Here is a 288,358-nt window from a genome sequence, read left to right as displayed (position 1 = left end):
TTCCACATGCTACCTAAAACCTGATTGTCCTATATCATGCATTTACTAGGACTGTTCTTCTCTGTGCCTTCAAACTCACTCTCAGATGTATAAAAAGAGCCTTTCCCTTGCTGGGAACTAGAGCTACCTTTATTCATTTATTTACTTATAAAAATATTTATATACCACTATTCATTAAGAAAAAACCAGAGCAGTTTACAAGTGTAAAACATAAAACCATATAATAAAAAACATAACATTTAAGATCTAATAACCACTTATTTATTTGTAAAAATATGCATGTACCACTATTCATAAAGAAATATCCGGGCAGTTTACAACAGTAAAATATCAAACCATACACTGTGTGTGTGTGTATTGTGTGTGTGTGTGTACACACCCCTAGATCAGGACTTTCTTGCGCATGCCTAATTTTGGATTGTAAATTTTGATATAAAGCAGTATTTTTTTATTTGTCTTTTTCCAGCAAAGTTTTTTTTCAAACTTGAACCACTGTACCACCATGGACATTTGCTGCCTTGTTGTAAAAACCAGCAAGGAGGAACCTAATGAGCTAGTAATAATAAGTTGGTGGTGGGCCATTTCCATGGATTTTCCTGGTTTCTGAATAAAACACTGCCTTCCAAATGAGCTATTCCTTCCTTTTCGTACAAGAATGGCAGGCCTTCCCAAGAGATATGATTCTAGAATGTGCAGCTGGAAACATTGCTGAATGTAAGGTCACCTATTGAAAAATATCAAGTGGGATACCATCGCTCCACTACCTAAAGAGAAAGCTGGTACTGTCCTAGTTCATGTTGCTAAGCCATGACTCAATTGCTTTTGCTGATTTGATTGAAGATGCTGCTGCTTTCCTCCTAGGGACTGGTCTTGTTACTTTAGCCATAACTGCAGCTAACTATCTTTAGTAATCTTCAGCTGGCACTGTCCAAGTTCTTGCTGCCAATTCATAACGCAAATGCTCTTGCTGGTTGGAGATGCTCCTACTTTCTTCACGGTGACTAATTTTTGTCACTTTCCCTGTTCCTCTGGATGCAGAGTATTTGGCTTCTGGCCATGTCTCTTTCCTCAACCTCTGTATTCATCTCAAACTGTGAACAAACCATGTATCAGGGTTACTGACCCTTTTAGGCTCAAGGACACATTTGGATTCTTGAGGTACAGGCACCACCCCTTGGGGTCACATCCTGCCCCCTCTCCTGGATCAGCCCCCATAGTGTGAGAGAAGGAACACACTTCCTTTTCCAAGGGATCTGTGTAAAGGTCAGATCCAGTAGAATTAACATGACCCTTGGAAAGCACATAGAGCTGAATGAAGTGGAAAAGATTGTCACTCTTCTAACTTCCTGCTTCAGCTCCAGTCACCTTTTCCTCTCATGAAAAGTGCAAACAGTCACCACCTCATGACCAAGGAGGCAGTGACGGGGAGATGCTGAGAGGCTTTGAGAGTGCCAGTGGAAGACCTCAAGGGTGGCATGATGTCCAGGGGATCAACAATGGCGGCCTACTGATCAGGAATGCAACAGCTTTAGATGACTTATTACAGGGGGGAGCCTGCAGCCAGCATTCTGACCCCTCTGGGTCTATGCATGTATTCTCTCTCAGTTATCATCTGAAATGAGTTACACTGTACAAGGGATGAAGCCATGGACCCACATGAAGTCACAACACCTTGCCATTTGTTTTCCTGGTGTCTGTCTGTCTGTTGATGCAGCGAGGCAGGTAAAGCCATTTTCCCCGGAGCAATTTTTCAGATAGGTATTTGTATTATTAATTGTGTTGCAAAATAAGCACATCAAAATGACCTTGGGAAGCCAAGGAGACAAATTAAAAGAGGATTTGAAAACATTTCTCACTCCTTGTTACAGATATTCTATTTGCCTTCATTAATGGCAAACTTGTGGAGAAGATTTATTTTGTGTTATTTTGCTACCTAATCTTTTTCTTCCCTTTCTTTCCTCCCACCTATCCCTTTTATACATGATGTTCAGTCCAAACAAATGATCCCTGGGCACAGAAGCTTAGCAAAAGATGTTTGTCAGGTGAGTTGTCCCTCGCTCTCCCAGCTCCCATTCCATCAAATGATTGCAGCCACAAACCGCTGACAGAAAGAAGAAATTATCCAAATCAACAGAGGCCTCGCAGAGAAAGACTAAACATAAGAATAAAGCTTACAGATGCTTGGAAAATAATCATTAGCAATCAGAGGCTAATAAAGTAGCACTTTAAACAGCAGCTGTTGCCAGGGGAATAGATGACAAATATTAAATTCCCTTCAGCCCACACCTAAGTCACTTAAGCAATTAAGCATATTTCCACTTTTGGAGTTTTCATAGGTACTTATTAGTATTGTGGAAGAGTGCGCTAAGCAACCCACAGGATCTATCAGAGGCCTTTTTGTGTCAATTACTTAGTATTACTGTAAACTGCAGAGCTTCCAGCGATTATTGGAGCATTTCTTCCCCGTCCTTTCTTAGAACTGGAAGTGCATTGATTTATCCTACTTCGTAAAGGGCACGGGTGCATTTCTACCCAAACGACTTATGCAAAAATTGGCTACTCCCCCTGCTCTATGTGTAGGCAGCAAAGCTTCTCAAAATGTCACAGAGGTCAAAATGGGGTGAGTGACTATCTAAAGAGGAAGGAAGTAAATGAAAATGGTACATGCAGCTGTTGTGTTTCCTTTCCTCGTTCCTCCTCCAGCCTCCTTGATCACCCATGCCATGAAAGAAAATTAGGCATAGCACAGAGGGACACAAGAAGGAAAAGAAAGAGGGAGGGTGACTCTGTCAATTTCGGTTTCACATTTCTCATTTTTCCCAGTATAAAGATCTGTTCTCGACATTTCCACATCCATTGGGGATTTGGGTGCAAATTTATACTAATACACACATTAGTATGCAATTTTCTGCCTGATATACACATTGCCACAAAGCCATTTGTCTTAATATAATGCTTTTTTGTTTATTTTGACCAACTTGTGCATTTCTATGCATACTTAGCCTTAGCATATGCACTTGTGTACCCATTATTTGGGTCAGAGATCTGGATTGCAAAATTTGGGGAAATGCAAATTTCTAAAGTTTGCTGTGTTTCAGCCTATGTATTGTTTCAGAAAGTGCAAAATTGACAGGCTCACTTTTAAATGGGGATTGAATGGAATTTATTCACCATTGCTATATAGGAATAAGAGCAGCAGTGGTTTCATTCTACTTCAGTCCCTCACAGCATTTGAAGGTACAGACAACACCGAAAGGGCTAAGAACTATGTTAAGTTTATATCAAAAAGAATTTTCCAAATCACCTTGCTGTGCTTTGTTGCATTCTGAGCAAATTTACTGTTCTTCAGAGGCAATAGCATTTTGTTATTCTGTTCTCAGGCAAATCATAGTGGAGCACCCACTCAGTCCTGGACCAAGCTATGGTTTCTCGAACAAGGAAGATTCCATATGGCCCCATGCTATATTTTGTCCTTCTTCTTGCCTTTGTTTCTTAAGCCACAGGTTTCTAATCCAGGCATCATGGGAAACAGGGATTTAAAAAAACCGAAAACAGCCAGATGCCAAAGGAAGGAAAAGAAAGTGTGAGAAGGGGTTAGATGGACATAAGACCTATCCCATGGTTTATTGAACTAGCATTGTTTTGTCTGAACTGGGCCTGTGAGATACAGTGGTACCTCAGGTTAAGTACTTAATTCGTTCCAGAGGTCCATACTTAACCTGAAATTGTTCTTAACCTGAAGCACCACTTTAGCTAATGGGGCCTCCTGCTGTTGCCACGCCGCCGGAGCCCGATTTCTGTTCTCATCCTGAAGCAAAGTTCTTAACCTGAAACACTATTTCTGGGTTAGCGGACTCTGTAACCTGAAGCGTATGTAACCTGAAGCGTATGTAACCTGAGGTACCACTGTACCTTACGAATCCCACATACTGTAACTCTATGTAGAAAGGGACCGATAACAAAACAAAAACAAAAAACTGTTTTGAATGTTAAGACTCAGCATTGAAATTTGTCAGGCAGTAATGAAGAAGATGCCTCTCAACATGTCCAGAACATTATCTATAGCTTGGTATCAATAGGATCAGGTTCCTTGTTGGAGAATAGCTCAAACCACTCTAGATCTCAATTGAAAATTAACCATTGCCTCCACCTGAGCAATGTAAATGCTGCCTAGAGTCCAAGTTGATATCAGATCCTTCAGCCTACACTGCTGTCACATTTAAAAAAATCACCAGCCTTTGTTCACCCATCTAGAACCAGCCTATAGAGAAATAATAGATGAAATCCTCAGAAAGTCATACTTCGTCCTACTCTCCAACCCCCTGCCATTTCTTACATATAATACTTTTGTTGCTTGCTTTGTTTGTTTGTATGTTACTATTGTACTAAAATCATTGCTGGCTGGAGTTTTAAGAATTTCCTTTAATTATCCTAAATCCTTTTTTTGAAAAAATACTGACACTTTTTGTTCCTGACAGATGTTGACAGATCTGTACACAATACAAGATTAATACTAGTTATTATGCATGGTTGGGATTTTAGACTTTCCAAAATGAGCACTTTCTGACACTGTGAGCGTGGATGGGGGGAAGAAAGGTAAAAGCAAACAATAAAGGTTCTAAAAACAGTCTCCTTTCATGTCTCTCTTTCAACAAGAATATTTAGCACAATATGAGCACCGCCTGCTGTTTGGGGACTATCCAGCTTTATACATATGGAAATTAAAAAGCTAAACAAAGCAGGCTTAATATACCACAAATCAATTCAGGTAATAGAACCAAACTGGTCAACAGTGTATGAAAAGAAAGTACATCCCCATCAAATTGCCTGCGCTGGTTTTCCTCTGTGAATTGCCCTTTTGTGGATTTGTGCACTGACCAGGAAAGGGATACAACTGCAAATGATCTTTTCATGTCCTTTTAAAATGATAAAAATAAGATAGTCTCCAGGTGGTCTTTTTTCATAAATCTCTTTTAAGCTTCGGGGCTACCCTGTGTGGCATTCTGACAGGCCGACAATAAAGAAGTGCTTATGATGGTCTGGAGGGGGGTTGTTCTAAAGCTTCCCCCTACTGTTAAGCAGTAAATCGGGGACTGACAGGATTCCTCACCTGCCACCTCCTGCCAGGGTGACATTAAATCTACACTATATACTCTAATCTCCTTCTAACCACTAGAATCAGGAATATGGGGGAAAGTTAGATTGAGATATCTGGATTCCAAGGTGTTTCGGTAATGGTAAAATCTGCCTGTCCTATGGCAATGTTCCAATATAAATGTGCTGGGGAAGTAAATAAAAGTTAAAACTCTTCTGAAGGATTTTATGTCTCTGCAGTCTTATCGCTCTCATTTATTTATATTATAATAATATATAATAAGAGAACAAGTCTCCTGAATGGGTCACTTGACCCAAGTTTACCTGAGGAAGCAGATGGACTTTACTTCTAATAGAATAAAAATGAAGGTATTTTTTTTTATTTTAAAAAACCCCCACAGCAATTATGCATGGCTGGTGATCCGAAACAAGATAACGCCAAACGCTTCATGTGTTTCAAGCAGGTTATATATATATATGATTTTCCATGTATATATCCTCTAACAATATTTCTCTAACAATATTCCATATTTTTCCCCCCCTCCTCCCCTGGACTTCCCTCATATTCCCATTTTGTTTTATTTCCATATCACTCACCCTGCGTGTTGTTTCCCAAAAATTTCCCAATACATATAATCTTACTTTTTGTTATATACAATTGTGTTTGTTTATTCAAACCCTGCCAGTGAGTCCAATTCTTTATGTTGTTTCTTCATATATGTGTTTCAAGCAAGTTTAATGGGTATCTGTGATTTTTACATGGACTTTTATGGATTTCGTGCACTGCCGTGAAATGGAAGTGCTTCATGGGGAAAGCGTAATAGTGAGAGGCACTGTCAAGCTGAGAGTGAGTCACCATTAACATTCTACCATTCTTTAGTTTATGTGGAAGCAAGGTGTGCCATTGCAGTCAATGTGGCATCCTCCAGATGTTGATGGATTACAACTCCTACCATTTTGTGACCCAGAAACTACAACAAATCCAGAATGTGGCAGCTAGATTAGTGACTCGGAGTGGCCACTGAGACCATATAACACCAGTACTGAAAGACTTACATTGGCTCCCAGTACGTTTCCAAGCACAATTCAGTGCTGACCTTTAAAGCCCTAAATGGCCTTGGTCCAGTATACCTGAAGGAACATCTTCACCCCCATTGTTCTGCCTGGACATTGAGGTCCAGCACCGAGGGCCTTCTGGCAGTTCCCTAACTGCGAGAAGTGAAGTTAGAGGGAACCAGTCAGAGGGCCTTCTCGGTAGTGGCGCCCGCCCTGTGGAAAGCCCTCCCACCAGTTGTCAAGGAAATAACCAGGCATATGAAACTTAGTAGGGTTGGTGCCTGCGTGGTTTCTCATAGGAGGCATTTCCATATAGTTGGGCCCACTACAATGAACACACAGCATCTTATTGACATGAGTTACGCTTCTGGTCTATTGATGGGGGACTACAAATAGTGCTTGCCCAGATGATCTCAGAGAGTGGCTTGGGATATACCAGGCCATTTCCTCCTTTGCCCCTTTAAAGTTTTAATCAGTAATGGATGATGTGATGTTATTTCCTATGAGTCCTCACCCCTGTAGTCTGTGGCAGTTAATACTGTTGCCGTGGGGCTTGCCTAGTGACATCACATCTCATGTTTCCTTACTAAATGCTACAGGGAGAAAAGGGGGAAACAAATAACATTTTCTGCAGTGAACCACATCACATCTGATTTTACTCAGACGAGTATGCTTCAGTTTATTACTTGACCAAATAAAATGGGAGATGCATTTCTGGTCTTTTCAGCAGGTGGGTAAACAACTGACTTCTGCAACTGACTTCTGCAAGAAACATGCAAAAGCACATCATGTGGTGAGGAGAAAGAAGGAAAAGGCAAATTAATAATGGTAGATGACTGTTTCCATTTTTATTTGTTTTTGTTTTTGTCAAAGCCAGCGTTCAGAGAGCATGATTCAGATTAGATGACTTTCAGCAAGATATCCCCACTGCTAGAATTAAAGTGAGAAATGGACGCTGACTCTTGGCTTTCCATGGGGTGTCTGGCAGGCTAAGGCACCAACGCTGCTTTAATAAACAGGAAGAACCTTAACGCTTCTCTTGAGTCCTACCAAAGCTGAGGATTTGCAACGATGAAGATGAAAGCACATTAGATCTGTTGTGTTTCTGTGTGATCCTGTCCAAAGCCCTTATAATCCTTTTGTTCCCCACTGAATGAAAAAAGAAAGAAAGAAAGAAAGAAAGAAAGAAAGAAAGAAAGAATCTTTATCCAGAGCCATTTTAACCCAGTCCAAAGAACACCGTAAAGAGTTGCTGAATGGCTGCAGCCTTTAATTTGCTCTCGGGTGCAAATCCAATTTGTCAGTTGCGGCTCAATACCTTTCTCCCTAAAATCATCACATACAGTATTCATAGTAGTAAAATGAATCTAACAGGTATCTTTTCCAGTCTCTTTTTGTGAGGCAGGATCTTGCACATATGTATCTATGAAGTTTCCTGCATGTTCCTGTAATTTGATAATTTCTCCCCATTTCCCACCCCATGTCCCCTTCCTCTGTGTATTCTGTGTTGTCAAACATCTGCATTCCAGCTTCAGCTGCTATTGTAGATTGGTTAGTTAGCTAATGCCAGACTTCTTGGTCTGGCCTTCATAATCCCATTAAGTTCTGGAAATATCTTCTTTTTGAAAGCTGGGGTGCCTTGCACTCATAGTTCAAGGGCATAAATCACTTAGCTAGAATTTCTACAAGTGCTATTGTAATTTAGCATCGAAGTAAAGATAACAGTTTGTGTAGCCTACCACGTAGGGTTTGCTATCCCACCCACCAGTTCCTATGTTGGTGTAAATAAGGGACTGAACTAAAAGATGTGACAGAAATAGTGAGGGTCTGGTTGGGCAAGAAAATATGCTTTTCATTTATTTTGAGTTCCACCTGGGATTTCCTTTACCATTTCATGCGTATAATAAATAGTAGCTGTCAGCTTTGCTGAATTTATTACTTATTCACAAAGGACTTATTTATAACCCTTCTAATTTCATAGTCACTCGTTAGGAATACTAGTCAACCAACTTTCATCCTAAACCCAGTGGATTAAGAAGACCATTTGTTGCTTTGTTTTAACTTGTGTTTGTGTGTGTGTGAATTTAACATACTTGCTGTTTTAAAATGCTCTTAGCTACTACAGGAGTTCTTGACTAAGAAATGAGATAGAAATAAGCAATCAAACAAATACTACGATCTAATCAAACTAACACCAGGTTGTACTTTAAAACTGATCATGCAAACTACTTGGAAGTAAACAATGTTGAAATTTAATGCTAGTTCCTGGGTATGTGTTTGACAGAAGAATCCTGTTCATGTTTATTGTTTATTTTATTAAAAAATGTTTATCCCAATTCCTGCATATTTCTCCAAAGAGACTGAAGATGGCAAACAAACAGTAATAGAAATGGAATAAAACAAAATAATCCCTGAAAAACCCCAGTATGCATTCCAACAGATAAATTGACCTCCTGTTTAGCAAATTCAAGCAACACAAAAGTAGCCCAGAACTGAGCCGGCAGGCAATTTCACAATTAACCAAAAGCCTTTATAAAAAAAAAAAATACGTCAAGGCTTCATCTTCACCAGCTGCCTGAAGCAAAACAGTGATGGAGCTTGACAGACCTTGCTCAGTAAGATATTCCACAAAGTAGTTGTCACAACAGAAAAGACCTCACTCCTGGTTGACACCAGGTTTTCCTCCCCAGTTTAATGGACTTGGAGCAGGGCCCTGGATGACAGCAGTAAGAGCCGTTGTGTTCGGTTGTGCGTACACCTTAGCAAGATTGCAATCTGAGACTGGGATACCCCTAGTCATGAATAATATTACCAAAATCAATGTAATCAGTTGCAGACGGCGTGATGAGGTGCCTCTACTTACTTGACCTCCAGTCAGCTGTGTTGCTGCTGCTTACCAAGAGCTAGAGAGGGGTGGACAAGGAGGTGTAAAGGTTGCAAGGATGTTTGCAAATGCACTGGCTGGAGTATCAGGTTGGTGCATTTACACCACACCAAACTCATTACTGGTGACCTCTCAGTAAACAGCAACAATGCAACCAGCCAGAGATGAGGTGAGCAGTTGCAGCCCACCATACCATCTGCTACGGAATGGAATTGAATGTATTAATGAACCACCATCACTTTGATCCTGACCAAAAAAAATGGGCAAACATTTAATCACAGAGACAATAGGAGGTTAAAGATTTGATCCCTGGCATGCTATAATTTTTATGGAAGCAAATTAGTCAATTGGTGGAGAAAAGATACATTGATTTACCATTCTCTTAGATTGCATTCCTATTCTTGTATTCACTGATTGCAAATTCCTTTCTCAGCTCTGCCAGAGAGATGTAAACTTAATGAACTGAAGTGACAGGTTTTTGCATCCTAGGTTAGGCAACCTGACAGCTAAGTTGTGTTTATGTATATGCCTGCAGATTATATATGTGTGTGTGTGCCAGGAAGGCAAATAAAAATTTTGTGGCGCTGCTGGAGGTGCAATCAATAAAATCACAGATATGCTTCTTAATTCAATGAAATCCATAGGGAATTCTTTTTGATGCATGGTGCAGTTTAAAAGGAGAAAACAAAATAGCTCCCTAAAAATCTTGCATATATCTCAATTACCATCAGCATTGTGTTCTATTTGAATATGTTTTCAACAAATTGGTTAATAAATAAGGCAATTGGAGTGTGACTAAGAAATATCTCTGCAACCTATCTTGCCTTAAAGCAAGAAAAGAGAGGGGGTTTTAACCCTAAAACTACTAAGCTAGGACAGAGAAAATGCTGAACTCACAGAAAACACACACACACACACACACACACATTGTTGTGAGATACTAAAACACCAAAAATGCATTATGGCAGATATGCCATATAAAAGTGTTGGGGGCTATATTTTTCATTTTCTGGAGCAAAGATGTTTGGCTTGCTTTTTTCAGGTGCAATCTAGATGAGGATATACTGTGATCCATAATACTAATAATTGTAATCTAGGCCTGACTCCTCCTTTTAGTAAGTACTGTCATTGGACAGGAGTCAGCTTTGCCTGCTGAACAACAGCCTGAAGTGGGAGAAGGTGGAGCGACTCCACCTGCAGCTGATCAACCTACAAGGATACAGAGGCAAAGGCACTGATGCGAACCAGCTGGCTTCAGCCTTCTTAAACAGAGCTTCCAGCAGCAGTCAGGTGCTGGTAACAACGCTTGTAGTTCCAGATATGACTCTGCTGCTTCCTGTTCATCTTGAGCCCAAGATCTTTGGATTCCCTGACCCCTGGACTGTCTGACCATGTGGATTGCTGTTCATCTGCCCCTAGGACCTGACTTTGGATGCTGATTCTGCCTCCAGGCAAGTACACCTCAGGGACTCTTCTGGTTGGCTGGTCTCTCAGTCCACTGAGCTCTGCATGTGGTTGCTCAGCAATGAGAGTATGACATGTAGACATCTGGATTTCTTCAGCGCCACACAATTCTATTTTCCATACATTCAGTACATGCACATCTGGGCAGTGGTGGCATCACAGCAGCAGGCTTCAACTTCATTGTGCACATGTTCATTTGCATGTCTGCAATGTATCCACGTGCATACACTTATATTACATAGTACTAATTCATACAATTGGGAGCCCTGACTCTTTAGGAATCCTGATCACATGTGTATGTTAAATATGCTACATATATGCCAATCTACACTTGTACCTGGTGGAATGGAATCTGCCAATCTCCAACCCTAACGTGTGTTCACTGTATGTGTGAGACGGTCATTCAAAAGCTTGGTGGTGGTGGTAGCTTGGGTGAAAGTTACTTCTGCATTGCTAAAGTTTTTGTTGATATCCCTTATGAAGTCTGCCAACGTGGTCATAACTTCAAGCTCCTCTTCACTTTTAGAATGCATTTTGCTTGCTTCATCTTATTGTCTTCTTCCCTAGAAGCGGTTCAGCAATTTCCAGCAGTAGAAACATTACTTACTCCCAAGGAAACCTCAGTAGGATTGTACTGTAAGTCCCATTGTGTCAAGTGCAGCATACTCAGTAGCAAAACGTTTAGGACTGGTTTCCCCCCTGGGTTGTGACTCATGCTATATATTTGATCTTGGAATTCCCCAGCTGTCTCCCTCCTCCTTTTACACACTCAAGAAGCTGACACAGAGTGATCCTGTTTTTTTTTTCTTCAATGGAACACGCATAAAAAAATAATCATCATCCGTCCACAATTCTGAAAGGAAGGGGCGCATGGGCGAGAAACGCATGAACAGCAGCTGCAGAACAAAATAACAAAATATGAGAGGGCCTGGATAATATAATTTCTTCAGATGTGTTTCTTGATTGGTATCTGCCCTAAATGTTTCAGCTTTCCTTTATGTCTTGTTTACCAGTTCTTTTCACTTCTTCCTCAATTATACTGCATCCATTTTCTGACTGCTTGAAAGTTTTGCCAGTCCCTCTATCAAAGAGCAAGGGGAGAACTTGATCATTTAACTGCAAAATAGCAGAGAGAATGGGCTGGATCCGGAAAAGATGTACACAAAACAAAGCTGGCAGAAGCTGACTTCCCTGTCACCACGGACCACTGCCGACCGCCATATCTCTTGACGGTTGGGGTCTCTGCTGAATGGAACAGGCAATGGTAATTGGGGGGTCTGAGAGAGAAAGGGAGAGCTCACTTGAAGAGGTTGCTTCCCTCCACCCAACTTTCAGGGATCTCCCCTTCTCTCACAGCCTTTGCACCATACTTCACTCAAGTCCCTCAATCCATTAGCTGCTTTACACCTGCATTTTCCTGGATCCAGCACCATCTAATGAAGTTTTGTGTGTGTGACAAAGAATACTCACCAATAATCCTGGGATGTTGGTGGCTGCGGACAGGCACAGCTGCAGCTGTTTGAACCCTCATTCAATGAGGCCATTGGAGAACGTCATCCTCCTCCAGGAGCTGTGTGGGCCCCCAGGAACAGGCACATTTGAATTGGCCAATCACAAGCAGGCTTGGGGGGGTGAAGCCTGGCTGACAGACCTGGGTGTACTAGGCTTCACTCAGACCAATAGCTGTCAACTTTTCCCTTTTCTTGCAAGGAATCCTATTCGGAATAAGGGAATTTCCCTTAAAAAAAGGGAAAAGTTGACAGCTATGCTCAGACCTACTGGCCACCCATATATAGTGGCCTTTTCTTCCAATTTTTAAGTATTGGAATAATTCAAGGGAGCACATGAAAAACTGTAGCGAGAGAGCTGCTTTGCAAAGAACTACTATATGCTTCCTTTCATGGAGAATAAAATAATTATATTAGGTTATATCTCAAAGAAATAAACAATGGGTGTAACGTTCAAAGTCCATGTCCAGCCAGCTTTCATTGTGAGAGGCTCTGAGTGAAGCCGGAAGTTTGTTTCTGTTGGTTCAATTCTGTGTGTCATTCCTGACAGGATAATGACTTCACAAGCATGGCAAAGGCCAGACTCATTTTCTCTCCCTTGGCGGAGAGCTGTGAAGAGACGTTTGAAACAGAAAGTTGCCAAAGAATTCTAATTTGAGAAATCCCACAACAGGTTCAATCGGTTTCTTTTTGTTTTAGTCTAATCTCCAGATACAAGAACTCGGAGCAGGCTTTGTAATAGGGTTAAGATTATGTGCAATATGGTATGCAAATGTTGCTGCTGCAGAGGGCATGGGATAATACCTAATCTGTGCTAATGATTATGTGACTAGAAAAGTACATTAAGCAAATGTTTTGCATGGAAATAATGTCATGGCTTTGCCAATTTACAGATATTAATGGATTATGCTTTGTACTTAGCTAGAAAATCAGACTAAGTACTTCTACATAAACTTTATTAGTGGCCTTTATTTAACAAAAGCCATGGGTCTAGCCTATTTATGTATCACACTTTTTCATGCAGCTATTTGCTTCTTGATCACAATGGGGGAAATGTGTCAGCTCATGGCCAGGCAGTTATGTGCATCTACCACTGTACAGAAGATCGTTTTTTGTTTCCCCATGAAATGCAAATGCAGTATTTGTAGCGGTATTCTAGTTGAGGCAGGTTTACAGCTATCGTGGTTTAGTTCTGCCCAGACCTAGAGTCTCCACAGCAAACAACACTTTAGACTTCACCATTCCAATTATAGGATTATATGTCTCCAAATAAGCTGTCCAGATTCCCCCCACCCTTCCAACCTACAGGGGACAGTGAGTTGGGTGCTTAAGGGCTGCTAGTGAAGTGCAGAGCTACTGGCATGAAATTACACCTTCATGTGATAGTACATGGGAAGAGGGAAGAAGCCCATACCTGTGCATTCCTGAACTAGGGTTCAGCTGTGGACCTAGAAGTGGAAGAGCCTCTATCAATTGGGGCTCTCTGCCATGATCCAAATTTCAGTGCAGGCCCAGCCAGGTGTTATACCAGTGAGTATAATCAGAACAGAGGAAATGGACAATATCTATAAGGTTTCATAGAAACACAGAGTTAGGAAACATCTATTTCACAGGCTCATATGTGTATTAACTCTAATCCTCTCTCATTTACAACCTTTGCTTCCTTTCATAATCTGAGTACAAAAATATAATCTTAGGAGAATAGCTTTCCTCAACCAGTTAAAAGTTCACTTAGACTAGCTTTCTGTTTCCAACAAGAGTTAGCAGCCAGAAGTCTCTCAAATAGAAGACCAGGCCTGAAGGTGATTGCCATTCCCTGGCGTTTATTCCCAGATAATAATCTGTTCATAGTCACTGAAAAATCAAATCCATTAAAATGTTCATAAAATTTGAGAAGCCCATGCACTATTTTCTGGTGAGGGGGATAGAATGAACAAGGCTTTCTGACATCCATTTATGTCTCTTGAAGTAGAATCAGAAGATGTTCCCTTTGATGTGGTTTTTCTCTCACCTAAACATCATAGTTCTTTCTTCACAGTACAGACTTTCTAGATTCTTGGGTATCTTTGTTGCCAACAACCTGAATTGGATATAGTATCCTTTTCGATCTCCTTTGTCCGATTCTGGTGTATATGAAGTTGCAGTCTTACAGATTGATAGTATAAACTTTACAGTGCATAGCTTGTCAGTGGAAAACTAAATTCTGTTAATTTTAAGAATACCCAGGGGCTGCTTCTGCCACAGTGAAGGGTGGATTAGATGTTAATATTCAAAGGAATTGAAAGGTTTAATTTCCCATTTTTAAGGAACTATTAGTGTTTCCAAGCAACAGGTAAAGTTATCACATCCTTGAAATAGACTATGCAAAGCTTTCTTCTCCTAAGTTACATTATTCTTACTTTATTCTTGTAAGGCCTATTCTCTTTGAAGGGCAGCAGATGGTCATTATCTGAGGCAATGGATTTTCCATATGTGTACAGCAGCACATGGACAACTAGCCACAGTGCCATAGCTACAGGATGGCTAGCTGCAGTTTTTTGCCCTGGGTGAAGCCTCCAGAGCCTCTGTGTGTGTGTGTGCAAATGCCTGAGGCGTGTGTGTGCTAAACTGGTCTTTGACCCAGGGTGAAATAAAGCCTCATTTTGCCGAATCTTCCCTTAATGCACTACATTTCTATTTGCAGGGGGTGTTTTCTTTAAAAGAGCTTTCAAACTTGTGAAGTGGCACTACACAGACACTAACTTGCTCAGAATTAGGCTACAGATGCTGTTCTTTCTCTTTTTTTGTTATTTTTTATGTTTTTGAATCAAGCTGTGGTAATCACTACAATAAATATAAAAATAGCAAATTGGATGCCTTGTGTTGGAGGCGGCACTCCAGAAATAATACATTTGAGGGTGTGGGGTTTTTAAACAATCAAGTGGTGTATAAATTTTATGAAATTTTTAAAATAAATATATAAATACTAATTCCACTGAGAGAGTGTGCAATAAATACAACTGGGGAAAGTAACTCTTTATCAAATAATAGTAGGTTGTTAGCCAGGAAACATGGTTCCCCCAGCAACTTTACTCAAAAGTCTCCATTTTGGCTGGAAGAATGAGATCTAGCATTGGATTGGTCACAAAGAGGTAAAGGGTTCCATGCGTACCACTAACTGTTCTCTACTGAATGAGCTTTTCCCATCCTCTATTTAGCAGGTATAGAGCCTCTGAAATGTGTAAGTACCCTACTCTTTCCTGAGTTCCAATGTAATGAAATCCCATTGCTCCTCTGTGGTATTGGCTAAGAGAGTTCTCAGACTCATAGAAGGCAGGATATCATGCAGAAGGCCCTGGGGAAACCCACGGCTAGAACACTATCATGAATGCATTAGTTTAGAAACCTGCAGCAAAGAGGAATAAGGTCAAGGTTGCCTTGGAAATAATTTTCCCCTAGAACACCACACCACTTGACCTAAATTTCCCCAAGCATTTGTGTTCTGGAAGGGCTTATTCTCTGAACATGGAAAAGCAGTGTACATATATGTTTAAAAGCACTTGTCCTGAGCAACTGTGGTATCGGGAGATGTGTGTAATTCAGAAGAAAAGGCAGTAGTCTGATCAGGGTTAAGCAGTGCTGCACAACTGATGACTCGCCAAGCTGAACACAGACCATTAATCATGGATTCCCCCCCCCCCCCGGACCTTGCTGTATCACCTTTTCCTCTGCCTGACACTGCAGGTACAACAGTGCTGTCAAGCACCTGGCAGTCATATAGTCCTAAAGTTAAGAAACACCTTTCTACCTTGCAATCTGATTATTCTGTTCACCTGAAAGATGAGAGGTGGTTAGCTTCCTTCCACCTTCTGCTGTTGCCTTTTAAGGCTGTCTTGTAACTCTACATCTTTGGCATTTTATCTTAACACATCACCTCCATGCAATCTATCAAAAAAATGTCAGCCACAAAGCTCCATCTGTCTCCTTCTCCCACTTGCATGCATTTCTCCCCTCCTTTTCGCAAAAGATACTCTATTCATTCCTGCCTTCCACAAGAAATTCCTACATAAAGATTAAAAGGTGACTTCGCTGAGCAAATGGTAGGTTCAGTTTCTTCTCTCTTTTTTTTAATGTCTTGGTAGTTCTTTGTTCCATTTCTAAAGTCAGAGAAGAATCCTGGTCAAAGTAAGGTTTCTGTTTTCTAACTTGTCTGAAGTGAGCCTGAGGTTTATCTTCCTTTCTCCCACGCCCCCCCACCATACTCCCAGGCATAAAGTGAGGCAGGACCAAATCATAACTAAGTTTATCTGTACCCATGATTTCCCTGAATCTGTTACTCATGACTGGAATGAAAGAAGCTCACTTATCTCTCATGCTAGGTAGGAAAATGTTTGTTTGGCCTGGGCCAAGGCATAAGAAAGCCTCTCTCTGTCTTGCAAACACAGTCTGGTTCCATGCCCACACTGACATACATAGTCATCCATTGATATACAATGTGTCTGATATTTTCAAACAGTTTTTATTAGGAATATATTGTTATAGGTCTGTGGGTTCTAAATGCCTGGATATAATAAATGTTAGACTTTAATTAGAAATGGTATGTTTAAAAGGGATGTCAGACCATTGTGTCTTAAGATAGATCTGAGTGTGTATTAGGTTGTGTGTGACACCCAACTCAAAACCCCTGGAATGAGTGTGTGCAAAAGCTAATGAAGTCAGGCAGACGACATAAGCTGTGCATTAGACCCAGTCTATATTGTTACCATCCATCAGTCTCGGGAGACAATGGAAGAGTGCGCCTTTGAGTGTGAAGTCAAACTACTGGAAGGTTGCAGCACTTGCTATGGATGTAGAGACAGAAATGGGAGAGCTGGCACAGATGAAGGCATCTGGTTGTGCTGCTGTAGATGCAACTCTCTATCCACATGGTGTAAGTGGGAAGTGAGCCATTAAGCCAGGCTTCCTCCCTCCAGATGTTTTGAGACTGCAATTCCCATCATTCCTGACCACTGGTCCTGCTAGCTAGGGATCATGGGAGTTGGAGGCCAAAAACATCTGGAGGGCCGAGTTTGAGGAAGCCTGCATTAAGGCAACGGAAGATTAACAAATCAACACATCACAGGAGTGGAGGCCACTCCCTGTGTTACAAATGTCTAAGGCTTAGGCGGAGCAGGAATGCTGCTGCTTTTGGAAGAAGGTGGTGCCACTTGCGATGTGATTCTCAGAACCCCCTCCAAATTAGGCACAGGTTGTATATATGTGTCAATATGCCATACTTTGTAAAGACACCACAGACTCCACTGTGCCTCGTTGTCCTAAAGGGAACACAGACCCTGGCAAGCATGCCTGGTACCCCTGGAATCTCACACCACTCAGAGATTGGGATGGCTTGTAACAATATGCTACATGTCAAATAAACATGTGAACAAAACTACACAAAGATACAGCCACAGCTGGATACAGAAGGCTGTTTTTACCACACATTTTACCTACAGTTAGTCCTGATGTGTGTAAGAATTCTTAGTACTTGGCAAGGCAATACAGATAGCTAACTTACCAAGTGGCTGAATCCATTGCATGTTGACTTGGAATCTGGTAAATGGTTGTCTGAATCCACCCAGCAATTTCTATAATTGCGATGGCTGGAAAAGTTGCTGCTGTTGAAATCACTGAAATGTCTGCCAGCTGTATCTGTATACAATCCAGTTCACACTTATGTTTCCACATGATCAATAGAGAGTGGCTGAGATGTCTCTTATGGCTATTAGTCACTGCACACAGCTTGAGAAGAGCTAGATGGAAAAGTTGGTTGCAACCTGAGTTTCTTACGTTCCTTTGTCAGCATTTCATGCTGAAATAAATAGGCTTTGCTGAATGACAAATTAATTGAGAATCAAATTAATGACCCAATCTTTCTCTTTAATTAACGGGAAGGCTTCCAGACCCTCTGGGGAGTTCAAACAAAGCAAAAAATATATAGGTACATCATCTCAGCATATCTCCAAATGTCTTCTGAGCTTATGACAGGTGCATACATGTGAAACCATTACCTTCTCCCTCCCCTGCTTCTCCCCCTAGCTCCGTGATTGCCTGAAGCCTATTTGAAGCGCTCTCCTCATGCCCCAAACGTGGCAGAATATTTTCCTCAGAGTAATGATGCAAATTATGTCAGATTTAAAAACCTCAAAGCTGAAAGGGGCTAACACCCTCCCCCACCACACACAAAATGCTTGGTTTGGCTGTGAGTGGGAGAAAGGCTTGAGATGGGGGTTGCTGCAAAAGGAAGCAGAAAGTCAAATGAAGGTTAGTGATGGTCAATGAGAAGCTCTCATAGCTGATAGGCAGATATTTGGAGCACATGAGGACTTTAACTTATCAGAGCCCAACAGCCAGAGGAAGGCAAGGGTCCGTGCCAGCAATAGATCTAACACTTGACTGGGTGTGTTAGATACAGTACAATGATCACAGAATTGGGTGCAGTCAGCATTTAACACCCTGCAGCTGCGGAAACAGTAAAATGATCCCAACTTGTCATTGTGAGAAAAAGTAACGTTCCAACAGTCGTTCCTCTCAGCCTCCTTAGAAGAAACAAAACAATGGCCATCCAAGACAGTGCCTCTTGCACTTTGAGAGTACAGTAGGGTGGTGTTTGTTTGTTTTTAAAAAAAGGAAAATCTACCCATACTTTTTAAGAATATTCCTCAAAGGCCAGTGCTCTACCAAAGCCTAGGCAATTGCATCACAAGAACAATAGGTTATGGGAAGGCAGAACTTGTGCTAAAAGGCTAAAAATAATTTTGAAAGGCAGAGTTCCATATTTGAGGCTGAGAAAGAAGTCCCCAAGTTCAAGTGCAGTCTTTTCCTCATGTATCCTCATAGGTAAAACACGAACTTTGGCTGTCTTGATTTCCTTTTACTACATATCTTACCGCTGGCTCACTTCTGCTCACTTTCTACAATAAAACATATTATGTTGTTGCTGCTGCTGCTTTTTGCTTTTTTGAAGCACTCTGGGTTCCACAAGCACCATGATTAGATATATCTTTCTTCTCCTAAATCCCACCTCACAAACCCTGTTTGGACTGAGACTGTAGTGCAAGCGGGCTTCCTCCAATCCATTTTCCCAATGTAAATTCTCTCTCTCTCTTTCCCTCTCCCTCTCTCCCTCTCTCTCCCCCCCCCTTCTATTACACAGGGAAGGGGTAATATAACTGTGGTTTTTTTGGTCTCTGCAAATTCCTTGCAGAGTTGTTGCAGAGATAGTCAAGTAAAGGTAAGAGCATAAGAAGGTGAGCACTGCTGGATCAGACCAGTGGTTCATCTTGTCCCCCATCCAGTTTGCCACAGTGGCCATATGGATGCCACTGAAAGATTCAGGACAAAAGAAACTAGTTATTTACAGTACATGGTGCATAATTGAACTATGGGATTCACTCCCTCAAGAAGCAGTGGCAGCCATCAACTCGAATGGCTGTAAAATGCATGGATAAAGTTGGTGGCTATGTTCTAGAGCCACTGTTAGAAGCAGTAAGCCTCTGCATGCCAGTTACTGGGATTCACAACCGAGGAGAGTGCTTTTGAGCTCAGGTCTTGCTTTGGAGCTTCCCCTAGGTATCTGGTTGGCCACTGTGAGAACAGGATGCTGGGCTAAATGAACCATTGTTCTTATACCTCTGGAAGCCCACAAACAGGTCTTGAAGGCAATATCCCTCTCCTGTTGCTGCTCCCCACCAACTGGTGTTTAGGGTGCCTCATAAATAGTAGCAACAGTCTTTCTCCAGGAGCTCATCTAATAGAGGGTTGCACCTAGATCCTGTTTACGACAGCTGATTTCCTGAATTTTACACACTTTTAAACCTACCCTCTCTTTGCACAATGGCACCAATCCAAACTCTCCAACCATAGAATTCCCATGAAACCTGCAGTTTCACTCTTACAATAGCCCTTGTTAGATCTGACCGTTTTAATAACACTGTATTACAGGCAGGGATCTGAGGTTTGCCTATGGCCATCCAGTGAGCTCATAGCTGAGGTGAGACTTTATTTGGAGATTTTTCAATTACAAGAAAGTAATAGGGTGACCAACATTTCATTAAACAACATTTCATGAACCAGTCATTTCAAATATGAAAACCAATTTTCACTTACGTATTCTCTTTTCAGAGTTATCAAATATCAAATTAACAGAAAACATAACATACAATATCTTACAAATTTGTAATGCCATCCCCAACATTTTTTCAATTCAGGTTATTATTTTTTGTGTTTATCAGTGTCAGTATCACAATATAAATGCATGACTGTGCCCAGCATAAAAATATAAATACAGGAATTGAATCTTTTTCACGTTCTCCCTTTTGTGAAGTTTGACCCAGGCTCTTCCTGTTGTACAGCTTGTGCACACACTTATCTGTTATGACTCATCAACTCTCATAGGCACTAAGGGGCACAGTGAGCATGATGGGAGTGATTCATATTCAATTACAAAAGCATAGTACCAGAACTAACATTTAATCATTCATTTCAAATATAAGAATCAATTTTCATTTACAGGACTCCGAATCAAATGGTCAGGAAGGATCCTTAGTCAGGATCTCCCAAAAGTGTGTTTTATTTGTTTATTTGTAGCAGCTGCCAGAGTGAATGTGGCTGGGAGTAAATCTGAACAAAACCTTCACACAAGAAGATGGTGAGAGTTAACACCTAACTTCAATGCTGCCTTTCTAATTATAGTCCATTTCCGAAGGTCCTATTTGCCCATCGGGTGGCATGCTGCTTGCAGATCTCCCATGCCACATTTAGATATACCCTAACACCTGGATGGTTTGGAGTAATTGCAAAGACCCTGTTCCAGTGTCCCTATTTTCCAGGGACAGTCCTGGATTTACAGAAGCAGTCTCAGATTCTGATTTGATTCTGGAATGTTCCACTTTTCCTTAAGACGACCCTATTTTCATATGCTGGATAAGATGGTAGGATGTTCCTAGTTTCATTGGAGAGAAATGTTGGAGGGTATGGAGTTATGTGACCCCCTGAGCCAAGGAGATAAGCAATTATACAGCCTTTAGAAGACATCTGAAGGTGGCCCTGTATAGGGAAGTGTGTGTGTGTGTGTGTGTGTGTGTGTGTGTACATGTTTTATGTTTCTTTATGTTATGTTTCTTTATATGGTGGAAGCCACCTAGAGTGGCTGCTGGGGCAACCCATTAAAATGGACAGGTATAAACAAGAAAATGGTGATGGTGGAAAAGGACGACCCTATTTTCATCAGAAAAATGTTAGAGGGTATGCTATTAATGTGTTACTCTTGTGTAAAATGATGCTATGGTTACCTTGGAGGTGGGCTGCACTTTCACCCCTGCCCCCAGTGTTGGTGAAGACATCAGAATATTCCCAAATTAACATGGCAGGAAAAGGCTAGGCTAGAATCTTATTTCTAACATTATGGTTTTGCAGAGGTATATTTCCCCCTCCCCAACATGGGGTTTATAATGTCAAGCATATGTTAAGTGTGGCATTCACCATCCATTACACAGCAGGACTGCACAACTTGTGACTCGCTTTGACAACCACATCCCACCTACTATGAGATGGGTGGCCTATTAGGGCTTCTGTTTTTGCTGCCTGCCTGGAATTGCATAAAAATGAAGGTTGTCAAGCTCCTCGCAGACCACAAGGTAGGTGGGCTGCATTTGGCTTGGCAGGTCACATACAAGTTATGCAGGCCTACTCAACGGGTTCTATTTGGAGCACATTTCCCCCCTGCCAATCTGCTCAGACTTAATACATTTTGTGCAAGGATCAGCAACACACCCTTTCCTGTACTGTTAGGATTAGCTTATGATAGGAATGCATTCTGTTTGTTTGCTTTTTATTTTAGAAGTCGTATAACAGAACTAAGTATGATGAGCAATCAGCTGAAGAGATTTCTGAGAATTGTATAAAAGCAAAGAAAAGGCTGGCATTAAGTGGTCCAAGTAATTGGGTAGACTGCTGTTTACTTCCATGGGTTTGGAATTATACACCCTGAGTGAGCAAAAGAAATGATGATTGTAGCACTTCTACAAACAGAGGAGAGCAACTCTAATGTTGCTCTTGATCTAGATTTTGTTGCCCAAGAGACAATGATTGCAGTTCATACACATTTTATATTTTAAAAAGAGCCTTTTCTCCCCTCTTAAATTAGTATTAATGATGCCCTACTTCACCATTAATATTTTGTCTCTCTGCAATAGATATTGAAGTGATGTTTTTCTGTAACTTGAAGAAATACGTTGGAAAATAGGACTGCTTTATGACTTATTATCAGGCTTCAACTCCTATTTTATTTCTTCAGTTTCTAAATTCCCATTCACCTGATATTCCAGGGCACTTTACAAACACAATCTTTACATGAAAACAATAAAAATTAATACAGAATACTTAAAATTATAATGAAAATATCCTACAAAATACAATCCATTGAGTGAATCATCAACAACAGTGCCAAACCTTAGTGCATCCATTTTCACCCAAGGCCTGGATGAAATTGTGTGTGTGTGTGTGTGTAGTCAGAGCAGAACTAAAAAAATAAAGTGTTTGGAAAGACTGTAAATTGCAGTAAAAATAAGCTGCACTATAGCCAAATTTGGATCAATCCTTGAATGTAGAAGTATAGAGTTTGTGAGCAAGCATAGCTACTGTATTTTCTAGTTTAAGATCCTTAACCACTGGTTCCCAACAAGCTTGCTAGCATGGCCTTTGCTTATCAAAGACTTCTCACAGTGTATGGAAGGTTTTCACTCTATTGGAGCTGTGGTTTCATATATGATTTGCCTGGACCATGAGGCACCAGCTCTCTTATTCTTTTTTTCCATTCAGAGTGGATTTAACATTCCTTCTAATCAGGAACTTGGGTACTAAGATCTCACTGGCTTGGAACCAAAATGGGACTAAAGACAAATGAGAATCCTTGAGGGACACTGAGGTTTGTAAAGCTAAAAGCACATACACACCATTAAGAAAAGCCTAAAGGTGGCCAAAGCAGCCATAACTCCAAAGGAAATTCCAATGATTAATTAATTAATATACTGCTTATATGTCGAAATGGCTTGTAAGTGGTTTACAACTATACATACATAATTGAAGTGCACAATAACAATTCTGCCAAAGTATTAAAGCTTCCCTAATTAAAATGCACAATAAAAGAAGCCAGTTAAAAAGCATGGCAATTAAAACAGTTAAAAGACAGCTAAATCATTCAGATCAGAAGGTCAGTTCAGGGCAATATTTGCCTTCAAGAGTTGGCAGATTGCCAATACTGATGAGGGTCTTTCAAGTTTCAGCAGAGAAGGTATCCCATGACACTAGTCTGCCTTTTGTTACCTCAAGCCAATCATCATGCCATGGCAAAACTAACCAGGTGCTAATAGTGGAGTGCAATGCCCTTGGAGGGGAAGACAGCTTTTTAGTAACGTTTTTCAAAGTTATTCGGGGCTTTTTATGTGAGTTGCAGAAACAACAGCTAGTGCAGAAATCCCTCAGCACTGGCATGATATATGCCCAATATGGAGAACCACTCATGATTTGGGCTTCAGAGTTCTGCACCTGCTTTAGCCTCCAGATCAGCTGCAAGGGGAGCACGTTCCAATAGTCCAGAGCTAAGGCTACCCACACATGTGTCACAGTGGCCACGTTTTCCCTGTTCAGGAAATGGGCGCTCTTCACCACGGATGCCACTTGAGCCTTCATGGACAAAAACTGTTGAAAGAGCATCCCTAAGCTGTGTACTTGATATTTCAGAGGGAGGGCAACACCATCAAGAACAACACGCCCTAATTTCTTGGACCCAGCAACCACTTTGTCTTAGCAGGATTCAACTTCAGTCTGTTTACCCTTGTCCAGGCACTGATTCAGTTTATACAAGGCCTCTAGTCACCCAGATTTAATAGAAGAATAGAGCTGAATGTCATCAGCATTCTGATAAAATGCATACGTATCATGCACACCCATACACATATATAGTAATATCGTTTGATGTGTTGTTTCTTGGGCCAATTTCACTCCGGTAGGAGTCATTAAGCTGTTCTCAATTCAAATTTATCCAAGGTGTGAACATATTTGCAAAAGCCTTTCCTCCTGCTGGGGGTGGTCCTACACAGAGCTGTCTTAAGTATATTCGGCACCGGGGTGCAAAGATCTGTCTGGCGCCCCCCCCCCCCCGGTTGACCAATGCCAGGTGCACAGGAGGGCGGAGCTGGCTGGCTAGCTCAGCGTCTCGCTGGCTCGGTCACCCCTGAACTTGTGGCACAGAGCTGCCCACAGCAGAAGAGCCTGCTGAAGCGCCCCAACTGACAGAAGGACTCTTCCCCGGACTTAACTCTCAGGTCCTGAACTCTCAGCCTGGTGCTCCTGAGAACCCGGTGCCTGGGTGCCCTGCACCCCTATTGCCTATGGGTAAGATGGCCCTGGTTCTACATGGGTGATGCCAATGTGGGCATGTACAGAATTGGAGTCTCCTACTTCTGTTCCTCTCCCTTATGGGGACTGTTTGCTTGAGCCCTGATCAGAGCCAGCAGCTCAATTAACTCTGCCTCCATAGTTGGATTATTGGTGATTGGTGCTTAACCACTCAGATTAATTACTTTCCAACAGTGACTGTCTGCTATTAATCAAGTTTCCTCAGGAATGCATGTCATTTGATTCATTCTCAGCCTGACACCATTTGAGTAGGAAAAGAGCTCTCTATGTGTAGCACCATTTGAGTTCCACATAATCTTCTGAAACGTCACATACCTTTACTACAATTGATTGACTTGGCCCCTGCTTGATTACCTGCATTTTGAGTCATAAATATCTCCTTAATCCTGCCTCATTTTCAGGGCGAGCCCACCCATGAGGCAGGCTGAAGCAGCTAAACTCTGTGGGACAGGCACCCTGCCCACCCCTGCTGCCACTGACAGGGTTCCTTTTATAAAACATAGTTGAATATTGGAAAGTTAGATATGGGTGGCCTTGTGGAGGACTAGAACAGGTAACTGGAGTGCCCTGCAAGTCTAAGACAATGGCAGTCAATAAGCAGTGCATAATATAAAAATGCAGATGAACAGTTAAATATGCAAAATGATTACAAAACAGATATATATTATAATTATCATTAAAAACACATAAAGGCTTCATGTCCAAGAAATAAAAAGGTATCCATTAACAAGCCCATCTGCATACCTCAAGAAGCTGTGTGTACCATGATGTCAGCAAATGTACAAGTGCCAGGTAGGCAAAGTGCGTCACCTATTTATGCAAGCAGCAATGACAACATTGTCACAGCTGTAGTACTTCATTGCACAAGATGACCAGCAACTCCTGTTGAAACATCCTTCGCATCCTCGTACAAACGGTCAGTGTTCCAACCCCGGTAGGTGTTTACACTATAAGCATTCACGGACTGCTCCGCTGCTAAAGGCTGCTTTCTGTTTTCCATGCCGTCATTTGGCTTGTAACTCTGATGTTAGACCAGGAGAACGGTTTGGTAACAGATCGTTAATTGAGCGTGGATTTAAGAAATGGAAAGAGTGCAACATACATTAAACCAGCCATAGCTGGCGGTGGCAACAACGAGGCACAGACATCCTCCGGCAAATTACTTTGCCTCCATGCTGGGGAGAGGAGATGTGTTCCAAATGTTCTCCCAGTTTCTTAGGCACAAATGTTTAGATGAGAGAGAGAGAGTGAAATTTTATATTTATGAATATCTAAGTGGTTAAATATTTGGTGCACGTAACAATGGCACAGCTGTGGTGCAGTCGACATTCAGCATATCTAAATCACACTGCTCTTAACAAGCAATTTAACATATGCATAAAAGAGGTTAACTTTGGCTGGCTTCTATGGTGGTGGTTCTTGTTGTTTTTAACATGACACTTTCGAAAGCTCTGGGTGATACAATCCTGCAGGTTCCTTTTAATGGGCTTGTGGAGATGATTATAGAAGAGGTTGTTTTTCCACATAGCAACATATTCTGAAGTCTGTGGGTAAACTCATTATCACTATAAGAAAAGTAAAATCATATTGTATTGTGTTGCAAGTTGAGCCCTATTACAAGCATCACACACACCCCAACATATTTTTAAGACAGCTGCCACAACCTACACCACTACAATGCTAAAAGAAATACATTGTAAATGGAGAGGAGTAGCTGAATCTGTCAGCGCATGAAGAAGAAATAATATTATTGGTAAACATAGTATTGCAGGTTGCAGATTGGCATATAAAAATCAGGGTGCTGGCTTGCAGTGAGTCATGTGCAAAACTGCTGTATTGTTCCAAAATTAGAACAAGGAAAACATCTTCTTACTGCCTCTGACTGTTTTTCCACCTCTTCATTTATTATATGTACATTCAAAAAAGATCTAATATTGGACCACTAAGTCTTCAGTAAGTCTTCCTTGGACCTGGGCTGTACTACTTTGCTCTGCATACGGAAGCCAACATTATATGCACAAAGATTTTCTTTACCTAGAAACCTTGGTGTCGTGAGAAAGGTTCTAGCCTAACCTTCTCCCTGATGTGCTCATTTTCTTATGTGCAGAATCTGTTGGATAGTGGAGGGAAACATTTCAACATCTGAAGCAGCACAAGAGCAGGTTTCGCCATCCCAGTGTGATCCCAAGGCCAAAGGCTATGGCAAAGTGGCAACAAGCCTTGTTCGTTAAAGGTAGCTTCTACAATGAAAATGGCGAGTGACATCTAGATTTTAAGAGGATATATTGTTAAGTAGGTCACAAAATAAATTTTCAGTTTTGTGCTGCAATGTGTCCATTGTTGTACTGTTTTCATCAGATTGGTTTATTATGTATTTTAATTACGTGTTTCTAATTATTCTGTATTTTTTTAAAGATATTTATGAAAATTTTCAAAGTTAATACAGTAAAGATATAAAAAATCAAAAAGAAAATGGAAAAAAATATGAAAAAACAGAAAAACCAAGATACATAAAAATTAAAAACACATTAAGTTCACAATAATTTACTTTCATTGACATATTTTCCCGACCTCCTCATACCTCCCCTTTTTGTATTCCAATTCAAATTATTGATTCAGCAAATCCTTAACCATAATTCTTAACCTAATTCCACCTCTCTCTTTTTTCCCTATCCCTCAGAACATTACAGCTGAAAACCTCTTAAATTCCATCCAACATCATTCTAACATTCATTAATTTTACAATATTTCTGTAGATAATCCTTAAATTTCTTCCAATCTTCTTCCGCCGACTCTTCTCCCTGGTCACGGATTCTGCCAGTCATTTCTGCCAATCCCATGTAATCAATCATCTTCAACTGCCATTCTTCCATCCTGTGTCTTCCAGTACTTTGCAATAAGTATTCTTGCTGCTGTTGTAGCATACATAAAAAAAGTTCTATCCTTCTTTGGCACCTGTTGGCCGACTATGCCTAGAAGAAAGGCCTCTGGTTTCTTCAGGAAGGTATATTTAAATACCTTTTTTAGTTCATTATAAATCATTTCCCAGAAAGCCTTAATCCTTGGGCACGTCCACCAAAGGTGAAAGAATGTACCTTCACTTTCCTTACATTTCCAGCATTTATTATCGGGCAAGTGATAAATTTTTGCCAGCTTGACTGGGGACATGTACCACCTGTATATCATTTTCATAATATTCTCTCTTAAGGCATTACATGCCGTAAATTTCATACCTGTGGTCCACAACTGTTCCCAGTCAGCAAACATAATGTTATGTCCTACATCTTATGCCCATTTAATCATGGCTGATTTAACCGTCTCATCCTGAGTATTCCATTTCAGCAGCAAGTTATACATCTTTGACAAAATCTTAGTTTTAGGTTCTAACAGTTCTGTTTCCAATTTTGATTTTTCCACCTGGAAGCCGATTTTCTTATCCAAATTATATGCCTCCATTATCTGATAATAATGAAGCCAGCCTCGCACTTTGTTCTTTAGTTTCTCAAAACTCTGCAATTTCAGTCTATGACCTTCTTGTTCCAAAATTTCCCAATATTTTGGCCATTTGGCCTCCATATTGAGCTTTTTCTATGCTTTCGCTTCCATCGGTGACAACCACCTTGGGGTTTTATTTTCCAATAAGTCCTTATATCTAATCCAAACATTAAACAACACTCTCCTGACCATGTGGTTTTTGAATGCTTTATGTGCTTTAACCTTGTCATACCACAAATATGCATGCCACCCAAATACATTGTTAAAACCTTCTAAATCCAGAATGTCTGTATTCTCAAGAAGCAGCCAGTCTTTCAGCCAGCAAAATGCTGCTGATTCATAATAAAGTTTAGAGTCTGGCAGGGCAAATCCACCCCTTTCCTTTGCATCCGTTATTATCTTAAATTTTATTCTAGGCTTCTTGCCCTGCCAGACAAATCTAGAAATATCTTTCTGCCACTTCTTGAAACAGTCCATCTTGTCCACAATTTGCAATGTTTGAAATAAAAACAACATTCTAGGCAATACATTCATCTTTATAGCTGCAATTCGGCCCAACAAGGAAAGCTTCAAATTTGACCAAATTTCTAAATCTTTTTTCACTTCCGTCCAACATTTTTCATAGTTATCTTTAAATAAGTTCCCATTTTTAGCTGTCATATTAATCCCCAGATATTTCACCTTCTTAACCACAGTCAGACCTGTTTCATTCTGGAACTTCTCTCTTTCAATCAGTGTTAGATTTTTCTCTAACACCTTAGTTTTTGCCTTATTCAGTTTAAATCCTGCCACCTGACGAAACTCTTGAATTAGTTCCAAAACCCTTTTAGTACTAGATTCTGGCTCCTGTAACGTTAAGACTAAGTCATCTGCAAAAGCTCTCAATTTGTACTGTTTGGCTCCGACCTGTATACCTTTAACCAACCGGTCCCTTCTAATCATGTTCAGCAGGACCTCCAGGACCGATATAAAAAGCAATGGGGAAATTGGGCACCCCTGTCGTGTCCCTTTTTCAATCTTGAATTCTTCTGTGACCACGTTATTTACAATTAATTTGGCCTTTTGTTCAGAATATATTGCACCTATACCATTCTCAAAACCTTGACCCACCCCCATACCCTGTAGGTTCTTTTTCATAAAACTCCAAGAGATGTCAAAAGCTTTCTCCGCATCCACAAATATCAAAACTGCTTTAGTGTTTATATTCACTTCTAACTTTTCCAAAATGTCAATTATGTTCCTCAAATTGTCCGATAGATGTCTTCCCGGAAGAAAGCCCGCTTGATCCTTATGGATCTCCTCCATCAATACTTTTTTCAGTCTCTTATCCAAAATGTCAGCAAAAATTTTGTAATCCACATTTAATAAGGATATGGGACGGTAGCTCTTAAGTTGAGTCTTTTCAGTCTCTGTTTTCGGTATTAGTGTAATACTAATTATTCTGTATTTTAACAAAGTTGTACAGTTGGTTTCTGTGTTTTGTAAGCCCATCAGAAGTCATTTGAACATTAAATGGTATAAAAATTCAGAATATATATATTTAAAGTGCCTCTGGATTTTACAATACAATCTTAGTATCCTTGGAAAACTGGAAAATGAAGAAAAGGCAACAAGACAAGCATATGAATGAAATCAGAGCAAGATGCATGAGTTTTCTAGCAAAGAGTATATCACTCAGTAAAAAGGAGTATATCACTCAGTATTTTGTTGTTTTTTACATGGTGAGAGAGAGCAAGGCAGGGAAGTGTTTTAGATTTTAGAGCAGTTCAAAATCCATAACCCTATATCCTTTTAAATAAGTGTCTGGTGAAAGGAACCTCTCTTCTGAAACTGTATTTAATATTTCACTGTGGTTTTCACAAGATCAGTGGCTATTGGCTTTGTCCAAAATCTCCTGGAAGCTGAGGGAATAAGAGGTAGAGTAAACATTAAGAACAGGGGGTTTTTTATTAGCCTGCTACTTTACTTTGATGTGAAAACACAAATCTAGCCTTTTCGTGAATCATGTTGGCTTGAGTTGTGAATCCTGTTGGTTTGAATCTGTATCACCGCCCTTGTGTTGCTTGATCCAAATCAGGCCCTCCTCATCTGCCTTTTCCCCAATAAATGTGGCTGAGCTTCTCATAAACCTGCTATCTCAAAGGAAGGTGCCTTATACAAAATGAGACCATTTTGTTTGTTACATTTATATCTCGCCTTTCTTCCAAGGCACAGTTCTTCTATGCCTTGTTTAATCCACACAGCAACCCTGTGAAGTAGGTTTGGCTAAGAGGCAGTGTCTGGTCCAAGATCACCCAGTGAACATCATGGCTGGGTGGGGATTGGAATTCTGGTCTCCAGGGGACCTCGTCCAACACTCTAACCACTGCAACACACTCGTCCATCTAGCTCAGCATTGTTCATACCTATTGGCAGTGGCTCTCTGGGATTTCAGATAGAATTTCAGCTCTACCTGGAGATTGAAACTGGGGCCTCCTGCATGGAAAACAGATGCTCTACCACAGAGATACATCTCCCTCAGTCCCTTCCTTCTTGACTCATATTTATTCCCCTTTTATCAGGGACGTACACAGGCTGCGATCTCCCCATCACATACAATATAATTTGCAGTCACACATTGGTGTGTGTCAATAAGTGCACATGGCAGAGAACGTGTGGGTGGCCCTGTCCACCCAAGGCACCAGCCATGGCAAATGGTATGTGGGTCCATGAGTGAATATGTGTGTGTGTCAGGGATTGGACTGAAGGGGACAAAATAGGAGTTGTGGGATTCACCCTACCCCCACCCCGTTCTCCTGATGCTGCATTGATTTACAGCAGGGGTTTTGGGGAAGATCACAGCTCAGAGATAGATGAACAGAAAAGTTGGGAAGTGTTAGAAGGAGGAGGGGAGAGACACACAGGCAGAGCAGTCAGCTGACACGTTGTCACTGGAGAGTATTTCTAGCCCCCCTTCTCCCAGAACTCAGCGTTTGTTAAGAGTACAGGAACAAAGGACTTGGAGACAAATGGCCATGAGTGGTCATCAAAAGGGGAAATGCTGTTGCTGGGGGGGGGGAGCCCAGTTGGAGCAACGCCATTGTTATGGCTTGCTGCGTTCTTTTGTTTTTCGCTATTATGAATGAATAAACAAGGACTCCACCTTGTTCTCTCTGCTTCTTGCTGTCACTGGGGGAGGAACAGACTTCCCAAAGCCTTGACAGTGTGTAGGATTGATTGAGTGTGTGTGAGAGAGAATGAGTGAGTAAATCACACAACCATCTTAAAAGAAGGTGTGTCGTGGGATGCTTTTCGTGGCTGAGATAGCCATTCTACAATTACGTAGATATCATTTCATATCTCAAGGTGATAATGAATGCAGAACCATAAGCATAGGAAAGAGCAGCTGCTTTTTCCTCTGGGTCCATAATTCCATAATAGAGCACATGCTTGGACTGCAGAAGATCCCAAGTTCAACCCCTGCTATTTCCAACCCTTAAAAGCATCATGTAGCAGCTGATGTAAAGACTATCTCTGTTAGTCATGGCAGACAATGCTGTCTATAGAGATGACCTGATAATAGGCACATTCCTGTAATTCTTTCTCCTCCCAGGACTGGGAGTTTCTGACGTTTCAAAGCAGTACTTATCAGGCAAGAAGCCCTTGTATTATGTTGCTGGCAACCCTTCCTTTTACGTTCTTGTGATCTGGATTACATTTTTGCATACTGGACCAAGTGGGAGGACCCTCCATTTACCAGGTAATTACACCTGCGATGTTTCCCCGCCAGCATTCCAGTCTATAGTTAGGTGTACATTTGCTGAGAATAGAAAGAAAGCACTTCCTTAAAAAAAAAGAGAACAGGTTAAAATGAAGAGCAGCTGAAGAAGTATGTATTATCCATAGTTCTTTTGTTATTGTCAGACTGCGAAATCTAGGACAGAAGGTTTTATCTCTGTGCCTCAGTTCCACCAACTGTATATTGCGGGTGGTGACATGTTCTCCTTGGAGATATATCAGGGGTGGTGACATGTGCTTCTTTGATACGCACAGCTGAAAAGCCTGAAATTATGATACACTTATTAGAGCCTTAGAGCTCTCACCATTGCAGTAAAAGAGACCTCTGTTGTGTATTGATTGCATGAAAAGTCAGTTTGTTCTTGATGAAACTTCCAAGCTTTGTGAACAAGCAGATTGATTTTTTATTTTTTTATTTTGCCCTTAGATTTCTTTGCAAAAGGATTCCCCTACCCATATACCATTCATTTCAAGTGCAACACATAGAGGTTGTTTTTCACTTCATTAGCGTTAATCTCTTTAGGCTTCAACTTTAAAACTGTGTGGGAGGTGCAGCATAAAAAACACTGGTTTCGGTTAGTTATCATTCTCAAAACCTTCTTGTTTTCTCTCCTGTGGTTTCAGCCTTTCTGTAGCTGCTGTGAATCCAACCCTAGCTGGTAGCAGGAGCAAGTGTGGCATACAAGTCCAGTGTTCATCAGCCTTGTGTCCTTAGATGCTATTGGATTGCAAGTACCATCATTCCTAGACTGCTTAGTCAATAGCCAGGGTTGATGGGAGTTGTACTCCAACAGAATCTGGGGACCCAAGGTCTATAGCCTCATTATAGAGTTTGATTTTACAAAGAGTTTTAGGTTCTCAGAAACTATGCAAGGAAAAGAAAGAAAGACTTGAACTCGGACTTGGGGGCAGAAGTTGAAATCTTAGCTTGATTTATGTTACTAACAAAAGACCAGGAGCAAACTACCAAAGCTATTGTATGTCACAACTGAACCACACATTATGTCCAAACAGGGTTTAATTTGTAAAGCAAAACTGCTGCATCACTCACTAACTTGGCCAAATCTTCTCCCTTTAACTATCTGTTTCCTGTGCCGCTGTCTCCCAGCATCTAATGGTGGAGCTATCCCTGCACAGCACTGTGATGTAGCATTAAAATATAACTATCATAACTAAATCTCTTCACTGCACTGCTTTGCTTAAATTCAACCTTGAATGTATCAACAAGCAGACCTTTAAATATTGCTTGGAATCTTGCCCCAAACCACTGAAATCTGAAATGGCATTCTGGAGGGAAAACATATAGGAAATAGAGAGCCAATGGATGCCTCAAGCCTTGCCGCTTCACTTTCCACAGAGCAGCCAGTCCAAATGCTCTGGGGAGGCTTGAGCCAGAAAACAAAATCTATTTTAAACCTCCATAGCCTGCTTTCAATAAATAATTTTAGTCCACGGTAGAATTTGCGCCATCTGCCATCTGAGAAGCATGAGTTCAAGTGATATTTGATTGTGGATTCATTGGGCAGTGTGCTTCCCTTTTGTGAAAAGACGGCACTTGCAAACCAGCAGCACCAAGCAGGATCAGAGAGCTGTTAACTAGGGGGATTCAATCCTGCATGGTGCTGGTGCGTCCCCTCCAGCCTTTTTTTAAGCCCTATTTTAACTTTGTTTTATTGTGTTGATATCCCACCTTTTTCTCTAATGAGCTCAAGGCGGCATGCAATTCCCTTCCAACTCTGCAATTCTATAAATCTATCTGTTTATAATCTATTTAATCCTCACAACAATCTGTGAGGTCGGTTAGGCTGACAGACAGAGACTGGCCAAAGGTCACCCAGTGAGCTTCATCGCTGAGTGGAGATTTGAACCCTTATATCCCAGGTCCTAGTCAAACACTTTATGTTAGTGTTTAAAACTCCCTTTAAAAGCACTTAAACCTACCCCCAAATTGTTTCTGGGGTGGATTTAGAGTAGCACAGGGAAGATCTGCTGAATCCATGGGCCACAGGGCAGATGGGAGGCATGCACATTCCTAGCTTTGATGCTGCGAGCCAATGAACAGTGACAAAAATAACTATTTGATACCAACAAAGGCTAAAGTGAAGGGGGATACTTACAAGTGCCTGGTGACAAATTCTGTACTGTGTGTTCTGCCAACCTAGTGTAGCTGCAGGCACTGGGCTTTTCATAATTGGGACGCCACACTAATGCATTAATGTCTGGAATTATATGGCAGTTATCACATTTTCAATTACATAGCGCATTTGGCAATTAACATTTTGTTAATCATCCAGTTCCCAATTTCATGTTACTTTTGAAAAGAAGTATCTTACCCTCCACCTATGTACAATTACTGTTTATCATCAAGGAATACATAATTAGAGTTGAAGTTTTGCACTTAGAGCAGCTTCTAGTATTTATTCCTCCAGTAGAATTCAATATACTTACTCCCATTCCTTCCTTGTTGTTTTTCTTTTAGCTCAATTTACAACCTGCAATTTCCTGCTCATGCATTGGGCAACATTGTGGCTATAGTCAACAGGTGGTAAGAATGCAGGATTGCTCCTGTCTACCTAGCTGCTGGCCTGACTTCCATATGATAAACGTAATGTGTATGCATAGCTTAGGCCTGGTTATACTCTTTGCACATACACAGCTTTTCTGGATGGGCATTGCATATGGGCCCACATGAAGATCAGTATTACACGTTACAGGGACTTTCAGGAAAAACGAGAAGCCACCTTGAGTTCCTCAAAAATTAGGAGGGGTGCAAGTTTTAAAAATAAATGGTATGCAGGTCCTATCTTGAGTTATGGTAGTCTGATCAAGATAATTGGCCTTCATTGGTAGCCTTGGGAAAGTTTTTCCATCCTGATATTAGTTCCACGTGTAAAATGGGTCTCTGAGTAACATACATCTCATGATTGTGAAGAACAGAATAATAAAATGTGAGTCATTTCATGTACTAAAAATATAGTGCCACTTTCTGACTGAAAATGTAATTAAGAGAAATAATTCTGGTTTATGTCCTTTTCTAAAGCAGGCAGCAAAAGGCTTAGATGGAACATTCTATAACAATAGAAGCATCTAGGTCTTACTCTGAGCATCAACCAAACGTATTTTTGAAGGAAACGTGGAACATGGCTTATCCATGAGATCTTAGATGATGAGAGGGTTCATACTAGGAGAGGCCTACCCTCAGATATGCTGTGTCTAGGCTATATAAGGCTTCAGAAGTCATAAGCAGTTATGCTGCTAATGTATTCCAACACCTAGCTTGACATCTACTTGTGGTAAATGGTACTGGACTTGCCATCAATGAAGTCTCCATTACTGTAGGAGAATGAAAAAGTCAGATGGAATGAAATCATCTGAGAACTTTTTATTCTGATTCAGAGAGCAGTTGACATGCAGCTGCCTTTCCTGCAGGCAAACTTCAACATTCATTCTTTTCCAGCAGAACTGTCATCTGGTAGTTTCTGCTAATATAGAACCACATCGCACAGTACAGTTACTCATGTCAAACCAGAAGAGTATTTAATCATGAGTTAGGTCATTTAATTAACTCTGGCATACTTATGCCTAAGTTTTCAATGGATATTAAAGAAATATGATTATATGATATGTGTGTCTAAACTCTCCTGGATTGTAATACTATACATTTCAAAAACAGAACAAGATCTGCATGCCCACCTGTCTCTTCATCTGAAATTGCAGTTATTTGAAAGCGTGGCAATGTGTTTGGTGGTCCTGAGCAAATTACCTGGCCACTTCACAGGAGGAAGGGACCAAGAAGGGAGAGCAATAGGATACTGCATGGTGGCAGAAGAAGCTGGAAGACAGCAAGTGTTGCATAATGCGGTCTATGCACATTCAGAATGACTAGCAGCTGACACACAGGCTGATGATATCATTGGGCACTGAGGACCACACACTAGCACACTCAGTACCAATTAAGACCTGGTGTAGATATGTACATTCATCACTTAACCACTGCAGCATTCAGCGGTGACAGCATATGAGAATGAACCATCACACACACAACGGGAGAAACAGAACATTCGTATCCTATGATACAGTTGTCCAAAAGAGTCAGTTGCACATACTGTCTTCCAGTCATCAAGGGTTTAGTTCATACATACATGTCCATCACTTTAATATCCAGTGGTAACTGCAATGTTTGAATGTGTAATTACAGATATAACATCCCAAAGATGAGACTTTCATATCAGTTCAACGAAGAGGGTTTACCTGTTTAGCTAATAGCAATTAACAATGCTTAACCAAGTCTACTCAAAATTCAATGCTGCTGTCTTCCAGGTAATTGGTGTTGGGACTGCAGCCTTAATTAATCAATGATGAATGATTAATCAATGATAAAATCTAATGATGAACATGATTCTATGTACATTTGAACCAGCAATCCCTTTGAAAACAATGGACTGGGATCTAACCAGAGACCTTGTTAAAACCACAACTTATTTTATACAGTGGTACCTCGGGTTACAGACGCTTCAGGTTACAGGCTCCACTAACCCAGAAATAGTACCTCGGGTTAAGAACTTTACTTCAGGATGAGAACAGAAATCTCTTGGCGGCAGTGTGGCAGCAGTGGGAGGCCCCATTTGCTAAAGTGGTACCTCAGGTTAAGAGCAGTTTCAGGTTAAGAACGGACCTCCAGAATGAATTAAGTTCTTAACCCGAAATACCACTGTACATGTATTTATTTCTTAGGTTTCTTACCTGCCTGTGTGAGTTACTAAAAGAAAAACACTGGGGCCTAATTTGATCAGTTGGATGTCTGGCATCTGGTGGGCAGGGCTTTTGTGTTATGCTCCGGAATCAGCCCCTCCCTTCAGATGTTTAGTTAAGTTAAGTTAGAGAGACCAACTGTCATTCTTGCCTCATGTTGTTTTGGTTTCTTTCAGACATTACTGTATGTTATTGTGTTACATTACAGTTTGCTTTATTATTAAAGCTTTGTTTGACATATAAGTGAGCCACTTACTTTGCTGAAAGAAAAGAAACTCTGCTGAAGAATGGTGGAATATTCTAAACTGGGTGAGTAAGGAGATATTCCCAGTCTGACAAGAGGATTGATTTTTTAAAAATCACCCCACCCTCCACAATAGTTACAACAACAACATGTACAACTGAAGAAGAAGAAAAGACCACCACACAAACAGTCAATAAAACCCCCCAAAATGTAAAAACAATCAAAAGCCATTTTATATGTAAAACAATTCTATCTTTTTAAAACCTTGTTTTGGGGGATTTTGCCCAGCACAACCTCTTTAATAAAACAGATTTATTTGACACACGACCCTTCAAGATTGATGCCAAACTTCTATCTACATACCTTTATCCCCAAATCCTCAAATGAAAGTAGACCCCCAAATAGAAGTAGATCTACAGATCAACCCTGCCTGCTTGCCTGCCAGGTGCCTGAAAAATCCCAAAGCAAGTTGCAGTGTATTCAGTCTATTCTGTTAAAATTGCTTGATACAGAAGAATCTGTAAAGAAAAGCTATCTTGTTGAAGCAAGTGAACATGTGTGGAAGTGATTCTGCCTGCTAAGGTATCTTGCCATTTCAAGATTAATTTTGCAGTCCACGCTTGGTTGTCTAGTTAGTGAAGAAAGCTGTAGATATCCTGTACAATCCATCAGGATAGTAGAAATAAACTGTCACTACCAATCTAGGATGTGAATATGTTTATGTATGAGCTGTTCTGCTGAAACCAAAAGGAGCAGAAACCTAGAGAGTGATGGAAAAAACAGGGTATTTGATATGTTATATGTTAAACAGAAGCTAATAGAAAACATGGGAGGGAGACATTTTGAATCACTTTTCAATTACAAAGAGGTTAAGCTTATTATCAAGAAGTTTGGGTCGTATATTTTACTTACGGTGAAAAAATGATATTTGAAACGTGTATGTAGTGCATCTCATTGTTTTAAATTAAGCAACCCATTACAAGCAAAAGTATCACCCAATATGTGACACAACGCTCGTTCTGCTTTTGCAGAGATAGCCATATTGCATATGTAGTTCTTAGATATACCGACATGCATATGATTTCATGTACTAGGGGGGGGGGGAAATCAGTACTGTAACAGGGAAGAGTAAATCATGTTTTAAAAACACCTGAACATCTCCTATAGCATGCTAATCAGAAGTGAGGCTGGAGGGGGTATCTAACACTGTCTACTCAGCATCACTATCATGTCTGATTACTAAATAGGTAAGTCAATAAAGCTACTTGAAATTTCAAGCCAATCCACAGTTTAGGATTCATTTATATTTGACTGTGTTTCTTTCATTTAAGTGAGCATTCTCAGATGGGGTAACTCTCCACCTCACAGGAAGTGATACAACCAGCTATGAATCAGGTACTTTGTGCTATGACTAATGAGAGTGAATTTAGGGCTAGTTCTGAAAGGCTTACCCTCTGAGTGGGAAGTGGGAAGAGTATTTGCAGAAGCAGAGAGCCTGCATTGCTGCAACACATGGGAATGTGGATAGGTGAAGCCAGAAAAATGCAGATGCACAAATGGGAACACTGGATTGGCTCTACAGGTGTGTTTGCACCACACTGACCTTACCACCACCTCATCCTCGCCTCACTTTTCTGGACATGAGAGTTTCAAGAGGCTCAGTAGACCCAAAGTCATGCAGGCAGGATAACCCACCTGTGAAGGCTAGTGAGCTGTAGCGCCAGGATTTCCCTTTGAGTTGGTAGGGTAGCCAAACTTCATGAAATGGTTGGGAAAGCAAGAAGCTAGGGAATCAGGGACATTGTTTCAGAAGAGTAAGAGAAAGCCAGCATGGTGTAGTGGTTAGAGTGCTGCACTAGGACATGGAAGACCAGGGTTCAAATCCCCACTCAGCTATGGAGCTCAATGGGATGACCTTGGCCCAGTTACTGTCTCCCAGCCTAACCTACCTCACAGGGCTGTTGTGAGGGTCAACTAACGAAGGGGAGAAGCAACTTGAACTTCTTGAAGGAAAGGTGGACTATGAAATAAATCTTCTATCCTTCTGTGCTTCAGATCATAAGTGATTATTCAACAGGAGCATTGAAATTTGGCTACTTTTTTGTAGCCTTTCTGAGAACTATATCCATGCCACTTATATGGTGCTGTCATTCAACAGAACTGCATATCCTATATGAACTCAGAAGTAGTTAATGCATTCTGTGTGCTTAGTCCCAAGTAAGTGTACATAGTTGTTTTAATAGAGTAGACTTTGAAGAGGAACGCATTTCCTTTTCTGTTGGAGCTTCAGACCCGTCCATTACCTTCCCCCATCTCTATAGGGCTGCGAAACCAGAAGAGTCACAGCATGCTCCAAGGCTGAACTCCCCTGCCCAAGGCATAAATGGAATACATTAAAAACAGTATGCAACCCCAACAGACTGAGACAGAAAATTATCAGCTGGATGAAGCCTTGTTTCCATAGAATAGAATGAGCACTGGTGCAGTACCGCATCTGAGTTGCGTTCAGAAGGGTCCTGAGGGAGGTGGGGAGTAGATAAGGATTGTGATTCACATGGTGCTTCCAGAAAACTCATTTATTGAGTATTCATTCCAATTTGTTTCGGGAGAGATTCGATGATGTTAGCTGTTTAAAGAGCATTCATTCTGAGTTGTTTGTGGGTTAATTGATGTTGCATCATAGCAAGTGTCATTCCATACTTTCCAGAGTATTTCTCCATTCTTATCGCAAAAAGTTGTGATCTTTTGGGGGGGTGGGGAAGTGGGTTTGTTGCACAAGAACTCCTAATCACCTATAATTCTGGGACCTAAATTTGCCGGCATGTGATTTACCCCTACATGAAAATAGCAATAGTCTAGAAGCACCAGTAGACTAATGCACACTATAGATCCAGAATCATTTCAAAGGAGGTGGTATAAGTTGCAAGGATGCTATCTCCAGAAAGACTGCCAAAGGGTAATTTCTAGAATTTAGTGCTTTGCCTAAAAGCAATATAGAGCTCCACAAAAAAATGGTTGAAATACAGATGGTGACACTTGATAAAGCAACCATGCCAGAGAATTCTCTTGTCAGCTGGGTATTGAAAAAGGGACCAACTCTCGCCACTCCTTCCTGATGATGTTAAGCAACTCTTGAATCAATATGATGCAGCCATTATTTATTGATTTCCTTTTTTTGTCCTTCTTCCTTGTCTGTCAGAATAGTGACAGTCCAAAAACAGATCCTATGCACTAAGACAGAGTAAAGCGAGTGCTGCATTAGCTCATTTATACACACTCTATTGAAGGACAGAGATGATGTCCATCTGTGAATGTTTATTTACATCTTGTGAAGATGGTATCGCTTTCTGGAAGAGAGGGAAAAGAGGGAAGGGCAAATCTGACACTTTTGGTTTCTCTCGGTTTCTCATTTTTCCAATCATAAGTTCGGTTCTCCATATCAGTTTGCAATTAACCAAGAAAGTTCTCAGGAAAATCCATCAGCATTTTAGTAGGGATTCTACCTAATGTATACAATAGTACCTCGGATTAAGTACTTAATTGATTCCGGAGGTCCGTACTTAACATGAAACTGTTCTTAACCTGAAGCACCACTTTTGCTAATGGGGCCTCCTGCTGCTGCTGCACCGCTGGAGCACGATTTCTGTACTCATCCTGAAGCAAAGTTCTTAACCTGAAGCGTATGCAACCTGAAGCGTATGTAACCCGAGGTACCACTGTACATTGTTATATGCTATTTTGCCTAGCACGCTTTTTTTTTTTTTTTACAAAGCAATTTTGCTTAACAAAACAATTTTGGTATGTTATTTTCGATAATATTTGCATTTCTATGTGCACTTTATCCCAGGATATATATCTTTCTGTACACATTGCTTGGCTGGAGATCAACACTGCAAAATTCAGAGAATTGAGTAAGCTGGCCTTTAAATGGAAACTCAAACCATTTTCTCCCCCATCTCTAGGGCTAGGAAGCATCAGGATCCTTGCTAAAGTGGTGGGATGAAATCAAAATATTAATCTATCAACATGAATGAGTTGTTATCTTTATTTCCAGCTGTCTCAAAACCTAAGTACTTCTTTAATCTCTTTCTATTTTACTCATGCAGTAAATCCAAAAGTCTCACTGAGTTCAATGAGACTTTCATCCTGCTGTGAGTGCTTGGAACCTTAAAACACTGGTAAAAACAGAGATCATGGGAGTGGCACTATTGCACTAGACCAGGGATAACCTAGCAGTCGCCTGTAAGGTGAAACAATTTTCTCAGTCATTTGGTGTTTCTCTGTTCCAGAAGGGCAGAATAAGACAGCCTATGAGAATACAGAAGTTGTCCACTTATTCTTTACTACTATGACACAGTAATAGAGTGTCTCCTTTGCATAATAACCCAGAGTAGTTTGTTGATTCTACTATTAACTGAATTGCATTGTGTGCTCTGATGCATAATACTCATATCAGTATAACCCTTCAAAAACAGAGCACCACCTTATTCCAGTCTGTCGTAGCAGATATCACAGTATAGCCAGCTTTAGTTCTCCTGGAATTGCCAACAATGGCTACTGATAATAATAGTAATTCATCTCCATAGGAACACAATGCATTCTGTTTTAATGGAAACAAGTCATAACCAATGGAAATGGTTTGTGACAAATTTATAAGAATTTGCAGAGCTACATAAATAAAAGCAATCATTGTGTTAAGAAAGGACACAGATTCAAAGCAAGATCATAATGAATTTTAGTAACTAATATTAGCATCATTCACAAGGCAGAATGTTTCATTTTTATTAAATAGAAAGAACATTAAATCATAAAACTAATGTTTGAGGTTAAAGGTTTATCTGAAGTTTGGGGAAAGTTCAATCTTTCATTCAAGGACATATCTGTAGTTAAAGGTTTTGTTTATCAATTAATGGTCAATAAATTTTAGGTTAAGGAATGTGTAATCATGATAAGCTGAATGTCACGATAAGGATAGTAAAACTTGATGGATTGATGTTAAAGTTCTGAGAATGTTTATAAATGATAAAACAGCTTAGAGTGGATTGTGAGCCTAATTTATGAGACAGTGAGCTATTATTTTCTCATGATAAGATTCTGAGAAACTTTATAAATATGCTCTAAAGTTTGAACTACCAATTTCCTACGATACGAAGCTCACTTGCCTAAGCCTATGCTTGCAGCATCTTACAAGAGATAGCAAGGCCAAGAAACTTGGAATGCTCTCCTACTTTGAACAATGGATTTCTTAAGATCTAGACTTTGGAACAAGAAATGTTTTAGTACTATTGCTTACCTTAAGCTATATATAGATTCAAGTCAATCAATCAATATTTATTGTATATAGCCAAAGGCCTTTACAATGGATGACAGAGAATAAAAGGAAACTTCCATCAAAAACCTGTAGCAGTTTACAATATAAAAGAAATTTATAACATTAAGACTTAAAATTGGAGTGCATTCACATAGCTGGAATGGAGCTTCTTGGCTGCCAGTGCAAATTTGATGTTTCATATATAGATATTTATCTGCTAGGAATTCAACTGTCACTTCCTGTGCGGATCGACCTGGAAGCCAATTAAGAACTCCCCTCTAAATATGCTGAGGGCATCTGTTGAAATCTTAGCTCTACAAAGTCCCCACATAGTTATGAAAAGGTTAGAGTCTCAAGGTAATGGGGCCTTGAGTGATTGGTCTTAATTTGGGGGTACCAAGTAGAGTAGCAGGCAGCAGTGACAGATACACTGTCTTGGTTGGCATCCTGATCAAAAATCCAATTTCTGAGGTCACATGGGCTAAGGGCTAAGTAGTTCTCCATTTGGAGATTATAAGCCCTAAACTTATCTTGGCACTTTTGTGCCCAGCTCCATGTCCTTAGTTGCTCTAACCAGCAGAGCTTAGTAAGAGTATGATCTTCCAAGGCGTTTAGCCTGTGCCAGTATCTCAGGTAGACTAGATCAATTCTGGCTGCTAGCAAGGGAAGGCCCAACTAGGCTGTGAGGTGGGCTGCTAGTGTCCCACAGGGAAGCCCCCAAATGTGCCTCATAAATTTATTTTGTAGGACTTCCATTTCAGATTTGAAACCAATTTCCCCTATCTCAGCCCCATAGAGCATTTGAGCGATGATTTTAGAGACAAAGATCTTGATAGCTGGGTTGGTTAACTGTCTACCCTTTGAATGGAAGAACCTATATAGCTGCCCAGTAGAATGGCCAAATATTAGCTTAATTGCTTCCAGATGGGATTTCCATGATGACTTCCCATTGATAAGTAATCCTAGATATTTAAATCTGGGTACTTGATAAGGGTGTGACCGTCTAGAGTCTACCTGGACTTGGTAGTCTTCTTGCCAAATAAGAGTGAACTTGGTTTTATCGTAGTTAATTTTTGTATGCTCTTTTTTACACAGCTGTCCAAATTTAACCATCATCCTTCTAAGTCCGCTTTTATTCTGGGATAACAAAGCTAAGTCATTGGTGTAGAGCAAAATTGGCACTTTACGATTCCCAAGGGTGGGGACAAAGAAGGATGGGGATGCCATCTCAGGAATGAGATTATTTATATAGTAATTAAATGGGAAGAATGCCAGTATACAGCCTTGCTTGACATCTCTGTTAATTAGAATTGCTTGTGAGAGGGTGCCTTGAAGGCCCAGTCTCACTTGCATGACGTTCCCTCAAGGTAGTTGTTGGAAGAGCCAGAGAAGTCTTTTATTGATATTTGAATGGGTCAGTTTGTTCCACAGCTGTTCCCTGTCTATTAAATCAAAGGCTGAGGAGAAGTCAATGAAGGCAACATAGAGAGTCTTATGTGGGCTTTTGGTGAATTTACAGATTATGTGGTACAAAACAAAAACTTGGCCTATGGTGCACCTGCCCTTTTTAAATCCTGCTTGTTCTTCATGGATGAAGACTTGTCCCATTCCAGAATTTTATTTAGTAGATACCGTGAGTATAATTTGGAAGCCACATCTAGGAGACTAATGGGTCTACAGTTATGGGGATCTGATCTGTCTCCTTTGGGGGGGGCGTTGCCACGACTATGCTGCTGCACCACCTCAAGGGGATATCTCCAGTCATGTTTATGTGAGTAAATAGTTCGGCCAAAATTGGGGCCCACCAATTTACGTCTGAGGAGAATATCTCAGGAGAGATCATATTTTCACCCAGTGCTTTCCCAGGATGCAGCGACATAATCGGTTCTCCAATCTCTGTAGTGGAAACAGGTGGCCAGCCAGGGTGGTTTGAACAGTTTTCTGACCTGAAAAGGATTAAGTTCATTTCACTGCCATTGATGTCACTAAAGTGGGTCACCCATGTTTCAGGTGTTATGAAGGGTACAAGGCAAAAAGGTTTATCTGATAGGCCTCCTTGAACTAGGCTCTAAAACTCAGTTTTGTTCCCCTTGATGAGAGCAAAGCCGAGACATTTCCAGCTATTTTCACAGTATGCCCTTTCCCCCTCCCTTATCAGAGTTTTGTACTCTCGTCATCTCCGTTGTAAGAGAGTAATGGCCTCGTCTGATTGAACAAACTGGACTTGTTGGGTCAATTTGGTCAGTTCTTTTTTCTGGGACCTACAGTCCCCGTTAAACCAGCTCCAACGCTAGCAGGAATTTTAAGTTGGGAGGTGGCAATCAGGAGTGGTCTGAATTCCTTAATTATCTCCTGATACAGCTCACAAATGTTCCTGGTCCCTTCAAGGCTTGGAAGCGTAGCCTTTGGAGTTTTTCCATGACCATTCTCCGCTTGATGCTACAAGCAATTTGGTGGGACCATTACAGTAAGCCTCCTCCCTCCATGTAAGTGACCCGCCATTTTAGTTTCTGTTAAGGCTTTTGATCAAATGTGCTTCATTTGGAGCTATATTTAGATGCTATATATGTATTATTAGAGGCATTTATTTTTATTAATACAAATAAAAAGTGAACTTCAAGATTATCTAACACTGCAAAATACTGTTTTATGAAATCTAAACTGAACCCTCAACAATTCTATGTCTACACTTTCTTGAAGTGGATTAATCAGTTATAGGCAGGAACTGCAACCTAGGGCTGGTAATATAAATTGCTAACACTGATACTTTGATTCTGGAAAACAATGTCATCACATCCTGAGCTATATGCATGTATCTGAATTAAATGGTTCTATCTGCATATGGTGCTACCTTGCTGTTTTCATTTACTAATCGACAATGTTTCAAACACTAGTCATATCCATCAAAATCTTAACACCTGAAAATATAAATATATTGTAAGTCGAGCACCAATGGACTTCACCTTCATCCTCCTCCTGACTGTAGGTCAAATTTATTTGTCGCTGTAAATTCTTGTGAGAATAACAGCTATGAGGAGCTAATTGTTATTAATGTGCTAATGTGCCTTATCTGAGCTAAGGTTTTACTATAACATATACAGCATTTGCCTAAGCTGCTGGCCAACAATGTCATTCAAAGGTTCATTTTTATATGCTGCAAACAGTGGAATTAATTCCTTCATTATTAAAATATTATGTGCCCGATATTTCTCATGTTATATGACATGACAAATACAAAGAGGGCTTTAGAAGAATGTAACAGAGTAGGCCCTTGGCTTTCTGCCATTCAAAGCTAAAGGACTGTGGAAATCCAAAGAATGCAGTGACAGCAAGAGCTGAGATTTCCTGTGCAACAAAAGCGAAATATATTTTAGAACAGCAGCAGTCTTGGGCTGTTTGATCACTTAATTGCACTGATGCATTTGGAATGATGCCGCCATCACACCCAGAATCTATTGGAAGTAATAGAAGTATCATTTCTATTTACAGAAAAAGACTGGAGAGCTGCACTAGAAGTAAAGCCCAGTGAATTTAATAGGAATAAATCCTTGGTTAGTATATTTAAGATTGCACTCAATGCTGAATTTTAGAATATCCCCTATGTAGGATGGTCTACTGGGACACGGGTGGCACTGTGGGTTAAACCACAGAGCCTAGGACTTGCCAATCAGAAGGTCAGCAGTTTGAATCCCCACGACGGGGTGAGCTCCCATTGCTCAGTCCCTGCTCCTGCCAACCTAGCAGTTCGAAAGCACGTCAAAGTGCAAGTAGATAAATAGGTACTGCTCTGGCGGGAAGGTAAACGGTGTTTCCATGCACTGTTCTGGTTCACCAGAAGCGGCTTAGTCATGCTGGCCACATGACCCGGAAGCTGTACGCTGGCTCCCTCGGCCAATAAAGCGAGATGAGCGCCGCAACCCCAGAGTCAGTCACGACTGGACCTAATGGTCAGGGGTCCCTTTACCTAGGATGGTCTATTGCTATCTTCATCACTGGCAAATGATTATTGAAAGAAAACAAAATCATACATATATTATTTATACATAATCTCTTTACTCCAATCAATAGGTTTACATGTGGCTAATGGGTTCAATTTTTCATCCCAATATAAATGTTTCACTTTCCTGTGTTTTTTCCCTTAACATTATCAAATGTTATATGAGAGGGTCCCACCCATCACAATACAAAATCCAAAGATATTGAGTTGGATCCAGGTTAAATTAACTGCATTTCCTATCCCACATACCTAGGAATAAGTCCATGTGAATTCAGTAGGACTTACTTCCAAGTAGACATGGTTAGTATCATGTTGCCAGTTCCCATTGAAGTTAATGAGACTTAACTTAGAGCCTGGAACCTAAGTTAACGTACTTAGACTAGAGGCAACCCATGCTTTTGTAAAACTTTGACTTTATAGAATGTACAATTTTACAGAGCAATTCAGAATATTTTCCCCAAGCACTGTTTTAACATTGGGCTCCTTTGGGAGGAAAGGCAGGACATAAGTTGAATAACTAAATAAAAATGTGATTATGAAATTATAGTAAATAATGAACATTACAGAGAGATATATTATTTCCTTTTCTTCCCAATACTAAATGTATGGGATTTGGCTGTCTAAGAACTGTAGTGTTGATATTCACAACTTGGGGTGGCTTACAGAATTGCTGCGCATTGTGCACTGTTCTAGCAAATTTGGAATCCTAATGTTCAAACATATCCCCTGGACCTACACAAACAGATGGCGCTCACCAAATCACCTTGGCCGTTCCTCTCTGATGGATTAGTATGCTGAATCTGTCAAAAGCAACGGCCTTCAAGATATTATGTGCACAAGGCGCATAATGCAGTAAAGGAGAGGGGTTTTATGTGGTGTCAGTTTGAAAGACAGGTCCCCATTTGCCATTTTGCACACGTTACATTTGATCCAGGATATTTGCATGCATCTGTTTTATATGCCACTTTGGCTTTTTGCATAAATGCATATACCAGCTTCATTATGAGTTTTCCAGGCAATCATGACACATGCTCATTTCTGTGGCAGTCAGCATGGAAGGACACATCAAACCAAGATATTCATTAATGTTATGCTGTGCCTTTGTGAACTGGACAATCCTGACTGTCTATGACTCTGGAGACAGATATTCCATTTCATATGTATGGAAGGACATGTACACAATGGAGTTTGTTATTACACACACACACACACACACACACACACACACACACACATTGCAGCAGAGTGCAGGAACAAATAGTCTCATAAGACTGTTGGTTGAAAGAATAAAGAAACTTAAGGTTTATTATTCCTGGCAAAACAAAGCCATTCTGAGTACTAACTCACTTGTGGTCATTACAGTGTCATGAGGCTAAACAAAATGGCTTTAACACCAGGATGTACAGAGAAAGACTGACTGGAGGAGGAGAAGAAGGAGGAAGGAAGTAAAGCCTGAGATACAAACAATCTTCAAGAAGAAATTAGCGAGGGAAGAACAGGTTGCCTTTCTGTTGGTTCCCCGCCCCCAAACTGGTTCAGGTAACTTATTGCAAGTGTTGCTGCTTTACTCCCAACAGTTTGAATCAAAGCGTATCTGTGATGTTAGGATGCATAAAGTAACTTATAAGTGTCAGCTTGGACAACCATTATTGTCTACATTATTATCTTGAGAAATACATGAGGTTTGTTATGTGAATTAGAGTGTCTGATGTTGCACTCTTCCTCACATATCAAACTTCACAAGACATTACAAAATGGCACCCCACCACTATTGAAGATGTCTAGTACCTTCTTCCCCCACATGGAGTGGTCACAATACAACCTCCATCAAGGCAGCCGGCACCACCTCCTCATGCAAAAACACATTCACCACACCCTGGACTCACTCAACTATGACCTCCTAGAGGGGACCACCAACCCCAGGCAAGGTACAGAATTTGAATTCCTCATAAAATGCAATTTCCTATGATGGCTGTGAAATGGTCGTGAGAGAGTTAGAGTGGGTGGAGTTGAGAGAAAGAGAGAGAGATTTGCTTCATAAAATTTATATACAGCTTGACTGTAGAAAACCTTAAAGCAGTTTACAGAAGAGGCCAACAAAAGAGATGCTTGTTACCTCCTTGGCAATCACTGTTTCCCATATCCACCACCATTGTTGATCCTCCACCTCCCACTGTGTGTTACACTGCCAGTCACCACCTCTCTTGCTGCTTCACACCCCCCCACACACACACATTTGTGCCTAATTATCCCTTTCCCATACCATCCCCACTGGGGCAATTAGTCCAGCCCACATATTGTACCCATTCAAGGAAGCAGCACACACAGAAGCATTATTTATTGAAAGCCTATATCTGTAGCTGTGCAGGTGTGCATTGAGAAGTAGTAGTAGTAGTAGTAGTAGTAGTAGAAGAAGAAGAAGAAGAAGAAGAAGAAGAAGAAGAAGAAGAAGACACCAATAAGACCATCATTAATAAGAAGTAGCATTTGAAATATGACTATTTGGTTGATGGGATGTAACAGAAGATAAAGCCCACAGATTCCCACAGATTCAGTGTAAGGTTAAACTTCCCATTTAGTTTGAGTTTAGCTCAGATGAAGATATGGGAACAATCCTTGAATCCCATCTGTGAGCTCAATCCCATGTGAGTCTAAATACCATCTGGGTGGCCATGAGGCATAGCATCCTTTGTTGATTTAAATGAGAGCTATGGGTTCTTTACATCCTATCGTAAATAGGGGATTTTCGTTAGCCTTACGGAATCAGCAAAACTGTTGTTCTTCATGGCACCCTTCTCATGGCTTTTGGTCTACATGCTCTCTCACATTTCAGAACTGCTTCACCAGGAACATTCTCTTAGGTCTTTAATTTCAATTTGGTCTGAGACCACAAAACGCACTCTGTGCTATTTCTCACCTCAAACTAGACAGCAACTTGGCTGAAGAAAATACCCAGCCGGTGTTTTTTCACTCACCGTTCAATGCAGGCACCTATTAAAACCATTCACAGTGCAGTTTTATGAAACAAAAGGTGCATTATTGGCTGAGAGCCATCCAACATAAATATTCCTTGGGCAAGATCTCATAAAGTAGAACATCCTGACTAACGTTAAAAGAACCATGTAACAAGATTTGTATGTCAGATTACATAAAAGTGAAAGTTTAAAGCAGATTAATTGAAAATTATTGTAGCATATGAAGAGAATTTTGCTGATATATATAAAAGCAAACCACAGACATGCATGCAGGGAGATGCGTTATTGATTCCACATGTGCCTACAATTTCCTCGAGTGGAAAAAGCCTCTGTAGATTTCATATGTTGACTTTTTCATAGGGGGGAAAAGGTGGTTTTCTGCACAAACACGATTTGTAAACATCTAGTAGCTAGTTTCATTTCTGCAGTCACCACCATTTTTGTCTGTGACACTGTGGGTACAAAATGTCAGCACACATGAGAAATTCTAGTTAGCTTGAGGTACATACTTGAAGCAGAGCTTGCCTTGAGAGAAGCTGACGGGCTGGGAAGCGGGGAGATCTGTATTTTAAGCAAATTGGGAAATCACAAGACAAAGAAGAATGGAATATATCGGGCACTTCATCCATCAGCTGTCATCTGCCAGCAAATAGGAACTTCAAAGAAAAACAGGAGGTACTCTAAAGAAGAAATATTACAGGCCTTCTGTTACTAGTTTTGTGAGCTCACTCTGCGCTGACCCTCCTCTCTGGCCTAGTGGTGATTAGCATGGGGACTGGCAGAGTTGTGTAGTGTATGTACCTGGCTTCCATTATTCATGCAGCAGTGACCTGCAGGAGAGGTACCTGCTCAACTATGATGCTCCCTGGGTGACCTTGCTGGAGATGAGGGTGGCGTGACCTGATAGTAGTGATTATTTTGAATGGCTAACCAGAGGAGATAGGCAGAAGCATCTAGGGAGCCTCTCAGTCAATGTAAATGTATTAATAATGTACAGTGGTACCTCGGGTTAAGAACTTAATTCGTTCTGGAGGTCCGTCCTTAACCTGAAACTGTTCTTAACCTGAAGCACCACTTTAGCTAATGGAGCCTCCCGCTGCCACCGTGCCGCCATCGTGCGATTTCTGTTCTCATCCTGAAGCAAAGTTCTTAACCCGAGGTATTATTTCTGGGTTAGCGGAGTCTGTAACCTGAAGCGTATGTAACCCGAGGTACCACTGTATTTGGGTGAAAAGAGAAAGACTGGGCTATGACTGTGGAGGTTTGGGGTGGGTTCAGAATCTTGGGAGGACTGTGCCCCACTTTGCCCCACAGAGGAGCCTCCATTGGCTGTATTAGGTGGTGGATATATTCTGCTACATGTCATTGTTGCCATAATACAGTGGTACCTCTGGTTACAAACTTAATTCATTCTGGAGGTCCGTTCTTAACCTGAAACCATTACTGACCTGAGGTACCACTTTAGCTAATGGGGCCTCCCGCTGCCGCCACCACACAATTTCTGTGTTTATCCTGAGGTAAAGTTTTTAACCTGAGGTACTAAGCGGGTGGCGCTGTGGGTTAAAGCCTCAACGCCTAGGACTTGCCGATCGAAAGGTCGGCAGTTCAGGTGCAAGTAGATAAATAGGGACCGCTTACCAGCGGGAAGGTAAACGGCGTTCCGTGTGCTGCGCTGGCTCGCCAGATGCAGCTTTGTCACGCTGGCCACGTGACCCGGAAGTGTCTGCGGACAGCGCTGGCTCCCGGCCTATAGAGTGAGATGAGCGCACAACCCTAGAGTCTGGCAAGACTGGCCCGTACAGGCAGGGGTACCTTTACCTTTACCTTTACTAATTCTGGGTTAGTGGAGTTTGTAACCCGAAGTGTTTGTAACCCGAGGTGTTTGTAACCTGAGGTACCACTGTGGTGTATTAGTGGTGGAGTTATACTAGAACTTTCAGACATCATGACAGGCCGGTGGCCCTGAGTTGGCATTGGGCTTGACTTCCCATAATTCCTGACCATTAGCCATGTTGCCTGAGACTGATGGGAGTTCAACAACATCTGTAGGGCCAGGGGTTCTCCATTCTTGAGCTAAATCATAATTTTAAAGGGGGGACCATCAGTTAGATACTTAGAGAAGAAAGCTTTAAACATACCGAGTGGAGTTCAACTTCAAGCTGTTCACTGAACTGTCCCAATGGAACAGTGACACAAGACAGTTCTTAACGTGACAGCTCAGAGCTGTCATGTAAGAGCAGTGAAACCAATTGCCAAATAATTTGTGACAAGCCTAAAGATATAAAAGAAGACCTGCCACTAAGGAACAAATCTTTCTTCTATGCCTAAATCCAATAACTTTCAGCAGAAGCTAGCTACCCAGGTGCTGAACAATACAGGCTTTAAGAAGTCAGCTATTAGTTTTTTTAATGAATAATATTAACGCTGTACATAGCAAGTGCATGGCAGGCGGTTTCTGTGGGAAAAGATGCATCTCGTTTATTATGCAGCAATGAAGGCAAAAGGGGGGGAACACTATAAGGTAGCCTATTTACCATATTCAATATGATTGCCATTGTGGAAGTAATCTGAGGAACCTTTATAAGTAAAAGTAAAGGCGAAAAGGCATATGTTCCTCAATAGATAATGTTGGGGATATTGCTAAATGGATGGAAAGGGAAAGAACGTTCTGGGAATCAGTGAACTATATAATTAGAAGAAAGTAAGAATAATGGTTACAGTCCAGCCAAACTGAAGCACATTTAAGCCCCATTTGAGAAAGCTAAGTACACCCTGTTGCAATCTAGGTTTGACTTTGTTTTAGACCTAGAAACACTGTGTGGCACTGTGTGAGTTACTCAGCCGAATGCGCCGCCACAGGTTTCTTGTAAGGATATAATGGGGAGAGGACTCCCTCTGTCTGTCACAATATACTGTATTATATGGTCTATACTGGGAATGGTGGAATACAGCAACAGTAACAATAATAGCCAAAGCATGTTGCTCTATTGAAATATTTATGGCATCCGAAACATCCCCCCAAAAATCTAAGCAGTGTATTAAAAGATAAAGGCATACAATACCAACAACCAAAACATAACAGGACAAAGCACCGTTCAAACTTCACAGAGAACATCAAGATATAATAAAATGCATGGCCAACAGCTTCATGGTAGAAGTAGTGAGAGCAGGAGGTGATGAAACCCATGAAGAGCTACCTGTATATCAAGACTGTACACCAGGCATGGGGAGTCTCCAGCCTGCATGCTAAAGTAGTCCCAGAAGGGGTGCTACATTAGCCCACGTGGGCATTTTCCCCCAGTCACACCCACTTGCCCCACACCTGAAATCATATGGCATCAGGCCAGGGTCAGGCAAAGATGCAGCTCCAAAGGGAAACCTTCAGGTGTACTCTCAATTGTTCACTGGCTGGCAGTGGTTGCATTCAGCAACATTAAATATGGCACCCAATGCAAGCTGTGCTGGGGTTGGTTCCACTTGGGAGGTACTGATTAGTTGCTTCTGAATGCAGGCGATCCCTGCTGAATCTGGGGGTTGCAGGAGGCACTGAATTTAAATCTGGCACTGACTGCAAGCCCTGCTTTAGGAGGAATCTTTCCTTGCAGCCTGAAATGTTCCTTTGCAGATGCCGATAACAATAACTTAGGTATCTGTAACTTAATAGCCATTACAGTATAGACTACTGTGCTGATAAGCATTTAAAGCTTGTACAAGATGATACAGTTGCTAAACCCTATACTGATTTAATGTATCATTTTCTGAACTTTTTGAGGTAAATGAATTTGATGCAATATCCCCATATCATTCATGAGTGGACAACTGATCTCATTTACCCATTTCAGGAATTTGTCAGTCAATGGTTTATAAAAGAATGACTTGATCCAGCTATGTATGTTTGTTTATAACACTTCTATACCGTCTTTCATTAAAACTTCCAAGGCAGTTTTAGAGCCATAGAAGACAAAATGAAAATCAATACATTGAAACAATAGATACATGAGCATCCACAACAAGCTATAATACCATATTGGTCCGAATATAAGCCGCACCCGCAAAAAAGCCGTACCTTTAAAATTCAAGGGGATGAAAAGAAAAGGACAATACCCAAATATAAGCTGCTCCCTTAAAATTGTGTCTTATGCTGGTGCTGGTGATCCTGGGAGCTACACACTGCCGTGGCGCCCGCCATCTTGCATCACAGGAAGTCCCATAAAAGCCCATATTTGTAAGGTCACGAATTTAAGCCACACTTTTAACTTTTCGCGGTTGGAATTTGGAAACAAAAATGTGGCTTATATTCAGGCCAATACGATAATTACAACAAGCTAGGTATCAATGACCAGCAAACACTTGTGGTGAAAGATAAGCTTTTAGTGACTGACAGAAACACTTCAAGGTTGGCACATGCCTTAGGCAATTCTGCAAGCTGGGTGCCACAATGGAAAAGGCCTTCTCCTGGGTTGCCTACAAGATGGACTTTGACAGACTGGCACACCCAGGAAGGGTAAATCCAGGAAGATTACAGTGAATGGGTATGTATATGCAGGAGAAGCTTAAACCTCAAGTTAAGCTCATGTAACTACTGTACATTTCAAGGGGTATGTAAAATGCACACTTTATTCTACTGAAATCAACAGGGATTTTTGAAGTGTTTTAGTTTGGTGGATCATGCCCTAATTCACTATCCTGAATATCATAACAAGATAACAAACTGATACAATGTTATTCATATAATTGTTAAAGAGATATAGCCCACTCTTTGCTTCTTAATGTCCTGTATGTACAGTAGCATACATGTGAGCTCATTCATGCACACTGAAGGGGTGAGAGCATTATATGTGATACATAACAACCATGTGTGGAGGAATTGTTGGTTATCTGTGGTAGATTCCCTCCCCTCAAAATTTATCTCCCTACAGTACTTGAGCAGGCCCCTGACAATGCATAAAACAGCCCGTTCCTTTCTCTGGTCAGCTGCATATGACAGCATTTACAGTTAGCCACAACAGAAGGTTTAACTTAAGCCTGGTGTATTATTAGAACAATTAATGCAATCAACGTCCAAGCATTTAGGTAAAATGAAATGATCAAATAGCTAATTTGGGTTCATGGGTGGGATCCTTCACCCACCGAAGTCAATAGCAAAAACTGGGGCGATTTCAGTGGAGCAGGATTGCCACAGTAAGCCTCCAAGTTCCTACAAGTGGTCCCAATGACTTCAATAGGATTAATCATATGGCTCTAATGCAGTACATCTTGACATTTGGAAGACATTTGATATGGTTCTACATGACATTTTCACAGTGGTTTAGGAAGCTAATGCAAAATGCAAACAACATTATGCCTAGAAGCTGATGTAAAAATATGAAGAAGGCGGGGGAGGGGGGAGGACTTGAGTATTTCTCACTCGGAATGATTCTATGAGCCCAGTCAACTTTCCACATATATTTCTATCAACAATTTTTGTAACGGGGATGTCCGCAGAATCAAGGAACTAATAATAGCAACAACAGAAACTCATGTTATTTATTTATTTAGCATCTGTAGACCTAGTTTTTCAGCCAAAAAAAAAGCTCCCAGAGCAGCTTACAGATCAATAAAACACAAGACAGTTCCTGAGCTGGCCCAAAACTACCTAGCAATTTCATTCTGAGTAGACAGACCCCAGGGGCATAAGGCATGTACTGGTATATGGTGATGTCTCAGACACTCTGGTTCCAAATTGTTAAGGGCATTATATACCAGTCCTAAAACCTTTCACTTGGCCTGGTTACATATTGGTAGCCAGTGAAAATTTCCTGGCACAAGAATTATATGCTGGCAATATGTTGATCCAGTTAACCAACTGCATTTGCGCCTGCTACAGCTTGTGATCCAAGCCTAAGGCAAGCCTCACATAGAGTGCATTGTAGTAATCAAGCCTTGGGCACAATGGAACTTACTCCCAAGCCAATGTGCCTAGGATTGCAGCCTAAGTTTCTTACCTATTACACTCCCGGAACTATTTTTACAGAATAATCTTACATATATCTGCTCAGAACTATGGGTTGTATCCAGTGCTCCCCCCCCTTAAAAAGTGTTTAGGGGTACTCTCATTTTGACTCAAGAAAATCACCATTTTATATTTCAAATTGGGAAAAATAAATACAGTAAATGAACAAAAGTACAAAGATTCACAAAAGGTTTAGGGGTATGAATACCCCTGGGTGCCCCCAGAAAAAGCACTGGTTGTATCCATTGCTATTGTTCCACATGCAACAGACTTCTGCTGGTGCAATGGAACTTCTTTTTCCTCTCCCCCCATGATAGACCTTCAAAATCTACAAAAGAGAATTGAGAGATCCTCTGGGATAGATTTTGGAGGTGTGCAAGGGAAGGATAGGAAGAGGAAGTCGCATTGCATAAGCAGAACTCAGCTTGCACTTGGCTACAACCATTGCTATTTTTCCAGAAAAAAGAGATGAACACCTCCCTCGTTCTCTTAGAATGGCAATGGCGCCCACCTTAGAGATGCCAGAATTGAGTTCTGGCGAGTTCCAGTTCCAGCCCTGGATTCAGTCATTGAATACAATGGTGCTTGTTCACAAGCGAGTGAATATAGAATTGATACCTTATAAGTATATTTCACATGCACTCTTGCTTAACAATATTGTTTAACAAATAACAAACAAGAACATGTCCTTTGGTTAAAAGACCACCATTAAGGTTATTTTGCTTGAAAAAGAAATCTGTATACGGAATTTTTCCAGTGATTGTAAACCAGTTGGTGCCCAAGTGATTATTCAGTGGATAACTCTAGATGACAATTTTATTTTTCTCACAAACAATTTGTAATGATAAAAAGGTAAAAGTCATCCTATAAATTACTCAGTGCAAATTATTCTCCCTCTCTAACTGCTAATGGCTGGTTGTCAAGTTGGCAGGAATTATTAAATGAGGTGTCTAAGAGAGGGCTACACTGGTGTTCAGATGATTCAATATTTTCAGTAATGGCTGGATGGCTGGAGTGGAGAATATGCTAATGACATGTGTTGATTAAACAAACGATGAAAAGAAATCAAAAAGCACTGTTTTGGAGACGAGGGTAAGAAATATACATGGCTATTAAACCATGTAGTTTTAAGCTAGTTTGTGTGCATACATTTTTTTTCTTTTGGAATTTTAAACACGTATAACGCTGGCAAGGGCAATAGTGAGGGTCAGTAATGGCTATTGATGTTGCAGTGCAGTCAAACTGGAATACATAACTAGGCTGCTGATCCCATGCTAAGATCTTGGATCCCTCCACATGGATTCTGCCTTATGCATTAATACATGGGGGTGGTGCATGAATTGCTGGATGTACCAAGGCTGAGCATTCACATCCCCCATTCACATTATTCTGGGAGTTCTCCCAACCCCCCAGAATAGATTTGGGGGAGGGGGCCACAGGCAGCGGGGAGGGGAGGAAAACTCTAGTGCACCAGTAGGAGCCCTTGCATTCACTTCTATTAGCACACAGGTTTAGCTGAATTCAAGCTAAGGACAAATTAGTTGTGTCTAACCTAACACTCCATTGCAATCAATAGGACTGGAAGCATGTGTTGTATGGGCTTACTCCCAGCAAAGGATGAGTGTTCTGCCTCTGTACAACTTCCTCACACAGCTACTTCTGCTGAATCAGCTTTGCACTTAAGCTGCATTCAGGCATTGACCTAGACAATGGGTCTCAGTGGAGAAGAAGGGCAGAGTCCTATACACATGTGCCACACCAAATAACTCCATGAATGCTAGCCCTGACCTTCCTTGCTAAGCAAGAAAGGCATGCAAGTTTAGAACCCCTGAACAAGCCTATTCTTTAGTTCTCTCGAATAATTTCATAACTGAATCCTTCTATGTATTACAAAGTGGTGGGTAAGCAATTGAAAAATGCCTGTGGTGTTTAGAGCCCCTCTTTCTGTACAGCTCAGATGCATTTTCATTTTGAGAGGGGGAAATAGCCTGAAAGCACCATTCTATTCTAACCTAAGTTCCTGCGGGGCTTACTCCCAAGTAAGTTTGCTCACAGATTGCCCTGTGAATACAACCAGGCCTTCGGTTCACCTACAACCGATAAATATGTTATGGGACTGTAGCCCAGTTTCTAATTTGACCCTTAACTGCTAAGCCCATGCCAATATTTTTGCTTACATTCATTGCCATCATCCATCCTAATTTAACCACATTTGACTTTTTGCTTCAGCCTTAAATAGGATGTTGTCTGTACACAGCCTGTGTTCTCATTTTTGTAAATTACCCTGTAATAATTAGCACATAATCTATATATGTGTGTGTGTTCCCAAAGGGGCTGAAAGCTATATGTGTGGTCGGATCCCAGTTCTCATGTGAAGTTGTACTTACCTGGCCATTGTGGGTTATCCAAATATTAGCACTTTATAACAGTGTTTTAAAACTTAGTTCTTTAATGGAATGTGGGGGTCTATAACTCAAAACAAAAATCCATAACAGATGGTGAGAAGGGACTTGTTCCTAGTCCAGATGAGTGCCTTCTTTTTCTAAAACTAATTGGGAACACATTCCAAAAAAGCAAAAGATATTTTTTTTAAATCCTTATAGGTGTACAGATTGTTTCTCATGTGGAAAGACAAGCTCTGAACAACAAGCACATTTAACCCTTGTTTCACTCACCACTTTGAAATTACCCAATATTATTATTATTATTATTATTATTATTATTATTATTACCCAGCCACTCTGGGCGGCTTCCCACAAAAGATTTAAAATACATTAAAACATCAGTCATTAAAAACTTCCCTAAACAGGGCTGCCTTCAGATGTCTTCTAAACATCAGATAGTTGTTTATTTCTTTGACATCTGATGGGAGGGAGTTCCACAGGGTGGGCGCCACTACCGAGAGGGCCCTCTGCCTGGTTCCCTGTAATCACTTGGAAAACCTAAAAAAAAATTGGTCCATAGCACCTGCTTTTCTAATATACAAAGTCATGCATTTCTAAGCAGAGCTAGCATAGTGGCAGGCGGTACCCAAAGGGGCTAGTGGGGTGAAACGCTAGGCGGAAGGAGCCAATGGCAGGCAGAGCCAATTAGTGCTGGTTTTCTCCCCATCCACTTCCCTTAAAAAGGCACTCAGTGCCCTTCAACAATGCAGTATAGTTACCTAGCACCTAACCACACAGTAGTACCTTAACCTCATTTCAGAGGGGTGCTGTTGTTTGTTTTTGCTATACAGTGGTACCTTGGGTTAAGTACTTAATTAGTTCCGGAGGTCCATACTTAACCTGAAACTGTTCTTAACCTGAAGCACCACTTTAGCTAATGGGGCCTCCTGCTGCTGCTGCACCACCGGAGCACGATTTCTGTTCTCATCCTGAAGCAAAGTTCTTAACCTGAAGCACTATTTCTGGGTTAGCGGAGTCTGTAACCTGAAGCGTATGTAACCTGAGGTACCACTGTATACATTTTCAAATACTTTCTGGAGTTACTTCACTCCAATGTTGCCAGCTGATAAATAAATAATAGAAATAAGACATCAAAAGCATTTACTCATAAATTCATGAACAAAGTACACTACGTTGTTTAGGGAAGCTTTTAATATCTGAAGGACTATTGTATTTTAATATGGGTGGGGTATAAATATAATAAAATAATAATAATAATAATAATAATAATAATAATAATAATAATAATACATGTGCAATATTAAAATAGTATCCTGGGTTATTAGGATCCACCCATGCTTACTCAGAGGTAAGCTCCCTTACATGCAGTTGTGCCCACACCCAGCTCAGTATGCATAGGATTGCAGCCCAGCAGCCCAATCCTATGCACATTTGCTTAGAAGTAAGGACTTGCTATACGGTAAATGTGCATTCTGAAACCATGCCAGTCCAATCTATAAATTTGTTAAAGTAGAATGCAGTCATTTCATTTGAGCCAATTTAGCCCCATTGGTTGTGGATCATTCCGAGGCTCTTTTAATCAGACTGTTCAACTTAGTCTTCTGAATTTTACAACAAGAAAACAAATTTTTTTATATACAGAATTAATTCAAAAATGCTTTATTTTATCAACTCCCCATAGCAAGACAAGCTACTAATCACATTACTGAGTGTAGATAGCAAGACTCTCTCTCTCTCTCTCTCTCTCTCTCTCTCTCTCTCTCTCTCTCTCTGTGTGTGTGTGTGTGTGTGTGAGAGAGAGAGAGAGAGAGAGAGAGAGAGAGAGAGAGAGAATGAAATTTGGGGGGGGGGTCTTTTTGCTTTGATTCTGCCTCTGCTCCTGATCCTTTCCTTGGCTTTGTAACACCCAGTTAAACAAACAATATTTTCCCTTTTATGGTGGAAAACCTGGGCCAATGACACAGCTGAAGCTAAAACTGTTTGAAAGCTTTTGTTGGAGATCTGGCTGGAAGTCACTGCTTAGTGGAAGGCCGAGAGTGCTCCAGCTTTCACCACAAATACTTTACAAGGCAAGGAACTTTAAAGACGGATGACAGCAAAAACTATTAGAAGATTAATGAGGATCCCTGCAGCCTGGTCTTTTATGGATCGCCAGCTTCTCTTTCATCAGCTATATTTACTGGGCAAGTAAATCTAATGCTAAGAAATATTAAAAGATCTCCCACAAGCCTGGTTAAAGGTAAAAGACCCTAAACAAAAGGCTGAACACCATTCTACCAATAACACAAAGGCCTCTAGTTTAAAGGAAGTACAAAAAGGAGCAACAACACGTAAGCAGGAAAAGCTTCCTTGTTTGTCAATAAGTCACATTTTGCCACCCCTTGTCATGTGGCTGTTGAGCTGTCTTTCCTCATTAGCCGAAATCATATAACATAAGGTACCTAATCATGTTATAGCATTGATCCTTTATTATACAGTATGTTAAACCTACACGATCATTAATAAAACGATAATGTTTTTTATGATGTACAGTCTTTAAATGGAGACTTTACAACTCCACAGCATCTAACCACAGTCACACAGGAGGTGAGCTGAATCTGTTTCTTTAAAAAAAGAACTTTACACATATTAGAGGGTAATAAAAGCATGCTATGCACTTATAATAATGGGGCCTAAATAGCAATAAACTTCTCTAGTAATGAAGTACAATACAGGTGCAGCCTAAACGTGGTTAATAGGCTTCTTTTAAACTCTGTTTGAAACCTCCATTGAATTCTCCATCTCTACTTAGAGGAGGGTAAGCTCCCTCTGGGACATTTAAGATTGGAACCAAAAATTAAAACAGTGGAGAATGCTTGGAGAAAAAGTTCTTTGCAGCAGAATAATTTTAACTTTGCCCCTCATTGCTGCTGCCTCCCTCACCTAGTACAGTTACAGAAGCGGAGATGTCTAGCTCTCCTCCTCTCTGTCTGCATTCTCCCAATCCTGACACCTGGAGTGCTGGAAGTTTCAGTTTTCCCAAGGCACCCCTGGCAACATCTGGTGCCCTGGAAAAATTACATTCCCTAACATACCAGGTGTGGCTGTTAGTAAGGAAGGATGGAAACAAGAAAAGCCAGTCAGCTAGACAGACAGACAGATAGGTCTGACCACCCTTCTCCTGCTGGATCCTTCCCATCACCAAAGCCAGAGCAGAAGCTGTAAAACGCTAGCTGGAGAAAAACTCAGGGCTTCAAATACTCACCTTAGCCAAAGATTTATGCAATCCACCAACATCTGTAGTTTCATTCTATGACCAAGTATTTATTAGAAATCTACAGCTGGAAACATAAAGAATATGTCAATGGCTCACAGAATTATAGCGTTGGAAGAGACCCCAAGAATCATCTAGTCCAATCCCCTTCAATGCAGGACTATGTAGCTGTCCTGTAGGGGGATCCAAACCTGCAACCTTGGTGTTATCAGCACCATGCTCTAACCAGCAGAGATATACAGATTGCCTTTATGCTTAATATAGATACTGTATTTTGGTGTCGCTGCACATAAAAAAGTAAGATGGAGACTACTATACTAATATTTAGGATCAAACTGTTAGATTTTATTCTTAATATTTCCCACCCCCCAGGTTTGGAGTTGGCTCATGGTGATAGAATTATTATAGGCACTGGCATTGTCAAATCCAGTTGTTTGTGAATCCTTATGCCATCCATGCTAGAAACATAGTATCTTCTACAGAACATGGCATCCACTTGATGCGCAACAATACAAAATAATTGGCTTGTGCATTTTCGTGCAAGATATACTGAAACAACCAGGAAAATAAAATTATAAATTCAGTACACACACAGAAAGTGTTACTTCTTTATTCCCACCATTACATACAACATCCATAACCCTGGATTATCATGTCATCAGTGCTGAGTTATAGCATGGATATCCTGCAAGTGTTCAAGTATACAAGTCTGGGAGTGAGAGATCAGATACGTTACCATTCCCATCCAGTAGCTTTCCCAAATATATAACTTTTGGCTGAAGAGTAATAATGCCATCAATAATAACAGCTTTTGAAAACATATTCTTTTAAACTTCCTAGCAGCCGAAGTTGGTATATGTGTGTGTGGCTTTTCTTGTTTGGTTGTCATCGGATTCCATACTGCTTCCATATTAAATAGGCAGCTTGTCTTATCATGAAAGGTGTGGCTTTATTTGTTTTTTAAAAAATAATAGCCATACACAAATATAGATAAACCATAAAATATGGAGTTCCTGTTTTTCCTATGGAAAAACAAAACAAAACTCTGTTTATATAGTAGTAGCAGCAGCAGTAGTAGTAGTAGTAGTAGTAGTAGTAGTAGTAGTAGTAGTAATAATAATAATAATAATAATAATAATAATAATAATAATAATATAATAGAAAACCTGTGTATCAGAGAGGTTGAGGGCGCCCCTAGATTTAAAGCCTCTTTTTCTGACATAGCTTTAGGTGGACTTGAAGGTAGTATGCATTCAAACACAGTAGCAATCTAAACTAGTTCACTCCCATTAATTGTGTACTATATTGCTTACCTCAATTTATAAATCAGCTGTAAGTTTTGTCTTTTACTATTTTCAGAACAAAAAGCCCTCTGAATGCAGCTCACCATCAAAAAATATTTTAAACTAAAACACTAGTGTAAAATGCACCCCGACGCCTATCAAAATGCATGCAACAACAACAAATCTTTATTTATCTCAGATACCTGTGCAATCAGAGTAAGACTGCAGTTCTAGACCCACTTAGCTGGGTGAAAGCTCCATTGAACACAATGGGATTTGCTTCTGACGTGTATAGGATTTCCCCGCCAACGTAACAGAATCAACACAGAGCATAGATCATGTGTTATTAAATCCAAATTTGGGCAAAGAGCTACGGTACTCAAAAACATTTGTGCTCTTGCTAGTACTTTTTACTTCATTTCACTCTTTGTGTGTGTAAATCCATACCTCCATCTGACTGATACATATAGGGATACTTACACATTTGTTATCTTCACTCTGTGTAGATGTCTGCCCAATCCACTTCTGCCCCAGCAACCACTATTATATATGACTGACAGTTCCTCTTGATGGGCCATATTCCTTTCACCTGCAATAGTCTGCCCTGCACTGGCTTTTAAAGTAGGGCACATAACCAGGCTGGCCATAACAGGTTCGGTTTTTTGGAAAACTTAAGAATTTTAACAGAATATTCAATTTCACAATGGATCTGGTTTTATTTATTGCAGAACAGCTGCAACCCAAGTAGTCAGCAACATTTACTAAGTATCTGGATAAGCTGTTAACAAGCAGCAGGGTGTGTAAGAGAAGCTAGTGCACTCTATTGCGTATTTGTACACATGTTCACCATTTTGAAAGGTAAACTAGAGATGGTTATTTGCAGAAAAGGGGGGAGAGACTGCTCTCGGTAAATAGGAATAGGTGGAACATATGCAAATCAACTCTAAGTATCTCTAATTCTAAGTGGTGGGAGCCATTCAACTGCCCTTCTGGTCTCCCTAGCCTTTAGAGGACCAGCTGCATCAAAGAGGAGGCATACCAGCTAAAATTCTGGAAGGTACACTCTAGGAAAACTGCATTGTGTGTACTAATCTCAGCTGTAGACTTTCTGCCTAAACTGGAATAGTCTGACTATATGAAATCTTATGAAAGGCCAGCAGGGGTGGCTGCATAGAAGTTTTCTGTTTGCTAAACGTAAAATTGCAAGATACTTGAAATCTCAATTTCTTTCAGATGTTTATTGTGGCTTGGGAAAGACTGGGGTTTTTTTAGCAGGTAGAGGGGCAGGAATCTTCTCGCTATAAAAATCTGTGGTTTTAAAATGCAGTGATTTCCACATGTTCTTCTCCATTTTGATTTTCCTCCCAATGTTTCCATCAACTTCTATTGTAACGGAAAGCTGTGGTGGGAGCAGCTGGCTATAGAAGTTTGTTTATAACTGTTGTAGTCAAGTAAATTAGTATTCTCACCTGTGGTAAGGCCTAGCAACAGAAGACTCCAACTGCTATTAATCACACAATCACTACCAAGGCCAACAAATTAACAGTAACACTCTGTAATGTGCAAAGCACATAAAACCAATTAACACGCAGCAGTACAAGTAAATCATACAGGAGAACAAAAAAAAATCCTCATTTACAACAAGATGGAGAACCTATGGTTGTCTAGAGACCGTTAGACTACCAAGAAAACCCAGACAGTATGGCTAGTGGTTATTTGTTAAAGGAGATATAAGGAAGATGTACCCCTTTCTTGATTTACAAAATTCTCCAGGACAAGGAGGAAGAAAGATTTCCAGAATACTAATGATGGGTTTGGATGACTATCAATACTATACATGTCCACTCAGAAGTCCCATTGCAATCAAATGGGCTTATTCTAAAATATAGGACTGAAGCCTTATGTACTGATATTCCTACTATTTACTGATATTCCTCCTACTATAATACTGCAAAGAATGCTGCTGCATGAAGGGGAAGATTTTTATCAGGAATATGGTAGATGAGAAAAAAACTTGCACCCCTTGACACTCTGCTTTGAATTACCCCCTTCCAAAACAGCTTTTCAAAAGAATAAAAGGACCACCAGGTATATAGTTTTGTATACAATGTGTAATTTATCCCTAACTCCTTGCATTGAGTCAGACACTGCAACATTGTTTCATTGTTTGAAAAGAATAATTAATTCAATTTTTAATATGCATTAATGAGCCACACTGATCTTTTAGGACAGGTTGTTCTCTGAAAACGTTTATGTGAAAGCTTTCTTAAAAGCCTTATTGTTCATTTTAAATCCCTATAACTTCATACTGTAAAAGTAAGTAGCTTGATTCTATCAAGAGTTTGAAGCATTCTTGTTTTCCATTAGCAGCTGTTCCAATTTCCGACACTTAACAATTTGCGACATGTTGCTCCCATCAAACTGAATTTCCCGGAAAAAATAATAATGAAATGCTGGGGTGGCTTAATGTGTCACCCTGTCGCTAATCCATAAAACAGACCTAGACTCAACATGGCTGGAAAGTTAATTGCATAATTAATATAAGTATGCAAAATATGCTTGTCTGGAGAACTAAACATGTTATTCATGGTGAGGAAATGCTGCTTTGCTGATAGAATTAACAGTGCAATCCTATCTATGCATGTTAGCTCAGAAGTTAGTATCGCTGTACTCATTAGGACTTACTGCCTGGTAAGTGTCTATAGGATTGAAGCTTGAAAGCACAATCCTGTCAATATTTAGTCAAAAGAAATTCTAATTGAGTTCAATGAGGCTTATTTGCAGGCAAGTAGACCTAGGATTGTCGGCTCAGTCTGTCTTCATGTAAACAATCCTGCTTACTCATGTTTCTCAAAGAAAATGTCATCAGGCTGAAATGAATATTGGTTAAGTCCCGTATTCATTCCCAGGGAAATGTTTTAGTTATTTATTTCCATTACTCTTCTCCTATTCATCTGCCAAATCATTCTTTGCAGAAGAAAAAGAGAGTTTTTTATACAACTATACAACCAATGACAATTCTGAGCATATTTTGCTTGAAGGTAAGTCCGATTGAATTAATGCAATGTACTTCCAAGTAGATCTGTTAAGGATGGGGTTGCATTTTTTATTTTATTTTTTAAATGAGCTTCCACTTTATTTTTTAGCTTGTTTCCTTTTATTAGTGATGTGGGCTGCTTATTAATCAGTGTTTAACAATGTAATTACAGCTGTTTTTAGTCACACTAGATAACACAGATGAATAAATGATCCGCAAGTAGCAGTGTGTGTAAAAAGGGTAATGAATTCTTTTCAGAAGCCCATTAATTTACTAGTAATAAATAAATAGTATGATGAATTAGGAAAACTTGTATACTTCCTGAATATTGCAACAAAAGTTTCCAAGCATTTAATCATCCTGTTTTCCTTTATTTACTTCTCTTCCTGTGTCATCATGGGCTGAGATGTGCCTTTATGATCTGAATTAAGCAGTCCCTCTAATGCTGTACTGCTCAGGCAGGTTTGCACTGGGATTGCCGTACATGAGCTTTACCGATCACTGGTTATGGCATCACCTTGAGGCAAGCTAATGATGTGCCTTCTGTTGGAGAGACCAGCTTGAACGCAGCTCTTTCAAGCCTGGCAAAATTAGCCCTGTCTTTCTCAACTGCCCTTAACTGCATTGGATTCAGTTTGAAAATGACATACCGTATTTTTTGCACCATAACACTCACTTTTTTCCTCCTAAAAAGTAAGGGGAAATGTCTATGGAGGGAATGCCTACGGGTTGCATGCCTACGGACTTTCCTCCTCTAAAAACTACGTGCGTGTTATGGTCAGGTGCGTGTTATAGAGCGAAAAATACGGTAATTTGTAAACAGGAGGAGGCAGATTAATTAATGTGACCCACCTTCATTTGTTAAGTGGCACTATCCCATGCAGCCCAATTCTTTGATGATGCAACAGTATGATCCACAAGGAAATCTTGCTTTCAAAGTGATTACAGTTATAAAAACAGATCTATAGATTGCTTTTGCTGGAAAAAAAAATCCCCAGAGCAATTTGCACAATATACAAACTAAAATCATTTTTAGAACCACATTTCAAAAGAGCACTCAAAAGAGCACAAAACCTACAATAAACTGCCATATCTTGACCATAATGAAACCACACAGCACCAACTGCATGTAAGAATAGCTGCTGAAAGTTTTTAAGACCCATTTAAAGGGACAGTGACTGTATAACTTTACACAGAATTGAATTCTATAGAAAAACAGTTCTTCAGCACTATTTTACAAACATACAAAGATATCCAGAAAGATCATTTCCTAAATGAAAGTGTCAGGACTACTTCCAAAGTTTGATTAGGTACCAACGAGTCGTAGAGCACTTGCCATCAAAGCATAAGGTCCCAGATTCAATCCCTCATATTCCAGGTAGGGCTGGAGATATTTCCTGCCTGAAACCCTGGAAAACAATTGCCAGTCAGTGTAGACAATATTGAGCTAGATGGACAGACCAAGACAGCTTCCTATGCTCCTAACATAAGCTCTTGCCCAAATTGGCTCCAGCCCACCCTACTTGTGTAGAATTCACCAGCCTTTCCCTTCTCCAGGCCTTATGAGGTGGCCAGTGCTGGGCTACATCCTGCTTCCCACTCACTCTGTGTGTGGGTAGTCATAAACATCGTAAAATATTGTCAAATACCTTTCACATACATCTGTCTGCCGGTTGTCACACATTATCATTCCAATACGAAGTACCACAGTGGTACCTCGGGTTAAGAACTTAATTCGTTCCGGAGGTCCGTTCTTAACCTGAAACTGTTCTTAACCTGAAGCACCACTTTAGCTAATAGGGCCTCCTGCTGCCGCCGCGCCACCATCATGCGATTTCTGTTCTCATCCTGAAGCAAAGTTCTTAACCTGAGGTATTATTTCTGGGTTAGCGGAGTCTGTAACCTGAAGCGTCTGTAACCTGAGGTACCACTGTAGTCTGTATGTGTCGCACAATCATGGCATCTTTAGCACATATTGGAATACCTGTACAAATGTGAAATATCACGTGAAAAGGGTGGGAGATATTAGAAAGCAAGGGAAGGCAGCATTTCAAAGTAACAGACAATGCACAAAAATACTACTATGCTGGAGAAGCAAACGCATGAGTGTGACATCGCATTTCTGTTACTGTCCCCTCCCATCATGATCACAACAAATTGCCACAATGTTCCTACCGCTTCCCTTCACCTTGATGCATGACTTGCTTTATGAACGACCCCCCCTGCCCCCACCCCACCCCTGTGTAGCTTGCTTATATATTCGCAATTTGTAGCAATACTGTAAACTGTAGCCATACTGGGCTTGCTTGGGAAGCAAATCTGACAGCTTTGTAAAGGTGTACTGAATGCTTAAAACCTACGAAAAGTTAGAATCCGAGAAACAAAAATGTGCTTATATCTGATTCTGAATTGCTACCAAAAATTTTTTTTAAGATGCTGCATCTGGTTATGAAAAGGAACCATATCTGATTGTTTTTACAAAAAAAGCGGGGGGGGGGGGGGGAGAAAATTGCCAGTCCCAAAAGGAAGCTTGCTATCTTTCATTAGGCTTGCTAAATGCTCTACAATGACCTCCTTGTTTGCTTAATGTATGACAAGTTTATGTTTTTCTCTGACAAATGTCGGATGGTATGTAGGTGGAAGTGTGAAAGGAATATCATAATTCAAATGTATATGCACACACACACACACAATTAACTGCTTGAGGATATATGGAGGTAATCTTATATGTGTAATTGTAATCTACGTATCTAAGCAAAAGTGATTACACATATTTAGAGGGAGGAACATGAATTGGTTTTGTGGAGGAGGACAGAGCTCACTGTGTGTGGCTTCTGTGGGAGTGATTTGAAGAAAGGGAGTGAAGGAGTTGTGTAATGGGATGATTTGCTTGGGGGAGCTCATTCACAAATCATTACTAAGAAAAGAAGAAGTGAAAAAGGATTTGCTTTAGCATGTAGCAGGAAAGGAATTACATGAGCAGGGATTGTACAATGTAAATGATGAGAAGCAAATGGAGGGGAATGAGTCATCTATAAGGAAACAAAAGCACCCAGCATATGAAAATATTATGCACACCTTTTGTCATTTGGTCCATACATTTTAGTAGACTACGTTGGTGCAAAAAGCAAAAGGTGAAATAATCACCCCAAAGGAATATAGAGATTTTATCAACGTACACATACATTTGAATTAAATAGAATAAGGCAAAACACCACAGTGTATGAGGAAGGAATTTTGAGTTTCTCAACCTTTTTTTGACAAAAGAATTTCTAGCCTGTTTGCCTACATCTGCATTCTGTGGTGGAAGTTTTTAGACCTGCTTTTGCTGCTCCTTCCGTCAGTAACATTTGTTTGATTTTTACATATTGCCATGCAATTGAGAGGTGAGTGACTTAGGGGTTTCTTCCGACATGGTGATTCTATGACTGTTACACTGGAGTCTGCTAAAGTGACTGGACCAACAAGGTGCTGGGAATTACCTTAATGGTCTTTGCAACTGTCTATTTTGTTATGGAATTCAATGGTTGAAAGCTCTCAATAGCCTTAGGGGTGGTTCATGAAATATCTGGAAAGGTGATGACTCTCACTCTCTCTGCCACCCAAACATTTGGCTGAAAATCTCAGAGTGATGTCGGAGGTTCCCATAATATGCATAAGACTTGTAGAATTTGTTTTCCCACAACACAGCCCTTGGTTGAAAGAAATGTACATACGACAATACTGTGATCAGTGTGTGTCAAACCACTATTAGTAGTTTGATATGTCTAGAGACTTTCCTTTGGTGATTTAAGACATTCAAGCAATATAGCCAGGATGGTAATTCTTGTAAATTCCATGTACTTTGGAACTGGAACCATAAAGAAACTGAGGAATTATAATCACTTCTGGGGGACTTCAGGGAACCATTTTTGCTAGTCACAAATGATAGCAGTCAATGGCATTGATTCACTCATCTGTGACAAGCATGTTCGACTAACAGGTTAGGATAAATATCCAAAAACTCACTAGAGTAATTTAGGAAGTAATCAATCTCCTGAAAGCCAGATTTTTCTGAGACTTGCTCAGTCAGAAGAGCGGACCTGAACTTCATGTCTATGTGTGTGTGTTTACTCAGAAGTTAGCCCCTTTGTGTTCATTAGAAAGCTTACCCCAAGTACGTTTTGGGCTTTCAAAATACAGCAATGAAATACGCTAGCACTCAAGGCTCAGTCTAAGCCTTCTTTGTGAAGTTGGAAATGCCTGGTATCAAGATATTCTTCCCAATCCATGGTCAAATCTTATTCTTCAGCACACTTTGAGAAACAGTCCTGATGTAAGTAAGACCCAATTCATCCATCATTATGTGTGATCCTTGTGACCCCACACAATTCTGTCTTTCAAATGTCCAGACAGCCACAGGGAAGTGGCAGCCATGCTGTTCTATTAAAACATGAATTGGGCCGCAGTCTGGAGGGATTGTATTTGGCAGGCTCTCTTGGAAAGGATTCTATCAGGGAAGGTGCCATCAGTGAGAGTGCTCTTGTTCAGTAGTTGTCAATCTAGCTTCTGTAAATGATGCCATTGCCAGATTCTACATGTGACTTGCTTCCACACTAGCATAAGCCTTTCTAGTTTCGGAGTTCGATTCTGAAGCAAACAGATAGATAAACAAGCAATTTGCATGCTCGAACACAATCTTTTATGAATTTCCCCATAGAAATTCAAGCATCAGAATCAGGAAAGATTCCACGAGTGGGAAATGTAACACATGAGTCACTGTTAACAAGGTGGACCTGGATTCAGGCCATTTTGAACTGTGCAGAAACTTGCCTAGGGAGTGCAAATGTTCACTTACTAAAAATACCAGTTTCAGAAAGCAGCCTTCTGATTTTATTGTTGCGGTTAAACTTTTAATTTGATGGTTTTTGAGCCGTAACCTACTGAGTTGTATGGAGCCTCCAGTGGCTTTTTGGCATGGAATTTTATGGGGAAATTGATGGTTATAGTTTATTCCCCATAGGTGTTTGAGTTTACTTGTAAGTAACATTTTCTTTCTTTTTTTCTCTCTGTTCTTCTTCACAGAAGGTAAATAGCACCTACCCAGCAGGATGAGTCAGGATAGATTCTATAATGTACCACTGCAGAACAAACAAAAAGTGTTAAGAAATATTACCAAAAGGTACTGGAAAAGAAAACAGCACGGTCAGTCAAAATAAAAAAAGATTTCAACTTAGGTGTTTATCCCAGTAGGGAATATAGACATACCAAAACCAGAATTAATTAGATGCTATTTTATATGTTTGATTCATTTTATAAGTTTGAAAAGGAAAAGAAAAATAGGAAAAAAATATCTTTAAGATTTCAGGGCTCTTCGGTTTTATAGAAGCTGAATGTAAATTATTAAATGTACCTCATTCTTCCCCCCAAAAGATCGCAGGGCAGCAACCACATCAGCCTTAAAGCAACACAATGAAAAATCACAATGCATCTAAAAATAATTACAAAACACATTGATCTTTTGGCTACACATTGTATGGATCATCACCCCAGTGTTACCGATTTTCACTGGTGTTTACCTTCATATCAAAACATACCGTATTTTATATGATGCTACTCAAAAAAGGTGCACACCAATCCTTTGCATGTTTACTGTGAAGTAGGCCCAACTATCTTTAGCGTAATTAACTCCAACATAATATAAAATATACAGGGTGTTACAGCCTTAGGTACGTTATTGTTACTTGTGCAACATTTTGTTGTACCTATAACAACACCTAGAACACTTATCCCTACCAGAGGAGCAGTGAACAGAGCCGAAGTCTTTTGATGCTGAAGAGCTGCTGAACTGAATCCAATGCAGACTTGGTCAGTAACCTAAATAGCAGATAACTAGGAGCAAGGTATACGTATTAAATAAATCTTTGGAAAAAGTGCTTACCTCTGTCAGGCTCTTAAAATTAAAGCAATTTCCATGATATGTACAGAAATTCTATACAGCACTGGGATCGCTGTGGTATATCGTTGGTGCAGCTCCAGTAACAGCAAGTTTTTATTCTGTCCCCTTCTTTCATTTTATATATTTTGGGTGAGTGACATTGCTAGGGACATCAACCCACTACTAACCATGAGTGAAGTGCACAGCTAATTAAAATCAATGGGGCTGTGGCTTGCTGTGTGGTCGGCAAATTGACGATTGGAATGGAGCTTTATTAGAATAATGCACAGCACCATAGGGAATGAATCTAGTGAAGTTTCATTGCTGTTATAGGAAGTTATACTTGATCAAACAGTGTTTCTCAAACTGTCCTGAACTCAGGCTCCTTCTAAGTTTATCTGATGCACCAAGGAGACCAGTCTCTGCTGCTTAGTAGAAAGTATATCTAGCTCTACCTGCTGTAAGATCCTTTCTAGGGGATATATTGATATATTGTCCAAAACCAGTTAGAAGTTCATATTGTGATACTGGTTTAATAATTTTTGACCTGACAATATATCATGAATCATGATGTGTGTGTATGCTATGCAACAATGACAACATGAGGAAAACTGTGAAGCCAGCCAAGGCCTCTACATAGCTTCATCCTTATTTCATACACGGTGATATATTGGTATATCATGATGTTTAGCTGGCGATACATCACAATGTTGAAAACCAGATACTGTGGTACCTTGGGTTACAGACTCTTCAGGTTACAGATGCTTCAGGTTACAGACTCTACTAACCCAGAAATAGTACCTAAGGTTAAGAACTTTGCTTCAGGATGAGAACAGAAATTGTGCGGTGGCAGAAGCAGAAGGCACCATTAGCTAAAGTGGTACCTCAGGTTAAGAACAGTTTCAGGTTAAGAACGGACCTCCAGAATGAATTAAGTTCTTAACCTGAGGTACCACTGTATTGCCCAGTCTACTGTTTGCCTTTACATCATTCAATTCTTATTTCAGACATCTTGATATCTAAAATAATCTTGATCAATATCAATATATTGATCAATATATTGATCAATATATATTGATCAATATATATTGATCAATATATATTGATCAATATATATTGATATCTTGATCAATATATCACAATGTTTAGCTGGCGATACATCACAACGTTGAAAATCGCATATTGCCCAGCCCTAAGATTCTTTTCCCTCTTTAGGACAAGGTGCTTCTCCCACCAATGTTAGAGTCACTGCTACGATAATACCAAACATACGATGATAAGGACGTAGAATAACAAAATGGTGCCTTAAATTGTGCAAATTACTTGCCCCAGGACTCCTTTCAACCCAAGGGCCCCATTGTCTCGTGAGAATATATCTGGGGCCACATGCTGGTGGTGGGTGGGACCAGAGGTAAAGTGGGTGGAGCAACAAGTGTGACTCTTTACCTTTGTACCATAGGCTACATTCCAATCGTGCAAAAGTCAGATGATTCTAAACACATAAGTCCACTGTACCAGGGCAAGCCAAAAGCATTGTCACAGTTCAAGAACACACGCCAATCAAAACCACTCAAGGAAGGCATAGAACAGGCCAGTAAGTGATGTAGCCTGGAGGAAGGGGAAGGTCCAAAGTCCAGACAGATAAGTCTGGAGAGTTGTATTGGACCTGAGGTTCCGCACCCAATTTACACTTAAATCCTAACCATGCTCACTCAGAAGTAAGAAATATTGATTACAATGGGAATTACTTCCTGATAAGAATGCTTAGTTAGGGCAGGGATTAGGACAGTTCAGTGTTGTTGTTTTCCCTCCACAAATACATATGCACACACAGAGGAGATAAAGAGCAATATAAAGCAGTAATTCTACTCGTGCCTGTGATTCTGCTTGTGCTATCCTATTTCAACATATGTAGTCTCCAATTTAATGGGAGAAAGTATTTATAGTATTCTTAATGTGTCTTAAGTTATCCAGAAGCTATAAGGCAGGTACAACACTTTGAACTTTCTATTTGTATTAATTTAAACATAACTGCAGTAATTGAAAAGTTTGTAAATGGAGATTTTGTTTGAAATCTGTAAACAGTTATATAAGTAAGCACATTTAAGTCCCATTGAATTCAGTGGGAGAGTTAAGCATGTGGACTTAAAAGTGACTGGATTGTATTTTATATTGTTATATCCTATACACACTAAAAGGCATATTTCTAGTATGCCTGTGTATAATAGTAAAAATGCAGCCTATGGTTGTATCCCACTAAATTAGACTGTTACTGATGCCCATTAATTTCAATGGGTCTACTCTGAGTATGGCTAACATTGTCTATATACCAATAATTGTTTACTTCTCCAGCCTCAATGTGAAGGTATATTACAGTTAGAGAAAACTGCAATTCTAGTTTACACAAGTTGACTACATTTGTTTCAAACATATAAACATGTATGCCATTTAGTATCTTTTAAAAGGGCACAGACTGAAGGTTGGGTTTCATAGCAAAATGCAACAATAAATCCTTTTAAATGTAGAAACATATTTCTTCTAAACACCATTACTAGTAATTCATTACTAAGTTTCACATTTCAGTTACATATAATCATCTCTGGTTTCAAACTTTTTTCCAAAGTAGAAAACAACTATTCTTTAACTTTTTGCAATTCTTGACAAAAATAATAATTAATTTTGTTATGTATTGCATTCCTACAAAGGGAACTGCTAAGATCCCCAATACAATCAGATTTTGCAGAGTAAGCATGCTTTTCATCACTGGGGTGAACTTTTAAAAACTGACAACTTTATTTTCCTTTGTAAACAACAAAATTACTTTTATCCGATTAGTTCTTGTTTCTGGTTGTGTGTTAGGGGGTGGGGAGCCAAAGAGCAAGTAGATTTATGTTGTCTGACTGGTTTCTTCATAACTGCTGTGGAAAGGCGTAAAGGGGCAACGTAGTAAAACTGAAAAGGTTGCCAATGTTAATAATTTTACTTTTTAAAGAATCGCAAAGTATACAAAGGTTTTGAATTACATACAATCAAAAGAGGTTGTTTTATATTTGCAATGGCTGCTTCAGAAACAAAACCAAATGTTTTATTGCAGATGTTTTTAGCCAGCAGATCAAACGGATGCGGTGTCGTGTTACATAGTTTTTTCTTATCACTTTTTTTAAAAAGGGGAAAAAACCACACCAGAATATTTCATTTGTATGTTCTTGTTCTTTTACTCTGTATGCCAAAAAGGACACTGCAATCTGCAAAGGCTAAAATTAGAAAAACTGGTGATTCTTTTTTTAAACTATATGCACATAGTACTGTACACATACACTTCCACTAGTTTCAAAGCTGTGAGTTTGACCCAGATCCACATAAAAGTCTTAAATTGAGCCAAATCCACATATCAAACAATATAATCTTTTTTTCCCCCTTTTCTTTTTTTGAGAAGCTGAAATTGAAGGGAGTGGAGAGTTCTTCTTGGGAAAGGTCAGGAAAGTGGGGAGATAGGGAGAGTTAGGGTATGCTACAAGAGTTTGCTTATGTAATTTGTTTTCTAGATAATTCAAAGAACTTTATTTAAAGCTGTTTCAGTTGCTTTAACTTGGGAACAAAATCCGCTCAAATCTCGCTCTATCAGCTTAAAAAAATTGAAGACCAGATTGTGTCTATTATTTGCTGGGAAAAGTCCTTCCATGTTTGCTGCTGCAGCAGCAAACAACACACATTGCATTATAGTGTGCATGCTTTTTAGAAAACATGCTTAACATTGCCACTTTTACTTTGAAGGAAAAGCAGCCCATCAGCAGGTGTTGCTGGCAAGGAGTGAAGATTAAGCAGCAACAGCAACCTGGCCTCCCTCCTCCTGCCCTGCAACAGAAGCTGGAAAGGAGGAAGAGAGATTCCCTGCTGTCAGGAACACCCACTCCTACCCGACAAGGCATCTCCTCCTCTGAAGTCCACTGGGGAAGCATTCAAGGTAGAGAAACTGGAGGCTGCTCTTACCTCTGCTCTCTTTGGAGACCCTGTCAGCACAAACTTGGCCCATGGTGTTGCCTAGAGAGAAAATGTAAGCAGCCACCTCTGCCAGTTCACACACCCTCTCCAAATCCTCCTCTGGGCAGCACAGTGGTGGAGAGTGAACCTTATCTTTCCTTCTGTGCTTCAGTGAGACAGGAGGTCGTGGCTATTTCTGGCAGAAGCAGCTCCTGTCTCCACAACTGCTCATTTTCTGTTTCTCAGTAGCAAGGATTGGACAAATGCTGGCTGCTGCTGCTGCCCGTGATAATTCAGCCGCCCTCTTGCTCTGAACCTGCCCATTCACCCTTTCAAGTTTGGACTGGCTGCTGCTACAGCAGCAGCAGGAAGGATTGGGACCGCCAGAGCCACTCAGAGAGGAACAAGGGAGCACAAGGGCACGTGGCTGTTCACTGGAGGACCAGCCACCATCTCTGCCTGGTCCCTCAACTTTTGTGTGGCCATTAAGGCCACGCAGAGGGAGGCAGCAAGAAAATAAGATGGCCCTTTATAGGAGTAGCCCATTCATCCTCCCATTCGCAGGGAAGGGTGAGCCTTTTGGGACCCAATCACTGCTCCACCAAGAGTGCAGGTGAGCCAGTCAGAGGTTCAGCTGGCTGCTCTTTCCACGCCCAACCCTTCCTGGGGCACCTCCTGGAGGGGAAGGGAGCGGGGCTGGCAGAGGTGACTGGTTGCATTTTGTTTCTAGGCAGCCCCATGGGCCAAGTTGTCCCTGCCACAGTGCCCAGAGGGGATGAGGAAGAACGAGGAGCTCGGGATGTCAGTGCACACCAGCCAAAGCGGCGGAGTTCAGAGGAGGAGGCGCTCCGCTTTCTGCCTGGTCTCCTTTCCAACTCTGCTGCAAGCGCAAAGCAAAGGGAAGGGAAGATGGGGAGGCTGCTCCTTGCAGTTTGATCTCCTCCCTTGTAACAGCTGCTCATCAGCTGCTATTCCTTTTTTTAAAAAAAGTGGCAGCGCCAGCCTCGCACTTTTAAAGTCCGCTTAACTTAAATGTGCAGCTTGACCCTCAGACAGACCCACGCCCGCCTCCCGCCAGCGAGCGCTAAGAATACGAGCACCAGAAGGGGAATCCGGGACTAGCTGCAACCTGACACCTTCCGCCGCTAACTGGCTGAGACGCCTCGCTCCGCCTCCGCCGTCCGAGCGACTCATTGCCCAGCCGTGCCTCCAGAACCCGGAATCCGGCTTTCTCGTAGGCTGGGCTCTCCTGCCAGTCATTCTGAAGGACGGGCTCTTCTCCCCGGCTTTGGCCCGGCCCCCTTTCCTCCTCCTCCTCCTCCCACCCCCCCGCGCCTATTGATATTATTGGAGTGTGGTGCGAGCGGCCGGTCTGCAGTCGGAGACTCGCAGGCAGCAAATACGGAGAGAAAAAGCGAGTAGGGCAAGGGGAAGAAGGCAGCCGGGGAGAGAGAGAGAGCTCTGGGCAAGAGCGCTGCGAAATAAAACACGTTACAGAACAAGCTCTTTAATCCCCACCGAGTGGCAGCAGCGGGAGCAACAGCAACCAGCGCACAGTCTCTCTCTCTCGAATATATATGTAATTAGATATATTTTAAACACCTCATGCACCATGGTTTTTCAAAGTAGGCTCCCTTCATGGATTATTTTGTGTTGCGTCTGGCTGCTTCGCTTTGCACACACGGGGGAGGCACAGGCTGCGAAAGAAGGTAAGGCGATGCCGAAAACAAAAGTTTATCTCGTTGCAAGGGCTTCCTGGAGTGTTTATTCTTGCTCCCCGAGATTGCAACTGCATGCAGCCCCTTCTCCCCTCTCCCTCTCGAGCCCAGCAGAGATGAAAGGGGCAGCGCTGGGCACCCGCAGCCCCGTGCCGAGTCCTAGGCAAGGGAGCGAGCACCTCATTCATAGATGATAATGGATCCCCGTTGCACCCCGATTGTGTCTGCGTGTCTGTAAAGAACGGCGTGTTTCCTATCAGGATTTAGGTCTGTAAGGTGTGCACGTGATGCAAAGCCCTGGGATGGTTTCAGGTCTGGCGAGGGGGTGGGGGCGCATATCGGTAGGACCGCTGGGGAGTTTCTTCTATCGCGATTAGGTGGCAACTTAAAAGGTGGCTGATAGCATAAGCAGTGCAGTTCTACCCCGCTTCGATGCCCCACCACCGACATAATAAAATATGAAAAGATTCCGCCCCCCCCCCGCTGGAGTTTGTGGAGGAATGAAGCTACTCCATGGCTGCAGGGGAGTTTGGGGACGGAGGATGTGATCCTTTGGGGTGGGGAGCAAGGGCGCTTCTTTGGAGTCGCCCATGTCACCTAGAGCAGCTCATCCGAAAGTCTGACTTGCCCGCTTCGTATTGATAGCGGGATCTGCAGCTCTCGGAGCGGCGGCGTTCAGTCCGAGAGGAAGGAGAGGGAGCAGGCGGAGCAGCAGCCTCATGTAGAACTATTTGCATCACATATGCAGTCTCCGTGCGTGTGTGTATTAGCTGTGTGCACATTTTCACGAGATGTGCTTTGCCTCCCCCCCCCCCGCGCCCTCTGTTGTGCATAATCCATAGGCTGCTTCTGTGTATGGCAGGGAGCTAATCTCTTTCCTCAGCGTCTTCCCTCTTGAATGGCAACCGGGGGCTTCGAAAACCTCCTCCGCCGTTTACAAAACGTAGTTTCGCAGAGCTGCGAAAGGAAGCGGTTCCCCACGAGATGTAAAACGCATCTCTTGCCTTGCCTTGCGGGAAATGTGAGGTGCTGTGAACATATATGTTCGAGGGGATATAATGTCTTTGTGGGGAGGGGGGGGAGTACCCCCCCACTCCATACATTCTCGCTTTTTGAGTTTATAGGCATGAGGTAAAATGCACGGCTTAGCCTATAGTCGGAGCTAGGAAGGACGGGTCCTCCTCTCCTCGGTGGAAACGTGCCCTGGACCCAGGCAGGCGGAGAGAGGGCGAAATCAGGCGCTCTCGCTCGGCAGGCTGTGGAAAGTTTATCCGGAAGGCGGAAAACGCCGAGGGAAACCTGGCCAAAGGATAAGGAGAGGAGGGGAGGCGGCGGGCAGCGGCTCCCGAGAGGGCGGAATCGGGGGTGGGAAAGAAGCCTGCATCTCCTCACGCGGTGCCCTATTGGAGGGGCGGAGGGAGGGACACCGGTCAGAAAGAAGCCGGTGTCACTTCAGCCACCCTGTTGTGTCCAGAAGGGCGTCATGATTTGTGAATTGACTGGAGGGGGGAGGGGGAGAAAGAAAAAAACCCAACTCGTGTGTGTGTGTGTGGTGTGATCTCTGGAGTTCACCTGGGGCAGCCTCGCAAAACTCCTCTCCAACTTTGGAGACCCTGCTCAGTTCCCCTCCTGGTCCGGCAGGAACCGGGTGGGGCATCGCCGGCCACTAAAAAAAAAAAAAGATTTCCTCGCCCACGGTGGTGTGTATGAAGGCCACCTTTAAAAGAAGGGGGGCCTCGTGGGGTTTGGGGGGGCAAGAGGAAAACAAGCCTGTGGGGAAGAGGGGGAAAGGCACTCAGCCCCACGACTTCCTGACGTTCCTTTGCAAGGGGGACTCGGGTTCAGTGGCTATTGAGATTAGGGAGGGAGAGCCAGGGTCGCAAGCCTCCATCTCGGCCAGCGGACGGGGGTTTCTTTTCCGCTCCCTGGAAACAAATCCCGCCGGCTCAGCTCGGGTGCCGGTCGGGGAACTCCGCGTCAAAGGCTAAATGGGGCGCTTGCGGAGGAGAAGCGCGGGAACGGGCTGCCCCCGCCGCGTCACTTCATTAGCTGAGCGGGGACGGCTGCGCTAAGGGCGAAGGCGCAAGCCTTGCTCGCCTCCTGAGCCCGGGAGGGAGGCGGCATTCTCCTGGGTGCTCGGAGCAGAGCTGCCTCTTCTTTTTCAGTCGCCTGAGGGAAGGCTGGAGCCCCGAGGAGATGCTCCGCTTCCCTTTTCCTTCCTCCGGGCCAGACGAGTTCCCCGGACTAAGTTCCAAAACAGAACTCGCTTGTGCTCGGGGCTTGTTTTGCTCTGAGGCTTCGGCTGCGCTTGTTACTCGAGGCTAAGCTGCACTGACCCAGGTGGGGCTTACTTCGGAGTAAAGGCATCTGCTGTTTTCCAGGCCTGGTGCGGGAAAAGTAGTAATCAAGGGCCTCTGAGCATGTGCAAAGTGAGGCACACTCCCCGCTGGCAATGCCAAAGGGGCTCTTGGTTAGATTGTTAAAGGAGATTGCAGAAAGGAGTCTTGTGGCACATTCAGGGTTAGGGTAGGATGCACTGGGCACTGGTGAGAACAAAAAAGTATTGGGACACCTTAAAATGTTTAATAGATATGCACTATTGAAGGTGTCCCAAGACTTCTTTCTCCCCCCCCCCCCCACATACCTGATCACAGTGATCCCCCTGATCACAGTGTGTGACATCCATAGGACCAAGGATCGATCCAAACCAGACGGTATGGCTCCCAGTCAGGCTTGTGTCCTAAACTGAACAGCAGTGAGGGGGGGGGGAGATATATTTTTATTTTATTTTTTAAGCTGGGGGGATGAGTTGATCAACCATTCAGAGAATAGCTATCAGGTGTGAAAATGTGTTGAGTAATTTCTTTGGCACTCACTTCAGTGTACTGTTATCTGGTTGCGAGAGAGGGGAGAAGAACTTCAGAAAATAGCATAATAAAATAACATGCAAAAAGTATATACCTATATGGCAGAGCTTTCCAAGCTGTGTGTCGCGACATATAATTGTGTAGGGTGCAGTATGTAGGTGTGTCATGCAAACGCTCTCCATGCTTTTATAAGGGGTTTGTTTAACCTCCGGTTTGCTAATAAAACTGAATTACTGTGTCACGAAATGCTGCATGTCTAAAAAGTATGTCACCAACACAAAAAGTTTGGAAAGCTCTGCTTTATGGGTACCAAAGGTTACAATTGACCCCCCCAAAAAAGTGGCTCCATAAGGTACAGCTAGTTTTATATAGTAGCATGAAATAGTTTTCTATCTGGCAAGTTACACTGGCTGTCCTTTATTTTTGAGCTGTTGATCAGTGGGGGATCTGACTACTGCAGCAAAGCTGGAATTGGCCGATGTGTGGGCTACAGATTTCATCAGAGGCCTTTCTCTAACAGCATCTAAAATGTATTTCATTTTCTGTTGTTATTGACCTGGTTTGAGTTGGTTGGTTTGTTGAAGGAACTTGTTTCTTTGGAAAAGAAAACCTCTGTTTTGAGCACTTGGCAAAACTTAAGGGAAGTTTGCTTGTGAAACTTGAATAAAGGGTCCCTCAATACCTGTGAAAGTATTTCTTTTTTCTCTCCCCAAAAAGTTGTTGTTTCTTTAAAAGTCAGTATCATAAAATAGGATTATTCTCATAACTTTGAAAAATCAAGTTTATGCACACTAAGCACTTTAAAACTTGTATTCTGTGTACTCAAGACACAGAAGAGAGATACCCCTTTCACTATAACTTTGTGTACAATACATGTTTAGGTTGTTTGAGTACCACTGGGAATGTTTAGTGCAATTAAAGAATTACAATCTGTTTTCAATAGATGTACTGATGGAGACATGGAGGGTTAAACCTGCACTATGACTTTTTTTAGCTAAGCTTATCAGCATGGTCTTTAATTAGCAACAGCAATACACAGAACTCTATTAACTCCTAGTTAGAGACCATTAATAGCTGAAGTCCCTTAGATACCTGGCTTAATTAAATAAATAATTAAATGAAAAGTGAAGCTATTTAAAGTTTGAGCAGGGCCTGAACTTCATTGAGAAGGCAAGATGTAAGGATACAAAAAGATTCTTTAAAACAATATGCTTTCCACAATATACTTAAGTGTAGGGCTGCAACCCATGGTGCATATTTATTTGAGAGTAAGCACCTAAGTGGGACTCTCACATTCGTGAGCATAGATGATCAGGTTGGAAGGCTGCATTCCTCTTTGGTTGGAAGTAATTTGAATTAAAATCAATAGTGATTACTCCCATTACACATGGTTAACATTGGATTACAAAATTAGACAATGCCTGAATATATTCCACAAAGTTCTACTTTTTATGATGGGAAGTTTATTTTTGCTTATTTCTCAAAATATGTCAACGTACATGGATAGATTTCAAAAGGTACTCATGGCAAGAAGTACTTTTAAATCTAAGACTGCAGCCAGCTACACACTTGGGCAGGGATTTCAATATAATTTACTGCTAATTAACTGTGTAGAGAACTGCAGGCTGTATATTGATTTATATTAATTGGTTATTTTAAACTGAAAGGTGCTTTTGTTAACAGTCGATTAGTAAAATGTACTCTTGACTAAAACATGTCAATGTAAAAAAGAAAAAAATAAACACCAAGTTTGTATCTGCAGTTAGCAGAATGATGCTATTTGAAATAATATTTCATTATTTGCAGTTTAAATACTGACCAACAGTTTTAAGAAGTGGTATGGAACTAAATGCACTAATGTGTCAGTAAAGCTTTATGATAATACTCAATAGTACTCATATTCAGCAAATTATAAATAAATTAATATTACTACCCATGTATAAGCCCTTTTCTATTTTTATTTTGTTTATTGGACTGAGAACTACTGTAAAATAACAGTACTTCTAAGTAGCAGGTAAGTTTACAGTACGTGTAATTTATAACAAATTTTATAGGAAAAAATAGAAGTGTAGTTTGTTTTGCTGAAGTGGCACCCCCCCCCCACTCCAATTGCATCCAGCATCTGTCAGTTTCATCTTCGTCTTTTTGAAATATATTTTCTGGATCTCAGTATGCATATGTGCATTTTAATAATTTATTGTATAATGAAGAATTGTAAAGCTAAGATATATGTATATTTTTGATGATGAAAAGTTCCAAATTAACTGGCTTTATTATTTTTGACATCCCGGTATAATATATTGTTTTATATACACACATAAACATTATTGTCACTCACATTCTCTAATACATCTTTGACTAGTACAGATCACAATAGGTTATTACATAGTTAAAAAAATTAAAAAGTTACTTAATGTTAATGTATATAAATGCATGTTGCATAAGAAATGTACTTTAATGAAAATGAAAATATATTTTTTGTCTTTTCTGTCATTTCCCGATAGAATTTTGTTTTATATTATCTAATAAATTATACCTGAAAAATTAGTCATGTGCATTTGAGGAAGTTCATCCAGCTACTCTGTGTTAATACTTTTTGAATTGATTTTTTAGGGAAAGATAATTTAATAAATGAAACTTGATTCTTAAAATAATTTTAACACAAATATTTTTTCTCTCTTTCAGTAATATTGTTGGATTCTAAAGCACAACAGACAGAGTTGGAATGGATTTCTTCTCCTCCTAATGGGGTAAGTATACCACAAGAACAAGAGAAAATAAATTGCACAAAAAAATCGCACACAGTTTAAATTAAACATTTTCCCAAAATGTTTGTCAGTGTAACATTTTTCCTGGGAAAGGAGGTTTAGTTCAAACTTGTGTTCTATAAGTTAATAATACGAGTGTTTTCAAAACATGAGAAACATTTCAAGCATTACATTTTTTTATAGAACTTAAAAGATCAAGATACAGAAATTGCTGCCATTAAAGCAGAAATTTAATGTACTTATTTTCAGAACTTTACTTAACAAACTTATCTTGGTGTGTTTTGACATTACTTATATAATTAAGTGATTCCTATTTAGACTTCCTTTTTTTCGTTCATTTGCTCATATGAGAAACGCCCATCTAACATCTGTTTAGAAACAATATGATGGAATGAAAGAATCTAGATTCTTCTAAAAATGAATCACCCTAGAAACTATATCATATGGGCAGTTTAAATAAGTAAGTGTCCTTAATAATTTTCTTCTGATGAAATTTTGATTTAATTAAAAGGGTTTCTGCTGCCTCAGCACTTTGAGGATTGGGTTGCCCACCATTTAGAGTAGTTCTTAAATCACACAGTCTCTTTGAGTGCCTGTGAATAAAGGTTTGCGCAATCAATCCTTTAATCCAAAGCTTATAAAGAAATGTGGAACTGAAAGAGCATGAACTGTGAGTGGGGATACAAAAGTGTAACAAATCCTGTATATAAGAAGAATGAAAACCTGTAAGTGTCTTAGTTGAAAAGCAAGATCGTAAACTCAATCCAACATAGGGTGAAAGTAAGTTTGAAGGCTTTCGAAATGTAATGTGAGCTGAAAGTTTAAGACGAATAATAACTTCATATGCGTGTTGGAAAGAACAATTTTAGGTAGACTGCAGTAGTCCAACCTTCAGATAATAAAGGCATGGTCACATGTTTGGGGGCTGGGGATATAAAATGTTGATGAAAGGTGATGGGAATACACTTCAGTGGTAGTCCATGCTGTAAGTGTCATATTTAAGATACTGATTAAAAGAAAAGCATTGTACCCCTGACAAAGAAAAAAATACTGGTGTCATCTAGCAAATAAAAAGGCACAATGTCTGCATTTATTATGCTTATTTGCTGTATGCACTAGAGTCCAAGCATTGTCAAGTGAACTTAACACGTTTTCAAGGAGAGGTTGACGGCTCTTGAGGAAAAAATAGTTTCAGTGTTCTTAGTGCATGTTCTGAAACCAAAGAAAATCAAACCAAAGTCTTCATTATTAATGGCAAAAAAGGCAATAATGCGTTTTCTTATATGTAATTCTAGAAAGTACCAGTAGCATACTTCTGATAATCAGCACATTTCTGCAATTGTTTATATACACATTAAAGCTGGGAGATTAATATAATATATTGAAACATTTTATTTCAAGGTGATTGTCTCTTATGTCCCTACTTTAAGCTAAATACAGGCATCAGTTCTGGCTTAGATTGAGTTTTCAAATTAAGAAAAGGTAATTGCAGTTACCTACTGGTACTCAAACCAACGAAAGAAAGTAAATATGTACACTTAACTTTCAATATACATAATTTGTTTGAATTTTCAGTATGAAAATGTCTTCAGATGGTTTCTTTTCTCACAGTTATGACAGATAACATATTTCCATCATAATACCAAACCTGGTGTTATGTACTGTTCTAAGCAGTGAAATGAGAAGAGACCATTGCTCAGTATACAAAGCATGTGCTGTACCACTGAAGATTGAAGACTTCATCCCCATTGAAAAAGAACTTTGGTTATAAGGGCGGGACAGTCATTTGCCTGCCAGTCAGTTGGCAATACTGTGCTACGTAGACCATTGGTCTGACTTAATATAATGTAGCTTCACATGATTCCTTTCTTAAAGGGAATATTAAGTTTCAGTGGGCAATTAGTTCAGCTCACTAAAGCAACAGTGTGCATTTCATTAAGCTAACATGTCGTATCATGCGTATTGTAACATAAATACTGCAGTGCTTTGAAAATACAGTTTTATATTTACAACTTCTGTGCGTTTCAACATTTACAACCATAATATATTTTGCGGTAATAAGTTCCAGCATCAGTTCATCAATGTCTGCTTTTCTTAGAGCAGTGGACTAACACTAAAATGATCTCATTTGCTGTCAAATAGGCTTGTGAACTATTGTGTGATACATGGCTTTGAGCATGGTAGGCCAGTCTTCCTTAGTGCTTGCCTTCCATGAGTCATTAATAGTGATGACTGGGGTAGATATAATGCTGAGCAGCCCCTTAACCATGGTTAAAATGGCAGGGGTTTCACTTTTCTCTCAGGGGGAGATTGCAAGATCCCCCACTCAGCCCCTTCTGTCACCTGGTACAAATTCCACCTGTTCATTACCTATTGGCATTAACAACAATTAAGCACCCCGTGAGCACAAAACAAAAGGAGTGGCTGATGCTGACCAGGGTTTGAAAGCGGTTAGCAAAACCTGAATAAGAGTTACTGTTAACTTCAGTTAATGTGAATACTGATCTAGCACTTAACTGCAAATAATAAGAGAAAGGAGAAAAACAGTTTCTTTTTAGGAGGGTGCATGCGTATGAGCTGTTCTTAATCATTAAGTGCTACAGATAACTGGTCCTGAGTAATGAATTGTTCCCACAAGAAGATGAGTGACCCAACCTGATTCACACTCCAAGGCCTGTTCAATGTTAAGGAAATAATACTGCCCCCAAAATAATAAAAGTCATTGGTTGAATCCAGACCTGCTTTTCCATTTTTGAAAATGCTCTTTCTGTTCTTAGAATAAAATTGCATCTGACAGGGGTTACTGCTCCACAAACGTGATGTTTTCTTGGGTGGAAGTGAGGAGACGACTCTCACTTGTTCTTCCTCTCACCTGCAGCCCACAATGCCATCTCCCACACGCTGCTGAAGGGTCTCCCAAACTTCTTGAGTAGATTTGTAGAGGCATGGGGACTACAAGGGGTGGGGGTGGGAGGGATATGCAAAAATAGCCTTGACCTTTTGCCTGAAGGAGCATACTCTATGCCACTACTAACTTTTATATATTCCTTCGTTTTCAAAAACAAAATCTGAAAAGTTATACCTAGATAGTTTGCAATATAGATGTAAGCTTTATCTAATATCAGTTTCAATAGATAAGCCAAATTTAAATGTCATTATTTTACTCCAAATGGTTAATTCAGATTGCATTTTGGATATAATTGCAGTCATAACTTGATTATACGAAGCAATATAATCATGTGGTAATTCATCAAAGATAATTGTCTTGTATCACCTCATGCAATTCCAGGATCAAAGCTGTAAGGTGATAAGCCTGTCAGTGATAGGCTGTATGCCTTTTGATGTTTCCCACATGGAATGTGGTAATTTTTCTTCATTTGTTAGATTTGGAAATATATTTTTCAACTAGCACTTTGGCCTTCCCATTGAACTATGTTTAATCACCTATTTTTTCATCGACTGACGAACCACCTCAATCTTCGCTCAAAACAGCTTTATTCATTACCTACAGGAGAAAATATTATTATTTTCCTTCCTTCAGAAGAAAACACATTGAAATAAAGATAATCTGGACTAGACTAGCATAGCTGAATGATTTTTACAAGTTAAGAATTTAGGGACCTGAATTGTTACTGTGAACCAAGTAGGACATTGGGTTAAATTAAAAAATGATTTTCTTGAGTTTTTGCAGTTCATGTAAAATGACTATGGAGAAAAAATAGTAGTTTCTGTTTCAAACAATTAGAATTGATAACAGTTGATTTCTAATGTAAACTTTCTGTTCTGATTTCTAATATTCAAGGAAGTAGAAATCTAAGGATGCAGTCCCTAATTATTAGAATGCTACCATTCTTCACTGGATACCATATGCATACCTTTGTAACACAGAGACTTTTTACCTACTCAAAATTCCACATAGCATACTTTTTTACTCTTAGACAGCTGCAGAGAGGCTGCATAGCAGATTGTAGCCCCGATATTGCAGCCTTTGTTTGTAGATTTACATCTTTCTAAAGGCATTTTGTTTATTTTCATACCTCTGAAGTTCTGGTTGATTTTGTAGAATGGAAAGCCCGTAACTCAGCAGTAGCCCCATGAACCTGCCTGCCATTTCTCTGTATCAAATATGTTGTGAATCTCTGCCTGTTGAATAATACAATTCAGAGACTATGGCTGGGATCCAGTGTGGTTGTGTAGGAAGCTTTAGTGAAGCCAGCAGGGCTTCTAATTGCAGCCTCCCTGAGCTGTCTGAGAAAGTGATCTGGAAAAATCTGCCATGTCAGACACAAACTCTTTAGATTTTGGCCCACAAAATTTGTGTGTGTTGTTTATTTATTTATGAAAGTATTTATATACCACCCTTTCCTAAAATACCAGTCCTGTGTACAGCAATATAAAAACATAGCCTTTCTCTTTCATTAAAAGTGGTACAAAACATCATTAAAATGACCAGCTACTCCAGAAAATGGTAAACAACTGTATATGCCTAGTGCCATAAAATCTTCAAGAGATGCATGGAGGTCAAAAGGGAGGATGTCTGCCGAATCACAGTTGGAAGAGTGTTCCTCTATAATCTTAGTTTTCTCCTTTAATTATTAAGATTGCAGACCATAGTCCATGGAATTGGTGACAAAATTCTCCCGGTGTTTCTGTCAGCTCTAGAGTACCCATTTAATGCAAGATGAAGTAAATGGATACAGTCTGGTTATAAAAACATTTATATAGCAATTTAGTGTGTCCAAACTGTTTCACTTAAAACACTGTATTTTGTAATCCTTGCAACAAACTTGTAAAGTAGTTTGGTATTACTCACAATCTGTATCTTAGATAGGACATAGGTTAATATGCAACTTGCATAGTTCAGGTAAGATTGAGAACCAGGGCTGCTCACTCCTTTGGCTACTACGGTATACTAGCTCTCCATGTAAATGCTTTTGATTTTGCTAGGGTTTGGATCAGATTCATCACCACAGTTCAATTCCCCCCCCCCCATATTTTTGAGAAAGATGCTTTATTGTTAAGTATGCTAAAATGTCCTATTTTAATATGAATAATTATTTCTTTTATGTTTTAGTGGGAAGAAATTAGTGGGCTGGATGAAAACTACACGCCTATACGAACGTACCAGGTATGCCAAGTCATGGAACCTAACCAAAATAACTGGCTTCGGACTAACTGGATCGCAAAAGGCAATGCACAAAGGATTTTTGTAGAACTAAAATTTACTCTGAGGGATTGTAATAGCCTTCCTGGAGTCCTGGGAACATGTAAAGAAACTTTCAACTTGCATTATTACGAAACAGACTATGACACTGGCAGGAGTATCAGAGAAAACCTGTATGTAAAAATAGATACTATTGCAGCTGATGAAAGCTTTACCCAAGGTGACCTTGGGGAGAGAAAGATGAAACTTAACACAGAGGTGAGAGAGATTGGACCTCTGTCCAAAAAAGGATTCTACCTTGCATTTCAGGATGTAGGTGCCTGCATAGCTTTGGTTTCTGTCAAAGTATACTACAAGAAGTGCTGGTCCATTATTGAGAACTTAGCTATTTTTCCAGATACAGTGACTGGGTCAGAGTTCTCCTCCTTAGTTGAGGTACGAGGAACCTGTGTCAGCAGCGCAGAAGAAGAGGCTGAGAACTCTCCTAGAATGCATTGTAGTGCAGAGGGCGAATGGTTAGTACCTATTGGAAAGTGTATCTGCAAAGCTGGTTTCCAGCAAAAAGGGGACACGTGTGAACGTAAGTAGAAAAAAAAATACTTTTATGTATTCCCCTACTGAATATTTTACTGTGTCTCTTTTTTTAAAAAAACCAAACTTTTGAATGAAAGTGTGCATTATTTAGTTCAGATACCATGAGCCTTGGAATTGTTATGCTTCACACTAGCTGGCGTAGATCAATTGCATTCAAGGGTGGAAGTCAACAATTGAATGTTGCATTTTGAAAAGGCTATTAAACTGACTATGCAGAGCACGGTTCATCTTTACTAATGGGTTTGCACGCACACTGTAAATGCAGTTACATAATGCTATTTTACAAGAAAAAGGCTAAGGAGGACATTCTTCAGAATACCCTTGAAGAAATCACAACTTGCAGAAAAGATACCATGAACAATCTTGTGTGTGATGAATGCTTGCTGCTTATTCTGAGTATCTTATTTGTAGGAAACTATACAGAAACTAAAACTAAGAGTATAATGCACTTGTGATTAATTAGCCACTGAAAAGCTTTTTGGGGATGCATTAGGGTTAAGGTCCTAGGGGTGGCTGTAGGAAAGCTGCTATTCAGAAAGGGAAATGAGTCACAGCATGCATGGTTTCCTCTGCACCCATATCAGATCTGGTTCCTAAAGGTTTGATTCTGCGTCATTTGATTCATTACACAGGATTCTAAAATGCAAACACATTTTATTTCTGCAAGTTTTCCGCAGGTGGATTTTATACAGTGTGATATTGACTTCAGATCTTTGCAGGACTGAACAAATCTTCCAGTATTGAAGATGCAGAGAATAAGAACCTGTGCATTAAACTTGGGAGATAGCGTTAAGAATTGTAATATGAAACTACCCATGCAAATCTGTTAGAAGTATCATAAATACTGCCAACTTTGACTTTAAAAAAATAAAATAAATAATAATAATAATAATAATAATAATAATAATAATAATAATAATAATAATAGGTGACTTGGGATGAACAAAGGTTTATCATAATAGTAATGGTAAACACTTCTTTAGCATTTGCTTGGTTTTTGCCAACTTTTAATTATCACTGTTGTTTCTGAAGATAAACATATCTTCCATAAAAGTGAGAATATTGTTAAAAACGAAATGTTGAGACCAGTGTCTAGACATTAGAATTCTACTAAATTAAACAGTCTTCTTGATTTTAGACACCAATGGTATTTTTGATAACTTGTTTTTAAATTTCTCTGTGTTCATTTTGCAAGAATACTTCTCATATCTGGCCTGCTGCCAATGAAACTGCTAAGACAATATGCTACCCTGGAGGTGATCCAGGTTTCATTTTGTGGGGGTTTTTTTTTGGTCTTCCTCTCCATCTCTTTGTTCAAAAATAATCCTGATAAGTTTCAAAATAACCCCATGTATGTTAGATAGCTACTAACCCTATTTATTTATTTATTTATTTATTTATTTATTTATATATCTATATACTGCTTGATTGTAAAAACAAAACAAAACTCAAAGCTGTATACAAAAGATAAAAGCTGTAAGCTCTTTTATGTTGGAAGGACATGAGGTGTCTTAAATGCCTTTAGTCAGATGCCTCAGTCTGATACTAGTTAGAATTTTCTGCTTTGAGAGCATTAATGATAAACTTTGTAGTAACTTATAATGTAGCTGGATGAATGGTACATTCACTTTGAAGGAAATTGAAGACAACATTAATGCAATTTGTTCTTCTTACTGTCAAGTTTTGTAGTATATGAAGCAGAATCAGACTTTAACTGATCTTTAAGGTCTGCATCCTGCAATCACTTTGGATGTGTTAGCAATTAATAATTAACCTCATTGGGTCAAGTGAGTAAAATTGTGAATGTTTGCATTGCAGTCCACACATGGTCACCCTAGCTTTGAATACATTGGCCCCCATCTACAGATGTGCAGCAAGGTCTTTGTGTGCAAAGCTTAAAAAAATAATCACCCTTTTTTTGGGAAATGGTAGGGTCTGAATTTATCTCCGCTCCCTATAACACCATCTCTTTGGTTCTATGAATGGGTCTGATCTATCAAAGGAAAAGTCCTAGCTTCTGAGTGAGAGGATCTAGCAAAGGGCACTGCCCATGTTTCCTTTGTATACAGAAAATGATTTTCACAAGAAAAACCTTTTGTGTGCACCTTCCCTTTACTAAATTAAAGTGATTATGTGCATATAAATCTGATTTTAATGGAATTTACATAGGCCTCTGTGTTTTGGGGCTTGTTATGTACATAGTTTACATTTTGTTTAGATATATCCATTCTACTTCTAAAATACTTTGAGAGAATTATTCATATTCCATAACTACAATCACAAACACATTTTATGGGAGTATGATTCATTGAACACAGTGACACTTACTTTTGAGTGAATATGCTCAGCATTGTGATATTAAGGTGGACATTGCAATTCTTGCTAACAGACATCCACCAAAGGAAAAAAAAGCTGGGTTGCTATGTTCTTCCTCCAGTCATAGCAAAACCTTTGTGGAAAATTTATATAAATTCCAGCATATATGTTGTGGTCTTTTATTCTGTGTCCAATTAACCAATAGGATTTAGCCATTTGTGTGGCCAGAACTGTACAGTATGTTTCCTAATATGTTTTGTTGTTATAGTGTTTTAATTAGTATTTTGAAATTGAATATATTTGCATATTGCCAATATAGATATCTTTGTGTACTTTCATTTATATACATATACTATACAATAAAGAAGCTAATTCAAACTTAAAGGAATACTTAAGAAAAGACTTTCTCACTGACTATATTTTCAGTGGCGTGCATAATATGTTTTTTCTTTAGACAGAAACTATATTCAGGTTGAAATGAGGCTTTTTTTCTGGGTGGGAAACTTTGAGAATGCTGATATAATCCATATTCCATATGTTCTGTGTTATTTAAAAAGGAAAATAATACTCATTTGCTCACACATGGCTATATAGTATTTCATATGCTAGGAAGCACTTCTCAGTGCGCATGAAATATATATGAAAATTAATTTGGCATTGTGTCTGAAAAGTCAGACTTCCAATAAAAGCAAAACTGATCTACTCTTCAGTTCAACTGCTTCATAACATGATGAAATAGTTGTCCAAAACATGTGAAAGAGGTATGGTCTTTTTTTGTGTCGCACGGCTTATGTGCTGAAACAGCATTCAGTGCAATGTGACACTGCTATTCTGAATAGTTTTAAAAATAAATTTAAAAACCTGATTTACCCATAAAATGCTTTAAATATGGCCAGGTATTGTGCTGTCCATTTGTTTCTAGGTAATGTAGATATTATTAAATTTAGAACTGCTTGATATTACAGGTATAAGGATATCACTGTCATTTGGTTCCCACACTTACATATATGTACAGTGTTACAATTTGTGTGATGGAGAAGACGGCGCACTGTACCTTCTTCCTTCCACCACACGCAGAATATATAGTATGAGAAAGGTGGTCCTGGTGGAGGCTAGTAATGCATGGAGCCATGATCTGTGTGGTTCTTCCCCTAAAAAGAGGAGGACTCTACAGTGAAATGAAAGAAAGTGAAATGTATATGAAGGAATACGTTGGACAAATTTGAACGGCATATGAGATGCCTTTCTGGTGTACTTTGACTATAACAACATTTCCCCCAAACAACAGCTGCTAATATCACCTGGGAATCTCACTCCTTGCCCAGATGGCATACATAAATTTTCACCCCATCCCCTTCTTCCCTCTTGTTTCTCCTTCATCTGGTTGCCTTCCCTTCCCTCTTATCTTGATTGAAGACACAAGACTGGGTTTTCAATTATTCTGCAGAATCCAAAGACTGTAAGACAGGGACATAATTTAATTATCAAAAGCTCCCCATCCTCCACCCCACCGATAATTACGTACCGCACAAAGAGTTGGTCTGTATCTGTTCTTTGCACTTTTACATTTTGCTCGGATTTTAGTTATAATTATTGCCCTTTATTTCAGTTATTTATTGTTAATGAAAAATCCCAGCAAATAAGTAAACAAAGCTACACTACTCCTCTGAGGGATGAACAGCGCATTATCTTTGTGATAGTATGTTGACAAACCTGAGTTTGCTGTGATAGCATTTGTGTGTGGGAGAAGGTGATTGTAGAGATGGACTGAAAGGCTGGAGGATTGTTTTACCATGCCTGCATCTGTCAGTTCTCGATAATATTGGCCTACCTTCCAGTTGTTATAAGGATTACTAAGATAACACATGTAAAGTGCTTTGCAGTGTTCAACGTGAATGCTAAGCGAGTAACCGGGAAGTGAGCTATACTAGTGCATAATCTCATATCATGACCATTGAACTGGATAGTGGTTTCAGTGCTGAAATTTGGTTTTAAGAAAGCAGTAATCTACAAGTGAGCAGAGGTGCTGGAGATTCAGAGACTTCGTATACCTTCTAGTGTGCATTTGGTATGCAAAAATCTGTATCTTTTGTATGCTGTATTTCCCACTTTGCAGAGCAGTGGATGTCCAATATATATATTTCCAATGAGAGCAGGGCCCTTTTCATGCTGTAGCAAGAGAAACAACCAGAAACATGTACTTTGAAGTTGCATCCATATGTGTAGTGAGGAACATTAATGTCCCGGAACAGGAGAAACAGGAAGCTTGCTGTGAAAGGTCAGACACCAGAGAAGCAATTCTTTTTATTCTCAAGTGATGAAGAAGTTTAATTGTCATATATCAATGTTACAATGCTTTCAAAGTTCATTCATTATTTCGTTTTATTTGTAAGCCACTTTTCCACACAAGAATATGCTCAAGGCAGCTTGCAACAAAGAAAACAGGAAAGCATTTCAAAGAAACACTACGAAAGCAATTTCATAATGATATAGCAAGACAATAGCAGATTTAACAACTTGCCAAAAACAAACAAACACATTTTGATACTAAGGCTATAAAAAGATTACGTAAACAAAATGCAGCACCCAGTAGCAAAAATAACAAGAGAGCTTCATTCGTAGCTTCACCTCATTCCTAGAGACCCCCCTCCCATTATGTTGCTCACCGACCCTTTCCTTCAGCAGCTTTTTATAAGTTCTGGTACGATTGTGTGAATTCTTAGGTGCAGTGTACATACTGTTCTGTATCTGCGCGTGTTTCCATTGCTATAAACATTGGAAAAAGCATGACTGGAATAAGAAATGCCAGAACACAAGCATTCAGAAGCTGAAATTAAGGTGGAAGGAGGAACTGGAAAGGGGTGGGGGGTTAAGAAAACCCAGTCAGGGCACATGCATGAAACAAGTGGAAGAAAAAAGATTTATGTGATGAATATTTGCATGATTGGGCAAAACATTCCAAACCTGATGCGCTACTGAAAGATGGAATCATGCACTCACTTTCAGCTGTCAGTCCATTTGTATTGATTAGCTCAGGAATTCTAATACAAGTCTCCTTTTACCTGAGAAACCATGGAAATTGTGCTCTCTTTGATCTTTATCTGGGCCTGAAGCTACTCTTATATTTATTGCCACTTAAGACTGTAGTGTAAAAATCAATTATTGCTCCCTCACTTTTAGCATTAATAATACATGTGCTTAATGTTTTCCCTCCATTGTGCAAGCCCCACATTCAAATGGTAGTCTAGTTTATTAAAACCAATAATATGTTCATAGAATGTGGACATGTAGTCATTAAGTCTGAAAGGTTATGAATTAAACTGTTTCAATTTAATATGCTGTAGCAGACCAAAAAGAATTTCTGTAAGTAGCTTACTTATTGCATGGTTGTAGAAATTGAGACTATTTTTTTATTTTTTATGAACTTTTATTCCTTCAACAGGGAAACTTGTGATTTTAAAATATTTTTTCTTGGTCTTTTTAAAATTAATCAAGCTAGACTGAAACTGGGATTGGAGCAAAAATACATGCAAAATATCATATTGCAAGGAACTGGTGTTTTTTTAAAGCCAGTTGTTTGAAGAAACTCTGTTGTAAGCTGTATAAACACGTGTAATTTGATTTCATTCAAGAAACCAAATGGTCAAAATAGATGCTGTTCACAGCATTTACTAGTAATGCAGGAGTTACATCAGTGCATATTTTATAGGAAGAAATTAACTGGTATTGATCTTCCCTTGTTTGAGCTAGTGCAATTCTGATAGCTTTGTAGGGCCCCGTATTGCCAAACTTCTGCATATGAGGTTCTGATGTAGTGTGAAATCACATATCTCTGAAAGCACTACATAGCTATATGTGGTGAATGAGCAATGGGCCTTGTCATTACAGATTAATTTGGTTGTGGCAGTGAGTAGCCTGGTTCACACAGTGCAAACCCTGTGCCTGTGGGTTTACTTAACAAATGCGAGCAGAGGCCCTGGAATGTGGAGTATTTGTGCTAAGCGCGCTTCATAGGACAGGTAGTGCTGGTCCTTTGGCCAAGCAAAACATCAATGCCAGTTGCCAGTCGTGAGGCCAAGTAATACTTCCAGCCCCCTGAAAGTTACTACTCCGGTGTCTCCGCCTTCTGTCTTTTAGATTGCAAGTTCCTAGGGCCAGATACTTGATTTTCTTCCCTGTAAGTTCCATATGTCTTGCTTTAAAATAGTTCTATATATCTTGCTTAGAAATAGTAGTAATTCTTAAGCAGCTTACCAGAAAGTAAGTTTGATTCCAAAGGCCCAGGTTTCAAAAATATACGAGGAGGAATGTAGGCTTCCACAGCCTTTTAGTTTCAACCATACTACTGGCCTTTGTTAAAAAAATTACTACATTGTGAATCAAAACTTTGAAGTCAGAATACGCAAATGCAATCTGATGAAATCTCTGGAGTGCAAGAGTAGCCACAACTGTGGATTTAATTCACTGTGGCTGGCAGATGGCTGGCTACGAGTTTAAGGCTGCAACCATAAGTACATTAATAGTGACGAAACTTGTATAGGATGTCACTGCATATAAGTCTTGCAGTGATATGACTGGATGGGCAAGTTATCTAGGTTGCCTAAATCACACGTCTCCTCTTAGGTATTATAGCTGTATAGGATATTTGAACCATTAATGACGGTTGGAAACCATAAACCTTGCCCTAGTAGATAGCAGGTACAATGTATACACAAGCAGTTGTGGCATGGTACCATTTTCTTGTTTTCAGCTGCAGTGCTCACATACGCTTAAGAAAGCACAATAGCAGTCATTAAAATTCAGTAGATACCAGTCTTACTGCTTGTTACCAGTCCAAAAAATGGAGTCTAGGAAAACAGTGAGGTTGATTGATGGTGATATTCTGAGAAAATGTACACAAACAAGCTGCTTAGGTAACTTGAGCACATGAAACCAATGTAGCATAAGCTCAAAGATCCTCTCAGCAAGATCTGATTCTTAATCTAATAAAGTTGCAGCCCATTAAACCTCATTTATGGTCTCTACATCTTCTTTCTGACTCCTGGGGCAAAATGCAGAAGCCATTTGATAATTTTTATTCAGCGACCATCCAGAGCAAATGAAGTAGCTACTGCAAAGGCCAAGTAATTTAATATGTCAGAATATCCTTAAAAAACATTACCACCATGTTTAGAAATCACAGGGCTCTTGTGCACGTTTAAGAGTACACCTCCTTAAAAAAGAAATAACTGAACATAAAGCAAATTCAGCATTCCATAGTGCCAGCTAATAATTAACTGGCTGATGGGATTTATAGCCATAGTCCACCTGCTAGCTTGATGTCTGGAGGCTTGATATGTCCAAAAGCCTTAAGTGAGATATCAAATATCAACCCAGTCTCTTCTGTTATGGATCAAGTATTCCATTGTCAAACCCTTAATCCTTGCACTCAAGTCTGTATATTTGCTTTTATTCATTTTGGATTTTTGTGTGTGCAGAAAAGGGGCTTGTATCTTCTTTTTCACTTATCACCCCTACTTGGAACAGCTACACTACAGAGAACCCAGTCTTGAATCTCCAGCACAGCCAGTTCCGGCAGAGCTTGGATGTCATTGCTGATTAGCACTGTCTTCAAGCTCCACGTTCCCCAAGAAATTAAGCATTGTCCCCATGTTACCTCAAGAGATGTCTAGGCATATTACCTATTTGGCAGCACATGATCAGCCAGTTTTATAAGAGATTATAAAATAAATGCTTACATTGGATTACGGCCTAAATAACAGATTTAGGGGACAAACTCATTCAAAGCTATCAAATACAATTTGTACAGTGTGACTCTGTACAGACACACTGTCACAAATTGGAAGTTATTTTCCCTTACGTGGTTTCTGGATGGTCCAAATAAAAAGTACCTTTAGGCATAAACAGCTTGCTTTGCCTTAAGATCAAAATCAACCCAAGACAAATTTCATGCTCACCATTTGTTGTTTTGTTTCCTTCTGGACTAAGCCATGTATAAAGGAGCCCCCCAAATGGACTTCAGATGGGAAGCCCAGGGCAGGCAGGCGTGATGCACTTTTCTACCACTTCAAAATTTCCTGTTTGTGGGAGGGGGGAGGAGCTCACATCCTTTTTGAAACACAGAACTCTAGTTCCATTAAAAGGCATATAGGGCCAAGGGGATGGAGAAGGGTTTTTCTGCTCGCACTTTAGGGACATCAAGGTATATAGGGTGGGAAGAAAGTGCACTGCAATTTCATATTCTGAACCCCACCCCATCTGTGTACGTACGGGGTTGCTTTGTACCTCCTCGTTCAGTCATTCTATCTTTTATTGCTGATGATTTGAAGAGGCAGCTTCTGGCTAGGAGTTCAGACGGAGGAAAGAGTCAGAAGAGTGTTACTGAGTGCAGTGAGTAACTACTGGGTAAGAGTTAGAAGGAATCTGATTCTTAGCCAGTCTCAGCTTTGCACAGCAACTGGCAGCTTGAAATGTATTGTGAGTGCAAAAGGTAAGATTGCTGCAGTAACGAAGGCACAACCAGGGACACGTCTCTCTGGGTGAGGAGAAAAGGAAGGCAAGGGCAGAGAGGGAGGGAGAAAACTTGAAGTGAAACTTAGCTAGCATTTAATAACTTGTTGCCTACAGAGATGCAAACAAGTTTTAGAAACCAAAACCGAAATCGTCAGGCATACAAAAGAACAGGAAAGAACCAGGCAGCCTTAGTTACCCTAATAGAGACAGCTGCTTCTGTCTTTGGAGCACCCCTACCTGGCCTGCTTAGACCTATTTAATTGGAAAGAAAGCTATGTAGTGTGTTTGGAAATGCTCAGAAGAGGAAGAAAGTATGGAATTCTGATTACCAGGCTTAAATGTATGGTTGTCATGGTAACTGGATGGCACATTTGAGTTTATCTTCACAAGTTGTCTGATACATAAAAAGAATCATTTGTAATTAGATTGCTAATGAATTTTCTTGTCCTTTTCTACCAGGAAATTACTTGTGTTTGGGGCAACTTCTGCACATGGTTTATATTGCTGGATCAGGAACTGCATATACACAGCTAGCAGCAGACACTGATCTGCACTGTAAAACACATTTGAATATTAGGAGTTTAGCATAGCCCACATTCACAGTACATGCATGTCTCCGAACACAGTCTTGTTTCATTTTTGTGGACATAATCTGATGCAGTGTTTTATGTTACACCTCCCCTTCTAAGTGTTTCCAAAGCCCTTCATAGATGTTATCTTGCCTATCCTTACAACAACCCTAGAAGTTCAGTACACTAGTACCTCGGGTTACATACGCTTCAGGTTACAGACGCTTCGGGTTACAGACTCCGCTAACCCAGAAATAGTACCTCGGGTTAAGAACTTTGCTTCAGGATGAGAACAGAAATCGTGCTCTGGTGGTGCGGCGGCAGCAGGAGGGCCCCATTAGCTAAAGTGGTGCTTCAGGTTAAGAACAGTTTCAGGTTAAGAACGGACCTCCGCAACGAATTAAGTAATTAACCCGAGGTACCACTGTACTATTATCATAATGTTAAGAAGGGAAGTGAATTGATGAGATTTCTAAGGCTAGTGAGTTCATGAATATAGTGAAATTTGAGAAGGGGACTATGAGCTCAGAGCTTATTGTCATGACCACTTTACTACACCCACTCTCAAATTTGGAAACATAAGAACAAATTTAGTGGACAGAGCTAAGCACATGCTACATAAATCAGTGCGTCTTAAAAGCAATTAACTTCATTATATTGATTAATAAATATATTAATTCAATAGATTTTATTATTCAAATAACACTATCGGTGTAGATAATTTTTATAGAGGAGCTGTGCAAGGAGTTAGGATACAGCAGACATCCACACCTTTCAGAGGCATGGTGGAGGCAGAGTTGGGCCACCCAAGAGAAGTCTAGCATCTCTACTGAGCCAGCCTAAAAATGTAGATTTTATTGCTCCTCCCACCTTTTGTTCTTGCTGGCATGAATGGCAGGGCTCATCTGATCTGTTTCACCCCACTAAGAGCCCAGAGTTAGTATTACTCTGTAACAAAGAGAAGGAAAGGAGAGTACGGAATCAATGAAGGTGACCAGTTTACATTATCCCACTTCTGGTTCTTATCTCCAGCAAAAATGGTGCCTGAATGTGTATAACTTCATTTGTATGCATAACATGCAGTCATACATGTTTAGGCACCATTTTGATTCGAGAAAAGAATTAAAAGGGGTGCAAGCTGGCCACCTTGATTTTGAAGAAAAAGAAGCTGCAGGGTATCACTCCAGAATATGGTCATAATAAAGATTTCCCCTGCCATTACCAAAACCTACATCCCCACTTCCTTTCTCCTTCACAGGTGCTATTTACAGAAAACTATAGCTTCAGTGGCAAGTAGCAACTAGGGTGGGCAATTTTCATCAGGAAACCAGCCTGGGCCCCCAAGCTACATCAGGAGAACCCATAGCTGCTTTTTCTAAAAATAAATGTGACCAGTTTAATCATATTTATTGATAAAAACACATGAATTACCTAAATTGAAGGATTTATGTTGCTGAACTTTATGCAGCTTTGTATCCTTTGTTGTTAGTTTCAAGTCCAATGATTTTCTGTCGCATGTATTTAATAGTATGGGTGCGTGGTGTGTTAGAATTATAAGCAATTGCACACTAATGAAGTTTGGTTTGAGTTGGTCTGGTGTGTTGTTAAGGGATAAATATTGAATTTCAACAGACATTCAAACATTCAGCAGATAACTTTAAAAAAAAGAAAACTTCTAATGCACAGTATACATGAAAAATGCACAGTCTCCACTTTCACATCAGATCTTCACAATTCTGTAGTTTAAGATATTTATTTGTATTTAATTTTAGGAAAGAACTACCATTCATTTTTCATTAACGTTGAGGAGATAACGTACTGTTAGCTGCCAGTCAAAAATGGAGTATAGGAGAATACTGACATTGATTGATGGACATGTTCTGACACTACACACATACAGTCTATTTAGGTCATTTGAGCATGAGGCCAGTGCAGCATAGCTCCAAAGATTAGAAAATAATCCTTTGCTTGAGTTATTCCAGGATATGTGAAAATTCACTTGACACCAAAGTTTTCTAAACCATTTCCTCCCATTAAGAACTGTGTCTGCTTTGATATGGCAAATACCATCAAGGTGGTTCTTCCACAAACTAAGACAAACACCAGATTTTCTGTATAAATTCTATTAGTGGCATATCACTTTGCAGTGGGCATTTTCAGTTTCTATCATGTTCCTTTTTAGCAGAAAATACATTGAAAATCAGATACTAAGGGTGAAAATAAGATGCTAAGGCTGTGCACAGCATATATTCAAGTGTGAGCTTCAATGTAATTAATTTATTTATTTTAAACAGAGTTTCCACTGCTGCCTTTGAAAAGGAAGAAGTTTATAGGCACCCTGCTGTCATCATGGAACTTTCCTTTCCTTGTATCACTGTGGGTGGCTTTGGGCATGTTAACCTGTCAATTAAGGATCCCTCAGGAGCAATTTATGGTGCCTTGAAAGAAGTTGCACCTCTTGAGACTGCTGCACTCTGGGGCTGATCATTATATGAACATAGGCAGAAATCATCTAGTGACAGCCTACAGCTGGTCATTCAATTGCATGCTCATTGAGGAGCAACTGCTTCCATATATCAGAGGCATGGTCAACAGAACCCCTCCTGGGCTGCTCTGGGATTGAAATTCCTCAATGCCATAGGTTTAGGGATTTAGGGACATCGCTTTGCCATAGTAGACCAAGAACTGTTTTATGAACATGCTGGAGATTTAGAGGCTATAATTTACTCTACATTTTCCTGTGTGGATATTTAATCTTCAGTGAATCTACATGGCTCAGATTACTTTCTCCTTCCCCAGTAGGGTCAGTTCTTCATGCATTCTACAGTGAAATCAGAACAGTGTTCTGGGGTAATTTCAAATGCTTTATTTGGTTTTATTGATTATACTTCCGGGCAGATTGTCAGTGGTCTTTGTGCTTTGAAATGTGCCAGAATTCCCCCATCCTTCTGCCTTCAGCTATTAGTGCAACATAGTACTGAGCAACCTAAGCCAGTAACTTCTTCTTTTCCCCTCCCACCGGAATTTCCTTGGAATCTATTGGTAGGCTTTGATCTGCCATTTGGAAACTATTTTGCTAACGTCTCAGGAGGGTGTGTGATAGTAACCCCATGATGTCACCTTTTTCCTGTTTGATCCTAGGAAGTAAAAGCCAGCCTTAACTTCCAGGAGTTAGGCTTTGGTTTACTCATATTATTTTATTTTTTGTATACAGTGGTACCTTGGGTTACATACATTTCAGGTTACATATGCTTCAGGTTACAGACTCTGCTAACCCAGAAATAGTACCCTGGGTTAAGAACTTTGCTTCAGGATGAGAACAGAAATCATGCTCCGGTGGCGCGGCAGCAGCAGGAGGCCCCATTAGCTAAAGTGGACCTTCAGAAAGAATTAAGTTCTTATTCTTAACCCGAGGTAAAAGGTAAAGGGACCCCTGACCATTAGGTCCAGTCGTGACCGACTCTGGGGTTGCGGCGCTCATCTCGCTTTATTGGCCGAGGGAGCCAGCGTACAGCTTCTGGGTCATTTGGCCAGCATGACTAAGCCGCTTCTGGCGAAACCAGAGCAGTGCATGGAAACACCGTTTACCTTCCCGCCAAAGCATTACCTGTTTATCTACTTGCACTTTGACGTGCTTTCGAACTGCTAGGTGGGCAGGAGCAGGGACCGAGCAACAGGAGCTCACCCCGTCATGGGGATTCAAACTGCTGATCTTCTGATCGGCAAGCCCTAGGCTCTGTGGTTTAACCCACAGCGCCACCCGCGACCTGAGGTACCACTATACAAAATGTTTTGATTTTGAATGCTTTCCTCAGTTTCAAAAATAGTTTGGCATGCAACATGGGAAGTTGTTAAGATAACAACTTCTAAAGCCTCATTGGAATCATGGAACAAGTTTCATTTTTCTTTGGATCCTGGTGTTGGGCATCATCCCTGCATTGGCATTCATGTGAGCAGTTTGTGCGAGCTGAAAGCTCATGAGTGTCATCACCATAATATAGAGTGTTATAGAAAATGTAGGTCTTGTAAGATATTTATTAAAGAAAGATATGAGAAGCTGCTTTATCCTAGGTTCAGCTCATCTCTGTAGTTTTTAACTGCCCACCTGAGCTCCTTCGGGTCTGAGGGATAAAGTGCTTCCTAGCTCTGCTTCAATAGATCTTTTGTGCAGCAATGTCTGGATTGAATTGGGGGTTGTTACACATGCAAGGCATGTATTCAAACACTGAGTTACCACCTTTCCTTTTCATTACCTTTGAGAAAGTAATGCTTATGAATTGCCTACCTCACCAGGTCTGTTTGAATTATTCATGCAAATGATAATCCCCTGGTTTAGTAAGGAGTTGGCACCTTTATGCTAATTATATGTCAGTTGATAAAAGTGTGAGGACCTGATCTTGCAACTTTTTATCAAACAAAAATGTCAAGAAGCTGGGGGAGCGCTGCATTAGACATTTTTAAAAAGTGACCTTTATGGTTTTAAAATGTAACTATAGGTTTGTATTCTGCGTTTTGTTCTCTGAAATTGTTTTATAAAGCCAGAGTACCAGGGATCATTGCATGCACTCTTAGGCACTTTGTGCAGCTCAAATAACAAAGTATGTGGGGTGGTTTTTTTGGGGGGGGGTCTTTCCTCCCTCCATAAATCAAAGCACTATGTAAGTAGCAACACCTCCAAATCAGATCAGGCCCCCTCACAAGGCCTTGTGTCACTCTGCTGTTTCTGTACAGAATAGCTATGTTTTCCTATATAGTTCTGTTTCTCCAGGTCCAGGGGATTTGCAAGAAGCTGTCCAAAATATTGCCTGTAGAGCACTGAAGGGCTTTTAAAATTTTAAGGCACAGCAGCAGATGATTTAAGAAAAGAAAAGTTTGAAACTTAGGTGGGTTTAAAACAAAAAACCCTAAGTTCTGCTTTGACATAAATAGCTCACAGGTCTTCAGAACTCTGCAGGCAGTATTCTAAGCACCCTCACATTGTAAGTCGCTTTGGTTTACCTTGGGCAGGATAAAGTGACTAACAAATCTAATAAATAATACCAGTAATAAAGTGTTTTAGAGGCCTGTAAGGCTTAGTACTCAAAAGGCTGGTGTGGAGTTTCATTTTTTAAAAAATAAATAAAATAAAACGAAGTAAAATGTACAAGCAAGAATGCACACCACTCAGTCACTTGCAAATTATTTTAAGGTTAAAAAGGGTAAACAAAATCCCGCACTATTTCCCTTGAAAATATGACACTACTACAGATTATGGAAATGTGTTAACCCCTGTTACTTCAACCACAAAAAGTCCCTTATCATACTTTTCTGCAAATTTGCAAGCTTAATCTGTTTTGCAGTTGGGGCCCCAATGTCTGCAAATTTTATCCACTTTGACCAAAAGGAGGAGAGGTTATATGTATTCTTAAGTATTCAACTCAGATCCTGAAACATAAAGCAGAGAGAGTGCAGAGCTACTCGGAAACAAATTGAACTTCAAAAATTCAAAGATGCAAAGTGAACTTTGGGACCCATGAACACCTCTGATAAATACTGAAATTGAGATGCCTTGCTGTGTCTAAACTGCATATAGTTTATTCATCTAAATCAAAGCTAAGAATTTGGTTTTGTGAAAGCTTTTCAGAATAAATAACTCAGTGGTGAGGATTGCATATATACTATTAACCATTAGCACAGTATTAATTAATAATTAATGAAAACTTGCAAAAGATTGTGCAGTTCAGGAGGGAAGGAGCGAGAAAAATTACCCATCCACTATGTCTGTGTGACCAACTCCAGTAACTTCTATCTCTTTGGTTCTGGGAATATAGAGTAATCATGGGGTTCAATCCTTTACATATGTTAGCATTAACTACGTGGCCCAGAATCACTGTTCTATGGGTCTTTGGACCGCAATAAAGATTTTTTTTTTTTAACTAGATGGCCCACAATCACTGTAGCATATCTTAGAATAATAAAATATCTTTGTGTTACATTAAATTTAACACTGTCTCTATACTATATATGGCAAGAACGATCAAAATATATCAGTTAGCCTAATAATTTATCTGTGTTACCTGTGACTAGGGGCCACATGTGATTTGTGTTCCATCAGTTCCAAATCATTTCGTTCTGTTTTGCTATGCCTCCTTTTTTGAATGCTCATTATGATTGTTTCTATGTCAACAGAATTCTCACCGATTTCAGTTGCTTTTTTTAAGAGTTTTGTATGGAGGTTGTGCAGTCCCTAACCTAGCTTTATATTATGGCCAATTTTGGGAAAGCTCTGCCAATTTCATGCGATAGCCTCAAATGCTCAAGCAGAGAAAATGTCCCAGATTCTGCACTGAAAATGTTTTTGTTTGTTTTTTTGTGCCGGATTGGGGAGGGTAATTTTTTTTAAATAAATAAATAAATTTGGGAATATAGCAAACATTGTTTCTAACCTAGGCTTGTACATAAGAAAAACAAATTCCAAAACTATATGAATAGTTTTGGGCTCACTGATTCAGCGATATACCTGAAGGCTTTAATTTCATTTTACCATGTTTATCATAATTAGGTATTCTCAGCACACAGATGTTTGAATCCAGCTTTAGATTTCTAATTTATCATGGATATGATTGAGTTCCTCCACTGAATTAAGTTATGTGTCAAAGCCGTGTTTTAGTATTTCACGTGAGTGTTTCTTTGCCTGAACACCAGGGAAATAACATTGTTCTTCAATATACAGTGGTACCTCGGGTTAAGAACTTAATTCATTCTGGAGGTCCGTTCTTAACCTGAAATTGTTCTTAACCTGAGGTACCACTTTAGCTAATGGGGCCTCCCGCTGCTGCCGCGTGATTTCTGTTCTCATCCTGAAGCAAAGTTCTTAACCTGAGGTACTATTTCTGGGTTAGTGGAGTCTGTAACCTGAAGTGTCTGTAACCTGAAGCATCTGTAACTCGAGGTACCACTGTACAGTATAAGACTAAACCCTGATTTATCTCTTTGCAGTCTCCTGGCTCTCCAAGCACTGTTGTTCCAGGGTGCATAGTAGTATTAATATTAATAATTATCTTGTCACTGCTTCTGGTTTGTTTTGTTTAATGTCTTAGCAAAAAAATGTCTATTTAGGCACACACACACTTCATCTGATGAGTTATAAAATGGTTAAACTCTGCAGTCAAGCCACATATCAGTTTCCTCAAAATGCCATTAGGAAACTGAGATAAATGGTGCAGCATTTTCTGTGTTGACATGATGTTTGCCTGTCCGATTGCATCCTTCCCAACAGACAGCAGTGAAGCAATTACAAAATAAAAAGACATCTGTGCCAAGGTTTGGCTAGCCAAAGAGGGCAAACTCTTGTGTTTAAGAGGTATAGAATCCAATCGATGAAAATGTCTGGACCTGTTAGTACCAATAAAGCTGAAGGCCACTGGGAAGCTCAGAGAGGGTCTTTTGTTGTGGAGATAGAAAAGAGGCCCAAACGGTGACACTTAGGGAGGAATGAGGTCAGCCAGTACGATCATCCATCTTCCTCAGTGGCAGCTTTCTGTCAGCTTCTAACCCTGCTCAGCAGAGGATCTAAACCTCTATTGTTGACACCAGCCAATTCTCAGCCAAGTGTAAATGAAGTTAATATTCACTGACCTTATGCATAGCCAATGAAGGCCCTCAGTGTCATCTTGGAAATAATGTTATCTGACACTTCAAAAGCAAATGCTGGCAGGTTGTTTGTGTATTTTTTCCTTGGGTAGGTTTTTTGTGTGTGTGCTGCACAAGTAAGCAGAGCTCCATTGTTCAGCTATCACACTATCCCCCCTCCCTTTCTTTATATTATCTGCCCAGAGGATATTTTTACTTTAAATCATCCTAAGTATGTCTTGGTTTTTCATATAACAAAGCCTTAATGATAAGTGTGCATTGACTGTCGTTTAGAGATACAGCTCTCAGTAAAGTACATTTCAGCAGTTATAAGCATTAAACATGTTAAATGAATACAATAAGTAGGTATGCAAGACTTATATACGGCTCAATCAGAAACAAATACCTCTTAGTGGTTTATGTAAAATGATATAAAATATTCATAAGAAAATACCAATAAAGTAACAGACATTTAAAACAAGTAGACATGATAGAAATATCAAAATTTATTAACAGTTTAAAAATGAAAATACATTTGAAAAAAATCTATATACACATAAAAACAAAACAAACACAGCTTGGGTAACATGAGCAAGGCAAGATATACCAGTGAAATAGTTTTCCCTTCCAACAAAACCCCATTGAAAGGTAATGGCAAGGGTGATTTTACATTTAGTAATACATTTCTTTTGCTGTTACCTTAAAAACATGTATCCAATGAAAACTGATAAGAAATTCTCAAGTGGAAATAGCAAGAATTACCAAAAGTCCAGACATCTGGGGAAACCTTGGAATAAATAAAAACTAGATGTAAGAAGTGATATTATTAGTAGACTCAATGTTCTGGTTTGTATATCGCAGAAAGCCAATCTTGCAGCTTCCCATATTAGAGATTGTATGTGGTTTGTTCCTCCTCAGTTGTTCTGCTGCTGCTTCCCACTGAGTGAAATCATAATTTGGCCTTGTGTGTCATTTGAACCCAGGCTTAAGATTTAACTTTCTCCATGTGAACCACAAGATGTAAGTAAGGTTGAGCTATGGTTTATAGTGGTTGGTTTGTCCCACAAAAAGCATGTAGGAAGTGATCCAAGTGATTGATAATTTTGGCATGGAGTGAAAAGTAATTGTTTGATCTGGGAGCTCCAAAACTAGTGAGAAGGTTGATAAGTGATGATTTGACATGCTTGATAATATGCTGAGAATAACCAGAACAGATCTGCATCTAATTCACATCATTCATATTAGATGTGGCTGTAAACAGTCCATAGAAATTTTGGAAAGTCTGTATTGATTTTTCTTCACTTCATCAAACTTGTTTATTTATACTTATTAAAGACATGAACATGTTTTCTGGAACTGCAAATTTATTCAGACAGTAAATGATCACCTGCTTTTCCCATTAAATTAATTTAAGTCAGATGTGATAGACTGGCCCTGATCATGTTCCTGTGCCAAAGGATATGAAATAAACAAGAATTTAAAAGGAAAGAAAAAAAGATTCATAGCTGTGTTTTATTTGTCTTAGTTTGCCATCTGTGGATGATCAAAAAAGTCCATTCAATAATTGCCGAATTCATTTGATAACTAGATGGGATTATAATTGTACAACACTAATATTATTATATAGCACTAATCCTATACATAGTATTAAAAGCACTATGAATATTTTACAAACTGTAAAATAGCAAACACAGCAGCCAGTTCGAATCATGGTGCTTGAGAAAGGGATCTTAAATTTACCTTTTTACACCACAATATTCCAGTGAAATAATTCTGCATATTATCTTCAGAAACAAAGTAATACTTCCCATTAAGACATTGGTACATGCATGTTGTGTGTAGCCATGCCTCTGTCGGGTGTTAAATTACCCCCGGAAAATGCAGGAATAATTTCCATGAAAACATAAACAAGCTGCAAAAGTATTTCTGGAGAAACTTATTCTTCCCCACCCCCAGACAGTTGAGTAGAAAGCCTTCAAAAACATAGCATCTTCCATAGTCTGTTATTAACAATCTTAGATCACCTCAAAGACTAACAAATTTACTGTTATAGCATAAACTATCACAGACTATACAAAGGATAATGTGTTATATAACAATTGTGGTTCAGTCCTCACAGAGTAGTCAAATTAGTATACACTATAATCCCACCTACAGGAAATGTATTTGGGATTTGGATACCAGTCTGAAATCTGACAGGGCAGGGCCCATGTTATTTCTGTTTGTGTCGTTCTGCATATTGTTGATGCTAAATGGAATGCTTCTGCTACCATAAACCTCCCCATACCCTAAGAGCAACATCCAAGGCTCTTTTCTGGATGTCACCTCTGAGAGCGGTTTGGTTCTGCTCTCCTCTTATGGAATGCTTTTCCCAGCAAGGTCCAGCTGGAGTGAATGATACTATCCCTTAGGTGCCAGGATAACAGTTTCTTCAGCGCTCAGGCATTTGCTGGCACACAGCAGGCTGCTTATTATTAATTGATTTCTGTCAGTCTTTGGTTATTGACTGTATATTGTAGGGCACTGCAGTGGAATACAAAAGCCCAGAGTATTATTTTTTAATCTGAAGAGTGATTTCTTTTTCTGTGTGAAAAGGAGAGAAAGTTCTTGAATTCATTCACAGGACATTCCTTTCGTTTCCTGCTTTCAATATTGAATAGGAATTTTGCCTTTTAGGTTCCGTAGGCCAGGAACTAAACAAGTGATCCTCAAATAATCTAAATGAGAAGTGTTTGGTTAAAAGTACACTTCTGTTTGTTTTCCCTGTAAAGAAAAGAAGTAAAGAAAAGTCAGAAGACAGGTTCTTTGTACTAAATGTCAGCAGAAGATTCATTACGCCAGTAGTGACATCTCTGGCTGTGAATTGTGGGTTTCTGAGAAGGTGGCTGCTTTTTCTTTGTAGCTGTCCGAGGGAAAAATAATCCTTGCATTACCAACAGCTGTTTTTATGTTGTCACTCTGTCCAGCTTTAACACAGTAATTCTGTCCCGCTCTTCCTGCTGAGAATGTCAGAGTGAGTAAATAAATAAATAAATAAATAAATAAATAAATAATCAATCATGTAGGAAGATAAAATCTCTGGAGGCGTTAGTATGATTTTTCTCCTGATTAATGTCATTTTTAGTGGTGCAAGATTGTAAGGAGCAAACTTTTGACCCGCTTCTGTTATTCAGAGTAATAAGTAACTTTCACCTTCTCTTTGTCTGGGTCTCTGTAGAGAAGGTATGTATGGATTGGAGTTCACTGTGTATTGCATTGTCAGCATAGCTGTGATTTTTCCTGACAGTTACATCAGTAGGGATAAGGAAGGAGGGGTGAAATGGAATTAAAGCATGAAAAATTACTTTTTTCTCTTGGGTTCTAGAAAACAGGTTTTGATGTCCTTCTATGCAATCTTCAGCACATCTGCTGGTAATTAAATTTATAAAGAATAAACATCAAAATTGTGTTTGAAAAATTTAATATTGCAAGGGGGGAAAGGCAAAACAAAATCAATTGAAAGTGTAAATAGAATATTTTATGGTCAACATTCTGCATTGTTCAATAAATAAAGAGTAAAATTACATGACTGATAGAAAACCATATTGAAAGCCAGCAATTAAATTGTGTATATGTACCAGTTTGCTATAAGCATGAGAAGTAAACAGATTGTTGTTGGCATACCTCTTTCTTGAGAGATAATGGAGTATGCCCCGGGGTGTGTGTGAAGTCAAACCATCTGGGATGCGGGTGGCGCTGTAGTCTAAACCACTGAGCCTTTGGGGCTTGCCAATCAAAAGGTCGGTGGTACGAATCCCTACGACGGGGTGGGCTCTCCGTTGCTGTGTCCCAGCTCCTGCCAGCCTAGCAGTTCAAAAGCATACCATGCAAGTAGATAAATAGGTACCGCTGTGGCGGGAAGGTAAACGGCATTTCCGTGCGCTCTGGTTTCCGTCACAGTGTCCTGTTGCACCAGAAGTGGTTTAGTCATGCTGGCCACATGACCTGGAAAGCTGTCTGTGGACAAACGGTGGCTCCCTCGGCCTGAAAGTGAGATGAGTGCCACAACCCCGTACTCGCCTTTGACTGGACTTAACCATCCAGGGGTCCAGTCAGACCTTTACCTACCGAAGTCAAACCACTGCATTAGTAGCACCAAAGTGACCTCCCTGGGGCAGAAGCTTGGGCAGTGTGCATGGAGATCCTGGGCTGCCCAGACCCCACCCATCAAAACTCCGCTCATGGTCTCACTGATGTAGTCCAAAGGAAAGCAGAGCAGTATGTTTGGTACCAGCATGGCTGCAGGAGTTGCAGGAAGGAGGCATGCAAGGCACCATCCAACCATGTTAGGCACTCCAATCCAGATTTGTGTAGTGTTTACCATTTAGCCTTTTCTTCTCCCGAAGCTATCCCACAAGGCAGCAGAGGTTTAGGATAAGAGTTTTCCTTCTCTAAGATGGGCTACCTTCTCAGGTTCATGAGCCTCATCTGCCCCTCACTTCCCCCCTACAGCATGTGCAGAAAGCGCCTTCTTGACCGATAGATCACACATAACACCATGATCAAAATGCCAGCCCGTATGTAGTTTTGTTTTTTAATTTTTATTTTATTAAAATGAGACTTTGATCATAGAACAAAACCGTCACAGAAAGCAGGTGTGCCATATCAAAGAAGAGACAAAGACCAGGAATGAGACATCAGCAATACATTCCAGACTTTTGATATAATAGAAATTGTAACAATTCTGTAAGACTAAATAAATAAATAAAAAATTGTTTAGTAGCACTGAGAGACCAGCTAAGTTTGTTCTGGGTATAAGCTTTCGTGTGCATGCACACTTCTTCAGATACACTGAACCAGAAGTCACCAGACCCTTATATATAGTGGGAGGGTGGGTTGGGGTTTTTCTCAGGAGGGTACTAGGAGATGGGTGATTGACTCAAAGGGTATGGTAAACCTGTTGATGACTGTTAACGACTGCAATTAGTTCTACAGGAAAAATCAAGGGATAGTATGCAGATGACCAAAAATAGCTTTAGCATATGTAATGAGACAAGAATCCAATATCTCTATTCAGACCAGGTCTCTCCATAGTTTTCAGTTTAGTAATAAATTGTATTTTATTTTATTTTTACTTCATCAGACCAACAAAGCTACCTACCTGAATCTAAAACATCCTTCATGTGGATAGGAGACATCCATGTCAATGTTTACATTGGGTAACATCCAGCTAAGCTTTACTCAGCGTAGAGCCAGTGACTCATACTCAGTGTAGGCCTATTTATCTGGCTTTTGCTTTACCAGGGAAAATCTATTCAGTAAAAACAACTTGTTATACATTGCAATTGCTGTGGAGGTGTGTAACTGCATTTCTCTTAAGTTTCTTTTAGTTGGTGGCTTGTTAGATGTGTGGTGATGTCTCTGTGAGTCATTATCATCACACCTCTACATCCTTTTGCTCCTTGCCTCAGCACAACATAACAACTTTCTTGCTGGCAGCTTAAAAAAATATAAATATAAATGTGTGTGTGGGGGAATTATTTTGGAAACTGTAATCATAGTACATACACTGGAATGTACACCACAAACAAATGTAATGGTCTTGTGCCAAACCTGAATATCAGAATTTTAATATAGGTAAACAATAAAAAAGGTAAAGAGACCCCTGACCATTAGGTCCAGCCGTGACCGACTCTGGGGTTGCGGCGCTCATCTCGCTTTATTGGCCGAGGGAGCCGGTGTACAGCTTCCGGGTCATGTGGCCAGCATGACTAAGCTGCTTCTGGCGAACCAGAGCAGCACACGGAAACGCCGTTTACCTTCCCGCCGGAGCGGTACCTATTTATCTACTTGCACTTTGACGTGCTTTTGAACTGCTAGGTGGGCAGGAGCAGGGACCGAGCAACGGGAGCTCACCCCGTCGTGGGGATTTGAACCGCCGACCTTCTGATCGGCAAGCCCTAGGCTCTGTGGTTTGACCCACAGTGCCACCCGCGTCTCACAGGTAAACAATAGTCTTGCCCAATATCCCTCTATTAAAACAAAACAAGAAAATTGAAAATGAACGTTGCCCACACCCAAAAGCACAAGTTTCCATCTTGAAATATAATGAAGGGCTGGTAACATTTCTTACTGCTCAGTGCTGGGGGGAGAAATATCTGTCCAGAAACACCTGTCTAGAATGGGGACAGATTGTGGAGGGCAGGGAATACTACCGGTACTTGTGGGGAGAAACCAAAAAATGCAACACAAAAACTTTCCATCAAGGACCATCCACAGGTTTGGATGGAAAGCAGTAAACACCAATGGAAAAATGAAGGCTAAAATATATTGCGTGTGGATGCTTCTGTGGCAATCACACGGAGAAAAATTCAATCCGAAAAACCCATCTGCAACATAAATCTCCTGTATGGGAGCACTCTAAGAAGCTCGATTGCTGTGCAACTATATGACCTATAAAGCCAGCTGTTTTATACATCCTTGCACAGTTGTTCTTTAATGTTAACGGTCCCGTTCTTGGATCACACTCTTTTGATGGTTGAGGAGCGTGGGACTATACCTCCATTTAATAGCAGATAGTCACTTTCTCTCTCTCTCTTTTTGCAGAAAGCAGAACTTGGAGGGCATTGTATCAATACATGAGCATAGCCAGGATTTTTGTTAGGGAGGCAGGCCTTTTGTTGGGTGAGGCAGAACCTCAGTTTGCTGTGCATTTTTATTGATATTTATTTATTCATTTGGGGGAATAGCTGCCCCTCCCTGCCGTCCCTTGGCTACACCCATGTAGCAATGTTTTAACTGCAAGTTTTCCTTACGTAATTTGAGAACTTGTTCTGTGATTATTACTTAAAATGTATTATTTTACTGTCTACTCTTTTGTGTTATTTCTACATTTAGAACCTAAAGAATAAATCCAAACCTACTGCTAGCAGCCCTTTGTGGAATGGTGAGGCCACATCCATAGTCTACTGTTCACAGGGGCCATGATGAAAGCTGGCGGGGAACTGGGCAATTAGGCATGAGGGCAGTGTGACAGGCCAGTTCAGGCCTGCCCCTGGAATCCCTCGTTCCAGGGCTTTCTCCTCGCTCCCATTGGTAGGGATCCTCCTGGGAGGCTGCCTGAAGAGAGGTAATTGTGTTCTGAAGGCAAAAGGTGGGTGCTGGGAGGCTAGCTTAACCAGGAGAGCTATGTGGAGGGACACCTCCTCTTAATCCACAACCACTACCTAGCCTGATGTAAGGCTTTCCTGTGAAACTTGTAAATAAAAGCCTTTACATTATCAATACAGTGGTACCTCCAGTTGCGAACGGGATCTGTTCCAGAGCTCCAGTCGCATTCTGAGGAATTTACAACTGGAGATGCTTCTTCTGCATATGTGTGTGGCACGTAGAGCGCTTCTGTGCATGCGCACAAGGCGAAATCCGGAAAAATACTTCTGGGTTTGCCGCGTTCGTATCCCGAAAGATACGTAACCGGAGGTGAACACAACTAGAGGTACCACTGTACTTTGACCCTTTTTTATCACATTATCACCACTTTGACCCTACTTTTTTGTGTGTATTTCTACAGATATACTCATTTTACCTTTGTTTTTTTTAACTGATATTGAAACAAATCTATATCTACATAAGTACATATTCATTGAAACCTTCAGCATGTGGAGTTGAGAGGCAAACTGTGAAAACTTAAATATGCTAGGCTGTCAGGGACTGGGAAGAGGAAGAATGGTGGAGACCCCCTCCTCATCCTGACCCTTCCATGGAGGAGGAAGAGGAAGACAGTATAGATTTACAACAGGGGTTTGAGGGAGGTCACAGCTCAGAGGCAGATGAGGGGAATAGTTGGGAAATAATGGGAGAGGAGGAGGAAGTGGGGTGACAGCTGATGGACACAGTGTCTTTAGAAAGCATTCCAGACCCCTCCTCTCCCGGAACCCTGTAAGCCTTGAAAGTAGGAGAGCAAAGACAGAGGGCACTTGTCAGCACCCGTAGAGGAGATGATGATGATGACGAATGAGGAAGTGGGAGAGATGGGGGGGGTGGAGATTCACTTGGGACAACACCATTATCCAAGAGGCTGGGTTCTACAGCCCCTTTTTGTAAAGTTTGAAATAAAAAAGGACTGTAAGAAACATTTCCTTGTTTTTAGACTTTCCTGGGCAACCAGCTGGGAGCCGCTGACAGCACCCTTCAGGCATCCTTTTTAGTTTGCATTCACAAACTTATGTATGATTGTGATGCTATCAGGGCACTCATATTACAATCCCGTTTTTCATACTGTTTGTGCCAGAAAAAGGTTTGGGGTGGTCACATTGCTTAGATTCCAATCCGTGCACATCCCATATCTTCCTGAACCAGAAATGTTCTTGTTATTCCCCTGGCTCTCATCACTTTTGTTGCATGATAGCCCCCTACAGACAGCAATAATTTGGTATCATTGTAGAAGTATCACAGAATAAACTGAAGCAGAACATATCCACCACTAGTTCAAGAATATGTGTCAAGAATATGTTGCAGAAATACCCACAATAAAGCACCTACCTGGAGCGGTCTCCGGTCTGCTTCGCAACTGAACCTATAACTCCAAAGTCAGTTTGCCACCACAGCATGTTTTTAATATAGTATGTTTAAAGTCGTACCCATCTCCTCTAATCCCCCCCCCCCACTTCTACCAAATAGGATTTGTGTGCCCGGATGTTTTTATCTGCTTATTCTTTTCTTTTCTTTTTTGTACCGTTAACTTCCAAAAAGCCAGCTCATCTCAAAAAGAGGCAGAAGAAGAGTCAATTAAATCCAATTTATTGTTCGCAGAAATGTTTACACAGTACCAATACCTGAGCAAATTCATTAAAAATTGGGTGCTGAATATAGTAGGATTGCTATTTTTGAGCAACAGAATATATATATACATGGCCCGCAGAAGCTCCTTCGTAAGTGATAATATACAAAATGGAAAGAAATCAGCTAGGCTCTTAGATTTCACAACTTAGACTGAGGTTGCAAGCGTATATAAATATATTTGCTAACAGACTGCAAGAGCTTGCAGAAAAATGCACTTTGTAAAACGGCGAAAGATATTTGAGTGCAGTCAGTAAGCAAAGTGGTCTGCCGAGTGGTCTGCCTGGCTCGGACATACCATATTGTGCTTTGAATTTTGGTTTATCTTAGTAATGGTGGGTTGTTGTTGTTTTTTGGAAAGAAACCAGTTTCATAAACAATAGTTGGACATTGTCTTGTTTCAGTTAATCATAGTTAACACGTGTACAGTTTGTCTTCCTTCTGGCATGACATTAAGATCCTCCTACTCATTGAAGAAGGAAAGGGGAGCAAGGAACTGATGATGCTTAAAGGGACACGGGTGGCGCTGTGGGTTAAACCACAGAGCCTAGGACTTGCTGATCAGAAGGTCGGTGGTTTGAATCCCCGCAACGGGGTGAGCTCCCGTTGCTCGGTCCCTGCTCCTGCCAACCTAGCAGTTTGAAAGCATGTCAAAGTGCAAGTAGATAAATAGGAACTGCTCTGGCAGGAAGGTAAACACCGTTTCCGTGCGCTGCTCTGGTTCGCCAGAAGCGGCTTAGTCATGCTGGCCACATGACACAGAAGCTGTACACCGGCTCCCTCAGCCAATAAAGCGAGATGAGCGCCGCAACCCCAGAGTCGGTCACGACTGGACCTAATGGTCAAGGGTCCCTTTACCTTTACTCACTGCAGGAAAGGGGAGCAAGGAACTGATGATGATTAAAGTTTGAAGAAAATTTGAAGTTATATCTGAACGAGACCTACCGTATATAGATTGTAGTGCTTTATCTCCTATTTGGAAAAGCAGCAATATTTTACATGAATGTGATATAGTTGGGGATTTGTCAGTAAATTCTATCAACATTGGTGTGCGAGGGTCAAATTGGATAATTGCAAACTGTGATGTGAGTGCTCCCCCCCCCAAAAAAATTCTGTTTCATTAGTTCATTAGGAATGATGAATTTGTGCCAATTGCAAATACAATATTTGGCATGCTCAACAGTTTCAGAGTTACTAGCATTGTTTACTAAGTACAAGTAAAATAATCATGCACTCATTAGGGCATCAGAAAGTTTTCCAGTGCCAATTACCCTATGCAAATTATCCTATTTTTCAAAAGATTCCCCCCTCAAAATCTCCACCACTGATTATGCACAGATGTCCTCATAATCCACTTCAAGAAAATGTGGTTCTAAGTGGAAGACTAGTGGGACGATACTGGGTATGTAATAGTTTGCCTAGTTTTTCCTCTTAAAATGACACTGAGATTTCTTCTATCTCAAGCCCAGGTTACTAGAAACATCAACCTGGGAGGTGAGCAGCTTAAGGGAAATTTTAAGCAGGTATTTTTGTGTCTTCCCGGGTCCTTAAGTTTGATAACATTTGGCGATTAGAATGTGAGGCATGGGGGGGGGTGTTGTTTCCAATAGTTGCATTTTTTTTTTTTGCTTGTGACAGGCTGGAGATGGGAAAGATGTAGAAACAATCTTTATAATTTTGAGTATTAAAAATAGAACAACTTTTTTTAATGTACCGCCTGTTTGAAAATGAAAAACATTCCTGATGCTGCAGAAAGGTAACCCATTTTAAACTCATTAAAAACACATTGAATGTTTATTCTCACTACGATGTGCTAATAGCACTTTGAGCTATTAGTGAGTGTCTGTTGTGCATTTGCAATAAGTTGCATTGCTGGGTCAGCATGTGTGTTGCCATTTTGTGATAAATGAGTGGTATTAACATAGCTGGGCATAAGTAGATTAAAAATAGCTTAGGATATCAGCTTTTATTGTATATTTCAGCTATTTCCTCCTGCTGCTAAAATTATGAGCCAAGTGTTAAATAATTTATGACTTCACGTTTACAAATAGGGTTACATCGTATTGATTTTGTGCTACAATCTGGAGTTTTAATATGGACGGATAAAATTCACATCCACTTTAGTCTCCTTGTCGGTGTGATGTACCTGAGGTTCTTAGGACCCTTCTTTTATTGCATAGAGATATACATGGGGGTGGAAAGAAAAAAAAGGGAAGAAAAATGTCTTTCTCCCTTATCAAGCTTCAATAGAATAATTGTAAATGTTGGGTGAGCTGGTGAAAAACAAGAACGAAGCCCTACACACACACACACACACACACACACACACACACACAAACATATATGAATGATGGAGGAGAAAATATTTGTAAAACACTATTTTAAAAGCAATATTTTTATGCAGCCACTTCATGCTACTACAAATCTTTTAGATCTAAGATTATATTAATGATGCTTTGTGATTACGTATAGTCTTGCTGTCGTATGTGGCTGGAATACTAATGGATTGAGTGGAAGAGGGAAATTCCTCCACTCCGCATTGCATAGACACACCTGCTGGGAATGGGACCTCTACTCACAGAATTTGCCAACACCAGAATTTTAGGCATAACCCCCTGGGCCACAGCCGACCCCATTTAGCAGCACTGCCTTTAAACCAGGGGTTGAGGGACTCATATTAGGGCCATGCTCTGGAGGAGGAGATTTTCACTCATTTCATTCTGTGCTGGTTTCCCAGTGTTGCTGCTGACTTCCCAGTATTTATAATCCCTGATCCACACTAGTGGAGCCTGAATAAACCCACTATATCCGGAGCCTCCAACACGATGTCCACAAACCGAGACTTTCTGTCTCTTCTGTGATTTGATTTGATTTTTTGGCTGTTGAGCGTTTCCTTTGTTTGAGGGTTGTGGGGTGGGGGTTATTACCTGCTTTTTGCATCCCTGTTCTGTTTGATTTTGGTCAGTGTGTAGGTGTTTTACCAGTTTTGAGTGCTGTCCTGAACGCCACCAGATTTTATTCTGTGAAATAGGTGTTTTGTGGTGCCCACAACAGTTCCTTAGATTTCCAGATGTGCCTCCAGGCCCAAAAGAGTTGGGGGCCCTTGCACTATGTAGACAAAGCAACTCACGTACTGTAACTAACATGCATACAAAAAATAATGTAGGAATGAATGTGGCCATACACCACTGCCAAAAATTTTCTGTTAAAGCAGAACACACACAGAATTCTACAGTCTTTCTGCCTGTGTGTTATAATTTTACATATATTGCCTGAGATTCAGAGCAGGTCAGTGCTTAAGTTTCATTCCATGAACTTGAGAGGGGCTTGTCTAACTTTTTTGGATTGGGACAATTGTGCTTCATCACATATCTTCTATCTTGATGATGGGCATTCTCTTGCTCCCACCTAAGTCAAGCAAGAATTCAGTTTGATTCAGCTTGCACAGCCGTTGTTGTTGTTGTTTTAAAAAACCACACAGGATATTTTTCTTGTAACTTTCAGCTTTCCCAACAACAAACTTTGATGCCAGAAGGGGATTGTAGCTTGAGGTGAGGAACAGCAGCAGTAACCAATCACCCAAGCATTGCTGATCCCGTTTATGCAAATTCATTTATAGCATCTTTGAAAATGGGGACATGTGAGGAGGGGGGATTTTTGCAATATATCCATCTCTAAATTTTCAAGGGGGTAAATAAATAAATAAGCTACTTTTAACTGTTGCAAGATGTTTAGTGATGTGAAGGGGGAAAAGCATTATACACACAGCCTAATATGCCATGTTCGATTTTGTAGACATGAACAATGCATCGAGCACTTGCCAATGCATGCATGAGCCAGTCTTTATTTCCAAAGAGTTTTCCATAGAAACAGGAGAAGCGAACTTAATAAGAGGCATAGCTTTGCTTTGCTGCTGTGGAAGAAGTTTATCTATTGTGAAGGGTGGGCTTCTGAATGAAACATTTGTCTCCAGCTTCCTTGTAATTGGCAGTATGGCCAACCTTGTCAATGGATTGGAATAATATGCTGATTTTGTGAGGCTAAAAAGAAATTCATCCTCTGTTCCACTTTTAAAAATTGATATAAGTTTCTTTAGATTTGACGATACCTAGCTGGTTCCAGTCATTCTGATTTTAGCCCATCACTTTCCTTGTACAAGCCAATAACGCTATGCTCTTTGAGGGAAATGTAGTCCAGGGATGAGAGAAGTTTAAGTAGCAGTGTAGGGTGCATTCTTTTTGCCACTTTCTAAGTTTTATCTTTCAAATATTTGTCAGCTGCTCTCCCTTCTCGTGCAAATTAACGGTGCTTGTTATGGCCTACAAATCCCCAGACTACTTGGGAACAAACTACTTGAAGGTCTGTCTCATTTTAAGTGAATTTTGTGGCCCTCTTACATGTGCCCTTGCCTTCTTAACATGTGAGAAAACTTCCTCTGTGGTGGTGCTCTGTATGTGAATCTCCCTGCTCCAAGAGGTTAACTGATCTTCTTCATTTATTTCTGTCTGTCTGGCAGTAAAAACATTAAATTTTGAACTAGTGTTTGATTCTGTGAGTGCAGCTCTGTGTGCGTGTGGGTGGGTGTGGTGCTGTTTTGGTTTGGTAATTTGTCTTCTAATGGTTGGATTATTGCTTTTAACTTTTTTTGTTTTTCTTTTCTGTTTATATATATAATAAATATTAAAAGATATTTATTAAAGTTTTCAATTTTTATACAAAGAGAAAAAAGCAAAAAAAATTATTAAAAACACATAAATTTCACAACTTATTTTTCAATGACATATTTCCCTGACCTCCTCATACCTCCCCTTCTTGTATCTCCAGTTTGAATTATTTGTTCAGCAAATCCTTATCTCAAAGCATTACAGCTAAAAATAACACCTTATTTTTTATCCAACATTTTAGGTTATTATAACCTTAAATTTTTACTTGTAAAAAACTGTTTTTTTCATATTCCTTTATAGCATTACAGCTAGAAACCACTTAATTTCAATCCAACATCATTCAACATTCTTTAATTTTACAATATTTCTGTAAATAGTCTTTAAATTTTTTCCAATCTTCTTCTGCCGACTCTTCTCCCTGGTCGCGGATTCTGCCAGTCATTTCTGCCAATCCCATACAGTCAATCAACTTCATCTGCCATTCTTCCAAAGTGGGTAAATCTTGCGTCTTCCAATACTTTGCAATAAGTATTCTTGCTGCTGTTGTAGCATACATAAAGAAAGTTCTATCCTTTTTTAACACCAACTGGCCGACCATGCCCAAGAGAAAAGCCTCTGGTTTCTTCAAGAAGGTATATTTAAATACCTTTTTCAATTCGTTATAAATCATTTCCCAGAAAACCTCAATCTTAGGGCACGTCCACCAAAGGTGAAAAAATGTACCTTCATTTTCTTTACATTTCCAACATTTATTATCGGGCAAATGATAAATTATTGCAAGCTTGACTGGGGTCATGTACCACCTGTATATCATTTTCATAATGTTTTCTCTTAAGGCATTGCATGCCGTGAATTTCATCCCAGTGGTCCACAACTGTTCCCAGTCAGCAAACATAATGTTATGTCCAACATCTTGTGCCCATTTAATCATAGCAGATTTAACCATCTCATCCTGGGTGTTCCATTTCAACAGCAAGTTATACATTTTTGACAAAATCTTAGTATTGGATTCTAACAGTTCTGTTTCCAATTTAGATTTTTCCACCTGGAAGCCAACTTTCTTATCCAAATTGTAAGCCTCCATTATCTGAAAATAATGAAGCCAGTCTTGCACTTTGTTTTTTAGTTTCTCAAAACTCTGCAATTTCAGTCTATCTCCTTCTTGTTCCAAAATTTCCCAATATTTCAGCCATTTGGCCTCCATATTGAGCTTTTTCTGAGCTTTCGCTTCCATTGGTGACAACCACCTTGGGGTTTTATTTTCCAATAAATCCTTATATCTAATCCAAACATTAAGCAATGCTTTCCTAACAATATGGTTTTTAAATGCTTTATGTGCTTTAACCTTGTCGTACCACAAATATGCATGCCACCCAAAGACGTTGTTAAAACCTTCTAAATCCAAAATGTCTGTGTTCTCAAGAAGCAGCCAGTCTTTCAGCCAGCAGAACGCTGCTGATTCATAATAAAGGTTAAAGTCTGGCAGGGCAAATCCACCCCTTTCCTTTGCATCAGTTAAAATCTTAAATTTTATTCTGGGCTTCTTGCCCTGCCAGACAAATTTAGAGATATCTTTCTGCCACTTCTTGAAACAGTCCATCTTGTCCACAATTTGCAATGTCTGAAACAAAAACAACATTCTAGGCAATACATTCATCTTTATAACTGCAATTCGACCCAACAAGGAAAGCTTCAAATTTGACCAAATTTCTAAGTCTTTTTTCACTTCCATCCAACATTTTTCATAATTATCTTTAAACAAATTCCCATTTTTAGCTGTCATGTTAATCCCCAGGTATTTCACTTTCTTAACAACAGTTAAGCCTGTTTCATTCTGAAACTTCTCTCTTTCGGTCAATGTTAAGTTTTTCTCTAAAACCTTAGTTTTTAACTTGTTCAACTTAAATCCTGCCACCTGACCAAATTCTTGAATAAGTTCTAAAACCCTTTTAGTACTAGATTCTAGCTCCTGTAACGTCAAAACTAGATCATCTGCAAATACTCTCAGTTTATACTGTTTAGTTCCGACCTGTATGCCTTTAACCAACCGGTCCCTTCTAATCATGTTCAGCAGGACCTCCAGGACCGATATAAAAAGTAATGGGGAAATTGGGCACCCTTGTCGTGTCCCTTTTTCTATCTTAAATTGTTCTGTAACCATGTTATTGACAATTAATTTAGCCTTTTGTTCAGAATATATTGCACCTATACCATTCTCAAAACCTTGGCCTACCCCCATACCCTGTAGGTTCTTTCTCATAAAACTCCAAGAGATATTGTCAAAAGCTTTCTCCGCATCCACAAATATCAGAACTGCTTTAGTGTTTATATTCACTTCTAACTTTTCCAAAATGTCAATTATGTTCCTCAAATTATCTGATAGATGTCTTCCCGGTAGGAAGCCCGCTTGGTCCTTATGAATCTCCTCAATCAATACTTTTTTCAGTCTCTTAGCCAAAATATCAGCAAAAATTTTGTAATCCACATTTAATAAGGATATGGGACGGTAGTTCTTAAGTTGAGTCTTTTCAGTTTCCGTTTTCGGTATAAGAGTAATATAAGCTTCTTTCCACGATTCTGGTGCCCTTTTCCCTTCCAAAATTTCATTGCAGACTTCCTTCAAAGGTTGTAACAACCACTCTTTCAAAGATCTATAATATCCGGAAGTCAGCCCATCCAGTCCTGGAGACTTGCCCAGTTGCATATTTTGAATGGCACCTTCTATCTCCTGGTCAGATATTTTACAGTTCAACATTAGTTTGCTTTCTTGTGAGATTTTTTGTAATCCATTTGATTTCAAAAAATGATCAATGTCCATTTCATTCTGTGGCCCTTGCGCATATAATTGTTTGAAGTACTTCTGGAAGCAATTTCTAATCTCGTTTGGATTGTGTATGTCTTTTCCTTCTACTTCCAAATTTGTGATGGTATTTAATTTTTGTCTTTTTTTCAGTTGCCAAGCCAATAGTTTCCCACATTTGTTCGCTGATTCAAATGTCTTCTGTCTCATTTGTTTAATTTTCCATTCTATTTCCTGATTCATCAATTCCATATATTGCACTTGATAAAGTTTTATTTCTCTCAAAATCTCCTGCGACTTTGGCTTTACTCTCAATTTTATCTCCCCTTCTTTTATTTTCTCTAAAATTTTATCTTTTTTCTCATTTCGACTTCTCTTCTTTATTGCATTCTGTTGTATCAAGAACCCTCTCATCACCGCTTTACTTGCATCCCAGATTACTCTTTTTCCAACATTTGTTGACATATTTATTTCAAAATAGTCTCTCAAAGTTTTTTGGGCCTTCTTGTATACTTCTTCATCTCTAAATAGGGTGTCATTCATCCTCCATCTAAAGGATCCGGTTGTTATTTGCTTCATCTCCATCTTTACAGCATTATGGTCTGAACAAGTTTTAGGGCAGATTTTCACTTTCTTTATCTTTGGTGCCATTCCTCTAGTAATCCAAATTTGGTCAATTCTAGTCCATGTCATCTTAGCTTCGGAGAAGAAAGTTCCCTCTCTCCCCAGAGGGCTCTTGGTTCTCCAAATGTCAATCAAGTCCATATTGTCAGTCAATTCAAAGAAAGTTTTTGGTAGTCTACCGTCTTTAGTGACTACCTGTTTTTGTGCTTTGTCCATATTTGTAGATACGACTCCATTCATATCCCCCATCAGAATTATGTTATAGTCCATATAGTCCAAAAGAGTCTCATGCAACTTCTTAAAAAATTCAGATTTCCCCTTGTTCGGTGCATACACCCCTACAATCAAAAATTTCTCACCTTGAAATTCAATTTCAATTGCCAAGTATCTTCCTTGTTCATCTTTAAAAATTAATTTTGGTAGAAGTTTCTCCTTTGCATATATCACCACTCCTCTCTTTTTGACCTTATCAGATGAAATAAACTCTTGTCCCAATCTCTTATTAATAAGTATTTTCCTGTGTAGCCTCATTACATGTGTTTCCTGTAGGCATATCAAATCCAATTGTTCTTTTCTTAATATGTGAAAAACACCTTTTCTCTTTCGAGGGGAGTTCAGTCCATTACAATTCCAACTTAAAAGTTGCAGAGCCATGATGAGTTAGTTAGTTTTTCCTCCAACTGCGCCGAGTTGTTGTTCTTCTTCTGTTGGTGGTTTGTCTTTCCCTGGGCCAAAGAGTCCAAATGATAGGTTTGCTATGTCTAAAATTCCTTTTCCTGATGCTGTTGGCTCCTCACCAGATTCCACTTCCTTCTGTATGCCCTCCTCGTGATCTTTTACGAACTTGTCTTTATCATTCACTGTCCTTTTTCTTATTTTCCTTCCTCTGTATTTAAAAGATAGGCCTTGGGGAAATTCCCACCTGAAGAGTATTCTGTTTCTTCTCAGTAGAACAACAAGATCTCTGTAGTAAGCCCTTACGTCCAAGATATGTTTAGGTATATCCTTAAAGATCTCCACAAATGAGTCTTCAATTTCCAGAGTTCTTTGGTAGTGCAGATTCAAGATTTTATCTCTTCTTTTATTCTTAAGGTAATCAAACAGTCTCTTGCTTTGTTCTTTCCTTGTCTTTTACCAAGTGTAAATGCACTCACTATCTTAAATTCATCTTTCCCCAGGTCCTGTTGCCAAAAATCTGTAAATTCCTTTGTAAGGAAGTCTACCAGATTGTCTTTCTCACTTTCAGGTACTGCTCTAATTCTTAAATTTCTCTCCTTTCTTTGTAATTCAATCATAGACAGTGTCAGGTCGTGATCCTCTAATTTCTTATATACCGGAGGTATCTTCTCTTGAACAGCAGTTGCAATTTCCTTAGCTTCCTCTGCGATCTTTCGAGTCGAGGCCGATTCCTCTAGTAATTTTTCAATAGTCTGTGTATTGGAATTCACCTTCTTCCCCAATTCATTGATACTTGTAGTGTTTAAGTCAATTTTTGCTGAGGCCTCAGCTACTTGCTTATTTGTCTCTGCAACCTGTTTGGCTAATTTTTCCAAAGATGCATCAGTTTTGCCAAGTGCCTGAGCCAGTAACTCTTCAGATGACATAGCTTTTGGTTTTGCTTGCAAAGCAGCAGCTCCTACTATGCCTGCTGCTCCGGATGTTGAAGCCCTTCTCTGATGTGTAATATCAGTCTTGTATTGTCTGCCGGACCTGGTGGTTTTTTCCTGTGCCAGCTCTATCTTTCCTTTCCCATCTGCCATAACACTCTCATGTACAGCCCAAGGTCAGTCTCACGCCTGGTAAATTTGTTTTGAAAAGGAATTTTCCAAAGCTTGGTTACTTAGTGGCTTAGTTGTTATTGCAACATGGTCTCCTCTAGGGGGACACACTTCCAACTTCACTTTGCAACTTTTAAAGCAAATATGATCCTTTGCAACTTTTAAAGCAAATATGGTCCTTATAAGTCCCCAGTGTCTCAAAAGTCACAACTTCAGTGTCCTTAAAAGTTACTTTATAGTCCAAAACAGATCTAGAAACACTGTATCTTTCACAGAGTATCAGTATTCTTTACCCTTAACGTGCTAACAGTTCTTCCCACTGATCGGCTTTCACTGTCATAGGCAGTCCGTTCCCAGATTTTAGAGGCAGCAGATATATCTTTACTTCCCTCTTTTCTTGCAGGTAAATAATGCTCAATTTTCTCCCCTCCACTCCTGCAAACGGGAGGGGAATCGCTTTTTTGGTGCTGGATTTTAAGCCTTTAAAGAACGTCTTTCAAAGTTACAGCTTTACAGTCTCTTTGCTTTGATCTATTTACAAGCCGGAAAGGCAGACTTCCTGTTTGTGCCTTTCCCGTTTCAGTGCCAAATTTACTAAAATTTTTCACGAATTAATTGCTTGATCCTACTCACGGGTAGTTGCTTTAGCTTCCAATTGTCCAGAAAGAAATCAGCGCTCTCTGACTATGGCTTGTGGCTTCACTCCGCGAAGATGGTAGATGACTCTCAGCCCCGTGCCACACACCCCCGTTCCGTTCCGGAGCCTTTAAAAAGGCTCCTTCGCAGCAGGGGGGGCGCAAATGGAGCCCGCCGAGTCTCCGAGTTCACAGGCTTCACTGCCTGTGATTTCTTTTTTTTTTTATAAATATTTATTAGTTTTTCACAGATTATAAAGACACAAATCACAACCAAACAAAAACATAAACACACACAAAACACAAAAAACACCACATGTATAATTTCAAACCCTTTTTTCATAAAAGATTTTCCCGACCTCCTCATACCTCCCCTTACTGCATTCCAATCCCTAATTAATTATGATCAACAAATCCTTCCCTATTTTCTAGTAAATAAATTTTAACCTTTCTTTTCATATTACATAATGGTTACAGCATTCAACCTCATATTTTCCAAATCCACAACGTCTCAGCATTCCACAATTTTACAATGTTTCTTAAGATAGTCTTTAAATTTCTTCCATTCTTCTTCCGATGTCTCTTTTCCCTGGTCTCGGATTCTGCCGGTCATCTCTGCCAGTCTCATATAGTCTATAACTTTCATCTGCCATTCTTCCACGGTGGGTAGTTCTTCTGTCTTCCAATACTTCGCGATCAGTATTCTTGCTGCTGTTGTAGCATACATTAAGAATGTCCTGTCCTTCTTTAACACCAACTGGCCAACCATCCCCAAGAGAAAGGCCTCTGGTTTCTTCAGAAAGGTATATTTAAATACCTTTTTTATTTCATTATAAATCTTCTCCCAGAAAGCCTTAATCTTTGGGCACGTCCACCAGAGGTGAAAGAATGTACCTTCATTCTCTTTACATTTCCAACACTTATTGTCAGACAAGTGGTAAATCTTAGCAAGTTTGACTGGGGTCATGTACCACCTGTAAATCATTTTCATAATATTTTCTTTTAAGGCGTTACACGCCGTGAACTTTATACCGGTGGCACTGCCTGTGATTTCTTCGGGTCCCCGCTTCGCCGCAGCGGCCAGACCCAGTTCCCGCAGAGCCGATTCCCTCCGGAGCTCGGGGGGAATCTGCCATTCGTCGCTGGCGCTGACCGGAAGTCTCCTGTTTTTCTTTTCTGTTTATAAGCTACTTTGAGCCGTTACTTTGGAGGGGAAAAGCAGGGCACAATTCTTTCAGTTCATAATAAAATCCAGGGATGCTCAGGAAACAGGTTTTGCATTGAAACAAGATTTTTCAAGGAAACATAGTAAGTGTGTATTATTCTTGGCAAATTTTGAACCTTAAAAGAAATCATAGTATTGTGTAACAATGTTTTAGAACAGGGCAGTTGCAACACACGGCCCAAAGGCTGTATGCCGCCCTCAAGGCCTTTTTTGGTGGCCCTTGGCAACATTTGATGCCTCTCAGCTCAACAGCCCTAGCACTACCTTCCCATACCCAGCTAAATGAGCCACTAGACTTTGGGAGGGAGGCGCAACATCTCTGACAGGGTCCTAGAATCTTCCCACCTCCTTCCCAAAGCCTAATGGGTTCCCTGTCAAGGTACCCCTTGCTATGAAAGGCTGGACTGCCCTGTTTTAGAAGGGCTGATATGTGAAGCACAAAGCTGTTCAAGTTTGTTTTCAGGTAGATAGGAAATGCTGATAAATAAACAATAGCAACACTAAGGCCAGCCAATACAATAAACAAAGAAGCAAGCAAATATCCTTTTAGGCGATTGAATAAACCGTGGGCTGTTAGAAGCTTTTGCAGAAAAATGTTAGATGTGTATTTGTGTTATTCCCCTTCCCCTCCCATTTAATTTCACATATCAAGATTTATAGGTATAATAAGCATTCAGGGCACAGCAATTCTTGGGATAATTAGGGAGCTTGCTGAGATTCTGTTTTTCATGCTTTCCGTCAACATTGGGACTGTGAAATCTCCAGCTTTAAATTAGAGTGGTATGTGGGTAGAACCTAGTAAAGGATTTGTGCCAAGTGATTCTGCCTTCTCCTACGTATAGATTAAATCTGGATCTCCAGTAGCAGTGGAATTAGATGGTAATGAGAAGGCAGAATTCTCATGTGATAGAATTGACTCCCATCACTTCAAATTGCTGGTGGAGGAAATATTTCTCTGAAAGTTTCTCTTGTGGAAAACTCCCCTGGAAGTAGGAAAGTCAGAGTGGTAGGCTGTTTTTTTCTCCGTCATACTTTTCTACACAGAGAGGGTTTTTTTATACCGGGGGACATTAAAAAATGGTACCTATTTTATGGTATCTGCCTAATTATGTGCAGTGTGTAGATACAATGAACTTGTCAGTTTCTACTTGATTGTCCTCCATTGCTATGTCCTTTTTATATTCTTTCGAGTGCAGTGTCTTGAACAACTTGCTCTGACTTAGCAATCATGGTTCTACACTTAAAATAACATTTCTAGCATCGCATCTGTTCAGTTAGTCAAATACAGATTTCAGTTTCTCAGGCAGACAGAGCTGCCTTGAGTACAGGGCTGCCTGTTCAGTGCTCCTGCCTACATATTATATTATGGCCTGGGGACCTTCGCAACATGTGGCATGTGGTTCTATGTGGCAGTGTTTCTGCTGGTGTGTGGAGATCATGTATGTGTTTGTCTGTAGCTGTTATTAGAGGATGTTGCATGACAGCATCACCATGCAGCGGGTGGAGTCAAGCTACTCTGTGCACATGCTAATGTGGATACCACCCAATATGAGGTGTTGGAGTTGTTTTTGCATAGTGATTGTTTCACTGCTAATTAATATATGAATGCACCAGTTACAAGTACAATAAATGGCCATGCTATAGATGCGGGTGGTGCTGTGGGTTAAACCGCAGAGCCTAGGACTTGCTGATCAGAAGGTCAGTGGTTTGAATCCCCACGACGGGCTGAGCTCCCGTTGCTCGGTCCCTGCTCCTGCCAACCTAGCAGCTTGAAAGCACGACGTGCAAGTAGATAAATAGGTACTGCTTCAACAGGAAGGTAAACGGCATTTCCATGAGCTGCTTTGGTTTCGCCAGAAGTGGCTTAGTCATGCTGGCCACATGACCCGGAAGCTGTACGCTGGCTCCCTCGGCCAATAAAGCGAGATGAGCGCCGCAACCCCAGAGTCGTGCACTACTGGACCTAATGGTCAGGCGTCCCTTTATATATGGTTACAAGCTAGTTGGAGGGCTCTGAGAAACAATGTATTTAGATAATCTGGAAGAAATGGGGCAGATCCCTGTAAAACCTTTAACTTGGATCTAATGTCCAGCCCCAGGCTTCTCTGAAATTTGACCTTCCCAATGTAGTAAAACCAAGGTAGAAATCTGAGCTAGACTTAATTGGGCACATTTGCACAAATACTACATTTCTGAGGTGCATTTCCACCAGAGCCTACACAGATAATCTTGCAAGTGTCTGATTAGCCTTGGGCTAGTTTTCTGTGTAGTTGTTCCTCAGGTCTTGCTTCTGTGAAATATCTCTGTAATTCCTGTTCAATAAGAGCTCATCTCTTCTGTGTAAAAGTTGCTTTTAGAGAGACTCAGTGTCTGTGAATTATCTGCCGGATTACAATTGAGTTGGGATGAGTGTGATTCAGTCTCAGTGAAGTCCTTATGGGATGTAACAATGTTTGAGATACAGAATTTAGATATAGAAGGTAACAGCACCAGAGTATCTTTGATACACATTGTTAAGCAAAGTGGTACGGAACCTTTTATCATGCAAGGTATGGTGCAAACTAACCATGAACTTCAGCTCCACTTGTTAGCTAGTGGAATCTCCAGAAACTTTTTAAATGGTAACAAGTTCTCTGGGGAATTTGAGACTGCTTTGCCAGCCCTTAAGAAACCTGCTCAGGATACACCAGCATCCCATTTCTGCTCTAGCCTAGTCTTAGTGGCTGCAGGTGAGCCCTGGTAAAGTATAGATGTTTGCAGCTGTGCAGGAAGGTTCAATTTCAACATATATTAGTGCAGCTGTTACTAATCCCAATGCTTGAAGCATGTACTTCAGTCTTTTCACTCATTGTGTTTTGTCAGCACATCCCTTTAAAATCAGTGTTGTTTATATGTGTTATGCTAGATTTCAGGCTATTGCTAATAGTGTTTCATGTTGAACACACCACTGGTTTGTACCACCGGTTTGTACCAACCATCCTTTGGTACAGATAACAGGCTTTTATGGTGCCTTGAGGGTGTGGGTGTGTGTATATATATATATATAGGCATAATTTTTCATAGACTACAGTCCACGTCAAGAGCATGGAGTACAGGGTTTTTTTCCAGCCAGGACACAGTTCCGGCACCTCTAAGGTGGGTGCCATTGCCATTATAAGAGAACAAAGGAGGCATTGATGGTGAGTTCCAGCACATCTTTTTCTAGAAAAATAGCATTGATGAAGTCCTGTCCCGAATTACAGGTATTTATATTGGTTTGTGGATATTTACATAATTATCACTGTCTCTAAGCTTCAGTATTTCATTTCCCTCTCCTTTTTGAAGTTCTTTTGTTCAGTCATGGCCACTTTAAGGTAAGCTACCAAGCGTCCTGAAAGGCTGAAGTGTTCTGCTACTGGTTTTTGAATATGCCATTTTGACTGTCTATTTATTTGTGTCCATTTGTTCTTTTGCATAGAGGCGTGCCTGTTGTCCTATGGACATTGATGGCAGATGATGACATATATCACATTAGAAGATGAACAGGTGAATAACCCCCTGGTGTTGTGGATGACATTATTAGGTCCTGTAATAGTGTTGCTGGAGTTGTCATCTGGGTCTGCTTCAGGGTGTGGTGCTTGTGTTTGTATATGGCGTGTTGTAGCTGGTGAGTAGCTGTTTTAGGTTTTGGAGGCTGTTGTGCATGCTGTTGGAGTCCATGAATACTGTAGATTCCTTTCATGGAGAAATCCATGGCAATCCAGATTTAGTTGTACTACAGCTTCAATCAGATGTAGTTTGCAGAGCCAATGATCGTTAGTTAGAAGCACCAGTGTTACATTCTGTGTTACATACTGTGTTACATTCTTTGCAATGTACTCTTCCCCTGCTCCCAAGCATTCCACTAACTAGTTCAAAATTCATTCAAGTCTTTAAATGAAATCTCCAAATAGGAAAGCCAGTATTGTGACTAGTCTATTGGAATTGAATCCAGGAAATGCAAGTTCAAATCCCTCCAAATTATGAAGCACACAAGTCAACATCTTCCAGCCTAGCTTATTTTATGGGAATAACTAGGAGTATAAAATGGAACATCCAATGTATCCTGAACTCTATAAGTCATATTTATGATAACATGAAATGTGATAATAAACATGGTTGTAATTCTTTTTTAAAAATGTTTTTATTGAAAGATTTTCTATAAGTAACAAAAGTACATTCAGTTTCTCAATGTTTTTAAGTAGTAGAATCCTTCATACAAGTCAATTACAGTCAGTTAGAGACATTTTTTGTTCTAGGCAATGTGGAGTTGAAGGGGGAAAGAGAAGTGGGGAGAGAGGGGGGAGATAATATAGGATCAGTATCAAACTTTATTTCGGTCACAGACCAGCATAAGATAAAACTTACAGATAAACTGAACACATAAGGTAAGGGATAAAAACTATTAATTAAAAGGTGATTTTACCATTGTTGTTGTTGTTGTTGTTTAGTCATTTAGTCGTGTCCGACTCTTCGTGACCCCATGGACCAGAGCACGCCAGGCACTTCTGTCCTCCACTGCCCCCCGCAGTTTGATCAAACTCATGCTGGTAGCTTCAAGAACACCATCCAACCATCCCATCCTCTGTCGTCCCCTTCTCCTTGTGCCCTCCATCTTTCCCAACATCAGGGTCTTTTCCAGGGAGTCTTCTCTTCTCATGAGGTGGCCAAAGTATTGGAGCCTCAGCTTCACGATCTGTCCTTCCAGTGAGCGCTCAGGGCTGATTTCCTTAAGAATGGATACGTTTGATCTTCTTGCAGTCCATGGGACTCTCAAGAGTCTCCTCCAGCACCATAATTCAAAAGCATCAATTCTTCGGTGATCAGCCTTCTTTATGGTCCAGCTCTCACTTCCATACAACACTACTGGGAAAACCATAGCTTTAACTAGACGGACCTTTGTTGGCAAGGTGATGTCTCTACTTTTTAAGATGCTGTCTAGGTTTGTCATTGCTTTTCTCCCAAGAAGCAGGCGTCTTTTAATTTCGTGACTGCTGTCACCATCTGCAGTGATCATGGAGCCCAAGAAAGTAAAATCTCTTACTGCCTCCATTTCTTCCCCTTCTATTTGCCAGGAGGTGATGGGACCAGTGGCCATGATCTTCGTTTTTTTGATGTTGAGCTTCAGACCATATTTTGCGCTCTCCTCTTTCACCCTCAATAAAAGGTTCTTTAATTCCTCCTCACTTTCTGCCATCAAGGTTGTGTCATCTGCATATCTGAGGTTGTTGATATTTCTTCTGGCAATCTTAATTCCGGCTTCGGATTCATCCAGCCCAGCCTTTCGCATGATGAATTCTGCATATAAGTTAAATAAGCAGGGAGACATTATACAGCCTTGTCGTACTTCTTTCCTAATTTTGAACCAATCAGTTGTTCCATATCCAGTTCTAACTGTAGCTTCTTGTCCCACATAGAGATTTCTCAGGAGACAGATGAGGTGATCAGGCACTCCCATTTCTTTAAGAACTTGCCATAGTTTGCTGTGGTCGACACAGTCAAAGGCTTTTGCATAGTCAATGAAGCAGAAGTAGATGTCTTTCTGGAACTCTCTAGCTTTCTCCATAATCCAGCGCATGTTTGCAATTTGGTCTCTGGTTCCTCTGCCTCTTCTAAATCCAGCTTGCATTTCTGGGAGTTCTCGGTCCACATACTGCTTGAGCCTTCCTTGTAGAATTTTAAGCATAACCTTGCTAGCGTGTGAAATGAGTGCAATTGTGCAGTAGTTGGAGCATTCTTTGGCACTGCCCTTCTTTGGGATTGGGATGTAGACTGATCTTCTCCAATCCTCTGGCCACTGCTGAGTTTTCCAAACTTGCTGGCATATTGAGTGTAGCACCTTAACAGCATCATCTTTTAAAATTTTAAATAGTTCAGCTGGAATACCATCACTTCCACTGGCCTTGTTATTTGCAGTGCTTTCTAAGGCCCATTTGACTTCACTCTCCAGGATGTCTGGCTCAAGGTCAGCAATCACACTGCCTGGGGTGTACGAGACATCCATATCTTTCTGGTATAATTCCTCTGTGTATTCTTGCCACCTCTTCTTGATGTCTTCTGCTTCTGTTAGGTCCTTACCACTTTTGTCCTTTATTATGGTAATCTTTGTACGAAATGTTCCTTTCATATTTCCGATTTTCTTGAACAGATCTCTGGTTCTTCCCATTCTGTTGTTTTCCTCTATTTCTTTGCATTGCTTGTTTAAGAAGGCCTTCTTGTCTCTCCTTGCTATTCTTTGGAAATCTGCATTCAATTTCCTGTATCTTTCTCTATCTCCCTCGCATTTTGCTTGCCTTCTCTCCTTCGCTATTTGTAAGGCCTCGTTGGACAGCCACTTTGCTTTCTTGCATTTCTTTTTCATTGGGATGGTTTTAGTTGCTTCCTCCTGTATAATGTTGCGAGCCTCCACCCATAGTTCTTCAGGCACTCTGTCCAGCAAATCTAAATCCTTAAACCTGTTCCTCACTTCCACTGCATATTCATAAGGGATTTGGTTTAGATTGTATCTTACCGGCCCAGTGGTTTTTCCTACTTTCTTCAGTTTAAGCTTGAATTTTGCGATAAGAAGCTGATGATCTGAGCCACAGTCAGCTCCAGGTCTTGTTTTTGCTGACTGTATAGAGCTTCTCCATCTTTGGCTGCAGAGAATATAATCAATCTGATTTCGATGTTGCCCATCTGGTGATGTCCATGTGTAGAGTCGTCTCTTGTGTTGTTGGAAAAGCGTGTTTGTGATGACCAGCTTGTTCTCTTGACAGAACTCTATTAGCCTTTGCCCTGCTTCGTTTTGATCTCCAAGGCCAAACTTGCCAGTTGTTCCTTTTATCTCTTTATTCCCTACTTTAGCATTCCAATACCCTATAATGAGAAGAACGTCCTTCTTTGGTGTCACTTATATAAGGTCTTGTAAGTCTTCATAGAATTGGTCAATTTCAGTTTCTTCAGCACCAGTAGTTGGTGCATAAACTTGGATTACTGTGATGTTAAAAGGTCTGCCTTGGATTTGTAGCGAGATCATTCTATCATTTTTAAGATTGCATCCCAGTACAGCTTTCGCCACTCTTTTGTTGACTATGAGGGCCACTCCATTTCTTTTACGGGTTTCTTGCCCACAGTAGTAGATATGATAGTCATCCGAATTGAATTTGCCCATTCCCGTCCATTTCAGTTCACTGATTCCCAGGATGTCAATATTTATTCTTGCCATCTCATTTTTGACCACATCCAACTTACCCAGATTCATGGTTCTTACATTCCAGGTTCCTATGCAATATTTTTCTTTACAGCATTGGACTTTCCTTTCACTTCCATGCATATCCGCAACTGAGCGTCCTTTCGGCTTTGGCCCAGCCGCTTCATCAGCTCTGGATCTACTTGTACTTGTCCTCCGCTCTTCCCCAGTAGCATGTTGGACGCCTTCCGACCTGAGGGGCTCATCTTCCAGCGTCATAACTTTTATATGCCTGTTGTCTTTGTCCATGGAGTTTTCTTGGCAGGGATACTGGAGTGGCTTGCCGGTTCCTCCTCCAGGTGGATCACGTTTGGTCAAAACTCTCCACTATGACCTGTTCATCTTGGGTGCCCTGCTCGGCATAGTTCATAGCTTCTCTGAGTTATTCAAGCCCCTTCACCACGGCAAGGCAGTGATCCATGAAGGGATCATACATACATAGTTTAAAAGGATATAAACAAGGACAAATGGTTAAAAGTGACTATAAGGGAAAGAACATAAAGGAGCACAGGTCTTGCATAACATAGAAAAAGAAAAATAGGAGCAGGGGAAAAGAGGGGGAGGTGAATGTGACATTAAACTTGTAATTATTTGCATAGTATATGTGGAGCTTTTTTGTCAGCATCCCATGGATAGGTATCTTATTTTTGCTGGTTGAGCGAGAGATCAGAGGGCTCAAGGTATGGTTGGTTGCAATTCTAAGCATATTGTGTACTAGGGAGTAAATGTCATTGTGCACAGTGACACATGCCTCTGAGTAAATCTGCATAAGATAGTTCTGTACAATAAGAGGGCATGTAACAAGACAGCTATAAGTGGAAGGCCTTATTATCCAGAAACTATTTAGAACTTGGAAAAACAAAAGCAGATATGCAGCTAACTGTACTATAATTTATTTTTCTTTTACTGTGACTTTAATAAAGGCAATTGCTTCTATTATGTTGTCAGGATTCCCTCCCCCATTCCAGTTGTTCAGCTCAATGAGTTTGCATTTGCTTTAGTCTTTAAACAATTCCAAAGGCTATGGATTTGTATTTATTTATATACGTTCCCTATTCCTGCACATTATTTCTTTGCTATTTGTGGCTAAACCCCACTTGAGTATAATACATTTTCTTGTTCAGACACATTTACAAATACATTTTCTTATCAGATCTTTGTTGAACATTTACACACCAGGGCATGGTTTTAAGAATGAAAATAAACGAAATTTGAAAATCTTACTTGACCTCTTCCACCTGGTCTCCATCTGTGATTATTCTGTCTCCACAATCTGTCATCTGTTTTTCCTCTGTGTGTTCTTTATCATTTCAGATGGGTGCGTTACTCTGCCCCCCTTTCCCCTTTCTGTATTACACTTAGTGGAAAGTGACATTGCCAAATCCTCAAGTTCAGCGAGGCAGATTTGATACACTATCAGCTGAGATACAGTTCTGATGATCAGGGTGTGCAATTAGCAGAGACAGCTTCATTTCACAGTGCAGTGGCTCCTGCTATACTACTACGAACTGCAGTCATGAGTTTCTGGGAATAACCCCTCCTAGGAAAAACTTCCAGAAAATAAACCTGTCACACAGCTATCAAAATTTCTCTTACTACAACTATACAGAACCTCCTTCTCTTCTTGGTTTATTTAGCCACGTTCCAGCCATTTCCATGCTAAGTTATTTCATTTCCAAATTTCTTTTAAACAAAGACTAATATATATAAACCACACAGCGCCGCCACCCCCCAACCCATACACAATTGTATTTCTTGTTAAATTGCATTATGAGTTCGCCTTATTTTTTTATTGTTTCTCTGTTCTCAGTTTAAAAATTTAGTAGGAAGATGTAGCCGTTCTGCTGATTTGATTTATTATATTTCTATGCCTCTTTTCATTAAAATGAATCCCAAAGTGGCTTACAAGTAACAATAACATGATAGAACATAAGAAAACATCACAAATGCAGTAGAAATCATATAAAATAACTAACAGATCATCAGCAAAGCAACTGCAATCTATAAAACACTGTTAACAAAGCTACAAACAAAAAGAGCTAAACATCACAATTACATCAAAAGATACACTTCTTTTTTGTGGCATGTAAAGCAGCTTGGAATACAAGAATTATATACATAAGAAATGGATGAAAAACACTCTTTTTCTGGAGTTATCAGGCAGGTTCCAGCAAATTAGCCCCCCTAGTGGAAGCCTGAGTAAGGACTTCCGCTAGCACAATAGGGCTCTCCCATGGGCGTAGCCAGGATTATTTTTAGGGGGGTCAGGACTTTGTTGGGGGTCAAGACTTTGGTTGGGGGGGCAGAACCAATGTGATTGGTCCATTAGTTAAGTATTTCTATTGTTTTACTTGATTAGGAGGGGGAGAGCTGCCTCCCTGCCCCCCATTGGCTACGTTCATGGCTTCTCCCACTCTCCTCGTCCCCCAACTTTGTGTCAGGGAGCGGGAGAATCCCCAGAACAGTGTTTTGGGGGGATAAGAGGGGAGAACGTTCTGTTGGGCAAGTTGAAAAGGACTATGAACATTGATTAGAAAATCCTGATGTAAGGGGAAGTTGTTTTAAATTTCATTTTAATGAAGTATTTTTTAAAAAAAATAAGTACCTGTGAATCAAATTGTTTTGTGTAAATTCTCTATCTCTAGGTCTTGAAACTTACACAAACATATGTACCTACTTAACTTTCAGCACAGGAAGACTTCAGCTGAAGCTTGTGATGCACATATAGGCATCCTGGGTAGTTACAGAAACCCTTAAATTTTTGATGGCTGTATAACGGTCTTTCTCTTATCTGATTGTCCTTTGAGTACTGTTTTATTGATGGCTCTATAGTCAAACTCAGGTTTATGTCCCCCGCCTCCCCTCCCCTTTTGAATAAAAGCTTGCTGGAACACTTAGAGCAAGTCACTACCCAAAGAAAACACGAATCTGATATTAAATTATTTTAATTACATTTCAATTGGAAAGCCTATAGACATGTCTGCTTCTGTTTATTATTATGCATAAGCCCTCCAGATTTATTTCTTGCTGGCTTGCCATTAAGGCTTACTAGAGAAAAATTAAATTAAAAAACTAATTCAAATGCACTGTGACAAAGCCTCTTGAAACACCACCTTACCTTATTGCTTTCTTTATTCAGCGGTTTATATCTGAACAGGCCATTTTTGGGACTGATTCACTCAGTTGCAATTGTTGCATCATAATTAAAATGTTATCATGCGATAACATAGTAACATGCAATACTTGTCTTTTATATACTTAGTTTGGATGTAACACCTATATCTCAGTTTAGCCCCTGGGACTGAGATTTGGTCTCACTGTTTAGTGAATTTCCAGTTCTAGTTTGGAGGTAAACTCTGGTTTGTGAAAGCCATAGTTTGAGTTGGATTTTATAGCCTGGTTTGCATGTCAAAGTAAGCCAAACTATGGCTTAGCAAGAACATGTCACAGTCACTCTTTCCTACTGTCATAGACCAAGGCTTGGTTTAGCAGGTCATCCAAACCTAGACTTCTAGTTAAGCCAAGATTTATTATTGATTACAGCTTGTGGGTAGTGAAGAGAGAACATAACTACAAGCCAAGGACAAAATCAGAGTGTGCAGACAGAGGAGGGGTGGTATGCAAACAATGGTTTGACTTTTTCAATTACATGTGAGCTGAACCTTATTTTAGTGCAGAGATTTTGAGCCATTGTTATATGAACCAAGCATAATCATTTTTTTGCGGCGGGGAGACTGGTATATGCTGAATTTGTCACTGCTTGGTGCTTTGATTTACGTATTAGTATATGCACTATTTGATGTATGACTGAACAAAAAAAGCAATATTCAGTAAAATAGAATATTTTGTTGAAAAATGGACGTACTCTGCAATATTAAACCAATATATTTACTAGGTTCAGCTTTTAAAAAATGAAAATGAAAATGCCTTTTCAAGTTTGAGCACTTCTCTTTTGTGAGAACAATAGACAGTGAGCAAATCTTGAAAGATGTTAGAAATACGTATGACAGCCAGGGTATTATTGGGTGGAGGGGAATAACGAGTCTGAGAGATTCTTGACAAGCAACAGCAAACATTGAGCTGGTGATGGTATGCAGCTAGAGGACAGTCTTATTTGGAGATGTCATTCACACTATTGCTGAGGAGCCATTAAAAGTCTCGTGTTTACTTTGGCTAACCATACAATGTAATTCTTTGATGGAAGCACACATAGACTTTAGACACTATTGCTGTTTAAAAGAAACATTTGCAAGATAAAGTAAACATATTTTAAAGCTAGGCATTTATCACTGCATAGTGTGAGACAAATAAAATACAACAGCATGCATATATATATATATATATATATATATATATATATATATCACAAGAATGTATTAGGTGCCATGAAAAACATAACAGATGACATCTTTGACTATTAAAAAAAAATACTGTTTAACATGGCCATGATGACTGAGAACTATAATAGAAAAAGTGGTCTATGATAATAAAATCTCCCTTTCCTGTTGCCTTTCCCCCTCTATTAAATGCTGATTTGTTATATTAGATGCTTTGATTTCAGTTACTTCCTTCATTGCAGACATATTTTGAATATGTATTGGTTCTTAAAATGTCTTTGCTAGTGTAAAATGATACTTCTTTATTTACTGCCTTTATCAAAAAGAAAGCTTAAGGCAGCAGAATATAATTAAAATGTGTAAAAGCAGATATTTAAAAACTTACTGTAAAAAAACCATCAATAAGAACAGAAAAAATAGCACCACTAAAATCAAAATATACCTAATGTAATAGTTAAACCTGTGAACTCCCACAATATGCTTTTGAAAAGAAGCATATATCCTGGAACCGTGTGTTCAATGTCTAATCAAAAATTTGCATTCCTGGATTCTCCTGTGTCATGGGTTGCAAAATAATTGCACTGGATTACTGCATCAGAATACTCACAAATCTTTATTCATTGCACCATGTTGTTTCCATCCACCTCGTATGCTGCTCATTTTCAGTATTAAAAAATGGTTATATATCAATGACAGGAGGTCTGGATTTGAGGCTATTGTAATTATTCCCACTGAGACACTGTCAATAGGATTAAAATGAAGATTCTGGATCTGTCCTTCCAAGAAGAGGTCACAACATTAGCAGTAAGATTCCTGTTTTGGCAAACTGCATTTTCAATTCTGAATTGCAGAACATTAATATGACATAAATATCTAAAAGTTGCAGTGATAGGAATAAAAGAACTCAGACCCTCCCAAATCTACATTAAAAAAACCAAGGACATAGCAGCAATGTATCCTGACCTGGGTTTATGTAGCTCTTTTAGAAAGGCAGAGGCTCATAGGTTTCTTGTTACAGAACTGTCTTATTTTTATTTTATTACTAATCTTTCAGCAGCTGTATAACTTCACTAACGAAACTTCTGAATAAACCCAACCACTTTTTAAAAAATTGAAAATGGAAGATATATAGGGACAGGCAGACAAACAAGGAAGAGAAATCCAAATAAAAATCACTTAACAATATACAGTTTGCTCTTATATTGAAACAAAACAAAGATTTATTTGCTGTTTAACAGAGGGAAGAAAAATAAACCAAAGTCCTAACTCTAATAGCAAGTAAATTTCCTCTTTCAGACAGGACTGCTCAGTTTAATAATCTGATTGTGAGCAACTGGTAACAGAATATGGTATCAGAATTTACCCTGCTCTGAGCAGCACTTCCTACCTTCCTCCCCCCCCCCAAATACTTTCTATTAATTTCAATATTACTCTTTTCTAGATGCCTTGAAAAGTGACTGATAAATAAATAGAATAAATAAAAAGAAAGGTAAGTTCAAACTGAAATACTAAGAATATTGGAAGGGCCTGCTGGATTGGACCAATGGCTCATCTGGTCCCACAGGCTTGTGGGAAACCCTCAAGCATGGCCTGAGTGCAACGACACGTTCCTTTCCTGCGGCTTCCAGCAATTGGTATTCAGAAGCAACAAGGCACTGATTCGGCAAGCTAGAATTGCTTGGACCCCATAGATTTTCTATTCAGAGAGAACCTTGTCCTACTGGTTCTCTCCATTCCACAAGGTTTCTCTTATACCCACTATATCAGCACTTTCTTCTAAGTCCAAGCACTCCCAATTTGCCCATATTGGCTCAGAAACCTTTAGTATTAGCATGTAAACACTTCCATACAGTTTCTCTCTTTGCCACTTGCATTTTGGCTTGTGATTATTTGGTATCTCTGAATTGCTGTCCTGTGCCCCAGTATGCACAATGCCTACTTCTATGCCTCCACCATTTCCATTTCCATTAGTTTTTCCATCTTCACCCCAGGAGGTTGATCTGACCCAATCTGGACCCTCACCAGCTCCTGTTGGCTTTCACCTCAAAATCAGTTCACAAAAGCTGCTCTGCCACCCTGGTCTGTTCCCAGCTCACATGAATCCCTTCCCTTCTGTACAAGCCTGGCTTGTCCCAGAATGTTCCCCAGTGCCAAACAAATCCCAGCCTTCATTCCAACATCGCCATCATCTCATCCATGCATTGAGACTACAAAACTGCCTAGTTGGCCATATTAATATCTACATTTCCTCAAATCTGTCTAGAAATATATCTCACTCTACATGCCTTCTGCTGTAGCTCTTCTTTTGTCTCCGCTGCTCTGCCAGCACTGGAAACAGTGAAGTGTAATTGAGTTCCTCATACCCTGAATACGTGGGGAGAGAACTGTTGCATAGGTCCTGTTTGCGAGCTTCTCATAGGCATGTTTTTGGTCATTGTGAGATTAGGATACTGGACTAGATGAGTGTTTTGCCTGATCCATCAGAACTTTTCTTATATTCTTAGAATTGCATTTGTTTATAGGAGGGGGGAGTTGTGTGATGGCACTCAACTAAGTTTCATTCACAGTAGACCTACTAAAATTAATGAACCTGACCAGTGCTATTTTTCTAGAAAAAGAGGTCACCATGAATGCTGCCTCCTTTCTCTTAGAATGACAGTGGCACCTAGCTGAAAGGTGCTGGAACTGAGTTCCAGTGAGTTACCCATGAAAAAAAGCCCTGAACCTGACTAAGCTAGGTCCATTAATATCAATATGACTGCTCTGAGTAGAACTTAGTTGAATGCCATCATTTGCTTTTTGTATGTTACCCAGTTATCTTTCCTTATGTCAAACCTGGGCAATAAGCGTCACTTTGCTGCTGTAAAGTGTCTTTTCTCTGTGTTAGAGAGATTGGATTTAGAAGGGTGCACATTTTCTAAGCAGTATTCCTTTTACTTGGGATATATTCCATGGTAAAGGGACAGCCCCCATTCCTTGCCAAATAGTATTTATGCTCTGGAAGAGGATTACAACACAGAAATAAGCTTAAACCTTCTGTGTCTGCCTCTTTTCAAAGCAAGTGATAGCTACTTGAGTCCACAGTGATTTCATTTTTGAATGTGACTTGTGTTACAAGCCTTCCATGAAATTTTGTTGTGCTACTCAGTTCTGATTTTACACGAGATTTTTCTTTGCCAAGCAAACTGTTCAATAATCACAGCCTCACTGGCCCTAAGGGACACATTCTCAGAGGCATTAGAAAGATCACCAGAGACACTGAATATACAATAGGTGTCTAAATGACATTTTTACCTTTGCTAATCTAACCCCAGAGTGCTTTCACATGCTGCATTCTAAAGCAGATTAAAATGACCAAACTTGTCACTTGAAAGGGCCAAGGGAGCTATTTACATAGGGTTCCCTTGAGATGGCTGCCCAGTGCATTTCAGTGATTGCTGATCCAGTCTAGGATCCTGGATGCAAAATGTGCTATGTGCTAATAACAGTGCAATGTTCTTTTTAAACCATGGGCACTCTAGGTTATTGCCACTCAAATCAAAGTTGCATTTCTGCCCACAAAAAAAGAGAGAAGGGGAAAGATCTTTTACTCTACCTTAGTCTTGTATGTGACAAAAAAACGCTCCTTTTCAGATTCAAGAAATGGCTTCTGTTTAGGTGACACAAATATATAACTCCATCTCTGTATCTTTGGCTCCATCTTTGTCACACAGCAAATGGCAAAGATTTGTTTTCTACTTCCCCAGAGGTCAGGGAAAGTTCTAATGGATTTCAGCTACAGAAGGGTAGATTTCAGTGAAGGTGCTTATTAATTTTAAGAGCAGTTCGACAATGGAACCAATTACATTTGGCTGTTCCTTTCTGGAAGTCTTCAAGCAAAGTCAGCTGTTTGTTGGTGATGTTATAGGAGGTGAGATGAGGTCCCCTACAAAGCGCTCTATGACTCTCTATGGCAGGCACAGGCAAACTTTCTGAACACACGTATGTGTACGCATTTGACCGAGGTAGGACTTTGGGGCAGGTGGAACAGAGGGAGAGGGAGTAGTAATCATACCTAGGGAATACCCACAGTGGTATCCATTGACTTACAGGATATTATTGTGAAACGGGTTCCTAGAAAACGCCTGTGATTGTTACAGCTGATCTAGTGTATGCACCACAGCCACTATTCTATGACTTCCATTTTGGAGCCATGTTTGTCTGTGACTGACAACTTTCAGTATCCGTGACACTGAATAAATACAAAATGTTAGTTTGATTGCATTACTATTTGTGTTCAGCAATACAAATTTGAATTCATGCCAGTTCAGATCTCCTATCTCATTATTTTAGACATGCTTTTTCTGTGATTCACTTGCAGTTTGCTGGGCTTACATAAATTATTTGCTCCCAGATGCACTTTTATATGCTTTTATAGCATTGCCTGAGTTTGTTTTACAATTGATTTAACAACTTAAATGATCATAAAATTTGCAGGCTTCAGTGAGAAGTGGATTTTCTGTTAAAGGTGAAGAGGGTAAGTTCCCAATTGGTTTTCTGCTCCTTCTCAAAAGTACCATGGAGAAAGTATGGGCAGGTAGAGAGTATGGGCAGCACATCATTTACAATTTGTGGTATAAGCTTACCATATTTGTGGTCCTCTGTACCAGTCAGTTCCATGGGTTGGGGTGGGGGGACAACGATGGACGGACATAAATTACTATAAACACTGATATTCACTACATTGTGGACAGCCAATGCTGAAAAAGGACTCCGTATGAGATGAAGGCATGTGTGTCTATAAAGCTGCTTGCATACGTATTTATTGGTTTTGACCTATAAAGTTATAAACAACTTACCTGCTCACTTACAACTCTGCTCCATCGCTGTGATTGCCTGTTGAAGCCCTCTTGGTTGTGCTGCAACCTATGGATGTTTTTTAACAGCAGCTAGGAAGAGGACTTTTTCTATGGTAATGCCTTCTCTAAGGAATCACCTGCCCTCTGAGCTTAGGCAAGTTCTAGCATTAGTGGCATTTCAGCACTTATTTAAAAATGTATTTGTTTCCATGCTTTTGTGGTGCTTACTTCCAGTGAGTTGTTGTGATATAATCCTGCCCTAGATTATTAGCAGCATTTTATTTCTTTGTAAGTTTGATGTTTTAATTGAATATCTGTTGTATTAACTTTCAACTATGTGTGAAAGGCTGTTATAAATATGTTTCAATAAATAAAATGTTGCACACACACACACACACACACACACACGATTGGAAATTTGCATATTTATATATGCAAAAGAATGGCTAACATTGTTGATGTTTTGCTTTTATTTTTTACTAGATTTACGTCTCTAAAAATAATTGTTTCATTGCATTTATGTAGTACATGCTGTTGAAGAATATTTTATAAGTGTCACTGCATAGCCTTCTATATAGAACTACCTGAGACACTAATTGAGAGACCACACAAGGGGCTTTGGGCTGGAACAGTCAGTGCATTTCTCATAGCCTGATAAGCTCAGCTATGGCAGAAAACAATGGTTTTGTCATTTGGCTGTTTTGATAGATTTGGCTAAAAGTGAATCAAAAATATATATAGGTTTAGTGCTATTTTTGAGACAGCATGGTGGACCTTTACTTCAGTTAACAGCAAAGATAACTATGGTTCAGTTAGCTGTGGTTTAGATAGAGCCTCTACCCCAGGAAAAAACTCACAACACAAAAACAATGATCATATGTAACATGACCGTAATATGATGGGAACAATTATAACTATCTGATCGGGGGAAATGAAGGGTGATTTCTTCCATACTGACACAAGATGCTCCCTATTACAGCAGCAGTGTACTCTAAAAAGTGTACTCTAAAAGTCCAGTCCTGTCCCCCACGGATGTACTGAGGGAAGGGTATGGTACTGTTGATCATTAGGCAAAAGATTCCTGCATTCCAAGGGGTTGGACTGGATGATCCTTGGTATCCCTTGCAATTCTATTATTTTATGATTATACATAATAGTTTGATACATTTTTTCCTAACTGCAGAAAGGCCTTATTTTGGTAGTCCTTATGGAAACTGGAATTATTATGTAGCTGAGAGGGGATAGGTTTTTCTAATGAAAGCTGTAGTGTGTAAGTTCAGCTGATGTTAGAAACCATTTATGCTTTTAACCACTACCTTTTGCTGGGAGTGAAGTGTGGGACCTTTTCACAATATGAAAGAGGAGTAAAAGTGCATTTTGAGAACATTTTAACACGGTACATTTTCACATGCCTGAAGCCATATATCCCTTTAAAACGCACGTGTGTGTTTTTTTTAAATGGTATCTGTTTGTTTCATTATCTTTTAGCCTGTGGCCGTGGATTCTACAAGTCATCTTCGCAAGATCTGCAGTGCTCCCGCTGTCCTATGCACAGTTTCTCAGACAGGGAAGGATCTTCGCGATGTGATTGTGAGGACAGCTATTACAGAGCACCTACTGATCCACCATATGTTGCATGCACAAGTGAGTTATTCATGTAGATAATCACAAAGAATGTTATCTTGCCAGCCCCAGGCGCATCTATTTGTTAAGATGGGCTCTCTCTTTCTCTCTGGTACACAGTATTGGCCTTTAGTCTATCCGAGTTAGAAGTGTTTGAAACTGAAAGTTCTGGCTGAGCAGCAAAGTGGGCAAAGTAAACAGAGTAGGAACTACATAAATCTAATTTCCCTGTTGCTCCCAACATAACCCAGAGAACACACTATGCAAATATATGTAATATTGTGAAGAGGATGAAAATATGGTTCTCCTACATATATTTGCGTTGTCATATAAACCTAATGTGTTACTGCGCCAAATGAGTGACATGTGAAATGAAAAGGAACCTGTGTAGATAAGGAGTCTGGTTGAAATGTAATGGGATCTGACTTGGCATTCCACCTGCAAGTAGACTTACTGGTGATTCAAGGAACGAATTTGTGCAGTTTGCCCAAAGACAAAACCACCCAAATAAAGCTGTAAATTGCATCAAAACCAGGTAAAGAGGATCTAAATGTATTCTGTTTAATGCATTTTAAAAGGACACAAAAATTCAACTGGAGGCATTTTGTATGCGTCAGCTTCAGAGGTGCATTAACTTATCCCTTTAATTGCACAGAAGAAAAGCTGCTAAAGCTAGGTGTAGTAAATACACAGAGAACGGCTATCCTGTTTCCTTAATGGAAAATAAATAAAGCTTCTTGTCAAGTGAGTTCAAGCAGGCTTTTTGGTAGCTTGTAGTAAATATAATGAAAAGTTTATGTTCTGGCAAGCTTTTGCCTAGGTAATTAAAACATGAGCTAAATTCCCCCCCGGTGGTTTCTGTTTTAACTCCTCCCTCCCATTTGTTTTTGTGTGTTTTGTGTTCAATAAAGGACCTCCATCTGCACCACAGAACCTTATTTTCAATATTAACCAAACTACTGTGAGTTTGGAGTGGAGCCCTCCTGCTGATAACGGAGGAAGAAACGACGTGACCTACAGGGTATTGTGCAAGAGGTGCAGCTGGGAGCAGGGCGAATGTGTTCCCTGTGGGAGCAATGTTGGATATATGCCCCAGCAAACTGGATTAGCAGACAACTATGTCACCGTCTTGGACCTGTTAGCTCACGCTAACTACACTTTTGAAGTTGAAGCTGTCAATGGCGTTTCTGATTTAAGCCGCTCCCAGAGGCTTTTTGCAGCTGTTACTGTTACCACTGGTCAAGCAGGTAAGTAAACAAACTCTAGGATTTTTTTAAGCGCATGCAGCAGGGATTGTTGCACACTATATTTGTCGGCAGCTAAAGCGAGGCACATATTGTGCATGCCCGTAGTAAGCCCCTACAAGGCCCACCTCCTTTTTTTGCTAGTTTAACATTGTTTTGATTCTAGTGGCACATGTGGCCTTTAGGATGGAGCACATGGGGCTATTTGTGGCCTACTTGCAGAGTGCCACACGGTTGTCGGTGCTAACCACTACCCTGTTGCAAGGCGTAAGACTGGATTGTAATGCTAGTCAAAGACAAGAACTGCTCTGTTGTGCCAGAACTGACTCTCTTGCCTGATCTTGACATTTGTTGCTGCGTGCTACCTTGCATAGGATCAAGCTGTTAGCTGTTTATGTTACAAGGGTATGAAGTCAAGCACTTTCAGACCCATTGATTTCAATGAATGCATTAAGGATATGTTTAAACTTTCTTCAGTGGGTGGTTTGTTGGTTCAGCATGTTGGTTTGTTAGTGCCTAATAAATTTAACTTACTACTCTATATGTTCTTAATGCAATAAGAAACATAAAAAATCATTTGTATTGATAAAATGGGTTTCTGTGTGTGCATTGGCTTCTTTGTAGCAATACCCTAGTATTTTCAAACTCTTAAAAGGGAAGTTCCAAACTGTTTATATTTCATTCTGAAGCAGTTTAAATCCTCTGCCGGAATCTGAGTTAAGGATAATGCCTTCGGTATTCACATCCTTCCCCCAAGATTATCCTTCCAGCTTAATACTTCCAGATATTTGATGATGAGATCCAGTGAGAATGTGACAATTATTCTTTGTTTCTTATATTTATGATAATCTGACAGGTGAAATGTCAGGAAAAATAAAATCAAACTAGCATATCACCCAAGGGGCAAAATGTGTTTTAGTGATCTTTGCATGTCGAAATAGGAAGTCTCCTATTCAGGAATGTAAAATGATGAATTGCTTGTTGATAAAAATGATGTTCTAGCAGGTCTGTGCTGCATTTTGCCTTGCGTTGATGGTAGAAATAGGGGTAGACTAACGGCAACAGGCCAGCTGAGTTTTAAGCAAAAAATAAAAAAAAATAAGTATTTTCAATATTCTGGGGTTCAGATGAATAACTCTGGAGCAGGGAAATTAGTGAATGTCTAGAAGTTGCTTCTTGAATACTCATTGCTAAGGGACACGTACAACAGGCCCAGTATACTTCCTACTGCATGAGCAGGACAAGTATCTGCATTGGGCTCTCCTGGGCTCTCTTCGTTCCATCCCTTTTCTTCCTCACCCCTTGCTCAGGTGCATGTGACTTGCAGCATGCCAGATATTGTAAGTATTAAGTGGTCCAGATGTAGACACATCTGGACTGCTCCACCTTAAGGACACATGAATAGGACATGGATTTTGTCCGTGTTTTCAATACTTTTTATATTTTTAAATCACATTCTATAAATAATTGCAATGAATATTTTAGTTAAAATATTTTAGTGAAAATATTTATTATGCTAAAAAACATTTTCCATCCATGTATTCATTATATTTACATTATTTTTCTCATTTAAGAATACAGGACAGTATTTTGTAAAGGGACGACTCACATGGCAGCAGTAATCTTATTTCATGGAATTGTCAACAACAACAAATTTTTCATGTCTCCTCTTCCAGACACCTCCTAGGGTTCTTGGTCATTTTCTTCTTCTAGTTTCAACTAGAATAATTTTACAAATAGTTTTAAGTATGCTTTTCCTTGTTTTTCTTTTTAATATCAGGGCATCATCCATCCAAATGAGGAGCAGCCTGTATCATGCCTGAAGTTTATAGATTCGGATTGTGGGAGGTGGGAGGTTCTGAAAGCTCCTTGCAGTGCTTTTCTTGTTTCCCAAAACATGATTTCTCAGTTTGTTGGTATGGAGAGGAGAGCTCTGACTTGGGCTGAGAGCAGGACTGTCTGTGCATTGCAGAGCCTTAGGGGTGTCTAAAGCATGTTGCTGTCCTATTCTGCTATGACATCCTGCTGACTGCCATGGGGAATGTAATCCTTGTAGCATTATTTAATCCAGAGCTGCAGCTAGATAGTCTCTGGATTTGCTGGACCAAGTAACAATTACTGGGTGAGGCACAAGTACAGCTTTCAGAAGGAAACATGAAAGGTTCAAACTCCCCTATCTTACTGTGAATTTACATAGTTACCTAGGAGCAAGTTCCATTAAACTCAGGGTATGCAATTTGTATAAGACTGGTGCAATACAGTAGTGTCAGCAAAGCACGCAGAACAAAGCAAATTGGCCATGACATTTTGCACAAGCTTCAATTTCCAAACATTCTTCAGGCCATTGCAGTGTACATATTTAAGTACTGCATTGCACCAATGATTAAGGGATAGCTCACTACGTACAGATCCGCTTTTTCCAGGAAGAGGCACATCTGTCCTCCTCTAAGCTGGGCAAAGTTGGACCTGACCACAACAGTCATGGAACCTTCCAGGAGCAATGCTGGGTCTAAAAGAAACCCCCACATTGTGAACCTGATCAGACTGTACCTCCAGTCCCAGATTAGGATGTCTGACAAACAGCACCTCTTCCTTATCTGTTAAGCTTCAGCTTGTTAGGCCCACCCAACCCATCACAGCTTCTAAGTTACAGTTCAGTAACAGAGCTGGGTATCATTGACATAATGATGTGGCTCAATCCCAAAACACTGGATGACCTGCCCCAGTGACTTCATGCAGATCTTTAAAGCGTTAGGGGATAAAATAGAGCCCCAAGGAAACCCATAGGTAAGAGACCAAGCAATGGTCCTCTATTTTCTGAGGGACAGAGTTGTCAAATCCCATACTAGTGAAAAGCCCCAGAAGTTGATGGTATCAAATTATTATTACTGTCATCATCGATTTATTAATCAGATTCTGAACAACTGCCTCAAGGTGATTTACACATAAGGTAATTAAAAACAACCAAAAACACCTAAACAGCAAATACATTTAAAGCAAGACTAAAATCCTAAAAAAAATAGACGCTCGTGGTTAAGACCCATTTATCCAACTGAGAAATCCTGCCAGAACAAAAATATCTTAAATTGTTTCTGGGAAGTGTGCTTGTTGGGCTGCTGTCGTATCTTCATAAGAACGCTGTTCCACATAGCAGGAGGGGCAGCCACACTAAAAGCCAAGCTCTGAGAAACTCTCCCACAGTCTACAGCAATTCACTGGGTGTGTAAGGGATTTGATGGTCTCTTATATAGCATAATCCTGAGTTTTATAGTGCCTTGTATGCTTATATGAACACCTTGAATTTGGCCCAGTAGCAGATCAGTAACCAGTGAAAATCCAATAAGCAGGGTGTTATGTGCTGCCTGTAGTTTGCCCCCACAAGCAAGCTAGCTACTGTGTTCAGAACTAGCTGCCGCTTCCAGACCAGCACATTGCCGTAATCAAACCCTGTCACTGAGAGGTCAAACAAATGCTTAACCAACAGGGATATACTCCCTCTGTATAGTTAGTTCCTGAGATACGTCCTCCATCAAGATGACAAATGCTACTGCTCATTGGAACATATCCAAATAATTCGCTTAATCCAAGAAAGCCTGGATATTTATTTTTGAGTTGAAATTATTAATATGGAGATGGCATCAACGGCACAATCCTATGCACTGTTACTCAGAAAGAAGTCCCACTATGTTCAGTGATGCATACTCCAGGCAAGTGTGCATAGGATTGCAGTAACAGATGACACATTTTGTTGTGTAGTCATCATTTGCACTGAACATAACTCAAACGTTAGAGCATACAGTGTAGTTTAGAGCTGCTTATCTACTTTCATTTTCTATTTACTGAGAATCCCGGTGTCTAGATCCAGGTTCTCTAGTCACAACTACAACCATTGTGTTTTTTATTCAGATATCATGCTATACCAGAGATAGAAGAAACTTGAGCTTTTCAACTATGCTCCCCCCCACAGCTTCTCATTCTGGTTTGTTAGTGGTCACAAACCATAGTTTGTCAATTGAAACATCACATTAAGCCATAGTTAAGCTTACTGAAACATGGTGTAGCTTGATGACTGAATTGAGTCCTTTTTTTCTTTCTCTGTAAATTGCCACCACTTTAATTAAATGGTTGGCGAATAGATGGGCAGCACTCAATGGCTTATATAAATCCATGCTGTCAATGCCTTAGACTGCCATATGGTGAAAAGTATTTGAGTTCTCAACAAATTAAGCTAATCAAAAGGACTGCATTATGCAGCAGATCCTTGGCACGTACCTTGATATCTAGAGACAGCATGGTATATTAAATAAGAATTAGATTTGATGGGGGTTGGGAATTTATTTTATTTTCCTACTTGTTTAGCTGCCACAGGAAACTTTCTTTTCAGACATTACAGGAAGTAGATAGAAGTAACAATGTAGGGCTTGGGGGAGAGGCGAAATAACCCAGGCTTCATATACTGCAAAACTGCAGACATATCCTACCACAATAGCACACAATATGCAAGTTACCTACCATATTTCTTCTTGGGTCTTGTTCCACAAGATAAAATCTGGGCAAAATGCTATACTTTTAAAGCAGATTTGAAGCACATCTTCCCCTGTAAAAGAATTTTGTTTACAGAGTAAACAGTGTTATAATTCCCAGCAACCCTTAGCAAGCCAGAATATTTTTGGGGGGCAGGGTGGGGGGAGGGAGGAGAAATGTACTTCAATTGTTCTTTACAGGAATAGTATGACAGCTTGTTCACAGCCACAGGTGAGCAAGGGTGGTCTCAGCGGAAGAGCTGTTGTTTGTCTGCATTTTGCATCTTCCATTCTGCCCATGGCCAAGGTGGTCTGTAGGAAAGGCAAGCCATTCTTTAAACTGTGTGAATGGAGAATGGATGGCAATTGTTCATTCTTTGCCACTCATTTGTTCTCATGAATTAGGGTTTTTAAAGATTTTCGCTCAGCCCAGTGTTTGTGAGAACAACCTTTTTGTGTGTGCAGGGAACAGACCCTTAGAAAATTATAATCGTTTTTTATTTTTATTTCCCCCCCCATTTTCCCCACCTGTATTATCAAATACTGAGCATTTCCACTAAGCATTTTGTTATATAAATGCATTCTATCACAGATTATTTTTCTTTAAAAAAATACAAGATTTTTTCCCTTTAAAAAACATTATTAAGACCCAAAGAATAAAAACTGTTTTATTGTGTAACACAAAACAGTTTTGTCATATAATTGGTAGCCTCTACAGTTCAGAGAACAGGAAATATTTTAGGAAAATGATTGATAACTATAATTGAGTATAAAAAAAAGGCTTGGAACACAACAGAAAGAGTCTTGCTTCTGTTTCTTTATTTGAAGAAAAAAAAGTTTACTATGGAGCAAAGAAAATGTTTAACCTTCTTTATAGCTGTGTAAACTGGAATTCATGCAGTTCTTATTTGTGGCTATGATTGTTCTGTGCTTCATGCAAAAATGGTTATTTTATGTAGTCAGATTTGTGTGTGTATAGGAATAAGGGACGCGGGTGGTGCTGTGGTCTAAACCACAAAGCCTGGGGCTTGCCGATCAGAAGGTCAAAGGTTCGAATCCCCGTGACAGGGTGAGCTCCTGTTGCTCGGTCCCTGCTTCTGCCAACCTAGCAGTTTGAAAGCATGTCAAAGTGCAAGTAGATAAATAGGTACTGCTCTGGCAGGAAGGTAAACGCGTTTCCGTACACTGCTCTGGTTCGCCAGAAGCATCTTGGTCATGCTGCCCACATGACCCTGAAGCTGTATGCCAGCTCCCTCAGCCAGTAAAGCGAAATGAGCACCGCAACCCCAGAGTCATCTGCGACTGGACCTAACGGTTAGGGGTCCCTTTACCTTTACCTTAGGAATAATATAGTATAGATGTGAGAATGCTTGTGATCTATGCACTTGCTGCTGTTCCATCACATTAGGTGGACACATTCAATAACCTGGCACTCACCATGCAACAAAGTTGTCCCCTGCCCCCCCCCAAATTATTCTTTCAGGTTTTTGTTTTAGTGCATTCACTCTTAGAGGCTGCATTCACAAAATGCAAATCATTATGTAAAGATAACATCAACTTAATTGAGAAAAGAAGTGGGAGGGGCCATAGAATATGTACAACTCATTACTCCTCTTTTGTTCTGTCTTACCCCTGAGGAGAAAAAATGTCAAAAAGGGAAAAGAGATGCCAAATCAGCTGGGAATTGGCGGGCAGGTGGCAGATGATTAAGATCAAATTATTTGTCATATTGGAATAATATGGAGGAGGTGTATGTAACAAGATAATTGACACAGCAGGGCTCAGGCTTCATGATATTATTTTGTGTTGTGATATAATTAAAGTTGAAATTGGGATGTAACATGCAAGGGTTTCAGCAAAAGGTCACACCAATATTGCTCATTTATTAGGAATCTTCTCTCCAAAATTTGAAAGACTGCAGCCAGGAGCACAAATTATAAATATTATTTATTTGTTACTTTAAGCCCACCCAAGAGAAACGTCGCACCTTGCTTCTAAAAATTTAGGCTAGTTTTGTATACTCAGTGTTCTTAAATACCCAATGACAGGAAACCAGCAATTGGTTGGTTGGCAACCAAAAACCAACAAGCTGGACTGGAAAGTGCTGTTGTGCTCATGTTCTGCTTGTAGGATTCTCATAAGTGTCTGTCTGGCTACTTATAAGAACAGAATCCTAGATTCATAAGCCTTTGGCCTGATCAAGCTGAGCTCTTAATATGCATATTCATGATTGGTCATAGTGATATAACAAGGGCAATGGTTGACATCACCACATGTCTGCAAACACTGTAGGTAGAGGGGAACTTACATCCAGCAGCGAGGTGTCACAGTCTCTGCTTTTGCTTCATACGGTATATGCAACCACTGAACAGATGACTGTACCTCTGAAGTGGAGTGTACATAATAACCATCAGTTTATTTGTATGCTGCTTTTCCATGGGAAACAATGCTTGGAGCCACTCATAGCAACATCAGAAATAAGATACCTTTCAAGATAATTCACGAACAATGACAAAACACAGTATTTGAACAAATAGTCCGGGCAAAAGATTAAGCAACTCACAGAAGCACCATCCAAATAGCACAAAAAGCTGTACATCATATCCATAACTATCCATAACTAAATGTTGACCCCAGCAACAATGTCAAGTTACCTCCCTTCTTCCCTGCCAGGTGGAAATGAGCCAGACAGAGAAGGAGAAACCAGCTCTTGCAGGAGTCACAAGTGGTCTTTTCACATCCGAAGTGCCCTGCTGGATCAGTCCAAGGGCACATCTAGTCCAGTATCTTGTTCTCAATGTGACTTATGAGAATCTCGCAAGCAGGACCTGAGTACAACAGCACAATTTCCACTTAAAATCCCTGCACCTCATACTCAGGGGCATATTACCTCCAGCAGTGGAGAGTAGAACACAGTCATATGACTGCATCTTCTTTTGAAGCTAGCCAAGTTGGTGGGCACTGCTACATCTTGTGGTAGTGAATTCAACAGTATAATTATGTGGTGTGTGGAAAAGTACTTCCATTTGTCTGTCTCAAGTCTTCATCCAGCCTCATTGATTCATCCCTGAGGATGGGGTAGCAGGGAAATCTATTTAGTGGCTACTTTCTCTGCATCCTGCATAATCTTATACTTGTTCTGTAACTAACAAAGCTCAGCTAATAGTAGGGCAGGCTTTCAGGTTACTAAGCAACAATTTTAAATATAACAACAAAATAACAATTTATTAAAATGTTATTTCCGATTATGATTCCGTGCTGTTCTTTCCCTTCAACTTCTGAATTTACACATATTAAGCTGATGTCCTTCAAAGGTGAAGGGCAGTTTATTTGTCTCTACATTGGATGTAAATATCTTAAGTTTCACATGCAAATAATGTCATTACTTTATAATTACTTGACCACAACCATTCTATTTTTCTCATGCTATTAACCATTTAGACATTTAAAAATATTAGGACCAAGTTTAAAGTATTTCTGCTCTGAAGTACAATGTTCTTTGAGTTTATTCTGTAACCATTTTATAAAAATGATTCATTGACTGTTTTACACTGGTGTAGCCCAAATAAACTTAATTGCCCCCCTGCCCCAGATTAATATGTCAAGTATCTGACAGCATTTAGTAATTGGTTTTATGCCTGAATAAAATCTAGATACAATGGCTGTCTTGTTTGCACGAAACATGGATCAGGTGAAAAATAAGAAGCCTAGCCATTCAAGTGGCTATAGCAACTATCATTTTAACATCTTAAGATGCAACAAGCTAGATTGCTGTATTTTCTAAACAAAAGTGGCATTGTACTGTTGGTATGAGGTGGGGGTAGCTAGACACACTACGAAGGAAAAATGACTTTTAGCCCGCTTTCAGCTCCATGAAAAAAAGCCTATTTCTTGCTTTCTACATTGACACACACCCATTAAAGCTTTAAAATATAAATGACTCTTAACTAGTGAAGTGAGCATGACCATAGGTTTTAATCTATAACTTGGGAATTCAGAATTCTATTTTAGTTGTTGTATTTTAAAAACGATGGTTTCTAATCATCGTGGTTTTGGGTGGGGTGGACCGCGACTGCTTTTTAGTCAATGTTTGCCATTTACTGAGACATATTGGCTCATTTGGATGTTGCTGTCGGGTAACTAGGTATGCAAAAATTTTCTAAGTGTCACTACTTCTTCTCAGTTCATCTCCTAAATACAGATTTGTCATATGCTCAGTGCTTTGTTCTATTCCTCTTAGAGCTCATTAGTTAACCTACCAGTGTTACAGGAAGTAAAAGGTACAAAAGTTAAACAAGCCAACTTCATAAGCCACACTTTGAAATCATTTCAAATGCTGATTTCTCTAAAATTAACTATAGTCAGCTTTAACTACAGTTTTGTGAATCCAGATGACATGACAAACCATGGTTGACCAGTAGTGAAAGTGAAAGCTTTCAAACTATTCATCTTGGCTGTACAAGAGGAGAGGGGAATTCATGAGCCAAGAGGAGCTTGGGTTTGTTCATGTCATGCTAAAACATAGCTTGCAGGCGGTTGTTTAATTTGCATAATTTATCATAGTCACAGAATTTGGATTGTTTGCATGGAACACTGACTCCCTTACTATTGATCCTCCTCAATTTATCATACAATAATGCACAGGATCAAGTGGACGAGTTTTCACACCCCATTCTTAAGCACGTGAAGATAAAACATGGCATGGCATCTTGTAATTTCTGTGATATAATCTCTATCGGACACTGGAGGTCTATCTCATTCAAAATAACAACAATGCATTTCCTTTTAAATGATGATACATTATTTTTGTAAATAATCCAAGCTATAATCCAAACAAAGTTAAGCACTTTCAAATCCCAATAACTCCAATGGAATAATTTTAAATGTATTCCATTGGAATAAATGGGACTTTGAAGAAGTTAACTTTGGCAAAGTCATGCTCCGTAAATAGAACAACATTTGTCAGTATTTTGCTTTGCGTAAACAAACCCTTCGGGAGATTTGTTGTACTTGCAACTAAGCATTGCTTACTTTTCACATTGCAATGTTTGGTGCTAGAGGATATAACAATGGCTTGGAAGCTGTTAGAAATAACAGCTTAGCTGACTGTGGTTGCACACACTGGAAAGACAAACAGAACAGTTCTAGCTGACTGATCTCCTCTTTTTTATTACTATTGACATGAAAGTTATTACACTGTTTCCATAGTTCCAACGCAGAAAAGAAGCTCACAGTCCCTCCTCTGCCAGCACTCAGCTGGATAGTGGTTTTGGTGTTTTTCTGCAGGCTACAAACTTATGGGGTCTTATTTGCAAGACTATGTTAGCCCTACAGTTAATCTCTAAACTGAATGCATGCCGTCTTCCAGATATGTTAAGATGAAGTAGGCTTTCCATGTAAATGAATAACCCACTCGATCATTTCTCAAATGTGAATATATGTCAGCCACTTACCTAGCATAGGCATTTCATCGTCACCTGATAGAAATAGTCCTGCTTTGATCTGTAAATCACATTTTTGATTGCTACTTTTTGTGGGGGTAGGGCTGGGCAAACTTCAGAGGAGCAACTTTAGAAAGAGGGAATGGAAGACAAATAGTGCAGGTTCCTGCAAGTGGGTCCTGTACCCACTTACTTGGAAGAAAGCTCCATTGAAACCAAGTACACTTACTTCTGAGTAAATAGGAGCCTATTATTTGCAAACCCTCATGCCTGCTTCTTGTATGGGCAATCCTATATAAGGATATTTCGAAGATACTGCTACAGAAAAAAGGAAGGCATGAAATACACATACTGTACAGTCTGAGTAAGATATGCAAGGCTTGATTGTAACAATGAAATGGTAGTATAAATAATACTTTGTTTAGTGTAAATTAACATGGCTTAGTGGTCATATTTTGGTCACCATTGAAGTATCAGCGGGAAGTGTGACGTAAATCAATTATTTAAATTGGCTTGATTAAAACCATGATTTCAATCATCTTGATTTAAATAAATGAACCCGCATTTAAGCTAGCAGTTTGAGAAGCTGCCCTTGAAGGAGGAGCGGTAACAGTGTGGAAGAGCTCAGTGTTAGCGTAACTCTTGCTGGTTTGCAACCTATGCCCACCTTGTTGATATAGCAGTGACTCCTGCTTTTGGTTCAGATAAGTGTCTGCCTGGCATGAGCAGATGACATGGTGTTGAAGTACAGTTATTTGTTTTTGTTTTTGTTTTTACTACTAAAATTATTACCATTCACCAGCAGGTCCCAGGGCAGGTTACAAACCATTTTAAATTCAATATCCAAAAGGTTAAGACAAATTACAGTCAAAGGAATAGGGTAGGTCCTGTTGGTACATATGTCTTATGAGAATAAATCCAAAAAATGGAAATATTTGATAATTTTATTGGGGACAAACTTCTCTAACTCATGACTGTTTACTAATTGAAAAACAAGACGACACTGTAGTTGTGATAACACAACCCAAAGAAACAAGTGAAGGATAGTATTTCTACTCTGTCCTATTTTTGTATCCTTATGTAAAATCCTTGGCATTATTCCTGTATAGTTTGATAAATAGCACACAGCTGCTTTTAGATACGCAGACAGGCAATTCGGCAATGAAATCTACAAGAATAAATGAATTAAGTTCCATGATATCTAAGGTCCTAAGTAGCTGCTCTTAAAGACCAAATTAAAAACCCATAAATATAGGATTGAGAGCTTGATGCTGAAAGGCAATATGTACTGACATCCCACTGATATTTGATTATTTTTAATGGTAGAAATTTGGGTTCCAAATCAAATTATTAGAAGCAAAAACATGTTCCCTGTACCATCATAATGTATTTAAAGATGCTGGCTGACCTGGAGGTATTTTGCCCACCTCTATTTAAAAGACTAGCATGCAAAACTCAGGTTCCAAAGAGGCTTGTGCACAACATAGCACTTCTAAGTTCACATGGTTGTTGCTATTTTTCCTTTCTGGTAACAGATTCTACTGCCTTAAAGAAAGTTGATTTGCAAGGTTCCAGATGCTAGGGGGAAGCAAAACAGTTCTTTAGATCCCATCCATTATGCTTTTTTCTTGAGCTTCGTTTGGAAAGCACCAACTCAGACAACTTTCAGCCCATTCTTGAATATGCTTTCCTTGCCTCCCTTCATTTTGCCTCCATTACTTCGTACAAAATACATATTTATTTCATCACACAAAACAGTGTTAGTTTCTGCAGAGTCTAATCAAAGTAGTGTAGATATACTCAGTATGGTTTCTCGGCCTTTTTAAACACGTATTTTTATCGGACAGTGCTGTGAAGCCTGCACTTCTAAATGGTTATTTCTGTGCAGTGTACCATATTAATCACCTATTGATGAAGTCACAAAGTATATCAATATAGTATTTTTCTGCAGAAGACAACTCCCTCACGCTAAAGATTAAAAAAAAAGCCCTATGGGCAATTTGCTGAGGTAGCTGTAAATTGCCAGTAGTATTGGGTATCCTGTGTTCCGTATTTAATGCTAACATAGTAAATGTTGATTATCTTATTTTTTGCTTCGTTAGTGATGAATGAGAGCAAATTTGAGGTAGACAAGCAGTCTGGTGGAATGATGCAGAGCCATCTATGAAAACATCTGTACAACTCCACCAGTGCAGTAAATTATTGCTGCAAGCCAAAGACATTGATCCAAAAGGATCATTAACAGCTTTAGCCAACTGATCCAAGTAATAGGGCAAATGAAAGAACATTATCAAGATCTAAACTTTTTAAAAGCTGTCAGTTATAATTGCTAAATCATTGTCACTACTTTGTATCAATATGCTACGTTATGACTTAAATTCACTTTCTTCTATTGTGAGCAGAAAATAAATATCAATTAAGTGGTAAAATCCACAGGATAAAAAATTATCCAGCCCTCCTGCACTCCATTTTCTAGGAGGTCACCCACAAAGGGAGAGATAATTGCTGCAAGGCAGCAAAATTAATCCAGTATGAGCAAGAAAGGATGATATATGTTCTGTGACAAACTACGTGACAGAGATGTACGTATAAAACAGTGGGTTCTTCTTTTGGAGAGGATGCAAGGGCAAGAGAAGGAGACCTGTGAAAAACAATTAGCATGGCTTCAGAGTGAGCAATTCTTAATTATCCATAGCATGTCGACACAAGATAATTACTGTCCAAATTTTAACAATATTTGGTGATTAACTAGTAGAACAGGAAAGAGCAAGAATACAGCCAGTTGTTTCGTATTGCAAAACGACATCCCATATATTAACACGAATCAAGCAACTCACGGCAATAAGGTGACATGGCAATTCCGCTGTTGTTTGACTGACTCACATGTATAGGAGGTAAGCAATCTGTATGGCAGCAATCCAGCAATACACAAGCTGATTTCTTGTATGCATTGAGAAGTCATGGTGGGCAAATTAAACTGATGTCCTTTCTGGCAGCACCTGTTCCTCATGAAATTGTCACCCCAGAAGCTGTCTTTTTAAGAGCCTTGCGAGTGCGTATGGATGCTGCTGCCTGAAGAGAATGCCAAATTTCTTTCATATATGTGTTGTTTTATTCCTGGTCTAATGTACTTTGTGTAGGCTAGCAAGATTAAGCATATGGTGAAGCGAAGGAAAATCCCAATTTGGAGCCTCTAAACTTAAGTATAAATGTACAGGTACAGTTGTAACAATGAAATTATATGGCTTCTTGGACTGACTCACATATACGTTTGTTAGATTGACCTGTGCAGTCCTTGAAAATATTAAGCAACTTTCAAGTTTGTATTTTGTGAACAAATATTCATTCATACCGTGATCTTGTTTGGTAAGAATCTTGAATCCTATTGTTGTTCATGTTGAATTCCAAGAAGTAAACCAGGAAACACATCTCTGGGTGGGCTTTTACTTACAAATTGTGGCACTGTAATGTTAGTGTAAAGGGTCTTTGAAGTCTTGATATCTCCTTTTGTGAAACAGTCAAAACAGCTGAAGTGTTAAATGTAATTGAACACAGTTGGCTGTGTGGCAATGCAACTGAACAAATTGACTATAAAGTTCAGTGACACACATCAATTTGTACTGAAATGTTTATTATCCAGTTTGTTAAAGTGCTCAGTGTGTGTGCTTCCAAAGGTTATATTTTTGTGGCCTTTCCAGCATACAGCAAACAACAAAAGCCAAGTTTTATTTGTTCACAAGATCACCAATACCCAGACTTTTTTTCCCCTGAAGTTGATTTTGGGTTGCCATTCTGAAGTAGGAATTCCTTTGCAGAGGCAGGATAGAGCTGCACTGATATTCCTGTGGCAGTTAAAGGGATCAGGAGCAGATGGTGAGATAGTGTGTAACACCTTACCATCCTGCCTTCTCTCTGGCATGAATTCCCATTTCTCTACAGGATATGTCAACACCAGTGGCTCAACATTAGTTACCTGATTTAAAGGGACGTTGCCTGCCCCCTTCTCAGTAGTCCACAACAGCTTGCTCCTCCTATTGCATTATGTAATAGGCACTGACTACTGTAGCTAAATAGATCTTTATGCATTTTAAAGGGAGAAAGAGAAAATTGTAATGTAGGAGGCAATCTAAAAGGTACAGGCAGGGCTTTTTTTCCTAGAAAGAGGTGCCAGAACTCCACCCTTTTTAGTGGGAACACCCACCCAAAGTTGTTGAGCTTTTTTTCTTAGAAAGCACCCACCCAGTCTCTTTGGCATATAACCAAAGGCCTTTACAATAGGCGACAGAGAATAAAAGGAAACTTTCATCTAGAGCCAGTGTGGTGTAGTGGTTAAGAGTGGTAGATTCGTAATCTGGGGAACCGGGTTCGCGTCTCTGCTCCTCCACATGCAGCTGCTGGGTGACCTTGGGCCAGTCACACTTCTTTGAAGTCTCTCAGCCCCACTCACCTCACAGAGTGTTTGTTGTGGGGGAGGAAGGGAAAGGAGAATGTTAGCCGCTTTGAGACTCCTTTGGGTAGTGATAAAGCGGGATATCAAATCCAAACTCTTCTTCTTCATCATCATCTAAAATCATACAACGTAACCTGTGGCAGTTTACAACATAAAAATAAATTTACAACATTAAAACTTAAGATTGGAGTGCATTCACATAGCTGGAATAGAGCTTCTTGGCTGCCAGTGCAAATTTGGCTTCCTGGTGTGTAATATATAGACATTTATCTGCTAGGAGTGGTGATATAATTTTTCCTCTGGGCATTGTGTAAAGTGTGGCAAATCAGCAGATAGTGTGTGATGTCCTCTACCTGATTGCATCCATATACAGTGGTACCTCAGGTTATAGACGCTTCAGGTTACAGACTCTGCTAACGCAGAAATAGGTTAAGAACTTTGCTTCAGGATGAGAACAGAAATCGTGCTCTGGCGGCACAGCGGCAGTGGGAGGCCCCATTAGCAAAAGTGGTGCTTCAGGTTAAGAACAGTTTCAGGTTAAGAACGGACCTCCAGAACGAATTAAGTTCTTAACCCGAGGTACTACTGTATACATTTGCAATCTATACAGGAAATTCCCCGACATCTCCCCTCTAAATATGCTGAGGGCATCTGTTGAAATCTTAGTCCTGCAAAGACCCTGCTTAGTTGTGGGAAGGTCAAGATAACGGGGCCTTGAGTGATTGGTCTTAATTTCAGAGTACCAAGTAGAGTAATGGGCGGCAAAGGTGGATACTCTGTCTTGGTTAGAATCCTGATCAAAGATCCAGAACTTTGTAGAACTCCCCCCCCCCCAACGTCTTGTTTGCCTGCTCAACCTAACGCCACAGGGAAAACATAAAAAGCTTCACCGCTGCCACGCTGCTAAAATCGCTCCACCATGCAGCCCAGAGCGCCGTGCAGGGGGACGGGACTGCAATACTACAGACCTTCTGGAATGCACCAATGAGGTGCTGGAACTCAGTTCCGGTGAGTTCTGGCTGAAAAAAAGCCCTGGGTATAGGACAGGTAGGGACATGGGTGGTGCTGTGGGTTAAACCACAGAGCCTAGGACTTGCCGATCAGAAAGTCGGTGGTTCGAATCCCCATGATGGGGTGAGCTCCCGTTGCTTGGTCCCTGCTCCTGCCAACCTAGCAGTTCAAAAGCATGTCAAAGTGCAAGTAGATAAATAGGTACCGCTCTGGCGGGAAGGTAAATGGCGTTTCCGTGCACTGCTCTGGTTCGCCAGAAGCGGCTTTGTCATGCTGGCCACATGACCCGGAAGCTGTACACCGGCTCCCTCAGCCAATAAAGCGAGATGAGCGCCACAACCCAAGAGTCGGTCATGACTGGACCTAACGGTCAGGGGTCCCTTTACCTTTTTATAGGACAGGTATTCCATCTGAAGGAGCAAATAGCTTATCTAAGTGCTATGTGTAACAAATTGTTGCAGTATGGAGTGTTCCAGACAGACTGTGTGATTTCCCATCACATTCCCATCACATTTTTATAATGAAATGATTTTAGAATGTTGTATCATTTTACTGTTGTTAGCTGCTCTGAGCCTGGCTTCGGCTGGGGAGGGAGGGATATAAATAAAATTTTATTATTATTATTTATTATTCTGCTAATTCATTAGCATTTGCTGAATCACAAACCCTTGCCATTGCTTGGAAAACACATTCTGCTGTATGACATCCAGTGGCTGCCTGGACACTGAAGCTACCAAGGCTAGGAAGAATGATTTCTCCCCTCCCCCCCCCCCCATACATTGTCATAGCAAGTTGTGAAGGCTGTCTTGTTTCAACAAAAGCAAGGTATGTTCAGGCCAGTCTTAATTTAAAGTGCTGCTAACCAGTCCTGCATCTCATTATTCCGCATAACTGTTTGACACAGTGACATCCTTGAGTATGACAGAGCAGTGCTCAGGGGTTTCTAGCTTCCAGTTTCTGTTTCATTTCTTGATTGATCAAAACTTCAGCAGAATTTGGAACAGGGTGAATCCAAGTTCAAAACTGGAATAGGGAGGAGGGTTAGAACCAACCATAACATCTACTTCTCATGTTCATTCAAGTTGCTTTCCCCCCTGCTTTGCTAAGGCTTGATTGACAGCACACTGAAACGAGATTCCCTAAGAATGTATTGTTGTTGTTTTAAAAAACCTGCATACCACACATCCAAACTGTATACTACTGTGACAGTTTTATTTTTAAATGGGACGATAGTAGCAGATAAAAACAAGACAGCCATTAAGGAAAGCTACAACCAGAGACAACTGAAGCAACTGGGTGTATAATGCGTTCCTTTGAGAGGCTGCTTATTTCCCCATTTTTGTTTCTGCAAACCTGTTAAGTCTAGGGATGGGAGATGAAAGCTCAGTGCATCGGGTACCATGGCATTTTGTCAAGACAGTAGCTTTGTTGGGCTCTGTATAGTTCCAGCACTTTGTTTTTCTAACTGAAGAGTCTAAAGCCTCTGGAATGTTTAGAACCAGAGGTGGAGAATCTCAGGTCTAGGGACCTTTGGGCCTCTTCATCTGGACTCAGGATTTTCTTAGCCCCTCCTCCTGGGTCATTCACCTTCTTCCCAGGTTGTACCCCTAATTGGCTGGAATGTACCCTACTTGAACAAAAGTTAAGAGCCACAACCATTGCTCTAACTACTTTTGCCTCTGAGTATATGCAGAATTCTAAGTCCTCCGTTTGGTATATCAAAATTCAGAGTGATCACGAAAGGGCTACTTATCTACAAGAGTTCATTTCACTCCATTAGACATGTGCTTACTCTGCTCAGATTTCAAGCTACATCCACAGAATATCTGGCTGTTGAATTATTTAATAGGTGAACAAATGACTTCAGGCTTGACCAAAGACAATGTGTATTATATCCTGTATTAACCTTTATATAGCCCACCTAGGTCTATCAAATTATTTCATAACTAGATGGTTGCCTATAGAATAGGTACAGTATTTATGCACTATCAGTGAGAAAGGCTCTTTTTCTTTTACCCCCAAGTACTGCTGTGAGCTGAGGGGATTTTGAAATCTAAATGATTTTGGAAACTCTTGGATTTTCTGAATTTAGTATCTGTGAGTTATATTCTAATGGCCTTTGGCTGCACTTCCACTGGCATGAGTTGGACCAAGAGCCCTTGGGGCCTGAAAAGGTTCCCCATCACTGGCCTAGGAAACAGTGATATCACTGTGTTGTTCTCCCTTTATCCGAGATTCAGCAGTTTATTTCTGAACATCAAGCTGGTTGGAAAAGTTTTGTATGGGTAGAACTGAGGGGGGTGGGAAAGAATTAAAGGAGATCCTGCTGGATCACACCAGTGGTCCATATTGTGCAGCATCCTGTTCTCACAGTGGCCAGCCAGATTCCTATAGGGAGCCTATAACCAGGACCTGAGCACAAGAGCCTTCTCCCCTCTTTCGGTTTTCAGCAACAGGTATCCAGAAGCATTACTGATCTTGGAGGCAGAACAGATGTGATAGTAGCTTGGCAAGGTGATGTTGCAGCACCTTTGCTTTTTTTTTTTTTTTTTGGAGGCACCAGCTGCCCCTGCTGAGTATAAGGAATTAGCACTGAATGCAGGAAGATATATTAAGTAATAATGACAATGTGAGGTTCATGTGCCCTTTTAAACCTAATTTATAACCCTGGTGGATTACTGCAGCATGGCTTTCATCTGTAAAAACTTCACCCAAGAGACTACTTTATTAATTCATCATGTTGACTTCTTTTGGCACATTTGCCGTAAAATATATATATTAAAATATATGGGAAGACAAGTCTGAAAAAGCTGCCAACCAGTTTGTTCCACCTTGGATGTTTTCATTTTTCAGGCGTTTGTTTTCTCTTCCTTGGAAGTAAAATGACAACTTTATATTTTGCCTTCCAGTACTACAGGAGGAGTAAGATAGCAAAATATCATGCAATAGCTACAGTTACTATAGTTTCTAAAGAGGCAAGGCCTGTCTCAAGTTAACCTGTAGCTTTTTTTTAAGCCTTTTGATTTATCTGTCACCTGATCCATCAGCAATGAATAATTTTCATGGAAGGTGCACTTTAATTACATTCCCATTTGACTTGCATTATCATGCCCTATCTAGGTAATTAATCTCACCAAGTATCCAATTTCGGCCTTTATTGCTGGCAGGCAGGCCTCTTGAATTATGTGTGCTTGAATGGGTATTTTGGTCTATTTTAAGCTAAACACACCATGAGACAATTTTTAGGGTCTCCAGTTCTTCCCTCCCCCCATTAAAATTTAACCCTTGCTTTGGAGAGATTTGGTTGATTTGCTTATTTTGCTTGACTATCTTAGCATTTTTAGACTTAAGTGGCCAAGGGCAGCAGTTCACAGAGTTGCAGAAGCAGTAGGTATGCCAAATTAACCAAGATCCTGATTATAGTACGCACTTAAAAAAAAAAAAGTAGTTGGAAGATGAGTCAAGATATGGGGAGGCAGGCAGGAATTTTTGTTCTGTAGTTTCATGGTATGATTCATGAAAGAGCACAGTCTCCCATTCCTTTTGATGGGTCTTTTGCAGGAGAACCTCTCTCTACTGTGGCCCAAGTCATGTTCCTGCTATCACTCTGAAATTAGAAATTGCAATTACGTTAAATTTAGTTCCATTTACCCTGTGGGATCATTCTTTATTTTATATATATATATACAAAAAATGTACAATTGAACCCACATATTAGCTTACATATTAAGAGTCTTGTAGAGAAGATTATTCTTATTTCTTATTCTGTGCCCTCTTAAAAGGATTCCAGCTAAGGTCTGCAGTAATTAAGCTTATAGCATAAGGGATACTGTGGAGAAAGTAAAGAACTGTATGGTAGAAAAATTAGAAACATAATTAGAGCCTTCATGTACTTTAAGAGAAGGAAAATATATGTGTGCATTGAAAGAAAAGTTTCTTGTTTCTGAAGGTGTTTGGTTCCTTTGAAATAATAACAGCGAGAGAGTGACTTTAACTACTTAGCTAAGATATAGTTCTTTGCTTCCCAAAGACTTTTTTCATATACTATTAATTTCCTGCTTTTTTGTTTTTTTTTACTCATTAGATCTCTGAACAACATTGTGGCATTTATTTTCACTTTTCTTAAATAAAATAAATTTGTATCTGTAACCATGTTGATAGTTACATTTACATACAGACATGTTCTTTTGTCTACCATTAATTAACTGATAAATGTTTTTAATTACTTGTTTTTAACTGTTTTTCGGATAATTTAATATTTCTTGTGAACCGCTTAGAGGTTTTATTACAATCAAACAATGTATATTTTATATATTTATATTGTTAAATATATAAAATAAAAAGTAAGGTGAGATAAACATAATTATTAGTGGTGCCTTTGTATCAGTAGAAAAGGAGAAATGCAAAATTAAATACATATGGTAGAATTTTCTTTATGGAAATGGAGAATCATATTCTACGTCATCAGTTAGTAAATGTTGAAAGTACCTGAATAAATTTGGCTTGTACTTTCCTGTCTGACTGGGCAGCCAGGGGCTTGCAATGATCTCAGACCACCACTTTGCTGTCTCCTTGGAACAGAATGGTTCAGCAGTCTCCTTTCCTCTCACCTAGGCATCTGCCATGAGATGCCATGTAGAAAATATTCCAATAACTTGGTATATCATGCTGATTTTTTAAAAAATTGTTTGCAGATTTATAAGCCATTTCACAATCTAAAGCTTCACACTCAAAATTTTTAAAAAAGGATAAAATTCCAAAGTGGTTTTTTCTTTATGTCTTTAAAATGTGCATTGATTTTGTTTGCAAGCCTCCCTGGAAGGATTTGTTTCCTAAAAGGTGGGATATATTCTTCCTAATACCAAATAATAACATAACTTTCTCATAACTCCCTGGCTCACAGCTGATACTTTCAGCAACTACACTCATCTTCAATAATTGCTGCAAAATCTCTTGTCTCTCCGCTATAGAGTTTTGCTCAGTAGAACTCAAAATCTTCATGCCAACAGGAACTTTTTCTTACAAGAATAAAGCATGCCTCTTTCCATATCACAAACACAAACATCTGCTGTCTCATATGCACACTATTTGGAACCCTTCTTGACATGGAGAGGCAGTTTTAGGAATCTTTTTTATTCCATAGGACCATAGTCAGCAAAGAATAGCTCTGGTAGAAGGACATTTTAAGAAAGGAATGGGGGAAGTGATGAACCATCCCTTCATTTCCATTCTAGTGGACTGCTTTGCTGTCGTGTTCCATTTCTTACAGATAAAGCTTATTTACACCTTGCTATTGGTAGAGGATACAAAGGGGTGAGGTCATATTTGGTCTAGCACTCTGCCGTTGCAAGCCACCGCTTTATAAGTCATATCATCTTTGTCCTGAGCTTCAGTGCCCTTGTTCCAATGACTCCCGAGTTTAAAGGACACATCAGTGGTTGTTCAAGTGAGTTGGTGGAGGAGCTGGAAATTTCATATCCTTTTCAGTTTTTATATCTACAGCTTTTGCATGAGATCCCAGCTTGCAAACGTAGCTATTCAAGCCACTGCAAAATTTGAGTTCAGTTTAGTGATCATTACTTTTGTCGGAAGCCCCATCAAAGGCATCTGTAGTGCCGCTAACAGATGCTTGGAGAATCAAACTAATATGCAGCTGAACGACACAGTGCTCACAAAATCTTGGTGTTTGCTTAACAATTCAGCAAAGCATATGCTAGTGCAGTAAGCCCTAAAAGTAATAGTGTGGGCTGAGGGTGCGCGAAACAGCCAGGACTTTATGGCATACCTTATGCCATTGTCATGTGCACAGTGAATAATGGAGAGCAAGATTTGACTTGGAGCAGAGTTTTAAACAATCCGAGCATAGTTTAGAAAAACTGAAGCATATTCAGAAATGAGTTTAAAACTTTCATCTCTCTAGTTCAGATATAGGGAACATTTGGCCCTCCAGATGTTGCTGATCTGCAACTCCCATCAGACCCAATCAGCCAAGCCAATGGCCAGGGATGATGCGAGTTATAGTTCAGCAATATCTGGAGCGCTCCCCACACCCGTTCTAGTGGTTTCATTTTGATAAGAATACTTGTGCCATTTGTAATGCAATAATTTGTAATGTAAAGCTAAAAGCTTGCAACCCTGAAAAATGCGCCTACAATATTAACAGTATTTAAAAAATGATTAATCAGTTTATGCATTCATTATTTAAACATAGTTCAGGTAGGGTACATTAAAGAGTGCATTGTTACGGAGTGGAAAACAACAACAGCACACCTCTAATATTAGAATATATTTCCTGCAATGAGCAGAAACTTAAGTTTTCACTTCAGGTAAATCCATGATTCAGTAAGTGTGTTATGTAAGAGTATTCAGACTTCCTAATAAATGTAAAGTGCCGTTTTCCACTTGGTATTAAAAGAAACAATAGCCAAGCATCAACATACCGTATTTTTCACTCTATAAGATGCACTTTTCCCCTCCTAAAAAGTAAGGGAAATGTGTGTGCATCTTATGGAGCGAATGCAGGCTGCGCAGCTATCACTGATAGCCACGCAAAGCCTTTTCAGCGCAGCGGGAGCATTTCTCCCGCTGCACTAAAGAGGCTTCACATTGCTTTCGCTGAAGTCAGAACAGCAAGAGGGATTGCTGCGCAAAGCCTCTTCAACAACATTTTATTCAGAATATTTTGTTTCTTGTTTTCCTCCTCTAAAAACTAGGTGCGTCTTATGGAGCAAAAAATATTTTGCCACTCAAAGATGCCGAATGAGATTATGATAATAGACCACTTTAAATATACAAATATTAATTGTACATTTCACAACTTGGGGGAGAATGTTTTGTTGTGTTCTGTGCAACATAAATATTTTGCACTACACAGTACTAGTAGATGATTAAGACCCATGAAATGAAAAATATAGATAGAAGAATATTAATAAAGTATTTTAACTCTTTCTTGGATTAAGATACGAGTTCATAGAGCATATGAAAACACATTAATGAAATCCAAGGATGTGAAACTTGATTATTACAAAGGATAAAACATTATGTTTAATTTTTAAGTATGACGTGGTTGTAAGAGATCTGCAGCAAAATTTAGAAGTGGCTTTGTTAACAGATTGTACATTAAACTTGAACCGCTTGATTGTCTGTGGCTCATACAGCATCTATTCTGATTGTATATAGATGGCAGTGAAGCTCCAAATATATATTAATTGGTTTGGTTCAAATATTATATAGTTCTCTCTAACTATTAATCTGTTGAGATCAGTGAGAATAAACAAGTCTTGGTTTCCATTAATTTGATAAAGTGTGGATAAATTTGTTGCTTGTTGATTGTTTTGAGATCTATGGATTGTCTTTTTGAAACTGGGTATTTGAAGGTTACCAATGGGCATTTTAAGATTAGGGTTACATTTCATCATTGCACTTAACTCTGCAGTGGCATGTAAAGCTGCTAGGATATTTTAAAAACATTGTCCTTGACACCGAGTGTTAATATAAATAAGGGGCATTATAGCTGGTAAATGGCTTAATTAACTTTTACAGTTACTGTTGTTTTTGCACTATCAGTTTGGAAAGAATAATATGAAAGTATCCAGTTCTCTTTATTTAATAGAAAAATAGGTGCCAGTACTCACCATAAATTTGTTACTATAAGTTCCACACTTTTTAAGAAAGAAGAAGTGTTGGTACTGCTTACCCTTTAGTATCCTCTGAAAAAAAGCACTGAGAGCATCTTATGGGCAGTGATGCAGCCTGCCCATTTAAACTGGATCAATAGGATGCAGCTTTCTCTGCACATTGATCTCATGAGTGCCTGTTTTTGCTTAGTTAAGTCAACAAACACCATGAGCATCGTCATAATGTTGTGTGAGATCCCCTGCCCTCACTTACCAGCTTTCACTGCTACTAGGCGGGGCTACAGAAACAAACTCTGTGATGCCATAGCATCAATGGTGTGTGTAAACATTGGATGGAATTCAGTTGATGTTCTTGCACTCACAGAAAGCTTTGGTCCAGTGGGAGCGTCTGCTAACAGAATATGGGAGTGGGTGATTTTTGCTAGGTACCACTGTATACCTCATGCCACCTTCTCGGCACATTTCCAAGCATAATTCAAAGTGTTGGTGCAGATCTTTAACACCATAAATGGCCTTGACCCTGTATACCTGAAGGAGCGTTTCCAACCTCATTGTTCATCTCCGACACTGAGGCCTAGCTCCAAGGGCCTTCTGGCAGTTCCCTCACTGTGAGAAGTGAAGTGACAGGGAACCAGGCAAAGGACCTTCTCAGTAGCCCACCCTGTGGAACATGCTCCCATCAGATTGTCAGTGTTTATAAAAAAAAAGGTTCTGACCTCCCTTTGTCGCCTCAGCCTGGTCCTCGGACCCTTGTCGGCATAAAAGACTCCACGAGAAAAGTATCTTTGCAGAATACTTTCTGCTTTTATTCTTAAAAGTCTTTCTGCAAAAGCGACTGACCAACTATACACACATCACCACTACCAGCTTTCACTAACCAACCAACCAACCCAACCTAACATTTCTCACTCTATATATACAACTCGGTACAGGCCGCTGACTCATGCTGACCCAGCTTTTTAAGCATTAAAGAAACAGTGGCCAATTTTTAGCCATGACACAGATATTAAAAAAAAATAAACAACTATATGACTTTTAGAAAACATTGAAGGCAGCTCTGTATGGGGAATTTTTTTTACTGTTTTATGTTTATTGTGTTTTTATATTTTACTGGAAGCTGCCCAGAGTGGCTGAGTTAACCCAGTCAAATTGGTGGAGGATGATGATGATGATTCAATTCTGGAGGGTCCTGCAACTTTCTGGAGTCAGTTATTGTGGAACACTGTTGATTGCAAGGGGGAGGAGGAAGAGCAAAATTTCCCTCCCCATATCTTCCATTAGTGGATGACCTCTTGATCAAGATCCTCTCCATGAATGCAAGGGCTACAACTGAATGCCCCCTTAAATGCAAAACTTAAGCTTATTATATGGTAGCAGCTCAGATGCAGGTAAATTAATTCCTGAGCAGCTTAAAGGGTGGCTGCATGGAAGCATCACTTGGTGTATTATGCTCTCCTCATGCTGTGTCTGTATCTAATAAAGGGTAGCCTAGGATTGTTTAACTATTAAACCTCAACATGTTATTCATTCTTTATTTTTAGCTAAAACAAGCCAATGAGTTTGATACAATTTTGTTTTTAATTTAAGCTCAGGGGCGGGGGGGGGGGAGGGACTGTGGAAGAAGAGACCTACAAAATTACTGTGCATTTTTATGGAGGTGCAATATTTTGAAATTAAGTTCACCAAATTACCTACCCTTCTTGCAGTCCTGTGAGCTCTACATAGTCTAACTTTTATAGGCCAGCTGTTGGCCAACCGCTGCTTCTTGTTGAAGTGGGTCTGCAAAGCCATGCATCAGTGAAGCTACTAAGTGAAATCTTTGCTTCCTTCTGTTCGGCTGCACATGTCACCCCCTTAAATGGCAGGCTTTTCGTTTCCTTCTTTTTATTATTTGCTGTGGGTTTCCAGCTATGCTATGGAGAAGTGCTTTAAAATCCGTTTTTCCAATTCAACAGATATGGCATATCACCAGTATCATGAAATGATTTTGCAACAGCTTGAAAATATCAAGCTCATGCCGTTTGAATGACTAGCTGTATTAAGCGAGGTGATAGACTTAGCACTTAATTTGTCATATGTGCAGGTTTTCTATATGTAAAGAAAAACAGTGAAATGCATATTGGAATTGGAAAAGATAGCACATAGTTCACACAGATGCAGCCAAGAAATTAAAGGCAAAACCTGATACAAGCAAAGATACTTTTGTTTTTTATTTGTATTCATCCTAGCAAATTCGTAACAAATTAAATGTTACGTATGTTTTGGAGGGCAATGGGAAAATGGCTAGCAGAAAAAAGGGTTATGCATGTATAGAGGTGGAGGAGGAATAAGTTCTAAATTGATTTTTGCATGGAATCTGGTGGTTCCGATGTGATCAAGCTTTGGACTACCTATTCCATCTCGTGCTTGTTTGTGTTCGAGTCTCTGGTGCATTGTTGTTAGTTTAAAAAACAAACCAATAAACCCTAACTAATTATTTGTGGAGGTTGGGATGGAGGGGTCTGTCTTGCTCTGCCAGCTGGTCTGGAGAGTCCCATGGTCTCTCCCCTGGCTTGGGAGGTGTTTGAAGACTAGATCCTGCCTTTTCTCATACAGAGATCAACCTGCCTTCCATGTGCCACTGGGAACAGAAGTTCAAGATAAGTAAACTTCTTCTATCCTCACATACTGCTAGTTTGGTGCTAAAGTGACAAGCAAGGAATAAGAGAGGTAACTTTGCAGATGTGCCTTACATGTGCCCTGAACAAATACTGCATTTGTGGCATTTCCATTATAGTTATCAATTACATCCTTCCTTTGCTTTGTTTTCCCCGAATGATTCTTTTTTTGCTTTTTTTATATTTATAAATGCAAAATGCAAATTTAAAATGACTTGAGTTGAGTCAGTCAGTGAGTTTTGTTTTGTTTTAGTTTTGTATTAGCTATAGCCATATAGTCAAAAGAGCCACAAGGGTAAGAATCATATATTCAGCTGTTATAAACGGGAACAGTAATAACAGCTTCATTGTCACCTTTTCAGCCAATGTAAACCTCTCTTGTTTGACATTGTTTGGTCTTGATGCTTTATGATTTTTCTCCCTAGTCCCATCAATAAAGGATGCTTAGGTTTGCCGATGTGTATAGAGGTAAACAAAGAAAGGTCTGCAATGAAGTGATATCCTGGCCCAACTACACTGGCTGCCAATTAGTTTCTGGGCCCAATTCAAAGTGCTGGTTTTGACTTATAAAGACTTAATTGCTCAGGACTGCAATATCTCAAGGACTGCCTGTCTCCTTATGACCCTATACAGGCCCTGAGATCATCCTCTGAGGCCCTTCTTCATGTGCCTCTTCCATAAGAGGTCCAAATGGAGGACATACAGTGGTACCTCGGGTTACAGATACTTCAGGTTACAGACTCTGCTAACCCAGAAATAGTGCCTTGGGTTAAGAACTTTACTTCAGGATGAGAACAGAAATTGTGTGGCGGTGGCAGCGGGAGGCCCCATTAGCTAAAGTGGTACCTCAGGTTAAGAACAGTTTCAGGTTAAGAACTCCAGAATGAATTAAGTTCTTAACCTGAGGTACCACTGTACAAGAATGGGCCTTTTCTGAAGTTGCCCACCATTTGTGGAATGCTCTTCCCAGGGAGGTTCAGTTGGCGCCTTCATTATAAAGCTTTAGGTGCCAGGCGAAAAGGTTCCTCTTCAACGAGGCTTTTGGTTACATCCAATACCTTTGTAAATGTGTTGTGTTAGGGGGATGAGGGGTTATTGGTTTGTATTTTTTCTTATTATGTATTTTGTATGTTTTTCTATCTTGTATTTTTATGTTGTGCCCTGAGATCTACATTTTTTTTCTTATAACGATTTAATTTTTGATTTATTTATAGCGGTTTTTTCCTGTGAGTAGATCCACTCTTGGTTACTTGAGTTCTCTGCTAAGATGATTAGCAGCACATGTTCAATACAACTCCACTAGAAAGTTCATTGTGTTTCAGGTGCTGTGATACCTATGCTGGTTCATTCACACATGTGCATCCCTACTTGCCATTTCAGTCATTGGAAGATAAATATGTGAATTTGAATCCCTCCTAGTTTTGTGAAATTTTCCCTTTTGACACAACCCATACACATTTTTTGAATGTGTATCACCGTATATTGTGTGGAGTATGTAGTTGCATAACTAGCTTAATTCACAATTCTGGATCTCTCTAAATGTAGAATCGACTGAACCTCTTGACTGTCATAGTATGAAAAGGAAGGCACTTGCCTTTCAGGCAGAAATACATTTAGCTGTTTTACAATAAGAGATCAAACAAGACTTAACTGTTGAATACAATTGCGTTCAAGGATGGCTTTCTTCGTATGTCACATTAAACCATAGTTAGTTTTTAACTGTTATTTAATGCAGACAAGCATTAAAAGGCCATGCTTTGTTCCTGCTATGCTCCTGGTAGCACTGCTCCAAGAGCAACAAACCACAAGCCTTGACTTGCTGTGGCATCAGAACCTGGACTTGTGGTTTGTTTCTCTGCAGCAAACTACAAGGAGTAGCCAGTGTTTGTTCCTGGCTTGCTACTCGAGGTTTGTCTGAGGAAAAAAAACATTGAGCCGAAATTCCAGGAATACAACAGGGCAAGGCTTATGGATTGTTGCTTTTGGGATGACACAGCCAGGAGTGAGTACATGCACCAAGGCGCTTCTTTTTTGTGTTTAAACCATAGTTAAACATGAGCCAGTGTTGGTATAGTTATAGTGTCGGACAAGAACTCTGGAGATCAGGGTTCACATCCCTACTCAGCCATGAAACTCATTGAGTGACCTTGAGCCAGTCACTGCCTCTTGGTCTAACCTATCTCACAGGTTCAGGTAGGTAGCCATGTTGGTCTGACACAGCCAAAATATATTAAAAAAATTGTCCAGTAGCACCTTAGAGACCAACTAAGTTTGTTCTTGGTATAAGCTTTCATGTGCATCCACACTTCTTCAGATATGTACACTGAAACAGAACCCTACCTCACATGGTTATTGTGGGGCTTAAATGAAGAGAGAGAGGGAACCATGTAACATGCTGCAGAAATACAGCAAGAAGCTCCTTGATTATCATGTTGTTTAGTCGTTTAGTCGTGTCCGTTTGTGACCCCATGGACCATAGCATGCCAGGCACTTCTGTCTTCCACTGCCTCCCAAAGTTTGGTCAAATTGATTATCATACCCAAGATATTGAATCTTGAAAGATATTGATTGAAAAGCATCAGAATAGGTAACCCACATATATTTTCCTGAAGTTTTATGGCAGTTGCAGTGCCTGTGCCGGCAAATTCTGAGTAGGCAGCGCCTGCAGTATTGATTACATTTCTGTTGACTTGCCAAGTGTGCCCTGTGTTTAAGTGGTTATGGGAAGACTGTGATTGCATATGCAAATGTTGTATGGATTGGCATAGAACTACAAGAGTATTTGTGAAAACATTAAAAAGGTGATGTGGGCCAAGTTTTATACATGACACTGGTGTTCACAGAACTGTTTCAGCACATGGCACCATGGCTTAAAGTCGAATAGACTTACAGTGGTACCTCGGGTTACAGACGCTTCAGGTTACAGACTCTGCTAACGCAGAAATAGTACCTCAGGTTAAGAACTTTGCTTCAGGATAAGAACAGAGATCGTGCTCCAGCGGCGCAGAGGCAGCGGGAGGCCCCATTAGCTAAAGTGGTACTTCAGGTTAAGAACAGTTTCAGGTTAAGAACGGACCTCCAGAACGAATTAAGTTCGTAACCAGAGGTACCACTGTATTTGGTACTACAGACCGTGCACACACACGCACATGCACTAGTGAATCTTGAAATAGACAAGCTTTATTAACCCATTTTGCTATAGGACATGTGTATACATTTACCTTGCTGAAATTTTATGCATAAGGCAGAAATAATAGAATGTCCTCTTCATTCCCTGGGATTTCACTAGACTAGGGCATAAAAGGACCTTAATATCCCATCCCAGCTGGTCATTTACAGTTGTTGCTATTTGACTTACTGGTAAATAAGGAATGCCTAACTTTCCCCCCTTCTTTTCCCTCTCCATCCAGTTTTTCTTCATGTGTTATATCTTTTAGATTGTAAAATCGGTGGGTAGAACTGTCGTGTTTTTATGGATTGTATGTTAGCTACTCTAGGAGTCCTTACAGCTGAAAAGTGGAGTATAAATTCTTAAAAATAAATCAATTAGGTGTAGTTCTTACCAAAGCGATAAACCTGTGTCTGAAGTTGGGAGTTTACATTACTGAATGCTGCTGTACAAAAAAATACTAATAAACAAATTCTTTGTCTCATGATATTTGGCGTTTAAGGCACACTATGCAAATAATAAGGTAGATTTATTTAAACATATATTTCTAAGAGACAGAACTCTCTAAGAGCACCGAAGGGTCATAATTTATCATATCTTTTCATTTAATCTGCTGAAAGCTACTTCTGAAACCATGTGTGTGTTAATTTCCCCCAGTAGATGTGTAGTTTTAGTGTGAAAATGGACAGATGGAGCTACAGCTGGCAATGTATATGTTTTAACAGGTTAGCTGGCATTTATCTGCATAAAACCAAACAAAAATACAACTTTAAAACTGCCAGATTAAAGGACGCTAAAAAGCAGTCATGACTGGAGAGTAATTCCATTTGGTTGTTAACTAAGAAATTCTGTAACTTTTTCCATGATTCAAATAAATAAAAGTATCATTTTACTGTAGTGAAAATACTAGAATTCTAAGTGTTTTCCAGAGCCAGAAAAGGGTAACATTAGTCTATTTTTTATAGATACACTAAAATCAACAGGTGAAAGGTATGGTACAAAATGAAATTGTACTGTGGAACTCACTGTCACATGATATAATTATAGGAAAGAATGTAAATGGATTTTCAAAAGTCTCAGACAGAAACATTTGTAAAGAGAAAATCAGATTAAAAATTATTGATGCATTTGTATTCTGTTCTTCTCTCAATGAGTACACTTCTCTCAATGAGTACAGAGTGTGATGCATGATTTTCTAGTTAGTCTATAAACCAGATTTGGTTTTTCAAAGACTGATTTTTGGTTATCCCTAAGCCTACATTACTCAGTAACCTTATACTGACACCAAAGGGCAGTCTGCATTGGATTCGAAGTGACAGATATATCTCCAAAGTACATGGCAAACATGTCATAGCAGGTTACTGAGCACCAGCAACATCAGCTAACAAACCAATGCTATGCTAAATACTACTCTGGACAACACAGAGTCAAAGTAATGGTGTCATATCTTCCACAGAAGAGGCTCTAATATGAGGTCATGTATGTGTTGTATGGATTCAGCTCAAATCTTTTCTCCATTTCCCCTCTAACCATCATCCCATCTGTTTCATCTCTGTGTAACAAGTCGTGGCATGGACTCTTAAACATTGGGACTTAGCCCCGTCTGTGCCAATCACCTGTGTGAGGTCTCCATTCCAGAAATTTATTAGGAGGGCGAAGGAGTAGCCATAATACCAACCCATGAATTCCCAAGGGTATTCTGTAAGCAAGTACAGTGTTACCTCGGGTTATAGACGCTTCAGGTTACATACGCTTCAGGTTACAGACTCCGCTAACCCAGAAATAGTACCTTCGGTTAAGAACTTTGTTTCAGGATAAGAACAGAAATCGCGCAGTGGCAGCAGGAGGCCCCATTAGCTCAAGCGGTACCTCAGGTTAAGAACAGTTTCAGGTTAAGAACGGACCTCCAGAATGAATTAAGTTCTTAACCTGAGGTACCACTGTAGTTGCTAAGATTAGACCATACATACAGCATTTAGAGACTACAAAAATTCTATACTTGACCTTGTCCAAGTCAAAAGAATGATTTAAAATTTGCCCTTTGTAGACAAGAAAGCTGGAGTAATCCCAAGGTTGTCATGGCAACCATGCTCCTGAGATGCTCCCTGCCAAGAATATTTGATGTGGATATTGAAGTGCCCAAGTGTCCAACTTGAAACCAAAGTCCACCTCTGTCTGCTCAGACAGACTTTCCTATGAGGACCTCTCATTTCTCTGAAAAGCCCAAAACTTTTGACTTTTCTTATATAGAAAATGTCAAGAGTATGGAGCAAAAAGTTCAAGAGAAGGCAGAGGAAAAGAGGGGAAAGGGGAAAGCATTTCTCAGTCAGTGATTTGCAGCCAAGACCTTATTACCGTGTTCTTATTTTATCAGGGCTCTCTTTTGAATTACAGTATCCCAATAGCACCCACAGGGTTTAGGTCTTACCCAGACTATGAAAAATTCCGGATGAGCCCTGGGGAAATTATATATCCATGCAACAGAAGTGCTACCTTGAAGGAAGACTGTAACTAACGATTAAACACCAAACATCTATTGTGATAACAATGATAATCTGGAAACGCCCCAAGCTTTGTTCAATTTCTGCTACTTTCTTGCATAGTCTGTAGTGCAAAGGTCAAATGCCTTCCGTGCCAGCTTGATTCATCTTGATGTAAAAGCTTGGAGACTGCTTTCATATAGCACTATAGTCAATCTAAGCAGGGATATTGATTTAGCCACAACTATCTACATGTGTCTTGTCGTCACTGCAATGGTACATCTTGATAGCTATCTCAGGTGAGCAGTCGTATTGTAAAACCTCATGTCTCTGTTGCCGTTCTTCCACATGTTGCCACAAGTGGAAGTGACAAAGACGAGTGACTCTCCTGGCACCTTAAAAGGCAACATCATAAAGGACTGATTGTAAATCTGATATACAGCTTGAAGTTGGATGACCAGGCAACTTCTTTCCTATTCTGCCACTTTGTAAATCACACCTTGGCATGGGTGTAATTCAAGCACGCTGAAACCTTAACCTCTTCTGCCCCCCAGTTATATAAGGCACATATACAAAGTACACAATAAAGCTTTGAAAGCCTTACATCATGATTCTGACAAGTATTAATTGAAACTAATTGAATGAAGTCCCATTTAAAATTCTCTAGACAAGGCCTGAGTGTGGAGGCCAGGACATGTTGCCGTTTTAACTTAAATACACCACATTTACAAAGACAAGTCTTTCCCCTACAACTGTTTACTTTTTGATCTTCAGGCCACTTCGTATTTATTACATCTGTGTCCCAACCAAAGAGCTCTAAATAGCAGTTTAGCTTCACAACGATAATATGTAGTAGATCAGGCTAATACACAGGGACTTGTCTAGGCCCACCAAGTGAGCTGCAAAGACATGTGGTGATTTGAACCTCGATTTTCCGCATCTAGTCCCAACAGTGTAGAAACGATATCACACTAGCATTTGTATGTAGCAGGCTTCTTCATTTCCTTTTACAATAAACCAAACTGTACAGTTTCCTGCAGAAATAAATGTGCTGTTTGCCCTAGAGCATAGTCTTGTTTATCTAAGTGGCCTTAGGACATCCAGTTTTAATAGGGTTCTATTGACATAAACCTTTATCTAGCAGGGACAGTGGTGAATTTGAGTATTTTAAGCATGGACTGTTTCAAGTTTGGGTCCTTTAGGGAGCTGTCAACTTCCTGTTCAAGCTAATGTCAAATCTCTCATTAATTGTATTGGTTCTTGCAGCTGCTTTGTCACTAATTCATTCCCCACTGTCATCCAAATAGGACCCACTAGGAAGGCAGGGACAAGCAGATATTCCTGGGCAGTATTTCAGTAGAGATGGTAGCCTGTGTTGAAATGAGGACTAAGAAAGAAGCAGGAGCTGGAATATTTGGGATGTAAATCTATTCTGTGAAAATAGAGATGAAGCTCAGGAATGACTATATCTTAGATATACTCATCTTGCTGAACGGTGGCCAAGTCAAAACCTTGGAGAAGCATAGAGAAAGGGCTTTTGATTGCTATCTCAGGGATTCATTAATTGCTTTTGCATTCCAGAACTGGTGGTGTAGCCTAAATATTTACATTGAATAAGATTATTTCGAAGCTAATATGTATGCAGTTATTTAGCATATCTACAGTTAACTATGATAAACAACAGGTGATGCTGTGTATTTAGAAAGTCTTCCTGTCCATGCCAAAATTTAAAATCTTACAGAAAATTGAACAACATTTTTATATGTCGAACTCATAAGGGCTTTTATTATGAAAATGACATTCTATGGTATATAAATATATATTTGTGGAATATGAACAAAAATTGTTTCTCCCCAGTCTCATACAATTGTAGTTGAAATCTTTGTTCCAATAGCCGTGTTGCTTTAAACTGCTCCGTAGCAGCATTTTATATTATAGTGAACCAATATTCACATTCTATAATACTTCCATAAATTGCAAGAAAGGGATTGCTATGGTATATGAATGCACAATCAGGGACATATTGAACAAGTTGTCATCACAATACTGCACCAAAACACAGGGAGCAAAATTAATATCCTCTTCCCTACACATCCTGGTCCTGATTGGATCCTTTGTTTTCATGTTTCATGTTTTTGTTTTAAGCAGGTATATGAAATATAATCACATTTCACATATCTTCTGTTTTGTTGCTTAGAGATGATCAATGGCAAAACGTAATTACAAGATTGTGATTCATGGTACCTGCACGCATATACGCAAACGGCAAATTAGAGTTATGTAGTACGACCTATCTAAGCATAGTGGGATTCATGGGGTATAAACCTTTATTCCTCCATTTAAAGTGAACGGAATTACTAATGAGTACAAGATAAAGGCTGTTTAATCTTCCCTGGGCCTACAACATTCGTGTTTGGAAAACTGTGCTAAGTATAAATAAACAGAATTTTGACAAAAGAGTTTTTGGGGATTTGCCCAAGTTTTCGCAGTAAGGTAAAATGATGAATAGGGATTAAACCTGAGAATAATCCCATTTCTTAATTCTTGAACTATACAGCCAGTTTTAGATAGTGCTGAATCTGTTCTTGCATGTAATAGAATAACTCTTTGGGGAAGGATAACCTTATCCCTGTATTGGTTTTCATTCATAACGCTTCTTAAAGGACACATTGTTTCCTGTTCCATGTATGCGCTTTGCTTTCCAGCAGGCAGCTAGAAGTATTCCATGCCTTCTTTAGAAAAGCAGCAGTCTGTTTCTTATTTTTCTTGTTCAAACAGTTCAAACTTACTTGTTCTTTTTCCTCCTCTACTTTCTGGTCATACCTTTATGGCAAGAGACATGGAAAAAACCAAGAGGGGGAAAACTACCAGTGTTGTCTGAGCAGCAACTTCTATACTTCAGCGTATTCACAAAATACGAATGTTTGCTCTGTACCTCTGAGATATCCCATTTGCAGTTAGAATTTAGAATAAGCCATCCAAGTGTTTTATTGCCTCATCTGTACAGAAGGCAAGTGTGTCTGGGACACTCCCCTCGGCACCCTATCCCTTCAGGGATGTTAGTATACAGGCACTATAGTAATCACCTCCCTCTCAATTACTTCTAACGCAAGCCAAGGAATCGAAGACTTACACATGAAAGTCTGAAAAATCAATCTCCTGCTCATAGTTGAAATTTCTTTTCTTTTACAGTATTAATTCCCCTGTTTGCAATCATGACCATTGCATTGGATTTCCTGAAGTACACATGCCTAAACTTCTTTGGGGGGGGGATGTGAAAAAGGAAAATGATCAAAGCTTTCCACAGCACCATGGTTGTGTTGCAGCTTTGAATAGATTTCTATTAAAGTTATAGCACATGGGGAAAATACTTTATGCTGTAATTGAAAAGAATGCAAGGCAGGAATGATCCTGCATGCAAAAGGAGACAAATAAAAAAGCGATTCTTCAGGCTTATGTGAAGCTGCTTCTCAGGGTAGATCTACCTGCTGTGAGGCAAATGCTAATGTTGGAAGGAAGGAAGAATTTTCAGAGGAGAATCAGCAAATGGGAGGAAACACCTTTTAAAAAAAAAAGTCATTCGGCAAAAGGTCCATGCCCAGGCTCTTCTTAGCAGACAGAGCTTGCCTTGGAAAAAGTTTGGTGCTGCTCCCATACTCGCCACAATGCTCCAGCTTTTATTTACTCTCGTATTGTGCTTAGCCCCTTCCCCCAAATCAAGCTGATAATTGGGGGGAAAATAGGATGGGAAGGTGAACCGAGGGGAGGGGTAATTTGCAGGAAGAGTCAGCCAGGCAAATGGGAAGAGTTAGTATGAGTGGCCATTCTAACTGGCTGCATTTACTTTCAGCTAGGTATGGGGGCAATGTTTGTGAAAAGCAAGCAGAAGGGCAGGCTTTGGCAGAACTCACACCCTCATGCATAAAGCAGTTTCCCTACACTGAGACATAGCAGAGAGTCCCATCCCTAATTTGAGCAAATGCAGATTTGGGAACACACGTTTGACAGAGTAACATGGCATTCTTCCTTAACTGAGTGTCCAAGCAGGAGCTTCCAATATTTGTGATTTGGTGCTGTAGTTTACCTGAATAAGTAAATCGTGTCCTGAAAAGTTCAGATATTTTACATGAATGAATCATGATTTGGATTAAGTAACAAAATAAGTTGTGAAATTTCCCATTTTTAACTAGAACTTGTAACTTCTATAGTTAGTAGATAAATCAACTAAAACTTTAGCCGATTAATTGCTGATGACAAATTTAATCTGTGATGAGATAAATCAATTGTACTGCCTATTTTTGTGTTGTATTTTGGTTTGAGTGTTGTAACTTGGAACAAATAGAAGAAAAATACGACTTTTCTTTATAACAATTGTAACTTTTTGATTAAATTAAATTAGAAAACACTTTTAGATTACATCCTGAATCAACTAAGAATTCTTTGGTCCCTTGACAGCCTTGATTTTAATATTCTGAATGTACCTTGAATTTCAAAGAGGTTTAGTTACATGAAAGCCATGCTTGGCTTTTCAAATGAATTCCCTTTAAATCTAAATCATTTTAAGATATAAAATTCTTCAGCATTCTTCATGTTTGCATATGGAAAGAAATAACAGGAAGCATATTCTTTATGTATCCTTTTTTCTTAACTGTAACGTGTTTAACGGGCCTTTTACTGTACATTACAGTTTTTATGTTTCTTTAATGTATAATCTTTCACCCATTAACCATTCACTGCAAACTAATTTTATATACAACAATATCTGGCATATGCTGTTCAGAAGTAGCATAGTGATAAGCAAAACAATTTTGCTTTTAAACTCATTTGTCCATCATTGTGAGGCAAATACGGCAATTTAATGGGCGGAACAGCATGATTACTTCTCAAATTGTTTGCAGTATGTTGAACTTTCCATTAGGAAAGGGCTCTTGCAACCCCCAGTTAAATTAACTGACTATTCTGTAAACTTTCACAGCTTGTGTTCTGTTGAGTTGACTCTCTTAAGACCTCCATGCCATATTATCTATGTGCCACTTCATCTTTTACCCTTGCATCTACCAGCCAGCCAATCTGATTGCAAGTGGAGAAAAGAAATGTGTCATGTATATTACCTCCATCTGGAAAACTGTAAATTATGAAGCAGCCTTTGTTCATTATGGGGAAACACCCTTCCAGTTTTACAGTCTGGAAAAGGAATCCATATGCAGATTAGGTAACTTTGTCTATATCACAGAGTAGATGTACAAGTAGAAGATCTCAATACCTAGGAGATTTATCTTGGGAGCATCTTCAAAATGCTCTTGTGGGGACTCAGTATAGGGGGGTGGGGAATACTTATCTCATTTAAGGAAAAGCTTTACAAGAGACTAGGTTGTGGGAGAGTAGTGGTTCCTTTGTCACAACAAGCACCAGAAGATCTAGGAATTTATTGGTGGTAGTAGTTTATGAAACAGAGAGAAAATTACAGGCTGATGCAGTGCCGACAGTAAGAAAGCAAGTCTTACTTGGGAAGAGTCAATGCTTAATGCCTTGATGGATCTCAGTTGATGTGCAGGTATGGGGTATGCTGTATCCTAGCACTGGGATTCATATGCTTAAGCCTGATACAGTGTTCCAGAAAATTGGATCGAGATGTTATTGAAACAAGCTTTCATAAATAGGTTCATGTTCGGATAGTAATAGTATTACCATCTAGTTGTATACCTAAACTTCATGATACTGTACAAACCCAACAGGTTGCTTTCAAGCAAACCAGGAGTGCCTATTTGGTCTTTTGAGCTGGCGAAAATGAATTGGTTTCAAGTCACACCTTCAGGCTCCTACAACTGTGCATCTTAACAAGCTGCTAATGGTTTGAATAGTTCATTAGAGTCAATAGCATCTCATCTTTCTGATTATGCAGCTCATAAAATACATTGGGAAGCGCAAAAATTGAAGTAATAAGTATCTGAATATAGATAGAACATTAATTTTGCTACCATTTTCAGAAAATCACTCCTATTCAGAAGGCACAGAACTATTTGCTTAACATTAAGTGTTTTTCCCCCTCCATAGGGAATAGATTAAGCAACAGGCATAAGTGATTTGCTGAACTGGCGCATTTAAATGCTAAACTGAAAGCTCAATCCTAAATCAGTTCCACTGAAATCAGTGGGGTTAGCAGATAAGAAGTGTAGTGATTGTATGTATTTATTTGTATCTTGATAGTGCATTGCACTTATCTTCATAATATTGTAAGGCTAGAAGAGATCTTAGTAGCTACCCAGGCAGTGTTTACTATGTCTTGATCAAGAAGAACTCAATGCTGCTTTAGACTAGGCCAGTGTTTGTATGAGAAGCACATGCTTTGAATCTTGTAGCCACTTTCAACATTATGCATAGTTCAATTTGTTCCCTCCACAATTATACCCATAGACCAAGAACAGTAAGCACAAAACTCATGGTGTCATCACAGTGTGTTCACCTTTAAACCATTGTTAAGCTTAACTCTAATTTAAGTGAACCAGGCCATACTTGGAAATCATTCAGCTCTTTAAACTAAAGCAAAGCAGAAAATGGTGCTTCCAAAAATAATCATGGCGAAACTCCTTATTTGTACACTTTCAAACTCTTGCTCATCCATTGCAACATGGTCCTAAATCTACTTATTGTTCCGGCAGCCTATGTGTGAGCATTGTAATCTCTGGCAGGAGGGAAAAGATATTGCCAAGTGTTCATCTTATTAAAGGGTGACTGACTGAGTTATAAAGCAACATTCAGACTGGTTTCATTGATGAGTTTGGAACAGATCACATTCTTCTGAATTTATTGCAGATTAAGCTTGATTAATCCATGGCCCACCATTTTACCAGCTGTGAGCTTTGTGGCTTTCTTTGCTCTTAGAGAGGGATTAGTTTTGATTTAGTTTGGAGGGGGAATGGAAGTCACATTTTTCTTTCTAAAACACACTGTTAATAAACGGCAGTCCTTTGACAGGTATTTTGCTGGGCTTATTGAACCCTCTTGCACTCACCAGAGCAGGTGATAAAGGGAACCTTTTGAGCACAGTCCTGAAAGCCTCTGAGATGGTACTTTTGAGCTGCATTAAAAGCTTGGTTGGGTTAGATGGAGCTTTTGAGTTATCAGGTAGCACATCACTCAGTTGTGATTAATCCTCAAAGACTTCAACAAGGTGACCATTTTCATGTGAAATAAAGAGTACTTTCTTTGTATGGACCCCTTCAACTGTTTGTGTGTGTCTCCAAACCTACATTCTCATCTGTCTACTAAAACATTGCAATTAGAGGGCTCCTGTGTCTTTTTTAAAAGTACAAATGGCAATAGACAACAGAAAAGAGCTCATCCATAAAAAATACTGAATTATAAAAACGGGGGCTCATTTTCATATGAAAGCTTCTCTTCTGCTAAAGTATTTGCCCTTAATCACTTTCTCAAAATACATAAATCAACACTTTAAATAGGGTCTTATAAATGATAGGGTCTGTGGGTTAGCATTAATGTGCCCATAGAAGGAGACACATTGCACCACTTGACACTTTACTGTAATAATTTATTTAACAATCGAGATGTGCTCATAATAGTAACAGTTTCATTCAATAGTACAGTGGTACCTTGGGTTACATACGCTTCAGGTTACATACGCTTCAGGTTACACACTCTGCTAACCCAGAAATAGTGCTTCAGGTTAAGAACTTTGCTTCAGGATAAGAACAGAAATTGTGCTCCAGCGGCGCGGCAGCAGCAGGAGGCCCCATTAGCTAAAGTGGTGCTTCAGGTTAAGAACAGTTTCAGGTTAAGTATGGACCTCCAGAACGAATTAAGTACTTAACCCGAGGTACCACTGTAGTGGGAGCTGTTTCCACCCATCCTCTTTCCCCTGAATTGTTAAGCTGTGATGTGACGAAAGTCCCAAGACTTCGTCAGGAATGTTTAGAAAATCTTTGTAGAAAAATGTGCCCTTGCTTAACGCTTTTCAAAATGAAGTATTGAATCAAACCGTGGCTTAAAGGTTCAAACACACACCACCATTAGTAATGTGATATAGTTATCAGGTGTTCCCTATTTCTCTTTTGAAAACTACCAGGGAAAATTTTATTTAGTGCCAATTACTTTCAGTTGCAATTTACCATCTCTGCTTTGTTGGGTTTTGGGTTTTTTTTGTGGCTAGCGTTCGTATAATTGTACTGGAATGTGTTGGGAAAGTATCAAATTTTGTGTCAATAAGCAACCTATCTGGAATCTAAATCAGGTTCCACTGTTTGTGTCACATCCAAGCTCAGTACAGTTCACCAGTTTGCAGTATTTTCTGACTGATGGTTTAGAACTGGAAAATAATGTTTTTACTTTTTTATTCTGTGAATCGCACTGAGATCTTGTGATGATGGACAGAATAGATAGGTGATGATAGATGATAGATAGATAGATAGATAGATAGATAGATAGATAGATAGATAGATGATAGATAGATAGATAGCAACAAAGGAAAACATAAGAAAACTAACATTAGCCATCTCATGCACACAACAACTGATCCTATGCATACTGAGATAGTGAGAAAATTATGTGTGTTCAAATTCCAGGATGCAATATCATTAGCAGCGTGATCCAAACACCTGAACAGAAATGGATCTGTGCTGTTGTCAGAGATGATGGAAATGCAGTGAATTTGCTGGACTGCATGGGTGTAAATGAGGAGTGATTAGTAGTGCTGGAGCATTGAGAACAGAACTTGTAACAATAACAAGTTTAAATTGTTATTTAACTCTTTTTTAAAAAAATGTGTGCCAACCACCCAAGCAAAAAATAAAGATATTACTGAAGTGCAGCGCTTTAAGGAGAATACTTAAGGCTTTCCCCCAAAATGAATTTGACTGAAGATTTAAAAAATCAAAATTTGGTGGATACATAGTGGTCTTATGTTTCTGTCTGGTTGCTTTTTTGAGGAAATTGAGCAACATTTTCCTTTAAAGCTGCATATGATAAATTAAATCAAGAATTCCATATTGCTCCTTACATGGCAAAGAGAACATGTACTGTGTATCAGTTAAAGAATACAGTAATAATATAATAATATAATATAATATAATATAATAATATTATAATTAGACTTGGCATGGGTTGGGAGAATTCCCAGAACAGCATGCTTTGTGCAGACAAAATATTTGTCATAGCATGACATTGAATTCCACTCTGAGTCCACTACTCCAACCCATTGGTACCAATGTGCAAGATTACAAATGAGTTTATTTAGGTTACTGTTTATTTGCTAATTTTAATGCTTTTATTTTCTTCCTTTTAAACTAGTACTCAGTGCAGTGCACGTACGGTTCCTAGGTGGACTTGTCCAGACAGTGATAAATGAGACTTAGTTCATTTTAGCAAGGTTGCTATATTATGTCCCTTCAGACCATAATCCTGGTCATGGCCCTGATTTAAACGGTGTAGATATTCATGGATGGCCACCTGTCATCAATCCTTCACTTGAGATTCCTGCATTTTAGAAGGTTGGACTAGATGACCCTTGGGGTCTCTTTCAACTCCACAGTTCTCTGATTATGACTCATAATGGTTGCAGGCACAACATACAATTCCTGTCCACAGTTCTGCGAATTCAGCTACTAATTCTTTCCTCCTTTGCATTCATAGTTTAATTGCATTTTCTTCACTAATTATCCTTTCAAACTCACATTTACATTATATTTTATTATCGAAATTAATTAATAAGTGATGGGATTACATTTGTTTATAGACATCTTTAAGGAAGTTGTTGGCTAGATACTGTGTCTCTGTCTGAATATGTAGTGTAATAGCTGTTATTTTCTATAATGTACAGTGCTGCCCACTGTTGTTAGTTTTTAATCACATGTACCTACATGCCAGGGGCTAGGGGAGTTTGCATATATTTCCTAGGTAATTTTTGATCCTTTCAGCGTAGATGTCTAGACTGAAATGTATAAGACCCATTCAAAACACTGTGAGGCAAATAATGAGGCCACCCTTTCCAACTTCACAAAGTGATTTAAACAACACAAAAATACATTTTATGCTAAATTGGCCACAGGATTTGGCACCCCACATTAGCATCATTATTTGTGGCTATATTACATCAACTTAAACATGTTATGGACTCATTAGCATGTTGCCCCAAATAAACAAAATACACAACAACAAAGTTGTTTATGTGCAATTTTTAAAATTATTTTCTAAAGTATTTGTTTAAATCTCTGAGAGTGTAAACATTAAAAATACTAGGGAATTTTGTTTGTTTGTTTGTTTGTTTTTGACAGCGCTGAGGATTCTCAGACACTGAATCCAAATGTGATTATTAATCCCTGCCTACCAAACACAATTGCTCTAGGCATTGTACATTGTATCTGGTTGCATCCCAAGATATTTTAACTGAAGTAGTCAAGATGTATTTCCTTATTGACATACCAGAGGCAGGTCTGCAACTCATGTATCAGTGTCACAAGATAAGTTGATCTGTTATTATGAGTTATTATGTATCTTGCATAAATTGGATTCCACCTATGTCAGGGTCAAGGTCCCACCAATATCCACTAGCTTTGGGCATATGCTCATTTTTCTCCTTTTCCATATATGACCAATTTTAGGCAGCTCTTTAAAATAATAGCCATTCTTGATTTTGAGAAATGTAGTGGGGAGAAGCCTGCATTGATTGCAAGAAGGGCAGAAAGTGGTTATCTGAATCATCTCTGAGATAATCAGAAGAATGTGGAAAAGGTGACATGACATAAATTAGGATGCATTAGCCCAATGACACTGCTGCCATCAATAGATCTGCTTGAAAAACAGCCTGATAATGAAATACCAGCCACTGGAATTGTTCATTGAAAAGAGAAAATATAACTTAATATGCCAAGCAATTTCATTTTGATACAAAATAGCAACTCATTTGTTTCAGTATAGAAACCTTTCTGAGATTTAGTTCCTCATTTGTATTTTCTATATTTTCGACCTTTATTCAATTACAAAAGAGTTGAACTTTCCTGCAACAGAAAAATTCCATTTCCAAACAGCTGTAGTGATCACATATCATGGTTGTGAAGATTTTGGGTCAGAACAGCTTTATTTAATATGATCTCTAGGGTAGCTGCAGTGTGTTGTTGGAAACCTTAAACTGTTTATGTGTGCATTTACCAGGTTTGAGGATAACAGCTTCTTAGGTTAGGCCACAGAAATAATCTTGGACTCTCTTTCTGGTAAAGTCACCAATGTTTATTGCAGAAGTAACTTACCAGTGGAATATTCTTACAATAATTGCTCATTATTTTCCTCCAAACTAGGCCATTAGAAGAATACATTGTTATTGCTTGTGCCTATACTTTTTGGAGGCAACAGAAAAAACAGAATTTAAGCAGAAACATCTTTTGGAATGTTTATTTTGGCTCTTGATGGCTCATTGTGATGTTGGGCAATTTTACTACAAAAGTTTTAATATTTTTAATGGTACATAATAAATATATTTATTACCATTACCATTATAGTGCTAGTAATCATGATTATCTTCTGTAACAGAAAGAGGAATTAGTGTTTCTGTAATTCAGCAGCTTGCAGCAACCAGTATGAGCACAATTCAGCCACCGATATTCACTTTTAAACCCTGTTGATTTTAGTGGGACATATTTAGGCTGTACATGTCCATGACTTAAAATTGACTCACTGGGACTTTCTTCAGAGTAGAAAGGTATAGGTCTGCACTGTCAAATACATGCTTGGTTCTGCCATTGTAATCAATAGGGCTTAAAAGTCCTTGACATTGATGGGTTCATGCCCTGATTTAGGACATTGCAGGTGTGCAGGGCAGCCTGATGTAACCCTAGAGACAGTTTCCATGCTTATTTATCCAAGACAGCAACTCCTGGTTTGTTAACATTTTTGGTAGATACATCAGAAATCAAAAGTGACTCAAAAGGGGTTTTCAGTTTGCCTATTTCTCAAATCAGGATACATGTTTATGTTAGCAGGCATATTCCCTGTGGTAGCTGACATTTACAATCCCATAAAACAATTATCTGTGAGGGCCAAACTACAGATTGCATTAATTCAGTGAATGCATTTAACATCCTTAATTTTTAATGTTTAAACAGGACCTGGGAGACTCGGGATCACTAGGCATAGGGAAAGGGCTTTGGAACCTATCCCTGCCATGGCCATCCTATTGAAAAGAGTTAGACCTCCTTCAACAATGCAGTGTCTGTAATCCTGGCATGCATATCCCCGTATGCTATTAAAGCACTAAAGTTAAGAATGCTTATTGTATTGACATAATCTGTGTAATATGTAATTGATTGCACATGAACAAGAATGGCCATCAGAAGGGTCTCTCCAGAGCAGTTTACCAAATTCAGTTCTAAGATGGTCCCTGCCTTTAAACCCACAATGTTAAAAGACATGAAACTCTAGGAAGAGGAAATGGCAGGACAGGAGGGGAAAGTAAGCTCAAACACAAGTTCTTGAAGTAACAGTTCTGAAAGTTTCAGCAGATGGTGGTTTGGAATGTCCTGCCCTGGATAAAAAGCAGTCCCTACCCTGAAGCATTCTCTGCCCCTCCCTCACAATCAGATCCAGGAATTGACCTGGAGGCAACATCCAGGCCTGAAGAATAGGTCAGGTCCTAGGTCTTCCCTCTCACAGCTGATTTGACATCAGGTAGAATTCTTACATTTCCCTCCCTACCCAGAAACTCTCCCCTTGCTCCCGCTCCCCAAATCAGATCCAGGAGCAAAGCAAATTACAGTGTCCAGGCTGGGAGAGGGCAGTACAGGTGGTGTGTGGCACAACAACACCTACTGTTTCAATATAGAGGTAGCTCCACTTTGTGTGGGCACTTGCAGTGGGACTTGGTCTTGCTCATGTATCTTCTTGATTGCTACCTGGACTGAGTCAACCATATTTTGCATGTTAGTAGCTTTCCAAGCTTATGGGAAAGCACCTTAAGGAGACATCAGGATGTCATATCTCCTGAAGCAAGTTTAAGACCATGTCCTTTGGAAGGAGTTGCTAGTGCTCTAACTGGTTGGGTTGCCATTGTGATAGAAATCTAAGCATTTTAAGCACTTTGAATCCCTTATCTTCTGGGAGGTATGGGGTATACCTTGCACTTTTGGTAGCCTAGAAACATATAAAGATTACTGTAGAGCGTGAGTGTACAAGCGCTCGCACGCGCGCACGCGCACACACACACACACACACAGAGCAGCTTCCATAAATTTCCTTTCTAGTTTGATAGTTTTAAAGGACAGAGTATTCATGACTTCCAGATATCAGATCAGACTGTGTAATAAAACACTGGACAGTCAGGGGATGTTTTATCTGATAAGCCTGAACTAAAATTAGATCAGAACCATTGGGGTTTGCCCATGCCTACTTTCCTTTTTCTACTGCTTACTATGTTAAAAAGTGAGTGAATATGAGTGCTTTTGATTTCTCTAGAATTACTTTTGCCATTTTAACTATTGTAGTCCAAGCTGAAATGCTTTGTTTGTGTTGCCTCTTTTTTCTTTCTTATTGCCAAAGGTGGCATTGTGTCCTTTGAAAAGCAAGTCTTTTGCTATCATGCCCGGCAAATTCCTTTACTTAAAAGGAGCTAATTGAAAGGAGTATTCAGGTTTCTTCACCACATATTATTGGAACACTGTAGCTAACCCAGCAGGTACTGCTTTTAGCTGTTTAAAAGTACTGTATCTGATTGGTCCAAACGTTCCATTGTTTCCACAAGGGACTTAAGATATCATCTCCATTGTAATGCAGTCAGGACTGTGAATATAGATCTTTCACCTGCCGATATTGTGGCAGTACTGTTTTGTTAGCTTCATGCTGCAATCTGGAATCCCTTTTCTGAATGTTTACTATGGAAAAGCCTTCATTTCTAATGTTACTGCTAGTATCTTTGCCCTAGTTCCCCACATTTGCAATATTATAATTTATTAATAATTCCTGCTGGGATTATGGAGCCTTGTCTTGTGAACAGCATGAAGCTAGCCCATGGGCTGTTACTTCAGCTTTACATTCTCCTAAATTGTCACTTTAAAATTGCTGAAATAGAATCACTATGCAATATATTTTAATATAAGAGAAACTTTGAACCAACACTTAGATTCCCAACAGAAAGTTACTGAACCCTAACATTGGATATCACCCAATACCTACAATATTCAGCTGCATAGGAATGCTAGGTGCTAATAATATTGGGTTGTATCTGATGCCAAGCAAACAGAATGGAACATCCACAGGATAGATCCTGCCTTGCTCCACATATAATCTCACAATTGTGGCTCCCTCTATCTGAGCTGGCATGGCATAGTTATCAGTAACCTAGCTGCTTTGAGCCCCCAGGAATTCATGCAATTGGCTTTGAGCCATCTTATACCATGCACATTGCACACTAGAACTCCTTTGACTCCAAAATATAAAGAGAAGTTTCTGGATATCTGCAGAGGTCTCTCCAGGGTAAGAGTTCATGTCCCACGGAAGGAAATTAGCTATTTGCCAAGTAGGGCACGGGTGGGTGAAGGCATGCCACAAGGGAAGCCACAACTTTTCTGGAGTAGTCTTCAATGTCTAGCTCTGTTGTGGTCTAGATGTGAGCAAGTCCTGTCTTGGGAGATGCCAAGAAGCCACCCTTAACTATTGCATGACTAGCTAACAGCAGTCATTCCACAAGGGGGGAAAGGAAGTTCCCAGGGCTTGAACCCACAGTGCAAACTCTACAAAGGAGCTCCCTAGTCACTCCACCACAACAGGAGGAGAGACATTATGGGGTGTCAGATCCTGGCTGTCATACTGAAGACCATGCTAGAAGCAACACACTGGTTGCAGAAGGAGCATTAGGCCTGTGGCATAATAGCTCATGTGCCTCGATTCCAAAACCCTCCTGGGAAAGGTCCTCTCACATACAGGCGCATCTGAAAGATTGTAGTTTCTGAGCCATTCAGGGAAAATACTCTGTGGGCTTGGCCAGATAGACCCCTGTTTGAAGAGTTGTCCATTCCAATATCACTTTAAAGTTAAAGAACCAGAAGAAGAGAGAGCAGGGACTTGGAGTTGCCCACCAGGAGTCAGTGCCACCTAGATAGTAGACTGACACAAGTCACTTGGTCATAGTCTCCACTACAGCAAGATGTATTTTTACAGAAATTATAGTACTTATCTCAAATTTTTCATGTGTTAAGCACATTTTATGCAATGTGGTGGTGCACAAATGGCCAGCCTTTTCCCCATCAGAGACTCACCTGAAATGAGTTCAAGCCAGGTGGACCTAGTGGGTGGAATAGGAATCCCTGTTTGACAAACCCTGGCAACAAAGAAACAACATGTCTGGCAACGTTTATTTACTAGCATCGAGGGTAGAATGTAATAGTCAACAGGCACATATTTAGATATGCTGTAAGCTTTCTAGAGTGGCTGGGGAAACCCAGATAGGCAGTGTATTTATTATTATTATTATTATTATTATTATTATTATTATTATTATTATTATTTTAATAATAATGTTGATGGTGATGGTGAGGTTGCTCCTTTATTTCCCTTGGATGCAGCTCATCAGGCCCTGGAGATCTGAATTCATTTAAAGTAGTTAGGTGTTCCCTTACTACAGACTTCCTCAAACTCGGCCCTCCAGATGTTTTGAGACAATTCCCATCATCCCTGACCACTGGTTCTGCTAGCTAGGGATCATGGGAGTTGTAGGCCAAACACATCTGGAGGGCCGAGTTTGAGGAAGCCTGCCTTACTACCTCTTGGGTTATCACCAGGTTGGGCATTGCTTTCCTTCTGGATGAAGACAAAGGCAAAGTAGGTGTTGAGTAGTTCCGCCTTTTCTCTGTCACCCAATAGCATTTCTCCGTGTTCCCCATGCAGAGGACCTACCGCTTGCTTGTTCTTCCTCTTACTTCGGACATAGCTGAAGAAAACTTTATTATTATTATTATTATTATTATTATTATTATTATTATTAACCTCTTGCAAGCCTGAGCTTTAGCCTTCTGAGCTTTAGCCAGCCTGACTCCCCCCTGCAACTGTTGGCTACTCCTTTGTGATATCCCCTTTCTTCCATTTCTTATACATGCCCTTCTTAACTTCAGCTCATCTGTAAGTTTCTTAGGCAGCTACACCAGTTTCCTTAGATGCCTCCCACTTTCCTTTCTTGATGTTATTGTCTGAATATGGGCCTTCAATATTTCTCCTTTTACAAACTCCCATCCTTAATAGAATAGACAGAATTCTTTATTTTCCCCCCTTCTGCATTGAGTTCAAAGGAATGAATTTTCCTTAAACCAGGTCTGTTAGTATAAGGTGTTTCATAGTTTCCTTCAATTAGAAGGAAACAACACTCTGACAATAGCTTGTGCTGTTTTTGTGTTAGATAAACTGGCCCAATCTAGTAAGAGCTGCACTTTATTCCACCCTCTTCAGATACATCCATTGTGTTCAGTGGAGACTCAGGTGACCATTGCAACGTGCATTGTTCTGTAATGTTTTAAGAACCAATGAACTCATACGCAATGGTTTTGCCTTCGGTACCATAGCCTCTATTTTGTCTGTTCCTTCAAATGGAGAATGTAAGCTATAGCTTTCTGACAAGTATTATCAGAGGGCAGTAGCTCTGTGATTCTGAGAATAATTGAGTTGATATGGCACTTCTCTTTTTTGCTGAAGTAATTGATACATTAAATGTGTAATATTTCCAGGTTACCTCCTGAGGAAAAATGACTGTATTGTGAAAGAAAACTACACAACTGTCCTGTATCTGTAATTAATTTTAGCAAAGCTAGTTTGTTTGATGTTTTTATTCACTGTCTTTTGAGTCCCAAACTTAAGCAATGTATTTTTTACAGTAAATGCTCAAATATGAATAATAAAATCAGAGAATTGTTTACTTGGCAGGGACCACAAGGGTCATCTAGTCCATACCACGGCAATGCATGATTTTTTTTGCCCAATGTGGGGCTCAGACCCACAACACTGAGATTAGAGTTTCATGCTCTACTGTGGTATATGGTGACAGTCATATATGAATACTGAAAATTCCAGCTGAATTTTGTGACTACCTGAAAACTATTTCTTAGTGCCTTTACCTACACAAGCAAGTGCTATTAATTCCATTTAGTTCACTGTCAAGTACATCTCTGAATTTTTGTCCAGTCGCATAATTAATCTGAAATTGTTGAAATAGGTTCCTGATGAAATATGTAGCTTTTTGTCTAGTAAAAACAATCCTCTCATTATATTAATAAACAGTGAAAGGTCTAGTAATCATTAATTTTACACCTTTCTTGTTCCTTGTGAGACTCTGAAAGACTCCATATTAGTTCTTACGATTTTGTTTTTGTTATAAAAACAATTTAGAACAAAATGGATGAAAAGCATTCCATTCATGGCTGAAGTTTATCAGATTGGCAAACAAACAAGGTCTGAAACAAAATGAGCCAATTCGTACTGGATAGGAGCACATTTCACTATCACCACCGCACAGGATGTCTGGATTAAATAATATGCCGGTACTTCTGTGGTTTTGTCAGACAAGGCCAGAGCTATTGAAAACCCAAACACAAAACAGGGATAACAGAACATTTTTAAAAAGAAGAAAGCTGGACTGGCTAAATCCATACATAAAAGGCATGCCTTAAAGAAATAGAGTTAGTTACAGAAAGGTAGCCGTGTTGGTCTGCCATACTCAAAACAAACAAACAAACAAATTTCTTTCCAGTAGCACCTTAAAGACCAACTAAGTTAGTTCTTGGTATGAGCTTTCGTGTGCATGCACACTTCTTCAGATACACTTCTGCTTCCAGTGTATCTGAAGAAGTGTGCATGCACACGAAAGCTCATACCAAGAACTAACTTAGTTGGTCTTTAAGGTGCTACTGGAAAGAAATTTGTTTGTTTGTTTGTTTAAAGAAATAGAGAAAGGGTGGTGGTTGGAAGGGGGAGTATACCACTTTAAAGTTTAGAGTTGTTAAAGAAAGGAGAGAGAAAACAAAGACTTCAGGCCTCTGGACAACTGCCAAAGATAGAGAACGCAGCAAAATGAAGTTAAATGGATTGATAAAGAGGGTGCTCGAAAAGCAATGAAAAAATCAAGCTGCATGTTGTTGAAGCATTATGGGCACAATCCAGGCAAAGTTAAGTACTTCTGCATTCTATTTAGTTCAGTGAAAAAGTTAAGTAAGTGGTTAAATCTTTCTCATTGAAATCAGGGGGACTTAAAAAGTGCTTAACTTTGCCTGGATCATGCCTTTTTAATTTGATTTATCTTATCCAAATCCAGTTATTTGTTTCTGACGAAGAACAGAAGCTCACACTATCTTTCTCGCAGTGTTCCCATAAAGTTACCAATATGAATCTTGCCATTTTCTTTCTTCATAATTTAAAAATGCATTTATAACAACAATTTAAAAATGTTTTATAACAACATATCAAGATAATTTAATGTAAACAATTAAGCTTACATTGACAAGCCTTAAGGTCCAGAAGTTCTGTGCCGTTCTCAGAGTTCTGCATTTTATTTGGTGTATCTCTTCATGGGAACTAATAGGAAGTCTCTAATTAGATTATATCCCGCCTACACAAATGGTTCTTTTGGAATTTTTTACCACTAAGGTTGTAGTCCAATGTACACTTACCTGGGAGTAATCCCCACTGAACTTTCTCCTGGGTAAATATTCGTAGGATTGTGGTGCAGTTCACTAACTGAAAGTGAGACACTTTGCTATAAAATTCGGAGTTGGTAGTTCCATTTAGATCACATTTAAACTTCAAGAAATGGAGGAGATTTAGCCATATGCTTTAGTTTTTCTCTCTAAAACGTTTCATCGCAGCGGTCTGGACTGTTAAAGTTATTTGTCCATTTACAATGTTTTATATACTTCTTTTCAATTTAAAAAATCCTCCAAGCTGTTACTGAAACATAAAATTTCATTTAAAACGTTGATCGGATTAAAACAATAACATTAATTAAGTTCTGAAAAGAGACAAAATATTATAAGTGATGCAGCAAAGAAACAGGCGGCAGCCACTTCACCAGAATCATTCTCAAATCCTGACAGAGAAGGAAGATGTTTAACTGATGTCAAAAATTAAACCAAAGAAGGTGACTGGCAGAGTTGCCAAGGAAGAGCATTTCAATTCCCCAGCACGACAGAGAGGAGACCCTGCTTTGGATTATTTGTTATTTTCACCCCATAACACTGATATACCACTTGATTGTTTGTTTAAAAAACCTCTCCTTTATTCTGCCTGGAGATCTTTTGATGAAGGGCAGTGTGTGTGTGGTTTTTTTAAAAGATGAAGACCAGACTCACTTATCTTAAGACTGGTTGTATGGTTGTATCCACCAATATTTAGGATTCAGAATTTGTGATGTTACCGGTACATTGGGACAATATAATACTGGGCCGCTTTATGCTAGTCCACTTAATTGCAGCCTCAATGCAAACCTATAAAACCCTAGCTGGTTTGGGATGAGACTTGCTGAAGGACTGGCTTCTTTTACATAAATCTGCCTGCACATTGTGCTTGTCATCAGAGGCAGTGCTCCACATCCTGTTGCTATAAGAAGTTTGTTTGGCTGGGACTTGAAGCAGACCTCTTTCATTTGTGCACTATCTTTTCTTTGCTTTTTTTATTACCATGAGAAGGAACTTTTCACAGGTTAGAGGTTTTTCATTCTTATTACTTGGGGCATTTATCTTTTCCATTAATAGTTGGACTAAGACTAACATAGTTAAGTAATGGGACACATGACACAGTCAGGAATATAAACCAAAGTTCTTAGAAGAATTGCAGGAATGAGGGGAAAGGCAGGGGGAGCCAGGCTGGTCATTCAGCGTATCTTGTTTTCATTTGAAAGGGAGAGAAATCCTGAACAGATTCTTCATCCCGTTTCCACAGAAAGACTCCCACTACATTACAACTGGATTTAGATCAGACATTTTTCAGTGATGACGTTAAAAAGATTGATTATTTTCCCTGAAACGTTCCTTCAGTTTGTTGTAGCTCCATTTACTAGGATGCTGAGAAGAGAAAAGGAGATTTAGTGGTTGGATTAGAAAGTGTGGTGCAACGTTAATCGAAAATAGAATTGCTGCCATGGCACGGATAACTAGTGAGACTTTGGCAGTGATGAGCTCCTTCCTTCTTAAGAAATTGTAACCCTTTTGAGCCTCCCTTCACTTTCATGATTAATGGACTCATTAGAAGAGTGGTTTGTTCTATTTGTTATATCTAAGATTTACAGGGTTGTGGTGCAAAAGTGTCATTAAATAGATTATTCTCCATTCCAGCTTTTAAGACCATTGCTGATTTTTTTTAAAAAATGAAATAGTGTTTGCATTTGCTTTATTGACCCTTTCTTCTTCCTGTGACTTGTGGGTATGCTTTAAAATTTAACTGTTCATAATTATTGTGTTAAATACTTAACCTAATCAGAAGTTCTTGGGAGAAGGAAGCAACCTAACAAAACTTGAAATGCCTAAATGTTATAAACGATGTAGGGCAATTGAAAGTTCATGCCATAGAAAAGGAAAACAGATTTCCTGTGAACTGAGGTAAAATAATTCATAAAAGCTGGGTGTAAAGTAAAAGGTGGCTTGCTTGCTTGCTTGCTTATTTACACATATGATGCCATCAGTGTAAGAGGCACTTTACCATGTTTCCCAAGTGAGAAAGACAGGTTCCTTTGTGAAAGAGCATAGAATCCAACTTTTACTGAGGAGAGACAGCAATAGGAGAATTAAGGCAATCAAGGAATAGCTAAAAATACGTAAGCTTAGTTACAGATTCAGGATGAGGCTTAAGGAATTTAACCAAGGTTTAATGATAAACCTATGATGTTCATACCAGTACTAATTCCTGCTTCCGGCGAACTTTGTATACTAAGCTCTCTAATGCTACTACCACCTTAGTCATGAAACAGAACTAGTGCTTCAAAGAAATTCTCTTCTTTGAGCATTCATAATTTATTTTCTTAAATGATTAAAACTGCACACAAGGATCATTGTGATAAATGCCAAACTATATTGGTAAAGAGAACCAATCCGTGCATTTACATGTTATGTAGCTATTGTAATGCTTCCATTTTTCATTATTATGTCTCAGAAATCTTTAAAAATCCTAGGGTAGTTTCAGACCACAAACGTTTCACATAGAGAGATGGGAGAAGAATGGAATCCAGATAAATCAGAGAACCCAATAAAGACGTATAAACATTGTAAATTTTAAGCAGTTAGAAGCTGATTTAATAGGCTCCTTTTCACCCTGCATACATGCATGTTTCTGTATCTTCACAGCCTGCATTCAATCAATGTTAGGGCTGTAGTAAGATGCTGTATTTGTGGATCCTTTCTCTATTTTCAGGAAGAGGTATGAACTGGGCTGTGTTCATTAAGTATTGGGTAGTGGAGGCAGTTTCTTGTGCCAGCCAGGCAACAGTGTAGTTCTACTCATGGCAGACTGGCCACCATTTTCTTAATTCCAAAATGACCACCATGTGGCATGGTTTTGGGAGAAGAAACTTGTTAAGTATCATAAAAAGGTAGATGCATTTTTTTTCTTAAAATGTGAAAAAGGTGAAATAAGGTTTTAAACAAATTCAGATGCTCCTTCCTCTACCACCACATCAGATAACACAGCCCAGCAATGAGTTATGTAACCCCTTCCCTCAAATGTCAATAAATTCATTGCCACCACCTGTTTGGTAGCCTAAATTAGCTTCCCCAGCAACTGGTAAGTCCAGCAGGTTTCCTACTAAAATTTGCATTCCTATAGTATACAACAGGGAATAAATTTAATCAGGCAATGGTAGAAAAAGAAAGGTAAGGTCAAGTATGCAGGAGGATTATTTCTCAGTGTTTTTCATTCCCAAGCTGCCACTAAGGGCCCCCATAAATCCAAAACATAAATTAATTATTTTTCTTCACCCAGGTGTCAGAATTCCTTGATACTGTGTAAGGGCTTCTGGTTTACTTTTGTAGCTGCGTTTAGCAATTATTCAATCCATTCTTCATTTTTGCAGTGTATAGCTTTGAAAGATGACAATATGAAGTGTTACTATGTGGAAATGGTTTTAATACAAACTAGCAAGAGTGTTTGGGGTGACCAAGGAGCTGTTATGTTTCCCAGTTTTGCATTGTTGAAGGCTAATAGTCTGGATGCTTAAAGAAAAAGAAAAACTTACATAAGTACTAATCTCTTCTGACAAAAAAGAGGAAATTGCTGTTTAAATTTATTTTCCTTTTCGGACTATGAAACTAATTAAAAACAGAATGGTTGGTTAAACCCATGGATAAACATGACATGTTAGGGAACAGTCAATATAGATTTTGTAAATAAGAGATTTATAAAAATATATATATATTTAAGTGTCGATCAATACTATTTCAGTCAAAATCTGTCCCAGTGCCTTCAAATGAAATAATCTCTAGAGCAGAATGTTCCTAACTTTGTAAATATAAAGCTGTTTGCACATACTCATTTTGTACAAATCATGCTTATTAGATATATTTCAATGAGCTTGTTTCTTAGCACTGAATTAAAGTTGGCTCATGAAACAGGTAAATAAACCAACTGAGTACCGCAGAATGACATTGCATAGCCTGTAGAATGATGAGTAAATATGAATCCACATAGTACATCTTCTTTCTCCAAGATCACTACTGCCCACCTCTGACTAGCCAGGTGTAATTTATGAGCCAGTGAAGAGAACAGAAGGAAGAGGTTTACCATGAGCACTGTGTCAATCCCTTCTGCAGGTACAACTGCATAAGTGGTGGAAAAAATGGTATCCTCAATAACTAGCCAGTTGAAGTGATTGACATAGAAGAGAATGTAGGAAACACAGCTGAAAGCTCCCTACATGATATGGCTCAAATCAAACGTGCAATTTGCAGTTATTTGAGGAAAATTTTTATTCATATATATGATTTGTCCCACCCCCACTCAGCTTTAAGCACTTGTAGGTTTTGAGCCCTATCAATATTTTGTTTTCAGTAGAGCACAAGACAGCATTGCTAATGGTGAGGAATGGTGGCAATTTAGTCCAATGACATCCGGTGGGCCACAAATCCCCCATCCCTGCAATAGAAGTTCAGTTGAATTTATACTGGTATAACATCATTATTGTGTTACTTTGAGAGCCAGAGTGGTGTAGTGGTTAGAGTGTTGAACAAAAACCTAGGAGACTTTGGTTCGATTCCCTGCTCAGCCATGAAGCTCACTGAGTGGCCTTGTGTGACCTTAATGGGGGGGAGGCAGAAGCCCTCCCTGACATCTCTGTATACATCTGCATATCCCACCTTCTTGTGTTAAAAGGAAAGACGTGAAGAAGGATTCTAAGTGCATTGAGCTTTTAGACAGTGCAGAAATATTTGAAGTGGAGCCAGCATTGCACGAGAATTGGCGGGAGCGGAAGAGCTCTTGTGCGAACCCTCCCCATTTTAAGCCCACATTTGTAAGCCTCAGATGCCCGAATGGGTCTTTTGTCAACAATGGTTCCTTCTGCTTTGTGGGGAGCAGGAAAATGAATTTATATTCTAGCACATGGATGTGCACATATGTGCACACAATTTGAACCATAATACTCTTTATTTCATTTGTTGCCTAGTAAAATGGTGGGAGTTGCTATGTTCAGATACCTAGCTCTCAAAACTGCGTATGCAGTGCTGTACTTTTTTATCCTGTACCTGATCCAGGAGGAGATGCACACATACTATTTGTTTTTGATTGAGGTGAAAGGAGTTGAATCTAGGGCACATGCTGCTTTTATCTTCTGCTTGTGCACCTTCCTTGCCTAGTCTCCCAGTCTGTCAAAATAATACATTTTCTTCACATGTGCCATTCCTCTATTTTTGTACATATTCAAGAACACAAAGAACTGGGTTTTAAATGCTTCAGTGTCTGGAAACACTGAGAACAGTGGCTCTGTGTGGGCGGTAAGCTAAGACTATTTAAACTCGTTATCCTTTACATCTTCTATACTTGTGAATTCTAGACAGTCTGTGAAAGTTGTAGACAAAAGTACTTACAAAAATAGCACAATCATTTCCTGATAAAGTTTTAATATGATTTTGAAAAATGGTTGAGTAGGAGTATTAATGATGAGTGCTTTATGATTGGTTACAATAATTAATTTTTTTAATGATGTGGAAATGCTTCGCAAGTCATGCATTAATGAAAGCTAAAACTACATATGGAAATAGCATTCTGCATGCCAGATTCTATTCTGATGTGCTTCTGTTACTCCACTGCAGTCCATGAGATTACATGATGTAATTCTGAAAATCAGAATCTACCCCCTCTCTTTAAGAGAACTAATCAGAAAACAAAATGATTTCTAAATGTTTCCAACTTATGCATTCTTTAATAATGCATTCAGCTGCAGCTTTGATTTGAAGTACTTACACAATAAATTAACCTTTGGGTAGATATTGTGCAGTTGCCTTCATATCCATGTTAGGCTTCATTGCCGCTGTGAAAGGACTATAGGCAATAAGATGTCTGTATAATTTTCAAGTAGGACAAATCACTTTGATCACAATCCAGTACACAATTGGATAGAGAGAGAGAGCTATAATCCTACGCATGCTTACTTTCAAATAAGTCTGATGGGACTTGATTAGGAGCAGGCTGACTAATTTGATTGAAATGACGAGGAGTTGCCTAGGAAGCACCATTTCAGTGGGCTGGGTTCCAGCACTCATAACAGTTTCTGAGAGAGCAATACAGTGTCCAGATGCAAAAGAGGACAGGGTTCATGTGCCTTTAATAGTTGTGTAGAAGACAAGTTATTGCTGTTTAAATTCCTCTTTTCAATACAAGTATTAAAGGTGCAGTAGACCTGTCCTTTCTTGCATTTGGCCACCCTCACTAGGAAGGACAAAAGACGGGCCAGCTCCAATTGAAATCAAGGAAGTATTCCTTGCTATGTCAGTCCAAGGTCTATCTAGTCCAGCATTTCTTATTCTCCTCCCTATTAACTATTTGCTTCTAGAAGTTCTCAGGCAGGACATGAAGGTGATAATTAGGACTGGGTGATATCTGCTTTCTAACATTGTAATGTATCGCCAGCTAAACCTTGCAATATACGGATATATCATGATGTCAGAAAGGAGGGAAGAAGGCAGTTGCCCGCAGCCTACCTGGAGTCTACCAGCTGTGGCTCACACCGACGATCACCTCTCAAAGTAATAAATGGCTATATAGGGTAATATTGTTGAGTAACTGTGTATACTATGAGTATACTATGTATACTGAGTATGCATACTGTATACTGTATACTATGTATATAGTATACTATGTATACAGTATACTATGTAACTGTGTTACTCATAGTATACCCATTGAAAGTAATCAGCATGATGGTGTTAGGCCCATTAATTTCAATAAATCTACTTTGAGTAATACCTATTTAAATACCATACATGTTCCATATTGATACAATTGTACAGTGGAACCTCAGGTTGTGGATGTAATCCATGACAGAAGCACATCCTCAACCCGCAGCGTTCGCATTCTAAAGCGCTGCATCTGTGCAGGCGCCGGCACGATTTGGCACTTCTGTGCCAGTGTGAGTGGCGAAACCCAGAAGTAACGTGTTCCAGTACTTCCGGGTTTCCTACTGTCTGCAACCCGAAAACACTTAACCTGAAGCGGCCGTATTATGAGGTATGACTGTACTGCCAAAAGAAGAAGAAGAGGGGTGTTGACCCCCCCATTTGTGGAAATACAAGATGGCAAACAAGTTGGGGAGGAGAGAAATGGTGAGGATTCAAGGTTATGCATGTTGGCTTGGGTGTGTGGCCAGTATGTGTGTGTGTGGGGGGGTGGTACTGTGTGATTAAGAGGGGTTAATTGTTTGCTCAGTTGCAGCTGTAAGGAAACTTTGCACACTTATTCATATACATCAACAATAGCCACAAGCAGAAATACTAGTGCCTAATATCAGATTCTTTCTGTTACTTTATTTTGATTTGTCTCATTTTTGGAAGGAAGAGTGATACAGTCCAATTGGTGTAAGCTCTGGAATTGCTTTTGTGAAACTATTCCGTTTGTGAAAGTTTTGCAGGCTGCTATCAGCAGTTTTACAGAAAATAAAGGATATGATTAGCAGTGTAGTGAGAACATAGGCCTTGATCTTTAAAAACAAGTTTAGAATAAAACATTTGAACAATGTCATTGGTTTTTATGACATTGCCAAGTAGGGTTAAGGTGTGTGTTTATCTGATCTGTGAGATCTGTGGGAAGTGCTGCATCTACGAACCCCTGATTAAATTTCACAGGTATTTGGAAACAATTTAGGAACGTTCATACTAAGTGACGTTGTAGTTCCTGCCGCAAAATTACATCCTTGAACATGGCAATTTTAACAACTCTGCAGCACAGCACTAATTATTGCTTTCTGTTGACACCTGGATGGACTATTTATACAATTTGCACTTAATATTTGACTCTATATTTGTCTCGCTGTTAATTTGCTTTTCCTGTTACTCAGCTCTAGTTTATTTCAGGCTCACCCGACAAGAATAAATAACTAAGTACACTTTCTCACGAGACTGAAATGTATTAAAGTGTCCCTTGGGCATCTCTCTGTAATAAGCTAATCACTGCAGTGTGCAACCTATAAAAGCTGTGGTTTTATGCACTGAGAATAATATTTTAATGCACCAAATTGTGACCATGCTGGTAGACAAGTTTAAGACCAGATGGCATTGCCAAAAGGCCAGTAAAATTGTGGCATAAATTAAGATTTTTCCCACCACCAACATGCCTAACACCCTTGAAGCTGACATCCTTGTGTGACTGAATAGATAGGAGCAACAAATTCAATTACAGAAAGCAGTTTCTGTCATTACACCTGTCCGCTTCCCCAAGAAATGATTTGTAAATTGTGCTTTATCTTTCCATCCCATAAATCTTGTGGCCATAATTGACACTTGTCATGGAAGATGGATAGTGAAAGAAAAAGGATAAAACGTAAGTGAGTAAACTCAAAAGGGGAAAGTATCTCTGTTGCGGGGGTGAGGGGTGCTTAGAAACTTCCATTCCTATGGGAAAGACTGAATTCTGAGGCACCTCAGCTAAAGAAATGTACAAAATGTAAATTGGACGCTCACATATGGTGCACACAATTGTCTCTTGATAAGTTTGTTTACTAAATCTCTGTGTTTATGCTTAACAGGTCAGAATTCATTTATGATTCTGACACAGAAGCTGCAGATTCCATCCGTGTCAATATTGTTCATCTTCTGCAATTCAAGTTCAGTTCACTGTTGATTAAAGCTGTATGTTAGCTGGTTTGGAAGATGCAGGGCAGAGAGATCACAAAGAATAAACAGTAACTCAAAAATGGAGGCGTTCTGAAAATGTCTATAGGCATCATCTGTAACTCAGATGGACTCAGATAGATTAGTAAAGAAAAAGCAGTTTACAGTATATGCATTGTATCTGCGATATAACATTGTGCTGCCAGATGGCGACGTGGAGTCCTGTTTTTCTCTACCTGTTTTCCCTGTTTAAATTTACAACTCTTTAAACTGAAACGCTTCTTTGATGTGTCTCAATCCAGCCCATGACAGCTATTACTTTCACGCATAATGCTTTTATTCTTTTTTTTTTGGTAATGTTTTCTCTCAAACTTGGAAATTGAAATAATGGCACACAATTGATTCCTACTTCCCACTTAAAGAGGTGTTTAACAGAAACTCGAAATGAATATGACAGAATATATAATAGGGGAAATTAGCATATATAAAATTCAACACTGAGTAGTTTTTACATGCACAGTTAACAAGGTGTATGCTAAAATGATCCAATTAACCAAATGAAATGGAAACAGCAAGTGCCATTTTTGGTCCAGATTTTACAACAGTTCAGTTCTAACCTTGTGTTTTTCCTCACTTGATTTGGAAATGTATTCAAACAGCTATAGTTACCAATGCTCCCCTAGGAAAAGCAGGTAATTTAAGGGCCTTTCAGCCACCAAAAATAAAACAGTGATAGAAAGCTGTAATGAGCAGTCAAGTGCTCCTGAAGTAGGTTCTGTCTTGCCTCCTAATGCTTTAGTCTCCTTGTGTTTAGCTATGAACAGGTTGCCTTTCTCCAAGACACCCAAGAAGACTTGAGACAAGAAAGATGGCAACGGGTGATATTTATTTTTTAAAATAACAACTATAGAATCTTCCAATCAGAATAATTTAACCAAATTAACCAAAACCAATGAGGTTCAGGTGGTGAGGTCATTGATGACAAGGCCCTCTGAAGTACAGACAAGATACTGTGTAAGTAGACTGATACACATGAATTAAGAAGGGGTCACTGCCCACAGGCTGAGTCTACGAGTATCCCTTAGTGGCTGATACTGGACAAAGACAGGGCTATAGGCAACTGACCAACTAAACAGTAGCCCCCAAGTCCCTTTGGTCAGTCATAGACTGCCTTCAATGTAATTGCACCCTCTATGGGTGCACCCTACCATGTCTCCAAAATGCAGCACTCTGCCAGAGACATCAGACTGGTGGCTCACCATCAATGGGGCTCCATAAAATGCCAACAAAGATGCAGTGTAAAACAATAAGCTAGATGAATGCATCTCTTGGAACTGCAGGAACAGGATTAATAACAGGTGTAATAGGTTTATACCTATCTATGGTGGAACCCATGGGACGCAGGTGGCACTGTGGGTTAAACCACAGAGCCTAGGACTTGCTGATCAGAAGGTCGGCGGTTCGAATCCCCGTGACGGGGTGAACTCCCATTGCTCAGTCCTTGCTCCTGCCAACCTAGCAGTTTGAAAGCACGTCAAAGTGCAAGTAGATAAATAGGTAAGGTAAATGACGTTTCTGTGCACTGCTCTGGTTTTCCAGAAGCTGCTCAGTCATGCTGGCCACATGACCCAGAAGCTGTATGCTGGCTCCCTCGGCCAATAAAGCAAGATGAGTGCCGCAACCCCAGAGTTGGTCACAACTGGACCTAATGGTCAGGGGTCCCTTTACCTTTACCTTTACCTTTAATGGTGGAACCCGACTTCCTGGCTCAACCTTCTAGCATCTTACATAATCAGAAGCTGGATGTGAAGTCTTTCACCTCTCCAGCTTGGGCAAAAAATGCCAAGACCTGGTGCTCATAGCCTGTTCCTTCTCAAGGAAACCAAGACATGCATTAAATGGGAGGTTTAAAGCTCCACTGAAGTCCTGAAATTCCTTGAGGCTCCACCGATCAGCCCTCCTAGTGCTAGGTGCCAAGGCAGAGAGTATAGTACTTTTGGTGTCCATCTGTACAATGGAAATTTCCTCTAGGAAACCTTTGGAGCTGAGCAGACCCAGAAATGTCTAAAAGATAATTCTCAGCACCTCACCATACTACAATACAAAGGATTCATTGGGGGTGCTCACTGGTCTAAAATTAATATAGTATAGTTGGGCAACTCTGAAATAAGAGAAGCTCACATATTTGAGCTTGATATTCTGGAATACATGATACATGATTTAAAAGTGCAAGATCACAGGGAAGGTTCTCAGCGAATGGTTGAGCACTATGTTGATAAGCCTCCATGGGCTATGTCCCTTCTGCCATGACCAGGAGGAACACTTAAGTCAAGTTTAGATTCACATTTAAAGATTCTGCAATTAAGGACAGTGTTTACTTTCTAAATCAGCCAACTTGGAAGTCATGAGTAACACATCTGGCTTGTTTAACTAATCATTTTTTTAATTAAAAAAACCAGGATTGCTAAACTGGGATTCTTTAAAGGCCAACTAAACTTGGCATAAGCATTCATCCCAGCCATGTGGAAAGATGAAGGTGGCTCACAGAAGCCTGATGCTTTCCACAGGTCCATGGAGGCTCAATACCACACCATGCCTTATCCTTGGTTGTAAATATAGCCATTGTTTTGTTGTGGATTGATTCTTAGATTTTGAGCAGAAGCTCCTAGTTTCATACTAGAGTAAATGAATTATTTTTGCTTCAGTTTACTGACAGGATGAGGCAGGAAATACATTGTTGTGCTTGCTCATGTCCTATCTTCCCAACAAAGAGCTCAAGATGGCCTACGTACATAGCTCTCTTGCCTCCATTGTACTTTCACACAGTCTGTGTCTGGCAGGTCAGGGTGAGAGAGAACAACTGGCCCATGTCACGCAGCAAGCAAGTTATTAATTTACAGGCTTTTAGCTCAAAGCGATATAGGAGAAAATGGCTGAGTAATTTTGTTTTGTTCAAGCCTTTAAAAAAAGCCAAAAAAAAGCTTACATTAAACTTCTTTTAGCGCCAGAAACAGCTCTCTTCACTTGCTGATAGATTGGAAATAAACTCTCACTTCTCTTTTCAATTTCCTTGCTTTCATTGGTATGTTTTATTCTGGACTTGGGTTAAATTAAAGTGAAAAGCATTTCATTTCACATAAGGCTCTTCACTTCATATACTTCATTTTGTACTGAGAAATAATATGGGACTCTGAGTTGCTCTGAGCACTTCATACATTTTATTTTGCTTCCCTCCTGCCCCAGTGAGTATAAGAAAGATGGGCTAATATTTTTTAAAAAAAAAAAATTCCACACATTTTAGAGAAAACTAAGCTCAATTTCAAGAAATTTATCTTTCTGTGTATTCATGTTTACTCATCTATATTTATGAGTATTTTGGGAGGTGACTGGCTTTAAAAAGTTGCTACATCTTCCTACCATCTTAGGAAACACTGCTGATTTTGCCTGAAGCTTGATGTGAAAAGGGTGGCAAGTTCGGGAGGGAAATCCAGAGATGTTATATGTACCTTTGTTATCCATGAAAATCTTCCAATAAAAACAAATAAATAGAAAAATGAGCTTTGATCAGTGCAAGTCCAACAGATTTTTCTATGGCTATTTATCTGTGGCTAAGATACTTAAATAATCAGTTTCTCCATGTACTAAATGTTTCTTTGACATTAATATGAATCATTCCCAAGTTAATTTAGAATGCGGGACGCGGGTGGCGCTGTGGGTTAAACCACAGAGCCTAGGACATGCCGATCAGAAGGTTGGCAGTTCGAATCCCCGAAACAGGTGAGCTCCCGTTGCTCTGTCCCTGCTCCTGCCAACCTAGCAGTTCGAAAGCACATCAAAGTGCAAGTAGATAAATAGGTACTGCTCCGGCGGGAAGGTAAACGGTGTTTCCATGCGCTGCTCTGGTTTGCCAGAAGCGGCTTAGTCATGCTGGCCTCATGACCCGGAAGCTGTACACCGGCTCCCTCGGCCAATAAAGCGAGATGAGCGCCACAACCCCAGAGTTGGTCACGACTGGACCTAATGGTCAGGGGTCCCTTTACCTTTACCTTTACCACTGATACATTTAGTGCTCTCTGTTTGATTGGAGTCATTAAAAAAGTGGAGTGGCCATAGTTCTGTTAGAGCACACATGGTTTTCCTGGGGAAGGGTTTTGATTGGATCTCAAGTTAAAATAATTAATGGAAATGAATGGGAAAATATCTCTGCCTGACACCTTAGAGAACCACAACCAGTTTAGAATACATTCCAATCCTAAGAATACTTTCTGGGAATAAGATCCCTTTTATTTCAGAGGCCTGCTAAGCATTCTAAACCCAGCCTCAATTTCAGTAATATGCTAATAAGTCAATGCATAGACCATAGTCTATTTTTCAGTTTTTCGTGCATATGTTGGAGAGTGGTAGAATGGGCATTTCCTGCCCCCACCCTGTATGTGAAGGTTAAGAATTATGTTTTGATCCCTTTGAAGCAGTCTGGCAAATATCAAACAGTCTATTTAAACTATTCTAATCCATGGAGGAAGTGTGAAGTTTTCTCATGTTGTTTGGCAATCACATCCAAGGACAGTGTAATCCTCCAAGCTTCCCTTTGCCAGATGGATTAAATTATTTCATTTGTTGAGTGGAGAAACCAGCCAAGCGGGAATTTCCTTTGCGATTTCAGCCTGTATTGTCACAGCAATACACAAAATACTGGGTGAGAAGATGAAAAGTCAGGTCAGATTGTAAGTATGTGTCTTGTACATATTTTGCTGTCTTTTTCAAGAAGAAAACAACAGCAGTGGATAGGGTAGCTTTCAGACCAGTGACTTCTAAATTCCAGCCAATGATTATGAATACAGGACCAGGGGATAATACTTGTTCCAGCCTGGAATTGGCACATAACTCCTGAGGAAAAAGGTTCCTATGGTCAGACTTGGCAGTAGCACCCAGTATGTTGTGGGAAATGTTACGGTCAAAGGGCTCCAGAGAGTCTGCCATGGCTGATACCAGGATTTATTTATTTATTTTAATTTGAAAGAATCATCAGCTGGTGATGAAGCAAATGAAAGGGGGGAAATTGGAGGTTGAAGAATGGGGGGAAGAAGGAGAGGTTCATTATGAGTGCCTGGTCTACCTTGTAATCTGAGTGGGTGAGTTCAGGGCCGTCTTTAGCATATGCACCGCTGGGGTACAAAGATCCACCCAGCGCCCCCAAATTTAGTTTAGCCCCCAAATTAACTTTTATTATGCTCATGTAAGACACCACGCTTACGCCTTATCTCTTGTTTACGAAAGAAGGGAGGAAAAAGAAACAAACTTATTTATTTGCTCATTTATTTGCAATACACTTATACTTAAGCATACAGCACCACCACATTTAAACTTCTAAGTATTGTTTAGGCACCTACTTAGGAGAAACATCAGTCATGTCAAAGGTGCCGCTGACCCCTCTGCTGCATAGCAGCTCGATACAATACATAACATAATATTTTGATGTAAGAGTTAATTTTGCGTGCATGGTGCTGTTGTGAATGACAAGCGTCGCCGCTGGCACAGCACATCTTTGGTAAATGAGCACACAAAGTTGAAAGTCCTTTAGTGAAACAATAGATATACATTTTGATAATACCTAGGTATATATGTATTTTGTTTTTCTAGCTTGATCAAAATTATTTATTATTTCATAACAGGTAGATAGTTAAGAGCTTAGGTGGCTTCAGCGGCAGGTGCCTAGTGTCCCCCAGAATTTGGTGCCCGGGTGCCCCGTACGCCTTGCATCCCTGGGTAAAGACGGCCCTGGGTGAGTTTACCAGGGCCAAACCGAAGTAAATAAATAGCCTTAGCCTCACATGTTTCTTGATCCTTTGCAAGTTCAGGCTCTCAAGAGTTAATCAGAGAGAGAGTTCCGTTGGAGTAGCTGAAGGGTCTTTTATTTTGCTTAAGTCTAACTCAGAATGCCTCCCTTTATCTACCCTTCCCTTTCAAATTGTACAAATACTAATCAAATTCTAATTCAAATCATATTCCTTTTCTATTGAATCTTGTTTCTGTTTGAATCTTGTATTGCTTGGTTGTTCTTATTAACCAGCTGTAGAAGGAACTTTGACTTAAATTCTTTCTGTTTGTCTCAAGTTTTGTTATTTAGCTGTTCTTTGTCTTACGTTGTTAATTGATTTGAATGTTCGTTTGTGTGCGTTTCATACCCGTAGCTTTGTCCCAAGTGATTTTTATAGCTGTAGTCTGCCTTATTCAGCCATTGTTATTACTGCTCTTCCTCTTCTTGCTAGCATTCACTGCTGAAAGCAGCAAAGCATCACACAATACACATTTGGTCTTTTAGCATCATCATTGCACAGTCATACCCCTGTTGTTAGCAGTCCATTATTTGTCAGACCATGAGGCATGTCCAAGGTGCTGGCCGCATACCATGATGGCTGATGCACTGGCCATTTGCCCCCCCCTTCACCAAGCTCAAGTACAGCTTCATGGTTACAGGCAGGAGCAGTGCACAGCATTGAGTTGCCAGTGGATCCTAGCTATTGCAAGTGGCAGCTGGGCAAGCAGAAAATTCCAGGGCACTACACACCAGCAGCCCACTCATGCTCTTACAGGGGGAGCACCAGTTGCTCTTACTCAAGAAAGAGGCAGAGTTAGACAGGAAGGGCAAGAGACACATGGAGCAGAGTAAGAACTCTCCCTCTTCCTCTCAGGCTTCCATGTTCCACTCCCTCAAAATGTGGGTGACTATGGAGGATTCGAAGCGAAGAAGGTATGGATTCACAAGATCTAACTTTCCGGTGCCCACTCCAGCCTTCTCCTCAAATCAAAATGCTTTGCTTGCTCTGTGCAGTACCACCTAAGAGTACCTTCCTTAATACCATTCGATCAGCGCTCACAAACAAAACCATAGGGAGGAACATGAATCCATTTTAGTTGTTCCTCCAACCTGACCCTCCCCGCCCCCACAATATAGATGCCTAGCACAAAAGCTCTGGATCTATTTGTCTAATTTCCCATATCACTTATTTTCAGACTAATGGAGAGGGGGGACCTACTATGTAGGCCAGGCTTCCTCAACCTCAGCCCTCCAGATGTTTTTGGCCTACAACTCCTATGATCCCTAGCTAGCAGGACCCAGTGGTCAGGGATGATGGGAATTGTAGTCTCCGAGGTTGAGGAAGTTTGATGTAGGCTAGGGGATTTTTCTTCTCTTTTCCTTTTAAGTGCCCCCAAACTGTAAGAGCAACCTTTGGGGAAACCCACTGGAGGCCTCCTTCTGAAATTTGGTAGGATCCATCCCCTCAATTTCATCAAATTATGCTTCTATATAAACATTTATTTTTTAAAAAACACACACCAAACTTTAATGATGTGCTACACACATACAAATGGTGGACATAACGGCCTGTAATTTGACATGCTTTATCCATTATGGAGGGGCAAATTCTATCTTCTTCCATAAAAAAGAAAGTTACAGCCTTTAAAAAAAATTCTGAACAGTGAATTGGAAAGATTACAAAGCATGATTTTTCCAAAGCAGTTCCCAAGCCAAATTAGGCAGTCTTCAAGCAGGGTCCAAATCAAATATTGTGGTTTAGTACACCCCCCCCCCAATATAAACACAATAATTTTCTCTCTTCAAAAGTATTTTTAGCATATTCAATTTTAGTTTCATCTATTAAAACTAATTTGATAAACTGAGTATGATTTCTATATCTATGTGACAGACTTAAGAAATTTGCTATAATGATAGTATTGACAGGGCACCTTCCATTGTCAGGTAATGTTTATGTCAATCTGCTGGAGAAAGAGAAAGCACAGCAGGTGTTAACCATGCATCGGTGTTTTGGTGAATGAGTTCACATTGACATTGTAATGGTGCACCCTCTTCCCAGTGTCCAGCTGAAAATTCAGGAGTCTCTCTTCAAGCATCATCTCGTCACAGAGATGCTGACAATGACAGTGGGTTAGTGTGTCCCCTAGTCTAGATAAATGTCTTCTTAATGACAGTTAAATAAACTTGCCTCATTTTAAACATGATTATTCAAGCAAGCAAGCTTCTCAAAAGAAAAATGCTATCAAATCTGCAACTAAAGCAGATCTCTTTTTCAGCGATGCATGCTCTTTGCTTTCAAACTGCATGCATTATTGGAAGAATATGATGGGACTGAACTTGAGCTGGAATTAGACACAATGTGGGGCTGAAGTATGACCTCATCTTTGCCTCCTTATTTGTTCATTTGTCTTACAAGTGTTGTCGAAACGTTTGTAACAAATATATGGTCTAGTAGTTTACCACCGGAGATTAATCTGGAAGCATATTTTCCTGGTTTAATTAGAATTCATTTGCTTAATTGTCATTCTGATCCCATCAATTGCTGCCTTGCACTAACTTGAACAACGCTGTCTTTTGCTGTTTACACTTTAATTTAGATTTCTATTATGGTTTATGAGCAGTAATAAGGCTCTGCTTGAATATTCATTAGCTTCTGAATTGTGAACTATGGAAAGGTGCTTTCTCTTACCTTAATGACAGCAACGCAGCAGGGGACTGATCAGTGGTGACACTTGATTGGAGACTTCCAGCGCATTTGCTTATTGTTTATTGACATGTCTCCTCCAAACAGCTCCCTCGCAAGTTAGCGGCGTAATGAAAGAGAAAGTGTTGCAAAGGAGTGTGGAGCTCTCCTGGCAGGAACCTGAGCATCCCAACGGAGTCATCACAGAATATGAAATCAAGTATTACGAGAAAGTAAGCACTACTCTAAAATATACTACTCTTCCTTCTGCCATGGGCAATGTTTTGTATAGACTGGGATTGCTTTACTTTTATCACTTGTGATTCTTCCTTACTGTTTTCTTTATTGTCAGCATGTCTGTATTATGCATGGTTTGTTTTGTTTTTTAAAAGTATTTGAGGAAATAGAACAATAACAGTTAATCACCAGATCAATCAATCAAAATTCATTCATCAATGATGGCAAATTTAATTGTTAGGACTATGAGTTCAGGGCATACTTGTTCTTCCTCTTGTTTACTGCAACATAGAGAAGGAACAAAAGAAGTCTTAAGATTTCATTTCCTTCTAAAAATGAACGAGAACTTATTAATTATTTCACAATGCCTTCAAAATTCAAGAATGGACCTATGTTTTTTAACATAGTCTGCAAAGTAATGTACATCCAATTGCTTTATCAGTTAAAATGTAGGTGATTAATCCAGTAAAATTATTTAATTGGTGACAGCCCTAATTATAATAGGCAGACTTATGATCTCATCTGCGGGATTTTGTGTTCCAATATATAAAGATTTTCCAATAATTTCTGTGGAAGAAAATTTTAGCTCAGAAGGAAGAGTCTTGTGCAAAAAAAGATTTTTCCTGCAAAGTTCTCCTCCCCACCCCTTTGTGTTCCTTGGTATAATGCTACTTGTGCAAGAAAAACATTACATTGGAACAAACTTCATATACCCTTTTATTCTTCTAAATTTATCTTCCAAATTTATTATTAGCATAAATGCTGGCCTTGGTGGGGTTTCTTGGAAAAATTGGATCTGATGATCTGCCTAGCTTTTCTATTTTCATTCCAGTTTGAGTGGAATAAATTATTTTCCTCAATTACATCTGCCAGCTTTTAGCTCTCAGTGCTCTCAGGATCCCAAGCTTTTTTTTATAAATCTCATTGTGAGCATACATGTGTTAGAATGATTTCCCAGTGATATATAGTATATCTACTGTCATAATAAAGAGAATGAGATCAAAATCTAATATAAATATATGAGATATATAATTTATTTATAATTGCTATTAGAATTCATTACATTATTTTTATATATTTCTATTTCTACCAAAGCAAAAGAATACAAACACAGTCTGTATTGTCATAATATCAACTCACTAAAAAAATGTAGCTCATAAAATATCACATAGCACAAAAAGGTCAACAAACCTTTTTTAATTTTGAAAAAACAAACTTGGTAAAAATATAATACACACAGGTATCACAAGTTAACAAAATCACCCCTTCACAGTATGTCACTAGTTTAAAGTTTTAAAAAACTAAACATTTCCAGTTAGAATATACACGTAAATAAAAACATATTTTGTAACTGTTTTCTGATCAAAATCTTTTTATTACTCCTCCATTTTTGGGGGGATTTCTTTTATTCTTTTTTCTTTTGTACCACAGTAATATCTAGCAGGCAGTTTTACTTGGTAGCATTGAATTGCTCTAGCAGTTTGTATCTCACATACAGTAGAATAGCAAGTCTTTTCAGGTCTTAAATAAAGTGGCAAATGCTATTTAAAGTGTTTTAATACAATTTTGACAAGTAGAAATGGAAGTGTGGAAATCCGTTATGTCTCCAAATCAGAGGTTTCTGGCCCAGTTTGTAAGCTCAGGAAGCTGTACAGTTCACGGAAACTTCAGGTTTTTTTTTTAGTGAAGTTATCTTTTTAGATATAAAATACGTTCACAGCTAAAGTCATGATATATTGTTTTTCACAAATTAGCACTTTCCTTTCCGCCCCCTTCCTTTTTTCCCTATTTTAGAAATAATTGATTAATTAAAAGAATTCTTTTCTTAAACCGGCGCACACAAAAACATATTTTAACTCACTTTGTGCTAAACTATAATTAAAATCTGGCAAATCTCTGTGGTTTAAAGGCCAGGTTTCTGTTGTCATCGTCTGTTAATATAAGAAAATACCCCAGCAAATAATTAGCTTTGTAATCGTTTGTATTTAAAATACTTCATAAGATAAAATTAGTGTTGAAATAGGAAACATTCCCCCCCCCAACAAATACGCATGTCTTTCCTTGAGAGGAGATCTACACAACATACCTGTATCAGTTCTACACCATGTTGCCATAGAATAATCCTGGGAGTTGTAGTTTGGTGATGTTCTGCGAATTTTCTACCAGTGATTCCTACCCTACCACAAACTACAATTCCCAGGATTTATTTCAGAGGATAACTGTTAAACCGATTTCAAGCGCTAGTGTAGAAATGGCTGAAGTTTTCATGTGAAAGCGCTGGTCAAATAGTGACAAGACAAACTGTGATCGCTCTTTGATTACTTTAGGCACAACTCATGGCAATGACCGCTCCCCACATCAAATGGGGGGCGCCTTTTGCATGGTCGCTCGCAGCCCCCTGGATCCCAGTGCAGCTCCCAGTAATTCAGGCTGGCTTCATCCTCCCCAGGCTGGATACCTGGAGGTCTCCGCCTACCTCAGCCAATCGCCCAATCCTGCCTGGGGAGGCGTTGCCAGGGGATCGGCCAGGTAAGGGGAGGGACCACCCAGCCCACACAACAGAAGGCGAATCTTACCTGCAAAGCATCAGTTGGCTCCAGAGCTTCTCCCACCCTGCCCTCCCTCAGTTAAGTCTTCTTTTGCAGGTTAACTTCTTTTCCACAGGTATGCAGGCTTCTACGTCAGGGTCGCTGTTGAAGGGCAGGAAAGGAATTTTCCTGCATTGGCAGGTTTTGCCTTTCCCGTAGCAAAACGTCACAACTTTGGCGGTTTCAGGCCTTGGGCGGAATCCTTTAGTCTATCTTTCTAAAAGGGGGGGGGCATGAAGTGGTGACCCACGCCCACCTTGCAGTGGTGACCCCAGTGTTCCCTGTTAAAGGGGTCTTGAGGGGAGGCATGGGCCATACGCCAAGAGGTTGTCATTGCTCTCCCCTCCAACGGCGGTGAAACGGGGGGCGGGCTCTCTGCTTGAACATAGTTTTCCAGAGCCAGCCCAATCCCCACACATTCTGGATGACCCTGATGTCTCCCAGATCCCCGGCTGGGGACTGGGAAGGATAAATGCCCAATGCCTGAGCCAAGGTCTCTCTACATCTGGAATTTAATGAAGTTGTGGCCAATTTTTTTATAAAACATATAACATATGTTCCTTATTTCCCCCACCATTTTTCCTCCCTCCCCCCACCCTCCCACACAAAACCCCAGCTTCCCTCAGTTCCAGTCTTTGATTTCTCTGAGAATTCTGTTTTCTGCATGTTACACAGATGTATAGATCCTCAAACTATTTAGCTGATTATTATCAATAAAAAATTTGTGAATGCTTATTCAAAGCCAGCCAAGGAGTCCAGTTCGCTTTGTTGCATCTTCAAATACTTTGTAAAGGGTTCCCATTCATCTTTAAAGTCAGAGTTATCCTTGTCCTGTAGCTTATATGTCAGTTTTGCCATTCTGCATAGTCCATCAATTTTTCTTGCCATGATTCTTTAGTTGGGGTTTCTTCAGTCTTCCATCCTTGTGCTATTAGAACTCTTGTGGTCGTTGTCGCATACATGAAGATGTTTTTCAGCTTTTTTGGCAGATCTTTCCCTACAATCCCTAACAAAAAAAAAATTAATCCCATAGCACGTTATCTTGAGTCATTATTCCGAACAGGGGTCACCTGGGGTTGGGGGGACTCCGCCTGTCCATGCAAAGCTCTCTGTGAGCCCCACTGAAATTAATGGAAAGTAGGAGCTGAGAAGTGCTCTAGTGAAGCTTTCACAGAGAAACTTCCAAATGGGCTCCATCCTATAATAGGTTCAGGTAATTTATGGTTTAACCCAAGCTTAGGTTTTTCCATGGAAATTGAATGCTCTTATCAGCAGTTCACTAGTTATAGCAGACATGCAGATTCACACGTGTGCACAGTCGTCCACCCATAGAGCTCTTCTTTATTATTCATTTGTAACATTTATAGATCTTCCAATATGCCCTCTAGGTGGATCGTTTTAAAAATAAATAAAACATAAAACATAAACAAAGAATTTAAAGCATTAAGATTGATAGGAGGAAAGCCCAGTAAAACCATGCAACCAAAACCATTCACAAGCAGCATAAAATAATTTTCACGCACTATTAAAACTCAACTTATTTTGTTTTGTTTTGTTCCAAATTGATTTTCTTTGTCCCTTGCAAAGCAGTGCACACACATATCTCCTGTAGCTCATGGACAGCTGTTACAGTCAGAGGACCTCCTTTTCCACATTGAATCTTCACCCAGAAGACACAGCAGGGTCATGCAGAATGACTTACTCTTTATCTGCCTAAATGAAAGTAAAAAATTATATGAAGGAACAATAAAATACCCCATTTTCAGAGGTCCAGGGCAAGGTGGTGGGAAATAAATAAATTGCATGGAGATATAGCTTGCTGTGTTACTTAAAACCTGACTTAATACACTATTTGAGCCAACTGATGATCAGCCAACAGAAACTAAAGCATCATACAATGAAATACAAAAAGGCAATGACATTCCCAGAGCCCAGTAAGTAAGGCCTTGAGCTTTGAGAAGGAAGTGTGAGCCCTGGCGGCTTCTTCCAAAAGCTGAGCTGCCAAAAAACAAACAAAATGGGTGGGCAGGAACAAATGAAGAGCAGGGGAATCCATTTATTTCTTTATCCCCCCCCCCCGGTTGTGATCGCATAAGCAAAGCGAGCACCATGGATAGTCTTGGGAGTGGCGGGGAGGAGATGGTCTTTGTAGCAAATTGAAATAAAGTGCCAGGACCAGGGGCTGTTATACAGCCATTGGTGTAATGGAACACATTTGAAATCTCTGGTTTGAATACTATCCAGTCATTTATCTTTGCTTTTCCAGGACCAAAGGGAGAGAACTTACTCAACAGTGAAAACCAGAGCCACCTCTGTATCGGTGAATAATCTGAAACCAGGAACAGTTTATGTTTTCCAGATTCGTGCGTTTACTGCTGCTGGCTATGGAAATTATAGCCCTAGGCTAGATGTTGCTACACTAGAGGAAGCCACAGGTAAAAATTAATTGCATCTTTTTTTAAAAAATATTTTTATTAATCTTACATTATGACACGTTCCTCCTTCATATTTCTTTTCCCTTTTTACTTCACTTGTTTTCTTTTTCCTTGAGAAGCAAGCTTGTTTGATGTATGTCAAGTGTAAAACTTTAATTATATCTTATGCCAATTAAGAGCATCAATATAAATGAAAACACTGTGTCTTGGTAAGAAAGGTTGGAATGGTACTTGGGGAGACAACAGTTGCCCTGTGAAAACAGCCCCTGGTTGAGTATGTATATGTCTTATTTTAATGAGCATCTGAATTTGTGGACCCCTCATTTCTTTCTTGATAGCACATCAGTGCCACTTGTTTTCTGCCTCTCACCTGAAGTCTCAAGTCTGTCATTAGATGTCAGGCTGGTTCAGTGCCTAAGCCTGCAGGGGAGACCCAGATTAGTTATACCTTTCAACTTTCAACTCATAGTCACCCCCACACCCTGAAAACTATGCCACAAGAACAGAGTGGCCTTATGCTTTGAATTCTCCACTGGAAAACTGCATGGATTGGAGATTCATTTATTTTAATTTTTATTGATATATCATAAACATATGGGCAAACTAACACATAACTATACAATAACATATTCAGTATTAAAAAATCTAATTACAGAGATATTGTTACATATAGCCAAGTTTTTAAGATGAGTCTATATAGCCCAACCACAATGAGGAATGAGTCATGGGAGGAGTATTTCTATGAATCTCCCAATTTATATAATCAAAAAAGGGAGACTATTCCACATCAAAACTATCCAGTTCGGCTTCTCTCCAGACTACATGTCTGACCAGATGTTCATATAAAGCAACTTTATTTATTTTTTAAAGTATACATAATACACAATAATTCATTGTCTGGCAGGTTTATTTATTTAACACTTTTTAAAAAAGTTAATATTAAACTTCTCACCTCTTTGTTCCTAGTTAGCTATTGTCTCCCTATGACTCATTCTTAAGGGTTTTTTCTTCTTCTTCTGACATAAGTGACATGGTTTCTGGGGCCAGAATTCTTGTTATTGGAGTTTAGCGCAGTAAATAAGTTACTGATACTGGAGATGTTCATGCAGTTTTCAGATCTTATTTATGTAACTTCAGTATGGACCATTCTTTTCAGAACCAGAAGAAAATAAGTGAAAAGTCTGAATTATTTTCAGTTTTAGAAAAAGTTGCTAACATGTGAATGAGAGTTTGTAAAACGTACACTCATCGCTATTGCTTTTATTACTTTTATTAATATGTAACAATTCTTAGTGGGAGCGAGGGAGTGAAGTGGTGAGACAATGTGACACTTCTTAAGTCTGCCAGCTTGCCAGGAGCAGGAAGTAACAGGGAACAACACATTTCCTCCGTCTCAAGTGGTTCTTCTAAAAAAAATAATAATAATCACCCCTCTAAAACCATTTGAGGAATTAAGACAGCTCCAGAATGAAGTAGATAACAGGCCCAATCATGGAGTCCCTTGAGGAAACATAGGGGCTTTTGGAGCCAATGAATTTAAAGCTGCCCTAGTCCCACTCTCAAGGGACACGGGTGGTGCTGTGAGTTAAACCACAGAGCCTAGGACTTGATGATCGGAAGGTCGGCGGTTCGGATCCCTGTGACGGGGTGAGCTCCCGTTGCTCGGTCCCTCCTCCTGCCAAACTAGCAGTTCGAAAGCACGTCATAGTGCAAGTAGATAAATAGGCAGGAAGGTAAACGGCGTTTCCGTGCGCTGCTCTGGTTCACCAGAAGCGGCTTAGTCATGCTGGCCACATGACCCGGAAGCTGTACGCTGGCTCCCTCAGCCAATAAAGCGAGATGAGCGCTGCAACCCCAGAGACGGTCATGACTGGACCTAATGGTCAGGGGTCCCTTTACCTTTACCTAGTCACACTCTCAGAACACTCTATTTTGGAGTGTAATTCTAGTCACCGACAGCAGTAGATCTGCACCTGCAGCGTTCTCCACAGGCACATCGGGCAGGCTCTGTGATGGGCATAACCACACCTACCTCATAAACCCTCTCCAGCCACTGAATCTGGGCGTTGAGATATCTGTGCCTATTCTGAGTTTATTTAATCTACAGTGATTGCTAATGGAACTTACCGTATTAAAGGTGATGGAAATAGATCTAAATCCATAATTGTTTAGTGCAGTTTTGAAATACTTGTAACTGGCAGTACAATCCTCTGCATGTCTTTCATAAATCAAGTCTGTTTAGTTCAGTGGGATGTATTCGCTGGTGAATATGATTACAGCCTAACAATGCAACCCTATGTGTGTCTGTTAAAAAAGTTCAGCGGGACTTTTTGTTGTGTTATTGTGTATAGGATTGCAGCCTTCATCTGTAACTATCAACCTTCATAAATATTTCAATATTCTCCTATCCCATGCTGAGATTGCTGCTTCCCCACCCCACCCCCCACAGATATCCTTTTGTGTCTTTAGCAGCTTGGAAAAACCCAGTAGGCACCTTTTCGTAATATAGACATGTAGCGAGGGCAAAACTGCACATGTTGAATTTCTGTGCCTGTCAAACTGTAGTTAGACTCAGGACCTTTGCCAGGATAATGCAGCAGACCTGATTGTAGCTAAGACATAAAATGTCTATCCTGCCTTTTGGGGTTAAAAAAGAGATAACCTGTATACCCACAATAGTCTCTAAAGTTGTAGAATCGTGCCAGAATCTGTTTCAGAACGGCATATTGGATTCATCTTTAACATTTTCTCTCTTCTTTTTCTTGTTGGCAGCCACTGCTGTCTCCAGTGAACAGAATCCTGTAATAATCATAGCTGTGGTAGCTGTGGCAGGCACTATCATTCTGGTCTTCATGGTTTTTGGCTTCATCATTGGACGAAGGTACTGCTTATGGATATTAAGAGAGTTGTTAATAGCTAGTTTATATGAATTATATTTTAAGAATTTTTTCTTGGGCCATGCATTGGCATCTGTAGGGTTTTCAACTTAAATATTGTAATATTTTCCACTCAAAGCATGGTTTGGCTAAAAGCTTTGTTTTATTGATAGCTATTTCACAAAAACATGACAGGGACATTCCATGAACTTAAGCAACTAGAGTGATTGGTTATTTGAATTTGTTCATTGACTCTTCCGTAATATTCATGGCAGAGGCCAAGATCCCAAGGGCCTAACCCTAACCTTTGGGGACCAAAATACCTTTGTGATACATGAAAAGTGTAGGAAATAATAGAATTGTAGATATCTAGTCCAACCCCCTGCAATGCAGGAAACTCAACTAAAGCATCCATGACAGATGCCCCCACAACTTCTGTTTAAAACCTCCAATGAGAGTCTACTACCTTCCAAGGGAGTCCATTCTATTGTCAGAACAGCTCTTACCCTGAGAAAGTTCATCCTGATGTTTCGTTAGAATATCCTTTCTTGTAACTTGAAGCCATTGGTATTGGTCCTAGCCTCAGGAGCAGGAGAAAACAAGCTTCTTCCACCGTTCATGTGACAGCCCTCTAGATATTTGAAAAGGAACGCATTGGATGGGTTGCTGTGTGGAATCAACAATTCTTAATGTGTGTGCTGAAGTACTTTTCACCTGTGGATTGGAAGGCAAATTCACTAAGTGGTTATTGAAATGCACCACTCCTCATACATGCACACTTTCCAACAAATTTTTGTGTGAGCCATAGCAGTATACGGGTTCTACTTAAGGATGAGTTTAAAACATAAAAGGATTTTATATTTATATGTCCTCTTATATCCATTTCATATCTAGTTTTCACAATGGGGGAAGGGGAAAATCAACCTGTAGTTATATATTATTTTTGTGAAAATGCCCTTCTCTCTTTTTTTACAGGCACTGTGGCTATAGCAAAGCTGATCAAGAAGGAGATGAAGAACTTTACTTTCATTGTAAGTGTTTTGCTGTTATTTCCCCCAAGAATTTCCAGGCCAATTATAATGCATTGGGACTGGCAGTAATAGAATAGACACAATACAAAAACAACATTCTTGCAGAGGAACAACTATAATAAATTTTAAAATGCTGTGTAAACGGCAAGTGTGAAGTTAAAAACTGTAAAAGAAGTATGACCTCTTCCAAAAGTACATAGAATAAAATCAACACTGTTCACATGGCAGATTTTATTGCTGTACATTTGGATGATATATAGTTGTCTCCAATCCACATTTTTCCTTTGGTTGCTTTTGAATAAGTGTTTCATAATATCCTAATGGTTCCCTCTGAGATACTGTGATTGATTGCTGTTGGCCCAATAGCTATTTGATTTATTTTTATTATTTGTGCAGGAAAGTTAGGATTCATCCGTTGCCCAAAGCTTAAGGCAATTCAGTAAAAACTATATTTCTAAATTTGTCTCAGTGATTAGCCAACATAATACTTATAGAACTTAGAATAACCGGTGAAGAAAATAGGCCAATCAACCAATTAGTATGTCAGTGCAATCTTGAGTTTTATCGATATTTTTTTTAAAAAAACCTTAATAAAATCAGCATTACATAGAAGAGGATCAGAAATAGTTGTGTGTAATATCATATTTGCTCTCCAGCTGCTATGCTTAGTGAACTCAGAGCTGCCTAGATCCTGTTAAAGTTGATCTCTGTTGATAACATCACTTACATTTCAGCAGAAACATCTTGTAGTCACCTTTGTCTGCTCAGTAAAGTCTTTCCTCCCATAACAATATTTCGGGTATGATCAGATTCCAAATGATTGTCTGCATATAAAATCTAGTTGTTGATGAATTACATTGTTCTGCAATCAGAATGTATAATTGATTGAAGAATTATAGCATACATTTAGGAGGGGAGAATAATTTTGAAATACACACCAAAAGTTCCAACGTACTTTTGTTTTCTTTTGGGTTGTCCATCAGTTCCCACAGCGATTTCTGATGCTTTCTGGTGGTGATTCAATGAAAATTGATTGTATGTTGCCTTTCCCATGGATTTCAATTTAAATCAATTCAAATCTCCTTTTTAAATCTGGTTACTTAATTAACAAATAGATTGAGCAGTGCAAATTAGACTGAGTGATATAGGTTATTCAAACATGACTTGGTAAAAATTAAACTTTTATTTTTCCATTGTGCAGTGGAGGCTGGTCCTTTCAGGGTAATGGGGCACTGCCCCACCAACCTCTGTCCTCCTCCAACCACCACCTGCCTGTCTTCATCTGCCCAGTCCATGAGATGGCAGTCTCTGCTAGCTCCCTCATCTGTCTCTGTGTTGCCCTTGCAGAACTTGACAGGCTCCACTGCCATTGCGCCTCCAAAGAAGCTGTTCACTTGTGAAAATAAGTCTTAAATTTGTTCCCTTCACATTAAATAGAAAAAAGATGCAAGATTAATTAACAGTGTGTAGGCACCATTGTGGTACTGGTTCATGCATTGTGTAGATTATTCACTCTAATCAAAAATTTCCTCTATAAAGAGGCAAGGTATTTGTATGATTGATAAAGTAAAGTCATGAATTTCTGTGGAGCATCTAGAGTTATGATACACAAATTAATATTTTAGGCTTCATCCAAAAAATCGTTCCTGTGGGTAATTAATTAATTAATATTTCAGATACAGCCCAACAATCTTCCCCAGCATGTGTACTAGGCGTATGGTGATTTTAACTTTCTACTAGAACCTCTTCCATTGCTTTGAAGGTTCTTTGAGAGGGTTCCCTGACTTTCAGCAGTGCAGTAGAAATAAAGGGCCTGAAAAATCCCTTTGGTTGTCTAGATGTTGAGTCGCTGCCCTTGGTCTTGACTCTTCCTTTTTATGTTGCAATGTAATTCTTTATTTAAAAAATTTGCAACCTATCTTTCAGAACATCCTGCTCTCACAAAGCAGTTTACAAAAGCAGTATAAAATATGGTGGTGGTGGTGGTGGTGGTGGTGATGATGATGATGATAATAATAATAATAATAATAATAATAATAATAATAATAATAATCAGGGCACACTGCCCTTACAAAACAGTTTCAAAACACACAAACTGCAATAACTAGAAAAGCAACAAAATGCCTACAACAACAAAATACCTCCCAACTAAGAAAAGAGAAGGGCAGGGCAGCAGCTGAAGAAGCAAAAGAGTTTTCTTGTGTGTGTGTTTCTTTGTGGCTGATTAGCTGCTCTCCCTGTGCAAAGGTCAGAGGGGGCAGGGTTTCTGTTGAGGCAGGGATTAGCTGTGGGAGGAGCTTATCAGAGCTTGCAGGGCAGCGGCGCGCGCCTAGCAGCGCGCGCAGTTTGATCCATCTTTTAGATTTAGGGGAGCTAGCCTCAAACGTTTGTTGGGGGAGACCTAGGTTTTTTTGGGGGGGAGTTATTTGTCCTGTCTTCACACTTTTTATGATGGAGGACCGCTGTAGCCACCCCCAACGACACGTTCTCAAGATGGAGGGTGAGGGAACAGCTGCAGTCGCCTGCGGTTCCTGCGAAATGTTTGCCATCTTGCCAAAGGTTGCAGGCAGCTTTACCTGCAGCAATTGCATGTTGATTGCCCTCTTAAAAGACAAAGCCCAGAAACTGGAGGAACGTGTAGCTACGCTCCAAAGAATTAGAGAGCTGGAGCTCTTCTTGGAAGCAACAGAGCACACCGTCTCCACCAAGGAGGAGACAGGGGACTCCCCTGAGAAGGAGGCTAGTTCACCAACACAGGAGCCAGATATATGGAGAAACATGACGCAAAGAAGTAGGAGGCCCAGGGTTCGCTCTGATTGTTTAGAAATACACAATCGCTTTGAGGTCCTCTCCCCTAGAATGGAAGATGAAGAGCAGACTCCATTTGAGGATCTCTCCCTCGTTACAGTCGATCAGGTATATGAAGGCGAGCAGCAAAGTCAGTCCTCAGGGAATGTGCAGGCGACCTTGGAACGGACAACCCTGACCAAACCTAAGAGGAGGCGTGTAGTGGTGATAGGAGATTCCCTACTGAGGGGAACAGAAGCAGTGATCTGTGGGCCTGACAAGATGTCTCGGGAAGTGTGCTGTCTCCCCGGGGCTAAGATCCAAGATGTAACTGAACGACTCCAAGGAATCATAAAGCCCACTGACAAATACCCCTTCCTCTTGGTTCATGTGGGAACCAATGACACTGCAAGCAATAGCTTCCAGAAGATCAAAAGAGACTACGAGGCTCTGGGCAGGAAATGGAAGCAATTAAATGCACAAATTGTCATCTCATCTGTCCTCCCAGTTGAACGACGTGGCCCAGGGAGAGAGGGAAAAATAGTGGAAGTGAACAGCTGGCTTCGCAAATGGTGTAAACAGGAACGGTTTGGATTCTTGGATCACGGACTGCAGTTTCTTGAAGATGGACTTCTGGCAAGCGATGGGCTGCACCTCACAACAGTTGGGAGGAATGTTTTTGCCAAAAATCTCAGAAACCTCATCAGGAGGGCTTTAAACTGACTAATGTGGGGGAGGGAGACAGTGCTCCTGAAGGTAGGAGTCTATCAATTGATGAAGATGATCATCTAAATGTCATAGACCAAATGGAGCAAATAGCACGCAGACCTAGTGGTGGGAGGAAAAAATCCTTAAATAAGAGACACGGGGGAATGATTAATGGACTTCAATGTCTGTACACTAATGCACAAAGCATGGGAAATAAACACGATGAACTTGAGCTCTTGGTACAGCAAACTAAATATGACATAATAGGCATCACTGAAACCTGGTGGGATAAGTCCCACGATTGGAATGTAATAATGGAGTGATACAATCTATTTCAGAGAAACAGACCAGACAAGAAAGGAGGAGGAGTGGCGTTATATGTCAGGGATATGTATACCTGTGAAGAGATCCAAGATTTAGAACCTCAAAGCCAAAGTGAGAGCATTTGGGTCAAAATTAAGGGAGAGAAGAATAACAGTGACCTCATTATGGGAGTTTACTATAGATCCCCAAGCCAAACGGAGGACATAGATGATGCCTTCCTGGAACAGATGGCCAAGCATGCAAAAGGAAGGGAGATAGTAGTAATGGGGGACTTCAATTACCCGGATATTTGTTGGATGTCAAACTCAGCCAAGAGCAAAAGGTCAAACAGATTCCTCACTGGCCTTGCAGACAACTTCATTGTCCAGAAAGTGGGAGAAGCAACAAGAGGAACAGCTATTTTAGATCTGGTCCTAACCAATGTTGATGACCTGGTTAGTGGGGTAGAAGTGGAAGGATCATTAGGCGCGAGTGATCATGCTCTTCTGAAGTTTACTATACAGCGGAAAGGAGCAGCCAAGCATACTAGGACTCAATTTCTTGACTTTAAGAAAGCCGACTTCATAAAACTTAGGGAAGTGCTGGGTGAGATCCCATGGAGAGTAATACTAAAAGGAAAGGGAGTTCATGATGGCTGGGAGTTTGTTAAGAGGGAGATAGTAAAAGCACAACTTCAGGCAATACCAATGAGGCGGAAACATGGAAGGTGCCTAAAGAAGCCAAGGTGGCTATCTAAAGAACTTTTAACTGAGTTAAGATTAAAAAAGGATGTGTACAAAAAATGGAAAAGGGGGGAAACCACCAAAGAGGAATTCAAACAAATAGCCAGCACGTGTAGACACAAAGTCAGAAAAGCTAAAGCACAGAATGAACTCAGGCTTGCTAGAGAGGTTAAAAGCAACAAAAAGGCTTTTATGGGTATGTCTGTAGCAAAAGGAAGAACAAAGAAACAGTGGGGTCACTCAGAGGAGAAGATGGTGAAATGCGAACAGGGGACACAGAAAGGGCTGAACTCCTCAATGCCTTCTTTGCCTCAGTCTTCTCCGATAAAGAAAACAATGCCCGACCTGAAGAATTTGGAGCAAATGATTCAGCAGGGGAAACACAGCCCAGAATAACTAAGGAGATAGTACAAGAATACTTGGCTAGTTTAGATGTATTCAAGTCTCCAGGGCCAGATGAACTGCATCCAAGAGTATTAAAAGAACTGGCAGATGTGATCTCAGAACCACTGGCAGTCATCTTTGAGAATTCCTGGAGAACAGGCGAAGTCCCGGCAGACTGGAGGAGGGCAAATGTTGTCCCTATTTTCAAAAAGGGGAAAAGAGAGGACCCAAATAATTACCGCCCAGTCAGTCTGACATCAATACCAGGGAAGATTCTGGAGCAGATCATTAAGCAAACAGTCTGTGAGCACCTAGAAAGGAATGCTGTGATCACCAATAGTCAGCATGGATTTCTGAAAAATAAGTCATGTCAGACTAACCTGATCTCATTTTTTGAAAGAATTACAAGCCTGGTAGATGAAGGGAACGCAGTGGATGTAGCCTACCTTGATTTCAGCAAGGCATTTGACAAGGTGCCCCATCATATTCTTGTAAAGAAGCTGGTAAAATGCGGTCTTGACTTTGCTACCACTCAGTTGATTTGTAACTGGCTGACTGACCGAACCCAAAGGGTGCTCATCAATGGTTCCTCTTCATCCTGGAGAAGAGTGACTAGTGGGGTGCCACAGGGATCTGTCTTGGGCCCGGTCTTATTCAACATCTTTATCAACGACTTGGATGATGGACTCAAGGGCATCCTGATCAAATTTGCAGATGACACCAAACTGGGAGGGGTGGCTAACACCCCAGAGGACAGGATCACACTTCAAAACGACCTTGACAGATTGGAGAACTGGGCCAAAACAAACAAGATGAATTTTAACAGGGAAAAATGTAAAGTATTGCACTTGGGCAAAAAAAATGAGAGGCACAAATACAAGATGGGTGACACCTGGCTTGAGAGCAGTACATGTGAAAAGGATCTAGGAGTCTTGGTTGACCACAAACTTGACATGAGCCAACAGTGTGACGCGGCAGCTAAAAAAGCCAATGCAATTCTGGGCTGCATCAATAGGAGTATAGCATCTAGATCAAGGGAAGTAATAGTGCCACTGTATTCTGCTCTGGTCAGACCTCGCCTGGAGTACTGTGTCCAGTTCTGGGCACCACAGTTCAAGAAGGACACTGACAAACTGGAACGTGTCCAGAGGAGGGCAACCAAAATGGTCAAAGGCCTGGAAACAATGCCTTATGAGGAACGGCTAAGGGAGCTGGGCATGTTTAGCCTGGAGAAAAGGAGGTTAAGGGGTGATATGATAGCCATGTTCAAATATATAAAAGGATGTCACATAGAGGATGGAGAAAGGTTGTTTTCTGCTGCTCCAGAGAAGCGGACACGGAGCAATGGATCCAAACTGCAGGAAAGAAGATTCCACCTAAACATTAGGAAGAACTTCCTGACAGTAAGAGCTGTTCGACAGTGGAATTTGCTGCCAAGGAGTGTGGTGGAGTCTCCTTCTTCGGAGGTCTTTAAGCAGAGGCTTGACAACCATATGTCAGAAGTGCTCTGATGGTGTTTCCTGCTTGGCAGGGGGTTGGACTCGATGGCCCTTGTGGTCTCTTCCAACTCTATGATTCTATGATTCTAGAAACAATAATGCATTGAAAAAGCACAACACATTTAAATCAGCCAAACACAGAATTTGGCAAAGTTTTACTCATAGTAGACCAGTTGAAATTAATGAACATGAGTAAATTTGCTCCATTAATTTGAATAGGGCCACTCTGAATAAAACTTGGTATTTAGCAACCACTTGAAGACCAGCCCTGATAAGACCATGCATATTTTCTGAAGAAATGGATCTCAGCTTGTAGTTAGTGGTAGGCCATTTTTTTTTTACAGTTAGGTTCATAATATTGCCCTTACAACCTGGGTGCTATGAATTCATGTTTTGCACTGGTGCTTCCTGAAGCAAATGACTGATTCATCAAAGGAAATATAGTAAATTAAGAATCAGAGTGGCTGATAATAACATCTGGATGAATACAGGGTCATTCTACAATTCAACAAAAAAGTCATTCAATACACTTAAGGGAAAGTTATTGTGAAGCCTAAATACAACCTTTCTGATTTATAATTTTCTTATCAATAAGTTTAGGAGTTATTTTTTGCCTGTAGATGAAGGTGGAGATATTTTAGCAATTTTTTGCCACCATATCACCAGACTAGTTTTAATGTAACAAAGTGGCTGGTTGTCAGTGTTCTGTTTGTAATAGTTTATTACTATGTGGAATTTGTTGCTAACATAGATTTTAATAATCGGGAGAAAATGAAACAGCATTGAAAACAGTAGCCAAATAAGTGCTGTTCTGGTGGTTCCTTAGTGTTTAGTATTTGGTGATGCTATCCAGAGACTCAAGTCAAAGTCACATCAAGTTTTCTCTTTCACCTTTCCGCCTTTCATAAAATTTGATCAGCCTGAGTTCATTCATTCTCTCTAAGTCTAGATATGTCAATACTTAAATCACTTCATTAAACTACGGATTGAAACCATTCCTGCCTCATTCAAGCCTTGCAGGGCACTTTACCTAATAAATGGAAAATAGTAATAGCAATCAGGGTTATCACGTTCTGAGTGCATGTTGTTGTTTTAAAAATGAAGCATTTGCAAATATCCCACTGTTGAAATGAAGCTCCTCTGAAGGATTAGAATCTTAGTAACACCATCTTATTTTAGTTGTAGTGAGGCTCTTCATATCCTTAAAATACTTTAAGGTCTTTTCAATATTCCCTACCGAGTGATGTCTGAGAAAGAAATGAAATTAAGCATTTTTTCCCCTTTACATGTGTCTACAGGGAAAGTGAAAGTGCTAGCTGGAGAATGCTTTTCCCCAGCATGCACTATTTTTAGATGATATGTTTTAGGGAAAGAAAATGTAAATAGGTTAACAGCCTAGTCTTAATAGTCAGAAACTGAAATTGAAAATAACACTTCATTCCTTCATTGTATCCCTTTCAAGAAATCTAGTTATCCAATATCTAGGGAAGCTTACAGTCTGTCAGAAAAGATTACCAACTATGAAGCCAACCCGAAAGTCTTATGATTTTCATCTTTACTTGACTACATTTTTAGAGCCTTTTGATAAAAAGCATAGTATTTAATTTGATATGATCATTGTTTCTGGGGAGAAACAAAACACAGTCTTGAAGTCACTGATGATTTCCAATTTTGCATCCTTTTGTTCCTGTGGTATACAGACAATTTTCTTATATGCTAAAACATCAGACTGGATTTTCACAGTAACCTGAAACAGCAATCCTTTTAACTAGCTTTCAGATCAGTGAATTTAATAGAATGTCCAGTCTTCCCATTCAATTCCCCTCAACTTTGAATGATCCCAAGTGCTACGTTTTTAAAGGTATAACACAATGGAAGAGTTTAGTCAACCAATTGCAATTTACATTTTGTTTCCTCCTACCATTTTCTTTTAACAATGTCTTTGAATCTGAGGGAGCACTATTTCACGTTGGTATGCCAAGAAAGCGTTGGCCTGTCAAAATGTTTTATGACAGCTTGAATAAAGTACCATCAGAGACCCATTTACGATTCACAAGGTTACCTCCAATCCAGGCTCCTTATCGCAAGCACAAGAAGATGGCTCATTCTCCATCTGCTTGCTTGAGAGCACAATATAGGCAGTTAACCTATTGTTTTCTGCTCTCTTTCCCTTCTGGTTGGGGACGTAAATAAAAAATGAGCCCTTATCAGCTCCAGAAGCTGAGCCATTATTATTATGATTAGCACTAAACCTATTGAAAAATACAGTGCAGCAAAAGTAACCTCTGGGGATGATGTGAAATAATTTCTTGCAGATCCTCAGTATGCCTATTCAGCTCCGTGGATGACCTCCACATCACTAGCATTCTTTTCCCATGGCATTATTTTTAATAATATAGCTGCTGCAGTTTGAAACATGTGATACCTGCTGAATATGTTGCCCATGACTATTTCATTAAGACCTTTCTCAAAATTGATGGAATCTGTGTCTGAAAACTTCTTTTCTCAACCCCATATCTTGGTGATTAGGCCATTGTACTGTCTAGGAGAGAGCATTCTGCTTCTTGTATTTCATCCCATAACCTCCCTACTGCCGACACCACCACCACCACAAACAGACCGTCAGACAGACAGACAAACATACAAACAAACAAACAAACCAGTGTGCTCAAACTACAGGTGTAACTGTGTCCCAAAGAAACAATCTAAACACACCATTTGCCCTATATTATTCATTTACTAATTAAATTTATATATCACCCTTTCTCCCAAAGGAGTTCAGAGCAGCAATTTATGGCTATCCAACATTTGGTCGGGAAGATCAGTGTGAAATTCTGAAGGGTGGGGAAACTTTGCATTCACTTTCTACAATACTGATCTGCACATTTTCCTACTCACCAGTACACTCACAGTTGGGGAAGATATGACAGAATCTTGTGGATAAATGAAACAAGAGAGAGCCCAAGAAGGTATATTATTTATATGTCAGAGACAGATAAGACTGTCAAAATGTGATGCCACTTTGTGTTAGGGGGAAAAAAGAGGTTGGCACCAGTTATATTTCATCTCAGAATAGTCACCTTTCTGATCTCTGCCCTTACAGTATCTTCCCCCTCTTGCTTGGCAAGCCTACCAAAAGCAGGCCAACACCAGCAGCATGAAAATAGGTTGTGAGAAGGCACAGAGGTATCCCACTGCCCTTCCAGCAAGCCACTTACCTCTCTTCAGGAAGATTCAGTTGGGTGGAGGTCTCAGTATATTTTTCAGAATACAGGATGTGGATAAAGGACAGATACTCAAAACAATGAACTTGTTAGAAACATTCACTCCATTCACTCAAGACAATGTAAGTGTAAGGTAGGGATCAGGAACTAGAACTTCCAGGGCCAAATCTGTATCATCTTTTGGCTGTCCCAATTGCCAGTTAATGGCGTGAATAGTGACTGTGGCAGCAGAGCTTGCAGGTTCTACTGGGGAAGAAAGAATTGGGTTTTCACCTTTCACCCCATCTCAGCTAGGTTATCCTGCAAAATTGCTTGCTGGCCACAAATGTAAGGAATGGGGAGGTGTTTCCTGAGAAACACCCGTTTGCCTTACCTAGATGGCTCGACAGGAGCCTCACTGTTCTAGGGTGCGCTCTGCTTAATGAAATTCCGGGATTGGCTGCACAATAAGTGCTTTGCTTCATCACAGTCATGCTTTCTTACATCATTACAGTTAAATTTCCAGGCACCAAAACCTACATTGACCCTGAAACCTACGAGGATCCAAATAGAGCTGTCCATCAATTCGCCAAGGAGTTAGATGCCTCCTGTATTAAAATAGAGCGTGTGATCGGTGCAGGTAAGCTCGCTGTGGCTTCCTTATACAATTCTTCCATTTAGCTCGGATTGAAACTCATACATCATGATGACAGGCAAATAATTATATCTTGCGCATGGAGCTTTTTGTCTATACCAGAGTGGTTAAAAGCACTGGAGCTGCATTTGCTCATAAATGTAAAATAAATAAATAACCAGTCCAGTGGTCCAAAACATGTGTGTGTATTTCTATTTCCTTTTAGGAAAATGAAATGAAAATTGTGTTTTACAAATGCAAATAATGTCATTCCTCCTCACATATTGTTGAGAGAAGGTGGTGCATTTGAGTTAAACACCTGATGGCTATATTTGCATCAATATTTCCATTAAACTCCAAGAGAGGCTTACTTGTATGTGTCTATATAAAGAACGACATTTGTGTTTGTTATAACTAAAAGCTGGCTTTACAAAATAAGTTTTTCTTTGGGGAATGTCATTGGTTCCATTTTTAAAGTATTTTATTGCTATAAGGAGTCCTCATCCTAGCTCTTGTGAGTGATGGTAATTGTGCTCTCATTACATTGCTTTTCTTCCTTTTCCCACATACTTAGACAGTGGTGTTCATGCTCTGGAAACCTGTTTCCATTTATTTGCATTAATAAGATATGTGACACTTTTATTATTATACTGTTTCATGTAGTGAAATTAAGTATCCATGGGCAAGAAAAGTATCAACTACCTGGGACTCCTGGAGGAAACATTCTTTGATTTCCTGTTGTTTTATGCAGTACTTTTAAGTCCTCTTTTCCCCCTCTTTAAATCACTCCTGCAGCAGTGTGACAAGTGCTGTAAATTACATATAATAGCTCTTTGTTGTTGTTTTTTAAAAGGGGAGGCGGACTCACTTAACTTAATGTGAAAACAGATGAAACCTATGCATGCAATGTCAGTGTGTATAGGACTGCAGCCTTAGAAGATGTTAATGACGACATTAACTAAAACTAAATTCATGTACACTCCTGATTCAGAATATTATCTTAAGTCATGCATCAGTCTGTCCCACTGGAATTCAATGGATGCTTCAATCTTATTTTTGAATATCTGCTTTCGGTGCCAGCATAACCACATGCTTTCACTGTAAGCACTTATTTACAGGCACAGAGGTGAGTAATAACCTTCAAGTCCCAGTTCTTAAATTCAGCAGAGGCATCATTATAACATTTTGGAGCAGATTTGACACAACAACTTCACCATGTTCACCATGCAGATAACCTTCCCGCATGAGCTGGAGCCTCCATGCAAAACAACTGTTCCCATTGATTGATTGATTGAATTTATATAACGACCTATACCCAGAGGTCTCAGGGCAGTTCACAGAACAAAATCCAAATATAGAACCACACTATATATAATCAAAATAAAAATAACAACCTCCCCCCCCCCAAAAAAGAAGCACATTTTAAAAGGGCATAAGATGCTTTGCTTTGCCAAGTTAGCTGCATTGAAGGCCTGCTTCCAGGAAAACTGGGTCACCGTTTCTCCATATCCATTCCAGTGATTTTACAGAAGTCAAAGCAGCCCCCTTATACAAAGACTGCCTCTGAAAAAAAAAGTTAGCAAGTTTAAATAGGTTCAGAAATTAACCATGGCATTTCCCAAATTAAGAGAAGGCTCATTTCTGAGCCAGTCCAACAACACAAAGCAGGTGTGAGCTTGCCCATCTGTAGACAATCAATAGCACCTTGGTAGACTAAAGTTGTATAAACCCTTAATTCACAGCAAGTGCTCACTGGCTTAGAACTTGACTGAGATAATAGATAAGGGTCTGTGGTTAAATTAACTTGAGACAGCACAAAACAACAATCTTACTTTCCTGCTCTTGTGGAATTCTGATTCAATTTGATTTTTTAAAAGGAAAATTAATTTTCTGATTGATTTTGTGACTACAAACTCAGAACTCTGCTGACAAACTGAAAGGCAAATATGGAAATGTCAGTCCTTTTGGTGGTGAAGTGTTAAGTGTAGTTGCCTTATTTATATTTCAATTCATGGGTCATACTTAGCAAAGACTGCGAGGAAAATGACTGTTGCAACAGCCTGGTGATAAAGCAGAAAAATATATGCACGGTTTATATCAAGTAAACATATGAAGTATCAGTGTGACAGACAGACAGGCTTTAGCATGTTTCTCTGCTAATGTGGTACACTCAACTGAGGAGTAAAGGTTCTCAGTTCTGTGAGTGGTTGATTTTGATGAGGGCAGTATAATTTTCTGTTCCCTGCCAACATGTTTATGATACTCCTGTTGTGCACAACCATTGCGTGCTATACTATTGTCTGTACTGTACTATTGACTCTGCCATCACAGTCCTTCGCTTTTATAGCTTCCTCACGTTGCTATAGAATAGGCTAAAATTTGCTCATTTGCTCTTTTATATTTCTTTGATTTCAACCATGTGCTTAAATATTTTCCATTGAAATTACTGCAGCTTGGAGGCATTTAACCTTGGTTGGGTTATGCCCTTGTTGATTTGATTCAAATCTAGCATAGCATTAAGTGGGAGTGTTCAGTTGACATCTAAATGCATTGGACATACGTAATTCTGGTCCTGTATCAGTGATTTCCTAACAGACGATACGTTTTCCATTTCAGGAGAGTTTGGAGAAGTATGCAGTGGGCGCCTAAAGCTTCCAGGCAAGAGAGATGTTGCTGTGGCCATTAAAACCTTAAAAGTAGGCTTCACTGAAAAGCAAAGAAGGGATTTTCTTTGTGAGGCGAGCATCATGGGACAGTTTGATCACCCCAACGTTGTTCATTTAGAAGGGGTGGTTACCAGAGGTAATTAACTACCAGATCTGACCTTTAGACAACATACTAAAAGGCAATACATTGTTACAAAGTTTTCATAGTCAGCAATTCAAAAGACAGAGATGTGCTACATAGATTAACAGATTTTCTTCTGATGTGTAACTAACTAAGAGAATGCTTAGTTTATGCAACAACATTAGAGAGAGAGAGAAATAAGATCAGTGGATGATGAAAAGATGAAGAACTTTGGAATATTTATTTTTCTTAGTCCCATTTAGCCTCAAATACCATGTAGGAAGATAAGGTTTCTTATGTCCTTTCATATTATCTGAAGTGTCATTTCCCCAGAATTCTCTTCACACAGCGGGAGTCAGGAGAATGCACTGACATTTTGATTTGTACGGTTTAACTTTTGCGAATCATGACCATATTCTGCACACAGACATTTAAGGGCCTTTTAGATCTCAGTAACAGTTTTGGAAGCTTCAGGAGCACTCATGCCTCAACTATTCAGCCCTTCAAAGGAACAACATATGTTTTATCAGGAGTGGAGGGAACCACTCTGCTCAGATTATGATTCCTTTAAACAAAATGTGCCCCCCTTTCTTCTTTCTTTTTTAGGGAAACCAGTCATGATTGTAATAGAATACATGGAGAATGGAGCTCTGGATGCATTTCTCAGGGTGAGTGAATGCTAGAGGGAAACATACATAGCACTTCAAAAATAAAATATATATGCTACCAATTTAGCATAATAAAACATTTTCAGTGTAAAATGAGAACACGCCAAACATTAAGAGATCTCTGAATGGTCTCTGAAAAATCAGATTAGAAATTAGAAGACCAGACGGGATCAAACGAAAACATTTTTGGCCATCTAAGTGATCCAATGTGGGACAGATATTGTGGTTTTGATTACCATCATCGAAAGGGACCTGAAGCCATATTGTGGGAACACATGCTTCAAAATCATATTTGTATCTTTTCAACATTGTAGAAAAGAAAGAGGCCTTAAATTAAGTACAGCAGTAATTCAGAAATGAAGGAAGCATTCCCTCCCCCCAGTCCTAAGAGAGATTTTACAACTTTTTGTGACTGTTTATCATTTATGGTAGACAACTTGCTAAACACTACGAAGTCCAAAAAGGAAAGTGCATAACTGTTAGCATCAGTAAGCTAAATCTGCTGCATGGATCCCCAAGTATAATATTGGTAATCATGGGCATAGCCAGAGGGGCAGGGGGGGCAGCTGTCCTCCCCTAGAGCGAGTAAAACAATAGAAATACTTAACTAACTGACCAATCACATCAGTTCTGCCACCCCTAACAAAAATCCTGGCTGCGCTCATGATTGGTATCATAATGTTTCTTCCCATACTCACAACAGCTACTTTCCTATTATGTAGTTCACACTTTAGGAGCACGGATGCCAACATAAATGCCATGTAATATATACTCTTGCCCTCAAAATACATTTTTACATAAAGCTAAGGACCAGTATATTCATAGCTCTCATGGAGTAACCCATTCCTCTCTACCCTTTGGAAAAGGTTTAATGAAAATCAGGATTTACACATATATATTCATATACTAATAGGCTTTCTCTTATGATTGATCTGCTGCTAGGGTGGGAGGTGGGGGTTGACAGACTGCACATGTGAAGCCCAGAGCGACACTTCATGTCTTACATGTGGGCTGTGGGAGGCAAGTCATGCATGAGATGGAGGCACTAATGACATATTACATGTGGAATTTGCAGACACGGGGCTGTGGGAGGCCTGGCCTTAAAGCACCAGGATTTTAACAATGTTTTTATCCTTCCCTCTCAGCTGCTCTAAGACGCATTTCTCTGCTTCTTTCTTTTACTTCAGAAACATGATGGGCAATTTACAGTAATTCAGCTGGTGGGGATGTTGAGAGGAATTGCTGCTGGAATGAGATACTTGGCTGATATGGGATACGTGCACAGGGACTTAGCAGCACGCAACATTCTGGTCAACAGCAATCTTGTTTGTAAAGTGTCAGACTTTGGCCTCTCCAGAGTTATAGAAGATGACCCAGAAGCTGTCTACACTACAACAGTGAGTTGCACATTAAACGAAAAAAGAGCACAGTTCGCTCAAGTATATTGTTGCCCATTCCTCACTCCCAGGAGTGGTGAGAATTTCCAAGGGCTGTGCTCCACAAGTCAAGCGACCTTTAGATGAAAAAACACTGGTGACCGGTGGCATTTTTGCATTATTTGTGTTATTTCCAAATACATATGTAGAGCACAGGTGGAGGCAGGTGACTCAGAGTCTCAGAGTAAAGGTGCCAGTAAAAAAAGGGGGGGAGTGAAAATTCATGCTCATTAGCAAGCTCATTACAATACAATAGGTGTGGGTAAGTCAGGTGTCCTCCACAATAATTTCCATCATCACTGACCATTCTGGCTGGTGCTGATGGCAGTTGGAGCTGAAGAACATCTGCAGTGCCACAGGTTCCCCTACCCTAAAATACAGTACCTGTGGAGCTTTCACCAGTGCTCAAGGAAGGTGCATATTAATGTCATTGGCCCACAGGTACAATGATTGCTGCTGTCCTCTGCCAAATGCTGGATTATGGCATCTGCATACCGCTCTCCCAGCCCAGTCCTCTAATGGATGTTTGTATATTCTCTTGAGCTCCCTGAATGATGGAAAACCAACATGTTAAGAAGGAGAAAGTGCATTTTTAATTGTGGAGGTTCTCAGTACATTACAAACTAGCGTATCGGGAAGATGTCAAGAATAAGAAAAAGTTTCTTCCTGATATTCTAGTTTTCCATGTATAATAAACATTTATATCTAGTTATATTTAACCATGTCATCCTTGCAATGATCTGAAGTGGTGCAGCCCAGTAGTAGCTGCTCTGTATATCATATAGGTTGTAGGAGGAAGGAATGGCTATAATCTGTGAGATGATGCAAGATTTAAAGAAGCACAGGCATAATTTACTTCCTTAGTTTTAATTTTCTTTTATGATTGCAAGAAGATCTAACAAGCTGCCTGTCATCTAATGCTTTCATGTATGGATGATGTTACTGTAAGTTTGTTTCAGAAACTCTCTTTTTCCATAGGGTGGGAAAATACCAGTAAGATGGACAGCTCCTGAGGCCATACAGTATCGCAAGTTTACATCAGCAAGTGACGTATGGAGTTATGGAATAGTAATGTGGGAAGTCATGTCTTATGGAGAGAGGCCATACTGGGATATGTCAAATCAAGACGTAAGTTCCAAAAATGCATGTTCTGTTTCTTATAATGCACAGCACTGGATAATAGAACTTGCAAATGATATATGGATTAGGGTTTTCTCTCTAGCAACACGCCCAAAGACTTGAAGAACAACTAATAATATTATAAAAGGGAAATAGAAACTTATTTTGGAAAGGTATAAATTTATTAGCACTAGCCAGCTAGTGGGAAGCCAGCTCAAGGGCTCCCACTAGTGCACTGGAGTTTGACCACTTCCTCCTCCAAATCCACTCCGGAGTGTGTGTGAGGAAGGGGAGATTGTTCCGTCCGGCAAATAGAAATGCTTACGCTGACAGAACAATTGCATTAACATGATGCTGAATTCCACATATTGTTTTAATTATCTTTTTAGCTACATCTCTGTTACTTTATCATAAATACTGCTGCTAGCTGTTTCATTATTTTATAGTTCATTAATAGGGCATAGCAAGCAGCATACACAGAAAGAGACTACATAACACATAACCTAGTAGACAAATAGCACAATCCTGCATATGTCTACTCAGCAGTAAGACCCATTGAGTTCACAGGTAAGTGTGTAGAGGACTGAGCCAAGAGCTGGGATAAGGGTCAGTTATGATGTTCAGGCTTTTCCAGCCATTGTTGCCTTTAGACATCTTTAAAAGTCACTCTTGGTGTTTGAAGACCTCTGAAAGCAAGTTGGCAAGGACATGCAAGGGCACTTTGGATCCTAGACAGTTTTGGGGTTTTTGTTAAAGCCCACAAATTCTGTAAGTTTCAACAACACCATTACAAAACCCCCGAAACAGTAGTCCATTAATCATCCTCTTCTAAAACTTAGAGAGAGGGAGTAATGAATAACTATTCATCCATAATAGCTGATTTCTTCTCAACATTTTACAACTGAACCTTTATTCCATGTTGTCTTCACTGAAAATAATATAATCCTACAATGAGAAAACAAACCCTTTTCATAACACTATATGCATCCTCCTTCTAGGTAGGACTTAGGCTGTCACTTTTTTCCCTTACAAAAGAGGAAAAATGAAAACATGTAGTCATCTCCACACCCTTGATCTTGGCCTCGGGCTTGTTTACACAGGTGCAGATTGAGGGCTTGTTTACATGGCACCCATTCTAGCCCTTACAAGAGCATTTTAGAGCAGATTCATGTGTGCAGAAGTTCCCTGTGACTAACCCTTTTGAAGAGGATTATTCCTTGAACAGGGTAGCCATTTTCACAAGCAAGCGGAGAGGGGACTTGGCTTTACGAAGCTTTAATTTTGAGCACAAAGGTCCGTGGATGTGGAACAGAGCTATATCTAAATTAGTTCTTTATTTGGACACAAAATGTTTCTTCAAATCAATAGACGGTACAGTTTGGCCTAAGTTACAAACTTACTTACATCTGAGCTTCTAGTGACAATGCTACCTCCGGGAGCATCCCCAAGCTGTTCTTTTGGCAGGAATGCAACTCCATTTGGAACAGGCCATCTCCCTGGCTCCTAGACCCTGGTGCTGCCCCCTATTCCTGCCTCCAGCTAGTAGAAATTCAGTTTCAGTTTATAAGCCCTTATACAGCTCAACACCCCCAGTACTGGTACAACATCTAAAGAGTTTCTCCCAGTGCCTTCATATAAATGTTAAAAGGTATGAGAGACAAGATGCAACTCTTGCTGAAATCCTCAGGTACATGAGAGGTTAAATGCATGGCTGACCACAAGCTTTGACATTGATTCAGCAAGCAAGACACCTCCCTTTGAAGAGAACATGGCAAGCACAGCTGTTCGTATGTCCCAAGACTGGACAGACGAATGGGCATATTCCTCTGTGTGGGCTGGCTCTGTGAAGTTCGTCTGCACCAGTGCTGCCATCTCCATGTCCAAAGAGATGGAGGTGAAGTTAGGACTGCTTTAGCATCATGCTAAATCTCTAAATCTGCTCTGCAGGGTAGAGAGACACTGCCCCATCCCCTGAAACAGCAGGCAGGGGAAGGAGAGGGGGACAAGTAGAATGATTCTGCCAAGGTAGGGTTGGCACAGTACAAATGTGCTGGTGATGCCAATATGGTGCTCCTCCCAGGGCATTTCCACCATGCCAACCTCACCACTGCTGCCTCCCTCTTCCTCTCCATCCCAATATGCTGCAGTGACTCAGCTGAACAGAAGTCAAATGAGCAGTGCAGCCCCACCACATGGCCTACTGCTGTGAAAAACAAAGGACTAGGGAGAATTTCTCAATACAGAGAGGCCAATATTTGATGCAATGTGTGCTCTTTCCCTTAGTATAGTACTATTAGCTATTCTGGTTTCAAGTTTATTGCCATTTTATAAAATATGGGAATCAAACTGCAGATACCAAGTGAAGTTTCATTTTGTCATAGAAATAAGTGTGTTTGTAAATAAATGATGAGGAAAATAATGTTATTTCCCTGTTGTTGTTTTTTAAGAATGATCGACATCAGAGAGTACTTTTTTTGGTGCGTTTTTTTTCTAATCTACCATATAAAATCTAAATGATGAGTCAGTTTGGCAGAGAGCAAAGTTGTTAATATTTGACAGGTCTCAGTGTCAGAGATTTCATGGACTGTCAAAATATGGGCAAACAAGTCCTTGGGGCAGGGAGAGAAATATTTACATTCCCTCGACACCCAGACGAGTTTCATTCCTTTTGACACCTTCCTTCTGTACTAGATTCAAACATAAAAGGTGTCTGACAGGAATATAAGATGCCTCAAAGGCAAAGCTTACCTATCTTTCAAAAAAGACATAAGGAAAGAACTGTTAGGAGAAGGGAAAGCAACAGACAAAATCTGTATTTTCATACTTCTTGCTGAAATTTTGCATTGGGCTTAATGTATGGGCTCAATTTGTAAATAGGTAAACAGAGCAAATTGTCTGACAGTGAGAACAACATACCAGTTATATTCTAGTTAGCATTTAATTTATTTCCTGCTCAACTGAAATGAGGTTTTCAGTGCAATCTTGCACATGTCTATTCAGAAGTAAGTCCCATTCACTTCAATAGGGCTTACTTCCAGGCAAGTGCATTCAAGAATGCAGCTTAAATATTTTAAGCCTGGTGGGATGGGATGGCATGGGGATGTGTTGAACTACTGCTCTACAAACTAAGCAAATCAGAAAAGAAATGAAAAACAAGCACAAGGGATAGTTGTGACATAGAATAATAGAATTGTGGTCCCCAAAAATAATCTAGTCCAACCCCCTGCAATGCAGGACTCTCAGCTAAAGCATCCATGACAGATGGCCATCCAATCTCTGTTTAAAAACCCCCAAGGAAGGAGCGTCTACCACCTTCCAAGGGTTCCATTGTCAAGCAGATCTTACCATGAGAAAGTTCTTCCTGATGTTTAGTCAGAATCTCCTTCCTTGTAACTTGAAGCCATTGGTTCACGTCCTACACTCCAGAGCAGGCAGGGCAAGTGGTACCTAAATAAAGTATGTCGTATTCTCATTAATTTAGACTAAAGCTACACTTTTACAATCAGGTTTCACACAATCATGTTAACTGCATTTTGTGTCATTTGTATTCACCAGTACAGTATGTAAAGTGGAGTAAGTCAGATGAGAGGGACTAATTTATTTAATCTGGTTTCATATGGCAAGACAAAGATGGGTTGGTACCTATTTTCCTACTGAAATAGCTAGTGTTCTTATCCAGTTTACATGGCTATAAATTCATTTAAATATATATTCACTACTTAAAATAGAGTATGTGCTGGAACTAAGCCAAATAATGTGAAAAATTGACCTCATACCTTTTGTGGTGGTGGTGGTTTTAGTGCATCTTGTCGGTCCCCATCATTATGCTTTGACTTTAAATCTTAGAATCACTTACCTTATTTCTCTCATTCAGAATGGTCTTAAACAAAAACTATTTGAATTTCTGGTTTTATTTGTTCAGCATTCATGTGTAAAAGAAGTATAAGCTTTTTCTTTTATCTTTTAAAAAAGGTGAACCATTAACCTTTGCTGTTAGTCATTTCTCAACACCATGGAATTTTCTACAATCAAGAAAATATATTTGCCATCATGCCTGCTAATGCATATTTTGTTGCACTTTCTTCTTTCACTGCTTCGCTTTTGCTGTCTAGGTGATATGTTCTGCCATGGTCATGTTTTGGATTTCTAGATCAATTGACGGCAATCAGTCAAATAATTGTGTTCCAATTACTGTGAGAGATCGACAAGGCGTGTCGCATTTGTATATCTCTCATCTCTAATTCCTTTGGAAATTCTGCGGAGTACTCACATTTTATTAATAAGTGTCTGAGTTGAATTTTCATCATAAAACGCATTTTTAGTTCGAAGAGCATAATTACTGCATCATCATTTTGTATAATTACACACACACACTCACAGAGAGAGACTGACTTTCCACTTGTATACCTTACACAGTTCTGAACTCTCCAAATTTCAGATTTGAAAAATTTGATGTTTAACCCAAGCTAAACATCAGAGCTCCAGGAATCTCTGTGTGTTTTATCCACACTCACCCATTACCATGCGTAATAGAGTTATAGAATAAGAAAACACAAAATTACAGCCATTGAAATGCCTGTGGCCTGAGAATGAACACGTTAGATAACATTAACCTTAGCATTATGGATATTATTTGATTTAAAGCTGCAACCACAAAAGTGGTTTGTGACCTTTCAGTTTGAATGTGGAGTACCCTCCAACTTTGCCAGTGTACGAGAGCTCTGGATTCAGCTGTAGGTTTCCACTCAGAAGAGGGAAGGTGATATTGACTATTTCCTTCTCTCCCTGGCAGCTATCACAGCTTCCAAAAAAATCTCTTCTAGAGGACCCCACAATCCATTAAAAAAAAAATTGTAGGTGGGGAGGTGCTAGTGTCTGCAGCAGAGGGAGAATCACACACACAAAATTATGAGAGTGGATGCTTCCTTTGGCACAAAAGTGATAGGAGCGCTAAGTGACAATCACCCCGTGTTTTCAAATGTTTACAATATTTGCAGCCTGCATCCAATAGGATTTTGGCTTCCTCTGTTCATATATATGTCATTGATGCCTGTGTATATGGCATTACACATTGTTGTACTTTTCTGCAGTGCACTGGGAGATTTTGAAAATTCTTGGAGTCTACTTTTCATTCTTTAAAATCCTCCTTCAATTCACATTCCGACATGCGTATATAATATATATTGAACAAAAGCTTTGAATTCTCACCAGCTTTTATTTATCATGACAGCTTTATTTCCTAGGGTTAACCCCAGAAGAAAGCCCCAAGGTTGGCTTTCTCTGTAGACTGCTGCAAAGGAAAGAGTCCAGTGCTACTTACTCCTGAGGAACAAGCACTCTTCCTTAGCAATTCTAACATAGTTATGTCTGTCGGTATTTGAAATACCCACCCCACCCTGAAACAATATTTTAACGCTTTATATAACTTTTTTTTTTAATCAGCTCATTGCTTCCCATCATGGTTTCTTATCCTGTCCTAGGGGCATTTAGCAGTTTCCTATAATTATTTTCCCCTCCCTCTTTTACTTAAACCTCAAATGAGTTTTGCTAGAAAATCAAGCAGTGGGTATAACTCTTCCTACAGACATTAACTGCCCTGCACCATATCACAACATGCCACATTTTCTTATTAATAATGGACTTTCCTTCTCCTGATTCATTAAGATATTACCCAGCCAAGCTATGCTTATACATGTCACATTGCATTCAGATCCAGTTGTGCCCACTGTAAGGGTGAGTATTAAGGGAAAGTGCTTTTTTAGAAAGTACCTTTTATGTACAGTGATTTCCAGATACTTTTCTTGCATGCACCGATGCCTAAACCTCTGTTCATTTAAATGCTGTGTGTGTTCCTGGAGGGGAAATGAAGGGGGGGGGAGCTTTTGGGCAAATGCTGTTGCCTTCAAAGAACATCTCTATGTATCAATTTATCAGCTGCACCCTTGGTGAATTTAATTGCTGTTTCCTGCTGCTGATTTGACTAGGTAATGCAGCCATGTTCTCAGCATACACCACAGAATAATCTGTTTAATAAGCATGGAAAATAAAAACAAGTTTATTATACAGCAACATGAATGCATGTGTCAAAACAACAGGCTCTGTTTGAAAGATACATTTCATAAAGCTTTGATTGCTTAATTTGCCTGCTTGATTCTTCATGGGCCGTAAAAAATTCAAAACAACGTTGTTTTGTCTTTTAGGTTATAAAAGCAATTGAGGAAGGCTATCGCTTGCCAGCACCCATGGACTGCCCAGCAGGCCTTCACCAGCTGATGCTAGATTGCTGGCAGAAAGAGCGTGCGGAAAGGCCAAAGTTTGAGCAAATAGTGGGCATTCTGGACAAGATGATTCGGAACCCAAACAGCTTGAAAACCCCTCTGGGAACCTGTAGCAGGTAAGTTACTGGTGCTGTTTCTAAGTCGTAGGCCAGATTTTTAGGCTGTATTTCTTCATTCAGTTCAGCTGCTGTTATCCGCTGCAGGGTGTACAGAAACATCCCCTGTTCAGGCTGCCTTTACAAAGATAAACCAGCAGATACTCTAGACTGTGCTGTGTGTTGCTTGTCATAAAACTAGCAGGAACTGAACAGAGGAACCTGAACAGCTTCCATGTTTTGAAAGAAGCAGAAAGGCCACTGTATGATTTGAATTTCCCTGATTTGCCACAGTTTGTTTACTAAAAAGGTTTTAGCACAAAGCAGCTTCCAACAAAATTGCTGTAAAATAATTTACAAAAACATGAAGTTTTAACTGCTGCTCTTTACTGTTTTATTGTTGCTCTGTTGATAGAAATATGCAGCAGCTACAAAGGCCTAGACTCAGCCATATGAAATGTATTTATTCATTTACTGTATTTAGAGCCCATTCTTCACCAAATGATCCAATTCAACAAAAAAAATAAGAGATACTTAACAATATTTCTAAAATATTGTGTGTGGGTATGTATGTACATACATACACACATACATGCACAACACACAAGCGCTAGATGCTGTATTGGCTATATTTTACTCCATATTAATTTTTGTCAAATCCGGGTTAGCGCCAGCGCTGAATGGCGGATTTCTCCCGGAGCTCCGGGAGAGATCTGCTTCGCGGGTTCGGGTTCCGTAGCTCACGGCAGAGCAAGGACCCTCAAAAGTCACAGGCGCGTAGCCTGTGAACCGGAGACTCGGCGGGCACCTTTGCCCCCCCCCCGACGTTGTGAAATAGCCTTTTTAAAGGCTATAGATCAGCGGAGGGTGCGTGGAGCGGTGCTGAGAGTCGCTTTCACCCAGCCTGCGAAGCGAAGCCGCGTCGCCATTAGCGGAGAGCGCTGACTTCTTCCGAAGATTTTGGATTAAAAAAGAGCAACTTTCCGTGAGTAGGATTGAGCTTGCATTAATAATTGGACACTAAAATTAAAGAAATTGGGCACCGAGACGGATAAGCATTAAAAAGGAAGTCTGCTTTCCGTCCTGCAGCAAGATTAAAGCGAAAGGCATTTAAGCTGTAACTTTTGACAGGAGAGTTTACGAGCCAAGAAACCCAACACCAAGTAAAGAACTCCCCCCCCCCAGAAGGCAGGAGGGGGGGGGAGAAGATTTTAAAGGGATTTCCTGCCTGTTTTAAAGGAGATTGAACTGTTTACCGCTGCTTATCTACCTGGGGGTCGGACTGCCGGAGGAAAGGAACCGGCTAAGGACGGTCGTTACAAAAAAGGTTAGAAAGTAACTGCAATATAGACTCTGGTTACTCTCAACTTGAAACATCGTATTTTGCTACATAGTAAGTTACTTGCAGGACACTATTGATTTGGATCTTTTACAAAGAAAGGGACTGGGAGGGCTTTTGCCTTTGGAAGTGTGGGAACAATTTAAAGTTTAAGAACTGACTTTACGCCCTCTAGAGGATTTGGACAGTTTCAGCAACAAGTGGAATTTAAAACCTGAGAACTTCTCTCTTTTGACAGCTTAAGAGTGTGGGAATGACCTTGAGTGAAAGACTTTGTTATGGCAGATGGTAAACAGAAAGAAGATTCACAAGAAACAACTTTGAGATCTGGTAGACAATACAAAGTTGATCTTTCTATGCAAAGAAGGGCCTCTGTATCAGGGGCCTCGGGAACTGCAGCTGTCACAAAGGCAAAAGTGAAAACAATGTCTTCTGAAGAAGCGTTTGCAAAGGCATTGGGGAAAATAAATGATTCTTTAGAGGAATTAAAGAAGCAAGGTGCTGAAACAAATAAGAAAATTGAAGAAATCTCTGGGAAAATTGATTTAAATACTAAAAGTATAACTGACCTCGGGAATAAAGTGAACTCTAATGCAGAAGCAATTGGGAAACTACTGGAAGATTCATCTACAACACGAAAGATAGCTGAGGAAGCCAAGGAAATTGCCACTGCTGTTGAAGGGAAACTTCCACCGGTGTACAGGAAACTGGATGAGTATGAACTGACACTTTCTATGCAGGATATGCAACGCAAGGAGAAGAACTTAAGGATCAGACTTGTGCCGGAAAAGGAAGGAGACAACTTGGTGGATTATTTGACAAAAGAGTTTTCTGACTTCTGGAAGCAAGATTTGAAAGAAGAAGAGTTCAAAATAGAGAGTGCATTTAGGTTGGGAATAAGGCAGAGGAAGAATAGACCCAGAGATTGCTTGATAACTCTAAGATCCAAAGAAGAGAGAGATAAAATATTGAACCTGCACTACCAAACAACCCTTCGAATTGAAGATTTCCATATTGAGATCTTTAAAGATATTCCCAAAAGTATTTTGGATGCAAGAGGTCCTTACAAGGATTTGGTGACACTACTGAAGAGGAACTACATACTATTCAGGTGGGAGTTTCCCCAAGGCCTGTCTTTTAAATACAAGGGGAAGAAAAGAAGAATAAAAACAGTGAGTGATAAAGACAAGTTCCTGGGAGAACACGAAGAAGACCTACAGAAAGAGACCTATCCAGGAGAAGGACATCCTTCAAGACTAGATACGGACACAGAACCACCGACAAAGGACGAACAACAACTGGGAGCTGTAGGAGGAATTAAATAACCCCATCATGGCTTTGCAACTTCTAACCTGGAATTGTAATGGTCTAAACAATCCCCGAAAAAGGAAAAATATATTTCATGCTTTAAAGAAAGACCAATTGGACTTGATTTGTCTACAAGAGACCCACGTGACAAGAGCACACAGAAAACTATTAATAAATAAGAGATTGGGACAAGAATTTATATCTTCAGACAAAGTAAAAAAAAGAGGAGTGGTGATCTACGCAAAGGAAAATTTGCAACCGAAACAAATTTTTAAAGATGACCAAGGAAGATATTTGGCAATTGAAATTCAATTTCAAGGAGAAAAACTTTTGATAGTGGGGATATATGCACCAAATGAAGGGAAAGCAGAATTTTTTAAGAAGTTGCATGAGACTTTAATGGACTATATGGATTATAAACTAATCATGATGGGAGACATGAATGGAGTAGTTTCAACAAATATGGATAAAGCACAAAGACAGGTAGTTACAAAAGATGGAAGACTACCAAAAACTTTTTTTGAAATGACTGACAATACTCTCTAAGGTGCATTAAGATATTGCCAATTACTGCGGATATTTCTCCTTATCTCCACTATGGGTCATGGCAAGCGGCCAAGGGACCTGGACGAGGCAATGCCTCCCCCGAGGCCCAAACAGTCCAAGATTGACTCTTTCTTTTTTAACTGTAGCAGAAATAACGAGGAAGATAGCTACACGGTTGAAACTCACAATCGTTTTAATCCTTTAATTGACCTCGCAGCCGACATAGAAGTGGAGGGGGTGAACTCGAAGGCAACGAATAATGCTAAGGATAATGACAAAGAAGTGAGAGCCACCTCGAAGGGGGAGTCCGAGTTGGCCCTGGGCGACGGCATGGGATTCGATCATTTCCAATTAATAACCAGGACCCTGCGCTGCATCTTTAAGAGCATAAATGGAATCTCCATGCAGGTGAATAACCTTCACCAAAAGCTTGAGGCCCATTTGTTGGAGTTGCAGCTCAACCTCACTCTGCCTCCGAGGGATTTAAAGGGACAGAGGTGTACCTCCCCTGTTAGACATGAAAGTGGTTCTGGTGGTCACTTATTAAAAGCTCAACTGGACTCTCAATCTCTGATCCTACAAGCAAACAAAATATGTCTAACTATACGCAGCAGTGACCCCTGGTCCCCAAGGTGGAATAATTCAAGAGATATCAAAGATCATCTAAGGCAACTCCTTCAGATTTGGCCTCCGCTAATAGATCTTAGTTCAGTGAAACTTTTGAACTACTACCATCGGTTCCAAAAAGTACTGCTCTCCTTCCAGTCACCAAAAATTCCTTCCTTACTGGTTAGGCGTAAAGCGTTTTTGGCCACCTGGGGCATCTTTCCAACGAGAGTCTTTCACGACACCAGGATTAAACCTCTTTTCTGTAATATCGTACAAAAAGGTACCCGCTCACCAGACTGGCGCGACATAGTCTTGAAATTCAAGCTGCCCACCCGGGAACCTCACCCTCCCTCTCAGCCCAAGCTTCCTGGTTTATCTACTCCAGCAACAGAGAAGCATGACCAAAGCGGGCCCAGCCATCTGGCTGCTTTAGAGGAGAGGGACCTTATCTCATCCTATGGTGAGTTGCCATTAGAAGAACAGCAGGAAGTTATAAATAGGCTTGATATACTCAAGCAGCATCTTACACATGTACTTCAAGAGAAAAAAATCTCTTCAAAATCTGGTCATAGTAACCTACTAAATCAAAGGAACGCAGTCACGAAGGGGCTAACACCCCAGAAATCCCTGCCAAATATTGGGACTCCATTAACGGATGATATGGCAGCCTGCCTGGCGGAAGCTCCTCATACTCCGTCGCAACGCAGTCTCCCTTCACCTCTACTAATAGATCTGCAATCAACTACTTCGCCCTTCGTCTTAAAGAGCAAGGCGCCAAACACCCCCCATCTTGGAAATCTGTCAATGTCCTATTCATCTATGCCTGACCTGGAGTCTTCAATCAGTGCGGCCCACTCAGATGACTGTACATCCTCGTCCTTTGCCAGTCAACCTCTTTTTGCAGAACCTCATTTATCCACAACCTCTTCAAGCCAATACATAAACGTTAAGGAAGCCACTGTGCAAAGAGACAGCTCAGGTCTTATTGATGACCCTGTTGGACATATCAATCAAATTACCACCCCTTCGTTACCTCCGGCAACTTCACGCCTGGTGCTGTCTCAGACCCTTGGCAATGCCTCTCCCACCAGTAACCAGAGTAACTGACTAGCACATAGTCCCTCTTCAAACTGCTTTAATGTGCTATCCTGGAATGTGGCGGGATGGATGTCCAAACAGGATGGCGGGGATATGAAAGAGTTTTTAGCGAAATTCCAGATTATGGGTATACAAGAGACCTGGTGCCTAGAATCGTCCCCCCCCCACCCCTACCGGGCTATGACGCCTTTGTGATTCCTGCGTCCAAAACACATTTGTATGGGCGCCCTAGTGGTGGCCTGGTAACATTTGTTTCGCAGGAGCTTCAACTTAATATCTCTCCTCTCTTTTGGTTAGAGAGTAATTCCATTCAAACTTTACATATCACTAATAGCTTGGTTGGGGACTTCATATGTGTAAACTTGTACAATCCATCTACCTCATCCCCTTCTCAATCAAATCAGTTTTGGGAGGATTTAAGATTTATCCTCGATAAATCGGTGGCTGAATTTCCAAAGTCAGAGATCCTTATAATGGGGGACTTTAACGCCAGAATCGGAGCAGATATAGGCTCATTCACCCATAAGTCGCAATTATTCATAGAAGAAGAGTGGTTTCCTACGTGGAACTCACATGATAAGACCATCAATAGGGCTGGCATCATACTACTGGAGCTTACTACTGGAGCCCCTCCTGCCAGTCCCCATCAGTCTTAATGAACACCAGTCAAAAGTCACATTGCCTTATTATGCCAGTAGCTGCTGCCACAGGAGAGGAAAACCTCAGTAAGTTTTGAAACCACTGCTCAGAACTTCAGCAGAGCACTGGAGAATAAATAGCCTTCCTTGATGAGCCCAAGTAAAGGAAATTGGTAGTTTTCACCAAACCTGGAAAGAAATCTATGCTATGCCTGTTAAAAAATGTCAGCATCAATTCCCATCACTTTTTCACTTGCTGCAGTTGGATTTGGCTCAGCTTGAAATCTGACACAAGTCGGGGACCTCATCAGGTAGTTTATGCCAAGTTCCAAGTTACTAGCTCGACAGGTGCACCATATTACCAAAGTCCGCCCCTGATTTTGTCAGCTGACTTCAGCTGACAAAATCAGCTTTTTGTTTCCAACCTTAATAGTCACCCTCTACATTTCATAATTCTTCGCCCACTCATAGCCAGACTGGTGGGAAACATAGAATCAGAAATAATTTTAAAGTAATGTTTTAAGGATGTATTTAAAACATATTTAAGAAGACTGTTTGCTTTGGTTTTATGCTCACAACGAAACAGGACATATTAAAAAAAAATTCCAGGATATAAGATGATGAGAAATATACCCTACAATTCGTTTACCATTCTTATTATTATCATTGAGTCTTGAACAATGAAACTTACATCACAAGTAGATATTTTCCTTAGATACAAAACTTTTATTCAAATGTTAATGTTTTAGATAGATTTTAACGTGTGTGTGTGTGTGTGTGTGTGTGTGTGTTGGGAAGCCCTGTTCTGAGTATGATTGTGTTTTTAACTGAACATTAAACTTGTAACATCTTTTCCAATTAAAAAAAAAAAAAAAGACAATATGGATTTGATAGACATCTGGAGAACAAAACACCCATTAGAGAGAGAGGGAACCTTCTTTTCTGAAGCCAAAATGACATGGACTCGGATTGACCAAATTTGGGTGACTAGCAGTATGGCGTCGAACATAAAGAAAGTGGAAATCTGCCCAAAAACTCTCTCCGACCATAACGCAGTAAAGATGGTGATGAAGCAAACAACAACTGGTTCCTTCAGATGGAGAATGAATGACACCTTATTCAGAGACGAGGAGATCTGTAAAAAGGCCCAAAAAACTTTGAAGGATTATTTTGAAATTAATTTAAGATCTAAAGTAGAAAAAAGAATAATATGGGACGCAAGTAAAGCCGTGATGAGAGGGTTTTTGATACAACAAAATACATTAAAGAAAAGAAAGCAAAATGAGAGGAAAGAGAAAATTTTGGAAAAGATAAAGGAAGGGCAAAGGAAACTAAGATTGAAGCCAAAATCGCAAGTGGTTTTAAGAGAAATTAAACTGTACCAAACACAATATATGGAACTGATGAATCAAGAAATAGAATGGAAAATTAAACAAATGAGACAAAAGACCTTTGAATCTGCAGATAAATGTGGCAAGTTATTGGCTTGGCAAATAAAGAAGAGACAAAAACTCAACACGGTAACAAATTTAGAAGTGGAGGGAAAGAACATATGCAACCCAGTGGAAATTAGGAATTGTTTTCAGAGCTACTTTAGACAATTGTATACACAAGGGCCGCAGAAAGAAAAAGATATACAACAATTCCTCGAGAAAAATGGGCTGAAAAAGATTTCCCAGGAAAGTAAGACAATTTTGAACCAGGAGATATCAGCACAGGAAATAGAAGATGCCATTCAAAGCATGACGTTGGGCAAATCACCTGGACCGGATGGATTGACTTCCAAATATTACAAAGTTTTGAAGGAAGGGCTTATACAACCTTTGAAGGAAGTCTGCAACGAGATCATGGAGGGGAGAAGGGCACCCGATACGTGGAGAGAGGCCTATATTGCACTTATACCAAAGACAGAGACTGAAAAGACCCAACTTAAGAACTACCGACCCATCTCCTTACTAAATGTGGATTACAAAATCTTTGCTGATGTTTTAGCAAAGAGACTGAAAAGAGTTTTGATGGAGGAGATTCATGGGGACCAGGCGGGCTTTCTCCCGAAAAGGCATTTGTCGGACAATGTAAGGAATATAATTGACATTTTGGAGAAGTTGGAAGTGAATATAAACACTAAGGCTGTTTTGATATTTGTGGACGCCGAGAAAGCCTTTGACAATATTTCTTGGAGCTTCATGTTGAAGAACCTCCGGGGGATGGGGGTAGGCCAAGGGTTTGAAAATGGTATAGGTGCAATATATTCTGAACAGAAAGCAAAACTAATTGTAAATAATGTGGTAACAGAAGAGTTTAAGATTGAAAAAGGGACACGTCAGGGGTGCCCTATCTCCCCATTACTTTTTATCTCGGTCCTGGAGGTTTTGCTTAATATGATTAGGAAGGACCAGTTGGTGAAAGGGGTTCAGGTCGGAGTTAAACAATATAAACTGAGAGCATTTGCAGATGATCTAGTACTTACTTTACAGGAGCCAGAAGCTAGTACGAAAAGAGTTTTGGAGATAATTCAAGAGTTTGGCCAATTGGCAGGATTTAAACTGAATAAGTCAAAGACTAAGGTATTGGAGAAAAATTTAACACAGATTGAAAAAGAAAGGTTTCAGAATGAGACGGGGTTGACTGTGGTTAAAAAAGTGAAATATCTGGGTGTGAATATGACAGCTAAGAATGTGAATTTATTTAAAGACAATTACGAAAAAACTTGGACAGAAGTGAAAAAAGATCTGGAGATTTGGTCAAACCTGAAGCTTTCCTTGTTAGGTCGAATTGCAGTTATAAAAATGAATGTATTGCCAAGAATGCTGTTTTTGTTTCAAGCATTACAAATAATGGATAAAATGGACTGTTTCAAGAAGTGGCAGAAAGATATATCTAAATTTGTCTGGCAGGGCAAGAAGCCCAGAATAAAATTTAAGATATTAACGGATTCAAAGGAAAGAGGGGGGTTTGCCCTGCCAGACTTTAAATTGTACTATGAAGCGGCAGCTTTCTGCTGGCTAAAAGAATGGCTGCTTCTTGAAAACACAGACATTTTGGATTTGGAAGGATTTAACAATATTTTTGGGTGGCATGCATATTTGTGGTATGACAAGGTTAAAGCGCACAAAAGTTTCAAAAATCATATTGTCAGAAAAGCACTATTAAATGTCTGGGTTAGATATAAGGACTTGCTGGAAAATAAGACTCCAAGGTGGCTATCACCAATGGAAGCTAAGGCAGTTAAAAAACTAAATATGGAGTCGAAATGGCCAAGATATTGGGAAATTTTGGAAAAGGAAGGGGACAAATTGAAATTGCAGAGTTTTGAAAAACTAAAAGGGAAGGTGAGAGATTGGTTACATTATCATCAAATAAATGAAGTGTTTAAACTGGACAGTAAAATAGGCTTCCAGGTGGAAAAATCAAAATTAGAGACTGAACTGTTAGAATCCAGTACTAAGAATTTGTCAAAAATGTATGATCTGCTGCTGAAATGGAATACACAAGATGAAATGGTAAAATAAAGTATGATTAAATGGGCTCAGGACATTGGTCATAACATCATGTTTGCTGATTGGGAAAAGTTGTGGACCACCGGGTTGAAGTTTACGGCGTGTAACGCCTTAAGAGAAAATATAATGAAAATGATTTATAGGTGGTACATAACCCCAGTCAAGCTTGCAAAGATCTACCATTTGCCTGACAATAAATGTTGGAAATGTAAAGAAAAGGAAGGTACATTCTTTCACCTCTGGTGGACGTGCCCGAAGATTAAGGCATTCTGGGAAATGATTTATAATGAACTGAAAAAGGTATTTAAATATACTTTCCCCAAGAAACCAGAGGCCTTTCTCTTGGGTATTGTTGGCCAGGGGGTGTTAAAGACAGATACAACTTTTTTTATGTATGCTACAACAGCAGCCAGAATACTCATTGCAAAGTACTGGAAGACACAGGATCTACCCACACTGGAAGAATGGCAGATGAAGGTGATGGACTACATGGGTTTGGCAGAAATGACGAGCAGAATCCGAAACCAGGGAAGAGAAGCGGCGGAAGAAGAATGGAAAAAGTTTAAGGACTATTTAAAGAAATACTACAAAATTAATGACAGTTAGAATGATGTTGGATTAAAATAAATGGTTACTATTAGTAATGGTTAAGACAAAGAGAATAAGGATGATTAGCATAAATTTATAGTAAAATAAGGGAAGATTCGCTGAATAATTATAAGAATTTGGAATACAGAAACGGGAGGCAAGAGGAAGTCGAGGAAGAAAGGTTTAAGAAATTAGGATATGAAATGGTACCTGTTTTTTGTTCTGTTATTATTTGTTGTTTGTTTATGTATGTTTTGTTTGTATTAATATAAAAATTGCTTAATAAAAATATATAAAAAAAAAGAAAAAAGAAAAAAATTTTTTTTGTCAAATCCAGAAATACCCACTTAACACCACAATGTATAATCTTCAAAATCCCAGCATATTTCTACTGAAGTAAATGGAGCTGTTCTTTGGTTTGCATATATCAGACCTATTTATCTTCAGATCTCTTTTTATTTATAATAATAAATCTCTGATTCATTTGATTTTTATGATTATTTAAAATTGCATTGCACATTTGTGTATTTGGAAGGAAGTCTCTCTGTGCTCAGTGAGGCTTACTCCCACATGAGTGTGCATTCTAGAAGGAAGGTTTTCTGGGTGACAGGTGTGCACAAGCTACACAGGGACTACAATTTTACCTATAACAATTTGGGTCATGAAAAAAGGCTATCGGAATCAGCACAGGTTGTACAGCCAAAATGAGTTGATATCACAGGGATAAAAGAAAACCTGCTTCTTGTTGTCTCTTTTCCCAGACATCGCATTCTAAAGAACCTCAACAAGAAACAAAGCCAGCCTTCAGAGAAGCTATTTAGCTAGACCCAGTGCCAGAAGTCAGATCATAGTTGCCACATTTCTCTGTCTTTTCTTCCCTTTGACCAATCTTCATTTGATCACAAAATGTTTGGAGCGAGGCTTTCCTCTTGTGTGAATTTTTATAGAGTCAAATCTCCATTGTGTGTATAAGACATAGTACACTAATTCAAATAAGAAACTATAATACAGTCAAACCTCGGTTCCTGAACGCCTCTTTTATCGTACGTTTTGGCTCCCAAATGCCAAAAACCCAGAAGTAAATGTTTCGGTTTCCGAACATTTTTTGGAACCCGAACGTCTGACGCAGCTTCTGCTTGAGTGCAAGAAGCTCTTGCAACCAATCGGAATCTGTGCCTCGGTTGTCAAATGTTTTGGAAAATGAATGGTCTTCCGGAACGGATTATGTTCGACAACCAAGGTATGACAGTAACCCTAGTAGATAACTAGTGAAAAAGAAGGGGGATTGTTGTTGGAACTGAACAATGTGGACAAGGCCTTATGTGCTTGCTGTGCCTTTAACCCAATTGGATATGATTTGTTCCTACTCTTATCAGGCAATATAAATGCTCTCTAGTGTTGTAATTTCTCTTAAAATATAATAACTTTCTGTTTCCCTTCCGATCTAGGCCAATCAGTCCTCTTCTGGACCAGAATACACCTGATTTCACTACATTTTGTTCTGTAGGAGAATGGTTGCAAGCCATCAAGATGGAAAGATATAAGGATAACTTTTCAGCTGCAGGTTACAATAACCTTGAGACAGTAGCCAGGATGACTATTGAGTAAGTGATTTGATTTTCATGTGATTATGATGGCTGATGTTTTAAATAGGTGTTACCACAATAGCTTTCACCATGGCCCAAGCTATCATCATTTCCTCACCAAGTCTGGAGTGAAGAGTAGAGGCATTTTTTCCCCTAGAGGTCCTTTCCCTACCACCACTATCAGTTCACACAAATTGCTCTAATTATTAAAACACGTTGTTTAAAAATAAAGGAAAGGTAGGTGCACAAAAGAGGAGCCAATAAGAACCCTAAAAACATATTGTAGCAGAGCCAACCTGCATAAAAACATTGGGATCTCCAGACATGTCCACCACTCACTCTTCAGTCCCAGATCAGTAACCAGATTTTAAGGTGGTCTGAATCCTAGAACTGTTTTGACAATTACACAGACAGCGTAGGGCCAGGGTAGTCAACATGGTGTGCTCCAATTGTTGTTGTACACCAGCTCCCATCACCCCTGACCACTGGCTATGCTGGCTGGGTCTGATGGGAGTTGGAGTCCAGCAATACCTGCAGCCCATCATGTTTACTCCTGGAGAGCCAGTGTGGTGTAGTGGTTAAGAGCGGTAATCACGTAATCTGGGGAACCGGGTTCACGTCCCCGCTCCTCCACATGCAGCTGCTGGGTGACTTTAGGCCAGTCACACTTCTTTGAAGTCTCTCAGCCCCACTCACCTCACAGAGTGTTTGTTGTGGGGGAGGAAGGGAAAGGAGAATGTTAGCCGCTTTGGGACTCCTGAAGGGGAGTGAAAGGCGGGATATCAAATCCAAACTCTTCTTCTCTTCTTCTTCTGATCTAGAGCAATCCAGAAATTCTGATAATTGTAGTGAGCTGTGACTCCCAATCAACCCTTGTAATAAAGAGGAGGGGAATTTGCAAAATTTAAAGAGTTGTTGTGCTCATAGGTTTCTCTAGCTGACTCTGAATAATAAGAATCACAGAATTGTAAAGTGTATAAGACAGGAAAACGCGTTGGAGGGGACCACAAAGGTCATCTAGCCGGAATCCCTTTGCCCAACGTTGGGCTCAAACCCACAACTCTGAGATTAAGTGTCTCTTGCTCTACCAACTGAGGTCCTCCAGATTTTGCTGGATTACAACTTCTATCATCCCAAACAATTTTATATTGATTTTATATATTTTTATTAGAATTGGAAATTGCTCACTGCTTAGATACTCTATGATTAAGTGGTATATAAATTCATAAAATAAGCCAATATAAACCATAAAACCACCACCAGAAAAATCAGGCCTATGCATACTGACATCCCGGATGTACAAAATATCATTCAGTTCTGTGAATTGTGCTAATGTTTCTTTTTTGTCCTCATACACTGACAGTCAAATGCCTAACCTTGAACCTTTCTCTTCCCTTTCCACCAGCGATATTATGAGCTTAGGCATCACGTTGGTTGGCCATCAAAAGAAAATCATGAGCAGCATTCAGACTATGAGAGCACAAATGTTACATTTGCATGGCACTGGCATCCAAGTGTGATAAACGCTTCTCCCTTGCGAGGGAGGTGACAGACTTGAGAGAACAGTGCCGGCCTTCGATCTACATGAAGTGCTGCTAGAAGACACATGATTTTCTGGGTCCTTCCTGCAGACCACAGAAGGCCCACAAGAAGCACCTACAGACTTGAACTCCTAAGTGCCACCAGAAACTTACTTAAAAAGGGAATATGGATCCACTGATGGCAGCAACGAAAGCAGTGACAATAAACAAAGTACTACCTGAAACACCTACGAACACCTTGAACTCTCTAACCTCCTTTTTATCTAATGGACTTTTTAAATTGTACATAAGGGATTTTGAAAAAGAAAGAATATATTTGTCAGATAAAAATCATATTATTGCTAAAGTCAACAAAATATTTTCCTTAAACCTTTCATTTCAAACTTTTTTCCCCAAAAAAAGAGAAAAAAAGGAATCAGTTGTGTTGCTTTGTCATATAGACCTTCTTTTAATGTAACATTTATATCTTTGGACCTTCTTAGTGCTAAGCATATGACGCATTATTACACTGGGGACTTTTGAAAGATTGTATGAATTTCTACAGACACAAGAGGTGTAGCTGAGAAATGTGGATCTGACCGCTGGGTTGGGTGAAATGGAGTTGCGGGGTAGGGTTTGCTTTATGAAGTTTACTTCGGTCTGTTAATTCCGCACCACATTTATGTGGTTTGCTAATTGGCAGGAAATCAGGAAGGGAAAAAAAAGACATTGCCAAGAGTTCTGATATTTTTGAAAATAATTTTGTATGATAAATCACATGGTCTCTTTAAACAGGAAATGAATAAAACGGAGAACCTAGCAATAATGTTCCCTTAAAATGCCCAGGCACTTTAAAAGAAAAGGCTTGAAAGATGACTTTAGGAAGTTGCCTGGGTTAAATATAAGCTGTACATCTGCAACTTTAAACTTGTTAAGACCTCTTTTGCTGAATAATTGATTGTAGTAGGTGTGTCAAAACAAAAACAAAACAGGTACAGTACTGTAGTGTTGCCTAGCCTTTTAATCAGAGCACATTGGTGTCTATTGCTGTTGTTTCTTTCTTTAATTTTTCAAGATTCCACATTAGAAGGTCTAGGAAAAATAACTGGCATATGGTTAATATGAGATTAAGTTGAATGTAGTCCCTCCTGCAAAAATAAACATCTGGGGGTACAATCCAGAGAACAGAAGGCATACCTACATCCCACTGAACTCAGCATTTAATTGAGACTAATTTTTACTGGTTTCAGTTGGGACTTAGTCTCAAAAATGTGTTACCACATTCTGTATGGAGTCCCAGCAATTTCAATGGGGCCCGAGTGCAGCTAACTTTCTCTGGATTGCACTCCTCCAGTGTAAGCCCTAATACAAGTGAATGAGAGGTGAACAGCAGCTGTGAGGCTTGCACAGGAGATGTTCCTATCAGATGGTGCCTTTGGATTTTCTATTAGAACCGCTGAGTGTAAGGCAAGTGGCAGTTCGAAAATTTTCAAGTTTTTTGTTTTTTTTACAAGCTGCTCTATACATACACAAAAACAGTCATTTGAGACTTCTGACTGAAAAGTAGCTGTTGAATGAGAGAACTCTCTTTTTTTAGGAAAAAAAACCAGTTTTAATTTAATATATGCGTACTTGAGTTGAATGAAATGTAGAACTACCATAAGCAATAACAGTGCGTTGCAGGAATATATACAAAACAGGTGATAAAATGCTGTCAAAAAAAATCATGAAAATCACGAGCTACCCCAGCAGTGAATAGCTGTACTTCCAAAGAGAACTGGGCTGCTCCCGTTGGTTTTCATAGAGAAAGATCCCAGGGATCAGTCATAAATTAAGTCTTGTTTGATAATGTGGGCATCCACACAAAAAAGTATAACCCTGTAAATGTTCCTTTGTAAAACTTGTACATTTTATTTATACTGTCTTGTTTTGTACACACATTTCTGTGCGGTGAGCTCTGAATACATTGAAAATGCACTATATTTTTCTATTTTACTTACAGAGCATCACAAAAAAGGAAAATGTTTTTCAGTGCTACATAATGTGTTTTCCCACATTTAGGACCAAAGATAGCTACAGAAAACTTAAATAGATCATTTACCCCTCCCCCGCCCTAATCTTCCACTTTTAGTTCACTGTACAGTGTTATATTTGTCATTTTATTTATTTGTTTGGTTAGAAAAAAAATCACTTTGATTATACTATTTTTTTTCTTATTTCCCCTTTGTTAAAGAAATCTGTAAAAAAAATGAGAGAAACAAAACAACCAATCTTTGAATTAACATAATCTCATTACATAGACACTTCCATTTGTAATCTTTGTAATAGACTGTAAATATATTTTTGGAAATATAACAGTGTGCATAAGGGTTATTTTTCATTGTCTGTCTGTAGCAGTCACAACACACTATAGTAAAATGGCAAAAGTGTAATTCCCCCATGATATTTGGAAAGTACAGGTGAATTCATTAATTTCATTTTAAGTTATGAGTTCGATAGAAATGGTTATCTTTAGCTACAGAGGTAATTCCACCAGCAGCAGCCCCTCACCAATTTGTAAAAGTGCAAAGATTTATTAAGGCGATGTATCAAACAGACTTATCGCCCTATCTAAAACATGTTTACTTGGATTTAAGTACCATTGATTCCAATGGCCTTACTTAATGGTATGCTTAAGATAGGCTAATGTATGACCCAAGTAGGGCCCTAGACACACAGAAGCAACCTTCTATATATGCATCCCTGGCTACATGAGAAAGCTCATGGAAACAGATGTTCTGGGTACATTCCTTAAGCATAAAAAGACTTATCTGGGTAACAGTTAAATGTTCAGGTGCATGTGATATTTTTATCCCACCGTCCCCAAGAACTGGCTTACAGGATTCTCCCCAAACCCATTTTATTCTCACATCAGTCCTGTGTGGTAGGTTAGGCTGATTCAGAGAGACTGGCCCAAGATCACCTAGCAAGTCAACACCAAGTGGGAATATTAAACCAAGCAGGAATAGAGGACATGGTATCATCCCAAACAGGTGATTTTGCTCGTGTTGACAGCAAGATAATGGAGCATTTCATCCACTGCTCTTCTCATGCATAGTTGGACAAGCACCAAAGGCTGTAGCTCTTAATCTGATAGAATTTGCTTGCAACACTCACATTGACTTTCATTGCTGTTTGCTTGTGCTGTTAACTTCTAAATGTACATCCATGGTTATCTCCTCATCATATCATTCAGAGATTTAGGAGCTGTGTTTGTTTTTGTACAAGCAAATCACGTGGGCTCAGCTTGGTGAATATAACTACATTTACTCACTTTTAAGATATACACAAGTTTGAATGTTAATGTGTATTGCAACACTTTATCTTTCTGAACCAGTGATCAGATGGAAGTAAATGGGACAAACTTCTGCATGCACTCAACTCTCCAATGGGTGTAAAGAGTAGAGGTCCCAGAACTGGATCTCTGTACAAACCCTCATCACCCAAACAAATTACCAGCCACTTGTTGTTCGGCTCTACATACATAATGTGCTTCCGGATGCTGGGAAGTGTGGGAGGTCATAATTATCAAATGGTCTAAAATGAAGCATTCCCTTTTCTAAATAATTGTGATAATGCATTATTTTAGTTTAAAATCTCAGTAAAGAATTTGTGGTGGTTTTTCCCTAAAATGTCTAATAGATGCATATGACAATTCCAATGATATTCAAGGGGGGGGCTCCATTTTAAAATCCTAAGGTTAGGAGCACTTCTGTGCACACAAAGATTCCTCCATATTTAATGTGAGCTTTAGAGCTCAAGGGATGGCATAGAACTACACATTTTTATTTGTATGTCACCTTTCCATCATTAAAACCATGCTCAAGGTGGCTTACAACATGAAAAAATTACATAATTATAAAAGTAGTTGTTTCCATCATTAAAACCATGCTCAAGGTGGCTTACAACATGAAAAAATTACATAATTATAAAAGTAGTTGTAAACAATAAATAAAACACATCAAAAAGTACACAGCCTACTTAAACTATTTCCACACTTAAATCATAGTAATAGCCTGTTTGTGTTGGGGAAATGTAATGTTGAAAAGGTTCTTACTACTAGGTCCATTCCCTCACACACAGGATAAAAAGGGATTTGTGCACACAATCTAAGAACTGAAAGTCTTAACATTCACTGTTAAACCATATTTACTGATTTCATCAGAATCCTTTTCGTCTTCCAGGGTGTAGTATCTTATGATACAGCCCTCTGCATGTCTGCTCAGAAGTAAGTCCCATTGGGTTCCATGGGATTTGACTCCCAGGTAAGTGAGCACAGAATTTGTATTAGCCTCACAGCAAGTCATTTGAGAATGGGTAGGATGACAGCTAGAGATTTCTTAAATCTACCTTTTGCATCTATTGATTTATTTAAAATTTGTCTATACCACCCTTCGGTTCAAAAGTGTGGAGTACAATAACTTTTCATAATCACGAGGATTAAAACCAGAGGTGGTTGTTTGTTTGTTTGTTTTGCAGGCTGGCGGGACAGTTATTATATCCTTACTGTGCAATTTCTGCATGCAACTGATCGGCTTGATGGCCAGATTCTACAGGCATATGGAATATACAGAGTATTTGACCCCTCTGTCCACGCCAGGAGGCACTTACTAAAACTATTAGATCATGATTTTATGATAGCCTTTCCCTAACCTGGTGCCATCCAGAGGTTCTTGAATTCCATTTGCCATTATCCCTAACAATTGATGAGACTAATGGGGAACTAGAATCCAACAATCTCTGGAGGGCACTAAGTTGGGGAAGGCTAAGGTTATGAGCTACCCTGAGATGATGGGATATTTCACACAACGTCAGCCTCATCCCCGAGTTAGTACCTGGACTTTGGCAGATGTCTAGCCTGGGGAGTGCCTAACCCATGGCCCTCCAGATGGGCCACCAACCTATCTAGCATGGCCAACATCTGGATGGTAACAGGTTAGCCAACTCAGCCAGAGATGAAATACACGTGGTCCTTCAGTTGTTTGAGGCTCCCATCAAACCCAGCCAACACAGTAACGGGTGATGGGAGTTATAGTCCAATGAAATCTGGAGGACCAAGAGTTCCCCTTTCTGCTCTAATCAAAAGTATCTGACAGTTGAAAGGAAGCCACTAGAAATGGTTTGACAGCAACTGGCAGAACATAAGTATGGGTGGTAAAGAGAGCACTTCCAGGGAAATTAAATATATCAGTGGGAACATAGGAGAGGCAGCAGTCTTTCAGGTTACAGTTTAAAGGTTTACAGGTCAAAACCTGGTTGAATTGAGCCCATCAGACAATAGTGAGCCAGTACAGAAATCCATAGCAGTGTAATATACAACCTGTGGCCTAGCCTTGGCAGGACCAGAGCCATTCAGTTAACAGTTCATGGTTCCAGACTCTCCAAGTGTCGCTATTTTCCAGGGAAAGTACTGGATTTAGAGAAGCCATCCCAGTTTCTGATTTAATCCCAGAATACCCCACTTTTCCTTAGGACATCCTTATTTTCATCAGAGAAATGTTGGAGGGTATGGCGGTATATGACATCAAAGCCAAGGAAATAAATAACTATACAACCTTTAAAAGACATCAGAAGGCTGCCCTGTATAGGGAAGTTTTTTAAAAAAATATATTAATGTTTTATTATGTTTTTATGTGTTGGGAGCTGCCCAGAGTGGCTGGAGCAACCCAGTCTGATGGTCACAGTACAAATAATTGCTGTTATTGTTAATACATAATAATAATAATAATAATAATAATAATAATATGGAGTCGGAGATTCCTATTTTCATTGAGAAAATGTTGGAGGGTATGTGGTTCTGAACTACCATGGCAGGCAGCCCCACAAAGATTATGTTCCAGTAGTCTAGCTTCAGGTTTATGAAGGTATGAATGACAATACCAAGGTGTGAGTCTGAGAGAAAAAACCTGCAGATTGAGTCGATGACTTTATTTCAGTTATGTTGGAAAACAAATGTGCAAGAAGAAGCAGCAGCTTGAAGCATTTAGTACTTTGGGGGAGAGGCAGGGACAGGTCAACACTGATAAAAGAACACCAAATGGAACAAAATATTTATAGCCCCATCAGACATTTAGGATCTCAGTGTCTGAAAGATTTCATCACATGCACGCTTGACTGCTAGACAGTTTAATTGGATGCAGGAAGGAAAGAAACAATATATGGTTTATGGCAAAACCTTCAATATCTTTCAAATTTTTAAAGCAAAAGTAATTGCCTTTGAAGAAGTGGCTTTCAGTAATTCACCAACATGAGCTGCAACCCCCCCCCCCAAAATAAGCATGCCTCAATCCCATGGAAATCAATCACATAAATCCCATTGGTGTATGGGGGACTAAAATGCACTTAATGGTTTATGGGCTGCATCCACTATTATCCAACAGGCCCAGTGGTAGTTTTCCAATGTCTCATGGGAGTGTAATGGAAATAATAGCTTTGGAGAGGCTGGAGTGCCCAGACTATTCATACATTGTGTCAAGTACTACTTCAGTTTTTTCATAGACAAGGAACAAAGAGCAACCAACTTGGCAGCGTACTAGAAAAGCAAGTCACAGGACTCAATCTTTATTTTTCTGTAATTTTTCTTGGCTTTTTCAAGCCAAGTCACCCAGTGTTGCTCTTGGCTGGCTATTACTTTTTGTTAACGTCCACACACACAAACACACAGCCCTTGGACATTCTTTTCCTATGTGGCTGATTGCCTATATTTTTCACCAAGCACATTCACGATCACTCCTGTAATATAAATAAATACATGAACAATGAGGGCATTTAATCAACCTACTGCAGAAGTCGTTCCCTTTATTGCATCGGTGGGGCTATTGCATGAGCTGACATTGATCCAGTAAAGGTAATTGGTTCACTTCAAAAATGCATGTCTACATGCCATTTGCAACATGTCAAAGGCTACCATCCAATGGGACTTAGCATTTGAATAGAAAGTTGCCTGTACAGGATCATCTCCCTTCCTGGGAATTAATTCACCACTATCAGCACCTACATGTGCAATGCACACACAGCAGGAACCCCCTACATATAGCATGGTGTGGTTCATTAATGTGATCTATCATTATTTAAGTATTACAATTATTTAAAGGTGATACACATTATGTACACTGAATATGTGCAGAGGAAAGAGAATGGCTGCCTGTGTGTCCTGGCCCTGGCCCACATTATATGCACACAGCGTAATTCTTAAATAAGCCTCTGCTTTCTAAATGTACATCAACTAGGGATCCTCCTTTTTAGTATGGCCTGCAAGTGCACAGGCTTTTTAAGAAGTTGTTCTGAATATGTACAGGGAGTTCTCCCCCCCCCCCAGTGGGTGTAATCTTACTCCAGTTTATTTGTTTGTGAAGTGTGCACACTGTCAACTGCACCTGTGAATTATCTCCAGAGAAAAGAATTGTGTCTGAGCTAGCATCTGAAGATATTAATATGTCCTGATTAATCTTTGATGGCTCATTCACTTTTGGAAGTCATAGCTTGATGTCATGATAACTGGTAACAAGCATGCCCATGAAAACTATCTCCTTAAAAGGTTTAAGGATTCTCATTTTTCAACATGTATGCATACACTGACTATGGAATAACATGCAGTGTCCCAACTGGGCACTGACTCAAGCGAGCCTGTTCAGCTTTAGCGAGGTGACTACATCATATGCATTCAGACCATGCGCTGGGACTTACATGCTGGATTTGTGTGTACGTATGCTGTATATACCAGCAGTGAACACCAAAACAGCAAGATTATGAATTCCAGCATGGACACATGCTATAACCCACACTAAATCAAATTACAGTGAGTTTATGTTAACTTTCATAGAATCACAGAATTGTGAGTTGGAAGGGACACCAAGGGTCATCCAGTCCAACCTCCTGCAATGCACACATGACAAATGGCCATCCAACCTCTGCTTATAAACCTCCAAGGAAGGAAAGTTCACCACTTCCCAAGGGACTCTGTTCCACTGTCAAACAGTAGTCAGACTCTCCTTTCTTGTAACTTGAAGCCATTGGTTCAGGTCCTAACCTTCACAGCAGGAGAAAACATGCTTGCTCTATCTTCCATGTGGCAGCCCTTTAGATATTTGAAGTTGGCTATCATATCTCCTCTTAGTCTCTTCTTTACCAGGCTAGACATACCCAATTCCCTCAACCATTCCTTATAAGGCTTGGTTTCCAGAACCTTGAAGATCTTGGTTGCCCACCCTCTCCACACATTCCAACTTGTCAACATCTTTCTTAAATCGTGGTGCCCAGAATTGGACATAGTACTCTAGGTGTGGTCTGACCAATACAGAATAATGTGGTACTATGACTTCCCTTGATCTAGACACTAGGCTTCTGTTGATGCAGCCCAGAATAGCATTAGCTGTTTTTGCTGCTGCATCACACTGTTGACTCAAGTTAAGCATGTGGTTTACTGAGACACCAAGATCCTTTTCACATGTACTATTGGCAATCCAGGTGTCCACGCTCTATTTTTTACATTTGTACAACTGGTTCTTCCTGACCTTTCACAGCAGTGTTGTCGGTTGTTATAGGTTACCTGGACTGTTCAGTCTTCCAAACTAAGCATGACTAAGGGTTCAGAACAATGTTGCCTCAAGTTGCTGTGCACTTTACAGATTGACAATGGGCTATGCTGGACCTGGATCAGGGAGCTTTGTATAAGGATATCATCATGGAAAATTATGCAAAATAGTTTGTTTAGGATTTCCGCTGTGCAAGCTGGACCTAATTGCCTGGATGGAATGAGGGGAAAGCTGTGGGTGCCAGACACTCTGGGATTTCCAGGTGAAAAGCCTGACCTTGTTGCCTGGCTGAAATGAGAGGCCAAGCCTTGGGTGCCAAACGCTCAAGGTTCAGATGAAATGCAGACTCCTGGCCCCAGTTCAGTGGACTTTATACTCTGACAAGGAGCCAGGAACTTAGTGGCAGGGCTAGTCTTGCATACTTCTTTACTAAAATGACAAAGGAACTGAAAACTGCTGTCTACCGTGCTCCTGGCTGGATGTTGATTGGAAAAGTCCCACCAAAAGAAAACCTACAGAGACTCTAAAATGATCCAGCAGAAGTCAGCTTCCTCAGCAAGGGAGTGCAAAGAAGGGAGAAAGAGCCTTGCCTTCTCCACTCTCAGTCAAGTCCAGCCGAGCAATAGCCTCTCCCAGGCCATGACTTTAATAATAGCAGCTAGGAAGTGAGAAGGGGATTTCAGGGTTTGTTTGTTCGGTTTTTTAAAAAAATATTAAGTCGTGTGTCTTTGTTTCTCAATTTGATCTTTTTACATGGTTTTGAATATATTGTGGTATTTTACACATTGTGACTTGCAGTTATAGTTTAGTAATTTTTTTATTGTAATTGATGAGTGAATTTCTGTTTCATTATTATTTGCTGATGTGTTGAGAGTTAATTTCATTGTGCACTATTATATTCTATTTGATTATTGAATATTACTTTATTTGATATAAGTTGTTTCCATTTTAAAGTTGTTTTACTATGACTTTTTTGTATTGATTATTATAAGGTGCGTGATCTTTGTTGTATTTTTTTTTTGCTGCAAACTGCCTTGTGTATAGTAATATAGAAAGGCGGTCTACAAATTAAAAGTGAAATGAAATGATAAATGGCATGAAGAGAAGGGTTGCATCCTGTGGCAATGGGGATAATGACTGGCCTCAGTGGCGTAGCTAGCTGCTCGGGTGCCCGGTGCATTGCGTGTGTCCTGTAGCCAGGGGTGGGGCAAGCCAACCATGGGGGTGGGGGGTGCTGAGTGGAGCCTCTCCGCAGCATCCCCCTCAGCTGTAGGGCAGCTGAGGGAGAGGCGATGGGCAGACGCAAGCTCCACGCTGCCGTTTCAGGCAGTGCCGAGCCTGCAGGCGCCCAAGCCTCCACGTCACTCCCAGAAGAGATGCGTGGCTTGGGCATGCTGCAGGCCCCGCGGTAAGTGCCAACCCCTGCGGTGTGGCGCCCAGTGCCAGCCACGTTTCGTTGTGTTTGTTGACTGAACTAAAAAGTTTCGTGAGCCCAATTTTATTATTTATTTTTTAAAAACCTCATATTTTTGTTATTTTGTCACACCCCTCAGTGATGACACCCGGGGCAGCCACACCCACCGCACCCCCCCTTCCTCCAGCACTGACTGGCCTCTCAGTGGGCTTCATGGTTGTGCTGAGATGCAGACCTAGGTGCCTCACACACATTCTGATCCATGCAACACACTAACACACAACATGGGCTGTAACATTTCGCATACAGAACGGCTGGTACTGAAGCACACGTCACAGTTTAAGAATAAATTTCTTAAAAAACCCCAGACTTGATCAGAAATTAGCAACAGCACGACTATTCTGGCGAACTTAACATTAACTGAAGAGTGGTAAATCTGGGCAGTTGCATACTTTTGGATCAAGGAGTCATAAAAAGCCAGCCAACAATTACATTCAAGCAAGAATGGTTATTTACCTTGTGCAGTCTTGCATTCAGTTAGGAATATAAGCACTTGTAATGACATTTCCCTTGGAAAACAATGGTTTGGCCAATTCCTTTCATAATGAGTCTGATGAAATTTGGAAGCGTTTGCAGAAATCCAAAGCATACAGAGTAAGTGAATTAGATGAAACCCAAAGAAAAATGCCCAACCTCAGTCCTCAGTAGTAAAATTGTGTAATGACCACAATTAGATGAATGGAATAAGAAATATGAATCCTGAAACAGAATGCTACCTTAAATTGCTGGATGGCTAGCTCCACGTTTCACACAAACAGGAACAAATGAGGCTTGATGCTATGTTGTTGTCAATAAAACCTGACTAGGGATGGGAAAATCTGTCATATTTGGTTTCTCACTTTTCTAATCTGCAATTCAGTTCTCTGTTTCGCTGCAGCAACTTGAACATTTTTTAAAAAAAGCTCCTCATGAAAATTCTCATCATTGAGCAGATTTCTCCTAATAAACACATTTTTGGATGCAGGACTGACTAATATGCACAATTTTGCAAGCAATTTCCTTTAATAACACACATTTGTTAATGTTATTTTCACTAGTAAATCTATATATAAGTATGTGTGTGCATTCCCAAGTATATGAATTTTCAGCCGGAGAACTGCCTTGCAAAATTCAGAAAAGACCAATTTTTGAAGGTTTACATATTGGTTCAAGCAGTGCAAACTAGGTTGTTTCTTAATAAAATGCAAACAAAATCAAATACCCCTCACAGGGCAGTATTCACACACACACACACACACACACACACAGAGAGAGAGAGAGAGAGAGAGAGAGAGAGAGAGAGAGAGAGAGAAAGCACTTGCTCATTATTTCTTGTTGGCTTCAAGTGGCTTGGTTTTGCTTTGCTTCAGCAAACATGATCTTGGAGGGAAGAAATGGGAAGGAAAGGGCTAAGCACACCTCCACTGTCCTTTGCTGATTCTCTGCTCTAAATCTCCTGTCCCAGAAACATCACATGCACACACACAAGAGTATCAGAACTGAGTTAAATGTATCCCAGAACAGATTGCAGCCTGCTGGGTTTTTGAATGCAAGAACAAATCTAAAATGATGAATTCGAGATGAGAGTTTGCACCTAACTTAGGCACTCGGAAGCCTGTCATAACTGAAGAGGCAAAACTGAAAATGCTTCACATCCTGCAAGCACCAGTTGAGCATTTAGCACAAATAAATGCACGCTGTCTAAAAGTGAAGGGCACTCTCGGAGAGGTTATGAGATGATGAGACCTTGTAGCCAATGTCACCGAAAGCCTTAAAAAGCTGAAAAGCGTACACATTTCCCACTTAGTAACGGACATGAGTAAGAACTGATATAGTTTGCAGGAGACAGAAAGAATGTGAAAGTATCTCTAACGTTGACAGGATGTTCCATTGCAGAATTTTAACAAGGGATTTTATGCAATTTTACGCAAGGGGGGAGAAACCTTTCCCCCTTGTAGGCATCTTTCCAGAAATCTATGCCAGTGCTGGGTAGGGACAGAGGCAAAATCAAGCATGGCAATGGATGCAAAGCTTATTGTCGTGCAGAAAGCAACATTTCACCCACCCCAAATCCAAATATTTCTATGCTTGACTACGCCATAACAGCAACATCCACACATCACTCTATCCAAGCAAGCAAAAGGCATTATCAAGGAGACCTTCTAGCCAGACTCTAGGGAGGTTCAGAAGAGGCTGGTCAGAAAGTCCTTGGGCTACAGGCCAGAGGTTCCTGACCACTGTTCTAAAGCTGTTCAAAAAGTTTCTGTGGGATTCGATAGGGGAAAGGGAGAGGAAGGGAGGTGTTAAATAAAGCACCATTTTAAATAAAAAATGGCTAATAACTTATATAAGTGAAGCTGATTTGGTATTATGATTTTATTCCTCATGCCAGAATGTAATTTGTCAAAGAGACTAAATTGAGACAGATGGGAGAGCAACTGGTAATGTATAGCTTATTCAAGTGGATTTGAAAAGACATGAAAGGAAAATACTTTTTACGGTAAAAAGCATGAAAGTAAAATGCTAGCTGTGATTATGTTTGCTCTTAGTGGCACATAGATGGGATTTTGGATAACTTGTCTTCACAAGAGCAGATCTGTATGCTAATAGTATGCAAAGCAAGCAAAGCAACTTCTTGATTAGAATGGTCAAAAGTTCAAAATGAGATAGAGTTAGCATGCTTTAGAGACATTCCCCCCACTTTTTAAAAATAAAAATAAAGGGGATTTTGAAAGGGCCATGCCTTGCCCACATAGCTAAAGACAAGAAGGGTAAACAAAACAGAGTGGATATCAAATCCAGTCAACTAAACAACATGAATGGTGAATGTGATCTCTTTCTCTTTCTTTTCTTTTTTTCATTCTTCCAAGTGTGTGGATTCTGCTGAGCTAAATCCCGGCTGAAGAAATAGGCTAGCTAATCATGCATTGATTTGTGCATTGATTTATGCATTTATGGAGGCTTTTAGCCTTTACTTTTTGTGGCAAATGTGTCCTATCTGGAACCTAAATCTGGAGTAGGACCAATATACCAAAATAGAAGCTAAAGAAGTTAGAGCTAAAGCTCAGGGGTTGAAACCAGGACTTTCAAAGGGGCTGGATGGGCTGTGATTGATGGGATGATGTTTCCTCCTCTGAACAGGTCTAGAAATACTCTTCCCCCCTGCGCTACTTTTTGTTAAAGACACAGCTGCAATATATTTCCCCCACCCATCATATCTATTGCACACCACCACTTACTGGATAGTGTGCATCTTATCACACTGATCACACCTTTGTGACTTTCAGGCTTGTTGTCTCTGACATATTCTGTGCTGGAACTGCTCCTTGACAGCTTCTGGCAGTGCAATGGGGAAATTTAGACAGCCCCTTGTTGTGTTTTCTCACAGTGCCTACCACTATCCAAGAGGAATTCAAGGTGACTTCTGAAGGCCTTCATAGTGTGGGGAAACCTCAATATTTTAGAGGCTGCCTTTGCCCTGCATGCCACCACCCCGCTTCCTACATTCTTCCATTCAGGCAGGCACCTACTATAAGGTGTTTCCATCATAATTTCAACGTGCACATTAGTACTGGTACCTGGTACAGAGAGCAGAAGCCATTTTGTGTTCTGTTACTGCTCTGATGGCACTGAGAATGAGTCCAAGGTTACAACAAAAAAGCAGGTTTGGCCTGATAACCATTTTAAGAATTTCACAATTTTATTTACCTAACTATATTTATTACTTCATAAAACTGGAAAAGAAAAGTGTGATACAAAGTAGGTAACACAACTGACAAACATGAAGAATGAAAAGTAAACTGGTATTTTGAACCAAAATAGTGAAGCACTATGATGCTCCAATAAATGACCCACTTTAAAAACATAACTTTTGGCTACTGACGGGGCTTTTTTAAAGCCACGGATCAAAAGGCACAACCCATAACTCAATTCTGGAGCATTTTGAAATTGCAGTAAAGAGTCCTGCTTCTGATTATATGCAGCACATCATTTCCTAAACTCTTAATAGCTGTCATCCATTCACATACTGATACTTCTAGGATTAAGAGTCAAGTGCTTTAGGTCGAGAAACATAGAAGGCTGAGCCACCTCAGTTTTCTGTTCAGCCATTTGCCTCTAGTTACTCCTTTTCCAATGAAAATTGACCCATGCAGCATTTTAACAGCTGTTTGTTGATTTAAGGAAGTTGATGGGTATTGTATATATTTCCGTAGAAAATTCTTCAGAGTGTGGTCATGAGAAACCCCTGTTAGAAACAGACAAATCTATCAATTTCAGTTTCTCCCAGTTTCTCATTTTCCCAGCCTTAAGTTCTGTGCACATTTCTGCAACAGTTTGTGATTTTTTAAAAAAGTCCTAATGAATCAGTGTTCCAGTGCAGGTTTGGTGTTTTTTTTTTTTTTTTTTGAAATATGCACATTTTGGTATGCATTTTTGTGTATTATACACAGTAATATATACATTTTTCTGCAACCTTCCCCCAGTTATACACATTTTTGCATATATTGCTTGGCTGTAGAACTGCGCTATAAAATTTGGAGAAGTGCAAATTCTGAAGGCTAGTTGCCTTTAGGATCACTTATTGTTTAGGAAACTGTAAATTAAGCAGTTTACTTACTTACACTCCATGCAGACTTTAGGAATTGTAAAACTTGTGCTGTTGAACTGTTGAACTTCACTTTTTTGTTCTTATTAATGTCATAGCCTAACGATTATCCCCCCCCTTTTTTTTACTAAAAACAAGCAAATATTGCCCCACTATACAGTGGCTGACAAATGTGTGAGTGGTAAGGAAAACAAATGAAAAATGAATGATCTGCTACTACTTGACTGATAAATGGTCAGGCTGACATTTTTAAAATCTGTCTTCCAGTTTTCGTTTTAAGAAGTTCTAATTTTTAAAATTGTACAGGAAGTAAAATTAGATTAAATGTAGGGGGAAATGTGTAAAAGAGGAGGAAGTGGCAGAATATTAACTTCTTATCCTCCACTTTACCCTCACAGTGCAGCATCTTCCAAGTTTGCTTTTCAACTACCATTTATTTTTAGGTTCCTGACAAGTGCTTAATCCAGCTTCATGTCTCTGCCTGCCTGTCTGTCTGTCTGTCTGTCTCTCTCTCTCTCTCTGTGAGTGTGTGTGTATGTGTAGGGAGAGAGAAAGTTATGCTACCCCAATTTCTGAGTGGTGTGAGATTTTAGGGGTCCAGGAGCGTTCATGTTTCCTTTGGCATGAGGTACAATGGAGGCTGTGGTGTCTTTATGATATATGGTTTATTTACACATATATGAGCCTACGATGGAGGGGTTCACAGCAACACCACAAAAGGGTATTGCCTCTTCCTTTGCCATAGCTAGAAGAAATCAAGCATGGCTCTGAATTTCTGCCTTCCCAGTCTGCTGCCTTGCTTCCAGCTTCTAGTTTCTGCCTTCTAGCTCACATAAATCCACTCTCCACTCTGGCCTTTGTCTTTCTAACAACCAGTGACTTTGCTATCTGGCATAGAGCCACTCCCTTTGTTTCCCCAATGGCCCATGACCTCACCAGGAAGCTAGTCTGGCTATTCCAGGAATTAGAAGGGTCTCTGCACACAGTTTAACCCCCAGACTCCAAAATCATAACAATATATGTATTTATGGCCAGAATAATAAAAACCCTGGATGTAGTCTAACTCTTTCACAGTGGTATCCATTTTTTGATTATTTCATGAAGACAGCATTTGCACAAAAATTGCATTTCTAGCTAAGAGAGAACCATAAAAATGCTGTAAGGTAGCATATCTGTGTCAGCCAGTCCACAGCCAATGTCTCTGTTTGAGTCAATTTAGCCTCATTGAAAAGAAAGAGGTTTAAATCAACTTAACTGGCCTGTGGATCAGGCTGTAAAAATGATGATAAACGTAATAAACAACCACTGTCTAGTAAGCCTATGGCTACCGATTGCCTTTCTTGCTTCAATCTGTAAAACTACAGAGAAGTGTGTTTATGTGGAGGGTTTTGGGGTGGAAGAGACGAAGGAAATACTGAATAATTTCTTAACAGCAGGACATATATAATATTACTTTGCTGAATTTCGCTATAAACCTATAGCAATTCCCTGTCTCCACACATTAAGAAATCATTTGTCTTTGAGTGTGCCTATGTAGCATGGTATGCAGATTGGTTTTAAACTTTTCTGTCTGCAAGCAAACATTTATGCTGAGTTAAGCATTAATATGCTTTCTTTTATAGATAGGGCTATGGCATAGTTATGCGCTTTTAGCTGGGGGGGGTCTCCCCCCCCCAAAAAAAGGTACTTGGCAATTTGCATATGTACTCAAAAGATTTATAGTATTAAAATCAATTGAGTCCCTCCCTTTGTGCTACTTAATGAAGGCAACTCTATTGTGAGTTAAAGTAAAAGCTCCAGCTCGGAAGCTATTTGCAAATGGGAGAGCTTCATTAAACAGGCATGGGCAGTCGTTAGGAGAGACACCCATTTTCACCCCCTGCCTGGGCATTTAACTCATTTTCATCAGCCCTAGAGGGCAACTGATGTGTACAAGGCAGCAAGTGCACCATTTCAAATTTCAGTGTGATGCTGGAACATGGGATTTGGACTGCCTGAGTAGGCTAGGTGGCTGGCTGGCAGTATGTCTCTGGGGTTTCTGACTTTCCTGGATCTACCAGGAGATGCCAGGGATTGTTCCTTCATGCAAAATGGGTATTATATTCTACTGAATTATATGACCCTTCCCCAAAGGAACAGGTTGAGTTTTGTGGCAGACACAAAGAGTTTTCAGAAGGGGACACATATAATTTTGTTTAGATGTAAGCAAAGAACATTGTTAAGATGGATATATTCAAGATTACATGGGTAGGGATTAAGAGCATTTGCAGTGGCTATTTTTATACTTCATAATACGTTTAGCAATGTCATACCCTCCAACATTTCTCCGATGAAAATAATATTTTTACTATTTATAGCCACACATTTCATTGAGTTGCCCCAGCACTCTGGGCACCTTCCAACATATATAAAAACATAATAAAATATTAAACATTTTTTAAAAAACCTTCCCTATACAGTTACAGAAATCTGCCAATACAGCTATCTGCCAATCACCCATTCCCACCACCCTTCTGAGTAATACCCCTCCCCACCTTCTCACTATATAGAGGGATCTGGCAACTTCTGTTTCAGTGTATCTGAAGAAGTGTGCATGCACACGAAAGCTCATACCAAGAACTAACTTAGTTGGTCTTTAAGGTGCTACTGGAAGGAAAAAAATTTTTTGTCTTCCCTATACAGGATTGCCTTCAGACAGCTCGGGGGTTGCATAACGCCTTACCCTCCAACATTTCTCCAGTAAAAATAGGGACATCCTCAGGAAAAGTGGGACATTCTGGGATCAAATCAGAAACCGGGATGGCTTCTCTAAATTCCTGGAAAACAGGGACACTTGGAGAGTCTGCAAATGTTATCACAACAAATGGATCGTTGGCATATCTAGTACTGTGCCTGCTTAATAATCTGTAACAGCATTTACTCAGGCCACGATCCTTTCTTGTGTGGCAGCCTCACCCAGAGAGATCTCCTGAGGGCTCAATATATTCTCATTCCCCCCTGCTCCCCTTGGCATGTGTACAAATTACCGTACAATATGGCACTAAATAAGTCTATGAATGGGTCCCATGTTCACACCTCCCATCTGCATATCTAGCACCTGTCTAGGTGTGTACTGAAAGTTACTTGAGCCCCAAATTCTGTGCATAATGGACAAAGAGGTGAAATGGGTTTGCTTTAAGTTCTATAAGAGATGCCCTCAGCATTTACAACCAGTGTGTTGATCAGATATGGAAGTGTTCCTGAGTGATAATGAGATGTGGCCCAAACCACGGGATCCGAGCGTGGGGTTGGGCCTTTTTAAATGGCAGCCCTACCATGCATTACCTTCTCTTAATCAAGAGGAAGCGAAGTTCTGGTAGCTATCAGCTTTCAGCTATCAGCTTTCAGCTATCAGCTATCAGCTTTCACTCAACTTCCCAAGCACTGACTGGAACACAGGAACTGGAACATGCAAATCAGCCCACACTGCACAGCAGAAGTTTAAGAATCGGCATCACTTTTATTTTCATATCTGAATATCAAATAGGAAGGCTGAGCAGGCTTTACCACAGGAGTTAACCAACTGAAAGGAATATGCAAACACAGAGAACTCTGGAATGGTGGTACGTGCTCAGCATCCTCTGCCTCCAAGCCTCTCCCTTGCACCCTGCAGAGTTTGGCATGAGGTTCAAGTATAGATTGCATTTGACCGAGGGAATTACAAAATGCAGCAGAATGGTAGAATGAAACGTACAAGACAAAATCCAACAGGAACACTTCAGTCACCAAAGGACTGTAACTACCCACAACTGTGGTCTAGGGACACCTTCTGTGCAGCTGTAGCAATATGTATAAGTTGCACAAGGTGAGAAGATCTCATTAGAGTAAAGTTGGAGGATCAGAATTAAAGAACACTGGTCTACACACCCGCCCCTCTCAGAAACTCTGGAGGGAGGGTGGAGCCTTGCTGATGGAGCAATAAGGGCATAGGATCCAAAAAGATTGAAATATTCACCTACGAAACGCTCTTTAGGCTTGTTCCTGCTGATCTCATCCTCCCTGCCTGCCCCACAGAAGCATGAAGAGCCCAACCTGTGCAGCAAAGGGCAGAAGGCATATGGGCCTGAGCAAAACATATGCAAACATTCATTTTCCTAAATGAATAAAGCAGATCCATTAATCTGGCTAAAATGAATATGGGCAGCCCAAGGATAAACTAAACATAGAGTTGTCCCATGGCACAAACCTTTGCCTGGGGAATTCTGAACTTAGTCTATGTAAATCTCCATTTCTTTCCTTTGCTGTTTTTATACAGGATGCCAAGAGCCCTGTTCTCTCCTCACATTGCTGTCTCCAGAGTAGAGCCAATGCCTTTATGCAGAAAAGTCACACACAGTCCGAGGGTTTGGGAAGGATTTGCACAACTGCTCCAAAGGTAGCATCTGCGACAACACTGAGACAATTTATTAGGGTCCACTGCTGCCAGAGAAAACCTTCATCTTGTTGGTTCTATGTGTTTAGATGAAACAGCAATTCAACTGGGAGATAAGTCCTCAAATGCATCAGGTCTTGTTGATGATCTCATGAGAGAAGAACAGCCAAAATGGAATGGATTAAAAACACACACACACTCCCACAACAACAAAACACCACAAGTGCCAAACTGGGGGGGGGGGGGAGGAATCAAGATCCCTTTTGTATGACAATTGGCCAGTTCAAACAGAGAACTGGGCAAGTGAAAAATCTGTCTACCCGGCAGCAGTCATCACAACAGGTGGTGACAGAGGAAGAAAAAGAAGGTGTAATGTTATCTGCTTAAGTGATGAGTAGGTCAGAGGAGCTGAACAAAAAATAGTTTATTGTAGAGCTATGTGCAACAGGTCTTCTCTCCTTTAGCTACTTTCTCTCCTGCTTGGGCCTAAGCTAGATGTTGGAGATGCCCTTGAAATTATACTCACATTTATCCTTAAAGAAGGGATGGAAGGCCACCCAGCAGAAGCTCTGCTGAGAAGCAAGGCTCCTCCACCCATCACCTGTCACCTTTCATAGACCATTACATCAGGCTACAGCAAAGAAAAGCTGGTCCATTAGAGTGAATGGGGAGCTTTCCCACCAAAGCTAGTCTGCTTGCAGCCAGCCCCATCTGCCTGCCTTCTTACTAGCAACCAATCCAGGTGTGGAACTGCCTGCCAGCTTCCTCCTCCTTCTTCTTCTTAGTCTCAGAGTTCTGCAGCGAGGAGGAGGAGGAGGAGGACAAAATTGGAATTAGTTGGCTCTCCCTGTGATTGGCTGTGATCCCACCTACTGTCAGAGCAACAAGGAACAGACCCAGCAGCCTTGGGCTTCTCTCTTTGGTTTCCTACCCCAGCTGATCATTAGGAAAAACCTTGTAACTAAGAACTTGTATCCAAGCCCGTTTATTTCATTCTCCCTCCCAATCCGTTTCTCTTTCACATCATGTCTTTTTTAGATTGTAAGCTTGTAGTGATCTGCAAGCCACTGTGGGACCCTTTCTCTCTGTGTGTGTGTAGCAAAAATTATTTAAACAAATAAATAAAATTCTTAGGTGCTTCAGATTTGTTTTTCTTCATTGTATATGGGATTCCGCCAAATCTATTCCAGTCCCCCCCCCCCGCCTGTTCCATAGCTTTGTTCCGCACTGTCTCTGACGTCTTCAGCTTTTTCTAGGAGAATGACATTGATTTGTCTGGTGTGTTCTTTTCTCTCCCACGTATCCTGATAATCACTAAGTCTTTGAAAGGAGGAACGGGAATAAATCCTAACAGACGAGGAGTTTACCTAAACTAGTTAATGTTATACCACAAGGGAATAAGAATGACACGCAGTCTCTCTTTCTCTCCAACAGATAACTTCCCTGTAACTCCCACTACCTCTTGTGAAACCTTAAGCATGTATGGCTATTAATTCTGTTGTGTTCTCTTCTGAACCTCTAATGAAACATCTGCTCTGCTTTGCCCAGTGTGGAGAAGGAGAAGTGTGCCATGTCCCAACACATTAATAATGCTCCATTCTGTCTAGAAGGAGGATATCTACCCTTTGATTCACACCATTAAATAACCTCCTAATCTGCGCCTCAGAATGGCAACCAATACTTTGAGATCAGTCTTAAGGATATTGGTTGGCCGAAGTGGGGGAGGGAGGTAAGGCACATTCTTTTGTGGGTTTATTTTTCTTAAGGATTAGTTTTACATTGGCTCGTCTCAATGTCTGTAGTAAATTGCTTTTCTCTCAGGAATTTGTAGATAATTTAGCCAGGGGATTGCTAACCATATGTGTAATTTTTTTCTATTAACTCCTGGCTCGGCGCCAGCAGTCATAGAGCTATATTGTTTTAGATATTTCATATGGCCGACCTGTCACTGAAAATAGAATAAAATTTGCTTCTCTTTTGGCTCGTGTTTCTTTTGGCAATGTGAGCAGTTTGAACGGGGTCTCGGAACGCCCAATATCATGTAATGACGGAGAAAAGTCAGTCATTAAAGGTTTATGATGGCACTTTTTTCCGCGGGACAAGGATGTAGATATTATCTTTAAACCTATGGAAATGTTGCCCTTCTGTTAAGTTGTGTCAGCAGACATCTCTCTCGTGTGCAATTTATAATTCGAATTTAGTTTAAATTAAAACATACACACACACACTGCATCAGATAGGCTTGACTGGTAGAACTCTTAGCCTCTGGGTTCATTTTCCACGGTCAAATTTGATGATTAAAGATGTTGAAATAATCCTCAATACAAATAGTGATTATGTGCTTGTTTATTGCATCAATATCCCACCTTTTCCCTCCAAGGAGCTCAGTGTGGCATATATAGTTCTCCCTCTCCCCATTTTCTCTTTACAACAACAACAACCACCACCCTGTAAAGTAGGTTAGGCTGAGAGGCAGTGACTGGTCCAAGGTCACCCAGTTAGCTTTATGGCTGAGTGGGGATTTGAACCTTGATCTCCCAGGTCCTCATCTGACACTCAACATGACACCAGACTGATTGGAAGTGTGGTCTGGGAAGAAATAATTGTCTCATCTGAAGAGAAGCCACTTGGGTTGGGAGACATCGGAACATAGGAAGCTGCCCTTATACCACCTCAGGGTTTGAGGCAGGGGTCTTTCCCGGTTCTGCTTGGAGGTGCCATTGGGGACTGAATCTGGGACTTACTACATGCAAGGCAGATGCTCCACCCCCAAGCCATGCTGCTTCCAAATTCGTTTGGCTTTATTTCAATACAAAACAATCTAATTTGCACTTCCCAAACTTGAACTGAAACAAATCTATCCTTCTCCAGTTTTTGTGATGTGGTTCTCCAACAACAACAATATGTATTAAAAGGCATTATTGAGGGGAAGGTACACATATGATGCATATTTTAGTGTAGCAGCATACGAAAAGGGAAAGTTGCTTGCACAAAATATTAGGTAAAATTGCATATGGAAATATGTATGGTTTTTTGTGCCTACCTGTTTGTAAAAAAAAAGGGGGGGGAGCAGCAAGGTGATGTATAAATGGGCTAAACCAGAAAGCAGAACAACAAGAAACTGAGAGAAATTAAACCTGATAAATTTGTTCATCCTAATGAATCGCCAGTGAAAACAGCATTGGCTGGGTGTCTCAAGAATTAGGAAAGTGATACTTTCGTAAATGGAAAGATCCAGAAACAATGCTGCATTGTTAAAGTCTTATTTACCAATGTGCTGTGCTGTATATAGTTCAGGCAACCTAAAGAGTGAAATAAAACTGAAACAAGTGCAGTGAGTTTGAAGGATAATAAAGCAATGGAGAATAGAACCAATTAAAATTTGATGTTGAAAGAAATATGCTCTTCACCTTACCCAGAAGCAAACCAAAAAATATAATTGCTCTCTACAAATGCATCAGAATGGAAGGAATGAAGCATTTGTTTGGGGCAGAGCAGGGAAGATATTCATTAAAGGAAATCATGACACAAGACCAGATAGATATATGCATCTCATGACTAAACACATTTCAGTTGGATGCCAGAAGGATTCATGCAATGTGATACAGTAATGGGAATTCTAAATACTTGCCACCAAATATTAACAGGATCAGACAACATGATACTGAGTTCGCTACATCTATCTTGTTTCCAATTTGTGTAAGTGATCCTGGTTTGTTTGAACAAAGCCTATTTCCCCCCCATATAGATATAGCAAAGTAATGACTACTTTGAAATTGAATGCAAAAGTTCTGATCACCTCCTCATGGGCTATGCTCGATATGAAAGTGTGAGAGAGCCTCAGGTTTGTTGCTGCTTGCACATGGGTCAGTGCCCAAAGTACCTACTTTACCTCCAATGTATTCAGACAGGAGTCTTCCCACTGTGGCCATAAATTAAAACAGCAACCCATAGTTATTTACTTATTGTATACTCCTTAATTCACACCCAGCTCAATAACTTCAAATCCAATTTCCTGTTGGATTTTTCCTGTTGGAAAAATTAGAAATTGGAAGGATACCTAAATTAGAAAAAAAGGTCTCCTTCCATTTCCTCCTCTTCCATTCTTTTTCCAGATGTGTTGCAAAAGGCTTGGTAGCTTTCTCCACCAGATACACTCCAGGTTGTACACAGAGTCCCCCCTTTCTTAGCAATTTCTCTGCCAGCTCAGAATATTTCTTAATCTCTCCACCCATGGTTTCATTCCACTCCTCCAAGACCACAACTCCACCGCCCAACCTTCTCACTCTTCCAGACACCAGTATGAAGGTCCTCTCCATTTTGTCATCCACTACCTCCATTACCACTCTACTCTCCTGCTGTAGTGCTCATTTTTCTCTGACCCATTTTCATTCTCTATTTTATGCATCTCACAGAAAGTCTCCAGAGTCACTGGCAGAGGTATCTCCCATCACCTGATGTTGATTGAACATGAGACTTTCTACATGTAAAGCATATGCTCCACCACTGAACTACAACCCCTTACATCAGAATTATATACTGCATGACTTGTATTCATAAGAGCAATTTTCAATGGGGTTATGCGACACACCTTCCGTTAACCAAAAGTCCTGTATTACTGCAGCTAGTAATTGAAGATTATCTTTGACACAGAGTTAACATAGTGTTATCTTCATTTCTTTTCTAAGAGCATGAACCATGGGCTGGAAATCCCAAGTCCAAAACATCAACTTAGGTTCCCTTATGCAAGCCTCTATTCATTCTCAGGCCTCTATTAACATCCTTGAAGGTTTGGTGCATAGAGAAAAAGAAATTAGGAAAGAATTCTGGAAAATGCTATCCCCAATGTATTATTTTTATAAACCATATAACATATGCCTAATAATCAAACAGATAATAATTACTTAAGAGGATAACGCCAACATGGTCATTTAAGATTTTATACATAAAGATTATATATTGACATTTTGCTGGACATGAAATTATTTCTCTCCAAGTTTTGCAGGGCAGATGCTTCTACAATTCTGTCAGATGCCAGATTCACACAGAGGCCATTGTCAATAACAGCACTATGAACTTTGCCATGCCTTTGTATGTTTGTCGTCTTAAAGACCAATTCTAATCATGGCAAAACTGTATATAGGCTTGACAATGAGTGACCCCATTTTGTTGAATGCTGAAATGTGAAATCTGACCTTCTGTATCTATGAGCTGCACTAAAGTAGGACAATCAACAAAGGAAATGTGATGCACCCTTCAATTTTTGTGACATTACTTACGATCTGGAGACTACTGAACACACAAAGGCAAAGAGACAAACAACAGGGACAAACTTTTGTTTTAGTTTCTTTACACATTCCATAGGAATGAGAGACCACAATTTCATAAACTGTATGCAAAACAGGTAACAACTTCACTTTCACTTTAACCACACATCTAATGTGAAATGACAGTCTCTTTTAGGATGGATAAATCTGTGGAGCCCCTGAGTTGCAAAAGCAAAGCCATGGACCCCTTACTTTTGAAAATGTTGATATTTCTATGATCGTTTTTGTTATGTGGGTGGTACCACGGACCAGGGTCTGCAGGCAGACACTCTACCAATCCATAAATACAGCACATGAGGTGGGAATGCAGTAGTTCCCACCACCACCACCACTGTCTCAGTTACCATCTCAATGAGTTAGAAGGTGACTATCTGGAGCAGGGAACTTGCATCTACAGTGGTACCTCGGGTTAAGTACTTAATTTGTTCCGGAGGTCTGTTCTTAACCTGAAAACTGTTCTTAACCTGAAGCACCACTTTAGCTAATGGGGCCTCCCGCTGCTGCCATGCCGCCGGAGCACGATTTCTGTTCTCATCCTGAAGCAAAGTTCTTAATCCGAGGTACTATTTCTGGGTTAGTGGAGTCTGTAACCTGAAGCGTATGTAACCCGAGGTACCACTGTACTTGTGTAGGCTCCCTGTGTGATGTAGAAGCCAGATTTCCCAGGGTTCTGCAATGCCTCCATGAGTATAGGAGGCTCCCTGCTTCAGTCATTTGCCCTTCTAAATCTTGCAGAGAAATAGGGATGGCAAGATTGGGGTGTGTGGTGAGCTACATTCTCCACATTTTATTATCGGATATGTACAATATCTGAATAGGACTTAACTATGACAAAGGAACAGGGAGAGGAGGCACAGGGAAGTGCAATGGGGTGTCATTTGGGAAGGGACATGAAGGGTTCCCTGTTTAGGGAAGTTTTAAATGTTTGATGTTGTTGCTTTTTATTATTGTTATTGGTGTTCTGTTGGGAGCCGCCCAGAGTAGCTGGAGAAACCCATCCAGATGGGCCGGGTATAAATAAATTTATTACTACTACTACTATTATTACTACTACTACTACTGTTTCTTTACAGAGAAGAAAGAAGAAGTGGGACAGAGAAGCAAGAGTGGGTATTGGGATGAGGAGACACATGTTTGAGACTGCGGTGGTGGAAGCAGAAGTGAATTATTAATTTGTGGAGTGCAGCGAGAGAAATGGAGTCAGGAAGTAGAGAAGGGTATGCGGTTGGGGGGCTGGAGTCATCTTTTTGCCCCGTGTCTCCCTCACTCGCAAACATATCACTTGCAAAATGTTATGGGTTCTCCCCTAGATTCTACAATAATTGTTGTCTTCCAATAACCTTGGCATTAGTGTTTTGGCAACCTCTTTCAAGGATCCCTAGAAAAGCAACAGAAATGTATTCTATGACAGCAGGATATGTCATGATTACTAAACGCTAGTCTCATGCTTCGTCAGATACTTCATCACCTGTGAGTATTTGAGGGAATTCATCCCTGCCAGACAATACTAGCATTGATTTAGCTATTTCCATCCTTAAATACTGTTGTAAGGCTCATTATCTGTGAAGTTTTGGAGAAAGAAAGGTTAAACTGTTATATACACACCGCTTTTCACCTCTGGCCTATATCCAGAATACTGAAATTTGCCATGAATTTTCCAACTAAACTGATTTTAGGATAGATGTATATTAATTTTCTGAACCCCAAGCTGCAATATTGGAAAACTTTTGTCACTATGTCACTTTCTGATAGTGAAATACAGATGAATAGTAAAGCAATGCCAATGCACACTCCTTTTGGCTCTATAAACACACCTAATCAATAATGGCTTTGTCCATAACCATATATTTGGAACACATAAACAATAACACACATAGATGTTGCCATGCCCCATGTGGCAGGAGGTGGCATAAGTTGAGGGCCATTAACATATTGAGTATGGGTAGACACCTTTTAAAAGTCAGGTGGATAAAGGCATATATCACCCAGCATGGGGTACTTTGACCTGAGCCATTTGAGGTGGCATAACCTCCCCTGGGTGTTGTTTGAGAGCTCATGAATTACTGAAATGCTATAGCAAAGATGGTAACAGGAACCTCACTTTTTAACAAAGCTTTATTATCACCAGTGTTGCATTAACTGGCTCACTATCGGGTAGCCCTACCCCATCTGAACCTTAGAATTTTAGGTCAGTCTGGAGTGGGACAGAGCCTCTCCTGACAGGAAATTGAATCCAATTCAGCCTTTCAGGAACTTCATCAGAGGGCAAAGCACAACATTCTCCTTCACCCCTAATAATTACAAAACTCTTCAGCATGAGCTGAAGTGTAAAGAAAATACACGATACCGGGGAAAAACAACTCACTGTGACCCATACATTTTTGATACTTGCTGCTTTCATTGAACAACCCCCGAGATGAATTTGGTGGTGTTTCCAGTTAAACGAATTCTCCTCAAACAGTGCCAGTTGCACAGACATCAGAAAAACTGAAGCAAATCAAGAAAGGGTGTATTGTTTGCTTTTTAAAAACAAAACAAAACTGTTGTTTATGTGCAGCAGTAGCCTTAAGAGGATTTAACACTGCAGTGGATCAGATTTCTCTAAACCTTCTCTCTCCTGATAAGAGCCGCCTCTGTGAGGTGACACACCAAACAGCATAAATTACCTTAAGCTGCAGATAAGCAAAAGGCCATTTGGGGGTTCTGAGTGCCATACAGGGAGATGCAAAGCAGCTAACAGTAGGAGAGTTGGCACTCATCTGGAACCTCCCAAGGATTAAATGTGAAAGCTCACATTTCCTTGCTGCTCTGAATCATGATTTCAGACAGTGACTAAGAACAACCCAGTGCCTTTGATAATGTGATGGGTTTTAATGGCAGTCCTTTTATCTGGGGGTCATAATTAAACATGTTTGATCAGGGCCTTAACAAGCACCTAACCAACATTTGTAGCCCCTTCTGGTAAATGAGCTATTGGTCACTGATTGTTAACAACATTGTTGTTGCTAGCGGTGATTAGTAATAATGAGGATACGAGTGTTACTTAAATACGTTTAGGGAAAGCCAAATTGGGAGGCAAACAACGTCAACACAGTAGATCTGAATAATTGGCAGGCAATTTAGGAAGGATGACATTCTGGCTTCAGGATGTTATGATATATAGAATAAAATGCCTTCACATGTGAGAGGAGCCATAGCTTAATAGTAGAATACAGTGGTAACTCAGGTTACAGACGCTTCAGGTTACAGACGCTTCAGGTTAGATTCCGCTAGCCCAGAAATAGTACCTCGGGTTAAGAACAGTTTCAGGTTAAGAATGGACCTCCGGAACAAAATAAGTTCTTAACCTGAGGTACCATTGTATATGTGCTAAAGGCAGATTTCAGTTTAAAGGACTCAACTCCCGTTTAGGCAGGCAGAAAAGAACATTGCATGGAAAACTGCTTCTGCTCTGTATAAACAGTATTGGCCTGGTGTTAAGAAAGTCATTAAAATAACCCAGATGGAGTCCAGAGAGAAAAGTCCTGGTAAGACTTCATGAGCAAACCAAACAAAAACATTGTATAATTTGAGGAGAAAGGAACCACTTTTTTGTTGTCTTTCTAACTTCAGGCTCGGGTTACAGACAGTTCAGGTTACAGACTCCGCTAACCCAGAAATAATACCTCGGGTTAAGAACTTTGCTTCAGGATGAGAACAGAAACTGTGCAGCAGCGGTGTGGCAGCAGCGGGAGGCCCCATTAGATAAATTGGTGTTTCAGGTTAAGAACAGTTTCAGGTTAAGAATGGACCTCCGGAACGAATTAAGTTCTTTACCCGAGGTACCACTGTACTCGTATATAGCAGGCAGACATTCAATCAAACACAGAGAGGAAAACTCCCTCCAAACTACACAGTTGATTACAGCATGCACTATCTCAGCAAGGATCCTGGTTGCTAAGATTCATCTCCACCCAACCCCACTCTTGGCTAGTTGACTTTCTTGGAATCCTGGAAGCCAAGACCCAAGTTCGGGGCAAGTAGTCTTTGGTGAGAGAACCCCAGCAGAGATTTATCATCACAAAACATGCAGCAAAGAAAAGTGTGGAACTGTAGGCTGTAAAACCTTTAGAATGTGCCCTTCTTGTGACTCCAAAATGTCCCCTTTTAAAAGTCCTTTCCAAAGTATCACAGTTCCTTAGCACAGAGACAGACTACACATTTGGTAAGTCATAAAATGGATTACTTACAAAACTCTTCAAAGGTCAGCTTCATGTGCATTTCCATACAGCAGTCAGAAAAGATGCACAGGTGTAAGAGTATCCAAACTATTGGTATCGAAAAATGCTGGTTTCATACTCCATTCTGCTCTGAAACAAAAGAGGCTAGTTAAGACCGTGTGCTGGAGCAACCAGCTCAGAGCTCCTTACATACTTAAGTCCACATGGAGAGTAAGCACAACAAAGGCTTGATTACCCATTTCCTCCCAAGGTGAGGGGAAGTGACATACACTTAGCCTGGCAGAACAGCTCACTCTCCATGGAAATCTATAGTAAAAGGAGAAAGATTTATATGATCTGAAGAGAAGCTATGGTTTTAACTTCTTCAGACATGAATTAGATCCAAGCATGCTGGTTACCCTACATACTTTAACACTAACAGAATTAACCTTTAAGTTCACTCTTTCCAGTTGCTAGATGGGTCTATTGTTTACAGAAATTAGTAGCCTTATCTTTGCTTTAACTTTAACTGTGGGTACAATCAGATGGTTTGCTCCCCCTGTCCTTTGTAAAGGCTGTTTATTATTAAAAATAAACACAGATAATAATGAGCACAAATATGCATCTTACACTAAAAATCCACAATACTAATACAATAGATTGATATAAAAATATTTAAAGGTAAAGGGATCCCTGACCATTAGGTCGAGTCGCGGACAACTCTGGGGTTGCGGCGCTCATCTTGCTTTATTGGCCGAGGGAGCTGGCGTACAGCTTCCAGGTCATGTGGCCAGCATGACTAAGCCACTTCTGGTGAACCATAGCAGCACACAGAAACACTGTTTATCTTCCTGCCAGAGCGGTACCTATTTATCTACGTGCTTTCGAAATGCTAGGTTGGCAGGAGCAGGGACCGAGCAATGGGAGCTCACTCCATCGCGGGGATTTGAACCACCAACCTTCTGATCGGCAAGCCCTAGGCTCTGTGGTTTAACCCACAGCACCACCCGCATCCCATAAAAATATTTAAATTATGTCTAAAACATCTTAAATTACTCTGACTTCAATCAAACATCAAAAAACTGCTGCGTTTTTGAAGCTGTCATATTTTTCTTCTGCTAATTAATAAAAATAGACCAATTTGTGATAAACTTGTCATTTTCTGTTCTCTCTTAATCTTGCGAACTGCATGTTTAACTATTAAGACCAACTCACACATTTTTTCCTAGCCACTCCCTTAGCAGTTTGTTGTCTTCATTTGTTTTCATATAAAATCCTTAAGGTAGCATCCATATAGCAAGCTATTTCTTTATGTTCTGTTTTTACCAAGCCATTAATGTAATTTAGTAGAGGCGGGGGAAATGGAGTCTCATGGGATCACATATCCTAATGTCTTTTCCATTTGATATTTAATTAAATCACAATACTTTCGTACCACTTTGCAACCTCACCACATACCATAATACCCCCCCCTTTGCTTTTTGCCATATCCAATACTTGTTTTCTCCTGTACAGCATTGCAAATATACAGATCTTACTGTCAGAAAGTTCTTCCTGATCTTCAGTCAGAATCTCCTTTCTCAAAACTTGAAACTCCCAAACAGAAGTTATTCCCACTGTGGCCAGTCTTTCAGTAAGCACACACCTTTTCCAGTTCTAAATCATTAACCTTTGAACAAGACACACAACAGGTGTTAACAATAACTGGGATGAGAGGATTGTTGCAAGGGAGAAGTTTAATGGGATGTGAGTAGGTGGGAGATGTGGGGAAAACATTTAGCTCAAGCAGTGCAGCTGCATCTGTGTGCTCTTTTAACAAAGATCTCTTGTTAGATGGGGAAACCACCTTTAAAGCTTGTAAGACTGTAAGCTTGTCTATTGGCAAGCAGATCTATTGAGGAAGGAGGTTTAGGTCTGTGAGGAATCTGCCAGTTTTGGGTTTCTCTGTTCCTCATTTTTCCCATATTAACTTCAGTTTATCACAGTTATGCATCAGTTTGGGAATTTCCTATTTTAAGTCCTCATGACAATTTGTCATCATTTAAGTAAAGATTTCTCCAAATAAACGTTATTTTGCAAAGCAGTTTCACTTAATGCAATGCATGTTTGTTCATTGTTCTCATCAATTGCTATGCATACACTTTCCTCTAATATGGACATTTTGGTAAACATTTTTATGGTTTGGAGAACTGCATTGTAGAATTCAGAGAAAGGTTAGCTGTGTTTCATTTATTTATCTCTTTCTAAGCTTTCTTACCCACTCCCTTCACAGCAAGGTCCCATAGCAGTTTACAACATAGAATATGCAATTGTAAAAACAGGTAAAGCTATTGTGATTCTAAAGCAAGTCAAACCATTCTAAATGGAACAGAACAGTATGAATTCAGCAAAAGAGGTGGGTCCCACAAAACAAAATACCTAACTGTGAAAGCCTAAAATGGTTCCTCTTCACCAAAGGCAAAAGCTGCATGATGAAGATACCAGACACACCTTTGGTGGTGGTGGGGAATCTGACTTCCATAGAGAAAGCCCTCTTCTGGGTGCCACTCCTTGCAATTTTGAAGATGGTGGAACTACCAAAAGAACCCCCTCTGCAGATCTTAACACTCAAGGAGGTCAGCAGGGATGAAGGTGGTATTTCAGATATTTGGAGCCTAAGTCTTTTTGGGCTTGAAATATAGATGTGAGCATCTTGAATTAGGCCCAGAAACCAACTGGCAACCAGTGCAGCTGTTTTAAGGGGCTACTGTAGGAGGCCTAAGCAGAACCCAAATTTGTAATCCAGCTGCTGTATTCTGGACTAGTGGAAGTTTCTGAATCTCCTCCGAGGGCAGCCCCACAGGAACGCATTGCAGTAGTCCAGTCAGATCACGTATTGTTCCACATGGTAGTTTTACTTTAAAATGCAAAAAAGAAAGAAATTTGTGCCTTATCTCTTCCAATGTGAGTGTTGTATGAATGGTCTAATTTTTAGTCATCTCTGGGCAGTGACACAACAAACTAGAATAAGCCAGGACACTGAATTAAGACATAATAAGAAACCACATTTAGCACAAGAAAATATTCTGAAACCTGATTTATTGGCCCCAAATAAACTGCAGTGTATGAGCCAGTTTCTGTTTAGATGTGCACCCAGCAAGCACGAGTTAAGGTAAACCAGCTGTATTCCTGTTCCTGCTAGGTGTGCACGAGACAAATGTGTGACAATTGATCCCCCCCTCCATCACTGGAACAAATTGGGGAGGACTGATAAAACATGAATCCCTGCCCAGAGAGAAC

The 288,358-nt window shown here is 39.9% G+C and overlaps 1 protein-coding gene and 1 non-coding gene across 6 annotated transcripts; one reads left to right on the top strand and one right to left on the bottom strand.

Annotated features, from left to right (window-relative positions):
• The first annotated feature begins 76,214 nt into the window (after positions 1–76,214).
• EPHA7 (EPH receptor A7) lies at positions 76,215–258,865 on the top strand. 5 transcript variants are annotated; one of them, XM_053381486.1, is made up of 17 exons: positions 76,215–76,572; positions 82,134–82,198; positions 87,291–87,960; positions 143,439–143,594; positions 144,485–144,820; positions 212,076–212,200; positions 217,059–217,227; positions 220,000–220,108; positions 221,079–221,134; positions 231,276–231,401; positions 234,012–234,197; positions 234,789–234,850; positions 236,038–236,247; positions 237,265–237,414; positions 243,606–243,799; positions 254,853–255,008; positions 256,396–258,865. In XM_053381486.1, exons 1-17 carry the CDS (start codon positions 76,476–76,478, stop codon positions 256,508–256,510), a joined length of 2,982 nt encoding a protein of 993 aa, XP_053237461.1. In that variant the 5' UTR covers positions 76,215–76,475; the 3' UTR covers positions 256,511–258,865. The 5 variants fall into 5 exon arrangements, with proteins under 5 accessions (XP_053237461.1, XP_053237459.1, XP_053237462.1 ...); XM_053381484.1 differs by having other exon boundaries at positions 76,372–76,572; positions 231,288–231,401; XM_053381485.1 differs by lacking the exon at positions 76,215–76,572 and adding an exon at positions 81,268–81,462.
• A 26,475-nt stretch (positions 258,866–285,340) lies between these two features.
• Positions 285,341–285,454, bottom strand: LOC128411667 (U5 spliceosomal RNA). Its single transcript, XR_008329875.1, has one exon. It is a non-coding gene; the product is annotated as a U5 spliceosomal RNA (small nuclear RNA).
• Positions 285,455–288,358: the final 2,904 nt, after the last annotated feature.

The sequence above is a fragment of the Podarcis raffonei genome, chromosome 3 (assembly GCF_027172205.1).
Source record: "Podarcis raffonei isolate rPodRaf1 chromosome 3, rPodRaf1.pri, whole genome shotgun sequence".
Taxonomy (NCBI): Eukaryota; Metazoa; Chordata; class Lepidosauria; order Squamata; family Lacertidae; genus Podarcis; species Podarcis raffonei.
This window is presented reverse-complemented; position numbering and strand designations above follow the sequence as displayed.

What these genes read in the sequence shown, in the direction of transcription:
- EPHA7 (XM_053381486.1), top strand. Translation starts at nt 76,476, where the DNA reads ATGGTTTTTCAAAGTAGGCTCCCTTCATGGATTATTTTGTGTTGCGTC. An exon ending in AGAAGGGGTGGTTACCAGAG is followed by an intron (nt 234,198 to 234,788) that starts GTAATTAACTAC and finishes TTTCTTTTTTAG; the next exon opens with GGAAACCAGTCATGATTGTA. An exon ending in GTAGCCAGGATGACTATTGA is followed by an intron (nt 255,009 to 256,395) that starts GTAAGTGATTTG and finishes CCTTTCCACCAG; the next exon opens with CGATATTATGAGCTTAGGCA.